Raw genomic sequence first — 266200 nt, forward strand, 5'->3', positions numbered from 1 at the left:
TCAGAATAGACTCTGCATTGCTGGGCAATTCAGCTACTAAACTCCTGTTGCTACGAAAATTGACCATTGTTCCTTGCCATTGCTTTCTGTTTCCTACCTGATTACTAATAATTCTACCCCACAAAAATGCAATTTCTTTTAAGAGTGCTTCAACAAGATTGAGAGCTTCTTGGAAAACTGAGTATAGTAAGCATGCCTTTCAGGCTGTTGCACGATGTTCAGAAATGAACCTGTGGGCTATGCTGAGCTCCCTGGAGGTTGCTGTGGAGAGCTGCCGGGACATGAGGTGCTACCCCAGGAAAATCCCCGGCAGCATCTGCGTAAGGATCTTTCTCCACTCATTGCTCCTAGGAGGCTCCTCCAGCCTGCACTGCACCATCCTGCTGCCTGCCTCCTTGTCTGGCAGAGAGGAGAGCTGGGGTATAAGGTCCCCTGTGCGCACTGCTGGGATCATACTACTCAAGGTTCTTTGTTGGCAGAAGAAGGGCTTGGGATGCCAGACATTAGCGTTCTCAGAATACCTGATCTGCACCACCTACGCAGAACTTCCCACGCACAGTGCTCCACAGTGAAGGACAGCTTCCTTGCCCAGTGGTGGGTCCTGGTTACTCACACCCTCACAAGGTGGTGGCAGCTGAGGAACCACACCAAATCCATTGCAGATAGCAGGGCACAGCTTGGCAACTCCTGGCACTGTTGCCAAAAGAATATTTCTGGTGGTAGATTGCAGACTCCCGTCAGCAAGGCTGTTCCTTCTAGCTCCTCTTTCAAAGTATCAGAAAGATACTAAAGGAAAAACAAGGATACAGAGAAAAGGGCAAGGAATAATAGCAGATCTGAGAGCAAGGCAAAGAGGTGCTTACCAAAACGTCTCTGCCAGAACTGGGCTTTGCAGCATGTGGAAAATGGCTGCCATGGGGACTGCAGAGCATCCTGGGGCTATTTGGAGGGAAACTGCTGGACAAGGCTTTCCCATGGTACAAGAAAGCCCCAGCCCACAGGCCTGGAGTTCCCTTTGCTGTAAAAAGTGGTGTGTGCCTCTACATGGTGTGGAGGGAACTTTCTTTCCACAGAACTGAGCAGCCCTAAAACAGCATGCAGGATGGGAAGAAGTCAGGCCAGCATCACTCTCACTGCAGCACAGTGCTGCCCATAGCTAGGTAAGGCCACACAGACTGGACCCAGAGGCTTCAGAGTGATTTTACCAGTCTTGGGCCATCTGTAGTCCTTACTTCCCAAAGTCCTACCCAGAAGTGTTTTATTAGTCATCTCCCATGGATAAAAAAGATAAAAAAAGTGACAGAAAACCACCATGTGTTTTGTTACATCAGCTTTGTGTAAACTTTTGGCTTTTAAGGCCCCAGTTCTGCTTTCTTCCAGGACTTTAACCAAAGCAGTGGTGCAGGCAGCTTGACAGCCAAGCCTGAGTCCCAGTGCGATGATGCTGAGGACATCACTGCTGTGAGGCACTGGGCAGGTCTGCGGCCTGCCTGCCCTCAGCAGTGCTACTGCGCTGCTCCTGCTCCCTGTATGCACTCCTGACAGAAAGTTTTCGCTTTCTGACAGGATGCCTTGCAGTACCCACAGGTACTTTACAAGTTGGAGTAAATTAGACGCTTTAGGACACGGATTTCAGCTTCTTTGGAGAAGTATAACTCCCAGCACTGGAGCAATCTGTGTGCCTATCGCTATCCTTGAGACACTTTTATTCAGTCAATACCTCTGTCAAGATGTACCTTGCTAAGGGCTCGCTGTAATTGGCAGTTCAGTGCAAAACCTCCACAATTTTTGCTTGAAATTTCTAAATGCGCCTTTCACCCAGTGTCACCCCTCTTTGCCAATCACTGATTATTAGGCACAATAAACTCAAGGGCAGCCGCAGGAAAGGTGAGCCTCACTCGAGCATGCTAATAATTCCAGATGAGTAAGCACTACCTAGAATTTCCTCCCCCTCTTCCCTCCAACAGCATTTCTATGGCCTCCAAAAATACCCCACCATGGACACTCTGTCGCCTCGCACTTCTCTCTCGGTGTTCACCGTTGTTGCTCCACGCCTGGCCGGGCCGTCTCCGCAAAATACAAACAGCGACACAGGCACAACCATGCGGCGCGAAAGAGCACCACGACTGGGAACCGAGGGGAGCTGGAGCCCTGCAGGACGGAGGCGGGAGGAGGGGTTGAGAAGTGGGCCGGACGGCCGCGGCGACGGGGCAGGGCTGCGGCCATCTCAGCCCCGCCCGAGCTGGCCTGGCCCGGCCCAGTGCAGCCCGCGAGCTCGGGAATCTCTGCTTCTGAGGTTCGGGGGAGGGAGGCGGTCAGCACGCGCCGGTACTCTGTTCCCCGTGGGACGGCCCTCTGCCCGGCGTCGGTACGGCAGCGGGTTAGTGAGTGCTGTGGGTTCCCTGTCCGGCCGCCAGGGAGCTCCTTTTCGGAGCTGGAAAGTTTCAGAGGGCGGTGAGCCCGGGATGCGGCGCGGAGTGGCGGAGAGGTGAGTGAGGCGCCGAGCGCCAGTGTTAGGTGACGCCGGCCCTCTGCGAGCGTTTCGGAACTGTCGGGGTTCTGCTTGGGCGGCTCCAACGAGCGCCTTGTCACCACCCCCCCCCCCCCCCCCGAAGTTCGAGCCGCTGAGAAATTAGTTTGCGAACTGAATGCTGATATTTTGGGGGTGGGGGGAATAAATCGGGAGCAGCAGGGGCAGGCGCGGGGAAGAAGTGAATATGCCTTCTTTTCACGTGCTTACATGCAGGAACAAAACCGGCCGGGGCTGCGATTAAGAGGTGCGCTTGTGCTACTCGGAGTTACGGAATGCAAAGATGTCTTGACTTCCAAAGCCATTTACTAAAGGCTTTTGCGAGGCCGTAAGCTGCCAGAACATTCACTTCAAAAACTGAATTATTTTAAAGTTTATTTCAGTTGTCCAAGATATTGTAGCTGATGTTTGTTGTCTGGATACTATTTACATCGAGCATGGCTGTTCTTAAAAGCCTTTTCTTAAATTTAGCACTGCCAGGGAGTGCCAGACAAATTGCACACATTTACTTTTCATCTGTAAAGGCTTTAAAATACACAGAAGTTTGGCTTTGAGTATACATTCTTGTCTTTCCCTTTGCTTTTCTTAAAACTGTCACTTGTGGCTAAAGCATATGCCAATGTGTGGAAGAGAAGGAAGAACAGGAATGTGTGTGGTGGTGGTGAGGGGGGCTTTGGTCCATTTGGCCATGAATTTTCATGGATGGTCGGAAGGTAGAAAAATACGGAATCCAGATGAGTTGCAGTGGATGTCCCAAACTGAACTGCATTTTATGCTTTTGTGAAGGCACATGTAAGAAGCAATTACTTAAGTGTTGTTCTCAGTTGTGTTTTATAAGATTGACTTGGGGCTACCATGAAAATGATTTGGGTCAATGTTTTGAAAGTACAGATTTCTTATTTTTGCTGCTGTAAATTGCACAGTGACTCATGAGATGGTAGAAGCCCTCCACTCCCTGTGGATCTCCTAGCATAATGCCTGCTTAGAACAGAGGTGTGCTGCAAATACTTGCTGAAGGAAGGGCATTGGCGTCTTCATTATCACCAGCTCCCTGCTGCCTCCTGGCACTGGAAGTTACACATTCCCAGAGGAAAATTGCAGGTTGTCCCCAGCAGCCTTACCCAGCCTATTACCTGTGGAGACCCCTGCATCCTCACCTGTGCTGCTGGTGTGGCTGGGGAGGGTGATGGAGATGTACCATGGGGCAGAACAGGGTGTTACGGAGTTCCACACAGCACTGACCTTTCCACGTGGGACTGTACCTACCCCATCAGACTCTGGGAATATCAGCTGTGCTGGTGAGCTCTACTGCAACCTGGAAGGGTGCGTGACCTTATGGGATCTTGGACCTCTACAGGAGACCACAGCAGCAGCTACTGAAACCACAAAACGTAGCAGTGGGCAAGAAGGTTTGCCAGCATGGGCAAATCATGGTGCTCACAGCCACACTGCTCACCCAGCTGCTCCTTCCATCCTCGGAGCAGGCAGGACAAGTGAAACCCCCAGCAGCTGAAGGGAGGCAGCTGAATTGTGCTTCACTTGGCTGTGGTTCTTGGCGTTGCTACTTTGAGTAGTTCAGTGAATGCTGATTTGTCTGTCACATCCACAAGGAGGCACAGTCAGGTTGCCCTTGTTCTGTCGATAGCTTTATATTTCTAGTGGCATCTGGTGGTGCAGCAATAGGGATTCTCCTGTTTCCATTTCTCTGAATGAAATGGACTTCTGGCAGCATTGCAGGGTATTGAGATACTTAACCATAGCAGTGCTGAACGTGCAACATGCACCAATGCATTCTTCAGGTTTTCTCAGTGTTTAAAGGTAAGGTCCATACTTCGCAGCTAGTGACTAGTCCTCTGCATCTGGCTGGCACAGAGACATTTGGAGGACTAGTTTGTAGAGCTGTCAGGAAGCAGTGATGTAGGCATTTTCAATATGGCTGCTGCTATCTTACTGTTATAGTACACAACCAATTGTATAATTTCTGAGTTACTGACTATAAAGGAGGAGACAAATGAAAACAGTGTTTAAAAAGTGGCATGGCTAAATGCTACTGCCAGAAGGGAATAATTTATTTCATTATTAGTTGTATTAACTTTCAAGTGGCTAGTGAGATTCATTCCCAGAGTCCTGGCAAATACTGTTACAGCCTCCACTGCCTGGAGTGGAGGCTGGACGCTGGGCTGTCAGAGGCAGATTACCGTTGTGAAACTAAATTTGCTGTAATAATTTTAAGAGAAGAAGTAATTATGAACAATGAAAGAGACCCAGTGTCTGCTGGTTGAGTGTTTCACCCATGCCTTCTGCCAGGGAAACTGGTGTAGCACCATTGCCTTCAGTAGAGTCATGACAGTTCACTGCTGCTGAGTTGCGACTGATGGAGAGTACTTCACAGAATGAAATGTATTTGCACTGTGATAGAAGAGTATGATATCTCTGCTTGGAAAAGTCTTATAGAAACATGTATTGTTGCACGTGGTGCTGTAACAGCACTGAGTACAATTCTCTCAAGCAGTCTGATGAGTATTGATAGTTAAGCTGTCATTAACAAGTACTTTTCTAATCAAATATAATTGTTTATACTGACAAGCGCTTGCAATTCATACGAACAGTGGCATTTTTTTAAAAGTCAATACAATGAAAGAATGTGGTAGGCTGTGGTAACAATGTGCATATCTTAACTGAATTAGAATTAGAATTAGATTGAACCTTAGCTGAGGTGAAGTTCTGGTGAAGAGCTTTACTGTTCATGCTTCAGAAAAAGGGTCAGCAACTTGAGGGCCCTTTTCAGATCTGGAGAAATGAATGAGGGGGTTGCCGTCTTCAGAGAGGAAAAGACCTACAGCTCCAAGAGATAACTGCGCTTCTTGCATAACCGCTCGCTGTGGGTCTCTCCACCAAAGCATTTTGGACATAGAGACTAGAATGGGCAAATAATAGTAGAAAATCACTCTCACAGAAAATCGTTTTGAAATATCCTGAATGTAGTAATGAAATGAACTCATGTCACCACAGTCAAGCTAATTCTTTTCTGAAGGAGAGAATACGGGAAAAGGGAGGGTGGGAAAAATAGATTGGGTCATCCTTTAAATTTCTCATTCAGCTGGGACTTGCTTTGGTCCTCCCCTCTTCTACAAGGCACTTGAAAATGCCACTCCCGCTTATCAAGTGACCAAAACGGTATGCTGGAATAGCAGCAACTCAAGTGCTTTTGTGATCTTCAGAAACCTGTGTGCTGTCCAGTGAAAGTACAGACACTTCTGTGTTAAGCCTAAGCGTACTGACAATAAGAGCACATACCTCTATTATGCAGAATAATTAAGAGATTCCTTGCAATGTATAGGTCAGAGGTTGAAAATTGCCGGTGTGCTGGTAGAGGCTGAAATCTCAAACTCTTCTCTTGATATCCTTCTTTTGAAAGGATCTTTAACATGTTTGGGAAATGCTCATGGTCATTATGTGAATAGTACGGTATATATATGAGTTCTAGCTCTTATAAATTCCTAACATTAAGCTACGTTGGGGGTATGGGGGGAGCAATAGAAAGTGATCCCCCATGTAGCAGAAATTTTATTTTCTAATTTTTCCTGAATAAAAAAACTTACAAATTTGTTACAGATGGAACCAGTTCTCTTCTTGTCTCCATCCTGGCTTGCTTACTGAATTGAAAAATTGGGTATCCATTCAACCTTACCGCATGCATTTGAGGCATGAGCACTGATTGTCATTGAAGTATGCAGCACTTGTCACATTTTGGTAGAGTACTGAGTGCTTCTGTCACCACCTGATATTTTTACAAAGCTGTGCATATCTCTTCCAATATTTATGCATGGCAGTGCAAAAAAAGAGAGGTAGGAGAATCACTCTGCTGTGAAAATGCAACATATCAAAGTCCGTGGGAAAATGCTGCAATTAATCTGTAAGTTACCGTTTGAATAACATAAGTAAATTGAAAAGGACAATAACTAGTTGTTACAGTATTTAAAAAAGAAAAATGTTAAATGAATGTCTTTTATACATACAGTGGCTCTGTGTCCAGGTGGAGACCGGTAATATGTGGTGTCCTCCAGCGGTCCATCTTGGGGCTGGTGCTCTTCAGCACAGACAGTGGGATCGAGTGCTCTCTCCGCAGGTTTGCTGATGACACCAAGCTGAGCAGTACAGTTGACACAATAGACAGAAGGAATGCCATCCAAAGGAACCTAGACAGGCTTGAAAAGTGGCCACACATGAACCTACTGAGGTTCAACAAGGACAAGTGCAGGGTTTAACACTTGGCTCAGGGCAATCCCAGATACAAGTACAGACTGGGGGAAGAGCTCAATGACAACAGCCCTGCAGAGAAGGACTTGGAGATCCTTGTGGATGAAAATCTGTACATGAGCCAGCAGTGTGTGCTTGCAGCCTGTGCTGTATCCTGGGCTGCATCAGAGGAGGGGTGGCCAGCAGGTTGAGGGAGGTGATTGTCCTCCTCTACTCTGCCCCTGTGAGGCCCCATCTGAAGCACTGCATCCAGGTATGGTACCCTGAGTACAGGAAAGGTGTGGAGCAATTGGAGCAAGTCCAGAGGAGGGCCATGAGGATGATTGAAGGACTGGAGCACTTCTCCTGTGAGGAAAGGTTGAGGGAGTTGGACTTGTTTAGCTTGGAGAAGAGAAGGCTTTGGGGAGATCTCCTTGTGGCCTTGCAGTACTTGAAGGGAGCCTATAAGCAGGAGGGGGACCTTCTTTTTACATGATCTAATAGCGATAGAACAAGGGGGAATGGCTTTAAACTAAAAGAGGGGAGATTTAGGTTAGACATTAGGCAGAAAGGGTGATGAAGCACTGGCACAGACTGCCCAGAAAAGCTGTGGATGTGCCATCCCTGAATGTGTTAAAGGCCAGGTGTGATGGGGCCCTGATGGGGTCTGGTGGGTAGCAGTCCTGCCCAAGGCCAGAGGGTTGGAATCAGATGATCTTTAAAGGTCCATTCCAACTAAAACCATTCTCTGATTCTGTTCTATGGATAGGCATATGTTGCATATGCAGCATAGAAGAAAAGTGATATTTAGAAAGATGTAATTGGCTATGTTTATTTAAAGAATGATAGTAGTAGAAGGTCAAGTAACTTGAATTTGAAGTAGGATTAGCTTTATGATGAACGGTTTTCAGAGCATCTCCTTAATTGCAAGGAGCATAGTTTTGTGTTGTTAACTGTGGGAAGCTATTTTAGGCATTGGCAATGTGCACAATGGTGTCAAAGTCTGATGCTTTTTTAGGTTCTTTGCTACCTTAGATCTCAGTGGGAAACTGAAAAGCAGTAATTTTGCCTTGCTACTGCTCAGGCAGTGAAGATGGGGTGGTGTTTTGGTAGTGCCACATACACTTTGATCTTTTTGAGATTGAGTGCACCAGTTACTGTGCACATGGGGCTGCTGGGAGCTTTTGCTAATCCTTCTTGCTACTCCTACATTATCTTTTTTTGGCATGGAACTTCAGCAGGAGAAAACACTTACAAACAGTTCTCCACATTGGTATCATATTTCCATAGCAGAGCTGCACCCAAGCAAGACCTACGGCTACCCGATCACCACCTTGATAAATGTGCGACAGTGCTAGACCTCAGAACTCCATCCTAGCGAACATCCCTCTTGGATCCAGGGCCTATGCTACAGCTTGAGCAATCACAGAGGCTATGTGGGTGATACGTGAGGACAGTGAGACTTATGTTGCATTTGTTCTTATTTTCAGAACCTGATTTCTAACCTGCTTTCCCAAATTAACATGAGAGACTCGCTGGATTTGGGGATATCCACTGCCTGCCCAGAGGAGCACTTGGAGGAATGTGGCTTGATCTCCCTCTTGTGGAAAATTATTGGAACTACATTCTCGTGTCATTAAAGAAGAAACATCCACTAACAGCTAATAAACTATGTCAGCAGTTACTGTGATGCCTTCTGCTGTTGTTGGTACTCAAGGAAATGAGGAAGTGGACTCTCTGATCGCACTGCATTACAATTACACAGGAAAGCTTATTCTGAGGGAAAAGGCAACTGATAACATAGACCTTTCCACTATCACATTTCTGTTCCTATGTAGTTTCATAGTCCTGGAAAATCTGATGGTGTTGATTGCCATTTGGAAAAACAATAAATTTCACAACCGCATGTACTTTTTCATTGGCAATCTAGCTCTCTGTGATCTTTTAGCTGGGATTGTTTACAAAGTAAACATTCTTATGTCTGGGAAGAAAACTCTGAGCTTGTCCTCCACAATCTGGTTTATTAGGGAAGGCAGTATGTTTGTTGCATTAGGAGCCTCCACCTTCAGCTTATTAGCTATAGCTATTGAGCGACACTTGACAATGATTAAGATGAGGCCTTATGATGCAAATAAAAAATACAGAGTGTTCCTTCTCATTGGAACCTGCTGGCTTATTTCAGTTTCCTTGGGTGCCTTGCCCATCCTTGGCTGGAACTGTATAAACAACTTGCCAGATTGTTCAACAATTTTGCCTCTTTACTCCAAGAAGTATGTTGTATTCTGCATTAGTATCTTCATAGCCATTCTGGTAGCCATTGTTATCCTTTATGCACGCATTTACATCCTGGTAAAGTCCAGCAGCCGTAATGTCACTAACCACAACAACTCAGAGCGGTCCATGGCACTCCTTAGGACTGTTGTGATCGTTGTTAGTGTCTTCATTGCCTGCTGGTCACCGTTGTTCATTCTGTTCCTTATTGATGTGGCCTGCAGAGTCAGGGAGTGCTCTGTCCTATTCAAAGCCAACTGGTTTATAGCTCTGGCTGTCATAAATTCTGCAATGAATCCTATCATCTATACTTTGGCGAGTAAGGAAATGCGTCGAGCTTTCTTTCGCCTTGTTTGTGGCTGCCTGGTGAGATCCAGGGCAGCCAGATCTTTGCCTATTCAGCCCACACCAGATCATAGCCGAAGTAAATCCAGCAGCAGCAACACTCAGAAGCCAAAGGATGATTTCCCACAGATGAGCATTCCCTCATGTGTCATTGAGAAACACGAACCTTCATTTCACAATGGAAACTTCTGTAAGTAAAGTATTCCTCAAGACAAGGACCTTTCTGTGGCTTAGAATTAAACTACAAGTGTAGTTTAAGTATTTGTGCACTTAAATTGTAGTGGGAAACACTAAACCCTTATTTAAGGACTTCTTTATCAACAATCATTTGCTTTGCATGTCTTTCAGTAAGGCATCTGATTCAGAAAAACTTTTCATGCTACTCAACAGCCAGTGCAGAGTTTATGCGCATCTATTGACATTGTGACCATGATGACATTGCATGGTGAAGCTGTGTTTGACACCACCTGATCCTGCAGGACATCAGTAAAACCTGCTACATTCATTAAATGTTCACTAAATAAGTAAAACTTCAGCATTCACTAAATGGTGCTGATAATAAAAAAAATGAGTCTGATTTTTGCTGACTCAGAGAAAATCTTATTACATATATTGGGGATTATAGTTCTGTATATGTATCTCACTGTTATGTTAATGGCCTTACTTGTATGTGGTATAAATAGCTGTATATTTGTACAATTCCTTATTAAAAAGTCATTGTCTGGTTAGAGTTTATTGTATTTTAAACATTATACTGTAGTATAGAGTACAAGGTGACTAATTATAGTAATAGATGTCTTTCGAAGGGGATTTTTAAAAAACATGAAGTAGTAGCTTTAAACTGACAAACTTTAATACCGTATCAATGCAGTATTTTTGTTTCCACTGTTACTGAAACTTTTCATGTTTAGTGAAAGACAACATGACAGTTGTCACTGTGGCATTTCACAATTTATTTTAACCACAGAGTAGTAAATAACTATTGTGAGAGGTTACATATGTTCGCTATTTAAAGTAGTTAAAATGTGACCCAGCTATGCATATATCAAGGGCATGTACTACTTCAATGCATATACTTTTACTTACTATTTTTAGTGTATTTAGAAATGTATGTAAAGCCTACATAAACCTGTGTACCTTGTGAATGCACTACCTAAGCTGAGTTTCTTCAGTTCTGAAGCAGAGATGTATCATTTCAGAGAGCTGTGAACCACAACCTGGTTCTTGTGGAGTTCCTTGTTCTCCGTCTGGGCACTACCGCAGTGTGGGATTATGTAATAAATTCTTCTTGGGAAGAGGCCCCACCAGTAGGATGAGATCCCATTTTCTGGCAGTGGGACGTTGTGCTTCCATTGTCTCTAAACACTTTTGTAGATACAGGAGGGAAGATACAGTATAACAGAATCATGCTGAACAGCATCTTTCCATCTATACCAGACCCTACCTTGGATCTGGAATGAAAGCCCATTCAGTTTGGAAGACCTTCCAACTTTTCAGGAGCCCCAGAATCATCCTTTTGAGGGGCTGTTCCAGAGAAACCTCTGTGAAAACAGCTTTATAGTTTATCACCAGCCTCAGTATAGGATGCTGTTTGGCATCATTGGGTACCTAAGACCTAGAGTAGACAGGACTTCATAAGCATCTGGGTTTATATCCCCATGGAAGTGGCCTGTGGTACTTCCATCAGTCGTACTTTACAGCTAGAGGCTTTGGTGTAGGCTTTCCCTTGAGTGAAAGGGAAAGGGGACTCTGATTACTTCTCAGTGAAAACATCTAACTTTTCTTGGGCTCTTTTGAAGATTCTTGTTTAATGTCTCAAACCACACTTCACCTTAAGCATAATCAGAAGAGGTTGAGGCTTTTTTAATTAATAACTTGTAGGAGCTCATTCTTAGCTTGTGTCTGATCTTAATCATTAACAACAGCATTAAGACTCTTTCCAAGCATGTATGGTGTGTAAGTGATGTAATGTCTGTAGCAAAAGCCTTTAAAATGTAGAGGTTTGCACTGTGATTATCTTTACAAGTTAGCAGTGTACTTATTGTAAATGTTTTCTTGCTGTTAATGAAGAACAACAAAGACTGCATTTGAATGAAGTAACTGAAAGAGAATAGTAAGTATGAATAACTTCTACCAAAAATGTTGTAACGCAGGGCATGTAGAGAGGAAGAACCAGCTAAACAAAGCTTAGAATGAACGGGAGCATGAACTGCAGGTATGGGCTAGGTCAGTAACTGTAGGTTTTTTAGAAATAAAACTGACAACACTGTATTGTTGTGGCTCACGTTTTTAGATGTTACAGTGCTATTTTGTATATTTTCAGTCTTGAAGATCTGCCTTGAAGTCTGTTTGGAAACTGCTTGCTAAAATGTTGGTATGCTTCTAAGTGCTAGCTTATGAAGTGGTGGCATGTGGCAGCACTTCTTGCTATTTGTAGAGGAGAAAGGCTGTAAAGACAGGACAGCTGATGAAGAAAACACTGTGGCTGATCTACACCAACCCTCTCATTGTGTTATGATGTTATGTGATATTCCATATTTAGGTGAAAAGTAAAAATTGTAGTAGCCAAAATCTAGGAACGTGCCTGTGAATATAAGTTGTGACATCTGGATGATAGCCTCAGCTGTTGTTAGTTGATGCATGGTACAAGCAATACAAGTAACTGCTGGAAGGCATGTGATTATGTGTCAATTAAAAAAAAAAAAAAGCTTTCACTCCACTTTCTCTCTTATTTTGGAGGTTTGTTTTTTTTTTTTTCCATAACTTTTGGTTTTTTTGAGGGCAGGAAGGTGGAAAGTGGGGAATATTTCATTGCCCAAGCATACTTGAAGCTGGTTCCTAATACTCATGCTTTCTCACAGAACACTGATAATATAATTTACAAAATACTGACCAAAAAAAAAAGAAAAAAGTTTTTTCCCTAGAAAACATTTAAATTCTGGATGTCGTGCCTGAAAGCACTATCTGTGAGAGCAGGGTCCTGCCCAAGGCTGCTGCTCTGCCAGCCCTGGAGCCAGCGGCAAGCTCTGCCTCTGTTCTGTGAGAAGGGCTCCTCTCTGAGCTCATCCACTTTGAGGGCCCACTGCACTGGCTGCAACATCTATAGAAAAGGCACATTATGTGCTAAGCCACTGTAAATAAGGTGTAGCATTGCCTGAAGCATTTTTTTTTTTCCAATAGCTTTAGTAAGGAAATGGAAAAAACACCTGGGCATAGAATGCCAGGTACCAGAGAGCTGAGATCCTGAGTGCATCCAATCCACCCCTGCTGTGCTGAGCTTTGCTAGCACCAACCCAGTTAGTGCCATTTAACCTAACATTTCCAGTACACTCTGCCGCACAGATCAGCCCTTGACTATGCTGGAAGCCCCACACTGGTCCTGGGGACAGTCTCCTCTCATGACAAAAACTCACTAGGGGCAAGAAGAGCAGCAGTGATCAGGGGTTTCTGCTTGGCCATCACTTTGCCATGAGGCTTACTTCAGCCTTAAGCAGGCTGCAGGCACCATGAGGAAGTGTGTGAGCACTTCAGGGCTGCAGTTCTGACCAAGAACAATGTAACTTCCCAGGGCATTCCTGGGTTAAACTTTTCTCCCATTGGTTTTGAGGGATGGGTCTTCCCAAGGAACTATTCTGGTGGTGCAGAAGGGGATCTGGGGAGTGTCAGCCCAGCTAAGTGTCCTTCAAATGGGAAGGCTTTTTTCTCTCCACAGCGCACTAAACAGCTGCTCTTGCATGGACTCTGTCCTTGCAGTCACTCTCCATGCAGAAACTATGGAACTGGTTACTCTCACCTATTTAGCATGCCAAGCAGGACAACTACCTTTTCAGGTGAGCACATCATCTGCCCCAAAGAGAATGGGCCTGTACTTGCATCAAGAAAATGTTATTTGGCAAAATAGAAAAGTGGAAATCAAAGTCATCTCTGTCAAAGTGAATGGAACTGCTCTAGTGTAAAGTCAGAGTAACTAAGACCAATGCCCTTACACATTACCTTGTCCTCTGAAACTTTTGGTCTCTGTTTCTACTGTGTAGTTCATTATCTTAATAATATTCAATATCCAATCCTTTCAGTTAAGTGTGGTGGATACATAGATAGATAGGTTGATTGATTGATTGATTGACTGATTGATGGTCTGTTAGGGAACCTGGTCATAGGAGCAGAAACTCAAGTCTAGTTTACATGCATTCAGATTTGATAGCAGTGCTCACTATTTTATTACTTTGGTTAATCACATACAAACTGAATAATCAGAAAACAGCTGCATGACACATACTCCATATTCTATTGCTCAAGGACTTCCTCAGAGACAAAATTTGCCTCCATAACTAGAATATCACAATCAGAAGACAGGCAAAAACTTGAGATTCACTGAAGTTTTTGGGAATATAAATGATCACAGTTTTTCCACATACATTATTTTTCCTGCAATTCTCAATTAAAAGTGTTTCTAAAAGTAATAAATATTAATAAGTATAAAATGTAAAGTCAGATTCCCTTTTACAGCAAAATAGACACTTTTTCTTCTGTTGTTGTCCACAAAATATGAATTAAAACATTTACCTCAAAAGAAGCAACCCGTCTTCAAGATTTAACTCTGCTTGACTTTACTTAGAAGCAATTATCACATCAATCCAGCCACAACAGACAAGATATTTATCTCCTGCCAATTATAATCTTAACATTCTTCACTTAATGAAAAAAATTCACTGTTTTAGAATGAGTATTTGGGTGTTTTTAGTAGTTTTTGTCTCAATGAAGACAAAAGAGGACAAGCTGTCATTTATTCTTTGTTATTTGACCTTCATGATAACTACTACTGGAACTGTTAGCTTGCATCTTAATCTCAGAATTTGAGGCTACTTTTGTTATCTGAGTCATCCTTCCACTCTCCCACAAAATGGATTAGTGGAATGAATCACCTAGTTTCGGCTTCTTTTTTTCTTTTGTTTTCCACAGCTTGTTCTGTTGTCGAACAAGGTTTAAACACCCTTCTGTTAGCTTTTCCACTATACAGTACTTTGGCTAGAAACCTGCAGCTCTGAAATCTTATCCCCCTTATTGAGATTTTAAAAAAAGTTTTTAAAAAGTGTTGCTCACTCTCAGTGGAAGCCATACATGATGCTCATGTTGGAGAATGCAGAGGAACAGATCAGGACTTACAAACATAAATATCTCAAAAAAGATGATCCTATAGGCATTGTACAAGTGTTTTGCAAGTCCCCTCGCTGTGGTTCTGCTTTAACCCTATCAGCCAATTAGCATATTTATAATCTGGTGACAGCCCTTTAGTCTCATTAGTGGTCTACATGCCTATTGGCTCATGTTTCCAAGTCTCATACTTCTAACCCCTGGGATTTTCCCTTCCAAGGCAGCTTTTCACCTTTTTGCTTTCCCCAAGCCTCTGGTTAACTGCAGGCAAATCATTATGTCCGTGTTATCCTCTACACAGCCTTGTGCACATTCCAGCTGCATCCAGTATGGGTGTGAGCAAAGTTCACGGACATTGAGCACGTGTGAGCAGAATAAAGAATTGAGCAGTAATTAGCTCCATATCATGACGGCTTTGAGCCAGCATGGGGAGTGGAGAGGTGCAAACAAAGTTTTGCACAAAGAAGACAGTGCAAACCAACATGGTTTTTACAGTAACTGAGGTAACTCTGTATTTGGATTTCACATATGCATATTGTGAGAATGTCTGGAAGATCAAAAGGAAACTGTAGCTATTACTTCAGCTTTTTTTTTTTTTAAGGAAAATATAGTTTACATTAAAAATTCTTTGTTTCACCACTCACTTCATATAGACATGGGATGCTAAGAACAAAGGTTTGAAAGCTGATTTGTAACCTGTTGTCAGAACATGCACAGATTGCAAGTTTGTGTTCTAGAGATGTAAATGCCCTGGAGGCTGCAAAACTCTGTTTGCTTTGAAGTGGAGCATTTATTATTTATAAATATCTAAATATACATACATTCTATTATGAATACTGTAGCTGGCATTTGATGTGATATCAATTTTATGAATTCTCCTCCTCTTACTGTGTATCCTCATGCCCAGAGACCACGATAATAAGAAATGTGAGCATTTTATAATGGGAAGGAGAAGAATTTTACAAGGATATTAGAAATTTAGTGTTGCCAGGTAACAGCAGGCAGTTAGTAAGCGTTCTTTATGTGACAACGCACATTTTGTACTCAAATCCTAGTCTGAGACCTATCTCCTTTGTTCTGTTCTTTTTGTTGAACAAGTACAGCAGAGACATTTCTGATAGAACACTGTAGGATTTGCAGTGGAGGAAGCTACTATACTTTCTCCTCTTCTACCCTTTCCCCATGTGCAAAGTCCTTGGCATGGAAGCAGTAGACCATGGAGATTGCCTTTCCTCCTCCACAGAGGCACAGCCAACCTGAACATCCTTTTCTTTTGTTGGGGAAGGGAGTGGAGGAGTCCTCAAACTGTGCAAATGCTCATTCAAATCAGAAGGTAATTCAGTTTTCAGCTCATGTTTTCTACCTTTGGGGTTTTGTTGCTTGTAAAGCATCTGAAGTAACTGAAAATTTGGGAACAAGATTATACCTCCACTGTCCAATCTAGCACTCCCAGCTTCAATGAAAAATGTCACTATTGGAATAATTAATATGGATCTTTAAAAAAATCAATCAGAAGCATTTGTTTCACTTGTTTAAAGGAATCTAATGTATTTTCATTGCTTGTAGTTCAGAGTGTAGCAATACAACTGGAATCAAAGCCGGAAATCAAATTTTCTGATTCAGTTTCACTTCTAACTTCTCAACTATTCCCTGGGAAAGTATAAAAGGATACCACAATATTATCTAATCTCAGTGATTTCTATTGAGTCCAGTAAATTTGTTCATTCCTTAAATCCCAGCTCTTGGACTCACGGTATTGAATGATCACCATGTTTTTAAATAAGTAAGTGTGTAGCCACTGGGACTACACAGAAGAGAAGAAAATAAAAAGGAGAGAGGACTCAAAACCAAAGGCAAACAGTAGAAAGCTCAAATTGTAATGTTGTCGGCAGTACAGTTTTCAGTTAATTGTACAGCATTCAAATCAGTCTCATAACTTCATGTCTCTTCAATTGCCTACAGTGGTGTCTCCTCACAGAAATGAGCCCTGATTCTATCAGGCTCAGTTCTCTCTTGCTGAGCTCGCTATAATGCACCTCCTCAACCCTAATGGCAGCAGTTTAGAATCTTGTATCCAAATGGCTATGCAATTTTTATAGGATTGTCATGCGGAAGAAAGATCTATGAGAGTAACAATGACAAAAAAAACAGTGGTAGTGCAAAAGGAACTTTGATTTGCCCCTATACTTTTCCTTCTTGGCTAGCTTCAAGATCATTTGGTTCCCAGTGACTTAGAAGGGGCTCTGGACCTTGCCATCTAACCAGACAGAGTCTCCCAGGACACTGTCACAGCAGGGTATTGTTGCAGCCCAAAACAACTAGAACTAAACTGTGCCCAACCAAGCTACATGTAACTCTTGTAACATCAGTGAACAGGCTTGGCAAATTGGATGAGTTGACAGAACAGCTTAAAATAGCCACATTTTCCTGGAAGCAGTTTGTGACATATAGTTTGGGGAACTGAATATTTCTGTCAAGATTTTTCATTTTGTGTCTCCTTGACACCTGCTTTAATTTCGAAAACATGCAGCTATTTGGCTTCTAAGTTATTAAAGCTATCGTTGTGATAGCAGTAAAAAGATTAGCTGCTTATTTCAGTCTGTATTTAGTGCCTTCAGTCATACACCCTTGTCTTGTCACATTTTTCCAGGCATACACTGACAAGATACTTAGGAATCTAAAACAGAGATAGGCAGCAGGTGGGATTTTTGAAGGCATCTGAAGAAGTTAGGCACCTGACACTTTCTGAAGTGATATACAATTATGCCTGAAATACAGAAGAGGCACTCTCTTACAGCTAGTGATATCACACTAAAAACTTTCCAGGACATGGCTGTAGGAAGGTGGGAGCCCAGAATGACAAGTGTTCTATATGATGATAAAGATGTCATTTGAGATGCTTCAAATGGAAATATAGTAAGAATGGATGCTCGTCAATAAAATAAGTCTGATGGATTCTGCTTCAGGATCTCTTCACTTTCCGTTGCAAATTCCAACCTAGTAAAAGGACAACCTGGATTTTAAGAATTCCACTTGTCCCAGTGCCATGCTAATCTGTGCCATGTTCATTTGAAAGGCAGCATTTAATTTCTTTCCTTTGCTCTCAGGTTGTACCCAGACCTAGAAACATCACCTAATAACTATGTGCAGTCAAAATGAATCGGGAACATTTGGTTCACTAAATGTCTTAGTTTGGTTTCAGAATATCTTGTTTACAGAATCAAATGTACTTTTATGGCATAGGTCACATGATCAGCCTTAGAGACCTTACCAATTTTTGTTCTTGAGAACAACCAAAAAAACTTCCCAAAGTTGCAACTTCAAGATATTTCAAAGCAAAAGGTGCAAGAAAATTATCTGAGGTTGTGGTAAGTTTTTTGTGTTTAGGTCTTTTTTTCTGTAATATTTGTGTATATATATATATACACATACATACACACACAAATATATATATTATATATATGTATATATATAGTGATGCTATCTGAATTCATTCTAAGTGAGTTCTTCTATCAGTTTGGTCTTAATCTAACAAATTCTTAAACTTCAAAAATTCTTAAAAGCAAATGTCTCTTCTATATTTGGCAACTTCCGGGCAGACAGGTGCATAACCTGAACTTATCCTGCTGAGTTTTGGCCATTACAAATCAAGTCTAATGATTTGATTTGAGATACTGGTGCTAGATGACCTTGGAATGCTGAAGGCTAAATCGTGGCTCTGGCTAAAACTTTCCCATAACAGGAACTGTGTCTACTGAATGTGGCTCAATGATTTTACATTCTACAGGTTCTAGGAAGATAAATTCATATAGTCCTTGCACTTGAACAGTACAAACCTTCAATAAAAAATTTCCCAGTACCAAAAGTCAAGCATGTATTTGCCAGAAATGCATCTTTATTTAAATTGATATTTAGAGAAAAGCTGATATTTGCAGTATCTATCACTTGCTGAAGGCCAAAGTCAAGTTATACTTTGGAAGAGGCACCTAATAACTTGCTAAATGCAAATTACATCATTTGCAAAACTGATCATTGAGTGTTAATAGTTTTCAGTTTTTATAAGAAGAAAATGTCTTTGACTAACCACTCATGTTTTGCATTAAATCTACTAAACACAAGGTATTGGAACTTGTCTGGTCAGTATATAACATCTCCACTGGAAACTGATAGATAAGGACTCCTAGCTCTTCACTGTAATCAGAGAACTATCAATAAATAATCTTACCGCTCAAATTAATAAATTCAAGTTGCAGAATAGTGTTATAATTAAAAACCCAAATGCATACATCTTGTACACAGAAAGATCACACCAAATCATTGTTAAAGCTAGATACAAATGCTTTTAGTCATATCATACAAGAATTCAGATTTGACATCAGAAAGATAAAATGCTTTTGATATCAATAACACTGAATAACACTTTAAAAATCCTTTTATGTAAAAATTCTGAGTTGCAATACAAGTTGCTGAATTCAATCTCCTGTCAACGGTTTACGGGCGTTAGGCCCGATTCCGTGACAAAGGGGACGGGGGACCCAAGGGCCCACGTCCCGGGAAAAGGGGAAAGGGGAAAAGGGTAGGGAGATGGCCCTGAGAGCAAAGAACAGCGGCAACAATCTGAGGAGAAACAAACTAATTTACTAAATAAAATATCGGAATGCAAAACAACACACTATAATACAATATAATTACAATTTAAGCTGATAAATTCAATACAGAGAGAGAGAATGTCCCAAAATCAAGGTAGGCCTTACTCTACTACCGACGATAAGGCGGCTGGAGAGCGAGGTGCTGCCAAGACGAGAGACGGCGGAAAAAGGGACGAGGTCTCGTGATCTGCAAGTTTTTATACTGCGAGCTTCTATCTTTTCCCTCCGGCTGGAAAATGGTAACAAAGGAGCAAAGTGCCGTGGGGACTGTAGTAGTCCTTCTCTTCTGAGAACTAGGTATGTCCACTACATGATGTTATGATGTGGAATACCAATAACCGAAAATCACAAAACCATGACATCTCCTTACATAGTATTTAAGCAAAGTGATCCAACTGTTATCCCCATAGTTGTGCTTCTTAGATAAAATCATAAATAAGATGCTCAATTTTTTTCCCCTCAAGAAATTGAGACTGATGTATTCTATTTTTATCTGAAGAATCACAATTGGCTTTTTTCTTCAGTTAAAAACACATGGCACAGAAGATTAGTTCTATACCAGACTGACTTGAAAAATATAAATATATACTGTATTTATGTATGTGTATATGTACACTTAATATTCACAATAGAGAATCAGACTAATTTTTATCAAAGTTACTTTAAGAAATTCTTTTGTTGTGACTTCATGCCCACATAAAGCATTGAGAATTTTCAAGTGTACCACGTGAAAGAGGATTTCTTAAACCTAAAGAAAATATACTGGTGAAATACAGGGGCATATGCATTTTTTTTTAAACATACATGTTTTCATATCTGCAATTTCTACCAGTTATATTTTGCAAGTTACAAAAACTGAAAGAATTATCTAGAGTCAGTGTTTCCTCTCAGCAGGCTGCTGCAAGCAGAGTTCACTCCCAGAAGAAAGTATTGGCAAATTATTCTCAAGGTGATGGTTGATAAGATGACTTATGCTGTCAAAGACACGATCTTTTGTACGAACCTTCAAAAAAAGGATGCAAGAAGACAGATTAAGCAGGAAAATACTTCTTCCCTTAACTTTGCACCAAATTCCCTAAGAATAAAATGGAACAATTGGTCATGTCTTAGAGACTGATTCCTCTTACACCAAAACAGTAGAAATTAGTCTCTGTTTTGTCTATGGCTCTTTTAGTCTCTCCAAATTGATACTTGGCTAGCTACCTATGGGCCAGTATACTATTATTACACTTAATGAATAAGTCTGCTTGAGAAGTTTACATGCCACACCTTGCTTTGCTGTAAGATGGACTTTTAGCTCAAGTTTTCTTCTTCATATGGGAACTCCTGAGTCACAGCCTGAAAAACTGATTGAGCACCTGGAGGAAAGACCCAGTCAGCCCTGGGGGCACAGGTGAAGGCAATTCACCTGTGTGACTGGAAGGCCTCTTAGGCCTCATTTAAGGGCTGACTGCCACTGAGGAAGCATCTTTTTCTAGAGATCCCTCCTTGATGGAAGCTTTTCCCTGTGAACCCAGAATCTTCTTGTATGGGTGAGCAATCTACTTCCCTTCCCTTGTAGCACCACGCTATCATGCCTCTTTTGTAAAGCATTTTCCATCATGTTGGTCCTTCTGATTGCTACATTCTTCAAGAAATTAAGGGCTCCTTTTAAGTATTTCCACCTTTTTATTAGAAAAGGATCTCCTTCTGGGGACACCAGAACCTCTGTTGCTCTTCAGTATCTCTGCCTTTTCCTCAACAGAGACCCTCTTGAGGTACAAAAAACATCACTGGCTTCTACTGGAAAATTCTCTTTCCCTGAAGGTGACCGGCCACCACGTCTATTTGATTTGGGCTTGGCCCATCCTGCATGCATAGTATCTGCTTGGGACTTTGAAACTGAAACATTTTAAGACAGGGAATGTCATTTTCTCTTGCCCACTTACTAGCATTTGTACCAGTATCCTGCTGAGTGAATTACTACATCTGTGATAAGAGAAAATTAATGTTGCAAGGTAAACCAGACAAAAGCTAGGACAGAACAAAACCTAATATTTAAATTTGTAACCTCATCTTCTCAAAACACTTTTTCCTTTTTATATTTAAAACTAATTAAGGCATACAGTTCCACAGGCAGAGTAAAGCTAAAATAGTGCACTGTATTGGCATGGCTCTACAGTGTCTCAAGAAGAAATGTACGGATGCTGCTTTAAAATTAAGCATATAATCTATTTTCCTTGAACTTTTCGTAGAAATAGGTAACAACTTTTGTTAAAACTTTCCAGAAACAGTCTGTACTTTAGTGGGCACTTCACTTGTGATATTTCAGTTTTCATGATTAAGTTCTGGCAGAATTATTAGAACTTGGGATACAGTGCAACAGCAAAAGAAAACAACAAACAACTTGGACAGGAAATGATGCCTCTTCCACTCAGCCTGCACATTAGCTGCTTCACTGAAGAAAACCAGAGGGCTCTCATGATTTTTCACACTTCTTCAAAAATCACCTCCTGTAATTATTCAAAGCTATATTTTGAAAATTAAAGTATCTTTATAACATCAGGACCTTTCATTATCTATATTCAAACCAAGACACTTTCAGTCCTTTCAACTCAAGTTAGAGCTTTCTAACCATCAGCATCATCCTCACTAAGGTTTAAGCTCTCATCCTAAACCAAGTAGAAAGCTTGAAGTCCTTGCCTTTATCATGCCTTATCTGAACAGGTGGTTTTGTTGTGACCTGGATCAGAGCAGAAGCATCAGGACAGTTAACTCTGCTCTCACAACAGAGCTTGAGGAGTTGTAACATGCTGCTGGATAATCTGTGTGTGAAGTGGCTGTCAGGCACTCTTTGTATGAACTAGTTTTTACAGCTAATCGCTCCGAGGCCATGTGGAGAAGCACATACCACCAGCACACTGCTGAGGCCTGCCACACACAGGCATTTTATGGATGACTGATCTCTGACAAATCACAAATAAGGCTGCTCAGGAACCGTGTCAGGACCCCACAATTCAAACAGACAGCTCAACTAACCTAAATATAGCTATGGAAAGGCTATCGTTATTGAGTGGTGCCTCTTGAGTCAGCCAAAGCTGCTGCAAAGCAGCAGAAATACCTGGGGAGCCCTGCCAAGGAGGTGTGCAGAAACCATCCCCAGCCTTGGTACTCCCTGCCAGCCGGAGGAGTAGCAGATACACATCTACCATCTGGCTTCCAAACCTCCTGGCTGGACATCCCTGCACCTGCCACAGCACATAGTAACGTATTCCTTGCAGAAAGTAGCCTGTAGCATTTATTTTTAAGAGGGAATTAGGGGGTCCTACTGTAGGAGTCAGAAAGCACTAAGCAACAATTTGAAGGAGGCTACGCGGCCTGGCCAGGAGTTGGCACATAAAATTGTTAAAAACATTCTTTGACTGCCCTCGTGTGGCAAAGGTAAGTAAGTAGGCCAGAGAGTGCTATGGTTATTCTGGTGTTTACAAGACTGGCACTATTCTGCTGGTCTTCCTTCTGCAGGTTTCTCAGTTGGAATAGATGCCAACAGGCCATCTCCTGTCCAGGAGTTTATCATTTACTTTGTGGCTTTTAATGCTGTTCTATATAGGGAAGAAGAGTTGCCAGCTACCAAGATTAAAGTACAACAGTGCTCCCTGAAGCCTGCCTCAGCAGAAGTGCAACAGGACAGCTACAGAAACAAGAAGTTCTTGGCACTCACTGTGCTGCTGCTGGGAGGCTTCATCAGCTGAAGGAGTCTCTGTGCAGCAAAGCAATGGTGTAGTTTTTAGATCGTCTCCTGGCTTTCAGGGCTGCATAAATTCATGGCTTTGGGGACCTGGTCTTGGTCCTCAAAAGTGCTGGCACAAAGGCTGGTTGAACTTGCACAGCAACCAGCAGCTTCTCAGCTAAAAGATTAAATAAAGACTTAACTACACTTTTGAGTAAGACAATACTGCAGTGGCCAAAGCTGGGGAACCACATCCCCAGACTTCCTGCCATTTGCCTAAATCAAGCAGGATGTCTTCAGCTATCCCTACAACGTGTAGAATTCATGCAGTACATCTTCTGCTAGGCATTAGGAGAGAAATGGATGTGACTAGCACCTAACATGAGGCTGTCATTACAATCAGTTGTGAATAAGCTTAAACATTCAGAGAAAATACAGAGTCAGAAACCTCCTGTATTACTGAGTCACACTTACAGTTCCTTCTGGATCCACCAAAAGAAGGTGTTTGGCTTGCCCGTTTTGCATGCCTGTCAACACATAAGAACCTGGATTTGTGGTACTCTTTCTCACAAGGAAGTCTCCACACTTCTTTAACAGCTGTTCAGCTTCTTTCCTGCTCATCTCTCCTTGATACCATGGCTCTATACTCAGCTCTTCTGTTCTAGTCCAGTCAGCAGCTCTAGATAAAAGAGGACTAGTACCTTCAATAGAAGTCAATCTACTCAACACAGGCTCAGATGTTTGGTACTCGAAGGCATCTTCAAAGGGTCCTGGTTGTGGAAATAAAACAAGTGCAAGATTCAGAGGTAAATCATATTGCAAAACAGTGACATTCCAGTCATTTAAAACTGTACTAATTTTGTGTCATAGAAGCTTCTCTTTGTCTTTAGAAAAAAAAAGGAGAGAGATGTGCTGCTAGGCCTACTGATTTATGTCATATATTAAGACCAAAAATAGTGAGAAAAATCAAAGTCAACCTTGGCAGGAGCTTTTGAAAGATACCGATTTTATTTCAGTAATGGCCATTGTATTTATATACCCTGGTACAGAACAAAGATCTCCTTTTGCCTTACCAGTTACATCATTCAGTTTCATTTCAAATAAATTGCATAAATAGATTGCATAATACTGGTACCCAAAGTCATTATAATCATATCTGTTCTATTGTCAAGCAGCATATTCACTTAACAGTTATTCATTACTGAGTCTCCAGCCCATAGTTATCTCTAGAAAGAATCAGTCACCCTGATTACTCAGCCTCAGCTTAGACAGAGGACTTTGTGACATGAAGGCAGACTAACACCTGTAGTGTGATTTACCACAATCAGCCTTTGAGAAACAATATTTTAAATTTCAGCTGAATCTTTTATTTGGTATTATTATCCCAAGAGTGGAATGAAAAGATGTGTCATTAAATATCCCAGCAGTCTTACAGAAATAGTAAATAGGTCAGTGTGTGCTTCATTATAGGCTATACTAACCTTACAGAAGCTATTTGCACTTTCAGATTTTCATCTGGCCAAATAGAGCATATTAAAAAGGTATATTTTTTTGTGCCCACTAGACTTACTAAAGGATATCTGCAGAGCAGTACTGGGAAGCATCTCAGCAGCTCTAAATAGACTGCTCTAACTCCAGGGACACATAGCCATTCTTGTATGGGACCACTAAGAAGTTATTTTAGGTCAGATAAAAAGGACATATACTGAGCTGTCACAATTTGGCTAATTCTTAAATCTAACTTGTGTACGTCTGCACTACATTACAGACTGCACAAAGCCCATGTTTAACTTGACAAACTACCAACTTCGTTCTAGTTGACATATTTTCAGGTACCACTTTTCCATTATGTTCCAATGGTCAATAAAGTATAATGCAGACTGGAACATAAGAAATCAGTTTTTGTTTTTAGGAAAAGGATACGTGTAGTATAGTGGTAAGCATGTCCATATTTTAAGGGCATAGCTGTTAGAAATCAGTGTTAACACGCGTCATTTCAGACAGCAGACTTTTCTCATTTCATTCATATGCTCTCTAACTTTCTCCCCTCTCCCTTTCTTTCAGTCTTAAATCAGTGGAAATGTGCCAGAAAGACAGTTTTAAGTAGACTGAGATAAAAGAAATGGAGACAAGTTGTTGTATACATAATCTGTAGGCACCACTTTGTCTCACTGCCTTTTAATTATATGAACTAAACTGAATAAATCAGATGTCACCAACTGAATGGAAGTAGGAGGAGTAGAACAACAAGAAAAGTCTTCTATGCATCAAACAACTTTCCCCATACTTGTTTTTTTTAAAGTACCTGCTCATGACTATAAACATTGTATATGGTAGGACCAGCAGCAAAGTAATGCTGATGCTTAAACCTCTATTTTAAGATTGTAGATAAGATACTGACTTTGGGAAAGCTGACTCCAAAGTTGAAAGAGACAGCTAGGTAGGACTGCAGCCCTACACAGAGGAAAAGATAACATACTCTCGTAATTTCCATCTCAGTTTCCATGCTGCATAGTGTTTGCTGTATGCATTGACTTTTTAGTAACACATACTTCGGGTAGGCAAGAAGGTAGTTGTCCAGCCATTCACTCACTTTCCTGCATGACAAGGTCCATGATTAATTTTCCTTCTGACACAGATAGCCATGACGCTATTGACAACAAAAGTTTCAGCTCAGATTAACACAGATCTAGTACAAACTAGCTTTGGCCAACTGCATTTTAAACCATGGCAGATATGAAACCACTGTGATTTCTAAAATTCACCTTAACTTTACTGGAACACTAAAATTTGATCTGGACAATTCTATAATTATTTGTATGCAAAATTAATGCATAAACATATTGATTCTTTTGTTAGAAAGGGAATGAAAAGGAAGGAACCTCACTCATGTCAAACAGATCCTTTCCTGGGCTGCTCTCTTTGGTATTATCTGTGCTTCCACTGATGTTACTTTCAGCATCTGCCTGAAGTGCCAATAGTGTTTCCATGCTTATACGCTGTGTGTTCACATATGTTGGCATCTCTGCTGTTGCAGTTGCTTGTGATTTCCCTTCTGGTATACTATAAATATCCAGGGATCCTAGAAAATTCAAGAGATTTTTTTTCCTTCTTCCTTTTTGTATTTTACAGAACAGTGTTGTTAGAATGACCAGATGATAATATCACAACCCATCACCACAGGTTTAAAATTCCCTGGAATGGGAGCTGGAAATATAGTAACTGATGAACCTTGTGGGAAAAAATGCTGATGAATGGAATCGGAACTGTGTTTCAGTGAATTTTATTTTTAATTATTCAGGAGGAAAGGGGATTTTTTGTAAATAAAGACTGTGAGTTTCAAAACTAATATTCACCTGGGGACTTACAAGGAAAGGAAATAAAAAAAAATCCCCAAACTGCTGCACATTAACACCAGGTAACGATTCCAGCATTTGAAAATAAAGAGTCTCCAGAAACACCTCAAAGCTGTCACTTAAGGGTCAATGGGATAAAACTTTATACAGACATTTTGATGTGATTTCCTTATAATTCAGAGGTATAACAGGCAACAGCAAAATGAAAGTTATACAGTACTTGTTACTTTTAGAGCACAGATGATGTGCAAACACATGCATTATTCCATATTTTAAAATAGCTTCTAACTTTAGGCTATATTCCATATTCTCATGGATCAGATTTTCTGAAAAGACCAAAAGGCCTGTCTTTAAATACTACAGACTTTAAGACATGACAAGCTAGATAGCTGAAAGTCTGGAGCAAATCCACATATGAGCTGTTCTGCAAAAACGTACATTTTTATAAAACTGTACCTCAAATAATTTACCTGGGGTATTTAATCATATGCTGTACACTGATATCAACAATAAATTCTTATCAAAAGGAATCAATGGAGTGCATTTCATTGTCTTAAGGCTTCAAGGCATCAGACTGCCACATACTTTGCACGCCCAGGATGTCTTGCAGTATTACAGATAAAACTAGCAACTCTCACCTTGCTTAACAGTCTCATGATGCCAGTCTTCATTGAATTTGTCTCCTAAGTGATGATTCTGGTAATAGAATTGCTCTCTTCCCACTCCTACTGGGAACTAGAATGGACACATGTACACAGAAAATTTCAGTTATCTTTAAAACACTCTGATATATAATGAGTGTCTTGGACAATTTCCTTGGCTGTATTCTGTGTACTCCCACTCTTTATTTCCAATTTATTATTGTGTCAAAATATATATCTCAGAAATGTGCATAGGAGTAAGATATTACTGGTGACCTTCATGAAAACTTCACTCTTTTCTGCTTTTATTAATTCCAAATGATGCTTCACAGCATTTGTCTCCACAGGCAGCCCTGACATCCTATGGGAAAAGAAACCACATGTGGGTTCAGAGGATACACTGAGCACCCTCCAAAGCTGAAAGACTCACATTGTTACTGGAGGACTTACTCAGGTATTGATAGGATAAGGTTTTCTGAAGACAGGGCCCTTAGAGATTTCAGCAGAGTTGGGCTGGATCTAGAACACTTACATGGCTATTCCAGGTACTGCAGGTACTGCAGTCAAACCTGCAACTGCAATGCTGGCAGGAATATCTGAGCTGGCTTCATTTCAATGTGAGATGAAAGATCTACCTAGAACTTGGCTGAATACTAATTGCTGCTGAGTTATTAACATAATGAACTGTTAACAATGACTGTGCTAGACTGTTAAAAAGGCTTTTTACCATTATTTTTCCAGTCAGTGTGCACTCATTTCATACTCTGAGACAGACATGATATTTACAAATGTAGTAATCCTCAATGGGTTTATCTTCCTTGAACCTATGTAATTTTTTTAACACCATGAAGAATTCACCTCCCTTTGCTCTCAAAATACCTAATCTGTTGTCTCCTAGATCTTCAGTGATCATTCAAAATTAAACTAGCCACACATTTATGTTCCTGATGTATCCACCTTAAACAACTTTTTTTTTTTAGATCCATCTGTGGGAAGGCAGAGATGCAATTGCACTGACCAGAGTTGTGTCTGCAGCAGTGGGAATCCTGGATTTGAGTCTGGCATCAATGAAGCCACCAGTAGGGGACATTTTATTTGGGATATTATTATAATAGGGATGTTCTGCTGCCTCACTCTCTTCCTCCATCCATGGCTCACCAAAACTCTGCATCCTGTAAGAAAACGAGTGCTTCATTTTATCCTTCATTCACAAAGCACTTACAAATACTTGCAGCATGTTAAAACTGCTTGTCAGAGAATCACTTCTGCATCTTATTTGGAAAATTCAGATACCATTATAAGTCAGGAAGGAATGATGGATTGTGCAGCAGACCCACTCTTTAGACAAACTTGCTCAAATTTTTCTAAAACTCCCTTTGCAATGGGTGAAATTCTTTAGTCTGAGTAAAGTTTTTACTTACTTTCAACAATCAATAAAAACTGCATTAGCAAACTATTTAATTTAATCTCACAGTATCCTTTTTTGTATTATTACTTCATTGATTGACTAAACTCTAATTCATTGTCTTTACTTATACCTACTCTAGCACCAGTAAATCTTAAGTTATTCCAGTAAGTCTGGAATAACTTCATGAAATCAAGAGATTGGATCTGTGTTTTCAGTCAGCATTTAACATTCATTTATATCACTAGTCATATTGGAAGCCCAGCAACTCTAGTTCACTTCATCTAAATTGACAGAGTGACTATGACAGTAACAACAATGAGGAAATGCCAGAAATTACACCCATTCTTAGCTGTCCAGCTCTGCATATAAACTACAATAGAAAACACGTGATCATTTTAATAATTCCACTATGGAATCCAGATTTAGCCCATTCTTTTAAACTGGCATTGTTCCTTTCATATTCATTAGGCAAGCCCTGATTTACCAAGTTAGCAGAAATCTCTTTCTGAAGCATTTAAATCCTGTTCCTCTTCGGCAGTTTTGTCCACAGCACATTTTAATGAATAAATACAAAGTTAAGTAGATTCTTTAGCAGTCTTCTGTAATCACACTTACCTATCATGGAAAGTAGGTATCCTAGAGGGGCATCGCAAGTATTGCTTAAATCGAAGCTCAAATGCTTGCCCTATGGTGTTGATGACATCCTGGGCAAGGCCATCACAGCATTCCAATATATGACAAGCTACATGAAAAAGATTAACACATGGAAATTGTTACTTGTGTTAGAGTGCATACAGTGCAGCAGGGATTCACTGATATGTGACAAAGCACCTACATATCAGGCATAGTCACCCTATTCATGATTCATATTTCATGATACCCTAAAGCAGGCACAGTGAATTTCAAACAATGGAGTACTGAAAGGTTAAATAAAATTTCTATGGCTTATATCTGTAATAGGTGAGAGTACAAATCAGTTCCACAGTGTTAACAGGTCCATGAAGACAGGAAACCTCATAAAAACTCACCTGTGATTGCCTGAATATAACAGGATGAAAGAAAATTCTGAGATTTAAGTTGAGCTTAAAGACATTAGTAAATAGGAAGAACAACACCAGCTATAAAATACTTAACCACTCCATACTTTATTTTCATTAATGTTATCCCCACTTTAATTTTATCCCAGACTCCCATGACTACAGCGTTGGAATGGAAGGATAAAAGCTTTTTAGGAAAGACAGGCAGGGGAGATGAGGTCAGGGTGTCACTCTCTATGTCAATGACAAGGTAGAGCACTTAGAGTTCTGCCCAGGGATGAATGGGGAGCTGATTGAGAGTTCATGGGTAAGGATTAAAGGCAAGAAAGGGTTGCTGACATTATACTGGGGGCCTTCTACAGGCCACCTGGCCAGGAGAAGCAAGCAGATGAAGCCCTTCTACAGCCAGACAGGGGAAGTTATGTGAATGAGAGACTTCATCTTCATGGGGGACTTCAACAACTTTGATATCTTTTGGAGGGACAACACAGCAGGGCATAAGCAATCCAGGAGGTTTCCTAGAGCATGTTGATGACAATTTCCTTCTCCAGTGATAAAGGAACCAACAAGGAGATATTGACAAGAGTGAGGGCCAGCGTAGCATAAGGAGAAGCCTGTGGGAATTTGAAGCTCAAAGGCAGCCTTGGCTGCAGTGATCATGAAATTCAAGACTTTAACATCCTTAGAACAGTAAGGAGAGCACACAGCAAGCTCAATACCCTGGACTTCAGCTGGGCAGACTTTGGGCTTTTCAAGGATCTGCTCGGTAAAGTACTCTGGTGTAAAGCCCTGGAGGGAAGAGGGGACCAAGAAAACTGGCTAATATTCAGTTATCATCTCCTCTCAATCCAAGAGCTGCGCATCCCAGCAAAGGAGTAGTCAGGCAAAAATGCCAGGAGGCCTGAATGAATGAACAAGGAGCTCCTAGCCAAACTCAAACACAAAAAGAGAGCTGACAGAGGGTAGAAGCAAGGACAAGTAACATGGGAGGAAGACAGAGACATTGTCCAAGCAGCCAGAAATTAAGCTAGGAAAGCTAAAGCCCAGAAAGAATTGAATCTGCACAGGGATATCAAGGGCAATAAGAAGAGATCACAAGGCTACTTTAATAACATCTAATAATTTTTCCTCAATTGCAGCAACTGGGAGGAGTATCCAATGACTTCAGGGAAGCAAATGTCACTCCTATCTTAAAGAAGGATGAGAAGCATGACCCAGAGAACTAAAGGCCAGTCAGCCACACCTTGGTCTCTAGGAAGGTGATGGATCCAGTTAATTGTGGAAACCATTTCCAAAGAATTCAAGGAGAAAATTAGCAGTAGTTGCATAGATGCACCAAGAGGACATCATGTCTGGCCAAACTGCTAAGCTTCTAGTATGAAATTACAAGTTTGCTTGACGAGGGGTATATATTGTCCTTCTGGACTTCAGAGATGCTTTTGGCATTGTCCCATATGGTTTCTCTTCATCGAGAAGCTGAGGAAGCGTGGGCTGGATGAGGAGACAACTAAGTGAATCAAAAGCTGGCTGAACAGCTGAACCCAGATGGTAGTCGTCAGAGATGCAAAGTCTAGTTGGAGCACCTCAGGAGTCAATACTGGATCCAGTCCCGTTTAATACTTCCTTAATGATCTGGACAGTGGAGTAGAGTGCACCCTCAGTATGAACTCAAGGATGACACAAAACTGGTGACTGAATAACTGACTCACCAGAGGAGACATGCAGACATCCAGAGGGACCTTGATAGGCTGAAAAGGTGGTCTGACAAAAGTCCCATAAAATTCAACAAATAGAAGTGCAGAGTCCTGCACATGGGGAGGAACAGCCCCATGCACCAGTACATGCTGGACACCACCCATCTGGAAAGCAGCCCAGCAGAATCGAAGCTGGGGGTTCTGGTGGGCAGCAAATTGAACACAAGTCAGCAGCATGCCTTTGCTACTAAGAAGGTTAATGGTATTCTTGGCTGCATTAGGCAAGCCACTGTCAGCAGATTAAGAAAGCTGATCCTTCCCCTCTACTCAGCACTGGTGATGCCATACCTGGAGTGCTGTGTCTTGTTCCGGGGCCTCCAGTACAAGAGAGACCTGGACATACTGGAAAGAGACGAACAGAAAACAATCAAGACAAAGGAGCATCTGTCCTGTGAGAGGCTGAAAGTGTCGGGACTGTTTAGCCTGGGGAAGAGGAGTCTCGATGGACCTCATTAAAATATATAAATTCCTGAAGGGAAAGTGCAAAGAGGACAGAGCCAGGCTCCATTCAGTGGTGCCCAGTGCCAGGATGAGAGGCAATGGGCACAAACAAATATAGGAGGTTTCCTCTGGACACCAGGAAGCACGTCTGTGCTGTGCAGGTGATGGAGCACTGACACAGGCTGCCCAGAGAGGTTGTCAAGTCTACCCCCTGGAGATCTTCAAAAGCCACCTGAAGGGGTCCTGGGCACCCTATTTTGGGTGTCTCTTCTGGAGCAGGGGACGGGCCATATGGACCCAGATGCCCCTGCCAGACTCAGCCATTCTTTGATTATTACCTCAAGTTTGCAAGTTTTTCCTCTTTGAGTTCCTGAAACTTTTATAGGCTAAGAGAAGAGCAGTAACTATGATCCTGGGCCCTGATACTATCCAAGTAATACAAAGGAATGGTACATTTTCTAATTTATCTCTATGGAGAGAGACACTTCCAGCAAACTGCAGGGTCACTGGGGAGCACAGAACCAGGAGCCTTGTTAATTCCCTACATGAAACCTCTCTGAGATCCCTGTTACATAGGTAGTAAGGAGGGAGGGCACAGAATTGCAGAACCACAGAATCATAGGGGTTGGAAGGGACCTCTAGATATCACCAAGTCCAGCCCTCTGCTAAAGTAGATTCCTCAGAACAGATTACACAGGAAAGCATCCAGGTGGGTTTTCAATATCTCCCTGACCTCTCTGAGCAGACTGTTTCACTGCTCCATCACCCTTAAAGAAGTTTTTCCTCATGTTTATATGGAGCTTCCTGTGTTCCAGTTTGTGCCCATTGACCCTTGTTTTGTCCCTGGGCATTGCTGAAGATAGCCTGACCCCATCCGTTTGACTCTCACCCTTCAGATATTTATAAGTATTGATAAGATCTCTTTTCAGTCTTCTCCAGACTGAACAAGTCTCTCAGCCTTTCCTCATAAGGGAGATGCTTCAGGTTACTCATCATCTTTGTGGCCTTTCGTTGGACTCTCTCCAGAAGTTGTCTTTCTTGAACTGAGGAGCCCATAACTGGATACAGTACTTCAGATGTGGCCTCAACTCCCTCGACCTACTGACCATGCTCTTTTTGATGCACGCTGGGATACCACTGGCTTTCTTGTCCACAAGGGCACATTGCTGGCACATGGTCAAACTATTAGTTAGCAACCCAACCTTTGTTCCTATAGGAGATAAAGAAACATTTATCAGCTGATTAAGCAACGAAGTCAGTCCCAGCCTCAGAGAAGAGGGTGTCTCAGAGGTATCACCTTATGTGACAACATAAATGAGTGAACTCAAAAGATTTCACTTAATAGAGTAGGAATGTAGAAGACTGGGAAGAGCTGGGAGCAAAAGATCTGAACAAGCAACATCTGTTTGACATTATGAAAATCCCAGGCAAATTCATCTTCCATACTCACTGCTGGACAAGAACATGGTCTACTGGCTACAGCCTGGATAGGATTTGAGACTCTGGCTCCTTTCCAAGCACTCCACAGTACCATGGGACATCCCACCCTGACTACCTTAATAAACTGAAAATAAATTCTTTACTTGAAAAAGTGCATTTTAGTGTATGCCTAGTGCCCAGCTCAGTGTAATCAAGAGCTTTGGATGTCAGTGTCCTACAAATGCACATTGATCATGACATCTTTGCAACATAAGTTTAGTTAAAGCAATATAGGGAGGTTCAGAAAGCCTAGCAATGTCTTCCCAGTGGTGGTCTGTTTGACAAACTTCATAAAAGACCAGATTAAAGAGTAAATAAACCTGCACTCATGCAGTTAATTGCTAGAGCTGTTGCAACAGATTCTAGCTCATCATGAGATAGGATCGGTAGAACTGCTGCCCTGCTAAACAGATCCAGAGATGTTGTCTTCTCACCTTACAGCATTTGCTCTCTCTACTAGCAGACTAAAGTAATATCTAATTCAGGGAAAATGGCCCTGTCTTCATGTTGAAAGTGGATTTGTCAGCCAAAACCAGGAGCCTCCATGTAGTCAAAGACAGAGTTTGACAAAGCTAGCAGCAGGATATTTGCTGTTTACACTCTCTGCAACAGTGTTAGTGGTGGCGAACAATCAGCCCCAGATAAACGGCAGACATAACTCTTTGAAAGTGGACCCAGAGTAGTTAGGTCAAAGAAAGCTATAATTTTTGCACTCTATAACTAGAGAGAGCATTTAAAGAGGCTGCATTGCTCACTGCTAAACCTGTCCGAAACTGAAATAAATTATGAGTCATTAAGTAGTTTCAGTGGGTGACACAATGAGTAACCTGTTTCCTTGGATACATGAATGGACTTTCAGCAGGTAGGAGATGTGCATCATGTAAAAGAATGAGATGGTTTTGCTCACAGAGATGATTCCTTGTGTACGTTACAACAGAAGACAAACAAACTTCAGCTAGCCAGATGCAGAATATAAAGCATGAAGAGAGCTTTTCCAGCCTTGGGAAGAAATGAGTTTAATGCATGTACAAGTGTGGCATAGCGCTAGCCCTAGTGTCAATAAGAGCAGCAGTAACGATTTTGAGAGATACAGAAGTAAATTCAAACTCTGTTCTGAAGACATTTGCAGACAACACAAAGGCTGTCCAGTGACAGTGAGAGACAGCAACCTGGATTCCTTGCTAAATTAGACCTTTAAAAAATGCATTTCAATACTAAGCACATGCAAAATCACTGATCTACAAGCTTCTAATGTATATACACTATTGGGGAAACCTCCTATGGAAAGCTGTAACTCAAAAGAATTAAAGATCACAGCATGAAAGAATTTCACCTGAGATAACAGTGCTACATGGCAGCAAAAAGGGCTAATTTAAAAGGGCTCTATTACAGATTGTTGAGATTAATACTAAACTACTCCAAACAATAGCAGATATCATCTGCATTTTTAAAACAAAGCAGAAAAGGAGGAACAAATGATTTGAAGCATGGAGGACATGAACTGTGACTAGAGACCTACAGAATCCATTCTGACACGTTTTTCCTAAAAACTGAGAAGTGACTTGATATAAATGCACCACAAGGAAACAATATCAGGTACTTTGATTATTCCTCAATCTAGAATAGACTATCATAACACAACTGTGGCAGGAAGCTAAGGCTAAATGCATTCAAGTTAGATATAAGATCCATAGTCCATGAAACAGTTTTTATATAAAATTCTTTCACAGAGGAAAACAGAATGTAGGGCTTCTCCAGTCCTTACAGTGCACATATCTGTCTGCAGCATGGGTAATTACCAGGTAATCCATTACACTGCCTCTGAGATCCCTTCGATGAAGTTCAGCAGAACAGTACTGCTAAAGGTGAGAGGGTGGAGTGCTGCCCTGCAACATATAGCCTGCAGTCTGATGCCCGAGCCTTGAAAGTGGGAGGTACATCAGATTAAAACAGAATAGGCATGATGAGAAACTGTCTCCCTACCTTCCACTCCTCAAAGTCTTCTAGGTTCTTCACTAATATTTAGCATATTTATGTTTTTAGCAGATGTAGTGTTTATAAGTTAATACTGTCAAGTCTGAATGTTTCTGCACAAGGACACAACAAATTGCTGAGTTAACTAAGATAACTAAAAGTCACAAAACACAGAAGATATCAAATTTGTTGTGCTGATGGTAGCAGCTCTGGATTTCCAGGGTAGGAATAAAAGTATCTAAATTCTGTAGAAATCCTGTTGAAAATGTTTTAGACGTGTTTTGGAGCTAGTCTTTTTTCTCTATGAATCTATGATAATAAATAGATTCTCAGGTACATTATACAATATTCCGCCTCTAGCATTAAGACCTAATGATGCTGTAGTAATTGGAAAGATCAACACGATGGAAAAGGCATTACAAAAGATGTGGAAGGACCAGCACAATAGAAAGGTGCTACAAAGAAAGGGAAGTAGATTGCTCACCCATATGAGAAGATTCTGAGTTCTCAGGGAAAAGCTCCCCCAAGGAGGAATCTCTAGAAAGAAATCCTTCCTCAGTGGCAGTGAGCCCTTAAATGAGGCCTAAGAAGGGTGGAGCCAGGCTTCTGGTCACACAGGTGAATTACCTTCACCTGTGCTTCCAGGGCTGATTGGGTCTTTCCTCCAGGTGCTCGATCAGTGGTTCAGGCCGTGACTCAACAGTTCCCATACGTGATGCCTTCTGCATTACAAGCAGGAATGTTTTATATATCTATTATTACACACTGTAATTCACACATTTTATAATGTGCTAATATTTTTGAGACTGCACTGGATATCAGTCTTTGAACACAATCAGCAACAGGTTCCCTATTTCTGACTTTTCACTGACAAAGAAATAGAACCAGGAATCTGCATTAATAAAACTTCACAGAAAAAGAATATTTACAGCCTCCAGCAAGCTGGTTCAAAAGCTCACTACTTGGTAAAAATACCTGATTCTATCACTAAGAATTTGGCATGTGCTGAGCTCTAACAGATTCAGCCTCTTAATCACAAGAGTTAATCAGAGGACTGCTTATTTCTTGCATCTTGATTGAGGTTAGGTATTAATTAGCTGTTCACTAGAAGCTCATGCAGCCAGGCTTTTGATTTAAAAGATGAAGAGAATCCAAGTGAATTTTGGAGATGAACTACAGAAAAGGCCTGTTCCAGGTTTCAGAACCAGCTTGCATATGGCTGTTCCTTATTGCTACACAGTTGTTCCATTACTCTGTCCAAGGCAACGTTTTATTGGGCTACGTTTATTTTTCTCTGGGAATAAAAAAAAGACTGAATTACACCATAAATTGTCCATGTTTCTCAAAGGAAAATAAATGCTAAACAGACATTTCTAACTTACCTCTCCGATTAACAGGATCCTTAGCTACGTATGCAACATAGTCAGTTGTATCCTGAAAAAAAGTTATCTATGTTGAATGCAAAAAAAAATTTGCACAGATTAAATCAAATTATTGCAGTCCAGAGTGTACATATTCCTGCGAGTATGGGCTCAATATGACATGTTTTGCTCTAGAGTTACACACTACTTAAAATGAATAAAACCATTTAGGGGTTTTGGTATGATGATCTATTCCAGCATAACTTAAAAATCTCTTCCAAGGCCCTTGAAAATCAATTTAAAAATCTAGGAGAATGTTGATAAGGCTTAATTTAGAAGGGAGTAGAAATTTCAAGTCCTCATCTTTCAAGTATCCAGAGAGTTTGTTTCAGAATACAAATAAGCAACAGAAAGCAGGACTGATGGCCCTGCTCCTCAGAAATATTAAGCAGCGTAGTTCATTCTTGGGTAACAAATGGGTGCATTTACATTACTGACTACAATTACACATAGCATAGAGGTGATCAACCACTGTTAGGCTGTCACAAGCAATCTCCCAGAACACTTCCTTCTGCCCATGGACAGTTCCCATCTGTCCCCATTCCCACACACCAGGTGGAATTTCTGACAAAAGGGGATTCATGTCCTCTTTGGGATATTTCTTCTGCTCTCCTGTCACCTTCACACATTGTATATCTCCATGCAGTTGAAGCAGAAAGGTCAGTACCCTCAGGAAATGTGAGGTCTGCTGGCACATCTGGAAAATGCCAGGTATCCTTGATGCAATCAGGAAGCTTTGGTTAAATCCAGCATATCCTAACGTGCCTGGCTAGTGATGTACATCTAAAGCTAATTGAGATAAATATAGGATATATACTGATTCAATACTATTGACTATTATACCAAGATCTAATGTTGTAACAAAAATCAATGTACAATTAAATGATAGATTTCTTTAACTTAGCTCTCTCTGGAACAAGCACATACTCACCCCTACCAAAACAAATCACTGCTACATGCATATACAGTTTCCTTCCTAAGGAGATGATAAGGGAAATGATGAAGTACATTCATGGTTTTGATGACAGATGGATAGCCATTATCACTTAATGCACTACTGAAGAACACTCAGGCATGGTGGTAATGAGGTTGGTCTGGCACACAGTGACATAGTGTTTGGGCAATGACTTAAGTGGAAGTAATGATGCATATCAGCCAGTAAGGGGGAAAGTAGCTACATCCATAATAGCAAATAAAATAGGGCCAAAGCAAAGGTCTGAGAGTTGTCCCACAGTTGCTCATATCTGCCTGCACTGGTTTCCCATGCAAAGCCCTGAATCTGTTCAAAGGGATAGCACTTGCTGGGCATCGATCCCAGGAGACAACTGGGAGGGAAGAGAGCAGATGAGCAGATGCAAATTGCATTGTGCTGTTTGGTTTTGGGGTCTTAAAGCATACTGCAAGTCATTTTGTTTACTAGTATAGACATAGCTAATAAATATATTTATGCCTGAGTAAATCTTAGATTTATCTCATAGCATTTCTGAGTGTGGGTATGAGAGACTGGAACCACCCACTCTTTATTTCTTCTAAAGCCTCTTCAGGCGCAAGATATGATGAACCATTAAGGACAAAAGGTGAGCACATTTAAAAGTGAATAAATTATTCAACTCTCATCAAAAGGGTATGCTTTCAGAGGCATCAGCTGGGCAGAAACTGATAAACTGCTGTCCTCAGCACCGCTGAGAGACTTGGCTCTGAAATCTCAACAGGCATCTCTAAAACCATATGGCTTGTCTAGCAGTCTGGAAGCAGCCATCTGAAAAGCCTATGGATGAAAAATATTTGGTGTATTATAAGGAGGAACTAAAGATCACTAAACCAGATGCAGAACAAACACAGTTTTGGAAGTAAACTAAAAATGATTCTGAAATGGTTTGTTAAAGCATTTGGTGGAAAGATTTTAATCTCTCATACATTAATTAGGCCAGGAAAGGTCTGACTCATTGCAAAGAGGAATACTGCAAATATGCATATGGTACTCAAACTGTTCTCCAAGACTGTGGAACACTTTTCCGGTGGATATATTTTCAGTGATGAAGGTAATTAACATTTAGAGAGTGGGAGGAAAGTTGCAAAGCTAATAGGTAGGAAAAATGTGTGGCAGAAAACCTGAGCTGAAAAATGGATGGGTTGAGGAGTTCTGAATAAACCAAACTTCAAAATTCAGTATAAGGGAAGTATTCCCTGAAGTAGTTTAGGCACAGATCTTGGCTTCTCATGTTTTGTGCAGTATGGCCTTTCTCCCTACACTTGAAATCTTACAGAATGAGATGAGCTTGTGAACTGGGACTCGACTGTGCTTAGGGGATAAAGTCTGGTGACAGCAATCTTCAACCAAGTGGACATAATTAAGGGCTGATTAAAGTTTTGTCTGAATAACTCACAGATGTGTTAATAAAGCAGTACCTTAAATCACATCCCTAGCATTTGCCTTCTCTCCTGTGCTCTTGGGACAAAGGAACCACCTGCTTTACGAACAAGCTTTTGATTTAAAGTTGTGCCATATTCTAGCCCACTGAGATGAGCCTGCACAGCGTTATTAGATATTCACACCTACCCTCTCCACGCCCAGAATGAATCACCATGCAGTGGATGTGCCGGGAAAGTAATGTTACAATGTCACTGTCTCTTGCAGGCTTCCTTACGCCATACCATTCAATTTCTCTGGTAGCTCACCTAGTCAGTAGCATGATTTTCTCTCTACAACATTTGGAAGAGCTTGTTTACTCCATATTCAGTCTCTACTGCTGCTCCTCTCCTCTTCTCTGGTAAATTACTCTATCAGTGGGCATTGTGCAACTTAGCATTTGGGATGGCAGATGGGGAGCAAAGAATCTTTTTAAGGAGGCAGGGTACTGTGCTAATCACTCCTCTGCCCACTTCAGCAATTGTTCATTTACAGCATCCATTGCAATCTGTTGTATTTGAAAGCTGCTGTTGATCCATTTTTTGTTCCCCTAATTATTATGACATGGTGTCCTTTTCCCTTCTGGAACTTAAATGAGTTCAGCAGAGCTATTCAAAGATAAAGTTTGCCCTTATGTTTACCAAGGATAGTGAAATGAACAGAGGAAATGCCACCAGTCTTCAACTTAACAGAGTTTAACTGAGAGAAATAACTTACAAAGCAGGCTATAAGTCACCTTATCTGTTCTCTATGACAGATAAATTGTTTATGATAATATGAGAGAGGAAAAGGCAGATTCATACAATTAGTCTAGGCTTAAAAGATCTCAGATCCCTAAGGTTATGAAGAAAGCACTGTACCTGTTTCACAATTCTTTCACTTCTTTGTAGATGAGAAATACTTTTAGAGCACATTTAATGTGCCTTCAGATGGGGCACTCATAAAAACAGGATAAAGCACAACTGGAGTTTGCCTTTCAATCTAAATGAATCAAATGTGTAGGTGTATCTGAAAGCTTTGCAAAATTACAAAGAGCGAGCTAGCCTTTCCTGAAAGCCAGTCTTCAAACTGCATGTGTGTAATGAGTATACCTGAAGGCAGTACTTAACACATTCTTTTCATAGTATTCTTCAAGAGAAGAAGAAAAAAAGCCTATACATATACCTGCAACATAACTGTATATTACTGCAAAGAAGACAAAATAAAAAACATTCAGGATGAAAATTCACACAGTACCCATATGACTATCCTGCATTACTCTGAAAAATGGAGCTCCACTTACCAGTTTTTATATGAATGCTTGCAGTCCTTTGATACTTTTTGTTTCAGTCATTCAAAGAGCAGAATTTATGACTGCTTGACAGTAGTTTCCCTCAAAAAGAGTTTGATGGCAACAATCAAGAAGAATTTATGAAACAAGAAGCAGGAGCTATTGTGGTTGTATTTTTCTTTCAGAAAGCTATACAATAAATTTTGTCACACAGTTCTCAAAGCAGTGCCTATGTGGGAGAAAGCTTTAAATAAATGCTTACCGGATCACCTCCAGATGCAAAGGAGATAGATTGCATATGGTGATTTGCTATGATCTGTATCAAAAGATCGAAAGAATTAAGTGCAACTCAGTAGGATTTTTTTACACAGTTTACCCCTTTTGGGGGGTGAAAATCCAAAACCGAGATCAAAATAAACTGTTAAATCTACAAGGAGTGCATGTGTAACACGAGAATGTAAACAAACTCAAGGATGAATGCGTTAATTCTGGTGTTCTTTGGAACCTAGCAGGACACAGCAGAATTGTTAAATATACCTAGAACTCCAGTAAATCATATAGATTTCTCATATAGAGTCCACACAAGAATTTTTAATCTACTAAAGTTCACTTTCTTCATCACAGTTAGTGAATAATGCAGCAAAGGGTCCTATTCATCAAAATACTTTCCACTCTGGTGAAATTGATGACATCATGCCAACCTGCACACCAGTTCAAGTTCCTGGCATTCCTTTCAATATCTCCATGCTGTTTTATGTTGCAAGCATAAACATTTGCAATATGCAAACAGGATTTTCAATCTAGCTGCAATCTAGCATTATAGTCAAAATTTCAGGCATTCCTCAGGGCTTTGAAATGACTAAATTCAATTTGCTTATGTACAATTTGAACTAATAAGATATTTCTCTCTGAAGAGCTGAATCGTAGTGAACCTCTAATACAAGGATAACAGCTCTGCTGCATTGCTGTCCTGAGATTTAACTTATGAAATCTTTTAATAATGAAATCATGTAAGAACCAAGAAAGAAAAGGTCATTTGAGAGAAAATTTCTCTTGATCATTTTATTCATAGAATCCATCCCAAAGTATTCATCTGCTTTAGGATAGGCCTCTTACTCAGTGCCTCAGACATTTGGATCCCTCGCTTGGAATCATAAACTTAAGAAAACTGATTTCTTTTGGTGGGAAAAAAAGAAAGACTCAATAAAAAATATTCTGTGATGTCTTTCCTCATCCTGAATTTTAACGATCTGATCTAGCAACCATCCTTCCTTAAAAAGAAAACTTCACCAAGTCAGATAGAATTAGTACAGAGAACTTGAAGTGCTTATTTCATAGAAAGAGCATTTCCTTTTTAATACTCCTCCTTTTCCATAGCAGCCTCAGAATATGTCCTTAATTTTTAGGCTTTCAGTGCAGAACCACCACTCTGTACTCAGCAGTGAGGATTTCCATATCTTTTTTCCATAAAAAGGAAGTGAACTTAACAATGAAAATGAACTATTGGATATTTTCTGCACTTTTAGTATTGTGAAAACAACCAGTTCTACATCATAAAAAGAAAAATTTGGATTGCTTCAAAAGTATTTTTTCAAATTTTACGGAAAAGTAGAAGTGTTTGAAACTGCTAGTCCTAGTCAGACTTCTTTTTTTTTTCAAATTCCACAGCTAAACATTTTAGTTTATTTTGAGGCAGGGAAAAAAATAACAAAATATTGGAAGAAGTATCAAATTGTTGATGTCTTGCCCTAATTTAAATGAAGCAATTTACTCACGCTGGCACATAGTTTGGAAAGACATCAGCCTACCCAAATCTGCACTTTAAACAAACAAAATGAAACAAAAGAAAACAAAAAGGTTCCATATGCCTCTGCTGAGCATAATCACAGCATTCTTATGCAGGGACGTAAGCCACTGCTTGCCTGCCACCCAAGGGCCTGCCACATCCTTTGTTCTTTCATTTCAGGTCCTCTGGGAAAAAGATGTCCACAGCCATATTCCTGGGTGAGACCTCCAAGGGCAGAGCTGCTGTGCCATGCTTATTTTCAAACCAAATGGTTGGCACAAACGAGACAACAGTCAAATGGGATCTCTGAGAAACCAGATGTTTCCCACGCTGGGAGCATCAAGAACAAGAATGATGTGGGAGAAACATTAACAATTTTGTCATCTCCTTTTTTTTTTGTTTTTCACTTCACCGGTTACCACTTCATCACTCACAGAGAGAAATCAAAGCATTTGGGGGAGAATCCTTTTCAGGGATAAAACACTTAACTGCATTTCTACTCTGATGTCAGCTGAAAACAAAGCCACTTTCAGGGACTGGCACTTTTTAAATAGAGGTATTAAACATCAAGTTCCTGTGCTTCCGACTGTGGGCAACTGTTCTCATGAAAAACATTGCTTTTTCTATTGCATAATAATTCTCCAAAATACTGCAAGCAGCCATAACACTGCTCTCACAGTCTCAGTGCTTGCTGTAGAAGATTACAATGCTTTCTAAATGGAGGACAAGAATGAAGACAAATCACTGAAAACATAATAATAATCAGCAAGCTTTATAACACACAATGTGTGTATTCCTTTTTCTTTTATAATCCTGAGGCTCTTGAGGACAGCAAAAACATTTTTTTTTTCCTCTGGCTGTATCTGGGCAGAAAGTTGTGTGCCTTAATACAGCATGTGGCTCCCAGCAAATAGCATAGCAGTGACTATGCAAGCCTGTCTGCTTTCTCCTTATATATACCCTGAGCAAGGATTTTTCTCATCTCATACATCATTCACAGTCCACTGCAGTGATTCCCCAGTGTCTGTAGGGTACCTTCAGCACAGAGAAGAAGAAGAAACGGGCTACCTGAAAAAGGCTGCCTTGTCTTTTGAAAAGACTGGCATTTCACTGCACTGCAAAATCCCTGCAGCTATATTTTTAACAGCACTTCAGGAACAGATTCCCTTTAAGGCCCTAAATGGGAAGAATGGAAACAAAATTGGGGTTGCATATTCCATCCTTTAGTCACCTACTCCAGATGCATCCCTCTGAACACTTTGAATGCTTGTATTTAGGCCTAACAAGAACTCCTACAGCCAGCAAATGCCATTTCATATTACAGATCCCTTAAGAGCAAAACTTGAAGCATGGTAAGGAGAAAATCAAAGCTGTGTTGAATGCTCCATTAAAATATGACTCCTATTATGATTTATATTCTATTTTCATTCATTTTATTAACAGTGTTGAGGAAAAACACCTTGAGCCAGTATTTTGGTAGACTACAAATAACTGCACACTAGGCTGTTTGCCAAAAGTCTCACAAATTAATATGGTACTTACACACACCTGTTTCGTATCAGGAGTCATAAGGTTTAAGCTTGTGGTAGAAATATTCAGCATTGCGCTCATTCCTGCAAACTGAAGATTGCTCTTTCCTAAGATGCTGGACAGAATTTTGCTTGGTGGCTGTGGGGGGAAAAAGCACATTTTTGTTCTGTTTACTTGGGTGACCTTGCTTGTACATAGGGTTAGCCCAAACAATAAAGGTTTCTAAAAAGTTTTTTAACCTTTGAAAGACCACTTCATTGGAACAGCTGTTTTCCTCTGGATATAGTATCTCATTTATACTATTACTACTAATAATGATAACAAGTTAGGTAGGTATACATTGACACCTGATTAAAGTGGTTAAAGAGGTTACTTCAGAGCAGTTGCACAGTTCACACACTTCCCACTCCAGCTCATACAACTGCCTTGTTCAGGTAAACACAGCCTGAAAAGCAGGCTGCCCAGAAACAGCAGACCAAGCCATGCACTCACTGTAGATGTACAGCTGCACATGCATATTGGTAATCAGGTTATGAAAGCAGAGCTGTGACTGAAGGCAGTGTTCCTCTGCCACTGTATTTCTGATAAAGTGCCTGCAAGTTTTGTAAGCTTTGTCTCTACCAGACTGGCCAATTTTGAGCTCCTCCTTAAAGCTTAAATTCATTGTTAACTTTTTCCTTTATGTTTGATTGATTAAAAACACGCTGACTACATATTACTTGCATGCAACATTTGTGCTTCACTGGTTTTAATTCATCATGTTACAGAGCTAGTGTTTTCACTAGAAGCTCTTGTAAACAAGCTTTTTAAACTATTCTTATTTCTCCTCTTTTTTAAACCCTTGCAAGCTAATGCCTGAGGATCCCTACTTAACCGTGCCACTGATCTCAAGAAGCCTCCGTAACCAAGTCAGTAACCAGTAGTGGCAAAACCATAAAAGTTACACCCTGACAACAGATAACTTGCCTGTAACATTTTGCTGATGTTCTGTTGCTGTGCAAAATTTTTTCTCAACCAGTATATTTATTTTAAGAACAGTACTTATTTTCCACAACCAATATGCGGCACTACTTCTAAACACAGTAATACCGCAAGGTGTCTCATTAGGCATCTGAGACTCTTATATTTTGCATGATAGAGCATTTTCAAAAAAGGCATTTTCCTCTTGCCTTCAGGTTTAAAAACAAAGGCCAGAGAACCTAAAAATGCCAGTGAGATAAATTTACTGGAGAAGAAAATCACAACTTCAATTTTGAGACAATTTCCAATTATGCTATTGCAGATATTGTTCCACTGCCTTATTTTGGGAATATTCCCCATTGCAGAAGCAGCATTTCAGTCTCCCGGTTCAGTGGGGACTCTGCAGAGATGGCTGGGCAGTGGCGAGCAGGCACACCTCACCTTCACCTGCCTGTTCTTCTGCATCCAGAAACACATACAAGTGCTACCATTAATTTCATTCTGCACTCTCTCCCTGAGGCTTAGCATTAAATCCCAACTTCGCTTATGGGTGTGTGGAAGGGCACACAGTGGTGCAGGGGCCAAGACGAGGCTTCCTCCATTTATTGTTCGCAGATCCTAATTCCTATTACACAAATAAGAATAAAAGTATGTGTCATGGTTTTATGATTTTCGGTTATTGGTATTCCACATCATAACATCATGTAGTGGGCATACCTAGTTCTCAGAAGAGAAGGACTACTACAGTCCCCACGGCACTTTGCTCCTTTGTTACCATTTTCCAGCCGGAGGGAAAAGATAAAAGCTCGCAGTATAAAAACTTGCAGATCACGAGACCTCGTCCCTTTTTCCGCCGTCTCTCGTCTTGGCAGCACCTCGCTCTCCAGCCGTCTTATCGTCGGTAGTAGAGTAAGGCCTACCTTGATTTTGGGACATTCTCTCTCTCTGTGTTGGATTTATCAGCTTAAATTGTAATTATATTGTATTATAGTGTGTTGTTTTGCATTCCGATATTTTATTTAGTAAATTAGTTTGTTTCTCCTCAGATTGTTGCCGCTGTTCTTTGCTCTCAGGGCCATCTCCCTACCCTTTTCCCCTTTCCCCTTTTCCCGGGACGTGGGCCCTTGGGTCCCCCGTCCCCTTTGTCACGGAATCGGGCCTAACGCCCGTAAACCGTTGACAGTATGGTAACCAGTGCTGCTCAGATCTGTCTTCAGGGCTGACCACTGAAAATCTGGCCACAGTTGTTTAAGGGAAGAGTATGTGAAACAGGAAATTGCTGGGCACATTCTTTCAATTTCCAGAAACCAGCAATTTCCAATCTCTTTAAATGTCACCAGTAGAGCTATACTCCATAAACAGATCTAGTCATTTTCAAAATAATGTATAATTTTGGACTCCTCAGTAGTTTCCAGTATGGACTGTTGCAATTTATTCATGTATTGAATGAAAAGGCATCCCATTTTGTTTGGTTTTAGCCTTTCACCTGCAAATCTACAAAAGAAAACACACACAAAAATAGAGTTTCTACAGTAGGAACAAGCTGCAGTCTGTTTCTGAGATGTACTTCAAGATTCCTGTAAAAGAATATACTGACAAAAAGAGTGAGAGGCAGCATACAGTGGGTGAAAACAGTAAATACTTTAAATAGTTAATGATCTGCAACTTTCCAAGCCTCTTTAAGCCTCCTGGCTGCTGTGCCTGGTCTCCTCAGTGCTGAACTAAGAAAATACAGTCAACTTCAGAACAAGAAGAGAAAAATACCTTTCGTTTCTTGAAGGCTCCTTTGGCACCAAGCACAGCTTCGCAAACACGACTGATTGCTTCCCTGAAGAAAAAGGAAAAAAGTTTATGGCAAATGAGCATGTAAGTTTCTTCACTGTGCTTCTGAAATGCACTGGAAAAGATAGTATTTCTGCTCACATGTGAGGATAGTTAGTGGGTCAGTGAGCTCTCCTCACCAAAAACAGAACCACTATTCAGATTTTAGACAACTTCAGTGTAAAGCAGAAGGCAGCAAACAGCCAACATTAATGCAAGGAAGAATACTTCGAGAACTGCAAAGGATAAAAGTGTTTTCTCACACTATTAAAAAGACCTTTTGTCACTTTAAATTAGAATATTTATTTTAATACTTTCTTCCATTTCTCATTCCTGTACCTTATTAAGCCATGAGGAATCAGATCACAATACATGCATTTAATTAACATTGCTTTACACCTTTATTTTAAAACTTTCCTATAAAGTAAGGTTTAGTAACAATCATTTATCTCACTTTTCCAGATGCAGCAGAACCACCTTTCTGGCTTTAGATAACATCAGAAACCTGCAATATTCTTGGTAATCTGCATGGTGTATAAAGTATGTTTTGACACAACATTTTAATTGATAACATGTTCAATATGAGCCAAACAATTTATTTGCGACCCTATTTTTGCTACTGTAATCAAAATCTGTGCCCTGAATGTTTTTCCTCAGTTTTCTAATATTGCTTCATTCTTCCCACAATATTCAGGTTGAGTGAAAGAAAATCAAGTTGAAAATGAATTTGAATAAGAAGAGTAACCATATACTAGATTTTTTTTTCAAATTGTACAGCAACAACAAATATTTTAGATACTCCCAGTATTTAACAACTGATTATATAAGTGGTTAGTCATCTGGTTGGTGTTTAAAATGTGCTACTGTGCATATCCAGACATTCCTGTGACAATTATTGACAGTGCTAACTGTACTATTAATAGACCTGTCCCACTGACACCGCAATATAGAATTACTGCGTGGAGTCCAGTAAAATTGACTGCAAACCTTGTTTATTTAAATGTAAATTGGGAAAAACAGCTCATTATTTTTAGACCTGAAATCATGCAAATAGTGTGTATTTTATGCAAAAAAAAGTACAGAATGGAAAACAATGAACTGTGAGATAAAGATACTCAAAGCATAGAAATACAATCTTGATAAGACTACATATTATTTTAATTTTGTGCCATGTGCATGATGTTATTTCAACAACACATTAAGTGAATGCATAGGATCAACAGGTGAGTCTGGAGAGAAACATCATATATGCTTCAGCATTCCATATGTAATACCTCAGCAAATGTCACAGATTTATCCAGATGTACTCAGTAATTACTATATAGTTGTGCCTGGGCTGGTTTTACTTAGGGCAGGCCCAAAGTTCAAGTCATCTGAAAGAAATGAACATTTTTTTGCAAGGAGTAACAGGCCGTGCAATAGGTTTAAAATCCTGTCATTCTGAAGAGCAACATTTATAGCAACGGACAATCAAAAAGCTTTCAGGTCCTTTCTTCTGGTCTGAAGAAGAATTTGTTTCAAAACTTTTCTTTTTCTTGTTTTTTTTTTTCCTCCCAGCTACATCTGCTCATCTAATAAAATTGTCTCTTGCTATAAACTCTGCCTTGTATATGTCCTCATACCATCACAGCTACAACAGCACTCTAGTACAGTGCTCATTCCCACATTCAACACAGCGATTCTTTGAATCCAAACAAGACTTTCAGTTAAAGTAGCTACTAACTTTTCTTACATAAAAGGAAAAAAAGTTTGTTTAAATGAGCGGGTCTCATATATCTTAGAAATAGAACACAGCAAGCATCACAAATGCTTATTTCCATGAGACACTCAGACATAGGTTACTTCTGAAAATGTAATCAGGAAAAATAAATTTTCTTCTTCTCCATTGGAAAAGATTTTCTTAGTATAATGCAAAACCAGCAGGCATTATTTCATACAGAGGCCTTTATCTTGTTCGTGAACTCAGCATTGTGGTTTTCCATCTCCTTCTTGCACTGAACTGAACCCTCTGAAGGCAATGTGGTGGGAAGCCCAAGACCCACACCTCATCCTTCCCCCACTGCAAATTGCTGTCACAGATGCACCGCCAGAATTTCATCCTCTTTGTCCTCATCCCATGAGGTCTGTTGTCAACAGTGGCACAATGGACACATTAAGATTCCCCCATGGATTTTTGCTATTACAGAAAGGCTTTGCCTTTCTGTAATAAAAAAAAGGCTTCTATTTGTGGATAAATATGTCCATAATTTCCTTTCTCTTCCTATTGCCTCCCCCATCTTCTATCTCTTGCAGCAATGTGGAGTGAGCAGGAAGAAAACGGAATTTTCTGGTCATTTTCTGGCCTGACCAAAACTGTTTACAAGTATGTTGTTTTTCTGGTGCAGGGTTGGGGTTTGTAATATTTCTGGTACTGCCTTCTGTGCCTGGCATCTCCAAATTACCAGGCATAAAGCACATTAACTCAATAGACTGATCTGACTCAAGGACCTTTTTGATCAAAACCATAGCTTGAGTGTGCAACAGAAAATGAACGAGCTCAAGAGGGGCTGGGAACAGCAAGGCAGTCTTGGTTTCTGTGGACCAGCTGGGAGAGCACAAAACAGCTGAAAAGCCACGGTACCCATCCTCCTACACAATAACAAAGCACTACATATTTTCCTGTAACAGTCCTTCCTTTCAATAGAATACCTCAATTTTACTGAACTCGATGTTCCCAAATGTGTGAATGCTGGAAGTGGAAGGAAGACCTGGGAAAGGTGACAGCTCATTGAGATGCATGTCAGGTAAGCAGGTTGTTTGAACTGAAATTTGGCAATTTGTTTAAAGTCCACTTTTTTAAAACACTGTGAATACTCAATGTACTCAAGCAGTTGTAGCGTTTGTTAATTCTTTTGGCGAAAATGCTGGGAACTTCAGAAAAGATATTATTAAAGAAATTGCCTAGGCGAGATCAGTGCAGACTGGCAGCAATCCTTTATGTACCTATAACAAAATGTTCAGTACTTTTCTGCCTGAGTGTTGAAGAGTCTTAAAGAAGGAGTGATGAAAATCAAGAAGAAAAAGGGCAGATGAGTATCTGCCACCACATAGATATGCACTTTTTTTCTTGGGGGAAGGTTCCTGGATCTCTGTTCGGAATATTCTAAATCATCTTCTAGGGACTTTACGCAGATAGTCATCTAAAGACATCTTAAGGGCCTTCTTTTAGCTTACATTGCCAGGCAGTACAGGAGAGATACTGTTTCTCTTTTAAGCTTATCAGATTTGCTTATCAGATAAGTACCCGAGCCACAAACCATATCCAGAAATAGAAACAGCTGCTAGGTTGAGAGTGCAATTATCTGACTTGTGCATGCAAATGCTTGCCTATGGAATGAGAAAGCAGAAGTTCTGGATGTATTTTCAAGGCTGAAGAGTTGCATGGACTTTGCAAAAGTTGGATATGACTTGACTTCCTTTCTGGTAGGAGTTACTTGACATAAGCAGACATTACACCTTTCTACATGCCATTTTGATCGCTGGGCAGAGACTAATACCAGTGTTAAATTATCCTGATATCTTGTAAAACTAGCTACTGTGCTGTCTGCATGAGGAACCACATGCTAAGTTCCAAAGCTGTCCAAGAGTATTTCCCGTTCTGCAGATGGTCACACTGTGGAGTCATTCTCTTTGTACAAAACTTACTGTGTATTTTGAACATAGTTTCAGCACGCAAATATATCCTGTGAAAAATTACCAGTTTGCATTTTCCCAGCCTGACCTATTCTACTTGGAAACGACTTGACATCTCTCTGAGAAAAAAAAAAAAAAAAAAAAAAAAAAAAAAAAACATTTTACATTGCTATTTTGTTTCATTAAAAAGGCTAATGCCTTGATATTTTTCATTGTTTTAGAAACATTTTTCCCCAACAGTCATACAAAGTAGCCCACTCAGGAAGCTCAAATCTATTCCTCCATTAAACATCACCATATGAAAATATCCTTCTTTCCCGTGATTTAAATGTTTTTTTTTGTTGTTGTTTGTTTGTTTGTTTTGCTGAGATGCTGGCTTGCATTGTTGCTGTTTATAATTAATATAATTTGAGTAAAAAAAAAAAACAACACACAACAGAATTCTGGAAATCGTATTTCAGGGAAATGACAGCACATAAAAATGCGCAGATTTTTTCAGCATATTTGGAAGAAGAATAGCCACTTCAAGTATTAAGACTAGTTTGACTGGTTTTTAGTCTGAAATATTTTGTATGACTAGACTAATAAACTACCAATATTCTCTCATTAATATCATCTAGAATTTTTTAATTCCCAGCTTTATCTTTGCCACTTCCAAATGCTAGGGCTCCACAAGTTTAAAATTAGACATCAAAAGATGGACTTTTTAATGCAAGCATGACACATCTTGGAGAACTGTACATAAGGTTCCCAGTTACGTGTCATGGTTTTATGATTTTCGGTTATTGGTATTCCACATCATAACATCATGTAGTGAATGTACCTGGTTCTCAGAAGAGAAGGACTACTACAGTCCCCACGGCACTTTGCTCCTCTGTTACCATTTTCCAGCCGGAGGGAAAAGATAAAAGCTCGCAGTATAAAAACTTGCAGATCACGAGACCTCGTCCCTTTTTCCGCCGTCTCTCGTCTTGGCAGCACCTCGCTGTTTGTTCGCAAAACAGGCAAAATGAGTGAGTGCTGCCTGAAGTAGCATAGGGGATGTGTGCAGACTCTGAAGACTAGACCAAGACATGACCGTTTACAGAACTTTAAATGCCAATAGAAAAATTGATAGGTGATGTAAGGCTGAAAATGCAGTTAATTATAACAGAGTGGAGAATACAGAACACAGAGCAGGGCTCAGGCACAGGGTGAATACCACAGCCTGTAGCATGGGGGGCACCCAGAGGGGATCCACAGGACACAGCTGCTGCTCTGATGTGTCACTGGTCATTGGTGGCACAAAGGCAGAAAGGGCTGGTGGAGTGAAATGAGGCTGGCCAGCAAGCTGCTGTAAGCTGGTAGAGCAAGCAGCAAGCAATTTGCCCTTCTCTTCCCCTCAATATGTTTCTTGAAATTGAGTCTTTTTACCTGTCGAAAATCCATGAGCAGAAAATGAAAGGAAGCTGGCCAAATTAATTTTTGTAACATTTGATAAAATTCATATGATAGTAAGGCTGACTTTGGCAGCCATTAGAGTATAGAATGCCATTAGGTACACACATGCAACCTGTACAGTGGTAATTCAGGCATGGCAACATGGCTGTTATTTTAGTTCACCTACATCTTCACTGAGAGACTAACATCAATTTGCTAACAGAGCTTTTTTATGTTTTTAATGTCAAAAAAAACCAACATGTTATCCATCCATTTGCTTTATGACAGCATACGTAATCTAAATTCAAGGAATATTTGAGGCAATTTTAATGTAATCACAGAATCATAGAATTGCTCAGGTTGGAAAAGACCTTAAGGATCATCAAGTCCAACCACAACCTAACCATACTACCCTAACTCTAACAACCCACCACTAAATCATATCCCTGAGCACCACATCCAAACGTTTTTTAAACATTCAGAGATGGTGACTTAACCACCTCCCTGGGGAGCCTATTCCAGTGCTTAACAACCCTTTCCATAAAGAAGTTTTTCCTGATATCCAACCTAAATCTCCCCTGGTGCAACTTGAGACCATTTCCCCTTGTCTTGTCACCACTGAGAAGAGACCAACCACACTCTTACTGCAATCACCTTTCAGGTATTTGAGGAGAGCAATAAGGTCTCCCCCCAGCCTCCTTTTCCCCAGACTAAACAGCCCCAGTTCCTTCAGTTGCTCCTCATAGGGCATATTCTCCAAGCCCTTCACAAGCCTTGTTGCTCTTCTTTGGACCTGCTCCAGCACCTCAATGTCCTTTCTGTTTTGAGATGCCCAAAACTGAACACAGTACTCGAGGTGGGGCCTCACCAGTGCTGAGTTCAGGGGGACGATTACTTCCCTAGTCCTGGTCACAACACCATTCCTGAAACAAGCCAGGATGCCATCATCCTTCTTGGCCACCTGGGCACACTGCTGGCTCATATTCAGCCAACAGTCCATCAGTACACCAAGGTCCCTTTCTGTCAGGCAGCCTTCCAGCCACTTCTCCCCAAGCCTGTAGGGTTGCCTGGGGTAGTTCTGACCAAAATGCAGGACCAACACTTGGTCCTATTGAAAGTCATACTGCTTACCTTGGCCCATCAATCCAGTCTATCCAGGTCCCTTTGTAGTGCCTTTCTACCCTCCAGCAGATCAGCACTCCCTCCCAACTTGGTGTCATCTGCAAGCTTACTGAGGGTGCACTCAATCCCCTCATCAAGATCATTGATAAACATATCGAATAGGAGCAGCCCCAGTACCAAGCCCTGGGGGACACCACTCGTGACTGGCTACCAACTGGATTTCACTCCACTGACCACAAATCTTTGGGACCAGCCATCCAGCTAGTGATTTTCAGTGATTTTTCCAATCTTTACCTTCTTCTATCATGTGCATGTTTCAGAAACTTGCTCTGTTCCATTCCTCACTACCAGAGATATTCATTTGCTTTTGATGATATCTTCTAAGACAGTAGCTCTGAACAATGCCCTGATTTTTAGAAATGCACAGTGAAACTGCTTATCTACATACCTTATCTCTTCAGCCTGCATGCACACACAGTAAGCTTAGCACTTAGAAAACTGGGGCAATCATAGTCCTTTTTAACTAATAGTTATGCCAAATGATGTTACCAACAGGTGACACTAAGGAGGCTGCTGGGAATATAGTCATATATAAGCAATTGAGCATTGTTAGGTCTCTGATAATCTTGGTCCAAAATCTGGGGTACCTTTCAAAGAGGAAAGCTCTCAAAATAGTTTACAGCTTTGGGAACATAAAGTAGAGGTATACAAAACCTTGATCCTGAACGCATACCTAAAAAAACCTTTTCTTTTGCACAACCCCCCATCTAAGAGCAAGATCAAAAAAGACAAAAAAAAAAAAAGAAGAAGAAGAAGAAAGAGAGAAAAATGCACTTAGAGGCTTAAACTGTTAGATAGCTCCAATCCTTTGACTTCTTTTGTGATCTTCAGGCCTTCTTCCATTCAGCCTGGTCTTTGGCTGTTTATTCTGGTAGTTGTCAGGGAGATGGACAGGATCTGAACCAGGATCACAATAAGCTCAAGACTGGGTCCAGCCTCAGGTCATTTATTATAGCATTCTCTCAAAAAGCAGCCTGTAGCAGACGTTTCAAAGGAAGGCATAATAAACGTTACAAAAACAAAATGAAAAAACTTAGTCTAAAGAATATTTTCCTTTACTCCTAATTATCTTAACATCTAAAACAGGACTTACGAAAGAAAAAAAGGAGTCTTGGAAGTTATCTATTAGAATATAAACATTCTAACGTGTTTTCATGCAATCATGCAAACTTATAAGATTTACGACATTTTACAAATATACAAGTTGAATTTGCCAAAAAGGCCTACCTGATGTTGATGAACTGTCTGATATGACAAGACATGTCACATAAAAGGCATATGTTTCTTTGTGAAATCAGACCACTTGGTGCTAATAACAGAATTTGAGAGTATGTTAAGACCACTCTGCCTCAGTCCTGCTGCTTCTGCAGAACTGCATAGGCTTACCAGCTTCCTAAAAATGCAGGGTTCAGCTATAACTGTAACTGCTTCCTCGAACGTTTAGCTTCAGATTCTCCAGCCTCTTAATCCTCTGAGAGGCTCTTTTCTTTCTCATGAAGGCAAGTGGAGTGGGAGAGCTCAATTAATTACTCTTGCTCAAGCTTTGCATTGCCATGTATTAGTCAAATGAATCCAAATACAAGTTAACATAGAATCATAGAATAATAGAATCATAGAATGGCCTGGGTTGAAAAGGACCTCAAGGACCATTGAGTCTCAACCCCCATGCTAAGTGCAGGGTCGCCAACTACTAGATCAGGCTGCCCAGAGCTACGTCCAGTCTGGCCTTGAATGCCTTCAGGGATGGGGCATCCACAACCTCCCTGGGCAACCTGTTCCAGTGCGTCACCACCCTCGGACTGAAAAACTTCCTTCTAACATCTAACCTAAATCTCCCCTGTCTCAGGTTAAAACCATTCCCCCTTGTCCTATCGCTATCTACCCTCACAAACAATCGATCCTCCTCCTGTCTATACTCACCCTTCAAGTACCGGAAGGCCACAATGAGGTCTCCCCGGAGCCTTCTCTTCTCCAAACTGAACAAGCCCAGTTCCCTCAACCTTTCTTCATAGGAGAGGTGCTCCAGCCCTCTGATCATCTTGGTGGCCCTCCTCTGAACTCTTTCCAAGAGCTCCACGTCCTTCTTGCGCTGGGAGCCCCAGGCCTGGACACAGTACTCCAGATGGGGCCTCACAAGAGCGAAGTAGAGGGGGACCACTACCTCCCTCTCCCTGCTGACCACTCCTCTTTTAATGCAGCCCAGAACACAGCTGGCCCTGCGGGCCACCAGCGCACATTGCTGGCTCTTATCCAGCTTCTCGTCCACCAGGACCCCCAAGTCCCTCTCTGCAGGGCTGCTCTTGAGGAGTTCTTCACCCATGTTGTATAAATACCTGGGATTGCCCTGGCCCAAGTGCAGCACCTTGCATTTGGCCTTGTTGAACCTCATTAGGTTCACATGGGCCCACTTGTCCAGCCTGTCCAGGTCCCTCTGGATGGCTTCCCTTCCCTCCAATGTATCGACTGCACTGCTCAGCTTGGTGTCATTTGTCATTGGTGAACATTTTCCCCACAAATAACATATCAAGATGAAAGGCCTCAATATTAGGCATACAGAACCCTTTTTATTCTAGCCTGCTTCTGCGCTACTGACAGCTAAACAAGCAAATAGAAATTATTCCCTGACAGCATCAGCCACTTCAGCGACTACTGCCCCACTTAATGGTCTGTTGTCTGAATTGTAAGTGTGCCTCCACCCACCTCCAGGAGTCCTGCTTCCTGGTAAAGCAACAGTGGCCAGCAACCTCCCTTCCCAGGGCTTTGGCCCCAAGGTAGGTTTGCCCACGGAAAGTGGACCAGTACTGTTCCCAGCCCTGCCCTGGGGGAGAAACGTGCCCGGGCTGCTGTGCTCTGTTTCCCTGTACACCTGTCCCTCACTACTGCCCCACACCCCAAGCCCACACAGCAGAAAGCAGGGGCAGACGTCATGCACCTTCCACACCAGAGGGCTTGATATAGAGAAAGCTGAGCACAAAACTCCCTGCAGATGATACATGGTACCTATCCATCCTCTGAAAACACAGTGGAAGCATCTTCCTTTCCAGGATCTTCTGTCATTTTTCATTGATGCTTGTTGATAGCGAATTTCTGCAAAGAACAAAAAAATGTTTAAAGGAAACACATTATGAATCAAATTTTATTCACATGGTTTAGCATTGAACTTGAAACCAATTCAGAAATACGGATTTGCATTTTCTGCCCTTCAAGAGATTGGGGTATTGTCATTAGCAAGTTTGATTTTCACTCTTAATGAAGATGGGTTCAGGCCCCAGATTTGTAGGGGAATCTCTTTCAAATTATTCAGCACAGCATAGCTGAGGAGAGGATAAGGGTTTGGATTTGGGTTCAATGCTGTTATTAAGTATTTCACTCTGACGATCTACTTGTTATTAACATGGCATGCAATATGTTTAGTACACAATATGTTTTACTCTGCAAGGGGAGGCATGATTTTCCAAAGCTGCATGCAGTAAACTGATTGCATGTGATCAGATACCAGCAAACATGCAGCCTTGTAGCCCAGATTCTGCTGTACAACAAACAGGGCACGCAACATTATTTTAATTCAATCCAGTGCATATCTACACTCATGCATATAATAAGCAGCGAAGACTCATTACACTATAACAGATTTAAGAATAAGCATACAGATATTAGAGGAGCTGCAAACTCCTTACCTGATCTTTGTTTTATAAAAAGCCTGAGGGCACAAACAGCCTGGCCACAAAATCTCAAAGGCACAGAGAACCTTTCTCTGTTGATGATGATAGGTGTCAAATGAACTCAGTACCTCCTGACACCTGCACTTAGCTGAGCATTCTTGCCTGTAAGACCTCTTTTTCCTCCTCTATGTTGAAAATTAAATGCTTCTGTTCCTCTTGCTGCTTAAGATAATGATCTTGACCTTACAAGCATTACAAGAATTGTCACCTGATTATTAATGATGCACCATGCAGATTCAGATGGCTTTTATTTTTCATTACATTAAACTGTTGACCCGTGGCTTGCATTTCCATTTATTTGCTCAAAAGTACACAACATTATATTCATTACAGAAAAGAATAAATGCAGTACAACTTGTTAGTACATTACTCAAGCTTTCCCATAATTAAAGAATCTCAAAACTTCAAACGTGTAATGATAAAGGAAAAATTCTCTTATAAATCATACAAAGCTGTTGATTTTTCACAAGATTCAAAATTAGGATAAAAATACCTTTTGTCAGGCACCACCAAGGTTGTTAAAGATCTGATGGAGAGTATGACAAGTGAAAGTGTTTGTTCACAGCTTTCACACAAAGATAAATGTATAGCTACAAGTTTAACATTTTGATTTACAAATAAAATGTGAAAATGTGAAAAAAAAACAAGACATAAGTGAGATACAATGGCATTAGGTGGCATGGATTGGTAATAACTGTAATTCACCCCATGACTGTGACAGGAAAGGAAAGAGCCCTGACCAGATTGTTGATACCTTGGATTCAATCCTGTTCCTGGTGTTGAAATCACAGTTTTTCATTTGTCAAAATAGTCCATGCATGCATATTGACATGTATTCTCTCCTAATGCATTAACTATAAAGGATGGAATTTTCAAAGCCATAAATATATCTGGCCAACCTTTTCTCATTTCCTTCCTATGTAATATGGGTGCCTAATAAACAAGTTAAGTGGAAATGGTAGCCAGATTTTTAAGTAATTGCTAATCATCCATCAATGATGCAAGTGCCATGTAACAAGCACTAATTCCCTTCATCACAGAGTTATCTTGGAGTGAGAGTAATGGTTCCCCAAAATAATGCCCAGTGTTTGCAGAAGGGCCAGAGACTACACAACTCAACCACACCATGACTGAGCCAGTTTTTTTTTTTTTTCTATGAATTGGTTTTGCTCATCTTTCCTTGAGGATTTGTTCCTGCTCTGAGCCAGAAGAAAGATAACTTGATGTACAAAATATGATATACAAAATAACCAAGAGACAGGAAAAAAAAAGAAAGGCAAACAAAGAATTCTTAAAGATTGATGTCCTGTGCTGGAGCTCTGCAATATGGAGGAAGAGCAAGGACAAGAAAGCAAGCAGGTGTGGGTAGATGCTTCACCTGAGAGTGAATGTGTTTTATGTGTCAAGCACAATGCATACTAGTTAGAAAAAGGTATATCCAGGCTTCCACACAGACCTTTATCTTTAGAAAAGATAACTTGGGTTATCTTTTCTAAATGACTTTTATGCTACTTGGCAAATACTGCATGATACCAGAAATTATATTAGCCCAACATGGATCAGTTTTGTCTATGATTGGTTTTGCAAGTCTAGGAAAAAAACAGTATTACATTGAACAGTAGTGATACAAGCTTATATCTACAAAATAGGTTTGAATTATGAAGTAATGGGTCAGAAAAGGATCAGAGCTGCCGGGAAGTCTCTTTCTCCAGATACTGAAAAAAAGCGCAGAAAATTTCACATCACCCCTCACACAGAGGGCCTTGTAGTGCAGCCTCAGGGAGCTGAGGACACACGGAGCTAAGCCCCAGCAATGCCCTGCCACGAACAGCCAGGTCATAAGTGCAGCCCTTGGCTGGCAGCAGGCCACAGGGAAGGGCCTACTGCTTTGATGAGAGCCAAGGGAATCATGTGGAGCAGTTAGTGGAGACACAGGTAAACTGTGAAACAATTATCATTCTTGAAGTATATAGATGTAGCTTTCAGGTACTTCCATTTTATTTGTAATTAAACGGTTGAACAGAGCTACAGGTGTCTCTTTGAGAGGGAACTGGTGCTTGTAATATCAAAACATCAGCCATATTAATTCAAAACATACCTTAAAGCCTATGTTATGCTTCTTAGTGCTTATGAGCAAGCTAGCTGGCAAACGTGAGTTTTAATAATTCATTAATAACAATTAGTATTAACTAATTAAAAAATTGGCTTGTACATGAAATGCTACATGATGAATCCTGATTAGACTGCTTCCTGCAGGTACTTAACACATGGCAAGAGGATTTCTGGAGTCAGAGGAATTAATGAAATGCTAATTAAGGTGCTAGATTCTGATTCCAATTTCAACTAAAGATTCCAACTTTAAAATAAGTTTTAGTTAGGAATAGTGAGATCAGAATGATGAATTTGAATGTTCTCATTATTTTATGAATCAGAAAATAGCAAACAATAAGCAAACCATGAAAACAGAACTTCCTGCCTGAAAAAAATATCCTCTAAATGTGGCCAAGGGAAGATTAGCCAAGAACTCGTCCAGCATGTAGTCAAATATGCTATAATATAACAGAAAAAAAATGTGATTCAAAGTCTGTTTCACAAAGAAAGCCAGAAAGTATTTTTGTATTGAAAGAGTTGTAAGACAACAATACTTTGTGCAAATGACAATGCTTTAGATCAACAGTACAATTAAGTTTATGCGTAAGTGTGTGCTTAAGTATCAGAAGCAGAGTTGTGCCTATAAGCAAAGTAATAAGAAAATTGGAATGCCGCTTCATTGGAGGCATAAAATGTAAAGAGACTGCAGGAAAAAAAAAAAAAAAAGCTGAACTGCATTCATGATCAGTTATGTAATATAGAAAAAAAACTATCACAATAAGTCATCTAGCTTCCAAGTGATCATCACTGATGTACCATCTGCACTGGAGCTGTAATTCTGCCTGGACATGCAATCATTTCAGAAGTTCACTGTTGCAAATAACACAGAAATGTACACTATGAGTTTAAAACAACACAGTAAGAAAATTCTCAGATGCCACCATTGTCTAGATTGTCTGAAATCCAGTGTTCTACCATTAATCTCTCCTTGTGCTCCTCATGAAATCAGCACCTTGACAAGCAAATGACAAACATTTGTAGGGACACAAAGGGTCCTATTCAAAGTTGACATATGCAATTGTATCTCAAAGTCAGTGCATACAGACCATAAGAATGGCATCCAAGCCTAAAGTAAGTCATTTTACTAATTTAATAACAGAAATACTTAGCTATAGTATGTCTATAGTATGATCATGTTTTGTGACAGACTATCAGCAGCTGTGACTGTGGCCATTTGAAATGTGGTCTCCAGTTGCTAGAAGATGGCAACACCACAGTTCTCTGCATCAGTAAGCTCAGCTTTTCAAGAGAAAATGTCTTCAAAACACTATTTGCTACCATTCTCAAAATATATCTTAAAAATAAAATGATTCATGGTTACCTCTTAAGACACTATACTACCTTTAGAATAATACAGGGATAAGTTTAAAAGAAGAATTGTAATGAAAGTCTAATATAAGCTTGTTGCTTGTTACATGTTGTCTAGAAAAGAACATGTCCTTTCGTTTCTTTTTGATATCACTGTGGTGATGTATTTTCATTTATCCTCCTTGTACAGCTGGTTTGTAATCTGACATCTTTTCATGAAAAAAATACTATTAAAACCTAAAAACATGATATTTCAAATCAGCTCCCAAGACTAATTTTGACAAATGCCTTGTAGATTTGTATACAGATCATAGACAAACACAGTTCTCATTTTCTCTAGCTGAAATGTCAGGAAAGTGCTAGCTAGCTAAAGTGCCTTTTTGGGCAGCATCATTTAAAAAACAGACTAAAATTTTCTAAAGCAGTCCCTGGCACATTAAAAAAAAATAAAATAAAATTTTAAAAAAGAAGAAGAAAAAGAAAGGGAATACATCCCCCAGACTCCACTGAAGCTATATTAATATTAGGTGTGACGTTTGCTTCTGTGAAGGCAAAATAAAAAGCAGACTTAAGGTATCCAGAAAATATTTACTATAAGTCTTATCTTGCTATTTTCATATCCCTTCCTCTTTGTGGACACAATTCACACTTTATTTTAAAAATATACTTGTATAAAGTCTTACCTTGTAATCTGTATTCTAGTATTGAAGTCAAGAGATCTCATTGAATGTAAGACTTCTATACACCCCAAGTACTGTAAGGAAAAAGAAACAGTTGAAAAACATATAATTATTCTTGAGTTCTAAGAGAAAATGCTCACTGAAAGGCATTGCACAATTTGTATTTTTACATTTCATGAATCCTATGTGTCAAGTAGGTTTTCATGATTACTTTCTTGAATAACACAGAATTGCTCCATAAACACTTTATTTCACTTAAGTCTCAAGTTTGAATCAACATCTCTCTATATTTAATCTAATGCCTGTAATATATCTTGTTCATAATGTGCTGATTTTTAGTTTTTCATTTTCCATATTTTATCTTACATGCAAAGCTATTCAAATTTAAAATAATATTAATGAAAAAAGGAAGTGCATAAAAACAAAATCAACTACCTTTAGTTAGTGGGGAAAAAAAGGAAAAATTTTGTGGCAGGGAAGCTGAAAACAGCATCAGCAATCCAAAGATTCCTTACTGATCACCTCAGGGACAGGTGGGACTTAGTATTTTCATTAGTATTTTCATTAATGACAACTGTATAAAGATACAGGAAAATCTAAAAAAAAATTCACTAATAACAAATGCTGGGAGATGGCTTCAACAGAATTATTCTAGAGAGGAGGGACATGAAGGCTGGCTAATATTTAGGAAAAGACCAGACTTTTTGGCTCACAGTTCTGCCTTGCATCTCTTTGAAAAACAGGGAGTACAGTTGGAAAATAGGTTCAAATGTAACAGTAACAATCATAGGAGTGAGAAAATCTCAGGTGAATTCTGAACTAGCTTCCAAAAGCAGGCATAATTTGCACATGATAAAGCCTACGGCTAAAGCTGCAGCTCTCATCAGGTATTTGTAGAATGGCTTTGTACAAACCAGATTATGACAGGCATATCCAATGGCAGCATCACTGCACATATGGTAAACACTCAGCCATTCACCTGGCTTTTGAAAGTTAGGGGAACATGGGATGAGTGTTTCGATAATTAACTTGATAATGCCATTCTAGCATAATACCAATCTGCAGCGTAATCAAATCTATTTAGACACAAAACTAGTGCAAAAACCAAGTGAGGCCAGCATTTTGTGTCTGCTTTTCATTCTACTGAAAAAATGATTTTTTTATTATCATGATCTTCAACAGTGCTTTTTCTACAGAAACGTATATGCTACAAAGTGTTTACAAGCTGAGGGAATTGTTTGTTTTCGAATATCCATTATTATTTATCAAATGTTATAAAGTTGTTACAACACTGAATAAAACAAACTAGAATATCATGCACCTCATATTAATTAAATTGCTCAAATGATTATTGCTCCAAATGATTATAATTGCCTGCAGTTTCTGAGAAGGCTTATTTCAGGATTTTTTTTTATTTTTTTTTTTTTTAAGAATTCTTCTGCGATTTTATCTTAGGTTTTCAAGGATTTGTAAAATCCTAATGGAAAATATCTTCTTGATAGAGATCCTGGCACACAGAGCTTTCAAACTAAGGATCATGCTCTCAGGCTTGTTAGATTATTACCGATCCTGAAACAGTGAAAGATAAGGTAACCTCCTGTATCTTGTTGCAAGTAGCTTCTTTTTTAAAGTACATTTCTCCATGAGCACTTAAAGCATCCAGAAAAAATGTTGTAATGTTCTGATGGAGAAGTTAAGCTATTAATTCTATTTTTAAGTATCTTAGAGGGTGATTAGGTTTTCTTGGAGATGAAGTTCATTCAACATCAATTGAGATAATCAGCTGAACTCGGTTAAGTTTTGCCAATGTACGGCAGTGAAAGATGCTTTCCTATACTCTTTCAATCATTTTGGTTTAGTTCTATGGTGCTTTTAAAGATAAATTTTCCAAAATATTTATTTCATACAGCATATTTTTGTAATTAAATATATTGTAAATTGGTAAAACTATTCAAAGGCATTCCAGTGACTGTTCCTTTCTGAAATACTTGGTTTTCATTATTTTTTTCAACACATCCATTTAGGCCTCTCAATATCAAAAGACTGTTGGATTGTACTTGATTCTTCATTTGTCTATATTTGCCACAAGTTTTTTAAAGCTCAGTAATTGCACAATTTTGAGGACTAAGTCTAAGACTTTAGAAGTAAACTCTGAAAGGTAGTTTCACAAGTACATGCAGGCGTGCAAATAAATACACAAACATATATTCACACATGTAGTGAAATAAACACACAAGTAATTAGACAAATATCCATAAACATACTTAGAAGGCGTGCAGTTAGACTCCTTTGAGTTATACTACCTGATCTGCATAAACAAAAGTAGAGACAAAACCAGACTGAAGGAAAGTCAGATGGAAAAATTATCTTGTACTTGCTTTATGTATAGCGTGGAGATAGCTGAACACAGCATAGTAAGGCTTGCAATTTTCCTAACTGATCAAGGCAAAGATGGCAATTGATTTTCTTGGATAAAAGATGTTAATACTTAATCACCATGGCATGTTTTCAAGTAACGAAATTACTATAAAAACTGACATTCAAAAGGCCCAAAGGCCAACTACAGGGACATATAACTCACCTACTCCTATGCTTCAATTATTCCCAAAGACCAACACTGTTTTCTAAAAATATCAATTTGAAGAACATCCTGACAAGGATCCACAGAAAGGAGACATACAACCAAGATAGCGAGTAAATAAATTATTCCTTTATTTCAGCAAGTATATATCTTTATTAAAAAGAAATGCTATCTTTTGCTTTAGGCATTCCATGAAACATTTAAAATATTGTTATAAAACAGTCTACTTCTAAAAAAGCTCCTCTTCACCCAACACTTAATGCACATTCTAACCAACTGGCTACTGTGCATCATGATACCATCCCACTAGCATCCTCCCTCTCGTGCTAAATAAACAAAAACACCAAATGCAGCTCACCTTGAAGTAGGAAAATTTGGGAGTGCCAAGCTCTCTCAGATAATGTTCTGTCTTCTGACTAGTTTCTCATATTTGAATGAGAATATTCCAGCTTGTATACCTTCACTGAATGTTACTGCACCCTAAAGTGACAACTTTCAGGTTAATGAATGCCCTCCTATTCAGAGGTTTTAGAATCATAAGGAGCACTTTGCATTTTAACCAATGCCTTGCAGGACACTGATGTAAATCTGAAAGCATAGTGTCACATGCTCCTGGATTCATGTCTTCTACTGCATGAGGTTCAAAAATCTCTGTAATAAGTTGGACAGTTCATCACCCTCAGGCTCAGACTATGCATTTACTTGTGAAGTATGCAAAAGAGAACTTTTTTTTTTTACTTGCCACATCTGTTCCTCGTGTGTATTTAGAGTAATATCCTGACATTCTCATGATTCTTTTCATTTTTTTTTCTTACTTTATTCTTGTTAGGCGAAGTGCTAACAACAAAAAAAATAATAATAAATTACCAGTTAATAGTTGACTATTGATAATTAAGCCCAGCTGATGACTCCCTATTTCAAAAGAAGAACATTTCTGTCAAATTCAGACTATTGTGATTCTTTGCAGCATGTATTTATTTCTGCATCAAAACAAACGATCACCATAATTTCAGATGTTGTCATTAACAGCCTAATGGGCTTGGTAAAAGGACACTACGAGATCCAAAATGTTCTGTGGGATTTACAAATTACTTGTAAGCTTGCCTTCTTTCCTAAGCCCCATCAAAACTTTAGTCTAGATGCACACTAACAAGCAGAGTATAATACAAAAATAGTGACAGACCAGCACTTGATTTCAAGGTTATAAACTTGTCCACACATAACTGAGAACTCAGTCTTATATCTGTACTGTAAATACTCATAGTGATGCAAGAAAAGAAGAAAACCAAACAAAAACAAAAGCAATCCAAGTCCCAGATAGTGTTCAGAGTTAAGCACTATTATCTTTCAAAGCAATTTTTGTCAAATTAACAAGGAAGAATCAACTTGAATCCTTGTGACATCACTTTATACCATTTCCCCAGTTGAACTGAATTTATAATGCCCACTTACTAAACCACTGAAAAGGAAAAGAAAAAAAGGAATTGCAATCAAAAGGTGTTTCCATTAATAAAAAATACTAAGTAAAAGAAGAAATACTGAAACATGCAAAAATATTTCATAATCTTTTAAAATTTTGTTTTAACTTAACATTTATTGCCTTGAATACCTTACTGATTCGAGTAAGATAGGCACCTCAAATTGATGCATGAAAAGAGAGGATAGTTTATCAAAATATACATTTGTTCCTCCACTTCATAAGGATGTTGTACTTTAGTTGTATGTATACCAACAAACTACATAGTACCTTGTAGGAATAAATCTAGTAATTCTGTGAAGACAGTGGAATCTTAGAAACACTGTAACATCATTAAAACAGTGAAATACTACGAAAAGAGAAGTGAGAAAAAATACAGTTTTCTGAAATATGTAAGGACGTCTGACAATACATAAGATCCTTGCTAAAATCCATAAAATAACCCCCTTATTCGCTGTTGCCTATCTTCTGAATACTACATTTTATTCATCCACAAACAGGCAGCAGAAGTCATTGTCTGAGGTCCTCTGTCTGAAGAAATATGAGAGTAAAGCAGTCCTTGCAATTTTTTTTTAAGGCAAAATGGATAGAGTTCTACCTAGAATTTGAAATACATAGTTACCTGTTCTGTTACCTGTAACGAAAAGGCACATGGCAGGAGAACATATCCTACCACATCTGCAGGAGAAAAATTAATTGCTCAACATTTCTGGAGACAAATCTCTAACCCTTATTCAGGCTGACTAAATAAGGACGAGAAAAAGAATTCACATCAATAGTTTTGTACCCTTTGAACGTGACGTACTGTTCACACCCCCATGTCAGGCCAGAGAACTGGAAATGTGTGGGAGGCACGGAGGATCTGGAGGCACAGCTCTATGTCCAGATTGCTATATGAATCTTCTTTTGAAAGAGTGGTTCTTTCCTGATCAGAACAAATAGCCAATGCAAAGAAAACTGGATTTTCTGAGGTGGGTTTTTTTTTTTACCTATAATGCTTATGAACCTCAAACTACCTTTACCTGCTTGGAAAGCAAAATGAAAAGAAAGAAGAGTGTGCTAAGCAACAGTGAGGATGAACTGCTTGTTATTCTCAAGCCCAGCAAAGTTCTCCAGGATCTTCCCTTAAGCATAGTTATCTTTAACTACAATTATTTGCCAATATACTTAGTTTTTAGCCACAGCTAAGGTATTTGCAGTCCTTACGTATATTTGGATAAAATATTTTTTCTAACATAATAATATATGACGCGCTTATATTGCAGCTTAAAAAGCATAAATCCTCTTCCCATTTAACTGAAAGAGCCATTTAAACCAGGTAAATGGCTTCTTTAGTTAGGTTAACTGTGGAGGTAGCCCTTATTTTGAATTCACATTCAACAAAAGGATCACTTTAGAAGGAGGGTTGCTGTGAAGATATATCTACATAGACTGGCTGAAGCTGTGCTGTACTTGTTCCAGCACTACTGCAGACAAGGGTTAGGATATGAGCTGATATCACAACCAGTTACGAGTACTGAACACCGTGGGAAGCTCCTAAGGCTAAATATATGCTTGAAAACTTTTAAATATAGTGTTACTGCATTCATATTGAAAGAGTATATATAGAGGGACTTCATCCCTTTATGGTCCCACATGATGCTAAGAGCTTGGCAGCTGGTCTGGAGCCTTGGTCCCTGCAGGATCTGGACCCTGAGGTCAGCTATTGCACTGGAGCATCAGGCCTACTCTGATACCAAACCAGAAGAAAACACAGCACAATAGGGAAGTTTTCCTCTGCATCAGGAAAAAGCTAGCATTTTCTGAAGATCTGCACTCTCAATATGCAATAAGCATTTTATTTTTTTTTAAAACTTTAGTGTCTGCCAAGACAGCATTTGCCAAACCTCAGGCAAACCTCCTTTTTGTAAGTGAAGAGTAGGTGTGTGCTGTCCTGCCACTGCCGAGCCCCAGCTCCCGCAACATGGATGTCTGCAGAAACCCCTTTTCTGCAGGTGTTGCTGATAAAGCAAGGTGCCTGCTGGGAAAAGGAACTGCTTTTGGCAAACATGAGACACCATCCTCTGAACAGAGAGCAGAGTACTGAGAAGAAGGGCTCAGCATGCACACAGCCATTCAGAGGTATGTAAGCGTATCTAGATATTTTAAGCAGAAGGGTGGAATAGAAGATTAGCTCTGTGATATTTCTAATATAGGGTGAGTTACAATATTAGAAAATGCCACGGGCAGAAGGTAGACTGGATATTCAGAGAAAAAATAAATTTGTGTGATCAGCAGTCACAGAGCCTTCAAGTCAGCTGGTAGAGATTTTCAATTTCTCTGCAAGTTTGGGATGTAAATATTTGCCTATAAATGCTCTACTTCGCTATCTATTAACACAATATCAAAATCTTACCTAGCACTAGTGTAGTACTGTACATGCATGTCATAAGGTAACATAAAATTGTCTTATAGTCAGTTCTTCTCATCAATCTTTTGTGTAAGAAGATACACTCATAGCTACACAAAGAAACGTGCATGTTTCAGAGATTTCTAATCAAATAGGCATTTTCTATACTCCCAAAATAATCCTCTCCTGCAGTGATCTCCAAAACTTAATGACTGCACTGAGCCTTAGGATGACCACAGAGACGTACTGAGGCACGTGTGGAGCTAGTGAGGGCTGAAGTCCCTTGTCCATGTGATTCTGTAAAGCCCTCCCACCGCCTTCTTTCCTTTTCTTCCCTTCCCCTAGGGCAAGGTTCATTTTCAGGGCTGCCTCTGAGGGTACCTGGTGCCTGTCCTCCACCAGCATGTGTTGAGGGAAGTGATCTGCATCACTGCCCTGTGCTTCCTAAGTATCTGCATAATGGTGTGCCTGCTTCCTGGGGTGCTCAGCAGTGTCGTAGGAACGAAACACTGGCAGCGTCATTCTGAATGAGGGAAAGGCCCTAAATGACTTTGTCAGAATCTAACACTAAAAATGTGTCATAAACATATGCTGCCATGAAAAACAGAGAAACGTTCTTCTAATTATCATAGTTGTAAAACACTAAGAGACCACAGGGAAATAACACTTTCTCTATATATCTGTGCCTTGATATATTTTTCTTCACTGCACCAAACAATAACAGTGTTTGTTTGGCATCCAGAGTACAAAACAATAAAAAGAAAGGTCACCTTTAAAATTTTCATTGCATGACTGTAAATCACTGTATATTTGCTAAACACCTAGCTTTAATCATGTAAATCCTTCTACAGAGAGTTTCTTGAAGATTTTCATAAAGGCTTTCAGTCAAGTAAGGGGAGACCAACTTCCAGCAGGATTCTGTGATCAAGAATAGAACAATATGCTTCACATTGACTAATCAATACAGAAAGACTGTGAAGCTACATCTAAATAAATTCTTAAGTCTCATCCACTGCTAGTAGAAATCTAAACAAAAGAAGGTAAGTGTTTTTTTTTCTGTTTTTCATGTTTTTGCTTAAATGTTATATAAAGAATCGATCCACCTTAATATATAAAAAAAATCCTTTTGATTTATATGAGTGTATATATATACACACACAGATCTTGAAGTCTTATATATTGACTAAGTATGCAGAAATATGCAGAACCATTGTTCTTAAGAATATTTATCAAGAATCATTAAGAGGAAAAAAACACGCTATTTTTTTTCTCCTTTCCGAAAAACAGTTTATAGATAAATGTCACCATTTTAATGTTTTGTGGGCAGCTGCATACATCTACTAATATTTGGCATATGAGCTATATATATATCTACTAATAAACGGACTTGCAAGTTTATGTGTAAGAAGATACCAGGATATGCCAACACTGAAAAAGATGGAAATTTGTTATCCTTTCTCCCCTAGAGACCAAAAAATCTGTAAAGTCCCTCTTTATTAGCTGGAGATTCACATAAACAGAGAGGCCTTGAAGAAAATATGAACACTTCTTTAATGTCTCCAATTCTTTTTGAGAGTGAGTCACAGAGAGAGAGCGCCATTTTGCAAAGAAATGGTACTTCTGTGCCACTGTTATCAGGGCAGAAGTTCAGAAGGTAGAACAGTACTAAGCAATAGATTCCACATCTGTTAACACAACTCTCAATGCATGACTAAGATTTTATGTGATTAAAAATTATCACTTGCTGGGGGAAGGGGATATCTGAAGTTAAGTTGTGTGCAACAATGTACAATATTTTCTCCATGCTTACAAGTATTGTTTTCATCTGTTGCTAAAATATATTTTCTCTTGATTTGAGGAACATAAGCTTTTTCTACTAATTCTTTTCCTACTATTCTTGTATCAGAGTTGTAGATATGAGTAGACCTAGAAATTGTCACACAACAGGACATCTTACCAATAATTAAAAAAAAAAAAAAGGCTATCTCCTAAATCTCTGTACAAAAAAGAGAATCCATTCCAATTTTGATACATCTACAATTATCATAAGATATTAACAGTTGTTTTACATTTGACCCCTGTGAAAACATTCTGCCAGCCTCTCACAGTCAAATCACAGGATAATGATTCACAACTCCATTAAAAAAAGGCTAAGGATTCAGCTAGGGAAATGAGAATATATTTTATCTTATCTTGAAAAACAATTTCTTAAGTCAATCCTAAAGTCTGATTTCTTGCTAGCAAAGAGAAGGATACCACTGGGAAGCAAATTTTCCATCTGTCAGTTTTCTAATCTCCAGCTCAAACAGCACTGAAAACAACACATCTTCAAAAAAAAAAAAAAAGACCTTTTTCTTATTTCTTACTTGTAGGATATGAAGGAAGATTGACAACATCTAGCTCAAAAATACTCATACAATGCAGAAGCCAAATGGAACGGGCTTTCACAAGATGCCTCATTAAAAAATATCAGTAGTTTTACATGCACAACATTTCATTTGTTCATATTTTGCAAACATACATTTTTGCTTGCAAAAACTTGGAAATGCTAGAATCAGAAATGCACACATGAGGCACTTACCATTTTATACGCAAGCATGTTTTGCATAATATTATTTTTTTTATTTGTTACAAGTTTTAGTGAAAAAAGAAGCTACATGTACAAAAAGTGTAATTCTATACTTTTCAAACATAATTTTCAAGGTATATAATGCAGGATGAATGCAGCTACTGCTGTGTGATACTAGCCAAAGCAAACACTTGCAATATGCACAACAGTATCACAAGTGAAATGCTTCATTTTCTCAGGTATGTACTGGAAACAAGTGAACACTTTCAAGGCAGTTTACTTGCTACCTTGAATATCCGCTAAGACATCTTTCCTTTTAAATCTCCATGCAGATTACCTCTAGCAGCTTATGTTCTGCATCAGATTTCCCCTAATGCAAACGTGCAAAAGTTCTGCAGCCAAAACATTACGCTTCAAAACCAGAAAATCATAAGTTCAAAATCACAAATATGGAGACTGTAGATATATCCATTTTTTGAAGAACTTACATCACCTTAGACATTAAGTAGAACTGCCAGAAGATAGAAGATCTAACAGGTACATTTCCACTAAGCTGGGCATAAACCTGAGGTAAGTTTCTGAAAAACTGCTGAAATACTGCTGTGCTTTCAAAATTGGAAATTTGAAGGTGTGATTCCAGAAGTATATTGACAATGTTAAAACCCAAAATTCAAAATAGAGAGAGGGAGAGTCCTTTCTCATATAAATGCTACAGTTTTTCATCACAGGAGTCTAGAAATTAATATGTGTTTCTGCTGAATCTTTGTCAATCTTCAGCCTTCTTGCATTTAGGTTTTAATTTCTTGTGTTTGGAGTAAGAGTGCCCAAAGTACAGCCCAGCATGCAGAACAGAAAAGGGAAGGTTAGAGGCATCATGGGCTGGATTTAAAGCATGATAAATTTCCACACGCAGTAGGGAGGCCTCAAGGACTCCTAGAAGGCCAGAAGGCATGATGACTCCTGGCAGAGCAGAGCAGGGGCTGGAGATCACCAGCCTTGCAGATTCCATCCCTACAGTGTTCACTTCAACTTCCTACAATGATTAAAGCCAGTCTGGAGCACAAGAACAGGTGGTGTGCTAATGGATATAACATTTCTTGATGGGTGATGTGGCTGGAGGACAAAGGAGTGCCCTGTAGCCAAGATACATGCCTCACTACTAACAGAAAAGAAAGGCGTGGTTTTTCCCTGACAATTCTGGTTCATTCATGTGTTTTCTTCATATTTATAGAGGAATATATTTACACTGGGCACACAGTACTAAACTAAAGGGTCTTTGTTCAGTGCTATTATCACAATTAGCCTGAAACAGAGAATCCAGATCTGAAGCATGTAAACTCATTACAAATAGGATTCTTCGGGTCTGTTTTCCTTGTTACTAGAATCATGTGCATAAAATCCTACTGACTAGGTTTTTACTCAGGCCATGTCAAAATATCAGTGATAAACTACTAACACTACTGCAACTTGACTGATAGAAGCAGAATGCAAAATAAAAAAAAGAAACAAAACAAAAAAAACTGCATTAATTTTTCTGTAAGAAAGGATGATAAATCTAGCATCAATCAGAAAGGAAACTAAAAATTCTTGCTGTAATGTTAATGTTCTTAAAAATGAATAAAAAGGTAAAATGAAAATTGTAAATTTGGTAGTAAATTTGACTTTATGTCTATTTAAAGGAGTAAGAGGAAACAATAAATCCTCTTCTGTTTTTTTCTTATGGTACACATAGTATCTTTCAAACAGGTGAACAAAGACTACCACCATAAAGCCATGAAGTATTTATATTTTACTCCTGCTTTAGGCCAGCAGCAAATCCAATTCTTATTGAAAAAGATGGGAAGAAAGGCCATGTATGTCACAGTTTCCACCACGTTAGCTCCATGTAAGGCTGTGCTTCACAGACTGGGTTAACCACTAAAGAACAAAGCGATGTTGTAAACTCTGTACCTACTTGCAGAGGACTGCTGAAATCATATCAGCCCTGCACACATGCTGAAGGGAATATGACAGTGAAGTACAAAAAAATGCAGTAAATTCATATCACTCAGTAATTCTGCTCATCCTTAAGCACATATTAAACTTTCAGCATATAGGAGTAACTATTTCAATGAGAATATTCCTTTAAGAAGTGACATGCTGGAACACATGCAGAACTGAAGCCTTCATTTCATGATGTATTTGAACAGCTTCACCAAAATGTCTGTTTTCTTCATTAGATGTAAATCACTGTTAACCCCTCCCAAGACATGAAAGTATTAAAATACTATAGAAATAATAATGTTAAAGAATAATACCTAGGCATTACACTCTACTACATTATTATCTTAATAATCTAATTTTCTTTTCACTGAAATACTATTTGCAAGGCTTGTGGTGCTTCTTTAAGATGAAGTCCTTTTCCCTTCTTCTCTGTTAGATATTACCTTCGTAACTCCTTTTTTTAACGTGAGATTTAGCCAAGTCTTTTCTATGCCACTATCTTGTTTTTAAGGTTCTTTCAGAGATACTGAATACATAATTTTGACATTATGTTTCAGTGTTTTCGCTTTATTTAGTTTTGAACTCCTGAAAGATAGAATTTTAAACTCATCAGCACAGTATTACTGCAAAGCCTAAATGTGAGTTATCTAAAGGGAGATGTATACTTGGCTCAACTAAAACCCAGAACACCTATGCCATTACCCAGTTAAAATCATCAGTAGATATTTATCATTGGAAAGAAACATATTTCCTTGAAACATTCAACTGTTCTTACATTTCAGAAGTTTACACTTTTTATTATATGTATTTGACTCTTTGACAACATGAACATTTAAAATCACTCTCTGTCAGTCTCACTATGGAAAAACAATAAGTTTTTCAAAGACTTCCATAATTACAAACTATTTTCTTTTTTCCATTAATCAATAATTTCTTAAACTGTTGAATGGTACTCTTAAGTAAAGTATCAGTACCTCACCACATTATGTCCCTGGTTTTGGCTAAGGCCGAAGTCTGATTTACACAAATGATTTCTTTTTTTTCTGTGAAGAATTTTTCCAATTAAAATAATGTATAAAAATTCAATACAAAATCCACAGGGAAAAATAAAAAAAATAGAGAAAGTAGCCAGTAGCTCAATGGCAGAAAATAATTCTATTGCAGCAGATCATGGAAATCAGAACATTGTTCCTGTTTACCATAACCTTACACTCCTTTTTAAGAATTACCATTAGACTGCCCATTTACAAAATGGCTAAGCAAAAAAATGAATGATCACAACCAGAAAATGGTTAGCAACTATTAAGTTGCTGACCACTGTAGGCTTGGAAAACAGAAACTTACGAAAAGAGTGTCATAAAAGTGTTACATTTGTCATACACTGCATATAGATGCTTACCTCTCTTACTTCAAGAGATTCCAATATGACTTCCAGCTTCCCAGCACTGATCATTTACCCTGTCCCATAGATAATTTTCAATGAAAATGTAATCCAATGCACATTTGCACAAAAAAAAAAAAAAAAAAAAAAAAAAAAAAAAAGATAAAAGCTTTGCTGGTTAACAACAAATCTAATTTTTGTCTCACTTAACTAATGGCATATGGAATGTTCTGCAAAGGATATGGTACTAACTAACATGGTATGAGTCCCCCAGATAGTCAATATAGCCATGGAAGCCATCCAAGGAATGCTTCCCTTCAGTGTACATTATCTATGTATTGATTTGATGGTCTGAATGCATAAAAGCTTGGGAACTAACAGTGTTTAATGATGCAGGAACTGCACTTCTATTCTTATCTATATGAATGCTGCATTTGCTGAGGAAAACTCTGAGATACTTAATGAACAGACAAATTATGGCTTAATGAGAATGAGTTTATTTTCATTTCTTCATTAACCATTGATATTATGGCAGAGAGCACAAAATTAAAAATATCTCCCTGTTTTAATAGAAACAATATTTCATTAAAAAAAGTAGATTCTGTAAATTCTAATGACAGGAAAAAATACCAGTAGTGTAAGTTGTATAAAGTGCTAACAATTTATTTTGAAATTCTAATATTCATAATATGTAGAAATACACTTTCATATATTTGAAATCAGCTGCATGAATTAAAGTTCTTGTTCTAGTACCAGTATTAGATATAGGTTGCTGGTTAACTTTAAATGAAAGTTCACTCATATATAATTTTAATTTTCTTTTCTACTCAAAGCATACATAAATTCAACATAGAAAATGAGTAATGTGTTTGATTTCAGGTAAAACAAACAGCAGCAGAGAATTCTCATGATGACTGTCTGCCTACTTACAATGTCCAAAGCAAAGTAAATAAAAAAGCTGAGTTTCCTGAGCTAACTGGAGAGCGTTAAACAATCTTCTGCCAATTAGAGTATTTCTTGTGCAGAACGGTCTTCACACAGTTACATCTCGCATTAGTGAGACATTTTTATCAAGATGCTTTCAAACAGTAAGAGAGCAGCAATTTATATCCTGAAGGATAGCAATGACTCTCTTTTCCTTTTGTAGCCCCAGTAAATGTCAGAATAGTCAGAAAGTGCTATTTCAGATGACCAGTGCTCTGAATTGGCCAACTTATTTCATCTACCATCGCTTGCAAAACTTACCACCTGCAGAAAGGCACGAAAGCTGCTTCCCAGTGTCCCAAGAGTTAAATATGCACTCTGCTTTTGATAATGAGACTTGAGAAACATTAAGAGTTAAGTAACAAGGCTGTAACTCGGTTTTAAAGCAACCTGATACAAAGTCACGTTTTGTATCACAAACACAACTTCTGCACCCAAAATAAGGGGAGATTTAAAACAGGTCTGTAATCTTATTAACAGTCTGCCACATAACAGTTTAACACTTAAGATACAAAAGCCTCTCAGCAAAAAAGGGTGAGCGAAGAATTGTAGACAATAATGTTATTTTTACACTCAGTGCGCACTGTGCTGGAAGGCATAACCAGTATCTTACCTGACTGCAAAAAAACACTGCAGATACATACCCTTTTCTCAAAGGCTCTAATTTAACAGGTCATTTCAAGATACTTTCAAAGCATACCAAAATATTACCCTGGAAACTTGTGATTTGCTGCTCCTGACATGCAGAATCAGTGAACTGAAAAGTTCAATAACATTTAAAGTGGCTGAGTTCTCATTATGTAAAACAAGCATTTTCCTGCTCTACCCACAACAGTATTTCTACTTGTGGAACATGATACGAATTATGCTCTGTGCCTTATACCTCCACTTTAAAAGCACACATGCCTTTAAAGGTATTATCAAACTGACATATTATACAAGATAGACAGTTCTTCATACATCAGGGTGTCTTTCTTTCCTACTAGAGATTGCACCATACATGTCGGAAGCCTATGCATCCAAGATATATACAGTATGCTAGATAACACTGAAAACCTAAATTAGGAAGATAGGTGGGAACAACAAACACAATAGTAAGAAAAATAGCTTTTCACTTAAAAGCAATATTTTTACCCAGCTGCAGAATGTTATCTGACAAGAAGTGTATTTGCAGGTTTGCTCTGATATAAGTAATTAACACTGCTTTCCAACACTGCCTTTCTGCATTTACATGCCATGCATTATGCACAAAAAAGGAGCATACAAATAGAGATCCTTTCAGCCTGTCTAGCCTGCCATCAAAACCAGCAGAGAATTTTTCATTGATAAAAAAAGAGAATGGAAGAAATCAGACCAACCTTCGCAGTGTACGTCACACCAGGTCCCAGGATCTTCTCACTCAAGTGCAGCCATCCTCGAGAGGGTTTATCAACAAAGCTGCTCCTTTGATTGCAGTCTTCATCTCCCAGGTGCATTTCCTCTGACTGTGTTTTTTTCCCCATACTCATCTTGCTCACATCCTGCTGCGAACACGAAGTGGCAGAGACAAGGTTACATGCGTTGTCAGAAGCTTGTGCTGCTGAGCTAGAAGCACTCGAGCTTCCCTGTAACTTGGAGACTGCAGGCTCCTTTACCGGAGAGGACAGGTTTTTGATACCCAAAAGGCTGCCTGTGTTAGAGAATTTCAAGTGGGACACTTTATGGATGAGGGTACATAGGATGGTGGGTCCATCTTCTTGGTCCTTGTGGAGAACCTGTGGAGTGACCAGGTGTGAAGGTGCTGCTGAAGCCGTAGCAACTGCTGAGACCTTGCTGTTCACGGACAAATTGTGAAAAAGATCATCAATTGATGTCACTGAATCATTCCTGAAGCGGTTATACTTGGTACGTTGAAGCATGCCCTTCTATCTAATTTCCTGCATATGTTCTGGCAAAACTGATGCTAATGCAGGACGTACTTGTGCTAACATAGCAGGCGATTCATGGCAACACAGACAGATAACAAGATTTTGGGGTAAAAAAGCAAAGAATGTGAGGAAGAACAACAAAAAAAGTATTTTTAAGATTTTTTTTGTGGTTCCACTTTAAGGTTAGGTGAAGTAACAGTTTTCTATGACAGAGATCCCAGTCCTGCTTAGAGCTGCAAACTCGCTCACAGCAAAAGCATGACTCACACAAATGAGAAGGACCCTTTCCAACAAAAGGCTCAGTGAGCACTGCAAATCACTTCCTGTAGCAAAAAAAAAAAAAAAAAAAAAAATCCACCCACTTACAGCACACCAGCACCAATCAATTCTCAAGTTTCCTTATCCTATCTTCTCAGATATTTCCTTCTAACATTTAATTCCTCCCCCAATCATCCCTTTTCATACCAAAGGCAATTACCTTTAAAAAGGAATTAACAGCCTTTATAAAACACCACACTTTATTCTTCTCTTTAAATGTTCCTTCACCTCAAATATTTGTGACTCTATAAAGAAGACACAATTGGATAGCAAATACCTGGATAATGTATACACATATATATTCTCCTCTTCCCCCTCCAGCAAAACACAGATATCTTGAAGGTTTTCAGAATACCTTTAAGCATTTAAAAAACAGATGATAGAAATAAATTTAAAAATTTCCTTCACAAAAGTAGCCTAGCAGATTTTACAAGCTTTTGTGTCAGTGCTGTTTCTCACAGTAATTGTTATATACAATTTTTTTTTTTTTTTTTTTTTTTACAGAGAAAGCAATCTCTATCCCCTGCTACCCCACAGCAACCTTATGTTTTAATGCAGGATTATATAGTGTACCTATGTGTGAAGTGAGTATTTTTCTGATGTCCGACAACAAGCATAAGAGATGCTTTTTCTTTCACCACTGATATTCACTCCAAAGAAAAATGTGAAATAGATCTTCCATTCCCTAGATTATTTGCTGTAATTCTGAAAAACTGAGAAGTGTTAGGGGAATAGTCCATGTATCATCTTGCTGACATCCTGCAGTGAAGAATAAAAGAATACACCAGTTCTTATTAAGCATAAATATCAGCCACAAGCATTTGATCTGGGGAGGAGAAAAACACAAAGAAAACAGATACTTCATTTCTCTCTTTTTTTCTTTTTAAATGCAAAGTGTATACGGCATTGTGAAATACAATGCCCATCACAAGCCACATGGCTCTTTCCTATAAATTGATCTTTTTTGCAAAATATCTTTCAGACATAGGACAATACAGTACATAGCATTCCTTCTTTAAACAGTTGAATAACTACAGAAAATTTTAAAGGAAAAATCAGGGTTTTTTTTCCCTCTCCCTTAACTAAAGGCTGCAGTATTTGAATACACCAAAACAGTGTAAATACAGGTACTTAATTGGTATATTTATGCAATTAAATTAAATCAGCACCTCTTATCCCCACAGTGATGAATAATGGTAGTGTCAGTGTTTCTAGTGATCAGTGGAATAGCTTCTCACCATCAGACTGCTAACCTGCTACAGCATCCACACAGCATTCATTCCTCTCTTCATCCTCCTAGCATAGCAACAGCAAATATGCATACCATGACCTATTTTTATTTGTCTCTACTGCCCAGAAAACCCTATCACTCCCAAATGGATCTCTTCATTAGAAGTGGCTAGTGAAACTGCAAAATGTGAATGAGATGCAGAGTGTGTGCATGGAAGAGCTGGCTATCATCCTCACATTTCTGTGAATGAAGCAAGGCCTTGCAGCCACTACCAGGCAATCCCTTGGGTGCTCACCAGCCCAGCCAATACCAGCCAGCTTTGATGACTCATTCAGCAAAGGCTTGCTAAATAGTGGAAGATCCCATTCCAAGCACAGGTGGCATCTTTTCCACAGCAGCATGAGAAAATAAAGCTTGTGCCAGAGTGGGTGATAGCACATTATAAAGCCCCTGTAGGGGAAAGGGTGTTGCAGGAGAAATGCCAGGGGTGTCTGGGTTATGGTGGCAGGGGAGTGAAAATAGGGAGCCAGGGCTGGGTTCTTTCCCAAGCTGTTGGTTCGGCTGATTCATTTGCATCCCGAGTGGGAACATGAATGTGCACATTTTGTTTGATGTTTAACTGCTTTGCCTGAGTGCCAGCAGATTCACAGATTTTACAGGTCTTCATTCATAAGTCTCTAAAGAAAAAAAGAACCTGCATGAAAAGAAAAAATAAAATAATAGCAGATATTTACTTGCACTATTAGCACAGTACATATTTAAAAATGTTATGATCATCAGGCCAGTGAGAGAAGCAGAGAATGCAAATCTGACATTGTCACAGAAATGCTATCTAGATCTCTGAGGGACTCTGAGCTCTCCTGGAAATATGACATTTAATGCTGTCATGGAACAGAGGAGTAGTAGACACTGACTCCCCAAGGGCTTGAAATCTGGTCTGATGGGAACTGGTTTCCTTTGAAAATCTGTCCCAAAACTAGAAGTAATGAACATCTGATAATTTAGTCTACAGTAGTTCTTGGGACTGTAGAATGTAGAAAATTTTGCCCTGCAGGCAGCATGCCCAAATCTTACTCCAGAAAATAATAAAATTAGGAGAACTGGTAGTGCCCTTAAAATGCAATTAAAATTAGAATTTAGTCACTTCTTCTGTATTGTCTGAACATTAGAAGGTGTCCTCTCACTACATGCCTGTAGTTTGCACACATACAATACCACATTAGCCTGCAATCACTGAGCTCATTATCATCATTATCAATGCACTTTTGACAGTAAGACATTCAATGCACTATTTCCTTCTAATCTATCTGCAGCCATGCTAGGTCAGCTAGTAGAGTGAATCCAAGTTAAAAAAAATGAGCCTTTTTGTTGTTCTTTTTGCAGGAATGTTCTTTTTGTCTGGAATGTGAACCAGACACCGGCACAGTGAGTAATAAATGGCCATGGAACAATGAGTCCATTGCTGACTCAGTAGTAAAATGGCAGGTGGAAGTTTAGTGTTGTTAAATGCAAAATAATACATAGCTCTAGCAGTATACACATAACGAGGGGGTGTATCCCCCTCTGACAAAGTACAGCATTTCTTAGGGACTACCGTTAATTTTGGCATCTCTGATTACTCCTTCTCGCTTTGAACTTATCTCCATTGGTTTTTCACATAAATGCAGACACTGTTTCACGTGTTCCTCCTTTTTCCCTTTCAGGTGGCTCTTAAGTGCTATTTTCCTTTTGTATCTTAATGACCTCTACAGCCTGTATTTCAGAAGAAGCAAAGTTTTATTACCCACAAAGGTAATAAAGGGGAGGGGGAAAAAAGATAATGGGGTTAAGATCAGAGAAAGGAAAAGGAGAAATTCCTTTTTTTTTTTTCCATCTTTGAGATGAGGTTTAAAGGGATTACACTGCTCCAAAATGCAAAGGCAGGAGGCACTGCTGATGCAGAAGATGTTGTGATTGTCACAAAGGGAAGCGTAGGCAGAACCAGAATGTTCCACCACGTTTTGGTAGAAGCTATCCTGAATGCAAAACACGTGACTTCCAGTAAGTGATCCACATTTAAAGAAATGTTAATCATTTCAGAATCAGCAAAAAAACCCTAGTACCACATTGTGGTAAATATGTACTGTAAGCAGCCATGTTGGGCGATGTTAAAATTGTGCAGAAAGGACATTTGCATTTCTGCCCAGTGGTGGAAAAAATGCTTTTGGACTAAATTTTTAAAATGATGAGCATGAGAAAGCCAGTGATTCTGAAGGAAATGTAATCCAAACTAATTTAGGGTTAGCTGTTACAAGAAACACTGAAAATGTCAAACAACTTTGAATACTGATGTTGCCATGAGTTTTGATTGCAACACACACAAAGTAGACATGAGGGCTATTTGCAGCTGACCTTCCTCTCTACAAAAAATCCTAAATAATCAACAGTATTATGTTGCAGCATTAAATCATCAGCATATAGGATGATATTTTTCTCCTTTTAATCTGGTAGGCACAAGGGTTAATGCTCTGTTTTTGGAAATCATCTTGCAGACTATTTAATATCACAAGTGATTGATTGCTCGCATTAAAACACAGCATTTCAACAGAAGAGTGGTTTCTAATGTTCTGCGAGAATACTTATTCTGTTGATTTCTTAACTGAGAGGGGAAAATACTAGCTTTTCTCCTATGAACCAGATATTTTCCATAAACCTCTAACCGTGTGTATTCATCAGCTTTATATACAGGAGACAAGCTCAGATGACATGGTTACAGACAAGCAAATAACATTACAAACAAGCTACAGAGCGTTATGATCTAAACTTCTTAAGAAGGTATGTAACTATTACAGGTGAAGAAATGATTCTACTTAATTTTGTTGTATCTATTCTGTTTGTACATACTTAATATATCACCATCTGTCTACCTCCCTGTCTCCAGCATACCTGCACACAGAGGTCAGTTACAAGCTCCTGTGATTTTAAGGGACACTTTCACTGAGCTGACAGGAATATCCAAAGGAAACAAAATTTCCAACAATGTCATTTAAAAGAGCCATGACTACTTCAAAACAGTCCTCAGGAGAAAAAGCATAATAAGCGCTCTGATCACTTTGTGTTTTTCACTTATTATCTGTTTGAGGCAGACCCCAGCTTCTGTGAGACTGTGCAAAAGAAAACAAAACAAAAACAACAAACTGAACAATCAAAAACAAAGCGCAAGGTCTGTTGCGAAGTCTGCAGTTCTGCTGTAGCAAAAAAATAGAAAAAAAAAAAAAAAAAAAAAGTGGTAACAACAAAAAAAACCCTCCAACCACTATTTTAAAAAATTCTAGTTGATTTATTTTAACAAAAACCTGCTGCAGACTGCCTTCATCTCCTTTTCTTTCTATCCTCTCATGCAATCAGTTTTGCTGTTTCTGTGGCAACCTTATTGCTAAGGGTTCAGTGTGTGAGTAAATTGGAACATTATCTGCGGTTGTGCAAGTTATTTCTCTGGAAAACCACATTGTTGGAAATATAACTGTTTATGACCAGTGATTACCATTCACTAAAGTTCAGCTTCTGCCTTAATTTGAAGTAGTCCAATGTAAATTAAGGTTCAAAGTATGCCTACAAATTTCTGTGCAAATGTGGAGGTTTTAAGCTAGAAGCCGATCCTAAACAGGATGGTTTCCTGTTACTTAAAAATACTGGAATATTTTTGCATTGAGATACTTTCATCCTGTGAAATATGACATGGAATAGTTGGCAGAGAATGAAACTTATGACTCCTCGTGCTCCATCAGTGTATTTCCTGTGGGCCTACTGCTAAAAGCCAGCACACAGTAGAAGTTCAGAGTGAAGATGGATCGTAGACAATACCAAACCTGAATGTGGCTTTAAGGTTTTGTGAGGCAGGGAAGTCCATCATAGTCTGAAAATCAGAACTAGATCAACCTTGTAACACCGAACCTGCTCTTAAGAACAACTCAAATTTTTATAGTAAACTCTTATCTATGCTATCACCTGAGATGAGACTGGAAAGCAGCTACAGCAGTAGGGCTGTACCTTCTAAGCACAACCTCAAGTGCAGCTGAATCTGTGTGGGCTGTGGGCAATGAGGGCTGTCCTCTCTGCCTCCCCATCTCACTTGTACTGAGGGACATTTCCACCCTCTCAACAACCTCTATAGTTCCTGCATTGCTTCCAGTACTGGTTTAAAAAATACCACTATTTTTACTTCCAGCTCAGCTAGCTTCCATTACTTTTTTGTTATTCATTTTTTTCTTTTTTTTTTTCCTTTTCTTTCTCTCTTGCTATACTTGAGCTGCTTCACAGGAAATTTGTAGGGAACGTCATGTGTTTTACATGAAGTAACATACTCTAACCTGAACAGCCTCCCTCACCTAACCAAGCTAAAGGCACAAGATGCTTGGCAGAATCACTTCAGACCAATGTTTCTGCAGAGTAACTGCAGTGACACTGCTCCTGTAGGCACAGACTGAGGGGCCAGGAGCTACTGCCAGGTGCCACTCTTCAGCTGAAATGCCATGCCAGACATGGAGCCTGTTTCCCAGAAAAAGACCCCTCAGCCATGTTTTCCTCCACCTCCAAGAACTACTGCATGGCTAACAAACTGTGCAAGATGGCACGAGATCCATAACCTTCTCTCTAATGCTGTGATGCTCTAGTACTGATGGAAATGACAGTTCTCTGTGGCATATACACATTATCATCCAAGTGCCTCTCCCTGCTGTTACAGGTGCCGCATGAATGAAAGCTGAGAATAAGGACTGTCTTATGAATGGGGATATGAAAGCTGTCATTCAACTAAATGAAACCTGGAAGTTAGAAAGCAAGATGGCATTTATAACACTCTGAAATTTGCAGGTGCTAATGATGCCATCCATTTATGAAAAAGAGACAAATCAGAAATTTAGATAAACGTTCATCTGTCTGAGGCAGGATTTTTATTTTAAACAATTAGGAAGATTCATAGGAGAAAGTAAACAGCAACATCCTTTACAAACAAATGATGCAAGAACTCTTACTGGTGAAGAATTTTATGAGCATGGCATGTAGGCCCCTATTCATCATTGGCAAAAATGCATAGCTAATAGTGGTGATTGCTGAAAAACATTGTTTTGTAACTGATAATTTGTTCTATCAAATAGCGCTATTGCGCTCTTTGAATCTGTTGTAATTTCCATGGAAATAGGAGGAATTGCATTCAGAGTGACCTACTTAGAACTTTTCACACATACAACATATACAACAACCACACAGCACTAGCATAATTTACATAAAGATACTGGCCCCAAAACTTTCTCTGTATAGGCAGGTCCTCATATTTGTCTGAAATTGTTGTTCTGTGCATCAACACTATGAAAAGCACACTGCTCCTTCTTGTAGTCTTTGTATGAGTGGTAACTGCCTTGTCTTTGTCTGCAACAGTCCATTAAAAATGATGAACTTTCTTGTAGCTGTGTGTTCCCCTCCTCTTACTAAAAAGATACAATCAAAATGATAAGGACAAAAAAACAAGGGATAGTGTAAGTGGGCACCTTTGCCTTGTACTGTACATCTGACCACAACCATAGAGGTTTGCATAGACATTTGGTGGCAGTTGCTTTGCCGCGTTGGCATAAAATGTGCACTGTGGCACCTGTCTGAAGGATAACACAGAAAAATACAGTTATTTTTTCCAGGCAGACAAGTTCTAGACGTTGATTCATGAAATGAAAAATTGAACTGAGGGCAAAGCAAATGTAGGAATAAGTAGTCATGGATAATGAAGAGAAGAAATGTAGAAATTGCACAGGCCAGGACAAATGCCTGATTGTCTATTTTCACCCTGAAATAAAATCCACCAGCTTGTGCCATTGAACTGTACAGATTTTCTTGGCAAACAAGACATTACACACCGTGCTGTATTTTTAGTGAAGATATCATTGATCACTGCTTTTACTGAAAGAATTCTAACAGTTCTGCAGCAGACAATAACCAGCAGTGGAGGGTTACTGGCAACAGCACTCATCCCAGAAAACTGAGAATGTGGGGTACTTCTGCATTTGTACAAAGTGCCGGTATGAGTCACCGTACCTGCTCACAATAATGCTGCTTGCTATCTGGCCTGAAGTGATGGTTAAGTTCTTTCTGGATACTGTAATGTAGAAGACAAAGCCATAGAAACATGTATATGTGCACACACATGCGTGTGTGGACACATGTACCTATGCCTTAAAGATGTATTTTCTCAGCTAGGTTGTTCACCTTGCATACATTTGAGATGATTCATATGACAATGTGAATGAGAAATAGGGTGGCCAACTTGCAAAAGGTCTGAAGATGAAGCAGGAGCGAGTGGTAGAATTTAAATAGCTGAGAAGTGTTTAAAGGGTAATTTAAGGGGACTGAAGTTTATAAAGTCCACTGCTAGTGACATGAGGAAAGACGGGAAGTAGTGCTGCAGAGAATGGGAAGAATGAGCAACTCAAACTTAAATCTCATGCTTTGTAGCAGACCAGAATGGAGGAAAGCATCCTTCACTCTTTACAGGACTACAGATTAAAAATGTCGTGAGTGGAGATGAAAACCTGTGCAGTGCTCTGCTATCTTCCACAGCATTTTATACATTCCTTTGCAGCAGCAGAAGTATACAGTGACTCTCTATCTAAGTTTTCTAAGTGAAAAGCTGTTTTGTATGCTCTAACAGTACAAGCCTCTGAGAACAATTAAGGACATGAGAAAGGATGGGCGCTACTGGTATTCTGAGGGTCAGCAGCTCTACAAGGGACCTTGGCTACATGAATAATAGAATCACAAAATCTCAGAACAGTTTCAGTTGTAAGGGACCTTAAAGACCTTCTAGTTCCAAGCCCTCTGCTGTGGGCTGGCGCCAAGATGAACAAATGGAGAAGTGCCACTGGCAGATACACAGACTGCAGCTCCCACTTCCAGAAGGGAGAAAGAGAAAAGGGACACTGAAGCTACCATGTGGTCTGAGGAGGCTTGTTAGAGCAATAAACATAGCAGAAGGAAAAATTCTATTAAGTAGCACTGAAAACAATCAGACTTCTTGCCTCCTGGCAGCAGTACGGCTGTTGTCTCTGAGTAGTTAAACCCACTGCAGCAGCAGCACTTCCGAGAGACTAACTGAACACTACTATCATAGTCAACATATAGGCATTGCATAAATATTGTCTGATGTTATTATTAATTTAACTGTGACAGAAAACAGTAAAGATGAAATTACTCCATATCACCGAAGTAACCTGCTAGGCCTCTTCTCCAGCAGCTGTTACTGGTCTCCATGAATGGTTGTTAGCCTTAAACCATTATTTTATTTTAATATGACTAGGAGTACTTCATCTCTCTAGCAACACCAAAGAAATGCCATAGCTGCGCTTTGTGCTACCAATGCTGCTCATCTAACCAAGTGCAAGAAATTGCACCAATAATGACACATTTTTTACATAACATTGTGTAATACCAAAAGCCTGCTTTTGCACAGCACCTGATCAACACATGCCTGACCAGCATATCTAAACTGGCAGAAATCTGTTGTTTAGATGTAAGCATTCGAATTGCCATGTGGCTAAAAAATCTTTAAGTACAAGTGAAATAAAAACTGGCATCAGTTAATAAATATCAGACAAAATAAGTCAACTGCACAAAATTACGTATTAGAATAAACAGGCACATCTGCTTCCTGTGACTCAAATATCACTGCTCAGACCATCACAATGACAGTCAAATGAAAGAAAAGGAAGATGTTAGAAGGTTTTAGTACAGTGATACGTACGTAGATGTTAAAATTCATGGCTTGGCACCCTTTTTTACCTTGCCAGTAACATTTTAATTTTGTTTTAACGTTTTTGGGCAAAACAAAAGTTTTTAAAAGAAGTAAAAGAAGATTCTACTAGAAAAAGATCTTCATATAAGCAAAAAAGCATCTATACTACACTCTTGTATCACTTTCGCAGGCACAAGACGCTTTCAAGATGTACATGCATAGAATCATTCTCCACGATAAACATGAAACACCCGCCCTCTGCTGTCCAAGGTGCAAAAGAAGCAGAAAGGAGCTTTTCCTTCCCACAGTGCGCCCTCTTTCTTAAGCGTTAGAACCCAAGGTCAGATAAATCAGCAGCCTGAAATCACATCTAAAAGAGGAAATGAGGAGAATGAAAATTTTACGTCTAAGACCCGGACAGCTCATGTTATAGCAGAAAGAATTGAGTGTGGTCCATCTGGAAGTAATCTAGTTTAAGACGGCAGCAATGCCCTGCCTTTCACATCTGTTCAGCAGCATGCTGCAGTGACCACCGCACATTATCTCTGCAATAAACATATGAAGTAGAATCAATTTCTGCTCAGATTTTCGTGCTTTTGAAAGAAGGCAGTCAGTCTAAAAAATACCACTAGTAGATAAAGTGGTCCTCAGCCTTGAGGGGTTCCTCTGCAGCAGAAATAATCATACAATCATTCAAGAAAAAGGAGGAATGTTTAGTGCCAGGAGAGGTGAATCACAATAAAAAAGGATGAGGTATGAGCAGTGTAGAGAGAACCATATGATTCACCTTTATGTCATTTTTAATGATGTCTCCCAAATTATCTTGTACCTATAAATCAGCAGAAAGACTGAAAGAAAAGGATGACTGAAAAAGAGGTATGCTCCTCATAACATAGATAGTAAATGTCAAAAATACAGAGGAAAAAGAGCTAACTTTCTATTCCCAACAACTATTTTCCCATTTATAATCAAGTAATTTTTACTTCAAGATAAAAATTGAAACTTCTCAGTACAGCAGATGTCCAGAATCTTATGAATAAATAAACTGTACAGTGAACCAGCAGAATATTCATTTGGCAGCATCAGAGATCTTGCTGAACTTTAATAATATGAATATACTCTTTAAGAATAGTTAAGTGTCTTTTGAGAAAGCTATTTATTTTCTAAATGATCATTTGTTTGTTTTCAAAAAAACTGCGGCCAAAGTAAATTAAAATTAGTTGCTAGGAAACCAGCACAAAAAAGTCCCTTACTTAAGAACGGTCAAATCAAATTAATATCCAGTATTCCTTAGCTTGCTTTGCAGTCCCTGGTTATTTTTGTAGCAATTCAGTAACTCTTTAAGTCTATCTGTGTATTGTTGTTCAATCAACATGTAATGCAACAAATCACTGCCAGTTTTAGCCAAGTATTACAAAGAGAACATTTCAAAGATGTCAATTAACAATACATTCATGGAGTAGGCAGGCAGGGAAAAAGGTGACATTCTGCCCACTCCTACAGAGAAAAACACACAGTGGTATGCAACCATCCTTTTTGGAATCTAAGTAATAAGTAAATTTGATGATATAAAATCTAAATAAATAATCAAACAATAAATTTAGATTATATATAGGTAATTAAAATTAAGTCTAGCTAGGAGACAGTCTTTTTGACAAGCTACACAAGGGAGTATGTGTATGCCTCTACTCACAGAAACAGTTTTAACTGAGTGTATTAAGCGACCAGCAAAGGCAGTTACAGGGTCATCATAAAAACAGATACTCATCCAAAGATTCTGAATATTTTTCCAAGAGCCATTCTTCCATAATACCCTCTTTCTTTTGCAGTTCATTTTTTTGATAAACATGCTTTGCATGTTGTTATGGGAAATTTGTCAGTACTGTGAAGACTCACAGACTGTGCCCAAAAACATCAGCAATATAAACATGGTAAACTAGAGTTGTTTTGCTGTCATTGTGTTGGAGTGAAAAGACCATGTATTATGCCACAGAGCTATGTTTACACTTAGGAGCAAAAAAAAAAAGATTTTATAATGTGAGTTTGGAGCTTCAGATCATATTCTTTTTTTTTCTGAAATCCTGAAATTGTTCAGATGCCCCTAAGCTACCTTACAAAATAAAGCAACCTACTTTTAACCCTTCTTGTAAATGTTTATGAGAATCACTTGACAGTACGTCAACTTACTATTGTACTTCTGCACACATGTTTTCATTATGGTTATTTCAGCTAATACTCGTCATACTAACACTCAAAAATTTAAAATCTGTGTTTGCCAAATTCCACATACTCAAGTAATTATAACTGGTTCAGTTCATCCATCTAAGCTCTATTCCATTGTGATTATGATCACTATCACTAATTAGAATACAAAACTCAGGATTCCTCAGTGTTTTGGCAAAATTCCAACCACTAATTCAGCTGTCCACATCCCCATTTCAATAGCACTAATTATGACACCATATAATTAGGAGTTTACCAATAGGCTTGAATATTTACAGTCAATAATTCCTAGAACAAAGGCAAAAAGGAGTTGCTTAATACCTACTCCAATCTTTCACATAAAACATCTTTGCTGAATTAGTTCTTTACTGTTACTGGGCCACTGTGTATTTCCAAGGAAAACAGCTATTTTTTATTAAGAATTCAGAGAAGCTGTCACAACTCTGGGTAAGCTGCTACCATAATCAACAATTCAATTGTTTACTGCTTGCAAGCAGAAGCAAAAAAACATATCAAACTATACTTAGGAGTCTGTTCTTAAGGAGCTAAATAAGGTCTGTATCAAGTTTAGATTTTCTGGGTAACTCTTAAGGCTAAGCCATCCCATTAGTAGCTGTCAGTGCTGGGCACACTCCTACATAATGCAAACTAACACATACATAGATTTGCCTCTATCTGCAGTGGCTCATGCAGTCCAGTCAGATAATACAGTAACATTATTCAACAGAGCAGGGGGCATAATCTAGAGGAATAAACACAAAAGCATTTCTTTGTGTGTTCTTTATTATAGACACCAGGACTGACAATATTCATTATTACAGCTTTTGATATGCAACTGTGGAAACTCTCTTTAAAGGGAAAATGAAAAAAATTCTGAATCTGTGCAGGGTATTACTGCCAGGGAGAGTGGAGGGTAGGGGACAAAACAGTGAGCTGCAGAGATGTATCCTAACCTTGGCGTTACCAGCATCAATTTCTAACATGTTGCAGTGTAACAAGTATTTTTAGTAAAACAAATGTTCGGATGAATAATAATGTTACTGTTGCTTTGATGATCTTCTTGCACTGAGGTCAAGTAAACAAACAAATGTATACATATATATAAATACATACACAAACATACACACACATACTGTTTCTTCCTTGATCTATGTGTAACCAATATACAGAATGAGTTTATTTTTAAGGCTCCTTTTCTATATATATGCTATATAGTTACAGACTTATTTCTGTTATTTGTACAGTTGTGTATAATTTGGACACATTTTATAAAGACCAAGTAACCAACAGACACCTTTAATTCTATAATTCAATTAGTCTGTCACCAATGGGAAATAATGTATGATGGGCAACCATACACATACTTTTTCTCCAAAGTAAAGTTTCTTTCCCTATTTCTTGACAACTATCTCCTGAAAATGCATTTTCATTGCAGAATGAACCTCTCAGTATTAAGAGCATATAAAACTCCAGTCTTCAATGACTATTGACTAAAATTAGCAAGTAGATCAGATCACTTTTAATTTCACCAAAGACTGTTAGATTTTAAAATATGTAGTATTTAGTCATTTCATTTTTCCCTCTTAATTTGAAGTAATTTTCCTTCAAAACAGATTGGATTCCATGAGAAATTTGAGAGTACTTGATATGGAAGATGGTTTTGGTGTTTGCAGGGTTAATCTGCTGGGTCATGACTACTTGTAACTGTCAAATTCTCTCCAAGCAAAAATAATTAAAGCTTTAAGAAGCATAAGCACACAGAAAGTGGTGGAGATTGGATGTCTGTAGGTGTTGAGGGCATTCCTTTTAATCCAGTCACTGAGTAAAAAACACATTATTCATGCAATCTTGTTCATTCACTGCTATGTGATCTGTACCACAATAGAAGACTGCAGCATCCAGTGCTGAACTGAACAGATTAGAGGCAGGGAGGAGAGAGCTCTAACACACAGGAACAAAATGCCAGGCTGTAAGTGACTACACAGACTTCAGTTAATGCTATAATTAGATGAGTTACAGCTCTTGTGGCTAACGTTGAAAAGATACAAAAATATTGTTTCTCATAGATTTTTTTTTTCTTTGGAGCAATAAAATCAGCAAATATTACACTTAAAATAAAATGGCTCTTTTGCTTTCTCTTCAGCTTAGATAACTCAAGCAAGTCGTTAAAATAAAAATCAAATTGAAAGCATTCATTGATTAGCAAAATAAAACAAACACAATGCAATGCAACATTTGAGGGAGAGAATTTATGATAAAAAATACTTCAATAAAGTGAATACTTTAAGGTGTAAAATCCACAGGAAAACAATCTTAGCAGTGAAAAATAAAGAACACCCATTAAAAAAAAAAAACAAGCACCAAAAAAAAACCCTGTTGTGTGTTCCTGAAGGTTTTTTAAAGCACAAGAACAATTTCCTGCTCTGAAATAGATTTCTTCGCTTCACCTTCCTATTCCTGTTCCATGTTTACTTGCTGTGAATTCTCTCTTCGGCTTGATCTATCACATGCCTGCTAACTACTCCTTTAAAGAAGTTGTTTTCTTGTTTGAATATTTGTGTAGTACATATAAAAGTTGAAACCCAACTAATACTTCAGTGGAAAAATCAACAAATAAACATTGAAAAGTTATGTATCTATAATCCTTAATTGAAGTCCATGGTGATTGGAAAGCAAGGACCCTGCTAAAAGTGTTCCTGTCATCTCCCACTACTACCTACTCAGTCTGGTAATTTTAAATACCAGCTCAGTTGCATCACTTTTAGCAGAATATGTTACAGCTTCTTATCTTATACCCAAGCATCGACAAAACCAATTAAGATTTTAACTCTCATCATGAAACACATCCTACAGAAAGGCATGAAAGATGAAGAAATTGATGTTGGCATATTTGGAGGTGCTGAAATGTAATCAGAATTAAACTAATATTATTTTGACATGAAAGACATGAAAACACTGTCCAGCACATATTTAAAGCATACAGGAATGTGGGAAAGTAATTAGCTTCTAATCACAAACCAAAAATGAAACAGAAATTTAAAAACTACAAACCTTGTTATTTAAGAATCCTTCCTAAGAAGGGTAATGAAATGGTTAATCCATAGAGAAAATGCATGGAGATAAGTAATAGAATGAAGGTTGTAACCTACACATTAAGAGTGGGAAAACAAAAAAATCCCAGACAGACAGTAAAGGAAAAAAATAGAGAGAGGGAGATAAGAAGAAAAAAACAAGCAAACAACAACAAAAACAAACACAGACCATAAATATCTCTGAGGAATAATTTAGCAAGAGACCCAGCAAAAATTGGGAAATATACTAATGATTGTAATTGGACGATTTTAATTTAGAAACAACTGGTAAACTTAAAATACCAAAGTCCTCAAAGAAAAGTAGCTTCATGTCTTGAATGGAGCAACTATGTTTCTCAGCACAAACCTGAAAATATTATCAGAGGCTCACTGCAAAAAAAAATACTTAGTATATTACTAGTTAATACTTGTTGCTTACAAGCGAATTGTTCCCTGCTTGCAATTTGCAGCGAAGCATTAAACAGTTCATTGGAGAAATTAATAAAACACAACAAAATAAACATTTTTCTATTACACTCGGAGAATGTGGAAAAGCTATCATAGGCTGGAATGGTCCTTTCAAAAGCACTGCTTTGATACAGATACAGGATTAGGAACCAGCATAAAAGTCTGGATAACAGGTTACTCTTCTTACACCTGCATTAAAGTTAAGGATTGTGCTGCCTAGAATGAGAAACAGTGAACTGAGAATGGTGAGGTTGTCCTTTATGCTTTTCATTGATCAACCTCTTCACTGAATCCCTACTAGAAAAATACATTACTATAATAGCATGAGATATAATTAATTAAAAAAAAAAAACATAAAATTGTCTTGCATCCCAAATATGTATTAATAATGGTTATCAATGTTCTAAAACATGTGCCTTACATTTTGAGGGAAATTAATCAACATAGTGATAAATTATATTATATAATTAAACATTGTTAATGTTGAAATCTAAAATTATCCAAATCCCAAGTAAACTCAAGTTTGAGTGATGTTAACAACCGTGGGATGTTACTCAAGAGAAAACAGTAAACTTAAATCTTGATAAAGATTATAATATTAACCTCCTTGTACTGTTTCAGAATTGTAAGATGATTAACTAGAATGGAAAAGTAACACAAGACTAATTCTCCATTTATCATGGCCAGGATCTAAACTGCTAGACAAACTTGTTATAGGTTCAAGGTTTAGTCCAAAGAAAGTTACACACTAAAAAAAAGAGCAATGCTGACACTACTGGAAAATAAGACTTCGATTATTTTATCAAAAAGAGGAGAATCTCCCAATATTAGTGGTATAGATGAATAAAAGATTATTAAGATTTTCAATTTAAAAAATTGTTAATAACAAGTAGCTTTTATAATTCATTATTGCCATTTGTGGTATTGGTGGAAAATTAATTCCTAGATAGTGGTTGACCAACACAAATGAGGCTTTTCAGAGATACAGATAAAAGTGATGAATGATACCTATAAATGTTTGCTTTTCAAATATGTTAATGAGAACTTAGTGCGTCTAAAATAGCCACAGAAAGCCAACACAAGTATGATTATTTTATCTCAGCAGAAATGCAACATGATTGTAACAGCACAACTGTTTGTATCCTACCTATATACACCACATGTTTCTGACATTAACATCCAGATTGGAAGTAGGAGTTTCCAGGCACAGTGCTAATTTTGTAATTGAGTGGCATGTCCCCTAAGTCCATTTTCAATACACCTAATTTCAGTCATTTATTGGAGGGTCTTAAGTTAGTCATCGTAAATGCCCTAAACAGACTACTGAAAGAAATAGTCACCTGTACAAGGATTAATCAGAGTTTAATTCAGTTGAATTACATTTATTGAATGTCCCACTTAGTAATTCAGACTGAAACTATCTGAATTAACAGTTCAAATGTTTGAACAGCATTTGGAAAAAAGAAATTCTATCTAATCATTAAATGAGTTGTGTACCTCTCTCCCCTACTTCAATCTTCTCATAAGCTGTTTTTGTGACAAGCAACTCAGCCTTTTAATCATCATTACCTCTGTATTTAGTATCTTCAAAAAGAGATCATTCTTCCTTTCACAACTTGTTTCATTAGGTTGTAAATGAGAAGACATTTATTATCGAGGAGACTAGCACAACAGCCTTTTTAGATTAAGGTGGATGAGTAGCTTGTGCACGTAACTGCTTGGCATACTTGAAAAACATCAAAAATTCCCAAACATTGTGGCTGGTGTTCAAGGATCTTCTCTTCCCAGAACCCAAACATCTTCTCTTTCAAACATGCTATTTTGTAAGATGAAGCCTGGGAAAGTAACATCACATTTGTCAGTTTTATTCAAAAAAGCATAGGGAAAGGCTTGAAAAAATAACAACTCCAGCAAATAACTTGTTGACAGTTACGGTTAAATAACTTTCCCAAGATACATGATGATATGGTACAAAGGGAAAATGAGGGCATTATTGGATTTTCCATTTCAACCATCTACAAACTGACAATATGAACACTGGAAGCTATCTACTAAGTATATATAACATAACAATACATATTCTAAGCCAAATATATTTTGCTAAATAAAGACAAAAATATGGAGTGCAACTGGAAAATAGAAGCAAGCAAATAGGAAAAAAACAACCATAGCTGAATTTTAAACATCTTCAGATGCAATTATCTTCTGATCGCTAAGTTAATAAATACTTAATAAAAAACATTCTGGAAAAAAACCTTATCTCCTGGGGCAAGAAAGCATATCCACAACAGCTTGAAGTCTACATTACATCATAGCTGCTTGAAACACCTACCTATAGATCTTTCCTCATTATCAGTTCCTACATTTTAGGAACATCATACATAAGAAATATCAAGACTTTATTTTATATATTAAAGAACCTGTCATATACACTAGAGAGTAGTTTTTATTTGAAAACAAACAAACAAACATACTACTTTATTATTCTCCTTAAGAATCTGAGAGGCAATTTTGCAATAAATCTTATAGGAGACTTCTACCTATGCAAGGTCCCACTACATTTATTGGGATTTACTGCTGATAGATACAGGTAACACATTATAAACATTTCAGAAAAGGTACCATATTTCCCTATTCCCATTGTGAGAAGGTTTGGAGATGAAGAAATACACAAATGAATAAATTAATGAATAAAATGCATTTCATTCAAATATAAAATGGAACAGTATTTCAGTTGTGCCATTAAATATTTTGCTATTCAGCATTCATTAGGATATAACTTTATGGAATGTCTAAGAGAAAGATCAGAAGCAAATACACGTTTCTCTCACAATACTTTTGAAGAGCCAGTTAAGACCAGCAAAGCCCATTAATTAGCAACAATGTACAAACAGTGCAAGATTACAGGAGTCTTTCTCATTTCCATTTGAAGGTTTGTTTTAAACTCAGCACATTAGAATCTCTGCATTCTTATCTTTTTTGCTCCCTTGAATAAAGCTCATTTTTGTTCCCTTTTACCTCCTTTTAGCAGCTACAGTTCTCCCCTGTCTCTCCCCAGGAGCAGCAGAGCAGCTGTTTGCTATACAACCTCATCTCCTTTTGCCCTTCTGGACTTGAATCACTGATGTTCACTAAAACATTATGAAGGGCCTCATCTTAGAAACAAAACTGGAACCCTCCTACTGCTACCTTCCTTCTAAGTACCATCATCTTCACTATTCATATTTCAGTGACATGTGTCATGGAACATAGTGTCCGTTGCAAAAGACACCACAGGAAAACAAACCAACCAAGCAAACAAACAAAAAAAGAAGTAGAAACTGCAGTCCAAGAAAATCCGATATAGAAGGCGGCTTCAGACAGGACCAGGCTGTCCTGGAAGATACCTGTGGAGAATGGAAATAAATGTGTAAGTACATATTTTGGCCTGTGGATTGAAAAATGAACATATTTTTATTCACTCTTACTAATTTTACACACTCACTTAGTACACCACTGATTGAAATTCTTGGAGAACTAGAAGAATGAGGGCAATTTATGCAAGTAACCCACATCTATTCTGCCTCAAATCAGCACTAGATTTCAGCACCAGAGAACACATGCTAATATGTTATGCATTCAGCAAAATCGTCAGTTAAAACTTCATACAGAGTGTAAGAGGAAGGAGAAGGTGACCATAGGACATATGGGAAGAGAATATTGTTTTTTCCTGGACGCAATTGGAGGCAGAGAACTGAGTTCAAGGAATCTATTCTGTTCCTGTCAATTACTTTCATTGGGAAAAACATTAGGTAGTTCTTTTCCAAAAAACAGGTCTTTAGCATGCAGCTGCAGGTATTTGCACGGAACCACTTCTGGTGGAGTGGCTAAAAAAGAAAACTGGCTCCTTTTCCCTCGTAACTAATGTTGCAAAAACAGGCATCCTCTGTAATGCTCTATTACATAAGTGCAGACTGATACGCTACCATTCAATGGCAAGGCATCATCAGTCACAGCTATAGGTCTCAATCACAGTGCCATAAATGACATCGGACCATCTCAACAAACTGTTATCATGCTTACTAGATGCTAGCAACATCATTTAATTTAGTTTTGCCACACAGTGAAAAATATTGCAATTTTGTAGGAGTTACTGTCAAACACACAACTCTATATTATATAACTATATTCAGCTGTTTTAAGTAATTGTATATGCATGTAATTTTGAAAGGTATCACCCTGAATACTGAAACTCACTGTTCATTCACAGAAGAGATACGAAGTTAAGTACGTTGCTCCAAAAATAATATCTCCTATTTATTTTCATGGAAACTTTAACAGATACAATGAATACAATAACACTACATGATAGAGCAAATTCTCAGCTACAAAATACTATTTCTCAGCACCATTAGCTATGTATTTACACCACCAATGAAGAAGAGCCTGCATGCTGCGCTCCTAAAAATCTGCAATCAGCAGAGATAACCCACTGTTTCACAGCTGCTGTGATGGCATCACTGCTAGAAGAAGGTTGCCCACACAGTCTGTCATCAGGCTGAACAGATGGAAGTCAGAAGGCACCAAATTCAGACAATACAGCGTGTGTGATAGGACAGTCCAGCCAAGACTGGCCATGTGCTCCACAATTTTCAAACTGTTACGGGGCCTGCCATTATCATGCTTGCAAAAGAAATGTTGTCTTCCCTGTACTTTCACTGGTGAGGCCCCACCTCAAGTACTGTGTTCAGTTTTGGGCATCTCAACACAGAAAGGACTGCTGGAGCATGTCCAATGAAGGGCTAAAAGGCTTGTGAAGGGCTTGGAGAATATGCCCTATGAGGAGCAACTGAAGGAACTTGGGCTGTTTAGTTTGGGGAAGAGGAGGCAAAGGGAAGACCTTACTGCTCTCTTCAAATACCTGAAAGGTGATTGCAGTGAGAGCAGGGTTGGTGTCTTCTCACTGGTGACAGGTGACAGGACAAGGGGAAATGGCCTCAAGTTGCCCCAGGGGAAGTTTAGGTTGGATATCAGGAAAAACTTCTTTACAGAAAGGGTTGTTAAGCACTGGAACAGGCTCCCCAGGGAGGTGGTTGAGTCACCATCTCTGAATGTGTAATGTGTTTAAAAAATGTTTGGATGTGGTGTTCAGGGACATGATTTAGCAGTGGGTTGTTAGAGCTAGGGTAGTATGGTTAGGTTGTGGTTGGATTTGATGGTCTTTAAGGTCTTTTCCAAACTGAGCAATTCTGTGATTCTTCTCTGGCCTGCTTCTGGAAGTTTGAGCTTTCAGCTTAGCCAGTATCGCGATGTTGCTGACAGAGTTGATGGTTTGTCTGGGTTACAGGAAATCCACATCTCCTATCCCAAAACATAGTGCATGTCACTTTATCCGCTGAGGGCTGTGTCTTGAACTTTTGGGAAATGGGGAATTCACATCTCACCACTCCATAAACTGCTGTTTTGACTCTGGCTTGTAGTGGTGATAACACATTGGTAACGATGCAATCCAGGAAACTGTCACCTTCAGCCTCACATTGGTTCAATAGGTCCTAACAAGCTTGCATATAGTGTTCTTTCTGTTTCTGTGTAAGTGTTCGTAGGACCCACCTGGCACAAACTTTGTGATATTCCAGTGTTGCCACCATTGACATGGATATTCAGCTCCATACACAGTTCCAGTTCCCTGGCTGCAATTGGACGAGCTGACAGAGACACTCATCACTTTGTAGCATGACAGCTGCACATGGCCACCTGGAAAGTGGCTTGTCTTTCACATCACTGTTCCCACTGCTGAAATACCCACCACCTCACTGCGCTCACATCCACTGACTGGACTCCATAAATGTTCAGCAAGTGCTGATGAACATCAATGGGTGCAAGTTTTTCTGCATGGAGGATTTCAATGATACACCCTTGCTTCATAAACATTTCCATGTCAGATGCCATTTTGTCAGACTGCCCCTCTGCTGCCATCTGCCATACAGCAATAAAATCTAATGGAATACCAGAGGGAAGGCTCAGCCTCAACGGCCATATCACCAACATCCGCCTCTGGCATCGTGTGACAACAAAATAAAACAGGGGGCATTACTTTTGGAGCAGTCCTCATAATAGCCAATGTGATAGCACCTTCATGTCTACTAAGACAAATCACCATGAAAAGTAAAATTAAGAAAAGTGAGTGTTGAAATCTGAGCTATTCATGTACTTAGATTTGTAGTGTTGCAAATATGTGGCTCCTTGGTTTACAGATTCTTCCCCCATGTCCTTGTTTTGGTCACTGTAAACTGAGGCAAAATACAGGACAAAAACAATTCAATCCTCTTACTACCTAATATCTGTCCTTCTTTGAAGTGCCAGTATTGAGTAAATTCAGCACTCTGAAAATGGACTGTACAGCCCATGTTGTGATTTGCGTACTGTCATCTAAAATAAATTCATCTTCAACAACAGTTGCAGGAAAGCACATCCTTACCCTGTGAAAAGCTGAAAGCATTCCACAGTGATAAAGCATTATGTCTTCAACAAGTATTACGTAGTTACAAAAGCTCAATCACAAGACCAAATATATTAAAACAGCAATGTATTTAAACATGTTTAAAGCCTTACTACCTAGCTCATCTCCTGGAAATAAAATGAAACCTACATTTGGTAAGGCATTCTGAAACAGGGTAAAGTCGTATATTTTGGCATTCCTGAGGAAAACGTACTTTGGAAATTATGGAAATTTTTCGTAAATTATGGATTTACCATATCCTTTTCAATATCTTTACTGATGACCTGGATGAGTGCATTGAGAGCACCCTCAGTAAGTTTGCAGACGACACCAACCTGGCAGGAAGCATCCATCTGCCTGGGGGTGGGAAGGCCCTACAGAGAGATCTGGACAGGCTGGATCTCTGGGCTGAAGCCAATGGGATGAGGTTCAATAAGACCAAGTGCCGGGTCCTGCACTTCAGCCACAACAACCCCAGGCAACGCTACAGGCTTAGGGCAGAGCGGCTGGAAGACTGTGTAGAGGAAACGGACCTGGGGGTATTGGTCGACGCTCGGCTGAGCATGAGCCAGCAGTGTGCCCAGGTGGCCAAGAGGGCCAATGGCATCCTGGCTTGTATCAGAAATAGTGTTGCTAGTAGGAGTAGGGAGGTAATTGTCCCTCTGTACTCAGCACTGGTGAGGCCACACCTCGGGTACTTGTATCCAGTTTTGGGCCCCTCACTGCAAGAAAGACATTGAGGGCCTGGAGCATGTTCAGAAGAGAGCGACAAAGCTGGTGAGGGGTCTGGAGCACAGGCCTTATGAGGAGCGGCTGAGGGAGCTGGGATTGTTCAGTCTAGAGAAGAGGAGGCTCAGGGGAGACCTTATCGCTCTCTATAACTACTTGAAGGGAGGTTGTAGTGAGCTGGGGGTCGGCCTCTTCTCTCTTGTAACTAGTGACAGGACGAGGGGGAATGGCCTCAAGTTGCACCAGGGGAGATTTAGGCTGGACATTAGGAAATTCTACTTTTCTGAAAGAGTGGTCAGGCGCTGGAATGGGCTGCCCAGGGAGGTGGTTGAGTCACCGCCCCTGGAGGTGTTCAAGAAACATTTAGATAGTGTTGAGAGACATGGTTTAGTGGGGTTATTGGTGGTAGGTGGATGGTTGGACTGGATGATCTTGTAGGTCTTTTTCAACCTAGCTAATCCTATGATTCTATGATTTAGCAAAGCATCTCTATCAGTCTTCAGTGAACTGGTGAGGAGCCTTACTACCACTTAATATCTTTCAGGAAGGTTGTTTCCCTGTCAGTCCCCATCCCCATCTCCAGAAATAAGCAGATAATAGTGACAAACCAACCCAGTGAAAATCTTAAACCACCATGTCCCCAGTTGCTCCATCCAACTTCATCGCTCTTTTCTAATTAGGTAACTAATTAATAGGTAACTAATAAATGAGGTAACTCTTGAGAAGGTAAAATATTAAACCTCCCAAATTTTTTCCACTCCTTCAGATATTATGGCTTAAATAAGGGGATATTGCTTTGAATTAAGTAAAGGCTGTCATTAATTGTTACTAATTATTACAGTAATTGACTTTGGCTATATACAGATCAGATAAATGAGAGCACGTTTAACTAACAGACGATACATTACAGGACTGCTTGCTTTAATTTATCATCAGTCATGCAGAACATTTTTGTAAAAAAGTTTATTTTAGCATTATTCCATTCCAAAATTCTTCACTCAAACCTTTTTCTTCCTTCCAGGCTCCATATGCTGATTAGAAAAATGTAGCAAAGTACCATGGCAACACTTGCAATGCTATCAGACATACTGAATAAAGTTTTCAGACTGCTTAGGCCTAACAAAGATACAAAGAAAAAAAAAATCACAACAATGTCAGACAAACACTCCAAAGATATTATTTTTTGTGATTTCATAGATTTTTATTATATTTTATATTAAAATGTTTATAATAGACTACAAAAACAGTCTTTCTCTAATAAAGGCAATGTAGTATTTTGTAGATTCAATACATTTCACAGTTTGAAATAAATTTCAAGCGCTCTCAAAGAATGACTTGGCCATTTGGTTGTCTAAATTTCACTGCTCAGCATCCAGCTACTGGTGTGAATGATCAGTGTCACTAAGAGACAAGTGACACTCCCAAGGACAAACTTGGAGGCACAAAGGGTTAATCTCCCTAGACTTCCTCTCCAGTCAGATAATGAAAAAGATTCTTATAGGAAAATTCAGTGAACAAAACAATTTTCCCTTTATAAAGGTGTATCTTTGTCACAAAAGAGACCTACGTGACCAGCTGTACTATGATTGCCCTTGTGCCCTCAAAAATCAAACCAGTTGTGATCTTCATTGAGAGCTCCTTTAAAATTAAACCAGTCCTGAACTTCATCGAGGGCTCCCTTGTAGCAGCACAGGTTAGGAGTAACTAATATGAAGAAGGAAACAGCATGATCAAACCACAGCTTCCACCTCTTATACAGACTTCTACCTCATAAGAAAAAACACTGGTCTACATTATCTACACTGTGCTCATTTATTTCTCCCATCTGGGGCCTACTGAGGATGGGCCCCTTACCAAGCCCATCCAGGTCCCTCTGGAAAATATCCCTTCCTTCTGTTGTATAAACTGCACCACTCAGCTTAGTGTCATCAGCAAACTTGCTGAGGTTGCACTTGATCCCACTGTCCAGGTCATTGAAAAAGATGTAAAAAGTCCCAAGACATACCCCTTGGGGACACTGCTTGTCATGGGCTTCCACCTGGACGACAATCCTCTGTCTGTGGCCTTCCAGTCAATTTGTATTCACTGAATAGTTCACTTCGCAAATCCATCTCTCTCCAACCTAGGGATAAGGATGTCAAGTGGAACCATGTCAAAGGCCTTGCAGATGTCCAGGTAAAGAACATAAGCTGTTCTCCCTTTGTCCACTGATGCTGTTGCTCTGTCATACAAACCCACCAGATTTGTAAGATTGGTGATCAGCTGATCCTGCTGTAAATTACAACATTTTAGGCTTAGAGAACATTGATCATGTCCAAATGCAAAACACTACAAAGTTTTTCTTGTTTTCTTTAGAGTTTACAATTCTATCAGTTGAGTTTAATTTAAAATATAATGCTATGTCTCTCAAACCCACTATTAGAATTTGCCTTGCTTTTAACCTTTTCCACTGTTATTTCAGCAGCCCTAATACTTTCAGATTTCATGCCCACCTTGCAATGAAGACTGGTTACCATAGGAGGAATAGCAAAATGCAAGAACAGTACAAGAATAAGCTGACAGAACCTTGAAGCCTGATGTCTTCTGGAATGACTCATACATCCATTTTTCAATAGTGGAATAAGATGTAAACAACATCTGACAACTATTACAAAACAGAATATTCACATGCATTGTACTGTTCACCTAACATTCTAGTTGAAAATCTATTAAAATGATGAAAGACTTTTCACTTATTTCAGTGGAATCTCAATTAAGTCCATAAGGATGGTTATCTCTAAAAAGTGGGAAGGGAAAATTCCAGTTTCAGCACATCTGCAAGCTGGCAAAATGAGACCTGACTCAGAATCCATGACAACCCTGCTGATGTGCTGCTATAAATAAGACAAAAACATGAAGTTTTAATATTGACACTGGAACCAGTTAATCTGTTTCTATTCTATGACTCCAATGAGCTTTTGTGTTGGTTTTTTTTGTTTGTTTGTTTTTTTTGTTGTTTTTTTTTGTAATTTAAAGTAAGTCTTTATGCATATGTGTGCTACAGCCAAGATTTCAGTTAAGGATATTCTTAGTATAGTGGAAGGAAGGCACGTTTTCTTTAAGTTCTTTTAACTGGAATAGTTTAAGGCAAGGTCTGTGAAGACAGGCACTCTCCTTCCTTAGATAAGAAGGTACAGCTGGAAAAAAAATAGATTAAGTTTCAAACTAAGCATGTTGCCAATACACATCTATTTCAGAAATGAAGTCATCTAGATAAGTAATTTTTTTAGTCATACTCATAGTATGTCTCTACAAACAGCAAGAGTGCAGCAGAAGTGAGTCTGGTTAATGTTTTCAGTCTGAAAGGTAGGAAAGAAGAACACCAGCAAAATTTATTTCAAGTCAGAATCTTCTGTACATCTATGTTATAGCTATTATTTTTTGTATAGATGGTATGCATGGTAAAGAGTAATGAGAGAATTTAACTCGTGGATATTTTCCTTTAGATGAATGTCTAAAAAGCTTCTTCTTATGAGGATATGGGCGAAACACTAAGAAACTAAAAATGTGTACCTAATTATGAACAAAAGAGTTATACCTGTCAAAGCAAATTCAAAGTTCGGTGCATCTTCTTCGGCAAATGATTGTCCTAGTACCTAAAATAAAGAAGGAAGGAAGTGACCAGGAACATTGAAAGCTGACAGATTTGTAGATAAAAACATGGATGGAAAAGATAGAAACGGAGGATTCAAAGTCATGGAAAGGAAATCTAATTATTCAGCGTAAGGAAACTGTTTTGAAATAGACAAAGCCAAAAGTTACCATGGGAAAACAATAAATTGGATGAGTTTCCATAAAATAATGCAAAAAAGTCTTACTGAAATCCTGGAATAACATCTATTCACAGGAGCAGAAAGGATTATATAACCCTATTTATTACTAGTGAAACCACTCTAGGAACAGTGTATTTTGTTCTGAATGTGCTTGCCCTACAGAAGAATGGTAAATACTCTTGTGAACTCAAGCAAGATGGCAATACTGAACATAATGAGTTTAGCTGCATTATTTTAGGGATATGGTGATAACCTTAATATACAAGTAAGACTATATAAAAAAGAAAAGGTAACGGAAAAATTCAGACTGATTCATATTAGGAAAACAAAACATAAGATTAGAATCCATAAATACAGCTAAATGTTCCTAAAGATTTTGAAAGCTAAGTTCTGTTTAACTCCAGTGAAAACTGAGTGCAAAATTCCAAGAGAAACTGACACCAGTTAAACTTGTTCCCTACTCTACAAAGCAGTCCAGGCATGACACAGCCTTAGGCCTGACTCATCACTAAGGTTTTAGTGCTACATTCATTAAAGAGAGAGGGGAAGGTCTGTCAGATATGTGAGTTGCTCCTCAAAACAGGGAAACGCTGCTGCCTGACAGTATGACTTTTTAGATTTTTATGGTAAAGGAGTGGGAAATCTAATCCTTTTATGTGCATTCTATGACATTTAGATCCTCCTGCCTTCCTAACCTTTGTAAATGTTCCTCCACCTAGACACAGGTATTAATCACAAGAGTGTTACTCTTTAAGATGAAAATACATGACCTCTCTGCAAAAATCTGATATTATGAAGTCTTCTTCAAATGTTTAATGCACAATTAATATCATCTTAGCCAATAACTACAACTGCTGGCTTTCAAAGAACACTTAGCACAAAATCAGTGAAACCTGCAGTTGCTATTGTAAAACCTATATTGTTAGAATAAGCATAAGAAAAACTATTTGTATATATAGTTCACTCATATTCCATTCAATATCAATAGAATTCAGTCATCAGCTACTATTCTAATTAAACCCTATTATAGCAACATATTAAAAGGTTTTAACAATACTTGCAAACCTCACACATTTTCAACTTAGATACATTTGCTTCCTCTCATTCGTATGTACAAAAATTACACGTAATTACATTGCCAGGCATGCACGGTCCAGATGGTTCATGCAATGTGTTGAAGATAACTTTCTGATGCAGGTGGTGGAGGAGCTGATGAGGGGGTGGCGTGTTACTCAACCCTGCTCTTACTAATAAGGATGGGCTTGTTAGGGAAGTGAAGGCTGGGGGCAGCCTGGGATGTAGCAGTCATGAGATGGTGGAATTCAAGATCCTGAATGGAAGAAGCAAACCAAAAAGTGGGATTGCTACCCTGGACTTCAGGAGCGCCAACTTTGATCTCTTCTGGGACCTATTTGGAGCTGTCCTGTGTGCTGGGTGTTAGAAGGTAGAGGTTTAACAAAGTAAGTCCTTGCACCTAGGGAGGAATAACCGCATGTACCAGTACAGGTTGGGGGATGACCTGCTGGAGAGGAACTCTGCAGAGAGAAATCTGGGTGTGCTGGTGGACAACATGTTGGGCATGAGCCAGCAGTATGTCCTGGTGTCCAAGAAGGCCAATGGCATCCTGGGGTGCATTAAAAAGAGTGTGGCCAGCAGGTGTGGCCTCTACTCTGCCCCAGTGAGGCCTCATCTGGAATACTGTGTCCAGTTCTGGGCTCCCCAGTACAAAAAAGACAGAGATCTCCTGGAAAGAGTCCAGCAGAAGGCCACGAAGATGATAAAGGGCCTGGAGCACCAATCTTATGAGGAAAGGCTGAGTGACCTGGGTCTGTTCAGCCTTCAGAAAAGAAGACTGAGAGAGGATCTGATCAATGTATAAAAATATCAGAGGTGCGGGAGGCAAAGGGACAAGGCCAGACTCTTTTCAGTGGTGAGCGGTGATAGGACTACGGGAAATGGCCACAAACTAAAGCATAGGAAGGCCCGCACAAATGCATGTAAGAACAACTTCTTTGGCAGGGGGTTGGACTAGATGATCTCTAGAGGTCCCTTCCAGCCCCTACAATTTTGTGATTAGTTTTAAACATTTGAGGAATATTTACCTAAGCGGAGGAAAAAAAGTCTATGTATTGGCCTCAAATTCAAAATCCTAGTCCATAACCTTCTTGTATATAAGTCCAGGAAACTACAGACATCTGGAACAATGAATAAATCATTCACAGGCTCCTCCAGTATAAAAACAAGGATGAGGCACATTTAATACAAATAAAATATGGTGCCTGTGCTCACAAAGGAACTTGCTCAGTCATGGAACTCCTTGCTACAAGATACAATGGACAGAGGAAATTTACATAGGCTTGAACATGACTGAAAAGTTGACAAAACAGAAATCCATTTGGGGCTGTCACATGCAAACAAATCCCAGATCAGTAATCCCTAAAATCTAAGAGTAATCTGGGAACGTATGGTCATGTACTTCTCTAACTCTTACACTCTTCCCTAGACATCCATTACAGAAAGCTGAAGAGACGTGTTTGGCTAAAATGACTTTTTCTCAGATTTAGCACTGACATTTTTAAATTTAAACAAAGCCATTACTCTAACCATTTAAGCACTGTCCCAAAAATACGCAGTAACTGAAAAAAAAAATCGGAGAGATCCCACTGCAATTTTTTTTTCCACAGGTCTACTTTGAGATACTGTCATGTTGCACAGCCTACAGAAAAAAAATCTAAGCAGGACTGTGCCTCATCTGACAGCATATTCTGGTACTTGATCTCCAGTCATTATATGGTACCATTCTGAATTTGCTGTATGAACATTGGTTGCTATGGAAACAATCATCTCCTAAATTCAGCATTACAGATTTTGGCTAGTATGGGAATACTTGAATGTGGCTCCTCTTCAGATCAGAGCTGTCCTATAATAAACTTCTGGTCACTCTTTACAGGAAAATTCATAGGAAGAAAGTTTAAGAGAATTAAATCTCCCATGAAATGACATAGACCTACACTAGTCCCAAAGGACGTGAATGGACCTCAGGACCTCAGACATTCTGTATCTCTTATTCCCATCCTGCAGGTTGAGCTCCTTTGTGGAAGTAATTCATTCTAGGATGTCTGCAAAAGACAGTTCTTGAATCAGTGCAGGTAATGGAAGGAGTATCCAGAATTTGCTCTGTTTCTAAATTCAGTTTAACCTTCCTCTGATGGCAATGCATTGTAATTCATCTAGGTTATTTCCAACACTTACACTAGCTTATTTAAAGATAGCTAAACCACCAAAATACTGCATCATTCTCTAGTCTCTCCAAGAAATAGTTCACAATATCATGTGAAATGAAGAACAAAAGATAAATAATCAATTTTCTTCAATTAACTGAGGAGAGGTTAATTAGCATACAAATAACTCAGTGCTTCTGAAAAAAATAGTTCAAACTGAGTTTGGCAATAAATACAAATTTAAGTATCTAAAACCAAACTAACTCTGAAAATCAAGTTTGCAAAGCCAAATATTGTTAATTTTAGACATGCAAACAGTCTGATTTAGGTCTATAGAGCCAGTGTTTTGAGGATTTATAGGGCTGTGAAATACTACACAGATACCACGTGAAGCTACATGTACATCACAGTCAATGAAGAACAGAACTAAGGGAGACTGAGTTGTACAGATCCATGATTTGTGAATGGCATGTGCACCAAAGGCTGGAGGATATTTACTACAGAGGCATGCATATGCTTTTTCTTCCCAGGCAGATTCTTCAATGTTGAGTTTACTATAATGCCATCCTCATCAGACTATTTCTGCTCTGTTACCATGAAATCTGCAATAATTCAGTTATGAACATTTCTATTAAGTTTAGCTGAAATTAACCAATAGGTTCAATCAAGAATCAAATTCAATAGAAATCGTAACAGCTTGATCTTTGCTTTCAAATTGAACAGATTAAAAGTATAAACACACTGTTAAGAGTTCAATAATATATATTATGAATGTGATATACATGTGTTATTCACAAATTATTATCTGCACATATGAGTAGGATTCATGAAGAAGGGACAAAAGATTCCCTGACTGTGATCTTGTTCTATTTAGGAGAACACATTCAAGACATTAGTGTCTTGGAAGAACATGTTTAAAAACAGAAAAGTATATTCAATTTTTCAAATGTTCCATAGAACTGAACAGAAAATGCCGCAGAAAATTATAATGAGCAATTGCTCTGAAGACCACAGATGGGAAGCTTTACAACTTCCCCTTCTGCTAAAAGTTACAGAATTTTTTTTTTATCCACAGTAACTTAGTTCCTGAATTCTGTACATGCAATAGTAAGGTGAACACGGGCCATTCATTATGACAGCTCACATTTCCCATAGCCCATGCAATAAACTTACTATATTTTTATGAAGTATTTTTACAGATGATATCCCTAATGTTAAGTTTTTCATTTTAGGAAAATGTTAACGGTGGAACTGAGCAAGTTAATGGTACTGTTGCAGTATTTATCGTTCACCAATCTATCCAGCCTAGCAGAGGAAAAGAAATGACGAAAGAAGGAGCTGAAATGGCATTCTAGCACTAGCTTAGATTGCAACAAAAAGTATGTTCATTTTGTTATCTCTGCTGGTTGATTAACAAATACAGTTCTTCAGTCCTGAGGAACAGGTGTTTTGAAAATAATGAGGGATCTAAAGCAAAATTGAATGCCTACCTAAGAATTCTTTTAATCCTCTTTAAAATTACTGTTTGGTATAATTGTGTTTGAAATTAAAGAAAAAGTTGCTTTAAAGAAACTCCAGGCTTTTACTTCTGAGTATACTCAAAGGAGGCTTATATGTAGGCTGCCATAAAGGTCAATTTTCTCTCCTACACAATATGCATGAGAAAAGCTGAAAGGTTACACATAAGGTACATAGAAAAAACATCTTCAATGCAGCAGAATCCCTTTGTTGAAGTGTTTTCCCATTTCCATCATTAAATAATGCCATTCCTAATAAAGTATTCTGTGTACACCTGCCTTAAGTGTTAAAAAATAATCATTGTGCTGTCTGGAAACTAGGCCAAAAAAACATATGTTTTGTTCAATTTAGCCAAAACTTTAGGAATCTTACAAGTGATTTGTACTTACATGATTACATTGGAATTGATATCTCTGTTGAGTATCTTTGCTAATAAATGAATTTGAACAATTAACAGCACCAGTATAAATGTACTTGTTTCATTTTGCCTGTAAATGATCTGTGTAAATGTGCTCTAAGAGGAAAATATTACCGTGAGATTAAAATAAACACGAGCATGTACCATCCAAATCCTTGCTTAGGGTAATGATACCTGTTAGATAAGCAAACTCCTTTTAATGTTTATTGAGATTGCTTTAAACTTTAGCACTTAAGGCTTCAGACTGCTTCCACTTTGAGTGCTCTGCTGCTGAAAACAGCAATCCCTGTTCAAGCCACTGTCTCAGTTTGACAGCCTCACATAGCTTCACATTTTTTTAGCTATTAAAACAGTTTCAAACAGAAGCATTGCATGACCAGAGACAAAACATGCATTTCTGATAGCACTGTGAAAGCAGAAAATTAATCTAGGTTTCTTTTGAGAAACAGCAAAAGAAACGCTACCTTTTGGACAGCATAAAGCCCATCTAATCTCCAAGGTCAACTGTACCCAGGAAATAACACTGGTTTGGGAAAACACAGCATTCAGTGTTTACATACTAAAAAATAACTCATATCTTACCACCTCTCAGTTTCTGGGAACTTGCTGTTAGTTATTTTACTACAAAAATATTTACTGTGCTGGTTTTCTTTGTAAGAAAGCTTGTAAATTGGTACTTGAATGCACCTGCACCTCATGTTTGTTACTGCACTCTGGACCTGAGCTGTGAGCACTGTCCTCAGGCTGAAACAGAAGCAGCAAAGTGAAGGAAAAAAGGGTGCCACAGGAGTTCCCTGTGCCTGCAACTGAAACTCCCTGGAAATCCATCATTTTCCTGTGCAAGTAACATACAGTACCATATACAGGAACAATGGCCTGGTAAGGCCAGGGAGCAGAGGCATTTCACAGCCAAAAACCAAGTACTGTCCCCTAGGGGTCTGTACTGGGACCAGTTCTCTTTAACATCTTTTATAAGTTACATAGATGATGGGATTGAGTGCAGCTGTGAAGTGCAGTGTGCTTTTGCAGCCCTGAAGGCCAGCTGCATCCTGGGCTGTATCAAAAGAAGGCTGGCCAGTAAGGTGAGGGAGGTGATTCTCCGTCTCTGCTCTGCCCTTGTGAGGCCCATTCTGGAATATTATGTCCAGATCTGGGGCACCCAGTACAAGAAAGATGAGGAGCTGCTGAAGCAGGTCCAGAGAAGGCTATGAAGTTGATCAGAGGGTTGGAGCACTTTTCCTGTGAAGACAAGCTGAAGGAACTGGGCTTGTTTGGCCTGGAGAAGAGAAGGCTCCAGGGAGACCTCATTACAGCCTTCCAGTATTTAATGGGAGATTACAAAGAGAAGGGAGATCAACTTTTTGCACGTGTTTATAGTCAAAGGACAACGGGAAATGGTTTTAAGCTAAAAGAGGGAAGATTTAGATTAGATGTCAGGGGGGCATTTTTCACAAGAGAGAGTGATGAGGTACTTGCACAGGCTGCCCAGAGAAGCTGTGGATGCCCCAAGACCAAGCTGGATGGGGCTCTTGGCAGCCTGATCTGGAGCATGATCTAGTGGATGGTAAGCCTGCCTGCGGCAGCAGCTTAAATCTAGGTGGTCTTTGAGATCCCTTCCAAACCAACCCATTCTTTGATTCTGTGATACGCTACACAGCACCTGCCGGTATAGACCCTGTATTATAAATTTAACTTAAATATGGAGGCGGTGGGAAGAGTCCCCCCGCTGCCTGTCATAAGAGGGCTGACCCCACCGGCTCGGAAGCTGCCGGGCTAGCAGTCCACGAGACTGGCATGGGACCGGCAACCAACGACCACCTCTGGCCTCACCACCCTATCCCACCAGCTCCAGAACCTACTAGAACCGGCCAATCACCATGCCGATCAATCACTGCGCTGCGCCTGTTCACTTGGCGACCCGATCCCGCCTTTCCCCTCTCCCAGCTGTCCGCACTTGACTCTGCACCTTCCAAGGATTGGTGGGTCGGCGAGAGGGTGGGACAGACAGAGTCTCCGCGGGACGTCATTGGCTGTGCCAGCAGGCCAATAGGAAACAGAGTCGATAGATTCAAACGGAGCGCGCTCGACCTTGGCAGTTAGTCATCGAGAGTGGATCGTGTTGTGCCTAGGGTCTTGCCGCTTCTCGCCATGGCTCACAAGGACATCTACTACTCCGATAAGTACTTTGACGAGCAATACGAGTACCGGTATGAGACAACTGCGGAGCTTGGGCTGAGGGAAGCGGGAGGGAGTCATGCTGGCTGCTCCAAGGCTGTCGCCCGGCGCTCGAGTTATCTTCAAGGATAAAGCTCTGCCCGTGGCCTCCGTGGAGGTAGATCGGCTGAAGGCTGGGCGGTAGCGCCTTGCCCTCTCACCCTGGGTTTCCTTGTGGCCCAGCCGGGGAGCGCTGCTCTTGACCGGTCTCTTTCCCAGACCGGACTTGGGCAGCGCACAGCGCGCGTTCTGAGCCGCGCAGTCGGGGAAGGCTCTCGCTGCTGTCTGCCAGCTCAGCGTCCTTAGTGGCGACATTTCTCAAGTCCGTGTCTAAGTATAGTGCTGATAAATGCACTCTGTAAAGTCCTTAAGACAGTGTTCTACCTGCTGATTTTCAAAGGTCTGCAATAGCACTAGTCGGTTCTGCAGTCAATTTAACAGTACTGGTTATGGTTTTCTGGAAACCGCTACTGCAAACAGGTGTTTTTGCTTCATGGAGCCCAAGTACCTATTAGCAGCTGACTCTTAATAGTTACTTGGCCACAGAAACAAGACAGAACACTTTGCTTTTATGATAAAGGAACTTGTGAATGTGGAAAGAGGGTCTTAGGTTTCTTATCTCAGGCTCTTAAGTAGTGCTAGTGTTTTGTCCTTAAAATCTAGCGCTGTAATCTCTGTAGAAAATATCATATTTGCTATAAAATACAAACAGGAGTGACTTTCTCAACCTTTTAGAAAAGTGTGGGGTCACTATTTTTTTAAAATTGCTTATATGATGAACAATTGCTAGTAATATGTCCTTAAGTACAAGTAGCATGATTAGAGCATGCAGAGGAGTTAATATCTTCTAGGATGTTGGCTGATTCTCAATATGCAGCTGCACTGAAGATCTACATTTAAAATTGAATTTTTGGAATTGATGCTCCGTAATCAATGATATCCCTAAGCACCTTAGGATTTTCTCTAGAGAATTCATAAATGGACTCGCATAATGTCTTTTAGTAGAGACCTGTGCAAGGTATCTAGGGATCAGCATATGTAATGTGTTAATTACTAATCTACAGGCATGTGATGCTACCAAGAGAACTCTTAAAACGAATGCCAAAAACTCATCTTCTGTCTGAAGAGGAATGGAGAAGCCTTGGTGTTCAGCAAAGTCTCGGATGGGTTCATTATATGATCCATGAGCCCGGTAAGTACAGATGAATAGGACTGATGAAGAAAGGAGTCTAAAATATGTTTTAAAAAAAAATCTAAAATACCACTTGAGCCTGGTACTCAACTAAGTATGAATAGTTGCTACTGCTGTTGAATTTGCTTCTGAATGTTTTGATTGTTTTAGATTTTTTTTTGTCAGCTCCTTTCTATTTCAGTTGGGTAGCAACATAAGCAACACAGGAGGCTTTTTGTGTAAATTTCACCTCTGGATCTTGAAACTGATCACGGAAAATACTAGTTTTGTTCTAGGTATATGTATTCTCAGTATACTGACACATCACAGAGTTGTTTAGTAGTTTAGAAGGGACCCTTAAAGAGCATCTAGTTCAAACTTGTTTGTACCTCTGCCTCTGCAATAGGTTTTTTTTTTGTGAGCTCCTGTATGATGTTAGAATATCAGTGACTGAGGAAAACTTTATATAGCACCATATTTCTATGTCATGTACCTGGCAAACCTACTTAGTACAAAAACCCAGCAGATGCTCCTGTAGACCATGTCTGCATTAATGTTTTGAAAAATCTATGATACAAGGTCTAGTAGCTGTCTACTAAATGCAGCCTGTCAATCAACAGATGACAAAGACTTTTAACCTCTCCAGTAACCACGTACTAGGAGAGTCATACCTGGTACTTGTTAATCAGGCTTTTCAATGTGACAGACGAATCGAAGCCAGCCCCATGAAATTCCAAGTTTCCAGTAAAACAGGCAAAGAAACAAGTCTAACCTTCTCAGGCTTCCCTTACCTGGATCCCCTTGTTACTTTTGAATGGGATTTTTTGGAGGGTTTGCAGTTAAGTCAGATCAATACTAATAGAAGCTAGCTACATTAACTGAAGTGGCTCTTGTTGATTTTTTTTGACAGTATATACCTAAAAAGGACAGCATCAGCAGTTTCTTATACTGTTACACTCCTATACTCAGTAAATAAGCTCTTCAAATAATCTAATGCAGAGAGATAGTGCTAATTCCATATTTGCAGTAGTTCCTCTACAAGTCTATGACACTGTCAAGCTTTGGTATATATTTTTAAAGCACATTTGCAACCTCTAGGGTTACTGTAGAATTGGTCTGTAAATACTACACTTGAGAACACCCGTGGACTTGATTTATCTGTTTCTTATTTAATAGCATGCTTTAGATATTGTCCAGTCCTTATTAAATTGATGAAATGCCTCATCAAGGCTTAGAGGACAGACTGACACTTTGTTCAATTTTATTCCCACAGAGCCACACATTCTTCTCTTTAGAAGACCTCTTCCAAAAGATGATCAGCAATGAACCAGTCTAGAAATATTCTCCTAAATCTTCTGGAACTTTATGTATATGCATGTATATATGTTGGTAGTATTCAGTGAATACTTTATGTACCAAACATACAACTGTACCTGTGCATGAGCTGTATTATTCACAGCAACAAAGCTCAGTCAAATGCAATTCCTAATAGGCTGTTATTCTTTCAAAGAGAAGTAGAAGTTTACTTCAATGTCTCTTAGTCTGAAATGAATTCTCTTTAATAAAGTTTACTACTGTATGCTTTGAGTCATTTTTTTTATCCTGCATGTAGTAACTTTTGCACTCAGCTTTTCTGCTGAAGTATTGCATGCTCAAAAGCAGTGCCTTACCTGTTCATCATTAGGCATAAAGAAATAAATTCTACTTCTAGTGTTCTATGAAATCTAAATCTCTATAGAGTGCTAATTCACCAGACAAAGCAAATCATCTAGTTGCAACCCCTGCTAAGGCATGTTCCCTACAGCACATTACACGTTAAAGAGTCTAGACATTGAATATTTCCACAGAAAGAGACTCCACAACCTCTCTGAGGAGCTTGTTCCCGTTCTCACTCACCCACAGGGTAATATTTTCTCATGTTCAGGTGGAACCGCTTCCGCCCGTTCGACCACGTCCACCCCGCTGCAATACCGCCCCGCCGCGCGGCATTGGTCATACGTCATCACGGCGCGCCGTTCGGCCAGCGGCGGAGAGGCGGGCGGAGCGGTGGGAGGGAGCGTCCTCGCCATGTTCGCGGAGAGGCGCTCGGGCCGAGGCAGTGAGGTAAGGGCGGCGCCAGCCCCGCGTGTCCCCAGCCTGTTGTGTAATGCGGTAGAGTGGTCGCGCCGGTCCCTGGCCCCGCGTCCACCCGCTTGCGGGGCTCGCACGAGGGCCCAGAGGTTGGAGGGAGCTGAGGCGCGGCCGGCAGGTCGCCCGCCGCTCTGTGCTTGGCGCTGCGTGGGGGCAGTCCCCGGAGGGACCGGGCCGGACGCTCAGGCGGTGCGTCTCGGGGACCTGGCGAGGCACTGCTGCTCTGGGGCTGTATCCCCTCCGGGAGATACTCGGGGGGGACGGGGCGAACCCCCGCCTGCAGCCGTGCTTAGTGCCCGCGGTGCGCTGCCGTCTGGCAACCAACCCCGTTCCCAAATAACCGATCCCAGTTTCCTTCCATGCTCACGTTCTGTATAGTTACATTCCTATGCGTTACACGCTTAAACGTGTAGAATTCACACTTCGTTTCCCGCTGTTGAAGTGGCCGCTCAGCGTGTAGTTGGCGCTGCCGGTAGGTTCAGCAGAGGAGGAGTTCACAGATCCTTCTGTTCTCCTTTATTCTGTCAGAGTTCCTTGCATGTTTGTGATGAAGTCAGTGCAGGCCACCAGAGGGAGCAGAGAGCCCATTTTATATGCCTAAATACTGAATCTGCCGTTCAAGTATTTTCAAAATTCCCGTGTTATTTAGTTACTGAAATTGGCTTTGGCAAGTAAAAAGGACCTCGGTTTTCATACAGTGTGCTGTTTGACCCAGAAATACAAAAGTGGCTGGAACAATGACCTGTTGCATTTACTGCAGCCAGTAAAAGCAGTGTGACTCTGTAATAGCAATGAGTACATTGACCTTTATCTTAGCGCTGCTACAAATATATATATCCAGTTTAAATTAATGGTACTTCAGAACAAATAGAAAATCTATCTTAGTGGATTTGCATTGTATAAAAAATGAGAACACTTTCTAATTGTGCATTATTTCCACGCAGACTAGTTTAAAATACACGTGTACACAAAGCCATTATTATTAATATGTACTTCTAGAGTCAGATGTTACGGCAGTGTTAGTCACACATTGTGAGTTTTAGATCACATTTGAATCTAAACTAAGAGTTTGTGTACTAGTGCTTACTGCATCTTCTGTTAAGTAGTCCTTTGTGCTCTCTGTAAGCGACCTTTATAAGTATTACGTATTAGATGTTGATATTAAAGGAAATGGTTTTCCAGAGAAGCCACGTTTTACTTAGGGCTTCTTGGTTTTACTTCTTTCTTCTTGGTGAGCTTTGTTTTTCATGTTCGGCTGGAAGAGAGCAAACTTTTCTATGAAATTTGTGCTCACAGGGGTGAGTATATTTTTCACTTAGAATATTAATCTCAAAATGCATGTAGCCAAAAAAAACGTTTTGTTTCTCAGGGCATCGAATTGTCAGCAGAGGTCAAACCATTTGTTCCAAAATATGCAGCGGTAACTGTGGCCTGGTCAGAACCCTCAGCAGCATGTGTCTTTCCTAGGTACTTAACTACAGGCTACACATTTGTTCAGGAACCATCTTTGGATAAGTATGTATATTTTCTGAATATTTTCTTGGGGGATCTTAACCTTCCAGTTTTGGATATTGACTATTCTCAGAAAGTCAAAGCTCTGATATGTTAATATTCTGACTAAATACATTCTTGTCCCTTGTCCTCAAGAATTAGATTTGTGCATTTCTGTTCTTTGGGCATATATCTGATACCTCACCTCTTGTTTCCAAAGCCTTGTATTGCAGTGGGCTATTAAAGACAGCTTGTTGGTCTGTAATGATTGCTCTGGCTGTTTTGTGCTTTGGAAAGAGCTGAATCTTGTTCTTGTGTGAAAGTGTTATGACAAAGCTGAGACAGACAGAATCAAGTAAAAAGAAGAAGGCAATCCTCCAAGAGTGTTTTTCCTACTGTAAATAATGTATGAGGTTACTCCGCAATCTCCTCTTCACAACCTCCGCATCCCAGGAAAGTAAGTCTTAGTAAGAATGTTAGAGGCTTCTAAAAGTATTTTTCTAACAAGGCCTGAAAAACAGGCATTCATAGTTGATTTATAATTGTATTGTTAATCCCAGAGCAGCCTAGAAGAAAGCCCACATACTGGGATAGGAAATAATTGAGTACTGTAATAATTTTGTGATGTTATTTAGCTCTCCGGTTGCTTCTCACGTTCATGCAACTCTGAACATTGAATCAACTTTGGAATTACTGCAAAGTTACTGTTATGACCTTACAAAGTTCAGGTAGAGCCTTAGAGAACAAAATCATTCTAGGATTTCTTAGTGTGTCAGCCATTTTATTTACAGGGATTCTGAGTATTTTCAACCCATTTTTATGTGTAACATGTAACAATGTAGCAATGAGATGAGGATTGTCTCATTTATGGTATTTTTTAGCATTAAGAAGATCAAGGACAGAGGGAGTATTCTCATGAACGTTTTGCCTTGTTGGGACTGTTCTCATTGTGACTCAGATTACTCTATTTTTGTAAACCGATTGTAAGAGCTGTTTTGACTACAATCTATCAGAATTGCAAAAGCATCTTATTCTGGGGGGAGTGTTTTTCACTTTTTCATTACATACCTGAGATTCACTTTTTCATTACATACCTGAGATTCACTTTTTCATTACATACCTGATGTTGGCCACTTTGTGCTGAATAACTTTAGATGCATCTTTCTTTTTCCCTCAGTTTTCTTTCCTATTAATGTATCTTTATGTCAACCCACAAGTTTTACTTTTTCTTCCTACAGTTCTTTCCCCCATCCCATTGTGAGGAAGTGAATGAATGGTTGTGTGGTGCTGAGCTGTCTGCTAGGTCTCCCTCAAATCTGGATCTCAGTGTACAGTTTCTGTAGAAAGTATAGAATGAAATTGGAAGGGAACTTTGAAGTACACAATTGAAGGAAAAAGGCATGCCACGGACACGTGCCACAGGAAACATGTTGTGCTTTCATCAGCTGTTACAGTAAACTGCAGTCCATTTACTGGCTGTCTAACAGTTTTATGTTGTATTTCACACATGTCTTATAACCCCATAAGATGCTATACTCCTACTTTGTTGTTGTGTCTTAAGATGGGTTTCGCTGTTTGTGTTTTTTTCAGTCAAGTGCATAATGCATGTCACGTAGTTATACCGTGCTTTTGGTTTGTTTCACAAGAAAAAGCCAACCAAAAGTAAGTGCAAAGAAAGCTAGTAACCTTAGACAGAAGTGAGGGCTATACAGACTAGGTTTGCATCTTGAAGCATGTAACATCTGTATTTTTAAGTATTTGCTACAAACTGCATGTTTTATCCAAAACAAAATACATTATTTTTTTAAAGAACATATGACAGTGAGTAAATAGGTGGTGGAAATAACATGAAATACTTTTCTTTTGAAATATAGCTTTCTTGTTAAACAAATTCTTCAGCCAAGGAATGGTATATTTATCTAGGCAATGAGTATATGCTGCAGATTTGCCTGGGGATGACCTCTCATCTCTTTCTTAATATCCATCACATAGCATTGTGGGAGATCCTGCATTACACGAATACTCCAGCAGCTCTTGCTCACCTGATGTTGTTTCAAATACAAATCGAGTAGCTGGCTCACAGTATCGTTCTAATGGGTCAACATACTGTAATGATTCTGGAATAGTCAGTGAATCTGCTGAACAAAAGTGTCCAATCAGACAAGAAAGTAAGAATCTTTCAAAGGTGAGCGAACACACTTTTTAAAAAAATTCAGTTCTTAATTTAAAATTGTCTAAATGTTTTGTTCATTTTTTAAGTGACTAATCACTCTGTGTAGTAATAATGAGTGGTGCTTAAAGAGGATGATAGTATTAATGAGCCCAATTTCAGATTTCAAAAAAGTTTATCGCATTCTACAATCAGTACAGTTTTCCAAGCAGCATTTTTGGAACATGAGAGGAATGTATTGTTCTTCCTCATAAAGTAGCACCTGGGGAAAAAAAAAACACATTACATTTGTGAACTGTGCTTTCCTTCATCCACTGTTGGAGTTTGGTGCTTTATTTGAGCACACTAGCAGCCTCCACAAGCATAAATTGTGGAGAATTGATGTCTGTAATCAGTGACATGGCCAGTAAGTGATCAGACCACATTTATTGTTCAAGCATTTCTAATACCTGCTGTGGAAAACAATCCTAATTAGAGCAGGAACATACTGGAGTGGAGAGGGAATAAAGGCTCACTGTAGAAGTACTCTGAGTTAAAAGTGAAACTGATGGTCAGCAAAAAATCTTCAGTGATTTTTGTGCGGGGAGGCAGTTTTCTGGTCTAAGTAAACCAGGGCTGAGCTGGGTACCGTTTGACCGTCTTTTTGGCACTTGTAATTTACCTTTTGTGATCTTTAAGAGAGAAACAGAACTTAGTGGCTTTGCAATAGTTTGGTCAGATATCCTGGGGTGTTAACAATACAGCTTTCAAGACCAGGCAGTATCCTCCCACTCCAGAAGATAGTATTGGTGCTGGATGTACTTCGAATTTAATTCCAAGTCCTCTGAATGGAGTTAAGCCATGCATCTAGTTTGATGCAGCATAATTTGCTTAGGTGCCTGTTCCTTGCCTGCCCCCCTGATTCCTGAGCCCAAGTCTGCCAAAGAATGTTCCTTGCAAGAATCACAAGGCTTCAGGACTTTTGTATAATGTAGATGAATGTTTGCTTTACTGGGAACATGTAGATACAAGTTTTCTAATTACATTTTATTTGCTGCAAATGTTTGGGCTGTTATTACAACAGTCTTGTCTTGTTTGGGCCGTAACATGTGGTTTAGTCAAAAACTTGAAATGCTTTTAGGATTTTAGCCCTTTTCTAGAAGAAACTCAGTTGTAGAAAATAAGAGCTGGACAATTTAAGACCAACTGATTATAAGCTACTGATAATGCTGAGATTAATTTTAATGAGATCTTAAAAGTATAGTTGCATGGAAATGTGGAATAATCCCTCTTGAGTGTATATAATATTTGGCACAGGTAGCACAGTTAACAAGGCAGGTAAAACACAGTAACAAACCTCTAACTGACTATTCTTTTTTGTTGGTTATTTGTGGTTGTGGTATAGTATTTATGATGTGTCTTCAAACTCCACATATGTAGTTAGTTAACTGGAGTGCATGGAATGCTTGAAGATTTTAAGAAATTAAAGTAAAATGAACTAAATATGCGACAAATACTTGCAGCAGAGGAAGGCAAAAGAGGATGAGAAAAAAGCAGACAAGAAAAAGAAAGATGGAGAGGACTCTTCCGGCAGAATTGTGAAAAGGACTGCATGCCAGACTTCTGCAGGCAGCAGAGATTCCGTGAAGCCAGGTACAAACGGGTTGTTGGGTTTGAAATACCTAGAGTAGCCATAAAACAGTTGTCTGTGCTATAACCTCCAGTTTGTGATTGCGTTTCTACATCTAGAATAGTTAAGAAACAGGATATTTTTTACTGTGTGACTTTTTTACAATGGATGGTAGCAGTAAGTCATTTGGTGGTTGCATGAGCTCATGTAAATTGAAAGAAAAATATCCTAAGGAAGTATCTGAATTTACTGTTAGTTGTCAATTTGGTGTTGTCTATACACATTGGTTATAATCACTAGATGTTTTGTGGGTTTTTTTGTTTTGTTTTCTTCTTTCATGTGAGGTATTTATAGCAATAATTCTTGTGACTGTTGCTGTGGCTGTGTCACTGGTGTGCTATAAGACATACACAGAAATGATCGCAAGCAAGTTTTATTTTTTAGACTTTACTTGCTTTATTCAGACAGGTTCAATAAAACTGCAAGCAAGAAGTCAACTCAAACTCCAAAAATAGAGTCTTTTCCTGTGCCTGCATTTGAAACTGATATTTTGGATTTCCACAAGTTACAGAGGTTGGGAAGCAGTGAGATATTGAATATGCATCATAAAAATGGACCAGCATGTTCAGTGGAAAGTAACATTATGTGCCTTAGTCAACCACAGATGTCTCCTTTGTTGAACACAGAGGTTAGCTATGTTTTCATGTTGCAGAACTCATAAAAAATACTATTTTTTCTTTCCAAAGCTCAAGAAACTATTTTTGCATTCAATGTGTTAATACCTGATTAAGTAGCTTGCAAGCAGGAAGTTTTGTAGCTACAGGTTTTATGCTTCTTCTTGTAGATGGAGGCATCAGTGCTTGCTGTCCCTTCTTTTTCTCACTATTTCTTCCTTTTCTGTACGACTAGCAGATATGGGAAAGCTGAGCCCTGTTACAGTTTAGTTTGGTACTGCTACAATCTAAACTTCTGGCTTGTTTATACAGAGCGCATATGTTCCCTGAGGTTTCTTAACAGCTTGTTTTCTCCCTTACCTTTAGATAACAAGCATGCAGCCATTTAGAAAAAAGTTTTAAATAAGTTAAAACATGTATATATATAGTTGTTACTTCATGGTAAAAGAGGAAAAATTAGAAACTGAATTCTAGGAGGAGGAAAAATATTGTTAACATATAAGCATTGCTTAACTTTATTATTCTTGCACATGTTCCTATTCCTACTTTTGCAGTTGTTAGTAAATGCAGTACCAAACTGCAGGTACCGACAGGTCTTTGTCACATATGCTGAATCAAAGTTTTCAACAGTGGTTAAAGGTAAATCATTTCAAAGGATACAAATAGCATAAGACTCCTGGTACTTTTAAGTGAATAACTGCTTGAGGTGGCAGAAATGCATTTTGCTGTTACTTTTTTTCATTGCTAGCTTGAATTTGTTGAATGGACATGGTTTCTAACGTTTTAACGTTAGAACGTTAGAACGTTCTTGGAACGTTAAAACTTTTTCTTGTTCATTCTTAGAGTCATTGTTTGGATGCTTTTGTAAAATGTAAGTACGCATCTTGCTCGGACAACAGCAGAGAGGCATCTTCTTATCCTTCAAAATACAATAGGGTCTAAATGATGTTTCCACTAAGAATAGTAACAACAAAAAAAGGTGGGCTACAAAATTCACTATACCTTTGTCCACGTGGATTGAGGATTTTGTTAATTTTTTTTTTAATGTTTATTTAGGCAAGTGCTTTTATTCATACTCTTATGATACCTGACCCTCTCTATTTTACAGGAAGATGTTTCTGCAGAAAGCAAAGCTTCATCAAAAACTTCAAAAGAAACAGTAGCAAGCTCAATTCCCTCTTCATTTGATGGTAGAGGTAAGTACTGCCAAGATAAATTGTTTCCTCATATTTGAACTGCTTGCATCTCATGAATTCAGAAAAATAAAATATTGCCAGGAGCTGTTGTACTCAGAAGTATACTTGAAATTAAGCAGCAAACTCATTACAAAGTAAGAGAAGTAAGGTTGTATCAGTTTCTTCCAAATTATATGACCACTTACAGCTTATTCTTGCATATAGGTTTTGTTAGTAGATCAAAACTGTGATTGTCCTCTTTCTCTTTTGTCTCATTGACGCTGAAGGACTAATGTTTCTGTGGATGCCTCCTGTGCTGTTTATTAGGAGAGGAAATAATACATATTGATTATTGGAAATCTGTTGAGGTGTTTTTAAAATTTTTCAACAATAAATCTGAGCAAGTATTTGATCAGTCTTGATGAGCAATTTTTTTTAAAAAATAGCTGTCAGTCTAGAGTCTAGTATGTACTTCTTTATTCTTTCAAAGTTGTTTAAGAATTTTGCGAAGATAGTTATTCAGTAACTGTTATCTGATAATGTTTTCCCCTGAGATGGTGTCTTCAGTTTGTATCCCCATGAATAAAATAGCTGCTTTTGATGGGTTAACCTTGGTTGTCCACCAAGCAGCCCTTACCTTCCTTAAGAGGACAGAGGGAAAAAATAAGATGAAAATACTTGTGAATCAAGATAAAGACAGGGAGATTACTTACTGCTTACCATCATTAAATAGCTGTCAGTATAGAGTCCAGTATATACATTTCTAGTCTGTGGCATATGTTATTTCTTTACCATCATGGGCAAAACAGACTCACTTCAGAGAAGATTTATTTACTGCTAATTAAAAATAAAGTAGTATGGTGAGAAACAGAGACAAAACTAAAAGCACCTTCCTCAACCTCAACTTCACAGGCTCAACCTCTCTCCCGTGTCTTCTACCTTCTCCCCACTCTGAGCAGCCCAGCAGGATGGGGAATGGGAGCTGTGGTCTATCCATATCAATTTCGCTCTGCCACATCTTCCTTGTTCCTCACACTTTTTACTGGTCCAGCATGGAGTCCCAAGGAATATGGTCCTTCAAGAATTGCACCAGTGTGAGTCCTTGCCACAGGCTGCAGTTCTTCAGTAACTGCTCAAGCATGGATCCTCTCCATAGTGTAGATTCCTTCATGGACAGACTGATATGGTTTGTCCCACGTGAGCTGCAGCTCCTGCCAGTAGTATGCTGCAGCGTGGGCTCCCCACAGACTGCAGCTTCCTTCAGGGCATTGCCATCCCCTGTATTGTGGGGTCCTCCATAGGCATCAGAGGAATTTCACCACAGGCTGCAGGGGAATCTTTACTCCAGCACCTGGAGCACCTCCACCTCTCCTTTTTCACTGACCTTGGTGTCTGTGGGTCTGTTTCTCTCACATTTTTCTCACCCAGTCTCTCACAGCTGCTGCACAGTGTTTTTGTTTACCCTTTCTTAAATATATTACCATAACTGGAGCTAGCTGTGGGGCAGTCCCTGATTTATTCTCACAGAGACTATCTGTACAGCCCCCCTACTACCAAAACCTTGCCACATAAACCCAATAAACTATTTCCTTTGATCTCTCATTGGAAGTTTTTCTTTTTTTTTTTGATTTTTTTTAAACTGTGTATTTGCTGTGTGTTAGGTGTGTTAGGAATATTTACGGAATTGAATGAGTAATTCTTCCAGAACCACCAAGTGATACCACCAAGTGGTGGTGGATGAAACTGCTGTACATTGAGGCATATAAGGAAATTTTTTAGCTTGTGTTTATGTATCTACAAGCTGGAAAGTTTTTAGAAAGTAGAAGATATTGATAAGACCTTGTATGTAAAAGCTATGTAAGTTACAGTGGGATAAATAGTAAAGGAATTTAATATATAAATGCAGTAGGAGTTCATAATTTCAAAGAAAAATAGGTTAGAAAATGAGCATAGAGTTATGTAGGTTGTGTGACAGTATAATTTCAAATTATAATGTACGTATTAAATGTGTGCATATAGCACTGGACAGTATGTGGAGTAGAATAAAATGTGTAACCAAGCAACTTAATTCAGCTTTTCTTCAGAAGAAAAAATCTCTCTACTCTGTATTTGTTCGTCCTTGATAAATTCTCTGTTGATCCTATGTATTCTGAATACCTGAGGAATATTTTTTGACATCTTTGGATATCACTTGTTTTTCCACAACAGTATTTCCTGAAACATCTACAGATGGCTCTTCTCAGCCACATGTTTCTTGGGCCATGGTACTTTCACAGCCCCCAAAGAAAAGTGTATCATCAGCAGCATGTGAGAAGCAGGATAGTCAAGCAAAGGTACTTGAGAACTGTGCACTTGAAACTAATTTCTGTTACTGTTCAGTGCTGTTTCTTCATGTGAGACATTGCTACTTTTTCTTAGACTCTGTACTACTTCTAATGTAACTTTGAATAAGTAATATAAAGTTACTTTGTCATTATTATAATATTTCTTCTGTTGTGGTAAAAAAAAAAGAATAGCAAGGTATCAAAAAGTCAATGCAACTCCAGCAACACAAACTTCCAATATAGCTGATTTGAATACACTTCATTTAGGCTGGACTTTGTTGAAATTTTCAACTTCTAAATGAGGCAGAAAGCATGGAAATCTTGTCCTTCCTGGGTGGATATTGCCTAGTGAAATCTCATATTATGTTCTGACAATTGTGCAGTATGGTTCACATGAAGAGTTCTTGCAGTACCTCTGAATTTCTAAGAGATCTTGAATTTTGCTTGTATCTTAATGTCCTAGCCTAGACTGATGCCTGCTGGATGCATGTGTAAGTGTTGTCACTTGCATTTTTATTGGTAGGTGATAATAAAATCAATTTCTAATGGTCATGCCTCATGATTTTTGTCAACAGGAAGAAATAAAATATGATGGCAGTGAAACTGAGCCTGAAGAAGGGTCAGAAAAGAAGAAGAAAAAAAAGAAAAAGAAAAATAAGACTCCTACTAAAGTAGAGAAACCTCAGAATGAATCTGCTACAGTACAGGAACCACCAAGGATTCAGGTAAAGTGGTGAGGTTTTTGTTGTGGTGGTTTTGTTGTTTCTAGAGTTATGAGTATGCATTGAAAGACCAGAAGTTAATCAGCTTTCTGCGAATTTAATATCAGATGTCATTAGTAGAGGAAATTGGGTCAGGCCCATTTGATATTCATGTTTGAAGTTAGAGGTAGGGGAACAGTTGTGCCTTTTAATTTATCAAGGGTTGAATGAGTATGAATTTGTGCAGGAGAGACTGTTGAGTCTGGGTATTAACAGGTACCAAAAAAAGGCAGATTTCCCAACTGAAAAATACTCTGCAGTAACTGCTGTGTAAAGCAAAGTGCAAAAAGAATGGGGAGTATACTGGATATCATAGCATGCCAAAGTTTTAAAGAACGTAGTACTGGTAATATGCCTCTACCTGTCTCAAATCTGGAAACAATTCTTATGAAACGTAGATGTCACAGTTTATATTCCTGATTATTAATTCATCTTTTTTTTCATTTCACGTAATTGTAATATACATGTTAGTGTTTTGCTGCTTTTGTTAATCAGTTTCACAAAAGCTTTACGCTCTCCCACCTTAAAGAATGGTTGTATTACCTGTGATTTATCAATGCTTCACTGTAATGCCAATATTGTACAACAGTATGAACATGTGTTGATTTATATGTTTGATTTAGTGTACATAATGTTCAGTCTGTGAAACGACAGCATCAAGAAGCCATTCCTGGATGGCTTCTGTTGTGTACATTTTAACTTGGACTGTGGTTACCTGTTCTTTTCATTGTGTAATTCATTGTCCTGAAAGGGCAAGAGATATGGCTTTATTAACAGACCTCTTCACTATTGAACTGTGGGTAGAATCAAGATTTACAGGTTCTGTCCTGCAAGATATCAGGTCTGTGAGTGACTTACTATCTAAAGAGAAAGAACAGCAAGAATCATAGAAACTGGTAGAAAAGTCATGTCTTATTGAAGACATAAATGGAAAAAAATAACATAGAATCACAGAACAGCATTACACTGAAATCCATTATTTGGATGCAGCATCTTGGAGGGGCAGCTGGGAACAGCTTTCAGAGCCTCCTGGTTTGCTGGAAATGCTCATCAGTGTGAAAAATGTGCGAGATACTTATGACGCTCTTGAAACAGAAGAGCATGAAAGGTCAAAGATAGAACATCTATGGACTCTGAGAATTTAAGAATTAGGGCTCTGTACTTGCAGCTGCTCACTGGAACAGTGTATGGGATTGCTTACTAGATTTATAGAAGTCATTAATTTAAAGAAGCTGCTAATGAGTGAAAAGTAATGCATTTGGAGAAAAGAAATCCTGTACACAAAGATTGGCTCTGAACTAGGTATTTTTGCTGAGGGAAGAAATGGGAAGCTCTTACTGACAAGCGGGCCTGCACTGTATCACTGGTCCAACATGCAAACAGCGTTAGGAATCATTAGAAAAATAGGACATATAATTGAAAACATTATGACAGTACACAAATCCAGAGCAGATCTGCTCTAAATATAGTGTGGATTCTATTTTACTGTGTGCCACCTCTCCTTAAAAAAATACACATATTTTAGCTAAAAAAGATAGAGGAAGGCTCTAAAAATGATCAAAGGTATGAAACAGTTCCCATGAGAGGCAAAACTGAATAAAGTAGGACTTCTCTGTTAAATAGATGCCTTAGAGGGAATTGGAAAAGACAAGAGGATAAAAGGGAAATTTTGTGCTTGTTCTCATTATTTCATTTCATGTCCTCTGGTTCCTGGAGGTGCCGAGTTAAGAATAAATAAAAGGAGGTATTAAGGGACACTGAGTGCTAGAATTTAACTATTCCCTTTACTACAGGATTTTGCAAATGCCAGAAGTTTATGTGAGTTCAAGAAGTGATTTGGACAAACTGAAATGATTATCTGTTCTACTGAGGGCTATTTAAATTCAAAGGTACTACCTATGATTGAAGAGACACGTTAGGTGGAAGAATGCATTTGTGAAACTTTCTTCCTCTCCTACAGTTTTCTTTTGACCTGCTTACAAGCTTCTTTCAAAAATAGTTTGTTTAATTAGAAGTGGCTGCTCAGACTGAGCATGCCTGTTTTTAGGCATGCTAGTTTGGGCTGTTTAAATGAAGTCTTCCAGGCTTCAGAAGAACTGGTGGTATGCTCAGTAGTATTGTAACTACTGGACACCTAAAAAGGCCTCTCAGAAAGTGGGAGGAGAATCAACTGAATGAAAACCAGGTTGGTGGATCAGAGTCATTCTGATTGAATTAGTGAGCTCTCCTGGACTTAAGGTGGTCAGCACAAAGAGAGCTCCAGCCTGTCAGTGTCTTAGTTAATCCAGAATCTGGATAATGTATTCTCGACTAATAAAACATACTTTTATCTAAAGCTATTCAACCCCTTGACTGATATATCTGTTTATTTCAATACTAGTAGTTAAGAGTTATTACCCTTTTGCCTGTCCTTTTGTGCTTCACCACTAACGTATTTAAGGCAGAATGGCACAGCTGGAGACTGTACTGGAAGAAGAGGAGAGTTGTTTGCAAGGCTGTGAAATGATCTGAGAAACACTCCTTTAGGAGCCATTTACCTCTAATTATTTGTATCAGCTGATACCAGTAACAAGCTGTTGTTGGAAACCTTTCTTTCCAGGTTCTTTCTTTCAGCCTTGAATTAGCTACTCCTGTATAGATGACTTAACTACTATAGTGTTGATTATAGCTGGCGGTCCTGCACTCAGCTTCTGAATTTTGTACAAGAGCAGACTGTGATGAGTGATAACCAGGAAGAAAATCATTTGAATGTTGGAAAACTCAGTAATGTGAACATAGTAGTTCTTACAGATGCAACATCCTGTGTCTTATTTATTTAGGATGCTGAAGAGTTTCCTGATCTGGCAGCTGCTTCTGGTAGGAGAAACAGATTAGGATCTCCGAAAACATCATGTACTCTTGCTGTAAGAAAGCAGGCTGAAGTAAGTGATCTTATGCATGTAACCTGAATGTTAAGAAAATAAGCAAGAAAAGACTACTTGTAGTCTTGTAGTCTGAACCAGTGTTCAGACTCTTTGGTCTGTGAGCTGCTGTCATAGAATCATGTAATGGCTTGGGTTTTAAGGGATCTTTAAGACCATCTAGTTCCAAGGCCTCTGTCAGGGGCAGAGTTGCCACCCACTAGATCAGGCTGCCCAGGATGCCACCAACCTGGCCTGGAACACCTCCAGGTATCCATAGCTTCTCTGGGCAGCCTGCTCCAGCATTTCATCACCCTCAGAGTAAAGTATTTACTCCTAACACCTAATCTAAATCTCCTCTCTTTCAGTTTAATACTGTTCCCCATGTTTTATCACTATACACCCTTGTAAAAAGTTGGGTCTCTCTCCCGATTGCAAGTTTCCTTTAAGTACTGGAAGGCCACAGTGAGGTCTTTCCAGAGCCTTCTCCAGTCTGAACATACCTAGCTCCCTCAGCCTGTCTTCACAGTAGAGATGCTCCAGCTCCCTGGTCAACTCTGTAGCCTCCTCTGGGCCCACTCCAAGAGCTCCACATCTTTCTTATGCTGGGATCCCAGATCTGGATGCAGTACTTTGGGTGGGACCTCAGGAGAGCAGAGCAGAGGGAGACAATCACCTCCCTCTCCCTGCTGGCCATCCCTCTTTTGGTGCAGCCCAGGATACAGTTGGCCTTCCTGGGTGAAACTGCACACTGCTGGCTTGCGTCAAACTCTTCCTCCACCAAGAACCCTAGGTCCTTCTCCACGGAGCTTCTCTCAAGGAGTTCTCCCAACCTGTACTGATATCTGGGATTGATCTCGTTAGGTTCACGAGGGCCCACTTCTCAAGCTTGTGCAGGTCCCTCTGGATGCCATCTATTATATCAACTGTACGACTCAGCTTGGTGTTGTCAGCAAACTTGCTGAGGGTGCACTCAATCCCACTTTCTATGTCACTGATAAAGATGTTGAATAGCACAGGTCCCAAGACAGGCCCCTGGGGGACACCACTCATGACTGGCCTCTGCCTGTACATATAGCTGTTGATCACAACCCTCTGGCTGGAGACCATCCAACCAATTCCTTACTCACTGAATAGTCTGTTCTTCAAATCCAACTATCTCCAGTTTAAAGATAAGAATGTTGTGTGGGACCATATCAAAGGCCATGCAGTTGCCCAAGTAGATGATGTCACTTGCTTTTCCTTTGTCCACTGATGCCGTCACTCAATCATAGAAGGCCACCAGATTGGTCAGTAATGATCTTTCTGAGTAATCACCTTGTTAGGGAGTTAGCTCAAGATCTGTCTGTGTCTATGACAAGGGGACAGCAGGCCCACAGGCCCACTGGCCTGAAAAGGGGAGTTGGGGGGAAGAGAACAAAGAGGGAAAGATGAAAAAAAAAACAACAAATAGTGGCAGTGATCTGAGGAGGAAAGTTAATTTACTAATTATAATAGCAGAAATACAAGTTAATTGTGATTGAAGCTAATAAACCAAATAAATGAGTGAGATAGTATAGCAAACTGAAGGCCTTACTCTAATGCTGAAGGCAGGACAGCTGGGGAGCACGCACTGCAGAGATGAGTAGTAAAAAGAAAAAGGGACAGTCTCGTGGCTTGTGAGCAGTTTTACCTTTGCCTCTAAGCAGAAAACAGAAGCAGAATAGTGAAAGTCTTCTGGAGATGTAGTTGTTCTTCTCTTCTGAGAACCAGGTACCCAGCAATATAGACAGTCCACAGAACTAGAGCATTAACTCTAACTCCCAGTACACTACATGATGTTATGATGTGGAATAACTGATAACAAAAATCATAAAACCATGACGTACCTCCTTATCTTACATGTGCCTTAACATAATTTCCAGGAGCTACCTGAATTCTTGACTGTTAATTGGGATATAGATGTTCATGCTGTAGTGTACACAAGTTGAAGTTAGGTGAGGTAAATTCTGTTAATACAGTTTATTGTCCTACAGGTAATGTTATGGTTTATTTCTGCATTTATAAAAGAACAGCGAGATTACAGTAAGGCTCTCGTTCTCTAGCTTTTCTGTTTGGGCATACAATTAAATTTCAAGGGTATCTTTGTTGTCAAACTGTCTAAAGGTTAAGTACCCGAGTCTGGCTTTGATTTAAAGTCCAGACCAAATTTTTTTAATGAATGAAATGAATTAAGGATTCATTTTGAAATTCATTCAACCTGAGAATGAATCTGAAACATAAGTTACAGGGATGCTCTTATAATAAATAGTGAAGGTGAGATTTCAGGTTTCTGTTTCTTTAAAACTAGTTTTGCTGCTAGAAGTTTTTGTCCTTGGTTTTGTTTCACTGTGTCAACGGTTTACTGGCCCAGTTCCGTGACGAAGGGGACGGGGGATTCACGGGTCCACGCCCTGGGAAAAGGGAAAAGGGGAAAAGGGTAAGGAGATGGCCCTGAGAGCAAAGAACAGCGGCAACAATCTGAGGAGAAACAAACTAATTTACTAAATAAAATATCGGAATGTAAAACAACACACTATAATACAATATAATTACAATTTAAGCTGATAAATCCAATACAGAGAGAGAGAATGTCCCAAGATCAAGGTAGGCCTTACTCTACTACTGACGATAAGACGGCTGGAGAGCGAGGTGCTGCCAAGACGAGTGATGGCGGAAAAAGGGATGAGGTCTCGTGATCTGCAAGCTTTTATACTGCGAGCTTTTATCTTTTCCCTCCGGCTGGAAAATGGTAACAGAGGAGAAAAGTACCGTGGGGACTGTAGTAGTCCTTCTCTTCTGAGAGCTAGGTACATCCACTACATGATGTTATGATGTGGAATACCAATAACCGAAAATCACAAAACACACTGTGCATACTAATAGTATTAAAAAAAGAAAACACACTTGTTTAGTTTGTTTGAGGCAGTAGACTTCACTGAGGAACAGGGGTAAACAGCAGAGGACAAGATGATTGCTCAAACCACATTTGCTGTGAAGGAAACGCTTCTCAGACCTGCAGCTTAAATGAAAGAAGCCTTTGAGCTTTTGTAAGCTTCAGTGGGATATTGCCTCTCAAAACATACACAGATTGTAAAGATATTATCATAAAGTCACTTATATTCCTCCATAACAAGTTTTTGAAAAGAGAAATGCCTTGCTTTTTATAATTCCAAATCTGAAAATAAGGAAATAACAAGTCTATTGAAGTAGTACAATAGTATGAAGTATGATACTAGGATGAAGTAGTATGAAGTAGCAGATAAATGATTGCACTTTTAGAAGAATTTCACTGCCTGCTACTTAAGGTGTAGGTCATAGCTTTAAACCTCACTTATAGGATGACTAGCATATATTATTTAAATTTTGTATCATTTTTACTTTACTCCTTTTTGAATGCCTTTTTATTTTCTCTTCCTTCATTATCACTTCTTGTCTATAAATTTCAAAGATCCATCTCCCCAAAGAGTCTTGCAACAGTTGTTCTTCCGCAATTGATAGAGCTCTCAAGGTGGATGTGTTATCAGGGAAGCAAGCTTCATCTTTTATGTTAGAAAAGAAGAAAAGGCAGGTAAATTAATAATACTTGAAAATAAACTGAAAATTCAAAACAATAAAAGAAACTTGGTTATTTAAATATAAGACTAATTCCAGGCTTATCTGTAATTGTATTTATACTTTGTCCTTCATACTTTGAGGTAAATGACAAGATCCTCTTGGTTCAAAACATTCAGTAGTAATTATTGCTAACTCACTATTCGTGTTGCAGTTTTTGGGGAGAAAAGCTAGCTTTTCACTAGTGCATGTAAGTTTTGCTGTCAGGTATTTTTCTTTCCCGTTTTACTTGGTCATGACATAAATCTGACTCTCACTGATTGTCTTAAGAAGTTGAGAACCTCTAGCAGAAGTGGTTCAGTCAGATTAAGACATGGAGATCTGCTTAGCTTGGGGCAAGGAGAAAAACACAACAGTGAGGTCAGTGAGTAGGTTCTGGTGTAGCTCTGATGCAGGTAAAGTTGTGGTCTCAGAAAGAAGAGATTGTAGTCTTCAGCTGTATTACAAGAGATATAATTAATCTTCCAGAATATGTATAGTATCAGTGAGTTATTTCCTTAACATGTTCTGGAGTTAGTTTATTCTTTCGTAGTCTTTACTGAACTACTCATTTGTAATCTTCTTATATTTTGAGTCATTACATGCAGTGTCAAATATGGGACACCACTTTCAACTTCTCTTCAAAGCAGACAGATGGACTACTGCTTTTGAGGAAATGTTGCTTAAAGGAAAAGTTGGTGACCTCTTTTTAAAAAGGCATTGAAGATAATGATATATGTATATTGCAATCACATGCCCTTTAAGATTCATGGAGTACACAGCACTTTTATCAAAACTTTAAATTTTGGTAAGCCTTTTTTCTTTTTCAAAGATAGGTGGCAGTTTGAACAAAGTAGGATACTGACATGAGGCACCTGCTTTAATAAAGACTCAATTTTATATGCTTTATTCTAGTAGCTATTAAAAGGTAAAAATACATTATTTGAAATGTTTTTGATTCACATTAAAGGTAATGTGTGTCTAAAAGTCAAAATAATTTGATAAAATCAAGGTAAAAATGAGAACTATTCTGAATGAAGGTGGTAAGAATATGTTATTAAGCAGTTTCTGCATTCTGAAATGAAAAGCATTCCTAATCTGTATTGTATTTGTTCAGGAAACACCCAAGAGCAGTGGTAAGAAGAGTCAAATTCCTGTGCAGTTGGATTTGGGTGGCATGTTGGCAGTCTTGGAGCAGAAACAGCAAACAGAGAAGTCAAAACAAACTTCTAAACCTGTGGTGTTTTCAGGTATTGGTTATGATTAAATTTACTTCCTTTGTCTTTTATCTTGAGTTGCACCTAAGTATTCAAACTTCTAAATGCCACCTGATTCTGATATGCAATTATCTGTGAAGCAGGAGCACAGTTCACAACATGCCAGAGAAAGTCACATTGTGCTTTCTGTGAGTCTTTGTTTGTTTTAAAAATACAAGAAAATCTGAATTGTTTGGATGAAGACTTGGAGAAAGAAAAATCTTTTGGACAATGAGTTGTGAAAGAATACCTTGTATAATTATTAACGTTATTAAAATTGATCTTTGAGGAAAATACTGATGTTTGTGAAGGTTTTTGCATTGTCTTAGGTAAGTGTGTTGCTGTTGTGATTTTAACTCACAAGAAAGTGCTACGTGATAACAAATGCTATCTTAAATTCCAGTGATGCTAAAAGGTCTAGAGCTGTAACTTAAGCAAAAAAATACTCCTTTGCAAACACAGAGGTTGTATGGGAATCAGCCATCCCAAGCCAAGAGATGAGTTCTCTTGTTCCTGATAATTGTGAACTAATTGCTATTAAAAAAATGCTACCTTTTCACATTTTGGTGATAGAATCCATCAAATTTCATTGGTACACATACAGGAAACAAATAGCTCTGTGTATTTTCCATTGAAGGTATACGTTTGGTCTTGACTGTGTTAGTGCCTTATATTTTTCAAAAAGAAATATAATGTTTGCTAGATGTTAATGATGATAAAATTTCTCACCTTATTTTGGTACTGTGGAAAAAGAGCTAATCAAAAGAGCATTTTAATATGATTTCTGTATGAGCTTTTAAAAATAACGAAAAGTACCAAGCCTCTCTGAGACTTTGTTGAGAGATTTATAAGACTTTTTTTATTCTGCTGTTGATTTTTTTCCCACCATCTGAGCCAGTCACCTGCAGAGGTGCTAGCAACCAGTTTTGATTGTATATAATTATACAATGCAGGGACTGCAAAGTAGGTACTAAGGTACAAATTTATGGATGACGAGACTTGCTTTCTAATGTTGTTGCATATGTCTGAATCTGCTGCACAAGATAAAGTAATGTGTCATGTTGATATCCTGGAAGTATAAGGCAGATGTTACCTCACCTTTGTATTTTGTTTTATTATTACTCATTGCTGTTAATTCAGTGTACACCAAAATGCAACTTTACTTTGTATCATGGCGTTGTGCTGAGCTCTGTAGCCAGAGAAGAAGCACAGAGACCAAGAAAGGCAGGGAATGCAACTGTGGAGGAAATTTAGTATTTCATTCCGCTTGCTACTTCACTTAGAGAGTAATATATAGATGGAAGAGCATAGTAAAGTAGTAAATATCTGAACTTAAGTTCAGTTTTGGAAATGCACCTGTCATTCAAAATGACAAATTGTTGAAGCCATCACGTTCAGTAACATAAATGAAGAGGAGAAATACATAGTGAATGAAGTATTTAGTGTTTGCAGGATTTATACTTACATATTGCTGCAAATCCAGCTTTAATTCTTGTCTCTGCCGATGCTAGCAAACAGCGCTGCATTCATTCTTGGCAGTGTTCTCAATTTGCATTTGTTACACAGACCCAAAAAGAAAAATTGCAATGTACATTTCTGTGAATTAAGTTGCTTATGCTAGTTATAGTATATGTGACATTGGAGGTTCAGCATGGAAGTACTTTGGAGACAGTAAATGAGGATGACTTAAGACAAATTGCCAGAAACTGTGTAGTTTTTAGTGGAAAGAGGTTTCCTCAGGTGCAGAGGTCAAACACATTCCACTGTTACTTGTGTCAGCCTATTCGTTTACTAGGTAATGTAACATGGTTTATATTACAGATCCTGGAAGTTTGACAGAGTGCTGTCACCATTATACAGTAATTTTTAGTGATCTAAGTTGTAAGTGGAGACTTGTTGTCAGGTTGTGTTTTGACAGGTCCAGGTTTAGTCACTTGGTCAGTCATTTAAAGCTCCTGTGCCCTCAGTCTTCAGAAAAATGCAGGTATGTTAGGCATCCAAGAGCAGTGCTTGCTGAGCAAAAGAGACTTAGCAGTACTTTTAATTTGCTTATTACTTACCTGCAAATTAACTTCAACCAACATTATTTAGGCATGGTTGAATGGTTGGAGTGAGTGCTCCAGATGACTTACAGCAATTAAATCTAAAAACTTTAATCCTAGAACTCAGTATTCATATTAACACAGTACAGACTATGAGCATGGAGGAAGAAATGCCACTACAGTGAGACCTGGAGATTCCTGAATGTTTACTAAGTTGGAATGGTTTAGTATTGAAGGTAGCATGGAATGCAGTGATTTGCCAAATTCTGCTTTTGAGATACCGTTTGTGATTCCAGTAGCATGATGATGGTAGGGGAAACATCATTAACTTGTTGGGTATCAAAGAGTATCTTTATTAAAGAGCACTGTTTAATGACACAGGGTTGCCTATTAGCATTTTTAATAGCAACACAACACAAATATAATATGTTTAATGACTGCAGCAGGACTAGTATACTCTTGCAGTAGATTCTTGTTTAACTATTTTGTTACAGGTGTCTGATGCAGACTTCTTTTTTTATCTCAGTTGGTGGTGCCGTACCATTGCTTTCTAAGGAATCTGCTACAGCCACAAAAAATCACCGGTTAAACCAAGGAAAGGTGCCTCATAACCCTTTGGATTCCAGTGCTCCTTTGGTGAAGAAAGGGAAGCAGAGAGAAGTCCCTAGAGCAAAGAGACCAACACCTCTTAAAAAGGTGCTGATATTTTTACCTTAAATAGTAGGCTAATGTGAATTTAGTATTACTTGGAGTCAGTTAAATCTTGTTCTACAGAGATCTGCATCTCAGTTTCCACTTGCCTAAATTCAGTTCTGGCTTTCTTTGGTTTAAGAAGAAAAGGGGAGGGAGAAGTCTTGCCAAATAATGTATACGAATTCACCCTAAAATGCATTTCCTCACTTAAATAACTTAATAGCTGAAGAACTGCCAGTACAAAAGTGTGTGCAAATGATTGTTGCAGGAGGACATCCAAATAAATTTTGATTGGTATGGACAGGATATGCTTATTTGCAGGACTGAGGAGAATGGAACAAGCAGTTATTAATGTATCTGTGTTCTTCCAAGCTGGAACTTCTGCTGACTCTCTAAAAGCTAGTGTTAGATCAGCCAGGGGGTTCCTCTTTTCTTCCCTCTTTGCCCGCTCATATTGTTCATTGTCATGCCTTCTATACTGAATATTTTGAAATACCACAGATTTAATATCTAGCATTTTCCTTTCCTCAGGTAGCACTCCATCACTACTTTATGCTTTAATCAGTAGTTATTCTGTGCTGCTTAGCTGAGTTTGAGAACTGTACAGTATAAAACGATAACAAACTCTTGGGGGATGACAGTAATTACTTTGTGTCTTTGGCTGTTCTGTCTTCAGGTCCTTTGTTTTCCAAAGTAGGTTTGAGAAGAAAGATCTACTCTGTCTCTGTAATGTTTGTGTTCTAAGTATAGTAGGAAGCTTATTTTTATTCTTCATTCTTCCTTTCAAACACAGATGGATAAACTTACTTTGGCAATTAGCCTCCATGGTGTAATTCATTACAAACTTCGAGCATATGAGCTGAGCTAGTAGTCACGTGCACGTTAAACGCTACTTAGCCATCTACAAAGGTAGAAAATGTTTTTTTAAAAAACAGTTAGCTCTTTCACCTACTGCAGCATGTTTGAATCAAGCAGGTCTTGCCTTCTTTCTTCTGTGTACCATGCAGATGGTTATCTCTAGTAATTTTTTCTCTTTTCCTTCAACCTGCCAGTTCAGAAACAGCAGTGCAATACAGACTGACTTAGGCTTTTTAACAGGGGAGCAAGTTGTTGAGGGTAAATTCTTAGTTAAGTGAACTTACAGTGCATGTGATATAATGTGGGCAGGGCAAAAGAGGCAGAGAGAGTTTGATGCTGAGCTGTATTGCTACAAATTGACAGTCTACAGAAGAACGGTAAAGAGGAAGACATTTCCACTTGCTTAGCTTTCTCTTTGCCAACTAGACAGATCAGATCACTAGAAATGCTTTTCTCCACCTAGACACTGGTAGTCAAGGAAAAAGGATCCTTTGGATGTAGATTTAATATTTTTCCTTCTCTATAATGATGCTTTGAGGAACTACAGCATTTTTACATAAATTAAAAAAATACATGCTGTAAACTTTGAATGATAGTACCAAATTTATTTTTGAGTGGTCTGTACATAAGTACTTCATAAGATAAACTGCTTTTTGATACTGATTTTTAATTTATTTTTATTTTTTAGATCATTTTGAAAGAAAGAGAACTGCGAAAACAGCAACACCTGTTAGAACAGACAGCAGTACCAACAGATGGAGGTAATTCTTGTGTGTCTGCAGAAAATACTACTGAAGATGAAATGCTTCCACAGGATAGTCAAGCAGGTATTTTTCAAGAGAATGCTGTAATATAGTACATAGATAGAGATCTGTGAGTGAGCACACTTGGTACTTTAAAAATAGTACCAAATACTGCCAAAGAAAAACTAACTTTGGAATTTTCAGTGGTTCAGCATGGGCTTATCTAAAGTTTAAAGTATGCCCAAGTTGCTACTCTGTAGCTAAGTAAGTGGTATTCTGATTATTGCTTCACACTTTTATGCCTGATGGATTTATATGGCATAATGAGACTCTCTGTATCTTTCTGGCCATCTGTTTTAAAAAGAGGTACAAGAGAGAGAAAAAGAAATAAAATGACTTGTTTTCCTATTACCACAGATTGCTGTGATATTGAAATAACTTCAGGAGATAGATAATTTACAAGTTAATCTCTTCACAGCAGCTTTGTGGTCTGTCTTCTTATTGAAACATCTTTATTTGCATGATAGTTGTTCCTGTAATGCAAGTTGCTGAAGGGTTGCTGGAGAGCACAGGCATCAAGGAGTCTACAGAAAGCTCTATGACCTCAAAGCAGTCAACCTCTAATCTTCCAAAAATCCATAGTAGAAGATTTAGAGAGTAAGTATTGATTGTACTGATGCCTGTTTTTCCACAGTACCACAAATTTTTTTAACAACGTCTCTTAATTGCATTCTGTGCAACGCTATTTGGAGTTTAGATTAATGATTCTACATTTCTTTTCAGTTTTTCTGTAAGGTGGCACTCAAATGAAGAAATGATATCCAGAGAAATAATTGTTGTAATTTTTACTTCAGAATACATGATCCTTGCAGGAAAAAAAAAGATGAGAAATTAATGAGAGGCTAAGGAACGAAAAAGAGCTGCTGTTTAGTATAAGTATGTTGCATTAATAGAGTACCAGTTTAATACACAACAGTAAGAGTAGGACACCTTACTTATTTTTAGTGTGTAGTTTGGTTTTCTGCTACCAGGCCAAATGGCAAACATGTAAAGAATGTGACCAGCGAGATGACATTTTCATGCTGTGGCAAGGCAGAAAAATAAAACGGAGACTTGCTATTTATTTTGTGCAGACGCTTCAATTTTGTTTAAATAGATACCTCTGCATGCTGCCTGATAAAAGAAGAAACAGTCACTACTATGTGTGAATAGGCCAGAGATCCAGTGTAATAATTATGATAGGTTTTAAGAACTGTTACTGACAAGCAGGTTTAACTTCTGATTTTCCTCCCTTAGAGGTACCATTGGCCTTCTTTATAGTTGCTGTTATAGTAACTATTAATCTTGATACCACTGTTATTTTTTCTCCTGATGCTTTGTATTAATTTAACTTACTTGCTTTAAAAATTACTTAATTGATGTTTATGCAACAGTGTTTTACTGAATGCCCTGTTAGGGTTGAATATGTACATGGAGGCTGGTCTGTCCATTATGAAGTGTAGAACATTCAGCTAAAAATACTCTGTATCTTTAGATTAGATTTTCCAAGTTTTTCAGTATTTTAGTTGACTTTGAGACTTAGTGGAAAAACTGGGACCAGTAAATAAAAAACTCTTAGAAGTTAAATAAAAGTTTGTGTGTCTTCAGGCGACAGGATAGATCTTGATTTCTCATAATGGTATATAAATTTACTTAGAGTCTTGCTGTTAGGTGTGTAGTTGAGATATCTCTAGTTTCTTTCCTTGATGCCCTTCCTTACTGAATGATTGTTTAAAAGATGGAGAAAAATTAATTTGAAACCCTCATCTTTCCCGGGGAATACCAGAAGGATGGAGTACATCTGTTACCATGTTTTCCTTACGAAAACCACAAGGTTGTGGTTTGATAGCTATGATAAGTGAAACAGAATGAAAGACAAAAAACACAAATCTGGGAAGGAGAAGTTTGTTTCAGATTTCCACCTTTATTATAAGTAGAGATATAGTAAGGAAAAATTGTTCTACTGTTTGTTGTACTTTGATTTAGATGTCAGAATAAAGGTTCTCAGAGAAATGCTCACTTAAGCATTTTTAATGCAGTAACCATATTCATACAAACATATGTATGTGTTTAGTGTGTTTATTTATATATACTGCATGTATGTTTTTGTGTGGTTTGTTACTTGTGGTATCTAACGCTTTTATAAAACTTTTCTCTAAGTTCTTAGTCACTGAAAAAAATCCAAAGTAATTTTTTTTTCTTTCTCTTCTATGTCACAAGTGTGTCCAGACTGGGAGTAGAAAAAAGACAAAGACGTCTTCGTAATTTCAGAGTTGCTAATGTTTAATTTGTTCTTTCTTCCAGTTATTGCAGCCAAGTTCTTAGTAAAGAAGTTGACGGTTGTGTGACAGATCTCTTAAAAGAACTGGTTCGGTTCCAAGATCGTTTGTATCAGAAAGACCCAGTAAAGGCGAAGATAAAACGCAGGCTTGTTATGGGGCTTAGAGAAGTTATGAAACATCTGAGGCTGAAAAAACTGAAGTGTGTCATCATCTCTCCTAACTGTGAAAAGATTCAGTCAAAGGGTAAATAAGATTGCAAAAAAAAAAAAGGTTTTTTTTTAATAAAGGAAATGTAAAAAGAAGACTTATTATACCCGTTATTATTGGGGGGACTTACTTGAGTAGCCTTTGAAATCCAGTCATATAAAGATTCCTTCCTTCTTCACATTGTTTACTGTTGTGTTTATAGCTGATGCAAGAATAAATATCAAGAATATAAGAGGTGGGGGGAAGTTACTGAAACTGATACCACTGTACTTACTGATTGCCAGTTGCACAAAAGATTGCACTGGCACAGCTGAAAAGAAGTTGCTGGTGCCAGTTTTGTCACCACAAGAAACCCTCCGGTTATCAGTACCTTTTAGGCTACAATTTGGCAATAGGTTTTCAGTGATACTTTGTTTAAAATTTGTTTTACTAACTATTTTTATGTTTTCTAATAACTTTAAAATAGTTTCTTAACATTCGGATTTTTTTATAGTTGACTTGTTTCTGTAGCAAATGCTATTCCTCACATACAACAAACTATGGAACAGTAGCAAACGAAGGATACTGCTAATTGAGAAAAAAGCATCAAATTCTCCTAGCAGTATTATTAAGATCCATATATTCCTTCTTACAAATTCTTGTCATTTCCAGATGTTCCCATAATCCTGAGCTTCTGTCATCTTTTAACAGTACTGTCTTCTGGCTTGAATAGTGTCATTCATTGTTAACTGTATTGTCTGCTCCAGGTGGATTGGATGAGACTCTGCATAACATTATTGACTGTGCCTGTGAGCAGAATATACCATTTGTTTTCGCCCTTAATCGCAAGGCCTTAGGCCGCTGTGTGAACAAAGCAGTGCCTGTGAGTGTAGTGGGAATTTTTAGCTATGATGGAGCTCAGGTGAGTTAAAAGATAAACTTCAGGCTGTTGTTTAGCTTTACTTTTTGCCTTTAGGGGAAAAAAATAATTTGAATTTTGATGTTCTGTTTTGCTTTTGCATACCTACGCTCTATCCCAAGTCAGTGATTTCTATGTAAAGTTAATTGTGATGTACAGCCACTCAGCACTTTTTTTAAAAAAAAAAAAAAGTGATTTTGCCATCTCTTCCTAATGTCATCTCCGCTTAGATCTCTTTTCAAAATGGTTGTTTCAAAAGAGTTGATGTTTCTATTAATGCTTGTTTTATTTTTCATACTTTTATAACAAGTTAGCTGGTGCAAAGCTGCAGCATTTAGGCAACCAGTGGATGCTTTTAAACAATCTTCTTGTAGATGGGGGAAAAGCTAAGGTCAATGGTGAAGTCAAGAGCACGGGCCCAGGCTCTTTTTAGTGGTGCCCAGTGACAGAACAAGGGGCAGTGGGCACAAACTGGGACACAGGAAGTTCCATATGAACATGAGGAAGAACTTCTCTACTGAGTGGGTGACAGAGCGCTGGAACAGCCTGACCAGAGAGGTTATGCAGTCTCCTCTGGATATATTCAAAACTCATATAGAAGCTTTCCTGTGCAGCCTACTATAGGGAACCTGCTTTAGCAGTGGGTTGAACTAAATGATCTTAAGAGGTCCTTTCCAGCCCCTACAGTTCTGTGATTCTGTGAATATGGAAGGTAATTTTAAACATCACCTTGTTCTGGTTAGCTGAATACATGTTTGAATGAATCATCAAGATAAGCTTGCCATGAAAACGGATGTAATATGTAGAGCAGTTTTTTAAACTTTGTAGTGGTTACTTGTGTGGACAAAGCTTCATTCACTGGTTTTGAAAAAAAATTCATGATATTGCAGTGAAATATCCATACACACATTTAACTTCTAGTTCTTACTGAAAACACAGTTTATGTTTCAACTTTCTATATAAATATCTATATGTTTCGAATAAGGGATGTCCATTACAGATTTTCGTATAGATTTTAAAACTTTGTCTGATACAAGTTATACTAATATCTTATATTTCCATAGGACCATTTTCATAGAATGGTACAACTGACAACAGAGGCCAGGAAGGCCTACAAAGATATGGTAGCAGCTTTAGAGGAAGAAGCTGAAGGAAGACAAACTGGAACTGAACTCAGCATCGTAACCACTGAATTTGAAAAAAGTTGCTTATCAGAAACTGGTAAAACTTCTTCCAAGGACTCTGATGAGGATGTACCAAATTACAGTGAGTATTTACTAACTTATTTTTTATTCAAGTTTTCAATTTGGTTTACCATTTTCACTGAAACTAATGACACCTGGCATGTTAACGGTTAGTAATAAGAAACTGTGCTTTTCTGTGGTGGTGTTCTTTTTTTCCCAGTTCTGTGAACCTGAGGTCAACCCTGTCTGGGAAAGACAAAATCCCTCTGTGAAATCCTCTGATGTTAGGTGAAATGCGCTTCTTTGTCTAAGGAGGCTTTTACAGAATTCTAATTATGTACATTTTTTAGAAACTCCTGTGTTTCTTTCCTAAACTGTATGCTTTGTAGTTACGGTGGACTCAAATTTTGTGAAGGTCTTCCATCTCTGCTAATGCATTCAGCTGACAGTAGTTATCACAAAATACTAGGCAACCCTAAAATTTGATAGCTTTAGCCCTCTTTGGAGTTAAGTGCTGCCCGAGCAGATGGACCATGGACCTCAGTGCATACCTTCATGCCTGCAGTCTTCTTTCATGAATCTTCTGGTGTTGAGTGGTGTACGTGCCCACGTGCCAAATTATCTCAGCTTTGAGGAGGAGGAAGCTGAGAGTCAGTGGCTTTTCATTTTAAGTTTTTCCTCCAGTGTTATGCAGTAACTGAGGGGATTTCTTTTTTTTCTTTCTTTTTGTTTTATTCTAATGTTCTCTAGTTAAAATCTGGAAGAAAAAGCTTGAAGAAGAATATAACCCCTATGTGCTGGAACTGGAAAAGAGTGCAACTGCTGACATGGTGGTTCTGAATTCAGAAGAGCATCGCTAAATGCAGATCCTACTCTGCTGGGCTTTCAAGGTTTATTTTGTAATAGATTTACAAATATTTTATCTAAAATTAAATATCCAGGTAAGAGAATGGCATAGCAAGATAAAATAATCTAAGAAATGTTTATTTTAAGTAAGTCAGATAAGTAAGTTGTTCTGAATCCCCTTACTGAAAATGCACACTGGAGTATATTGAGGCACTGGCTAATTCTTCTGAGTTCTGTGTACTTGGTTGATTACTATAGCAGGTGATAACAGCAAACAAATTGTTTTAACCCAGAACAACCTGAACAAGCTTGGCATATCAGTAATGGTTTAATGGGCTTTTAATTTGTTAACAGTGCAGTATACCAAAAGAATTTGTTAGCAAGATGGTCTGGGGAGAGATTCCACATGCTGGATGTTTGGAGCTTTGGGGATTTGTTTTCTATTTTTAATTCTTGTTTAAAGAATCAAGTTTTTTTTGTTTTTGTTTTGTTTTCCATAATCCTGCTCAGGTGGGCAGGTTGGTGAGTCAATTTATACCCCTCAGCAGGAGGTGAATTCTAGGCAGGCAGCTAGTTGGAAACTAATTAAGGAAGGCCATGATGTTCAAGATTCCCAGTTAGTTCTTCCTCTGTGATGATTTGTTGTTCTGGGAAGTGAAAAGACCCTGTTTGGCAAGTTGATAATCTGAACAATTATGATGTTTTTGCTCTCTGATGCTTCTGCTGTCAGTTCACTACAGATCCTGCTTTCAAGCTGGTGGACATAAGATGGACAAGCCTGCTTTCCTATCTGTACCTTTCCATGCTGACAGATTCCTCATTCCTTCACTTCAGGGTTATGTCAATGTATATATGCAAGAGTTTTTAAGTCAATTTCAGTTTGTATCTAAGGTAGGGAAAATTTTATCATATACATTAAATGCATTTTGAAAACTAAATGTGCTCATAATGGTATGGTTGAGCATTGTAGTGGGAATGTAGCTATAAACACCTGTTTACAGCTCACAGATAGAAGAGGAAAAGCCTAAGAAAGTCATTGGAGGAGGCGCGTGTAACTGATCAGCTGTTCTGAAAAAAAAGATACAGATGCCATGTGCTGCAGCCAACATCTCTGAAATGCGTTTATAAATGTTGGAACACATTTAACAGCTGTATTGCAATACCTTGGAAAGCAGCTGCCTCATGAAGTCATACCTGATATAGAAATCTTTAAATTATTCTTACGTGACACTGTACCTGCTTGAAAACCTTTAAGATAAAAGAGAAAAATTATTTCAGACTTCTGTTTATTGGATGCAGAAGGCCAAATCTCTGAACAGCACTATAATAAAACTGTGAAATAAGTAGGTCCACACATTTTCAAGCTGCAGTTGTCCATAAGTGAACTCAACATAAATGTGGTCTTAAAATTCACTCCCTGTGTAAGTGTTTAAAGCTACTGTAGTTAACTCAGTATAGAAGAATTTACAGTAACTGAGAATTTTAACTTAAGTGTTTTGTAAGCAATCTGTATCTTAAGCATTAGTCAAAAATTTTTTATTTGGTAATAAAGCTTCTGCAACAAAGGGCATGTGTTTGAATAAATGAACTTGCTTATACCAGAACGGACTGTTCTTCAGAATACTAGAAACAGAGTCCAAGGGTAAATGCTTGAAAGGAATGGAAGAGTGGAAGTGCCTTTTAAATAAAGTTATTCAAATCTTATTTATCAGTCTCTAATTCACATGCCAAAAGCCTCAAGAACAAAACAACTAGTTTGCTTAATGAACTCAAAACAGAAGCCATAGATAATATTATATTGTTTGACCTGCACAAGTCATATTAGGACCACTTTCATTCTTTGTTAAGGTACAATAACGAGCATGAGAAAAATAGAGGTGGTTCCAGCATGGGATAGATGGCCTCTCTTGTAGCACTGCCACGTACTGTGCTCATTCTTTGATGAACAAGGACATCATGTTCCACTTCAAAATTCATATGATTTCCCCTGAACACTAGTTGTAATGCCAGCACTAACATTTGCAAATACCTCTTTGAAAGCTATGACATTAGAAGTACTGGGCACTGGTAAGTTGCATAGATTCCTTCTTCCAGTTTGTTCATTCTTTTGTACATGAGAGGCTGCTTTTCTTGTTGCAATTCTCCTGAAGGATAAGAAGAACAAGTTGTCAATGTATCTTTAAAATAAAGTGGGGTTAAAAGATTACTTATACTGACTGTTACGCATGCAACAAGTACATGCTGCATCCACAAGTTATCAATTAATGTTTTCTGTAACGGTTGGAGAAAAACATTGAAAGCTAAGTGGGTGCTTGGGGTTCTGTTTTGTTTTTAAATAAGAGTGGCTTTGATTAAACAATATCATTTACAAACTCCAGTAATGTATTGCAGACCAAAGACAACAGGTGAATGTGATAACATCTGCTGTATTTGGTAAGCAGACTTACTCTTTGGGGCAGGATGAGGACTACTTGTTGATTTAGAACTTATCTAGTGCACTGTAGGAGCAAGCTGACATAGCTGTCTGTGATGGATTAAGCAGATCATACTGTTTACATGGTCAAGAATGACAGTGTGTATAGGAGCTCTGATAACTTTGTTATATAAACCCATTCAGTTGCCAGTGTGTCACTGGCTATTTATAACTGTGAGACCAGTCTGTCCTGTGGAAAGGCCCATAGGGGATAACAGTTCCAAAAATTCTTACCCATGTCTTCTTCCAGTTTTGCATCATCTTGTCATGTTCACTGATGGCAGTTCTCCAGGTATCAAATTCTTTGGTCCATCCATCCTTACCAACACTATCTGAAAATCGTAAAGGGGATGATTATTTAACGGAGTAGTGATCAAATAAGCTGACATCAACTCAGCCTCAGTGCCTTTCATAGAGGACTGAGCTCGAAGGAAGGCAAGGCACCATTTTATCTTTTGTTTGGCTCTGCCTTCTCTTAGGTTACGTGGAAATAAGTTCTGTTCAAATGGTATTTTCTCTTCTGCATCAAACTTTACAGCCTCTGGTGTCAACAGACTTGGTGCTTTTATCTGTCAGTCCAAGTCTAGAAAAAAATGACTTACAGGCTTAAGCCATTTAGAAGCACAGGAATGTTGTAGTGACATAATACCAAGGATGAGGAGAATATGGTACAGCTGACTGTCCAATTTGTGATTTCCCTATTTTACAGTAATGCTATGTGGTGAGTTGCTCTTTATTCCATGTGTCAGAACAAAAGATGGACTATTTTACCACATCTTGATGTTTTTTTAGTTCTAATCTTGCCTACAAGCCATTTTTCCTTGTAGTCCCTACTACTGTGGTGATGGCAGCATACACAGATGTAATATTTAATCTGTCAGGATAGTCATGGTATAAAGCTTTTGAAGCCTCCCTGTTTTACACTGACAGCAGTTTCACTGAGATGCTCTTCATTCTGCTTTCCTGAAAAGGGCTGCAGTGAGTTGTTCTTGACAAATTCACATTTGGCAATGACCAGCTAAATAATTTTTTTTTCTATTCCATATTAAAATAAAAATACATCCTACGTCTCCTTCATTGCTCCTGCTGGTTTATAAGTATAAATATAAATAGTTGCCTCTGACCAGTTTTTGGATAGCGTAAGAAAGGTATTAGTGACAATCCAGTAACAAGGAAGGAATAGCTTACCCCATTCTGAAGATAAGGGCTCACTGGCAAACTCCCAGAGAAGGCAGTCTTCAAGTAGAGATGCTTCTACCTTGGCTGCCAGCCCTTAAATAATGTTAGGGAGGAGAGTGGACCCAGGATCCACCCATTCCAGTTGCACAGCTGAATTGCTTGCACCTGTGCTTCCAGGGCTTGCCATGCCTCTTCACCAGGTGCTCTATGACTGGTTTAGGCCATGACCTAATGATTCCCATACACTGGGCATTTCTTTTTATCACTTCCTTAGTAGTAAGGTTTTTTCTTTTTCACCATGCATAGTTCTTCCAGAGTGTTATTTTATTTTTTCAGTACTCACATCCAATTGGTGTCCATTAGTTTAACAGCTTTTGTATCATTTCTAGGGCATATCTGCTGATGTGCAGGTTAGTTCTATAGGAGGGTGAGGAAGAAGCCATCTTCTATGTCTACAAAACCTTTTCATACATGGGTTTTAGTAGAGCAAAGGAGAGTTACCAGCTACATATATGCATGTTTTATGGATGATTCAAATTAATTTTGTTGGCATAGCCAACAGGGCATACAGTCAGAACCAGCCTACCTTTATCTTCCACTTTAATGAGCACTTCTGATGTTGTATTCCCAATCTTTGAGATGAATGAACATTTATATTTTGTATTTCCTGATACTGAATCTTTCACCCAACTTAGGACATGCACTCTGCCATCAGACAGCCTGTGAGCCTGCTCAGTGATGCATGTCTTCATTTCCTGTCCATTCTTCTTCCAGACAAAATGGGAATCATCTGGACCTGTAGAAATGTCAGCCAGCGTATTTGGGAAAAAACACAGAGTCTTTGAAAAGAAAGCAAAAATTTAGGACCTCAAGATTAGGCTCAAAGGCATAAAGAGTTTGATTTCAATGTTTCATGGGTTTCTTCAACTGAAATTCTGGGTACCAAAAATCTGGGATAAAAAAGAATTAGCTCTGCTAATTTAGGTTCAAGCTGAAGTTGTAATTAAGTGCATATGCAAAAAGAAGTTTTCTGTGCCTGTATTCTCACAGAGTGGAACTGACCCACAACTATGAGAGACCAGATTGTGGAAATCAGTCTGTGTTACTTGAAAAAGCAGGCCATGCTAACTAGTGCTGATGGAGCTCATGTCTGGTGAAAGCCTGAAGCCTTCTGAGACACCTTCCAACATTTGAAATAGAGGCTAGTAGGGGAAAAAGTTCAAGAACTCAGTGTGTCAAAGATGCTGGAACTAATGAGAGAGGCAAAACGGGAAAAAGTGTAGGCCCATTTGTCACAGCAGGCAATTAGACAAGACAGAACTTGGAAGCAGTTTGGACTGAGAACAAAGAGCAATCTAATCTTTTACGCTTGTTGCTATTACTCATCTTAACCTGTGAGGACAGAATTTGAATAAATCAGAGAATTACTGATAGTAGCGCAGAGAACAGAACAGCTGTTAGTGGAAAGTTAGCAAGGTTGTGAAGTGTACTTGACAACATCTGAGCTCTTTCACTTAAAAGAAAGGCATCTGGGCCAAGCTAAGAACTTTGCAGCAATTCTTAGTTGTTGAAACATGTCTGTTTCTCCCTTAGGGCTTGGGAAACAGAACAGCTTTAGTAAGAGAAGGTGTAAAAAGCTGGATAAAAAGAAAACAAAGGATTCTTGCAAGTATGTCTTGAGGGAACAGAACCCGCTACAGCAGTCTGATTTTACTTTTATTACTCCAAATTGATGTGGAATTTTCTCCAGAAAAATATGTGATTCTGGGCCTGCGAACTGGTTAGATTTCAGATTACCTGTATTTATTGATTTATTGTCTGCCTGCATGGCAGCCTTTACATCTGTCTGTGCGCTTTCTCAGCATCCATTAGATTTAAATCATTTGGAAACAATCCTACAATCCTGCAAATATGGAGAAATACATTTGTATTAAGCAGAAGGATGACTAGTAGAAGAATGTGATCTAATTGCAGTGTGGTGGATTTCATCTTGGAAGGAAGGAGGAGTGGAGGGAGAGGCAGCACAGTTTCAGAAGGGGTGATGACAGCTCTGTTAGAGTTGGGGGCAGGAAACGACGAGTGTAGATTCTTTTAACAAAGTAAATCGTGTTTTATAGATGACTGCACTAGCTTTGTGATTAACTGAAGGTAGGATACATGTAACTAAAAACATGGGAGACCGGAAGCATTGACAGATTATTTCAGTATATTAATGAAGTTGGTGTTTGGACAAATAGGAAGAGTAGCACCAGGGTAAAACAGTGAAATAATAAAAAGCCTGGCTTTGCATTTACTCCTTGAAGAGTTGAGAGAACACCTTGCACGGGAACTGTGGACAGTTGCCATGCTTAAGTCTGTCCCTGTGTGAGGGCTAGAGAAGAAACCCACAGAAGTGCCAGAGGTCAGGCTGACTGGGAGGCACTAGGACCAACTGAACCACAGTATGGATCAGGAGAAGCTCATTGAAGCATGTCACTTACTGCTCTGCCATTGTAAAGGACAAGCTAGGTGCATGAGTACAGCTATGAGCTCATCTGTTTATTAGCAGTAATTCAAACCCCTGTGACAGGTAACAAACTGCTTACTGTCATAAGAACATGAGTTTGAAAAACACTGTTTTAGGTCCAGGCAAGGAAGCAGTGCATTCAGTGCAGGGCATTCTCTAAATGCACTTCAAGTTACTAAATGTCACTGTTGACACTGAAGAACCTACTCTGTCTTCAGATGCTAAAGATAACGTGTTCTGAATGCCCACTCCAGACATACATTTCTCAAAAAAATCCAACAATTTCCCAATACAAGGAGGGTTGCAGGCTGTGTTGGTTTAGGTTCCTCCAATGGGCTGTGGCAGGACAGTTGCACCCTAACTTTGTGCAGGCAGAGGCTTTGCCTTTGCTGCATTCAGCCCTGGCTCCTGGGAGCCATGCAGTATTTTCCTCACTTTGATTTCCTTTTCGGAACTGAACAATAGAAAACACACTGAAAGAATGACATCTGCAAAAACATGAAGTCACATTTCTCAAATTCAGATTTGCTACAACTCTGGAGTGAGATAAATTCAGGCTCAATGATGAAGCAGTTACAGGTTGATCTTTTGAAGATAAATGAATATGAGCATACATTTGCTATGGTTGCTGTAACACCAGTGATATACAGACTTTAAAACAGGAGTAGCTAAAAAAATTAGATCTACTTACATTGCCATCTGCCTTAAGAACGCTTGAAAGATTTAAGAAAATATTCATATTAAAACATAACATTCAAGCAGAGAATTAAAGAGCAAAACAGTCTGGATATGTAGACAGGTACATTTAGGCAACAATGAATGATACTTCACACAGTTAATTTTTAAAACATTGCTTCATCTCAGTAAATGCATTCATTACTCATAACCTAATCCACAGTCTTAACTGTTTTAGAAAGAAGATGAGTAACACTGTACAGCAAAACAAACATGCCCTTTCTCTGCCCAAGCCCTCCATAATGCCCAGTGATGGTGGGATTGTTTGCTCATTTCCCAGGTGGCTGTCATCCTCTGTTCGTGCAGTGGCTCTGCCCCTTGACTGCTGGAGGTTTGCTGGAACATCCCAACAGTGAGTTAAAAACTTAAACTGCTTCAGCAGCCTGCAGCATTTAAAGTGTGTTCCAACCCTCCTACTTTATTCACTGAAGTGTGTGTTTATGTTCCATTTTAGCTTATAATCAAGCAGTAAATCGGGATGTGAGGAATGGAGTCATACAGCTGTAGATGCAGAGCAGCATGCCAGGGACCTCACTGCATTGTCCCCAGCATCACATCTGCTATATATGCATCAAATCCTAACAGGCATACAGCTTGCCTTTTAGCCTGAAGATACCAATGTAAGAGCGGGCGATTACGGATTACGTGGAGCTGATCGCATAAATTGGGGAGTGGGAGGGAGCTGGGGCCAAGCTGGCAGTGCTGAGCCCTGCAGAGCTGCAGGGCTCAGGGACATGGTAGGGCTGCTCAGAGTGGGTCGCCCAACAGCAGCTGCTGGCAAGGGGTAACAGTAGAACCATACCTCCCTGACAGACAGAGAAATATTTCCAGCTGGGGAGAGCTGAGCCAATTACGGCAGAGCAAGTGCTGTCAGCATGGCCGGGGCTCCAGCAGCCAGCAGCAGCGCAGTGCAGGTGGCTGGCAGGTGCCTGCAGGCACTGCCTGGTGGGGCAGCAGGAGCTTGTCATGCACAGCTGTGATACAGGCATAGCATCACTACAGTGGCCATCTACAGACGTGGGATGTCTTTTCTCCAACTGCTAGCTTCTTGGTTCCCCAAAACTTTTCCAAACATTGCCAGATTTAAAAAAAAAAAAAAAAAAAAGTGGAATCTGGATTTAGCACTCAGTATCCAGCCTGCAGCTCGGGTTTGTGCTGAATGCTATGAACCAATCACCCAGATTTTCAGCATACGACAGTCATACAGGAAGCTCATATTCAGAGCAGGGATTAAGTTTCAAAAGATGCTGTAATATGGGCACAGAAAGATTATTTTCAGTCTGAGATCAAAGTCAGCACAGGAAAGGTAACCCTGTCCTGAAGCACCAAACAGCCGCAGCCCCATGAGGCATGAACAGGGCCAGGTGGCATTGTCTGTTGGTGCTGAGAGCAGGTTAGTGGTGGAGCTGCAGAGGGGGGAAGGTCACTGAACTGTGATGGGGATCTCTGCAGCACTCCAAAAACAGTGTGTCTGCTGGGCCTTCTGTGTTTGTACTTCAGGTAGCTGGGTTAGAAATTATGGTGAATCCATGACCATTTTAGAAAATAGTATGACACCAATTGCCAACTAAGAATGTAACCTCAAACAACCAACAGTTTGTTCTGAAACAAAGCTCATGTGCTTTGCTAAATCACATTGGTGCAACAGTGCTGCTGGCTGACACAGCCCTATCTGAGGCCTCACCAGTGTGTGCACAGCATGGGCACATCTGCACTACTCAGATGGAACATGGCCACAATACAGCTGTCCCTGCTCCCCAGCACTCTGTCAGCTGTGCTCTGACTGGGGCCAGAGCACGGCTGTGTGGTTGGAACCCAGGTCTGTTGAGCTCCTGTCAAAAGTAATTAAGTGAAATACAAACAAACTGGGACTGGGGTCTGCCAACAAAGAACTGTTGCACCTTCAGCCTGAATGTGCCTGTTTTCCCTGCCATGCACACTCTGTCTCCCCAACTTAAAGCTATGAGATTATCTTGTAAAATAAAGTGAAAAAATTAAAGAACATAAATACCTCTGAGAGTAGAATGCCTTCTCAATCTCCTCTCCAGAACATACAAACTACAGCCTCTGCTCAGGTGTCAGTGGACAGACTCAGTAGTGACAGAGATAAGGGGTGAGATGGATGCCCACTGCTGCCCAGGGTTAAAACAAAGCAACTGCTGCAAATAAGCTCCCAGCTCGTCAGCCATCACACTTCCTGTTACACACAGCAATAAACATACAACAGAAGCTGTCACAGATTCTGCAGTACATCTTTTATCTGTGCTGCTGAAGCCTCCGAGCAGTAACACACATGCAGAAGGGAGCTGCACACAAAGGCCTGCGAGCAGTGCCATCTCCCGCAAGTTCTCATGTGCCGGGCTCTCACCAGCACCAGCAGGGACAGCTGCCATCCTTGGGCCCAGGAGACCTTCTGACAGAGAACAGTTCGTTCAGTCAGAGCAGATGTTAACTGGAAGCTTCCGATAGTGCAGTTTGAGGAGTATCAACCTGCTGAATTTTCTCAGTGCTTTGCTGACATACAGTGCAGATGATACAACCTGGCAATGAATTCACCAGAGCACTAACAGAGCTGTTTCAGTAGGGCACACACAGGTGTTTCACAGTATGTGACAGGCTACAACATGAATGTGATTTGAGGTGTTTTAATCTTAAAGCACATCACAACAGCAAGAGTTACTGGCAGGCCACAATTATCCATCCTAACCTGAATGACTTCCTCATGGGAAAAATTTCTATTTCCCTTACATTCTAAGCATTGATAAAATTGCCAAAAGTCAAATAAGAAGAGGTTCTCCAGCTGTACCTTGTTGCTTACTGTGTTTCTTAGCTTGGCCACAGATTTCACATATAAAAGGAAAGAGAGAAAATAAACTTCTATGCAATGTAAAATCTGCTGTTGATGCCAGAATTTAAAAAATGCTGCATCCACGGTCATGGAACCTACAGACACTAATTTCAGTTGGTTTGCAGATGTCACTGAGGAGGAGCCACTGGAAGGCTGAAACGCTTCATGTCTGGAACCAGAACTGCCAACAGCCAGCAAGGGGAGCATGGCCTTACAGAGCCTGCAGGAAGGGTGAGAGGGACTGCCATGGAGTGCAGTGACAGGGCAAGGGGAACAGCTGCAGCTGAAAGACGAGAGAGAGATTAGATGTTAGGGGGAAATTTCTCAGAGGGCAGTGAGGCTCTGGCACAAGCTGCCCAGAGAAGCTGTGTGTGCCCCATCCCTGCAGGTGCTCAAGGCCAGGCTGGACAGGGCCCTGGGCAGCCTATGGCAGGGGGCTGGAACTGGGCAGGCTCTGGGTCCCTTTCAACCCCAACATTGCAGGTATTCATGATTTTAAGGCACTGCAATCCACCGTATCAAGGATACATACTTTCAGGGTCTTTGACTTTTAGGCAGTATTTAATTGATTATTTAACCTTAAGTTATTATAAAAGTTATAAAACCTTTTAAGGCATTAACAGAAGAGCACTTAGAAGAGTAATCTTAACTTTGTAAAGTTATCTCCTAGATACAGTTTAAATAACAAAGAATGCTGCAGATCTGTCTGAAGGAAAGGTTTTATTCTACTAAGATGGCTTCAGGTAAAGACTATTCAGTCAGTGCAGGAACCACTGAAATAAATGGTACCATTCCACACCTGGCACTTAACTCCATCAGACTCTAGCAGCCACAGATGCTGTCATTACCCTGCAGTCAGAGAGCCAGCAGCAGCCCAGAGAAGCTGGCCAGTAAGGTGAGATGCAGAGCCCTCAGCAAGGTGCTGGCATAACAAACTGCATGAGGGTAAACACAAACCCAGCATGGGTCAACAAGAACCATATGGATCAAAGTCAGGGGCACTGTTCCAGTGAAGCCACACCACTAAATGTCAAAGTCCATTAGAGTGGAGCAGGGCAGGAGAGCTCGCTCGCTTTAGGGGGCTGGCCTGCAGCCAGTGCCAGGCAGTTGGGCCCAGCTTGGGTCCAGCACATGGCCATGCATGGGTCCATCCTGCATTTGCACTGCAGGAGCACTCCCCTGAGGTTGAGCTTGGTCTGCAGCAGTCCTTCCACTGCCGCCCTCCAGCCCTCTCGCACATCTTCCTGTGCAAGTTCAAGCTTTGCTGAAGTGAAAAAACTTTTACTGAAGCTCTTGTGACACTGACTTGTGAGGGATGCACCTTTCCCCCTCTGAGGGAAACTCTCCTGCACTGCCTGCACACAGCATCACTACAGGGCACAGCCACAGCCTGTGAGTGTACATCAGGCACCCACCTCAGTGCCACTGCAAAACTATTACTTCTTTAAAGAAAGTCGCTGATTTTGCAGAACTGTTACCTTAACATACCAGGGTTATTTTAATGAGACCAAAAAGCTACAGAACAAGTAAGGAAAGCTTCTAATGCCTAAGGGAAGGACTCAGGCCTCTGGACAGCATGGAGCAGACAGGATCTATCTGCAAGGCAGAAACACAACAGTAACACAAAGTTGCACACTCTGGTCATCTGCAAATGCACTCACACTGTTGCTCAACACACTCAGGACTTTCTGGGATATCGCTCGCCTATGAAAAGCCCAAGGATATACTGCACTGGGCAGTGGTGGTGCCTGTGTTAACAAAGCTTGAAACAGAACCAGACTACCAAACTACCCAGGCTCCACCATACCTGAATTCAGTGCAGGTGTGCACATCATCAGCTCACTGCTCCTCCCCTGCCCCAGACACTGCAGTGTTTGCTCAGTTACCGAACTGCTTAAATCCTTTGCAGTGTTTACACCATTATTCTGTTTTTTGTTTTTTTTTTTTTCCATGGTGGATAGTAAAAGATGTCAGTATCACCAGCAGCAGTGAAAAAGTTACTGCTACCCACCCCGACCCTACTGCTATTGTTTCTAGCCATGAAAATACAAATCAAGTCCTTGGTAAAACCGGCTTTAATGAAAATGGCTGCATTTTGATCTGATTCCGTGTAACATTTAACAATCACAGGCACACCAGTAAAAACAATCCTACTTTAAAATTAACCTCTATTTTTTAAAGGACATTAGTTACATTTCAAGACCTGTCTAGATTCATTCAGTTAACCAGGCAACTGCTGTCCAAACAAAAGCTGAAAGACAAATGCTTAATCTCTACAGAAAAAAATAGCTTTGACTTTCTCCCATAGATCACAGACAACATATTCCTCATAAAATAGAAGTTATGATTGCTGTACATACTTTACAATGTGAAATAAGTAATAAGGAATAACTGACCAGGTCCAAAATAAGTTACCTGACTTAGCATACTTACCTAGGCTGTTAAATGAGAAAATTTTGCAGGTCACTGTTTGCAGTGCCCAATTCCCAGCAAAAGCATGTTCACAATAGATCCTCAAATAGTCTTTTTCTTTCTTTTTTAAGCATCAAAAAAGAAGAACATACACCTTTCATGGCCACATATCCAAACCTTTAAAGCAGAAACTGCTAGTTCACGCAGGGCTCCTCCAACTTACCTGTGGCTTGGCAGAAGAGGTGGAAGGGTCCCCGAGCACTAACATGCTGTGCCTGGTCATTTAGGAAAGGTTGCAACAACATGACCTTTAGAGGGTCTGTGCTAGACCAAACATCAGGCTGGGTACTGGTGGGTGAAGGAGGTGGACCACATCCCACACAAGACAAAAAGGAAGTACCAGTAGGAGGGAAAGGTATAGAGGATGAGGCTGTGTGACAGAAGAGGACAGAAGAGAAAAAAAAAAAAAAGGCTACTAAGGAAAAAAGTTGCAAGAAATACATCACACATTGAAGCAATAATGCAAAAAGCCAAATGAATTTTCGAAGGGTCATAAAAGGAAGTATCCCCAGAAGCCTAGGAAAAAATGCTTTCCTCCTTCACTCACATCTTTCTTCTTCCGTCCTACCCCCAGAGGGTTACAATCCGATTAAATAAAGCTGAGAAGAGAACCTACTCCAAACTGGTGAGTTTCCTTTTTATCCCCCCTTAAAGGAAGCCACAATGAACATCAGTGCTCACAGTATGGAACAGATTGTCATTATGTCAACTTTCATAAAAGTCAGAGTGTAATACAATTTATTTTAATATTTATTCTGTTATATATACATAATTAAAAATAGAAAAATAAAACCAAACTAAATCTTATAAAATATAAACTGCTCATACTAAGATGGTCTAAATTAAAGTTTGCATGAAAGTTCAACATAGAAAAGCAGCCTAGGCACACCGCTATTTACTGTTAAAAATGCACTCCTAGCAATATTTACAGAAAGATGCAGTGAGAGGAACAACTCTCTGTGGGACTGTACTACACAAAACGCTTTGAGGGACAAACAGTACAGCTGTGAACCAAGCTTAGAACAAATGCACATTTTCACTTTTGCAGACATGATTCACATGAACAGTTCAAATGACTGACTGAGCAGCTCCAGTTTCAGTCTCCAGTTGCATAGGAGATCAGAAGATGTCATCCAGAAAGGGTGACGCTGCAAATATTTGTCACAAAAAAAGTTATTTCTGAATCTGAAAAAGGAAAAAAAAACATCCCCAATGTTTTCTTATCAGGCTGTATCCTAACAGTCCATTCCAGTGAGTTGCAAGTTGAGTTACTGCAGGGAATTCTTCTCAATTTCTTTTTTGCTTTCACAGTGCAAATAATCTCTCAGTGTCACGGCGATGTGACAGCTGCTTGCCTGTACTGTTTTATTGAAAAAAATAATCAAAAGAAAGTGGAAAAAACCTATTGTGTACAGAAAAAAAAAAAACAAACATGTGACTATGTCCAGATTGCTGGTTAAAGAAAATAAAATGTTTCTAAATCTATCATTTATTCTTTCCCCTTCTTACTCCAGTCCACGTTTTATACTGATACTGTTACCTAAATTTCTAGAAAGCAGCGACAAAAAAAGCCTTAAAACAAGATTATCCCTGAGAGTCTTACACAAATCAAGCCAACTATATATCCCCATTTTCTTTAAAATCTAAGATACTTAAAATGTAGTTAAAGAAATTAACCAAATAAAGAGATCTAGCATGCCAAAACACAAAGTGTCAAACTAAAAATAATCTCTAGAAGCAAAGAAAAAAATGTCCTAGTTCGGACAATAGTCTACAATTTACCAATCTGATAAACTAAACTTAATTTCCAATTTGGAATTCAAATTAAACTAGAACTTTTTTTAATGGCAGCTAGAAGATTTGCAGACTGAAGTACTTTTTAAAGCCAACTGAATTAGTTACTTTTATTCTAAGGAAGAATAGGGCCAAAAAGGAGTGGGCAACTGTTCACCAGAGTGAAGTGCTCCACATGTGGGTAAGAACCGGGAATAAACAAATGGGGATCTGAAACTGGCCATTTAAAAAAACCTGACAGAACAAACAAGATGCTATGGTCTGCAGATGAGAACACTGCTTCTGTATCTGGTGATTGGCTTGCTGTATAGCTGAAGCACGTAAAGCTCGCCTATGGCTCAGTGGTCACAACCATGTTCTTGGTGCTCAAAAATAGCCGTAGTACCACAGTTAATTTCCAACACAAAAACCAACTGTTGCGTCCTTCAGTCTCCCTCCACATCTGAGTCAGCATACTTGAGCTCACACTTTACATCAAAAGGTTTGTCCTTGGCCTCCCTGGGCATCTGCGCATCCCTGGCCTGAAGTTGCCCATTCCCACAATCCGGCTCCGTCTCATAGCCAGTGTCGTGTGCTGGCTTTGGCTGCTCCCCACTCTGGTGGCTGATGCTGCCTTGCTCCACCAGGGTTTCTTTCACACTCTGTTCACAATCAGAAAAATCTGACTTTGCTTTTTTCTTGCCAAGCAACATGATTGAGCGTAATTTCAAGCACTGCCCTGGCAAATACCCTTTGTAACAATTGTAGGAAAGCAGGCACAAGAAGAGAATGAAAAAGAAGAGGAAAAGGAACATCAACAGGAAGTTATCATTTGACTTCAGAAACATTGTCTTTTCCGGGACCGTGTCAGGAAGTGAATTGAAAAGCTCTATGTTGGAGGTTGCGCTTGTTAGGACAGGGCCAATGGGTTTTGTTATTATCCTCGCTGTTGTTACTGGTACAGTCTGAGTGGTTGAGATTTGAGCAGTAGAGCCCTCAGTTGATACAGCTGCTTTTGGTACATCACTATTACCTTCTATTGGTGCAGCTGCCACTGTTGGGCTTGCTGTAGTATGCTGAACTTTCTTCAGTTCCAAAACATGCTTAGCCAACACCCGGGAGAATTTCTTATTCTTCACTTTTTCTTCTGAGAGACACTGATAAACACCACTGTCTCCCTCTGATAAATTGAAGATAAGCAGTGCCTTTTCCAGTAGACGGTATTTGGGACTCTCCACTCTCAGTACGTCATCTCTGAACTTCCAAACTACCTGTGCCAGATTGGACTTTTGAGAACACTTGAGCTCTGCTGTGCTCCCATGCTTGAATGTATGCTGTAGGGAATTCTCTCTTACTTTATCTGGAACACCAAAATAAACGTGCAAAGTATCAGCAGTGATTCCTGTTTGATCTAATCTGTACAGTTTCATGAGACTATGCTAGTCTTAATGGAAATGCAAAGACTACGGTGTTAAGGTTATCTCAAGACCAAGATAACATCATGCAAGAGTCTCCGTGAAATAATAAACTACAGGTGTGTACAGGACATCATAAAAGACTACAAGACCAGATACCTCAAACTCCAAGACAGCCTCCACTTCCAGAGAAGTATGGGGAGACTTGGTTGATCCAAATTGAGCGTGCCTCTTATATAAGTCATCATTTGAAACAAGATGCTCAACTTGGTATAACTTTCAAAGCAATTAGTGTATTTTAAGTAACCACAAAATATTCAAGAAGAAATTTAATTTTAAGAAATTTAAGTACCAGTACTTAATTAAATTAAACTCTCTTCTGAAAACATCAGTACGCACACCCACAATACAATATGATAAATTAGCGATATAACTAACAAGTCTCATGGTGGCCCTTGCTGTGCTTGGATAAGAAATGAAAACAGAATAAAGCAGTGTACTGTTTACTGCAGTACAAATCTTCTCTAATACTAGTCTTCTTTAAGATCTCCATAACCTGATGGCAGCAACACACACTAGAAAGAAAGGACCTGCAGTTACTTGTCTTAAAATACACTGGAGGGTACTTCAGCTGCTCTCTATGATGCATTGAGCCCTCCTCTCATAATAAAAGCAGCTTTTTTCAGGATCATTTCATCTGATCCTGTAATAACAAAAATGCATTTATCAAAGGTCACAGTAGAATGTCAAATGTTGTTTTATCAGAGACAGAGACCTCTGTACTAGAGGTACTTATGGTAAACAGTACTTCCATTCACAAGGTGCTGTTGAGGTGCCCCCTTTCATTTCAGAAGTTTGTGCACTGCACAGTGAAATGTACACAAATACAGACATTTTAAAACAAGAGGAAGGCAGATGCTGAGATATGAAAAAACAACAGAACTTCATACATATTAAAATACAAATGAAAATCTAGATAAACACAAGCACAACTCTTTCCTATTCCACCTAGATATGTTAAATAGGTCTTCAAAGAATGTAACTCACCAGAACAAGAAGATGCATCTCCACCTATGTTCTGAATCCAATTCCTGTAGAAGACAGTGCAAGTATGACAGCTTCAAGTGTTATTCCCACATCCACTCGCTAATGTAAAATAAAATTTATCTTATCTAAATAGCACGAGCTGACATTTTTTATGTAGGCAATTAATGGATAGGAAGAAGTACGTGTTTGAAAACATTAATTTAAAAAGATATCTTGGTAAGGTAAGACTGATATCAAACCAACTGCAACTGTAGTCAAAGGCTGCCATTTTACCTTTCAGTTTCACTTTCTTGAAATATATCAACGCAGGAACCTTCAAGAGGTTTCCAAGCACAGTAAGGATCCCTTGCTAAAACACAGTCGAAACAAGTGGTGTACTTATCACAGAATGCCACAGGAGATTGAACCACACCAGAATTTGAACCAGCATAGAGGTATCTTCTGCTCTGAAAGCCAAAACAAGGAACAAGAAAAAAAAAAACATAAACAAGCCTACACAGTCAATCACATTCATGAAGCAACTGAAAAATTATTAAAAGTAAAGAGGTGTGTATGTTTGTAAAAAACATTTTTAAAATATTTAGCGGCACTTGAAGTAAGTCAAAAGAATGGAAAACTATAATCAATACACTTTATAAGAGAGGAAAGTAACTGCCTAACTGTGGCTCTAATATATCATTTTTTTCCATAAATATGAATTTACTGATAGACTTCATGCAAGGAAAGACAAGCATGTGCTTACGACAAAACTGCAGTGGATACATAAGAGCCTGAAAAGGGAAGGTTTTCTATATTGCTCCTGCATCCGTTAATCCAAAGCAACCCTCTGCCTACTAGTCAGGTCTCTGCAGCCCCAGTGTCAGCCTTGCATTTGAATCTTGTAGTTGCTTACTTGCAGTTAACTTCCTTGAATGCTATGCAAGAAAGAATTGTGAACAGTGTTCAAAGGAATGAATGTTGGCATAATACTTAGCAAAAGGGGATAAAAAGGGAACAACTGCTTCACCTACTGTTGCTGGGGATCCATAACAACTCTCACGCTACGTACAACAGGAAAACCATCACACCCATTCTGATTATCCTTGTCATGAAAGATTGAAACAGATGAGCAAAATAGGCAAGTATCCAAGTTCAGGGAAACTGATGACTAACGGTACACTGTGAATTTACTCACTGCTATACAAAGCCTCAGAAAATAGGCCTGCACCTGCAAAGCAAAGCCATAAGCAATCTACCATCTAATATTTCTCAGAGGCTGTGCATACAAAGCCAAATAGCACACAAATATCGACTGCACCACTCAGCTTGGTGTCATCTGCAAACTTGCTGAGGGCACACTCAATTCCATCATCTATGTCACTGATAAAGGTGTTGAAGAGCACCGTCAGACTGACCCTTGGGAGACACCACTTGTGACCAGCCTCCACCCTGACACAGAACCGTTTATCACAACCCTTCGGCTGCAACCAGCCAACCAGTTCTTAATCCACCGAACAGTCCATCTATCAAATCCATACCTCTCCAATTTGGAGAGAAGGATCTGGTGAGGGACCATGTCAAAGGCTTTGCAGAAGTCCAGGTAGATGACATCTGTCGCCCTCCCCATGTCCACCAATGTCGTCACTCCATCATAGAAGGCCACCAGATTGGTCAGGCAAGATCAGCCCTTGGTGAAGCCATGCTGGCTGTCTCTTTGTCACTTTATGTGCCTTGACATGTCTTCTAGGAAGATCTGCTCCATGATCTTCCCAGGCACAGAGGTGAGGCTCACCGGCCTGTAGTCCCCTGGGTCTTCCTTCCCTCCTTTCTTAAAAATGGGAGTAATGTTTCTCTTTTTCCAGTCAATGGGGAGACTCTTGTACTGAGCAAATTTATCTGCACTCTTTAGCACTTGTCAAGGCAAAGAAGTCAGATCCAAGCACCAAGTGTCTTTTCCTGTATTGAAGCTGCACAGATTTCAGTATGTAGAAATACAGCTCTTGGGGGATGCCTTCTTGACTCTGGCAGGATGAACACTGTCACAGAGCAATGGACAAGTATCCAGAAAACTTTCCTAGTAGAGCAAGATTCTTCCTAAACCTCATTCATGGTGAAGACTTGTTCTTGATGTCAAGAACAACTTCAAGATAAACAAACAAACAAACAAAAAAAACCACTTAGGGTTGAATTTCAATTTGGAGGTTCAGTGTCATGTTTTTATTCAACTATGTGAAGAAGTATTACCATGAGAACCCAGAACAGGGTAGTCTCTTTCTTTAATGCAATGAACACAAGAACGTATGTTTTTGAATAAACTAATGAATGATTAATTGTGGCTAACAGAAGTCTCTAGAGGAACATCAAGCACAAAGTACTTTAGATCGCTCATATGTATGAATTTCAAGGAAAAATCTGACACTATAAGAGGAAAGACAAAACTGGATCAAAAAAGAAATGTACTGACAATACTAGAAGATGGGACTTTCAAAGAGAGCTAAACTTCAGAGACATATATTCAAAGGCAGTCTTTCATCCTAAAATTTAACTTAGATTAGCATTAGTATATGCTGGAGTGTTCACAGAAATAAATTTGCACCATTAAAACATGAGGGGCTCTCTAGGAAAAGCTTCCTCTCATACAATGCAGTCTGTCTTCCTAGTGTTCTGTTGGCTAACATCCAAGCCAACACTGCACAAGGGCTTCAGTGCCTTGACGTGGTTCCCAGCTGGTACATCCAGGGAGTTCAGAAAACAAGTGGAGAACTGAGCAGACCATTGCAAAAATCCAGACACATCTTTCAGCAAAACAGGAGTTAGAGGATCAACTGTAGGCTCACATGACTGACTACAACCCTCTGAGCAGTGTGATGAATCACATACAGAAAAACAACAGAGATTTTACTGAAATCTATGAAAAGGGAAGCTTTTAATCACACTGACTTTGACTTGTCTGTCAAAAGTATACTCTATTTTCACAATACTTCTTTCTGTTACAAGGACTACTATGCATGCAAGATGAGCTGAAAAGAATTTTGGCATAAAGCTCTCTTCCACGGAATTGATCGTGTTGGAACATCTGCTCTTAAGATATCTTGGCAGTATTCTTAAATCCCTAACATCAGAGTATTTACTGATCACTGGGTACTTACTGAATGTCAGTAAGATTACCATACTTTTAAACAGCATCATTCTTTCCTTAAGAAACTCAGAAATTTCACCAGTTGAAGGGTTTGATACTACGAGCTACCACTTACAGTAACCATTTTGCAGATCCATGAATGGATCTGCATGTCCGAGCAAACAGCGCCAGGAGACTAGTGTACAAAATACACAAAATGATTATCCTCCCACTGCTGAAAAATCACTCCACAATTAAACCCAGTGATTGTTTAATAATGCAAAACATCACTGTGTTTGGAGCCTGTAGCAAAGCTTGCATCTTCCAGCTGTGGCTGAAGTCCTAACTGACTGGCAGGACCTCACCAGTAATCCTTTTTGGAACATTACACCAGCAGCAGCACCAACATGCTTAGTCTCCTAATACATCTACCAGACAAAACTGTCCTGAGAAGTCTGGGAAAACAAAAATCAATTAGGTATTCCGTCTGTTAGACAAGTCTGCTCTCCTCTAATGTCTGTTTCCTTAGAAAAATATTATCACTCCTATATTAATTTCCTGAGGATTTTTCCTGGCCGCAAGGGGTCAGGATTTTTACACCAGTACCTCTGAACACATTACAGCTTTTATATTCTGTACAACCACAGTGAGACTGCACACCTGTGTGCCCCTCCCACCACCACACACACTTTCCCCAGATCCAGAAAGCCTCAAAAGCTTGACACCTAACAAAAGCAACAGAAATTATCTGGCAAAATACTGATACTGTTGCAGAAACTACAGCTGCAGACTTCCATGGTCTGCATTGTTTCATTATGACTATTTTACAAGATAGTAGTAGAGTTTTATAGAACAGAAAAAAATATATATTAATGCTGTGATGCTTGTAGCACCTACTTTTCTGGATGAGAGTAAGAGTGTTTGGACTGGCTCGAAGTTTGGGAAAAGCTGTGTTTCTTCAATAATATGCATTCCATTTTCATAGCTGATAGCTTTGTGCAGGGCCCCTTGATCTGCAGTAACACAGCAATGTATTTAAGTGAGATTCTTAAAACAAAAAGGCAGGGAAAAAAGGCACACTTGCTACAATTTGCATCATTTATTCAGCTGAAGACTTCACACCATCCTGTACCAATGGCAAACATTACACTTGCTGCTGCAAGGAGTTATGGAAAAGGCCTTCTGAAATAACAAGTGCCTTTCAGGGATTATCTCATGTATGTTTAGGCAAAACACTAAAGTTTTGCAGTTCATAGAATGGCTTAGGTTGGAAGGGATCTTAAAGATCATCCAGTTTCAACCCTCTGCCATGGACAGGCCTGCCACCCACTAGATGAGGCTGCCCAGAGCACCATCCCACCTGGCCTTGAATGCTGCCAGAGATGGGGCATCAACAACTCCTCTGGGCAGCCTGTATCAGTGCCTCACTGCACTCTGAGTAAAAAAATTCTGCCTAACATCTAACCTAAATCTCCCTTCTTTTAGTTCAAAGCCTCTCCCCCTCATTCTATCACTTTTACACCGTGCAAAAAGTTGGTCCCTCTCTCGCTTGTAAGCTCCCTTTTAGTACTAGAAGGCCACAATGAGCTCTTTCTGGAGCCCTCTCTTCTTCAAGCTAAACAAGCCCAACTTCCTCAACTTTTCTTCAGAGATGAGGTCCTCCAGCCCTTTAAACGTCTACATGGCCCCTGTTGATGCAGCTTGGCATTCTCCCTGTACTGGGGCCCCCAGACTTGGACACAGTACTCTAGATGGGACCTCAGAAGGGCACAGTAGAGGGCGACAATCACCTCCCTTGCCCTGCTGCCCACCCCTCTTTTGATGCAGCCCAGGATACTGTTGGCCTTCCAGGCTGCAAGAACACACTGCAGGCTCATGTCCCGCTTTATGTCCATCAGACCCCCAAGTACTTCTCTGCAGGGATGCTTTCAATGAGTTCTTCTCCCAGACTGTACACACATCTGGGACTGCCTCAACCCAAGTGCAACATCCTGCATTTGGCTCTGTTAAACCTCATTAGATTCTCATCTGCCCACTTTTCATGCCCATTCAGGTCCCTGTGGATGGCATCCCTCCACTTCTCTTGTGTCAACTGCATCACTCAGCTTGGTGACATCAGCAAACTTGCTAAGGGTAGACACAATCCCACTGTCAATGTCATTGATAAAGATGTTTTTTTCAGTTCTCTTCCTGCAACAGCTCCTCAAAGCAAGCAAGCTTCTCCACGTACTTGTTGTGGCTCCCCATTTTTCTATGAAAATACCACATACTGTAAAAATACTGTAAATACATAAATCTTTTGAGTTTCTGTTAGAGTACACTTCTGCCTGAGGAATAAGTTTATTACTAAAAAGAATATTTTGCAGAACTCACCTGTACTGATGAACATAACATCATATATTGTACCATTGAGTGCTCTGACTCTGTCTACAACGATCTGGGTATACTTCACATCTCGCTTTACAAGGCGGGGTCTGTCTCCCACTGGAGTCACCGAATCATCCATTAGTGGATGGTCTTTAACAAACTGCAACGTTTTGTCTGGTAAATTCAGAGAAGTCATGAAGTTCAAGGCTCTGGCCTCATTGTTTATACACTGTTATTTAAAAATAGAAGAAAGAAATAATAGAGAGAAAAGCAAATTATATCCTAACAGCAGGTACACGCATTTTCTTCTGTACATAAGGACATAACTGTACATTATACTCATTCTAGCCTGGAAGATACTCGAGTTCGGCAGCACCTTGGCTTCTGAAATATACTGATCTCTATGCAAATGCTCCATGTTACATTTTTATTTGGACCCAAAATATATTTCAGGAAAATACTCCTTCTGGACTCCTATGCCTCTTAACTACCTTTAACTGTAATCCTACTCATCAGTGTAGATGAGTGACAACTGCAAGAAACACAAGTGTGAAAGAGATCCAGTACTATGAGCATTTTAGTTTGCAGAGCAATACAGTGCATTGGATAAGCCTACTGGACGTAGTAAGACAATGCAACAATTTTTACACTTTTGTTCACTTGAATTAAAAAAAAATCTGATGCTCCCTAAGGTATACTATTATCTATTTCACCACTAGAAGTTTAGTGATGAAATAATGAAAATATAAAAATTGCAATTAACTGACTGGTTAAGTTAAAAAAAACACTGATTCCCAGATACAAACTTTGGAATAAATCACTTGAAATGTCTTTCTACAAAATCTTTACAATAGCAAGTAACCAGATCAGGGCATTTTAATATTATGCATTAGTAGGGTTTGTTTGTTTGATTGTTTTCCTGTTTGTTTACTTTCTTTTCTAGTTTATTTACTCTTGTGCAATATATCCAAAATTACAGAAACTTACTGCACCAGGTCGTGGGTTAGGAATCTCCCCATTGTACCGTACCCATTTGGTATGGGACTGTTCTACTGTAGCACTCTGCATGTACTTTCCTTTTGAGAAAACTTCTTCTACAGTAGACAAATTGTAGGCACAAACAGCTGACAGTCCCACATTATTCCTAAAAATACAGGAATTAAAACAAATCACAGGAGTCATTACTTGCTTTAGCAACCAGCTGAGATCAAAGGTACTCATCCAGGGAAATAGCACACTTACAGCTGTGGGGTAAAGACTCCATATATCACTGGTTCCTTCAAGGTTGGAGACTTCAGAATAAAAACATCATTGATAATATTGAAAATTAAATTCTTATCAGGGATGGTGCAAATCAGTCTTGCCTTGAGAAAAGAAGTCCATTTTTTCTGCAAAGTCCTTAATCCTCCTTGGTCCCTCTTTTGGCATTGGGAAAAAAGAAGTGTTTATTAAGATAATTAGGTAGCAGTTTTGCACTGAAGAATCACAGCTACAAAGCTACCAAAATATTTTTTTTTCTATTTTCTGTTTTCAAACTTTTCTAACTACTATATTTCTCTAACATTTCATCTACAGCAACATCCAAAATTGTTAATATGCTCATACACAGAAAAGTAAGGAAGCCACAGAATTTATTTATTTACTTATTGGAGTCAAAAGAAATAATGCAGAACGTTTCTGTCAACATCTGGAAATAAGATGAGACTTGGGACTTCTAAAAGAACTGTGCTTCAGCATTTGAAAAACAGAGATAAGCAATGTACTTTTATAAAACACAAATACTTATTAGAAAAATTAAAATAAACATGGTGGTATTATACACATCTTTTAACATAAATCAATAACATTGCATTTGTTCTCTGACATCCAAACAGAAATGATTTATACTGTAATACCACAATATGCACTTAACTTTCCTTACATTAACAATTCCATTAGAAAAAAAGAAATGCACCAATGGTGTAATCCTGTGAGCAGTTACCACCTTCATTAAGGATCTGTAGTATCAAAACTCAAAGAAGTTATATTTGACTAGACTAGAAATGTTTCAAAATACTTAGTTCGTGAGTTGCAGATCTGTTATTTCTTTACAAAAACAGTCATATTTGCACACTATTAATAGTTTTTGTTCATTATCCAGTGCTTTTATGCAAAGAATTAAGAAAAATGCAAGTTTAAATGTATTTAATATCCCTATAGAACTGCAATCTGCCTTTGATTCCTGTTACTAACACACAGCAGCAATATATCTCTCATGTCCTGTGATACTACTTTCTGAAGAGTGCACAAGCTGTCAGTCGGCAGAGGGCCATAATATTAAGTTCCATGTAAATCTGCCTCCAGCTGCTTGTTCAATGGAAATTTCAAGGGCACTAACTTGTCACTGATATTTTGACTTCCATATTTAAATATAAAAGAGTAAGGTCAAAATAAAACATTTCAACTTCATCAAAATGAAATGGCTAGATAAATTTCCTGTTGTAAAAAAGAACAGAGGAAATTGTAACATTCCAGTGAAAAGGGTATTTTGTTAAATCAGTATTTTCTACTGGAAAAATATCTTCTTCCATTAGCAAGATTTTTAACCAACACTACTTGACAGAGCCTAAAATATGAAGGTTTAATCACACAAAGCATGGCAGAACCAGACTGCGGGCGACTGTTTTGTTCGAGGCTCTGGCAGCTCCACAGAAGTCCTATCTGCCACAACTATCTGTGAGTACAGGAGAAAATGATTTTGTTTGCGAACTGCTGTCTGAGAATAACTTGAATCTTTGACAAACTTCCTATCCACTCAACAGCAATCTATGCCCTCCCCTCTCCCCCTCCCACCTCAGGGATTGTAATTAAACTTTCAGTTTAAAAAATAAATAAAACAGAAACAAGAGTAGACACCTTTTCTGTCCTTTTTTTGTCATTGTTGTTCTCTCACACACCCTGGGGGAGGGCAGAACCCTCATATGTACTGAAATTTCACCACTAATTAAACTAAATCAAGTATTAGTTTCCAAAGCAACAATGAGACTTTGCCAGTTCTGAGCAACTGATTAGAACTGCTGATTCAATGAGATGAAGTTAAACCATTTCCATTTGACTTACAATAAATGTGGGTTTTTTGCACTAACAAACAAAATCTACTGTAATTTGTAAAAGGCAGTTGAACCATGTCCCACCTTGCACACTCTAGCTATTCTTGGAATCATAAGTTTTCCAACGAACTCATACTCCACAGACACCTCGGTGAAAAAGAAGTATATCTTGTCATCTTCTCCATCTGTGCTGTTTTGATCTGCTCTTACCACATCAGCAAAAACAAAATTTGGCTCTACAAATATGAAGAGAAGAATTTTACATTATATGCAACTCTTTTAACTTCATTCTCTTGAAGACTCTCTAGGAATTTTGCTCTCCCAAACCTCACACTGCATTTAACTGTTCTCCAGTTACTGATCTGCCTACACTGTTTGTTGTTGAGCCCATGATTAGCACTTCTAAAAAAGTACAATAGGGGAGGAAAAAAAAGCAGCTATTTAACATACAACAGACTAAGAAGTATTAGAGATCTTTAAGGTATGGTATCTCATTACTCCTCATTTTTCACCTACGTTCAAGCATGGTTTTCTGATAGGTTGGGATACCTATCCCCTGTTGCCCACCTCTCTTTCCAGATACGAACTTAAGACAAGGATGTGGTATATTTCAGTTCATTCATATTTAAGGATAGAATTAGCTAAAACTTGCAAGCAGTAACTTGCCAGGGTTGGTCAGCCATCAGCACCTGCAAATCTGGCAGCTGGCTGGACACATACGAAGACCACACAGCCCCACAAAAAAATTGCAACAAATCCAAAAACACTAACCACGCTTCCAAGCCCTACTGGTTTTCAAACATGCTTAATCTCATTGTTGTCATCCAGCTCTCATGCATGAAATCAGATTTAAGATTTAGGACAACTCTGTCTTGTAAAAACAACTTTCTTTCAACTACATGTGTACAATACCAGCCACTCAGTATTTGTGCTGCTAGCTGAAATACCAAATATGAAAACAATAACCAGATGTACTACAAACTCAGCATCCTCTCATTTTTGGACACTGTATTTTTATTTTTTGGGAATATGCTGACTTCATGATTTTAGTCTTTTAGGGCCAAGAGCCACAAAGTTCTGAGAGTTCACAAAACTCAGTCAATTCTGAAGTCAAGAACTGAGATAATCAGGAACCAAGACAAGATTGGTTTTAAAATATATATGTTGAGGCAAGGAATATTCTTCTTACTGCATTACAAGTATCTTGTATCATTGCAAGGATGAACAAATGGATATAAAATAAAACATAGCACTTAACAGAGTCAAAGTCTCTGTGTCTCTAAGCTATTTTCATTGTTAGTGCTGATAAAAGTTCTGAAATTTTAAAGAGAAAAAAAATCTGCTAAGGGCGCACACAAGTGTATGCCAGTATAACAAAAGTCACCCTCTTTGAGACAGTGAACAACCACTCCCTACTTCAAAAAGGAAGCTCCAACTCTTTGTCTGAATTTGTGACTTTGAAGAAGGAAAAAAATAATTTGATTCGGCATGTTCTCACGCCCACTTACCATTAAGCCAAGGTATTGCATATTCTGTTCTCAGAGGACTCTGGTGAGAGTTCCGTGAAATAATAGGTTCACTTCCCAAGAAATTGTAAGAAGTCCCAGAATAAAGTTCCTCATCTTTAAAACAAAAACAAATATTTTAAACTTTCTTATGCACTGGATACCAAAAAAGGTACATAAATATTTCAAGAGACTATGTTAGCTTAAACTTCTCACAGGAAAAGATAAATAAGGATTTCCTCTCAGTTGCCCCAGACATGTCTTCTATGTTTATATTTCTGCTGACCATTCTCAAAGCTAACACTTTTACACTTGGTTTATTATTGCTCTAACACAAGCACCTGGCAAAAGTCAGCACTGTTATCATGGTACTTTAACACTTCCTATATAAACCTATAGCTTATGTATCAAAATGTACCTAAGAAATGCCACAGAAGTTTTGGAACTAATTGTTTTTCTCTCTTTATGAGCCACCATGATTGAAACTAAACTTAAGAATTTAAAGAACAACAGAGTGAGTGAGCTCTTTTCTTTTTCATTTCCTGTTTCGCGTTACTTCAAGACTTTTATGATCCAGTGACACTATGATACAGCTATGAACTCTGGTTTTATCAATGAAGATTTAGTTGTGTCTAACCATGTGGTAATATAGTTGCAATACATATCTCACTTTCCTGTTCCATTTCACGGATGTGTCTACAGGAAAGCTAAAGATTCTACTTGTTAAAGTTATTTAAATGACTGTAATTGGTACTACAGATGCATTCAAAGTACGTTTAGACTACCTCAACTAAAGCACTTGAAAATTATTACCTTGAAAGCTGTTGTTTTAAAAGTTACTTCCAGAACAACCTGAAGTTTTCCTATGTTCCACTTTTAAGAAACACATTAAGGTTGATTACATGAGTATTTTTATGTCTATTTACATGCACAGTAAAGATTTAGAAACCATCTTAGCGCAAGACCAGAGAACAATAGTGGAGAAGACTGAATATTTATACATCATAATGAGGTATGCAAAGACTGAACTTACCAACCATAACAGATGTGTAACTTTGAGCAGGATCAAATGGGCATCTGCCTTTACCATCTTCATTCTTACCTCCAAGCTCAAACAAAATTAAATTCTGCAAAAAATTAAGTTGAAAACCACAAGGCAACCATTTGTACTCTTTCTTTCAACCAACTGAATCATGCAAAGGTAATGAAAAAACAACCAGTAATGGACAAAGAACTTTCAACCTGAAATGCCTGTTTTCCCAAGATTATTAAATGCACATGAGTTTTCCAAAAATATGATCAAGTATAACAAAGAGGAAGAGAAAACTCAGGGAAGCAGCAGTATAGAATAGACAAAAAGTTAAATGCAGGCACAGAAGGAGAAAGTTAGGAAATATTTTTCTCAGGAAGGAGAGATGCACCAAAAACCTACACAATATGAAAGGCAAGAACTTGCAATTATTAAATTAGCTTGCACAAAAATTGTCAGTTTTACAAACTAAGAAGGCTTTCTGAAGTGGACTTAGCAATTTTTGAGCTGTTAAATTTGTTATTTGGGGTATAATCTAGCTTTTTTTTTTTTTTTCAAAAACAACAGAGTGACTGCTACTTTATAAATCCCTTGAAAATCAAAGAAATATGTATCAGCAAGATGATCGAGAGCTGAAGCAACAACACTGGGAAAATAATCACTTATACTGTGTAATGAAGACACTGGAGGCTAAGGACAGTGACTTCTGGCAATGTTCCAGAGCTAACAGCAGACAAACTTACAGGCAGGGGAGACAAAAAAAAGAACAAAGCTGAATATAATTACAACAGCTCTGAATTTCAGAATCGTTAAGAGACACAGTGAGGAGAAGGAGAGAAGAGTAAGTAATGAGAAAAGGGAGTTTTGATTTTAAGCCAAGACATCATTCTGAAGCACTCAGCACAATGAAGCTATGGCATTGCCAGGAGCAGACGCAAGTCAAGCAGAGACAGGAATATTAGAAATTTCAGGGAGATTCAGTAATGGATGGAAGTCACAAAGAATGTCATTTCAGGTTCAGGGAGTACTTTTACGCTAATGTAAAATACCCAGAGAACAATAAAAGCTACAAAAGAGTAAACTTGCTGTTAACCAAGCTGAATCAATAATTGAGTGTTTTGAAAAATAGTTTATTTCTGTATAGTTTAAAGTAAAAGTATAGTTTATTTCTGTATTCTAATCATCACTGTAAGAGAATATCATGAATACTTCAAAAGCTATGACAAGCACAGAAACTGCAACACTATTTGGGAAAAAAGATCAACTCACTGTTTAGATGAGCTGCTTTTTTGTTGAAGTTTTTACTGGGTCACAAAATCTACATATTCTTACCAGGTAATCACAAGTTGGCTGAAATGCATTAGTTCCACACACGTAGAGAAAAGTGTTGTTTAGCTGTTGGAGGACACGCACATAGTTACGGCACTCTGTCTGTAAGAAGGGACGAGAAAAGGACAGGTCTGATAAACTACAGCTCCACATTTCAACATAAATAATCAAACTTGTGCTATCAGTTCTTCAATTGCTGCTATTCATGCCACATCATGACAGTAAGGAGTTTGAACAAAGCTTTGAAGAAAAGATGCCGTTAAGCAAGCACATCCAACCTGTGGGCTGCATGCGGCCCAGCACAGCTTGCTCTGCGGCCTGCACCCTGCTGCTGCGTCTCCATGGCGTCAGCTCTGCCCCACCGACCAGCCCAGCCCTGGTACACAGGCAGGGCACAGTGCAGTGCTGACAAACAATATGGCACTATTGCCTAATTTGCAAGGAAATTGTGTCAGTTTTTGAAGATTACAGTTTGAAAAGACATTATATGCAGGAACAGTGCCAAATTCGATGCATATCAAAGAAGGCACCATAAAGACAAAATAGTGGAACTGAAAAAAGTCTGTCACCTCAACCAAATATTTTTTAAAAAGCTAAAATTCAGACAGACTCTGTTATAAAAGCTAGTTAGGTGGTAGCAGATCTGATTGCAAAAAAAAAATCAAAACCATTTCCTGACGGTGACTTTGTTAAACAATGCATGGAAATTATGGCAGATACAATGTGTCCTCATAAAAAAATGGATTTTAGAAAAATCAGTTTGTCTCACCAGACTGTAGCCAGGTGAAGAAACAGGAAAGTATACTGGAAGAAACTTAGAGTAAAGCTGCTAATTTCAAATGTTATGCTTTGGTGACAGATGAAAGTACTAATGCTACAGATATGGCTCACCTTGCCATGGTCATTAGAAGCACTGGTAACAAATATTAATGTCACTGGAAAAAATTCCTTCTTTGTTGGCATTAAAAGACGCAACTAAATTTCTTGTTTGAAGCAGTAAAAAAACACATTAAAGCTATTTTATTTAATGAACATTATCTGGAGTAGCTATTGATGGTGCCCCAACAATAGTTGGTAAAAAAAAAAAAAAGAGGAAGTTATAAAATTAATGGAAGATGATAAAACTGCCACTGACAACTCACGTTTGATGAAACATCACTGCACTGCACATCAAAAAATTTATGTGCGGAAGCTTTAAAAATCAATAATATCTTGCAAATCATCATCAAAGCTGTGAATTTCTTGAGGTCCAAGAGACAGAATCATCACCAATTCCAGGAGTTCCGTAAAAGTATGGATGCTGACTACAGGGACATTATTTACTTTTCTGAAGGAAGGTGGCTATGTCGGCGTAAGATGCTAAAAAGACTTTATAATTTGTGAAGAAAAATCAAGTCCCTTATGGAATCAAAAGTAAATTTGTGCCATAACGTGAAGATGAAAAATGGCTCACAGATTTAGCATTTTCAGTCAATTTGTTCGCTCATTTAACTGAGTTAAACATGTGTCTTCAAGGTGAAAAAATCTACTTATCTGTACTATGTTTCAGACAATAATAGCGTCTGAAATGAAACTTAAATTATGGCAAGATGAGGTTATGGTAAATAATTTCATGCATTTTGATACATTGGCAAAACACAGTCCTGTGAACAGTGGAAAATATGCAGCCATGCTTTTTTTTTTTTTTTTTAATCTATATCATATACTTTATATACGGCCCATGACAATTCCTGTTCGCTCACTGAGGCCCAGACAAGCCAAAAGGTTGGACATCCATGCCATAAGGATTCAGAACAACGTAGATAAACACTGTAAACATGCACTCAGAGTAGAAAAAATCACATATCATCAACATCCCTTAATCCTCTCTAGTACACAGCCAGGTACCAACACTGTACTACAGTTCCATAAACTATTCAAGCAAGTATAAGCATTGTCCTTACTCCTCATTCTTATGAGACAAACCAGATACTTCTCTGACTGCGTGGTGGGTCAGGTATGGAAGAAAACTGGAGTCAAAAAGAACAAAACCAGTCTTCTGCCAGATTAGTTCCTTGAACAAATGCGTAAGTAGGGTTTTTTTGCTCGCACTACACAGTGTCGTGATGACAGGTGGGGGAGAGGACTGCCCATTTTAGTATAAGAAATAGCAGTGATTGCTTAATACTTCTAAAACTTTTGAAACAACTGCACTTTGCAAAGTATTATGGCTATAGCAAAATCACAGCTAGTAATAAACCTTGAGTATAATAGAGAAAAAGCATTGCTAGGAATAAGTGTAATACAGTAAAACTTGCTAATCTAGCGGCAGAAAAAAATAGGAAGAACAGTCTGGAGTTCTGGGAGAGTTAAGGCAAAGTACCGACTTACAGATTCTAACATCCTTTCTAATCACCATCAATAATCTCTGAAAAGGACTAGTGGATACCTAGACATGTCTGCTGAAGCATATGCAGGTGCATGAGACAGGAGATCCACATCACATACACCCATCATGACTATATATAATTATTACTAACAACCTCAGTCAAACCTGGAGAATGAAGTAATCAGAATGCATCAGGAAGAGACAAAGAGGTACAGTAAAAACGGTCCTCAACAACCCACCACACCTTGTGTTAGGCAGGTAAATTGCCTTGATGGCTCTCAGTTCAAGCAAATGCACAGAGCTGGATAAAGGGAGGGTAAACCACTCCACTTCAAATGAGTCCCTGGATGCACCTGGGGTTTTGAAATCAGTGTGCAACAAAGAAATTGGAGATGTGAGGTACTCATGTCAAAACCCTCTAATTGGATAGTAGTACTACTTTCTGCACCTGCAGCCTTCTGAACACCTATGCTTTCAAAGCTATGGTGAAAGTCTGACCATCAGTCTGGTCAAGTAAACCCTCAGTCTGACGTATTATTAAACCACATGGCACAACACAAGGGGAAAGGCATGCCCACCCATGGCCAATCACCATAAATAAACTACCTCTACAGAAAGGCAGTATGAGTAAGCCAGCCTGTGCCAGCAGTCCTGGAGGGGTCTGTGGCTGCCAGAAATGTTGAGGGAGCCCAGGACTGAGCTGCCTGCACTGCCAAGTGCAGAAGACACTGGGCTGCTCAGGCACTTGGGAGCTGTCTGAGCAGTCAGACCAGCAAGGAGCACACCTGCTCAGCATAACAAGGATATATGTAGTTAGTGAAAGATTTACTGATGGAAAAGTGCTGGCCTAGAAAATAAACCCTGCATCCTAAAGCACAGCAGATAAAATTATCAGTCATTCTGGAAAACAAAATGCTGGTGAAGAATTACTGTATTAATAAAACATAACACCTGCTATCAATTAGCTCAGTGAAAGTAACCGTTTATTAATTTAATGGAAAAAATTATAATACTAAGCACATGAGAACGTGCTCAGATTCAAACAAGATTCAACAGCAAGAAATAACGAACTAAGAATTACAAAAAGACTAGCTGCAGTTTCCAAAGCTCAAGTTTATTAAATAATTTAGGTGAAGATTTAATTTTAATTGGAACCTTTCCTCTTTAGTATCACTCCTCTTTAAAGGAAATGTCTATCTTTCTCCAGGTTCAATAGAAAAACATACCTGTTCTGATTTGCCCTTGACTGCACATTTAGTCTTTTTATCTTCGGTGACCTTCCAGTGTAACTAAGCAAAAAAACATGCAACAAGAAGTTATGTTCAGAATGCTTTTAGGCAAATGCAGTATTTTCAGACCCTACATAATGCACAAAACAAGCAATTTTAATGTTAGTGGCTGCAGTACTTATAAATCATTTTGTAAGTAGCTTTTAAAGGTTCGGAGCCGTTCTTTTCAGGAGAAGTGACACTTGCAATTGAATACGTCATCAGACAGAGCAGAACCAATGCTAACATCTTTTGGTTTCATTATGATCCTTCTCCTCAAATTATTAATGAAATTCACCATTAACATATTCATTAGGGAAATGCAGGCGTAATTGTTTTAATTATTTCTCAATTTAATTTTCACTAGAAAAAAACACATAAGGAAAACTTCATGGACCAAGTTAGACTTTATGTTGAAGAATAACTTTGACAGCTACATCCACTCAAAGCAGTAACTGAAAACCACTTTTTATATGCATGTGAAATTTCCTATCACCATCCCTAAACATTTCATTCAGATTAAAAATCAAAGATTATCTTTAAAAACATCCTGGTTGGGATTCCATGTCATGTCTCCAAGCACCAGTCTGTGTTGCAGATGAAGTGAGAGTAAGGAGCCTCAGAAGAACTTGGGGTAACACAATCATGTTAGCAGATTTCTGCATGGGTTAACCTCTCAGAGAAGAGTCAGCACATGCAAAGTACTTCTATAGGTAAGCTAGTTCCAAGTGAGCTGGATCGTACCTCCTTGCACCACCACGGAAGTGTGCAGACAAACTGAAATATCAAACAGAAGCTTAAACTTAAGGGACAATACCCTCATCTCAAGCACAGCACTATTGGTAACAGAAAATGAAGTTAAACTTGGAAGTATGATTTTTATATGGAGGACAATGTATTCAAATGCATACTCACCACATGCTGTTTTTCAGCAATATTCATTGCATTTAATGCAAAGATCACTTCTCTGGCTCCTACGTATAGAACATCTCTGTTCTCACTTAACAACAAGGTTGAATAGTTTGACACTTCAGGTTCATGAAAATGTATTAGTTGGACCTCTGTTGAAATGAAAGGAAAATAGCACAACATGGAGAAACATGTTCACTCAGGGTAAAGTTTATGGGTCATTATTCTAAACTGTCTAACAGCCTTTGAGTATCTTTGAAAGCAACAAAGCTTACTTTGGACAATGCACATAACAGTTGATATATATCCCCTTGGAAGCTTGATTCAGCAGAAACAGCAGCTCCCATCATCGACATTAAAATCAACGGTCCCTACTTTCTAGCTCAATTTCAAATGCCGACAAATTTCCTCCTGCAATGACCCCCTATAACTCATGTCCTGCTTCATTTTTTCCAGTCATTTTTTTTTTCCTAACCTCCGACTTCACACATCTACTGTCGGTTCTTTCTTCACCTTCTCCCTTCCACATACCCACCTACTGTGGAAAATTAAATAATTTACCACGTGAATTCACTCTCCTCAAACAAATCTCACCAACAATCCTGCACCAAAAAAGAAGACATTTCAAGATATTACCACAGCAGAAAGACAATACAATCCAAAAAGGAACCACATACACAGTGAAAACAAGCTGATTTTCAATTGGAGGCTGGAAACAATTGCACACAACAGAAAGAAATGAGGGAGGATCAAAACAGAAAGGAAGACGACAAAGAAAGAGGGAGACATGGCAGAAAGAGGCAGTGGAATGAGGAAGCATGCGAACTGGAAAAGAATGGCTTGGAGAAAGATGACAAAATTATTAATAAACAGGAATATTTATTCTGCATGTACAACTGTTATGGAAAAATTACTGAAATCCTGGGATGACAGATTTTGTAAAAGTTTGTTAATTTAGTTTCAGTTTTAAGAGACAGGCAGAAAACATACTACTACGCCCAGTTCTAACACCAAAAATTGCACCTTTTCATCTGCAGAACTCAGGAAATATCAAATTAGATTCAGAAGCACGCATTTTTAAATATTTCATTTGGCAGGAAAATCTTCTCCAAATGGATGAACTGGTTCAGACAATTCTACCTGTTCACTCATCCAATGAACTAAATTTCCCTTCAATCCAAAGCTTCTCATACTTAAATGCAATAACATCAATAAACAGGAAAATCAGGAAAAGTATATCCGACAGCCATCTTATAAATAAACTCATTGTACCTACGCTCTTAACCTCCATTTATCTTTTCCTATAGTGTGACTTCTCAGCATTTAACATCTTTACTTAAGGCTGCTTCTTCATGATACCCATATATTTATTTTGTTACAGCACTCCAGGGTTGCTAACCTTAACCAAAAGTAAAAGCACAAGTAAAAAATTCTTTTAAAAGCTAAAATATTCATGATACATGAAAGTGCAGAAAAAAAAAAGATAAGTTCAACAGCAGCAAGTAACTACTTCACAGCCTGCGCTCTGGAGTTCTCCTCAGATCCAGGCTGAACAATTAAACAAAAAGCCTACAGGAATATCTGATCCTTGTTAGTTCTATTTGTGCTTCATCTGCCACCTACTGCTAACTGTATTGGGAGGTTATAACTACTTGCTGCAACCTCCAAATACAGCAAAAGAAGGGTTCTGCGAAAAAGGCTACAAGGGTTCAACTCCAAGCATCACAGAACATTGCCAGAAGAGGGCCAAATGTTTCTTCCCTTCACCAGGTGGGTGATTTATCTAGTGCTCAAGACAATTCAGCATCAACATTCACCTCACCCTGAAAAAGCATTTTAAAAAAAATGGTATCAGCTCGAGAGGTACATTTTGTTAAATACGTTCAGACCTGAAGTCAAAAAACCTTATTAAAACAAAGCATAGCTGTTGAGTTTTTCTCTTGGAGCAAGATTCAGCTGCAAGAGCCTTCAGCTGAGAAATCTCAATCTGAAAATCCTCCTTTAAAAAGCGACATTTTCATAACTGCCTGAAGGATATACAATCAGTCAACTCAGTGCCCAAGTTGCTTCTGAATATTCTGGTCTTAAGCACTATAGATAGGCTGAGTAAAACCAGAAACGACCAAACTTCCTGCAAACGGGCTGGAAGAACATACACACAAAATCCTGTTGTTGTTGCAATGCCCCACATTACACTAATGAAGTTTCTCTTCTTACCTCTGTGCTCCCAAGTGATTCTTGGTACAGGACCAAATGCCCCTGCTAATTCCAGCAAAATAGCCCAAACTGAATAAAAAGCAAACTGAGCCATCTTCAGTTCCCTTGCTGCTTGAGAATCCCTGGATAACCGCAGCAGGTAGCGTTTCTTTAGCAATAGAAATCCAAATTCCAGGGAGTATTAGAGACCAGGCATTTCAGAGCTTGAGAGCAGTGCAAAAATATTGTTCCAGCCTGCCTTGTAAGTATGTGCTTTCAGCAGATCACTTCTTCAAGGGGACACGCAGTTTCCAGGATGCTGAAAGCAGACTACCCACACTCTCCACAGGCTGCAGAGCTGCTGAGAAGTGCTACTGTACGCATCCTTCAGTTTCGCTGAAGAAGTAAATGATGCTGCGGAGAGAGGAGGGGAGCAAGAAGTAGATCAGAAAGCAAACTGAATAGTGCCAAAAATAGCATATTGCATGCACTGATCTTGCAATACGTCTACAGCTGCCTACATTGCTTAATTTGGATTAAGAGTGCATTAACTGGTGAAAATAAAATCCTTCAAAACACCCCACACATTACATGGCAAACAGGCAATTAACGTAGGCAGTTGCTTCAATCTTGAATCTGTAGTATAAAGATTTTCAGCTGTCACTTATGCTTGATGTTCAAAATTTGACGCCAGTGTACATATTTCCTTAAAGAGTGAGTCAAAGAAAAATCATCCTCTATGATAAATACACAAATAAAGATAAAAGAAATAGCTAAGACTAATTTCAGAGAGCAAACAACATAAGAAGAGCAGCTTAATGCTAAATGCTATTTATATAAACTTGCCCCACCTCCCATTCTTGGGATCTTACGAGCAGAAGCACCGTTTTCAGCAGTGTCTTTTTATGCATTCGGTGCATGGGGATAAAAAGAAATATAGCTAACAAAAAGCTAACGTATCGCATACAGAAATAAAGGGAGAAAATGCTTAAATATTTGAAGTGTTCAATAGCCACAAGGAAGTCAGTCTGCCTCCAAGCTGTTATTCTCAGGCCCAAAAGAGCTCTGTCCTCAGGGATCACCGAAATCATTCCGTTTTCAGCGCCATCTTTCCATGAGCTTCATTGCTCCACTTTTCTGTGATCACTCCTAGGTCAAGAGCCTTGCAAGTATTTACTTTCAGTAAAGACTGATGAGAGGAGGTGAATGCATTCATCACTCACTAAATTACTGTGTTTAGGTAACTGTTTGGGGTTCTCCAGGGGGCTGTACACTTTGGGGGTGGGAGTGTGCAAAATACAAGCTGCCCTTTGCAGCAGGGCACAGAACATTTCAAAACCCTAAGTGCCGTTTAACAGGGCAGCACCCGAAGATGCCAGACACAAAAGCTAAGAAAAGCTGCAGTGAGAACATCTCTAGGGAGAGAGAGGTCTCTGGTGCCAAAGTCCTTCTGCAAGGGAAATGTCCCAGGTTTAAACAAGCGAAGGTTAAGAACCTGTGGAAACTGCAGAGAGCAATTCAGAATGAACTTAGAAATAATGTGACTGAGCAGAAGACAAATACATGAGAAGCTTTTACATCTGTTTTACTAAATGATAATAGATCAGGTTAAAAAAAAATCTTTGTTCTTCCTACAAATCGTTTGCCTACTAAGAAAAAAGACAAAAATACAACTTGCTCAAGCAAAGCATTTTATTATTATCATAACTTAGTTCTCAGTTTGGGTCAGATCTAACCACTGTAATGGAAAATATAAATAAATTAGTTTTTCAAGTCACTGAAATTTTAGTTAATTTTACTAGGCTTGTTTGTTTTGTACCTTTCCTGTTTATTGCCACAGCCAAGCAACTTTGTGTTTCGCTATCCAACATGGTAAGAGCGCCCCTGCATCGGAGTTACAGAAGTGTCACGCACATTGCGATGCAGATGGCTCTACAGTATTTAGAGAAGGAACAGCAGTTAAACAACTACCTTCAAGGCAGCTTAGTAATCTTATTTTAATGGAATTGTGAGGGGAAAAACAGGATTTAGAAGAAAGAATTCCTTTCTATACTATCCATTCTTTTCAAGCCATCTTCTGTTACTGAAAAGTCTCAAAGTAATAATCATTTCCCTTAAACTTTTTTTTTCCCCCCAAACAGCCGGAACAAAATTGTTCAGCACCAATCCCAACAATAAGCCATCGTGTAATGTTTCCAGAGAAGCCTTCTGAATTCCTGTAAGTTTTCGGGGCTTTTCTGGTTTAGCAAGTCTTTATTATGAACAATCTTGAGTCTCCTCAAAGCCATGGTTATACTCCTAGCACAGCTCACCTATCTCTGGAAAAGCAAAATTACAACAAAATCTGAAACACTGGTATTACCTTCTGAAGAAGACAAAATACCTAGTTGAGTTAGTGCTTACTTTGCTGTGGGCCATGGAATTCCTCAAAGCAGAAATCTGTCCTTTCATGTATAAGTTTGCAAGACAGAGCCTTTTCACATTATTAAGTTTGACTGAGAGGAAATTACTTGTTGATCTAAGGTAAAGTTTTGCATATTAAAAAAGGGGTGGGATAGACCACAGTGAATGCTGAGTGCCAAATTGTGCAAGATGTTCTTACTCCTGTTAGTTTAAATAGAGATTACAGTGTGCTCAGGACCCTGTCCTTTAATTTAGCTTCCAATTTAATTACTCCTTTTCTCCTCCTCCTTCCTTGTGCTGAAAATTATGTGGAATAAATCCTTACTTCACATCCACTAGGAAGTCACCCATGATCTACTATAAACCTGTTTTTATGTAACACAAGGGGCAGAAGGAGCAAAAGAAGCCCATACAATGGCCTCATTTCCAAATTAGCTCAGCTTCATCAGTGTTCGCTGTCTTTCATTAGAGTTGAGTGCTTTGTATTTTTGGAAAGTTGTGCCTCAAAATGCTTTCGGTTTTATAACAAAATATGAGCTGCAATTGCTTGAAAACAAGAACATTTATAAAGCAATGCAGAAATAAACTTGAAATGCCTAGTTAAATAATTAAACTCTAATCAAAGTGACTACAAGTCTACTTTTCAGCTTTCTGTAAAATTGCTGAAAATATTCTGAGATAAATTTAAATGACTGATTTTCATTTAAGCATTCTGCTATGTTTCTAAAATCAACATATGATTAACTGGGACAAAATAATCTGTACACCACTTGCATGAGTTTTCCACGTTTGTATTCATGGCGACTGAAAACAGGGCAACTAGAGGAAAAGAAAGAATTAACAGAGCTCCTGTCAGTTTGGCAGAGCGCAGCTGGAAACAGGAGCTGCGAACATTCCTGTTGACACACACAACTTTAGTGCAAAGGCAGAGAAAAGGGAAGAGATAAGCTCCTGCTCTCTCAAAGGACAGAAAACTAAAACTGTTAGAAAAAATTTCAGGATAAGGACCTGCTAACAGGGAACAAACCATGTGAAATACTAATATAAATTAGGAAAGCTGAGAGCTGCTATTTTGACAGAAAAATATCTGTCTCTCATATGACCCCCACATAAATGGGCATCAAATGAATACTTGACAGATTTGTTGGAAATAAAGTGCTCTGGTCCACCTTCTGGAAAAAAAAAAAAAAAAACCACATCACAAAACAGCCTCTGCAGTGGGAGAAGTTGAGAAACCAGAAAAAAGGAAGAAGACTGCTAGCTTTTCCATCCACCACAGAGGCAAAGTAAACCACAGAGGTGTATGTGGAAAATACTGTCACCTTTTACAGATGTTTATTTAATAATCAGTAACTCTTACCACTATTGCATTAACAAAGAAATAAAATGCAACACCAAACAACAAGAAGTCAGTGTGTTCTCCCCAGCCAACACTGTAAAACTGCACTCAAGTGTACAACCAGTACATGGGGATGCTTGCACAATCCATCTGAATTTTGGAATTTCCAAGTTAAGAAATGCCCAATTTCGTAACCCTCATTTTGAATTTTTTTTCCTTTTTTTCTTTTAGTAAGTACTTAGTTACATTGTGCAACACCTAAATTCTGCTCAGTATTACTCAAAGTTTTATATGGATCTTTTATTTTCTTGACAAAGCCACTATATGGCAATGGGCAGAGGCACTTAAAACACCAGCAAGACAGCTGGTACCTCGTGATTGTTAGCAACACAGCACCTACTCCGCCTTCCGAAGCAAGAGGAGCACAGGCCCTTCTGGTCTCATCCTGGCAGTCTTCTCACAAGTGCCCCCCCGACACCAAGTGCCCACAGTACTCTACCCTAACTTTGTACAGCCCTGCACTCTCACTCGGGCCACCTTTTCTTGCCATGCCCTATTCTGTGCTCATGCTCCCACCACTGCCTCCCCAGCAGGGTTCTATGACCCTATTAAGAATGAAAACAGGAATGCCGTAAGCTGCATCCAGTTGTATTAGCACAGGTGATACAAGCCTTGGTGAGACTGCAAGACAAATCACCACCTTCCTCTAGGCAAGGAGGAAGACCTTCTCACATTTACAGTTCTCTACCTCTCATCAAATTACTTCAACATTTCCTGCTGCCCAGGCAAGGCAAAGGAGGAGTGGGCTTCCCATTAAGCAACAGCTGGCTACCAGGCATCCCCCACCCCACCAGAGCAAAACACACACAGCTGTCCTGGACAACTTACCCCCCTATTTTTAAGATACATAAATACAGAAATTTAATTATGCATTAGCAAAAGTTGTATGTTACTATGAAAAGGGATATATGAAACTCAATATGGGGAGACAAGCAAATTTACAAGTAATCTGCTTCTTCTGGCAAAAAGAGTAGGTTAAACAACTCATCTGTCAGAAGGCATAAATTCTAAGTTCTCCCAAAATAATCTTCTTCAAAGGCTTTAGAAAGCTTTAACAGAATTCAGACCTTCTTCGATGTTTACTGATGCCCATTTGATAACAAAGTTTTTCAGGCTACATACAAGAAAAAACAAACCACAGAACTATCACTGTTGGAATTTGCTTAAACCTGTTTTTTTTTCAATTTGCTTATTTATTCCAAAAATAGAATGAAAGTTAGCACTCTTGTATAATAAGCAATCAAAAATGCAGAGACAGAAATATACAATCTACCTCTGACAACTGAGTTTTATTTACATAGTTCATTTATTTTAGACTGGTAAGGACAGGCTAGAAATATCCCTTGATTTAGTTCTCATCCTTTCACAACCACAAGCACAGTGCCATTTTTAGACTGCATGACAGAAAAAATCATTTCTACACTCTTTATTACTCAATACATATAAACTCACTTTTTGCTGAGGTGAGTTAAAATCTCAAACTAACAATCCAGAGTCCCTTTAAGAGTAATATAAATGAAGAGAAACTGAATTATTTACTTTTCAAACTCTTAAAAATACCTTACAGATACTAGGTTCTCACATATCAGACAAAAGTTTGTAATATATTTCAATGCAGTGTTTACCTGCACCACAAAGCTTGTTGGAATACACATGCTAGTGCTAAAAGAGAACAAAAAATTCCAGGGAAACTGAAATTCCCAGTTTTATGTCCTGACTAAAATTTTTAGTCTTTCTGAGAGGGTCAGCCTGAGAGCAGGTGCAGGGCTACAGTCCTCCTGGGATCACTGATTTGTGGTGGGATAACTCCCATGATTAAAGTGATGCCATGAAGGGATAGAGGCTCTCTAGGGAGGACAGGTTGGGAAGGGAAGGTGCTGTTTATGTGACTGAGCAGCTGGAGAGCATGAAGCTCCGCCTGGGGATGAATGAGGAGCTGACTGCAGGCTTACTGGTGAGGATTAAAGAAAGGACAGGTAAAGGTGACAGCGTCTGACCAGAAAGAACAAGCAGATGAGGCCCTCTACAGACAGATGGGAGCAGTCTCACTACTGGAGATGCTGATCCTCATGGATCCTTCAGCCGCCCCAGTATCTACTGAAGGGACAACACAGCAAGTAATTCAAGAAGTTCACCACCAATAAGAGGCTTGTTGGGAATGTCAGGATCAAGGGCAGCCTTGGCTGCAATGACCATGAGATAGTGGAGTTCAGGATCTTGAGAGCAGGGAGGAGACAAGCTGCTGATGTATAGGCTGGATGGGCAGACTGTAAGGTTGATCGAAAACTGTCTAAATGGCTGGGCAGAGAGAGTGGTGATCACGGTGCGCTCCAGGGATCGGTACCAGATCCAGTCCTGTTTAACATCCTCATTCATGATCTACGTGGTGGAACAGAGTGCACCATCAGCAAGCCTCCACGTAACATAATGAGTTGTGGCTGACTGTCACGGTATTGTCTAAGGGTCTGCGTCCGTGACAAGGGGGACAGGCCCGAAAGAAAAAAACGAGAGAAGAGGAAGGAAAGGAAAAAAAAATTGCCGGCGATAAGAGCCAGCCCCCGGGCGGTCCGGCGGCTACAGCGGCAGAGAAGCCGCGGAGCCGCAACCTGGGAAGAGGGGGACCCGTAGGCGGATTTAACACAAAAACAGCGGCACCGATCTGAGGAGGAACAACTAATTTTACTAAATATATCAAAATGAGGCTAGTAGAATTATGATAGAGGGTTTACAGGCTGAAAATCTTACACAGTAAACTGCAGGAGGACCACGTGCTTTCTCCGCCGGGCTGGGAAGAACAGACCCCGCGTCTCCCACGTGGCTTCACCCCCCCCTCTCCCGCAAAGACCCCTGGGGAGTGCACCTCCTCCCCTCCCCCTCAGAGGGCCACACCAAAAAAGGTAGTTTGCAGTAACCGGGGAATTAACTCTTTAACTGCCCGTACCTTACATCATGATGTAATGATGTGGAATACCGACAACAAAAAATCACAAAACCATAACACTGACGTGCCAGTGGGGTAAACACGGGCTGAAAGGAAGTTCAGGTAGTTCAACAAGGAGAAATGCACAGTTATGCACGTGGAGAGAAATAGCCTTGGGCACCAGGATATGCTGGGGGCCAGTCAGCTGTAAAGCAGCTCTACAGAAGTGAGAATCTGGGGTGTCTTGGTGGGCACCAAACTGAACATGAGTCAGCAATGAGCCTTTGCTGCTAAGCAGGCCAATGGTATCCTGGACTGCAGTAGGCAAAGTATGGCCAACAAGTCATAGATTCATGGAATCCTTAGAGTTGGAAGGGACTCCTGAAGGCCATCTAGTCCAACTCCCCTGCAATGAACAGGGACATCCACAGCCAGATCAGGTTGCCCAGGTCTTATCCAGCCTCCCCCTGAAAGTCTCCAAGGACAGGGCATCAACCACACCACTGGGTTTGTTCCATGTTTCAGGTTTGTTCCTGTGCCTCACCACCCTCACTGTAAAAGATTTTTTCCTTATATCTAACCTTAATCTATCCTCTTTGAGCTCAAAACACTTTCCCCTTGTTCTGCCACCACAAACCCTGCTAAAGAGTCTGTTCCCTTCTTTCCCGTAGCTCCCCGTTAGATACTGACAGGCTGCTTATCAGGTCATCTCAGAACCTTCTCCAGGCTGAAGAGCCCCAGCTTTTTCAGCCTATCCTCATAGGTGTTCCATTCTGTGAATCATTTTTGTGGCCCTTCTCTGGACACGCTCCAATAGGTCTATGTCTCTCCTGTACTGAGGACTCCACATCTGGATGCAGTACTCCATGTGAGGCCTCACCAGTGCAGAGCAGAGGGGCAGGATCACCTTCCTCAACCTGCTGGCCACGTTTCTTTCAATGCAGCCAGGATACAGTTGGCTTTCTGGGCTGTGAGGGCACATTGCTGGCTCGTGTCCAGCTTTGAATCCATCAGTACTCCTGCTGATTTTTCAGCAGGGCTGTGCTCAATCCTTTCATCCCCCAGCTTGTATTGGTAATGGGAGCTGCTTCGACCCAGATGCAAGATCTTGCATTGATCTGTTGAACCTCATGAGGTTCACCTGGGTGAGACTGACAGGTCGGCAGTTCCCAGGGTCCTCCTTTTTACCCTTCTTAAAAATGGGTATGATATTACCTTTTTTCCAGTCACCAGGGACTTCACCTGATTGCCACAACTTGTCAAATATTATAGAGAGTGGCTTGGCAACTATGTCAGCCAATTCCCTTAGGACTGAGGGATGCATCACATCAGGACCCATAGACTTGTGGATGCTCAGGTTCCTCAGGTGGACATGAACCTGATCTTCGCTTACAGCAAGACAGACATTTCTTCCCTGATCCCCTCCTACCAAACCCAATGTTTTAGGGCTGGGGGACAAGCAGTTATGATGGCAGACTGAGGCAAAAAAGCTGTTACAGACCTCAGCCTTCTCCTTATCTGTCATTACCAGTTTGCCCGTATCACTCACTAGGGGGTGTATGCCCTCCTGGACATTCCTTTTCTGACTGAGGTACCTGTAGGAGCCTTTCTTGTTCTTTTTGGCACCCCTAGCCAAGTTCAGTTCAGGCTGGGCCTTGGCTTTCCTGACCCCATCACTACACAGCTTAGCAGCTTCCTTATACTCTTCCCACGGTACCTTCCCCCGTTTCACTGCCTATGCATTTTCTTCTTGCTCTTGTTTTTCACCAACAGATCCCAGTACAGCCATGCCAGCCTCTTGCCTTCCTTTTCTGACTTGCTACACCTGGGGATGGAGAGCTCTTGTGCCCTGAAGAAAGCCTCTTTAAACATCTGCCAGCTCTGCTCCACACCCTTGCCCATGGGGATAGTTTCCCAGGGTGTTTTGTTGACTAACTCCCTGAAGAGCTGGAAGTTAGCTTTCCTAAAGTTCAGCTTCCTGATTTTACTCTTCACCTGTCCCATATCCCTCTGGAGCGTGAACTCCACCATAGCATGGTCAAGAGAAGAGATCCTTCCCGTCTCCTCAGTGGTGCACTATGCCAGGACAAGAAGCAATGGGCACAAACTGAAACACAAGATGTTCCCTCTGAACATCAGAAAACATGTTTTTACTGTGCACTGGTACAGACTGCCCAGAGGCTGTTAAATCTCCTCCTTGGAGATCTTCAAAAGCTACCTGGACATGGTCCTGGGCAAGCTGCTCTTGGCGGTCCTGCTTGAGCAGGGACATTGGACCCAGAGGTCTATTCCAATTCAACCATTCCACAAAGTCAAGAAGAATATTTTCCTGATTCTGCATGATAAATACACAATTAAGATGTATTCAGGAAACTAATTATTGAGTTTAAAACAGGGAATATTTACAATCTTGAGTGGAATACCTGAGTCTTTTTTTTAAACCCATATTCCTGTTATTTTCTTAAACACTAGGCCAAGCAAAACAAAACAGGGAAAAACAAAAACCCAGAAAGATACAAGACAAACCACCATGCTGAGAAAAGGTAAAGATTACTAGAAGATGAACTACAATGTCGGGGGAAAAAAAAAGAAACCCAAGACTACAAAAGACAAATAAGAGATAAAAAAAATCTTATTTTCCCGGTAACTATAATGTCATTAGACCCCAACTCCAAAGAAAACAGGAAACAGTAAATGGGTTTGCTTCTGCTTACTTTATCTTCTTTTAAGAAAAACAAAACTAACTCTGGCCTTTGACAAGTCAAACTCTGAGACAGCAGAGGCTGAGGGCATTGCTAGAGGTCCTCAGCCTGGCTGTGTAAAAGAAAACTAAACAGAAATTATTAATGTAAAACAGCATGGATGATCAACGAGCCCCATCTACAGCTGCAGTACCAGCACCTTTTGCCAGCCTGGCTGGTGAGCTATCCCAAATCCAGAATTCAAGTGCTGCCCAAGGAAAATACGTGTTTAAAACACTTTTCTGCTTCAGAAGATTCTCCTACACATTGAACCTACGTTATGTCAGTGTCAGTGTTACAGTAGGAACTGTTCAACTGACTAAGAAATATGGTTGGTGAAACTTCAAGTTTATCTTTCCCTACCATTTAAACACATTCTCACACTATAAAATATTGACTGGCTTTTTCGTAATTTGTTCACAGACTTATGGGACTGAGTCAATCAATCAAAATTATCTACAGATGTTTACTGGCAACCACCAATGGTACTCTCAAAGGCACCTGGGTTTCTAAATCTTGTCATTAAACAAGCTATTCTTGTTTTAAAAAAAAACAAACAACTATACAGGATGTCCAGCAATGATTTCAAAGATACAGCTGTATCTGAAAGCAAGGCCACTATCCCTCCAACACATAATCTGCAATCCTGAACAGGACCTTTCAGTAGTAACTAACACACAGGTATTCCTAAGGGAAAAAAGTCCCTTTTCTGATAAATTTCTTGAGGAATATTTCAATCTTAAACTGAAACAGAATAATAAATCAACCTTATTATAAAACAATTCATGTTTGCTACACAGAACAAGACACTAGTCTTCCTGCTTATGAGTACCTTATGAGCATAAGATACATATCAGCCACTAAGAATCTTACTGCAAGGCAAGGAGGGGATAACCCACATTTTACTATACCTGGCACTTCTTGGAAACTCCTGCTCAGCCCTGGAACTGCGGAGTCATCAGAAATCCTTCTCTTCTGCAAGAAATAATATACAGAATTTGACATTATTACCACATAAACCCAAAGTGCAATTTTTTGCTATGGGAATTACAATAAATTCTTCCCCAGAGTTTTGCTTTCATTTCCCAGATTCTCTGTTTCCGATAGAGACCAGAACTGATATATATGTATCCAATGAGCCAAGATCCAGATACTGCACTTAATACAAGAAAACTAACCAGTCTTGATAAAAAGCACAGCCCTTTTCAAACTCAGTTTGTTCCCTCCCTCTCAAGTCCACCTGTACAAAATTATTCAGCATTTATTTATGGTAGCAATTATTGATCCTGGTAAGCACCCAGGACCTCTCTTACACTGTGACTGAACATACAAATAATGTTCTAAAAATACAGACTCCAGCAGTTACAAAAACAAAACAAAAACTAGCTTTATCAAATCCACACACTGCAATTTCAGCACTTTCCTGCATTACCAAATTGCTGTTTACACAAACTTAGAGCAAGAATATCTGGATACTTTTGATAAAACCTAGTGTGTTCATTCTTGTAGGGTTATTGTCCTTAAATACTATTCACCACGGTTCTGACTTGGATTTTACTGAACTGAACACTAGAAGTGCTCTCTTCCCACTTGGATGGGCAAGAACCCATCTGAAACAACTGCTGCTGTACATCTGAAGGCTCAATTCTGGATCCAGAGGATTATATTTCAAGGCAGATAATACAGAAGGCTCAAAAAGAAATAGACCAGACACAAAATTACAAGAAACTGAGATAAATTCTACATTCCTCTAAGAGGAATGGTGGAGCCTATACAATGTATTCTCAAAAGCACACTGTCTGTCTTGTCCTTCAACACCGCACATTTTGTGACGGCCAGTATGCTTGGAGATATCAAACAGCTACATCAAACTTACATTTGCTGGAGAAAAATTTCTTCTTTCAGCAATTCAAAATCTTTTTGGTTACAGAAAGGGAAATCTCTGACTCTTTCACTATGATATTTTTGGACAAGATGTTCCATGGAAATCTGTTCCCTACCTATGCTATTTCCCAGTAGATATTTTTCACATGCACTAGAAGCAAATAAGCAACTTATTTTGTTGCTGTAAATGCAATCACTTATCTTTCATTCTGCTTGAAAAAAAAGAACAGCAACAATAGGCAAAGAGTGAATCATTCTGGAAATTATGAACCTCTTCATAAGTTAGCTTACATCTGATCATCACTCTGGCTGTACAGAAGCCATAGTGATTATTGTCAACTTTGATTTTCAGATCCCAGAGTACTTCCTCATATCTTATTGCTTATAGTGCAAACAAACATACCCATTTTAGCTGAAAGTACATTAAAGGGGGAAGAAAATTATCTTTTGCTCTCCTTAGAGATGATGTCTAATATCCCGTGGCTTTTACAAACACTTTGATTATAATGAAGCACTCACATCTAAGTAAATAGTTATAGGTACTTGTCGAATTGCTCCAACAAACCTTTGCAGCAAATCAGCTGATCGGCAGACTTCAGCAGCTCTTAAAATGGCTCATCGAGAAGCAAGGAGCTCTAGGTTTCTGAGCTGAGATCAGGCACCACGGAGGAACTGAAAGCCATGCAAGGGATGGGCTTGCGGACAGAGCCCAGGCCAGCAAGCCCCTCCATCTCCATGGAGGTGGAAGAGATGGCAAGAAGCTGCAAAGACGTGAAGGCTGCCGTGCCTCAGCTCCAGAACTTAGTCCCCCATGAACACTTCATTCCTCCTCAGGGCTTCCTCTCTTGAGAAGGGACATGGAAGGGAATACCCGCAACTAGTTACGTGGTGGAGGTCTGAGGTGTTTTTTTGTTGTTGTTTTTTAAACACAGAAGCACACAGATTCAGGATCTGGCCTCAGGGCAGCTAAAGCAGATGAAGGTTAGTATGCAGTACAGGTAGATTTGATCCTTTGATCAGGTCTCTGCTGGCTGCCTGTCTGGACACTTGTTGTCACACTACACAAATAAGTAACTAGTCACCGACTGCCAAAAGCTATGACATAATTACACATTTTAATTCAACCAGTACTTGAATATAAAATTAACATTCATGTAAATAATGCAAGTTTTCAGGCACTCTGCAGGTTGTCTTATTTGGCCCAGATCTCTCATATGATCCTTTAGAACTGGTACTGAAAAAGCTCCCTAGCAACCTTAAACGTTGTCAGGTTTTAAGAGTGAAAATCATATTTCAGTGTAAATTTGAGGCAGAAAACCTGATTCTTTTAGTAACGATTACTTAAGCTTGGGGGAAAAGTACATGGACAACAAAAAAAATTACACCATGAAAAGCTCATTATTTTGACAACTGTGACTAAGTCCTCCAAGATTAAAGGAAACACCTACTGGAATATAAGTGAAAGACAGCCTGGAATATATTAAGTAGAATAACATGACAGTCACCTTAAGCAAAATTCACATAAAAGAACTTCCATCTTCCATATATATTTGCATGTAATACATATATATATACATGCATACATATTTATTTGAGGATTTTCTTCTAATCTGTCAAACTCCAAAACACATTAACCTATTGCAACATGCTTCTGTCACAGACAACTTGCACACAAAAAAATAACTTGTACTATTTCCTTCTGTTTACCAGCTACCATCCAAATCAAAAGCATTTATTTAAACCTTTATTTGGGCTTATATTTTAATGCTGCATCTAAGTACAAGATAAGCTAACTGAGAAAACAAAGAAAGGAAACAGAAGAAAACTAGCTTATAAGCGAATTCTAAGCACTCAGAAAACTCTCTGGGCAACCATGGAGGCAAATGTTAACTTTGGGAATGTTTGTGTTATTACAGCATCTTGATGATTGCAAGTTAGCATTTGCTTCTCATATCTCAAGTCAGCCACAACCTATTTGTACACTATGAGTCTTAGAAAACTATTTTTAATGTTTGTACGGAAGTCACAGGTCAAGCAGACAAGTAGCTATAAATAATTGCAGCCACGTACACTGCTCACACACAGTATGCTAAAAACGTTCTTGTGGCTACTTTGCATGATTTTTGAGCTTTAAAATAAAATAGTTACATGAAAGGATAAGTTAGATAACAAAATTGAAAAATCATACCTATTACCAGCACTTTATTTCTGTAATTGGTTATTTGTCATATCAGAACTCCTCTTATGTCTCAGTCATTTTAATTTAGCCCAAGCTAGACTGGGACCATCAGCTTTCAGTTCTCCCCACCACCCTAACTTTTCTTGAATCTCACAAGCACCATCAACTTTCCCAAAGTTATAATCTTATTAAAACATTAACTCAAGACTATTTTAATAAAATTTTAGTCAAGAGCATACTGGTGGTTCTGAATCAGATTCCAGGGCATGAGAACCACAACTCTGAAAGACCAAGAGCCACAGAGCACTAGAGAAAGGAAAGGAGGAAGCACAACTGCATGTAGATAATAGCAGATATGAGCATTTAGACTGATCTTTAAGCCATCACTTTATGGTGATGTAAAATTTATGTGTACTCACAACAAGCTACATTTGCTTAGCAAAGCAGCATTAGAATATTTTAAATGGTAAATAAACAATGTACTCTTTGCAGAGGAAAGATCACTGGAAGTGTATCAATCACACTTGCAAAAAGATCAGAGTTTAAAAAATAAAATGAAAAACAAAATACAAAAAGAAGCTTGTACTACAACCTCTGCTTCATGGATGCCTTACCCTAATGGACTATCAGCTGCCAATTATGTGGAAGTGCTTCCCAGTATTAAACAGAAAAGTGAATGCCATTAGATTCCATACCCACTATAACAATATAGAGACCCAAAAAAGCTAAAATCAACATGCTTTAATTTAACATGTAATTTTAGTAGCTTAGATCGTATATTTTGTCTCCTTTCAAACATTTATTACTTGAACACTCCATCTGATTTCCCCTTATTTTTTATAGAAGATGCTCTAACCACTGGTTATAAGCTATAGTGTAAATATATTCAAGAGCGTTATTCAAATATTGAGAGCACAAAACACAGAAGTGTGACTTTCATAGTGTTTTACATTGAGCAGTTTTCAACGCTTCACATTTTTTCTCTCCCTTCTCTTGAGAAACGTGTGGATTCTTCCAAAAAAATGAAGGCAATGAGAAGATGAGAGTCTTCAAGGCATAAAGAACAGAAGCTTTTAAAATAGTTCAACAAGTTTTGTGAGTTACTGAGATAGGTGACAGGCCTTGAAGTCTTCTGGTTTTCAGAGGCAAACACAAAAGCCATCTTGTCAGCAGAGTGCAAGTTTTCAGTACCACAGCATCCAAGCATCACCCGCCCACCTGCCCATTCACAACACCCAGCTGATAATGAACCAAAGGAACCCAACGTGCACTGCCAAATGTGTACTGCTCACGGAAAGCTGCACCGACAAGGCAAAATGCAAAACACAACTCTTAAACCACAACAGATCTTCCAAATTACTGTATTTTGTTTTTTGGTTTTGTTGTTGTTGCTCTCTCTAAACTGGCAGCAGGTGGAGAAGGAGGAGAAGAAATAAAAAGTTTCAACTCAGCGCACAAGATAAACACAGCTCTTTAACCTGCACAGCAAAAACATTGTTCAGCTTCCTCAAGAGAAGCCTTGGTAAAAGTTACCTGTAGGTCCCGAGTAAAGGCGTCAATGCTTAAAAAACAGCAACATTCACTTCAGGGAGCCAGGAGCCACTTTCTACATTGTGCAAGCTACAGCGTGGTTTCCCCAGGGGTGCTATGTGAGACTGCTGAAGCAGAAAATTTGACCCAAGTTACTCTCAAAATAAAAGCGGAATAACAAAAACAAAGCTTAATTTTGTTTGGCTGTATGAAATTCAGAAGTTGAACCTTGCAGTAGGGTTCAGCTATTAAAAAAACAATTAAAATTCACAGGTGGAATTTATCCACTTTTTGTAAAAACAAACTAAAACCATACATGTCCAAACAAAACCCTAAGAGCTATCAAAAAAGGATTTCCTCAAGCTTTACAAGTTATGTAAGGACATCTCCAACTTAGGAAAAATAGGTGAAATCTGTTGTGCTTCTGAACATCCTTATCTTACAGATCATGCACTACTACTGCCTTATCTATCACACATGCCTTTAGGAGTATCTTCTCACATGTCCAGCTGCACAGTTATTTACATAACGAGAATGTCATTAGACTGGTTAGAGTGATATCTGTGTGAAAAGCATGCTCGCATAACGGCAAAACAACCGTAACAGACTGCAGGAGATTCGGACATTCACAAATCCTCTCGAATTGCACTCCCAGTTTCATTTGGGACAAAGAACTGCAACACCCAGCTGGCAAACAGACCTGCAGTAACAACCCAAGCGCTCAGTTGCAAATGCAGAAGGAAGGCAGCATCCCTCCTATGCCTCACCTGCCATTCCACTCAGCTGCCCTGCTACCCACTACACACACTAGCTTTACATTTGACATGAATCGTGCTGGCTGAACTGGAAAACCTGTGCCATTTTTCCTCCATCAGCAAAGCCCTCTTTTGAAGTGCTAGATGTTTTCTTGACTGAAAGTAATAGGCATTTTATTTGCACAGAGCTGCTTGAAACGTCACCAAGTACTGTCATAGTCCTGCCCAGGCACCCAGATGAAGCCAGTGTCCCCAGTGCAGATGCCACTACTCCTGTAGCTGTTTTGTCTTCTGTGGTTTTTTTTATTGCCATTCAGTAATGGCAGTAAAAAACACTTCTGTTTCTATACAAGAGAAAGAAGCAGATAGGTTTTGAGAGCTACACATAACATCAATTCCTTCTTCCCCATGAACCAGTCATGTGATTCAAGCTGCAAAGCAAACTGTCCCAAACTAAAATCAGCTGAGTTTCCAAATTTATTTGCACAAGACTGCTCACATCTATATTAACTGAAGGAATGTAGGAACACCTTATTCTTACACTCCATTCAATTCTCTAAAACACAATTAAAGCTTTATTTTCAGATACAGGATCAATGGCCTCGAGCAGCAGTGCAATTTTCCCTGCAGATACCGCCACAATTTGACATGCTTGGTTCTCACAGCCAGCCTGTCACAATCCATTGCTATTTAGTCCTCTTCCCTACAGTAACCCACCCGCAGTATAGGTACCCTTATCTTCAAATCAGAACATCTTTGTTTAAGACTCCCATTACAAAAGTAGGAACATGCCAAGTTGAGTGGCTTAAAATAATCACCATCCTGTTCCCCAGAACATGACTGGAGAAAATGTTATGAGACAACTGTGGCACTCCCTACAGATAAAAGGGGTCTAGCCTGCTCACTGAAAGAAGTAACCCCCCTACCTGCTGCCTCCAGTGATTTCTGAGTCCCTCAGACTCTAAATACAGCCCAAACTTGGACACTTCTGCAACCTGTTAGGGAAACTGACTGGTGAACTTCCACAGGGTTCAGCCAGCTTTTGAGAGGGAAAGAGCTGGGTTAGTTTAAATCCATCCACAATGCTTCTTCCCTCTTTCAGTAGCCCTGCTCCTGTGTCGAGCTGAATGCAAGCACAACAGCAGCATTTGGACACACCGGATACAAGTCTGAATCTTCCCAGAGAAGTGCAGTAGAAAGCTCAGTAAGTGCTTCATAGAATCATAGAATGGCCTGGGTTGAAAAGGACCTCAAACACCATCTAGTTTCAACACCCCTCCTGTTGGCAGGGTTGCCAACCACTAGATCAGGCTGCCCAGAACCACATCCAGCCTTGCCTTGAATGCCTCCAGGGACAGGGCATCCACAACCTCTTTGGGCAACCTGTTCCAGTGTGTCACCACCCTCTGAGTGAAAGACTTCCTCCTAATATCTAACCTAAATCTCCCCTGTCTTAGTTTAAAACCATTCCCCCTTGTCCTGTTGCTATCAACCCATGTGAACTGACGTTCCCCCTCCTGTTTATAGGCTCCCTTCAAGTACTGGAAGGCCACAGTGAGGTCTCCACAGAGCCTTCTCTCTCTTCTCCAAGCTAACATTACCTTTCTAGAGGGGCCTTCCCTCAAACTTCCAGGAGAAATCTGAAGTTTTCCCCCACTGCTTCCTAGAGGGACACGAGAAGATTTCAGATGGGGGGTTGGCAACATTACCTCCTCTGAGGAGTTCCCAGCAGATCCTACAGGACGGGTCAGAGGTTTTTCTCCGCAATCTCCTACAACGACAACATCCCCAAGCCCTTCTCTGTCCCACTGACCACCACCCTCTTCCCCCATCAAATCTAGTTGAAATTTCCGTATTACTCACTCCACCCTAGCGACCATCATTTTATCTCCATCCCCCTTCGTACCTAGTTTAAAGCTCTATCAACAAGCACTGCCAGCTCCTGGGCTAGGATCCGCTTTCCCCTTGGAGACAGGCGAGGCCCATCCGCAGCCATCAAGCCGGGCGCCGAGTAAACCACCCCATGATCAAAGAACCCAAAGTTCCTGTGGTGGCAACAGCCTTTCAGCCACTTATACAAAGCTTGCGTTTTCCTAGTTTGCTCTGTATCCCTCACTGCCCCAGAAGGTAGAGAGGAAAATATATGCCCTAAACCTCTGAAATCTCTTTTGACAGCACGCAGGCTTCCCCGAGCGATTGTATCACTGCCTGCCTGGACTATCAATAACTGGTAGTGATCAGAGGAGTGAACCAGTCCTGGGAGTTTTTTGGTGATGCCCCTGACGTGGGCCCCAGGGAGGCAGCACACCTCCCTACAGGTCGGGTCAGGTCTGCATATGGGGCCCTCCGTTCCCCTGAGAAGGAAATCGCCCACCGCAACAATACTTCTGTCTTTCTTGGCAGACGTAGTCTCAAGGGGTAGAGATGTCCACCTCACCCTAGGCTCCTTCCTAGGCAGGTCCTCCCCCACCTCCCCACTCACCTTCCCTTCAATTTCCAGCACCCTAAACCTATTGCTTAGGGAGACCTGAGGGAGCAGGGGAGGCAGGCAGGGAGTGCGCCCGTGACACCGAGCCAGGACTTTCTTCCAACCCTCCTCACCTGTCAGGTCTGTCCGACTGTGACAGGACAGGGGGTCCACCACTGTTCTGGGGGTATCTCCCTGGCACACTTCCCTGCAGCATGGCAGCAAGTCAGTCCACCTGTCAATCTCCCATTCACACTCCCTGATGGTCCTTAGTCTCTCCACTTCCTCCTTGAGCTCCACCACCAGGCTGAGCAGATCATTCACCTGCTCGCACCTCACACAGGTGGAACTCCTGCCACCCTCCCCTGGCAGCAGCAGACTCAGACACTCCCCACAGCCAGACACCTGAACAGCAACATTTCTGGGCAGGCCCTCCATCTGGGTCACCACAGTCTTCCTGGGGGAAGCCCACTGTCTGGTGGAGACCATATTTGAATCTGAGGTCTCAGAGACTGTCGATAAGAGAGCTGGTCTCCTGAGTGAAGAGACCCATGTCTCACACCCACAGCTGCAGTACCCTATGGGCAGTGTGGGCTGTGCTCACACACTGATTACCCCTCCCTGTTCTCAGTGGGCAGCAAAGCTCTTTGCTAACTGTGTGCTCTGTGGGTAGGCCCCTCTGAGGCTGTTAGTAGCCTAACAGCCAAAGGTCAAGGTCAAACGTGCCAGCTCCACCCCTGCTTGCTCAGCAGCCCACCCACAAGCTGCTAGCCCCCCAGCACAAGCACAGCACTAATGCAGGCTTCAAAAAAAGCCCTAAAAAGAGCTTTTTTGTTGGACTTTTTCACTCCAGATCCCTTGCCCCATGCAGTCTTACCTGCCCTGAAGCTGGTCTCCGCAGCAATTCACTTACTCTGAGCCCACCCAGCTCACCTCAAAACTAAAATAAGAAAAAGCAAGAAGGAGATCGGAGTTCCTGGCCCAATGAAGAAAACTGTGAAGGGCTCAGAGCTGTCTGGGATTTGGCCTCTGAAGGGGACAGTGCCCACTGGAAATGAGCATTCTGCAGGGCTGCTTGCTGCAGGGGGCCTCAGAAGCAGAAAAAGTCAGGGTTGTGTTCCCAGTTGTAAATGCTGCTCTTTTCCTGTTGTGGCATCATAACGAAAACAATTTACTCCATCAACGATGAATAAAAAAATTCTCATTGACTAAACTCTGTCCACAAGGGAGTTCCTCTTACGTTTACTTGTTTATTCAAGATGTTAAACTACTGAAGCACTGGCAAAAGCACATACTGTGGAACAACTGCACATCCCAGCCAACCCCACACACACCGGGATCTAATAGGCTTAGGGGTGAAATGCAGAATTCACACAGATCTGCTAAAATTATTTTAAGCACCTGAGACCTTCATAGGACATTAGTCTCCAATAGCAGACTGCAACCCATGTTTTCTTGGCAAGCACCATGGAAATACAGTAAGACAGCTTCAGAATTTAAGAAATCAACAATTTGTCATATCACGAACAACTAAAGCAAACAGCATCAGTGGTAAGCAGCAATCCTTATATCTTTGATGATTAAAAGTAAAACAACCACACTTCTGAAATAAATAGACAGGAAAAAAACTGATAGTGCTTTTCACAGATAGCTCAAGCACAGATTTTACTAACAATTATTAATTACACTATCACTCACTGAACTTTGCTACTTTTTAAACTGCATATGTAGGGAGTATGCGCACTTCTGTAAGATACGCAAAAAATGGTACAGAACAGCAACTACAAAAATGGTTTATGCAGAGCAGAACTTGTTAAACATAAGCATTGTGTTGAAGAATGTGTTGAGCAGCAAATCAGCTAGCAACGGCTAGTGAGCAGCTCTGGAGTGTGAAAGAGCAGCTCTGACTTTGTGAGAGCTGGCATAGATGAAGCGACTTCTCTTACTGCACCTACTCCATGAGGTTATAGAGCATCAGTCACACCTGCACCTATATTGGTATAATCCTTGTGTTGTGTGTTAGCACTAAAAATGCCAAGGTCATTCTGAGCATTATATATGAAGCGGGTATCACTCTGTACCACTACTACATCTTTCTGCACATTCAAAAACATGAGTGCAGGTCTTTTAGTATAAACGCTTCAGATCTCACATCAAATTATGCGTGAGTATGTCAGCAGCAGGATTAATAGAGGCTTTGCTTGCAGAACATTCTCATGAGCATTACTGGGATTTTAACTCCTGCCAAGCCTAAAATTAAGCTTTTTCTTATGCTAAATGAAATGTAGCAGAGAGAGTCATTATTATACTTGACAAATAACATGTAAGAATTGGTTTCACCATAATTAAGGACATTATGAAAAGGCAGATGTGACAGTCACACACTACACAGGTTCTGCCTCAAAGTTTGTTGATGCAACAGACAATTGCTGCAAATTTCCAACCCTCGAATGCTAAGAAAGACGACAAAGCTTGAGGTTTTAAATATTACAGAAGAGCAGAACTGTAAAATTATATGAAAGCACTAGTCAGAAAAAAGACAAAATTTATGTGCTTCCTTAGAGGGTTAGGCTCAACAGTAAAACATAAAGCAGAAGCTCAGCAAAGCTGACCTCAAAATGCAACCGCTGCTATCCACAGACCAGCACTCCAAACCTCTCACAGCTCTCACATTTCAAATGTTGCAGTGAAACATTAGGTTACATTCAGCCATATGCAAAAATGAATCACAGTTCAGAGAGATTTTCTGGAGAACTTGATAGCAACTAACATTTTTAATTGTGAGATGGATTCTGCAGAGGTGGTCAAGCTGTGAACTGTTTCTCTTTATCCCTTGATAACATCAAGTTCTGTATCTGTAGTGGTTCTGCTTCCTTTCAGCAGCTTTGGGTCGTGCTTCCTTTCAGCAGTCTTGAGTTCAACGGGGCTTGCCACCAGTCAGCTTGATAGCCAATTCTTTCACACAGTTCCCTCACGCAAAGGTCCCTGTTTGGGTGCCACTTGTGGCCATTGAGGCACAGACTCTGTTGCTAGTGCAGGAGGAAGACCTTTACTGTGCGTTCTTACAACCTTTTATACCCGCTCAGCAACCCCTTGGTCGCATGTACAAGTGTCAGCGGTTTACAAGGTGTTCGGCCCGGTTCCGTGACAAAGGGGACGGGGGATCCACGGGTCCACGCCCCGGGAAAAGGGAAAAGGGGAAAAGGGGAAGGAGATGGCCCTGAGAGCAAAGAACAGCGGCAACAATCTGAGGAGAAACAAACTAATTTACTAAATAAAATATCGGAATGCAAAACAACACACTATAATACAATATAATTACAATTTAAGCTGATAAATCCAATACAGAGAGAGAGAATGTCCCAAAATCAAGGTAGGCCTTACTCTACTACCGACGATAAGACGGCTGGAGAGCGAGGTGCTGCCAAGACGAGAGACGGCGGAAAAAGGAACGAGGTCTCGTGATCTGCAAGTTTTTATACTGTGAGCTTTTATCTTTTTCCTCCGGCTGGAAAATGGTAACAGAAGAGCAAAGTGCCATGGGGAATGTAGTAGTCCTTCTCTTCTGAGAACTAGGTACATCCACTACATGATGTTATGATGTGGAATACCAATAACCGAAAATCATAAAACCATGACAACAAGCCAGGCCCCTTGTGCTCATTTACGTCTGGCGCAAGTAGCTGCTGAGCTTGTTTACTCATCCCAAGGTCTTTTGTTCATCAAAGTAAGAATGTCTTTTGTTTTCCCACAGATAAGCTAAAAGGTTTTTTTGTATTAGTGCTGTAACATACCTGAGATGCTTCATCTGCTGACGTACACCTATATTCACCATGCTACTTCTGATACTCAGGGAACCGCTATCTCCTGTCTCCCCCCCTTTCTCAAGATATGGAAACAGATTGCTTTACTCTCCCTTTGACTGCGTATTTTGCCAGATTTCTTATGGGAGACCTTCTTGTCTGACACCAGTGAGGTGTCACAGAATACTTCCATGAGAAAGTCGGAGCTTTCCTGAGAAAATCTTGTCCTACACACTGTCGGGTCAGACCCTGGTGATGATGAGCTGACTGGAACTGCTGACTAACAATTTCTCAAACCACTCTGTGGGTGACGGGTCTTTCTATTCCAGGCCGAGGACTTCTCAGCAGCATTTATTTCCTGCCTAAATCCTTAGGTGCATTTCCAGCTTTCACAGGCGCACACTGTTAGGATTAACCTTCCCTGACGTGTCAGTGCAGTCATCTGCTCCCTGCCCAAGAAAGACTGCAAATGCACAGGTTCAAAGGCTTCACCCCCGAAGGACACAGTAACTACAAAAGCAAGAGAAAGTGAGATCATGCCATGCTGCTCAGCAGAGAGCTCTACCAGTTTTGTGGTACACTTGGCTTCTAGTGAGAGCTAAGCTCAGGAAGCCAAGAGAAGTTTCATGGCGGGCTCCAACCAATGTGAAGCAAGGGCCAGCAGCCCCACCAGCTGCTCACTCTTATGCCACCAAAAGTAGTTCCCATGGCCAGATGAGCAGCAACCCAATGCACAGCAGGGCCTCAATCCACCACCTGCAGGGCTTGGCAGGGAACATTTTATTTCTGGGCAACAATGAGAAGGATCCTCTGCTTCACAGTTAGTGAGCTACAGGGTCTGCTCTGCGACAGCCCCTGCCACTGACAGGCAAAGATGCAGAGTTTTAAAAAAAATAAACACTGTCACCATCTGCTCTTCTGAGGCCCTGTGTGGAGTACTGCGTCCTGGCCTAGTACCCCCAGCACAAGAAAGACATTCCAAGCTGTCGGAATGCATCCAGAGAAGGGCCACAAGGATGACCAGGGGGCTGGGGCCTGGAAGGTCTCTCGGAGACCTCACCGTTGTCTTCCAGTACTTACAAACAGGAAGGTGACCAACTTTTTACATGGTCTGATAATGACAAGAGAAGGGGGAACGGTTCAAAAATAAAAGAGGGGAGAGTAAGGTTAGATGTTAGGAAGACATTTTTTACTCAGAGGGTGATGAGGCCCTGGTACAGGCTGCCTGGAGAAGCTGTGGATGCCTCATCCCCGGAGGCATTCAAGGCCAGCATGGATGGCACTCTGGGCAGCTTGATCCAGTGGGTGGCAGCCCTGCCCACTGCAGGGGGTTGGAACTAGGTGATCTTTAAGGCCCCTTACAAATCAAGCCATTCCATGATTCTAGGATCATTTGGACCATCCTCCCTGCCTAGGCCCAAGGAACTATGAAAGCTACAGCTGGCCCATGTTCTCTGTATAAAAGCTTCATAAAATAATAATAAAAAAAACTGGTGTCCCCTAGCCTTTGCCCCCAGTAGCTTTGAAATTTAGACAAACAAGTTTATGAGATCTTAAAGGATCCATTAAAGTAGATGAAGCAAACACTTCAAAGCATAACTGCAGCAACCTGAAAGAGATGGCCACAGCACAAACCCATTTCTGAAACAGAAAGGCCTTCAGAGCCACAGAGGATCATGGGGCTGTTTCTGCTGTCACTGCCAAATTTAAAAGGAAAACAATAAATCAAAATGATTATAGAGCACCGATTTCTTTAAAGCCCATTTCAATAATGTAAATTGTTTGTAGTCCAAAAGATTAAATTGTTACATTAATACGAATGATATGTCACTTACAGAAAAGCCACTCTGTGAATATTATATCCACAACACTGCCAAAGTCTACCTGAGGACAAGGCAAACTAGCAGGCCTGGAACTCAGGGGGATCAGCCAAGCCTTGAGGATAAGACCACAGTCAAGCTTGCATTTAGGCAGTGGGAACAGCAGCACAGGCCCAGACACTCAGCCCATGCAATGGGTGTTGCTTCTCAACCAGGACTTAAAGACAGTGTAAAACTACTCAGATTTTCTGCCTGGGTAGTAAACAGGTCTTTGCTGATGAGCAGGATTTGTGCTCAAAACCAGGTCTAGAATCCAGCATCAGAGCCAGGCAATGCGTTACTCACATCAGGCAACACAACACTTTGCACCATGACAGTAGTGTGCAGCAGGCAGGCATCCTGTGGCTACCAAGAAATCCCATCTCATTTAGTGGAGAGCCACTTCAGGGAACAAATTTTCAGTCCAGGCACCCTGTAGTCACATCATAAAGATCTCATTTGAGGGAAGATTCAGCAGCACAGGAGGAAGGGAAAGGGAGGAACAGGACAAAGAACATTCAGTTGTAGTCACTGACTTCATTACAATCCAAAGGCACAATTCAAGTCCGCATCCCCAGAGAGTTAGCTTTCCATGTCACTTTTTGCAGCAGCTCAGAGCAGTGCAAAGCTACTCCTGTTTATGAGATGTAGTGCTGTTAGCAGGCTCTGAGCTGCAGGAATGAACACAAGAATGCTGGTCTAGTTTTCTTTGCTGCAGGTTAGGAAAGCTCTGGAAGCAAGGCAGGCAGTAACTCCATCTGAGGATTACTTATACTCAAGTCTCAGCAGGCATTTTATCTTTTTCATGCAAAGGCCAGGCACTAATACAAATCAGGGTTCAAGGAAGCTGATAATTTACTCAACCAGTACTGAAAAACATAATCACCAACAGCAAAAGATGTTTTCACATGCTGACTATTATTTGGTCCAAACAGATGCTGAGTGGAAACAAAGTGCCCTGTCTGTGGTTCTTCTGCATGCAGTTTTTCCTTTTCTTCTATTTATAATGGCTCCATTGCTAGAAAAAAGGCAAACACAAGTGTGAAAGTAAAGTTTTCCTATGGGCCTAAACATGCCAAAATCATAGACTGCAAAGTTGTGATCATTTCTGCACTCATGGGAAAAATCCAGAGTCAGAATAAACTGAGTGAATTTATTTAATCATAACCACATTAAGCTGTTCATCTCTGTGGCAGAATGTCCCAGACATCATAGCAAACATCTCACTATGTGAATGGATAAAAATATTTGCTCACATAAGCTGGTTAAATGTGATTCAGCCCAGATGTCCAGATGGCTTAGCAGTCTTTGTTGTGAGATGTTTGCAAAACATCAAAAAATAACAGACACAAATACATGACATAGTGCCTATCCAGCACATGTACAACAATTGGAATTCAACAAGACTATTTTTGGTAACAGATACTGATAAAATTCATTTGTGTACCACAACTGTCATTATACGGCATTCAGTTCTTGTTGAAAGAAACAGTAAAAACATAGTACAATTTGTTCTGTAATGGGAGTTGCTCATTAAGGTCCCCTCTCTTCCCCACGCAATGCTGTAGCACCCATCAGCAACAAGGGAAGGCAGCATAGAAATGAGCTCTATTAAATACTGCCTGTCCTAGGTGTGCTAGAAAATACCTGAAACAGAATGCAGAGGGGGGAAGTATTGCTCTTAAAGCCTGGACATGGACCCTCAGGTTTGACAGAGGTGTACCAGGATAACTCTCTCAAGTTTATCTTATGTAAAGTGGCAGGTGTTAGTTAACTAGGGTCAGAATTCTACTTATAGTTAGCCCACTTAACCTAGTTCTATGAAAACTGGTACTCCTAATTCCATGTTCTGGAGAACACATGTACGGGATAACATTTTACATGTATTATAGGTGTATAAAACTCATTACAAATTGCAGAGAATAAAGCAAGGAAAAAACTTAGAGCAAGGACAATAACATGCCAGTAACTCAAATACAAGGTCATTTTCTTCTCTCACTAAGAAATATATTGATTCTATTTAAGCACAAATTTTCCTGCAGCAGTAATTGTTTATATATCTGGTTCAGACAGTTTCTATAACACAACTTTACCCATAAAAAGCAGCTTAGGAAAAAAAACAGATTTCTTTTATACAAATATATTTTTCTGTAAGTACGCATGTACAAATTCCTACACAACCCTTACAGAGAAGTATTTCCTTTAAGCGATGAAACAAACTGGTCCAAAACCACTGCCACAAATAAAGGCTTTCCCTACACATGGTGATCTCACAGCAGCTGTGTCTCAGTGTCACTTGCCCAGATTACCTTCTGGAGGCCTCTTGCCAGGCTATCTTGCCAAAACCAGCCTGGGAGCTTGGTTAGTACTCAAATCCTCCCCATGACACAGCATTTACCATTACACAAGCCTCAACAGAGTTCAGGCTTCCCATCAGCAGACCCCACCAATTTCCTTCTGAGATTAGCTGGTACCTTAATTTGTAATCTTGAGGCATTTCACAGGTGAAGGAATGAACATGCAGTCATCAATACCAATAAACTCCAGCACAACAATATAGCACTTTCTCCCTACTACCAGGTTTACTGCCTCCAAATGTAATGAAAACAACAAACCAACTAAATGAAACACACAACCCTATAAAACTTTCTTACATCTTTAACTTTCCATCCACAAGAACAAACTCCAGCTTCAAATTTTTATCATTATATTCCATCCCTACCTCTGAAGTCCTACACACCTTCTCCTGATTTCAGCAGGCTATTCAGCCTCAAAAATAACTTATATCTCATGAGTACTTACCTTAACCCAAAACTTGGAGGTTTGTTTTTTCATTCTTGCGGTAGAAGGTAATCAAGCATATTAACACCCAGTTACAGCTTAGATCCAGGCGTAGCAAAAATTTCCTCATAATCTTCATTTTGAACTATGACCTCACATAATGCAACTTTAATCCACAAAACATTGAACCTCTGAGTAACCAGAGCACTTAAAATGTTTCTACTAGACATCTTTGTATTTATAAGGGAGGAAAGGTACATTTTAAACACCTCTCTCCTTCACAAGTTATTTATAAATAGAACTAGTTATAGATGCATTTTTCATTAGTATTCCCCAGAAAAGAAGGTAAAACACAAAAGAAACTACAAGATTTTATTGCAAACAGAACAATGTGATGATTTTTAGGATTGAGAAGCAAAAAAAAAAAAAAAAAACCACTAGCAGAGCTTCCCCCACCCAAGATTTAAAATACAAGCAGAAAACATAATGCTTAAGTATTCAATTTTTTGTCCTAACTTTTGCCTATCAGCTTATGGAACAGAAACACCACTTTTTACCTTGTATTTTGAAGGCACTTGGACCAACTACTTTACATAGAACAGTTATACAAATAGTATTACTACCTGCCACATACTTGGAATAGCAATGTAAAAATAGTTGCTTTGGCCAATTTTCTTCCAAAAGGAAGCAACCGTTCTCCTTGCTCCTAAAGAGAATTTAATGAAGCCATCTGCTCGTGGCTGAGAGTATTCTAAAAACATCCTGCATTTTTTATGCTCCCTTTCACAGTTCAAAGCCTGGCTAGCATCCCAAGGCAACCTTTGCAAATAGCAAAGCAAAAGCAGAAAGAAACGCTACTAAACAAGTTTTGCTCATACATACACTAAAGTACTTCAATATCCGCACATATATTGTGTATCACTGACAACAATTCTAGCAATATTTAAGTTTTTAAGAAAGGAGAAAAAATAATAAATCACAACATGCATATAAAATTGAATCTTGCAATGCTTGTTTTTGTTGTGATCCAGTATGTTCCTAGGTAATTAAACATGTCAAATCAAGTAAGCCATTTAAACTGGTCAACAGTTTTAAAATAAGCTTAACAAAGAAATGAAAATCATCTGTTCATTTTTCCCCAAAACCTCTTTCCAGTCCAACTGTAAAACACTCAAAGCCCACTGATACAGATGTAAAACAACTGCTGTATGAGACCCCAGGAAAGGGCTCTTGCATGACTGGGATGTCTCTTATCTTTCACAGAGGCCAGGAGTGCTGAAGAGGTGCATGCAGACAACCTGAGCACATGTTCATCTTGTACATTAAGTTACTGTTCTTACAAAGAAATAAGATACATAACACTCATCAGCACTTCCATACTTATAGGTATATTTTTCCAATTTCATGTCTGTGAGTAGCCATTTGGCAGCAGATTTAAAGGATGACTTTTCAAGGTGATATACCATTGCAAATGATTAAATTCTACTGCAGCCAGCAGTATAAACAAACATAAGCCTGCTTTTCCAACTCGCAAATATCCCCATTACATACAATCCAAGCTTAAAAAGGAAAAAAAACTGTTGCACCGTATTTCCAAGAAGAGTCTGAAATTAACAGTGCTGCAGGTCATTTGGGGACAGAAAGTACATTCATCATAATGCCAAACACAATGGAGCCTTCAATTTTGCCTGGTTCTTCTAGATGATTTTTCTATACTACTAGTCATTGTGTACAGTTAGAAATGAAACGTCACAAACAGAAAATCAAGAAAATGTTACATCACAAAATGGGGTGAATAAATAGAATTGTATTTATAAGGGTCTAAAGACACCAACCAGTAAGAGACTGAACATACATCATGCAGTGTTTTACGTTTCATACTTTCTATCGTAAGATTTGTAAGAGGCAGAGGACAATAAAGAGAGAATTATCCCCACTATGAATGGTTTTTATATCAGAACATTTCCAAAGGCCTAATTTCTCAGTTGGAATTTTATCTAACATGTTAGACTGCCTATTCAAAATTTCAGTAATAACATGGAGGTTGGGATAGTCACAGTAGTAGCAGACGACAGGGAAAATGAAAGTAAAACTGTTATACAAATACAGCATAATTCCACACTGAAAGGTGAGCGTGAACATCTACTCTTACAGCACTAAATGATAAAAACCCAGTTCTGGGATCACACTTCAGAACATTTGTGTCAAATAGCTGTTCACAAAGCCAAGCCTCCTTCAGCATTAGAAAAGCCCACAAAAGTGAAACATGATCACAATTTACATTTTTTTCTCCCGGATTTCTCTATAGTAAAAACCAGTCCTTGTCTTGCACTCATTTTAAAAAAAAAGTGAATTCCAAATTTAGCCTTTTCACATTCACAGAGGAATGAATGAATGAGGCTGTCATTTTTGCATTTTATAGTAGTGAGAAGTAGAAGTAGAGATGGTACTGCAGACACTAAGACATCATTTTTTATCCAGTACCTGCATTGTCCAAAAGCTGGCATAGCTAACTTGCCTGAAATAATATCTGACTGTCAGAGACATCTCAAAAATTAGGCCAAGGTTACCAGAGGGACTCTGTCAACCCAAACTTCAACTTCCACGTGAAGCCAGTTCTCCAGCTGCAAATGGTATAGCTTTCTCATTCTGCACATGCTAAATCATTAAAACAAGAGATTAATGAGAACCAAAGCAGAAAGCACAAGCCATGGTGCCACAGGCATTAAAGACACACAGCACATTCTATTTGGAGAAGCAAAACTACTCTGTAATTCAGAGGAAAATGATGCAAGCAGGATGTTTATGACATCTGAGGATTTAAAACAGACGAACACACCTTTCATCCTCTGTTCTGGCACACTGAACTGTGTCCCGACTGCAATAACCAGCATGCTGCTGCCTGGCCGACTCTGGCAGGCCAACACAGCACTGACTCTGCTGCTAATCTTCTGGACCAGAGCTGCCCAGGCATTTGTCATGTGCTCCATGTTTCCATGAAGCAGTCTGTTATTCTTCCTGGCTTCAGGCCTGAAAACTGAAGCCAAAATCACATCCTATCATTGCATGACAGAGAAGCAAAAGATGTTCCCACCAAAGGTGGCAGGGCAGGCTGTGCGAAGGCCAGTGGCCCTCTGGTGAACTGAAGGTTCAGAGGCACCTTCACCCAAACCCTTCCCCTCACAGCACCCCCTTCACTGCAGTACCATACAAACCCTGGCCAGAGAAAGCTTTTCTCCACTAATGTAGCGACAAGAAACAGAGCCGCCTCGCCACCCTTCCCCTTGCTAACTAAGGGTCTCAGCTGAAAGCAGAATAGCAGGAACCTGTTCTGCTGCTTGTTCTAGCACCTCTTGGACCTGAGGAGATTGGCAGGCAATCTTTCTGGGATACATACGAGCAAGTAGACCAAAAACACATATAATTTCCAGGCTACTGATAGAATCACATCTCTGCAGGCAAATTTCTCCCCTTGTTGGATGCTGTTTGATGAGTCTTATCAGGAATTAATATCATGAACTAACAAGCAACTGCTTGAACCTCACTCAGAAGGGAAAGCCCCAAATCTTGCTTGCTTCAGTGTGGCAGGCAGGAAAGGGAAGAGAATTTGAACAAGTATTAGTAGAACATTAATGAAGATGCAGAGACTTGCCAACAGCAGGCATGATCTCCTCCTCACTACCACAGCGCAGGGCAGAACATGGTTGCCCACGGGACCACAGGCAACACCAGTCAGACTAGCAGAGAAACTCTTGGAAGACTCTGAACAACCACTGAGCTTATAGCACCTAAAAGGACACTCCCACAGCAGAAAACACTCCATCATACACCAGTGGAAGAGATGCAAAAAGCTGCGAGTTTATAGCTGTCTTACCCTCTTCTCAGAGACAAACGAAAATACTAAATTTAAGAGTTTATGTTTGTTCAAAAATCTATCCAGCTGAAACTGAGCCATTTGGTTTTCTGGACAGAAATGGAGGTTGAGTGATGTTCTTCTCTGCCAGATCAATATCTGCATGTAGCTCATTGTATAGCGCAACAAGTTTTAATATTAACAAGGAAACAAGTAAGAACTCATTTAACCTGCAGATTTTCAAGAAGTATACTCTCACTCTCTTTAACTGTGCAGAACTGCAGTTTTGGTGAGTGCTGAGGTTTTGACTGAAATTCTGCCAATCAGAGAGACTCGGAGACAAGCTACCAGATCAGATGTTGCCACAGAACAAAGTATCCTAATATACTGAACCTGTTCCTCACAAGTTTGGTTCCTACTGGCCCACCTGTCCTGCTCCCTGCATGAGGCCATCTCTGCGGCCCACTGCTCTGACACCTCTGAGGCACAGAGGTTTGATGAAAAGCCAACACATGCCACTGTGGGTTAGTCTTCCCCTCACTGACCAGCGAGTATGGTTCAAGTACAGCCTGCGCCTTCCACCCACCCATGCTGAAGGGGCCCAGCAGTCTCCAGTGCTGCACTAAGGAGGGCAGCGGGGCTCATGGAGGGCTGCAAAGAGGGAGAGAGAGGAACAACTGCCAAAGACAGAAGCCTTCTTGATGATTTATGTTCATCTTCTGACTTCACAGCACTATAAACCATTTGAATGCTGGAAGACAGAGCAGATAAATCCCTGTACCATAAGTTCAGCAACTACAACTTCTGCCACAATTGGTTTCACTACCTGGAAATCTCAAAAAAAGCACTGTTTGCATATTTTAGCTTCCCTGCCCCATGTGGGAGTCTGAGAATGTATCATAAAGGATCACTTACGAACCCCAAACACTTGTTGTGGCTAAAACACATTGCGCATGTTGCACAAAGTACACAGCTCCTAGCTCCATGCAGCTTCAGGCAGCAGAAACACCAGCCTGCAACCCCAACACCAGCTCTGGTCTCTGAAGAAACACACTGAAACAAACCAATGTTTAACCAAACACTGCCACCTGACTCTTTCCAAGTTAAACTGATATCCTCATCAGAAGATACAAAATTGCTGCAGAAAAAGATAGTGAAACCAGAAATTAATGACCACCTTCTTCAATCAGCTGACCCACCACAACATGTGTTGTATTAGGCAAAAAACAGAGCATTCGGGATGTAACGCGGAAGGCCCTTCCCCATGGCATTTTCTTATTGGTTGACCTACTTAGTTGAACCTGTGATGTAGGATTAAGAGGCTGTACCTTTTGCCTTGATAACAAACTGCATGACCACTCATATGGGTTTTCGGAAGCGAGTGGACAGAGCACGATATTCAATATGATTGGCCAGTAGCCCGCGAGAGCTTCTGGTACAGTCTAGTAAAAGATAAGAAATACTATATAGTTCTGTAATTTTTACCAATAAACGCCATTTTGCTGCTCATCATATTGATGCCTATGTGCAGTGACTGGTTGGGACCGGGTTTTGGTTCTCAGTGTGCAAGAGTAATACAAGCAGGGTTGCCGGAGTTCGGTAACAAACACGTGGCACAGATGGCAAGTGCACACAGCAGGCAGAAACTGCTGCTTTCTATCAAAGCTATGGCCAGAAAATTTTAGAGATGCTAGAAGGAAGTTAACATACAACTACAAACTTCACACATGGGCATCTCATTATTGTTAACCCTCACTTTTTCATGCTTTGCACTCCTTAGCAGTGCAGATGTGGTATTTTATTTTAGAAGTCTAGCTCACTATAAATATGCACTATCAGAGATTCCCAAAGATAAAGCTTCACAGTTGCTAAATGAGCTTAGATGTGAGTAGTATCTGAAGAAGAAGAAATGGTAACTCTGTGATTAAAACCCAGTCTACATGGATGATGCCCATGCACTCCCCCATCAGAAGATTTGGATGCTAAGCCTGTTACTCCAAAAAGGGGATTCAGAGTGGCTAAATCAAAACGCGCAGTCACTGGCTTCAGCCTAAACTGTCTATCAGCAGATTCCTGAGGCTGTGGCCTCAGTAAAAAAGACATATAACAACAACATGCTGCAAAGCATTTAACAGAACCAGATGCCTTGCATAAAGAAGCATAAAGGGGATTCTGAACTTGTGGAATTGGCCATGAATTTGTACAACATATTTAAAAACAAAAATTCATTCATGCTCATGTTGTTTCTAAATAAGATGTTTCATTAACCACACTAACTACAAATAGCAATTACAGTTAGCATAACATGAAGTCTAACTCAAAAGAACAAAATAAATATTTTCATCATAGAATGGCTTAGGTTGTTGGGAACATTAAGGGTCATCTAGTTCCAACTCCTTGCCATGGACAGCATTGCCAAACACCAGACAAGGCTGCCCAGGATCCCATCCCACCTTGCCTTGAACCCCTCCAGAGATGGGGCCACCCCTCTTTTGATGCAGCCCAGGCTACTGCTGACCTTCCAGGCTGCAAGCACACACTGCTGACTCATGTCCAGCTTTTTGTTCATCAGACCCCCTAGTTCTTCTCTGCACGGTTCCTCTCAATAAGTTCTCCCAGTCTGCACGCACATCTGGGATTGCCTTGACCAAGTGCAACACCTTGCACTTGGCCTTGTTAAACTTCAGTAGATTCTCACATGCCTTCTTTTCTAGTGTGTCCAGGTCTCCCTGGTTGGCGTCCCTACCTTCAGTTCTGTCAGCTGCATCACTGAGCTTGATGTTATCAGCAAACTTGCTAAGGGTACACTTGATCACACTATGTTGCTGATAAAGATGTTGAAGAGCACTAGTCTCAAGACAGACCCCTAGGGGACACCACTAGTGACTGGCCTCCACCTGGATGTAGGAGTCACTGACAACAACCCTTTGGCTACAACCATCCAACCAATTCTTTATCCACCAAGTAGTCCAGCCTTGAAATCCATATCTCACCCCTGATTTCCTGAAAAGAGCAAAAGAGATGAAAAACATTGTCCAAAGGTACAGAGACAAGGACAGAAAGGAACTCCTGAACAAAAAGTAATAACAGGGTAAGGCAGGTAACGGTCTCTAATGGTAGTGATTTATTTTATCACAGCCTGTTAGTATCAGGTTATGTAATCAGCCCACATGATTTAGGAACTCACATAGGGATAAAATGTTTTTCAGTTAGCAATATGAATATGGGTTGGCTCATGTCAAGCGCCTGTAAGTGTTAATCTCAAGAAAATTACATACAGTGACTTTAAACAATAAGTGAAAGTTTACTACTTTTTGCAGCCTTATGTTTAAGAAAGAATGTCTTAGTGCTATCTTCAAAATAAACAAAAAACAAAAGCATAGATTTAAGCTGTAATTCTCCCAAGTACCAACAATTCCCTTATATAAATACTTTCAGAAGTCTCTGCCTTCAAATTGGGATACAGACAAAATGATGTATGAAGCTCAAACACTGAGGTAGGTAACACAACAACTATGAACAAGAAAGGAGTAAACCCTTGTAAGCAATGAAAGGAAACCACAATTTATAAGCACTTGCATGAGGGAAAATATGAAATAAACATGCAGCTACAAAGCCAAAAGTTGTCAGTGAAACTTGGTTTGCCTTCCACAAATCAAAGATGCACACCATCAATTTGCCAGGGCTCAAACAATACAAAAACAGTAACTATAAAAAACAGTAACAACAACAAATTTTCTTACGGGTTCTATGCAGTGGCTTTTAAATCTCTTTAATAAGGCATTAAGAAAATGGCTGTCCATGACCTCATCTTCTTGATGGAATCAAGTTCAGATCCAAAAGTTCTGACTCCAGAGTCCTCAAGACAAATTACTCGTTTTACAACACCAGGAGCACAGCTGAGGAACTGTCTTCTTTTCCTTACCTTTTTTTTTTTTTAAAAAAGAACAAGCAACAAACTTCAGCTGTTATCTCAGTGTACCAAAATCTTTCATTAAGGGATGCAAGTTCAGCCATATGAGCTCAGAGAGAATACTGCTAGGATGGGGAAGCAAAAATTATGTTTTAGAACACTTTAGCAACCTTTTTTTGACCGAAGACACACCACTTTATGAGGGTAAAGAAGCTGAGAGTAAATAAACAGTTCTTTTGCCAATGTACATGCATAGGATAAGCTACTGAGAGTAGCAAGAGATTTCTGCAGTGACACAACCTTGATCTTTCCATGAACAGTTACCTCTCTTGTACCTGAATCCCATTTTCATTTTCTTAAGAAAGTTTAGCAACAATAAGATGGAAAAAAGAAGTAACATTTAACAGAAGACTATATTTAAGTGAGCCAGGTAGATCAATGAAATATAATGGATGAGTCACTGTTTGGAAGAAATGGGTAGCAGTTTGGATGTTCTCAGATCACACTGAAGAAAATCTTACTGGCATCCTTAAAAGGGCACATATTTCACAGAAGCTGTTGAGAGAAAGAAGTTCCACCTCTCCAAGGCTGTAGGGAATCAGTTCATCACAGGAGGTTTGGTTTTTCCTCTCTCTTCAGCACCAGCCTGAACATTAACCTGGACAAACACCACACCTGGCAAACCACCTATTTCTCCATTTTGCCCAAACCACACAACATGCATCACTTGAAAAAATAAAAATAAAAAAAATCAGAATAAAGATCAAGGTCACAGGTGGCAGAGCTGTCTGTGCTGCTGCTGAGAAGAAGCTACCAGTGGATAAAGGAGCCAGAGGCAAGCATGTGTGGGTGCAGAAAACTCAGCAAAGCAGCACGTGTGACAGAAAATACTGCAACATTAAAAAAACAACACAAAAAAAAAAGAAGCAAAATCCATAAATCACTACAGAAGCCATTACTGCACTGGTGCAGAAAAGAGCTCAGGCAGTATGACACCATTCCCAATCATTAACCAAGGCAGGGGGGAAAAAATCCACATGCTTCCTGGTAGTAGGTCAGGGCAGGTTTGTAACTGCATCGTTCAACTTCAGCAGTCTTCAACAAAAGAAAGCATTTCAGAGAGCAGGTACACCTGGCAGAGCCTCTTCCCAAGACCAAATGCCAGGCACAGTGCTGCACCAGCAGGGAAAACACTGCTGGATGGCTGTCCACCCATGACCACAAGCACCTGTTTGCAAGGACACGAGGGCCAGAAAGGCTCATACTCTGCCTCTTGCTCTGGGCTACCCCAATGTGATGGCCAGAATCCCTGCTAAGCAGGCAGGACAAACCCGTCAGGAGAAGCGCAGAATACAGGAGTTTCAGGTGGAAGCAAGTCCAACTTGAAGACAGCTTCAGGGCTGGCCTGCAGTTAAAGCACATAATTGTGAAAGAGCATTATCCAAATGCCCTCTTTCAGACTTCGCTGAAGAAGTGAAGGTGATGCATGAGCCTAATGGCTATCATCTACCATTAAGAATTCAAGGCACAGTACCAGACAGTTTTATTATTTCATAAAGTGCTTTGTTCAATGTTAAACCATGCAACCAATTTATTGGAACCTTAAGAGGTACCTTATCCATGCTGAGCACATTAGCTGATTAATTAGTTCAACATAAAGGTCAGCTCTCTATTCCTGAGACTGTTCACATTCACATATCCCAATTTCTGCCACCTAAAATCTGATCAGCAAACACTTTTACTTTAAACTAGAATCCAAAAACAAAACAAACAAACAAACAACAGGAAAATTTACCTATTCTAAGTTCTAGTGTACATCAGCTGATCTGCACTCCTCTTTACCCAAAGCAACACTGCATCCTTTGAAAAAAGAGATGGTCCACTGACCAAACAAAGGGAAACACATCAAGGTCTGAGACGTTCATTTTCATGAGCTCCTTTGTGACAGTGTCCCAATTCCTGCAGTGACTGGAAAGGAAGCTCTCTATACTCTTTTCTGGCAGGAAGGAGCCATAGCTCATTCTTGTATTTTTGAATTTTGAAGAACAAAGTTCAAACTCTGAAGGAAAGAAATGCTTTCATTTTTCATTGTTAAAAAAAAAAACCACACAAAAAAACCAAACACACCACTTTTGCAGAGAAATTCATGTCAGGTAAGTCCTCACAAGTTTCAGCATCTTCCCCCATTACCAAAACTAATTCCAACTGATTAACATGTTATTTGAAATAAAACCAGACAGCAGAATACAAACCTGGTAAATAACAAGTTTTAAGTGCTAGGCAAATACACACTAGTTGATATGAAACTGAAATACAGTTGCTTCTCCAGGCACTAAGCAGACTCATCATCCCTGCAGCTTCCTTTCCTTCAGGAAAATGATTAAAGAAGCTGCACACTGTTGTGTCCCTGTGATACAAATTTTGACACAGAAAGGTTTTCATACACCTAAAAATAAAACCTCAAAGAGGAAATTAAGACCACATCATTAAACTGCTATGGTTTCCAAAACATTTTTCTTAGATTTTCTTCCACCAATTCAAAGTAAGTGGTGTTAGATAAGATACATTTGTGTAGTATATTGTTCTGACAAATGCCTATCAATCCACAGTAGTTACCATTTTCAAATTCAAACACTAATTTTTGCTTTTAGCTTTCCTACCTAATCAGTATTGCAGTACAGAATCAACTGGAACAACAAACATCATGACAACTGTCACATAAGGGTTACCGGAAGCCAGATAGTTCTGTAACAAAACACCGCCTACCTTCTGCAGTCTTTACTGAATGACTATTCCCCACTAAAATCAGCAACTTGTGAAACTTATTTAAAACATACGTTGGAAGTAGCATATTAATCTTGGGAAAACTACTTAAGCAGCAGAATGTGAGTTTTGAAAAAGCACCATCCACCAACAATAACACAAAGAAAATACTCCCCAATTCATTCGCAGCAAAGCAATTAATCGAAGTGAGCTAGTCAACACTGGAAAACATACTCAAAAACACGCTGCCTCTAAAGCATATTACCCCAATTTTGCTCACCTTACAGACAGCTCTCCTTTTATGAGGAAGGTCCGCTTTTAAAACAAGACAGCCTGAAGAGCAAAATGACACCTACTGAGAGTAGATGAAACAGAGGAAAACACTGAGCTGAGAAGTAAAGATGGCAGCATCGAAAGGAGTATGTCATGCAAGAAGTCCTCCGCAATTCCATTCTAAAACTTGCGGGGAGAGAAGAGATAACCTGACAGCCTGCCATCACAGAGATTATAATCTCTCACTTCAGGGAGAAGCATGGATTTAAAATAACCTTCTTTGGTTGCTGCCAAGGAACATGACCTGCAGTCAGGCAGTCTCACAACAGGTAATAGCTTAAAGAAAGCCTTTAGCTATGAAATATTTTTATTGCCTGAAAGAAACTGTCACTTCAGTCAAGCCAGATTAAATCCTAATTTGCTGATGTCCAATTTCATCCAAGGCTCGTGGCAGCACCAATTCCACTGCAGTTTCACAGGCCCTCCGCTCCCCAGCAAAACCTGCAAAGCAACTCTGCCCCCACAGACATGCTGTGAGTCACTCATGGGGACACACAGCCAGTGAGCAGTGCTAAGGTGACTCAGCACCTGGCCTCCACATGGCTGATCCACCCCTTGGGAGGTTGCATGGGGCAGGGAGAGGGGTGAGGAAGGGCAGAAGAAGCTCAGGCTGACTCTTCAGACATGGGAAGCATGTGGCATACTGATGGTGGGGAGCAGCAGCCTCTTCAGACATTATAAATGTCACTTCAACCACATTAAACCAACACTGCCACTGCAGGCTTGGCTGGAAGAGTACCGGCAACTCAAAAATTGCATATTTGCACATGTATTCACAATAAAACATAGTTCACTGCAGCTTTCATGCTACACTGAAACAATACATACAATCACAGTGGAGAAAAAAGCAACTATTTCTGCTGAGAGCAGTCAAGATGAAGACACAGGCTAGCACTCTTTGGGAACAACCACACTGTCCTGCCAACGGGGCTCAAGCTCATGCTTTACTTGCCTCAAGCTACACCTAGTTGTGGTTTAGGAGGAAGGAGAGCACAGATACTGGTATGAGCCCAACAACACGAACAGGCCACACGCCCAAGCCACCACACCACTTTTTATCGCACTACCCTGGCAGCACCATTGTGCCCAGCCAATGCTAACCACATATATTCCTCACAAGGTCCTTCCCAGGAAGGCCCATCACCTTTGTGCCCCAAGAGCCACTAAACACAAAGGCAGATCAGTGCTGAGCTTCCCTGTAACATGACAGTCACTTAGTTCCACCCTGAGAGATTTCTGTCTGTCCCAACAGAGGCAGAGGCTACAGCCCAGCCTCAGCTCAGCCTTTCTGCCTTCAGCACAGTGCTGATACCCATCATCAATATCTCAGTATCAATGTAAAAACCAGCAGTGCCTCTTCTTCTGGGTTTTCATGGATGTGTAACTAGCATGCACGAACAATTATCCCACAGCAAAGGGCACACCCTTTGCTGTAGCTGAAGTGAAATACGTGAATATTGTTGGTAGCCTCAAAACCATCACCGTCCTTATGTAATCTCTGTAAAGAAAATGAGCCTCTTCTATGCAGGCTGACTAGGCTCACACTGCTAATAAAGGACAAAGCTAAGAGAACATTAAATACATGCTTTGGGAACATGCCTCAGCACAACATATGGGTTGCAGAGAAGGAACATGAAAAGTTTTTTCAAAAATGTACTGAGATCCTATAAGAAGCTGTACCTCTAACCGATTTATTTAATTAGGTCTCTCTCACTAACATGTGCACAGGATTATAGATTTTTTTTTCCTAAAATCAAGTTTCAAGTTTGTGGAACAGATCCAAAGAGCTGGTTTTCTATGCATTCCTGAGGGAGAAAGGGCTAGAGAAAAGCCTTTTATTTCTGTATGTATTTCCCAGGAGGCCTAACAAATGCAAAAAGGAACGTATCATGCTTCTACAGTGGGGGAAGGGCAGGAGGGGATTAACATGTTTTATTTGCAGAGTGTGTGCAAGTGGGAGGAATGAGTGCTTCAATATTAGCAATTAAACACATTTCTGCTGTAAACCTTATGGTAAGACAGTTAAAAAATCCTTTTCAATATAAAATCCTACTTGAGTAAATGTCAAGGTGAATTGTGATGAACTTGGTCAAAAAAGCTGCTGTGACCCTGAGGGACACTTTAGACAGTATACATACATCTCCTGAGAGTCACCAATATCAGCACATCAGCATCCTGAAGTTAGGAGTATAAACACAGGAGTGCATGCTCCCATTACAAGTCAGCATCACCTACACAGTTTCACACACAAGTACTAGCAGCGTTTTCCTCCTCCTAAATTGATTTTATACATGCTTTTCTGTTAGGCTCTTTAAGAACTTGCCAAGGTCGATCCTCAGTTCAGAAACACTTCAAATTGAAATCAACTCAAAATAAAAAAAAAAAATCAACCAAAACAAAACAAACAACGCAGGAACAGAGCAACAGACGTTATTCCAGTTTGCCCCTTCAAAGAGTGTGAATCACAAAATACTCCAGACTACTGCACGCTGATTTTCAAAGTAACATACTCCCTTCAAACTTTTCCAGTTTATTAGCTTTTCAGTCTTTATTATTTTAATATTAATTCAGCAATGTACTTTTTCTACCCTGAATTTCTCTACACTGAAATAAAAGTGCTTCCACTAGGAACTCCTTTTCACATATCAGTTCTTATTTTAGTATAAGCCTAATGGAAAAAATGAATAAAAGGCTGTTGCTCCAAAATTAAGACTGGTGCTACTGGGTACTTCACCGCTCATATGCATTGCACCGAGTTTTTGCCCCATCTGATCTCTCTGGAGACCTAATCCTGTCTCCAGCCATCACATCCCATGTCTCCAGCTCCAGCTGCTCATCATAGCATTACAGCTGCTCAGGGAGTGGGTCCCACCTCCACAACGCCTGGAGCTTTGCTCCTGGGGTTTTGCTGTTGTTGTTTCTAGTTTTTTAAGCTTTCCTCTTCCCCTTAATCTATCAAAGCAATAGCAATAACAGGATGAGTGTGCTGAAGGTACGAGCTGCCTTTGTTTCTACCAGGAGGAAAGGCAGCAGACCATGTAGCTGCAGCCCATAGGTTAGTACGCATTTAATAACACACAATTAATTGAACAAGTTTTCAAGTTTTGCTGCACTTGCAGGTACAGAAACTTCTACTCCACTTTTTATTTAAACACTGCTTTCAGTTTTAGTATAGTATGCAACTAACATATGGCTGTGTTCATACAAAGTAAAAATAAGTTCATTCACAGAGTTGTTCGGCATTAATATTAGTTATAGTGTAAAGAATCTAGGTTATTTAACAAGTCCACTCAACATGATCATCCATCCTTCCACCCCTACCCACTTGCAGAAAGGCAAAAGAAGCCAAATTACTTATTAACTTAAAGCCAAATAATACGGTTGATTGTTCTGGGACTATGCTTTTAGGTAATGTGCTACTAAGCATTGTATTTAAGACATTTAATAACAGGAAAAAAAGCAACCAAGATTTATTGTTGATTTTCCTCAGCCATTTATTCTTTTCTATAATCTCATTTTACAATATTTTAAGACTTCCAGCTTCGCAACATTATGTTCTGGAATAATAACTTTACAAACGATAGAGATTTGTACACCTTTCTGAACTCAGAAATCAACATTTTCAACAGTAAACTATCCGCTAAGGAACTAAAAAAAACACTAGAGTCTAAGGAACAAACTACTACAGTGTACCAGGTAGCAGGTGCTGAATAGCACAATCTTTCATTTAATAAAATGGCCAGAAAGTGAAGATTAACAATAAAATGCTGGAAATACTTGTACAGACTCTTAAGGTGCAGAGTAATTAATCCCAGGAACTATGATGACACAGGAGATTTGACATCTTTAGAAAAAGAAGATGGAAGAGAGATCTCTTTTCTGGATAAGGAAAACAAGACTATCATGTGAACTCCTGGGCTTGGCGTCAGAATTTCACCCAGTAGTTTCAGATATCCATATTACTTAAGGGCTAAAGTAACAACTTTAATTTGCTTTTTTTCCCACGGAATCATATAAGAGTTCAGGTTGGCAGTGAGCCTTGGGTCCATATGGCCCAACCTTGCTCCAGCAGAGACAGCCAGAGGCAGGGTGCTCAGGACCATGTCCAGGCAGCTTCTGGAGATCTCCAAGGAGGAGATCTCACAGCCTCTCTGAGCAACCTGTGCCAGGGCTTTATCACCTGCATGGTTAAAAAAGTGATTGCTGATACTCAGTTGTACCTCTGAGGCAATACTGGGTTATATTTTTATCAGGTTACCTTTTTGACTCATACAAGCTCAAACACACTATGCAACTTGTCTTGGGGAGAGAGAAGAACTGAAGATTAGGCAGGATACCAGTTGATGTGGTTCTCGGGCAATAAAAGCCAATCGTTTTACAAGATGTTTGTCTGGCTTTAATCAAGCTACTAACTAACTTTAATGCTTGTGCTGACAACATCTACAACTGTAAGCTTTAGATACAAGATCCAGAAGCAATGAAAACTGCAGCACAGCTGCAGCAGTAGCATGCAAGTCACTCCAGTGTAACACCACAAGAGGGCAGTGACTCACTCAACTGCCCGCTTCTCTAAGTGCAACTATCTTTCAATAGAGAAACCTCAAGATCCTGTGCAGTCCCAGAAAGACTTCATGCATACAATTCTGTGAGAGACAGCAAAGATCACGTCTTTTGGCTATTTTGAATGTATTTCTCTATTTCTCCACAAAAGTTGAATAATTGCAGCAGCTATTCTTCTCATTATTGCTCTATCGAGTGCATCTCCAAGATGGAAGGTACATCCTGTATCAGTACATCTATGTGTGCTCTCAAAACCTAATGTCTACTCAGAAGAGAGAAAGGCTCCACTCAGCCATCTATTTGAAAACCATTTCGAAAAAACTTCTTGATTGCTGTTTAGTTACATACACAGCTCGAAAAAATTCCATCTAAATATCAAAAAAGCCTCATTCAAAAAGCCACATTCCTTTACGCCTGCTCTTACTTGCCATGAATCATTTCAATAAAAGTTTTCCACATTAAGTCCTCCAAGCTCACATAGCATAACTAAAAATGTTCTCTTTGCATATTTTTGCATATTTAACTGAGAGACATTTTAAGCTAATGCAAAGGAAATGTCTTAGTACACATTTATTTCATACATTATGCTTACATTGCATTACACCATTTACTTCTCAACTTCCAGATAACCTCTAGCATACTGCAGGTGTAATTTATAAACAGCAATTATAACACGATATGAATTACAACATAAGTACACTGAAAGAACATGAGCAGAAGGTAACGCAGAGGGAACTCCCCAAAGTGCACGCTAATTAAAAGCCTGCATGAGAAATCTCACATGAACTAAGCCTCAAGATACTGTGTGTTCTGCGTGCAGACCAGACCTCATAAATCTTTCTCTTGAGACACAAAACAAAATCTGAAGCTGTCTGGAATAGTGTGGAGCAAGAAGACAGCGGCAGTGGGTGGTGCTGCGTCTACAGATGCAACATAATTTGAGGAACTCATCATAACTGGTACAACGCATCACTGTCCAAATCATCATTCAGTACAATATTTGCACTGTTACTGCAGACTGAGGAGTTACTGAATTGCACATTAAAAGAACACAGTGGTGAAAGTCTGACAAACAGAACCCACCTCTATGGAAATGGCTCACCAACCTGGAAGCCAGCAGCATGTGCTGGCACAGTATAAGGATCTCGTCTTTCATCTGCAGGCTTCCCCTTGACAGTGTTTCCCCCTTCAAGATGGAAAGCTTGCAACCCAGTGGCTGGTATAGAGGCACTACTGATGTGTACTTGAAGGTACCGCCCAGCAGCATTGCAAAACTCAAGCCTCTGACGTAGACACAATCCCTGCAGGAAATAATGCATCCATGCCACATCAGTCAGACAACTGGATTGGTCTGTATCCAGATCAACTAGCCACCCTTATCCCTTCTTTCCTACCTCCTAGAATATTTCATCTGCTTCTGTCACGCACAAATCTAATGCAGGAACAGAAGAACCTATAGTAAGAGCTATTTAATCCTGAGCTTATAACTAGTAGCTTCCCAAATCAAAGAAACAGGTATAACTTTAAGAACTTCAAGAAGAAATAGTACACGTCCTCAGTATAACATCTGAACTTCAAGAAACGGCCCTTTGGGATCCTGTCCTCCACTACATTTCCAGACAAGAAAATTTGTGTTTATCTGATAAATGTAATTACTATAATTACTTATAATAACATATATGTTATGTACAATAATATTAATAAAGTAAAATAATTACTTAAAGAATATTTTTAGAAAAGTACAGACTTTTTTAATTGACTGGTGCCTTTAAATTTTAAAGCAATATTTAGCACAAAAGGAGAGCACTTAAAAGGCATGAAAGTCAGGTTACGCACTTGTTTTATGTTGGTCTTTCAGGCAAATCTAACCAATGACTTGAGAATTCTGAAAATTTTCCTCCTAGCTGAAGAGTCAAAATGAAGGCTTAGGTTGCCAACACAGATTACTTCCATGATCAAAACACTTAATCACCTCAAGCCCCAGGATCTTTAGAAGCAGACCTCATTTTGCATCCAGTCACACTGCAGCCTTCCCAGAGCCATGAATCCTCCCTAGCCTGCTGCCATAGGCACCTCTGGAGGGTAACACAGCAGGCCAACACCATCAGCATGTGTTGGCTGGGAAGACTGGGATGCAAAGCTCACACCCCATCTGATCCTTCATCATGCTGCCCCAGCAATGCCAGACTAATCCCAAACGTGTGGTGCTTTTAAAAATGATGGTTGGTTTCACAGCAGCTCTTCTGGATCTTATTTCACACTGAGGCAATGGCCAGAAGAACAATAGCTGCTTTGTTTGTGCAGTAAAACAATGTGACACTGCACAGATCGCTCCAAATCACCAAAATTGCAAAGTTCTACTGCACTATGTGAAATAGCAGGTCTACCAAGCCAAGCCATAAAGTATCTGATCTTAGAGGTTTCCCTCTTCTATTTACTGATTTCCCTCTTCCATTCACTCTCTCAAAATAGATCTCAGCTTCTTCATTAGCTATGTTTCATTAACAAGAAAAGCATGCAGCCAGCTGATACAAACAGCAGCAGTACACTGCTGTGGCTTTAGGCAGTGACACTGCAGCCATGCTACAGGCACCCCACTGCCTCTCACCACTCCTCTCTCTGCAGCCTGCTCCCCAATTCCCAGATGGCCCCTGCAGCCACCAGTATGGGGATGTAAGACCTTGGTGGGCACAGGCTGAGCGGGCTGGGCATAGATGCCAGACAGCCCAGGGCTTGCAGCAGAGGCTCCCATCAGCCTCCAGTACAAAGCTGAAGGGGAAGCTAATTCCTAAGGTGAGGAAGACATACGGAGCAAGGGGAAAATGCTTTGTAATCAGTGCATTAATGAACCCTATAAAGGGTACACTGCTCATGGAGCATGGCCTCCACACCCAAATAGAGTACAAGGAGGCAGCAGAAAGTCACCAAAGCCAGCCTAAACAGGACTGTTCCTCCAGCTGCTGCAGCCCCACAGGTGGCCCCACATCACAGCCACCCCTTCTGACCCATCTACAGCCTCCAGCCAGGCCACAGCCCTGCACCTAGAGAACTCACCTCTCCACGTGGCCTCATCTGCTGCCCATTCACTCAACCCCTGCAGAAACCTTCTCCAGGTCCTTGATTTTATTCTCTTGACTGATTTCAACAAACAAATGAGCTAATCAAGCACTTAGATCCTGACCACAATAATGAGATAGTCCAACAAATATATGTATATGTCAAATATATATATTATTATATTATATATTATATACATTATAATATTGCAAGGCAATTTTCTTGAAATGCCTAAAAATTCGCCACCCCTTTTGTTTTCTGTTTCCTATTAGAAAAAGAATCAATAACAGCAACCTCTCACTATTTAATACATTTGTGTTACCATGCAAAAGAGAACTTTCAAAGCCATAGATTATTCTGATGTCTTCTAAAAAGCCGATTTATTCCTTGTTTACTAATGCTGCAAAGCAAAATGCAAACTACAGCCTACTGATTGTGGATCTGGAGGGAGTGTTGTTTGTTTAATCAAGTGAGCTTTGGTGATGCTGATAAGCAAGGTACACTTAAAAATAAGCACAAATCGAAAAGCATTTATTAGTTATGCAATAGATATGCCAAGTCTCAGCAAAAACTAAAAGCATCCGCATGATTTACCAGCAATAATGAGAAAAACTAGTAGTACATTTTAGAGAACAACCACAACTGAGGACTTTTCTCCCTTCATTTTCTCTTGTAATATCAGCATGACTATTCTTTGAAAAACATACTGATACTCAGCTGTTAGTTATTATATAAAACACAGACTGTTCTGCATATGCCAATATCAATCACTTCGAAGTTTGATGTCTTTGAAACACATCTCAAGATTTCAAACTAAAATGTTGCTCACCAGCAGCGTACACAAAGTGGCATCCTGTGCAGCCACAATTCACACAATATAGGTATCCAAGAGTTGTGCGTTTTTCTTTTTTTAAAATTTTTCTTATCTAAACTGTATGGCAATAGAAACCATATAGTGTCTATACACAATACACCAACAAAAGCAAAGGTTCCCCAGAGGTCTCATCATAGCAGCACTGAGGTCCCTCCTTAGGCGTTTCTGTTTGCAGGGACTATGCCTAAATGTGCTTGAGCATTCTGAAGCCACAGACAGGTGCTGAATTCAGACTCTGACAGAAATTAAGATGACTAGTTAGAGAAAAGAGCTCTCTCCACAAAGCACATATAAACATAAGACCATTTACAATTAATCTCCATACAGGGAATGTGATTCACAGTCAGATTAATAAACTCAATCTGTTGAGTAATTCAAACAGCTTTATTGTCAGCTGTGATGGAATGAAATCAATCAACGGTGACAATACTATATAAACCTCTCACATTTGGAGCTTATACCACTACACTTTACAAAACAGAAGCAATTATTTTCTGCTGCTGTTAAATTATTCCCTGTTGTAACAATTAAGTTAGTTGATAAAGAAACCTTTAAATGAGCTTTCAACTTCCGCTGAATAACCAAAAATTAATTTCTTACCTTCAACCCAAGCTGCATGGCTGTTCTCACAGCTCTGTCACAAAGATCGTAGCAAAAGGTTGCTTTGAGCTGTAGGCAATGAATTTTGTCATCAAGTAATGAGTCTGTCACAAAAATAATGACCATACAGCAGCAGCCTGGTGGATATCAATCCCTTCACTGCTTGAAACTAGATTTTGGATCAACAGTAAAACAAACAAACCAAACAAACTAAAAACTCCACAATACTACCCAAAGAAGAGCAGCAAGAATTAAAAGCATCTGTGCTGGTCTCACTAACCATACAGCAGGATGCATATTAGCAATAAACAATCTTTTTTTAAGAGTACGTTAAAATACAGGCTATGAAACAGAACGTTTCTTTGTGTCAGCCACCAGCCCTTAAATGCCTCACCATGCCAATGGTGAAAGCTTTCTAACAAGAGAGCCCAAGATATAGAAAAATCAAAATAAATCCTCCGTGTTCAGTGAGCTCCCCCTCTCTCTCTGGCCCTGCTCATCCCTTCCTCCCCTAGGCCCTTGGTTCTTAGTTAACATCTCTCTGGCTGGAAATAATTGCCTCCCTCCAAAAGGCATCTGGGACAGTGTCACCCCTTTATCAGCAGCAGGACTGCTAAGTGACACGAGGCACTGCCACCTCCTCCCCAGAGTAATCGCACTGTCTCCACAAGGCATTACTGTGCCATCCAGAATTAAAGTGACTTCAGAAGTGTTGCTCTGCCCTAATGAACCATATCCCTGCACAGCCCCCCTCCAAAGGCCCGCTTGACACCACTACACGAGCTGCCTATTACGATGTTTCTTATCAATACAGCTACTGCCAGGGGCCGGTCAATCAGCCCAGCTGGCATGCAGATCTTATGGAAAATCCATCTGTAGAGATGAACTAGGCTTCTGGTATACTTCAGTACATACATGCCAGCATTAATCAACTGTGTTATCTCTGAATTTTTTTTTATCACAGTGTAAGCATGGTAACACACCATAATACATTTACAAGTCCTTGTGCCCTGGCAGAGGCAAGATTCCAATAAAATTACCCTAGATTTACAAATCATGGATGAATTTACAACAAAGGACATTTAAGCAGCTCTCTGCAGAAATAACAGAAAATAAAACTAGGTATCTACTTCTCAGTGAACTGGAGAGAGAAAGAAAAAAACAATGCTTGTGAGCTTCACCAATATACTTGCTGCAGGTATGCCAAGAAATAGACTGTGTGAATCCATGTAACACCACTCAGCTTCCAGCAGCTGCTGTAGCTCCACTCTAGGATTTAACATCAGCATCTAAAAACTGCACGGACACCTTCCTTCAAAATGGTCACTTCTTCTTCCTGGATGACATATGGAAGATAAAATCTGAACATGATCCTCAACATCCTCACTCTAAAAGAGGCACCAAAATCATCTTTTCTGGAAAGACATGACACGCTTAAATCCAATAATTGTTCCCTTTTATCCAAGACTAATAACTTCTCATCACTTGGTTTGTGAGACTGAGAGGAGGCTTCATGGCAGTCTACAGCTCCTCAAAGGGTAGAGGAGGGGCAGCGCTGAATTCTGCTCTCTGGTGACAGTCATGGGACCCGAGGGAACGGCATGGAGCTGTGTCAAAGGAGGGTCAGGTTGGGGGTTAGGGAAAAGGATCTTCACCAGACGGCAGTGGGCATGGAACAGGCTCTCCAGGGCACTGGGCACAGCCCCAAGCTGCTAGATCTCAAGGAGCGTCTTGAGAGCACTCTCTGACATAGGGTTTGAATTTTGGGTGGTCCTGCGTGGAGCTGAAAGTTGGACTCAATGATCCTTCTGGGTCCCTTCCAACTTAGGATATGCTATGACAGCCAGTTTTCAGTCCTTCATGTCAGTAGCCTTCTCAACTTAAGAAACTAACAGCCAGTGCCCCTTATCTACCCTATGCCTTTAAGATCCATGTTTGCACCACGATTCAGAGGAAAGCACTCCCACACATAACAGCTGACCAACATAATGCAGCCAGACCAGACAACTCACCTTAAACCTGCTACAGCTCCACTGCTCCTCCTCCTGTGGGGCTCATTTGCTATTTGGTTCAAACCTTGCTGCAAACTTCCCCCAGAAGGGACTGTCTTTCCCACATATGTTCATCTATAAACGCTGAATGGCCCTTAAATGCTACCAGACCACAACAGCCGTGCTGCTGCGGCAAAACAATCAATCATGCCTGAATCTAATGGCTTCAGATACTTGCAGGAAATGGAAATCGTTAATTAAAAAAAATGACAAACCATACATTCCTAGCCCTCAGATCCCTCCTCTGCACAGAAATATGTAACTTGGTCGTATTACAGTTAGACTGATGGGATGGAAATCTCAAGTATTGTAGAACTTCATCCATGGCCTCTCAGACATTCCCGCAAACCTCAGCTTATTGTTATATTAACATTTTTAACAGCTGACATTTCTGTCAAATGGAGATGACTGAACTACTGTTAGTCCAACCCATGTCAAAGACATACAGAAACTTTTAAGACTCTTCAGAAAAATATCTGAAAAACAAGTGAGAGTGCACGTGGGTATTGAAAGTAATGAGTTTTGAAAAGGGAAGAAGACATCCTTGCTCTGAGAGATCAGAAATAAAAAGTTTATACTCTTTAAGTGATGACAGAAAACAGAGGAAAGCCCCACAGAAGGCTGTCACTGCCAAGGCGCTGCTGCTGTGAGGGACATGGCATGGGCACACTGTGCCTCTCACCCTCTGGCACACAAACTGGTGCTGCATCAGTGCGACAAGCCCGGACAGTGCATGACAACATGGGTGGCTATCTGCTGCACAGTTTGCAAACAGAGCAGATGGATATGTATATGTTTGTTGGACAGTAGAGTTCAAGGCAAAGGCAATGACTAATCACACATCTTCTTTGTTCTAGGCATTAGAAATACTACATACACAACCCAATTTACACGTCCTAGTCACTAAAAGTGAACTGAAGTACCTACTTTGTTCTACACATGTAAATTTCCAAACAGTATGCTACCAAATTTGGATTAAAACAATTTCAAAGCAGTCTAATATTAAAGTTTAGATCTAAGGTGGTTTTAATTCTAACGATGCCTGAATTCTAAGTGTTGTGGGATATAATTATCTTTATAAGCAAAGTACCAGGTCCGCTTTTTATCAACTGCTTTGAAAAAGAGGAAGTGAAACATAAAGAATTAAAAATAAATTGAATCTTAGCTACCACTCTTTTCTTTGAATGAGCAGAAGTAATCATCTGGCTTTATTACAACTTTGGCCTTCACATGCTTATAATTTAGATTATCCAGGAAACAATAAAGCATTTTGTTCCAACATTGGCAGTACTCACCTGACCCGTTCTGGTTCACAACAGTACAAATAGTTCCACTGATGCATTTTCAAAAATTGACTGGTAGAAACAAATGCAGCAGCTCAAAACTCTCTATTTTTCCTTTCTGAATGCTGATTGTAATTATGGTATGGATTTGAAGGATGGACTGTTCGGTGGGTTAAGAACTGGTTGGCTGGTCGCAGCCAAAGGGTTGTGATCAATGGTTCTATGTCAGGGTGGAGGCCGGTCACGAGTGGTGTCCCCCAAGGCTCAGTCCTGGGACCGGTGCTCTTCAGTGTCTTTATCAATGACATAGACAATGGAATCGAGTGTACCCTCAGCAAGTTTGCAGATGACACCAAGCTGAGCGGTGCAGTCGATACATTGGAAGGAAGGGAAGCCATCCAGAGGGACCTGGACAGGCTGGACAAGTGGGCCCATGAGAACCTAATGAGGTTTAACAAGGCCAAGTGCAGGGTGCTGCACTTGGGTCGGGGCAATCCCAGGTATTTATACAACCTGGGGGAAGAGGTACTTGAAAGCAGCCCTGCGGAAAGGGACTTGGGGGTCCTGGTGGACGAGAGGCTGGACATGAGCCAGCAGTGTGCGCTGGCAGCCTGGAGGGCCAACTATGTTCTGGGCTGCATTAAAAGAGGAGTGGTCAGCAGGGAGAGGGAGGTGGTGGTCCCCCTCTACTCGGCTCTCGTGAGGCCTCATCTGGAGTACTGTGTCCAGGCCTGGGGCCCCCAGCACAAGAAGGACGTGGAGCTGTTGGAACGAGTGCAGAGGAGGGCGACCAAGATGATCAGAGGGCTGGAGCACCTCTCCTATGAGGAAAGGTTGAGGGAACTGGGCTTGTTCAGTTTGGAGAAGAGAAGGCTCCGGGGAGACCTCATTGTGGTCTTCCAGTACTTGAAGGGAGCATATAAACAGGAGGGGGATCGATTGTTTGTGAGGGTGGATAGTGATAGGACAAGGGGGAATGGTTTTAAGCTGAGACAGGGGAGATTGAGGTTAGATATTAGGAGGAAGTTTTTCACACAGAGGGTGGTGACGCACTGGAACAGGTTGCCCAGGGAGGTTGTGGATGCCCCGTCCCTGGAGGCATTCAAGGCCAGACTGGACGTGGCTCTGGGCAGCCTGGTCTAGTGGTTGGCGACCCTGCACTTGGCAGGGGGGTTGAGACTCGATGATCTTTGAGGTCCTTTTCAACCCAAGCCATTCTATGATTCTATGATTCTATGCCTATTGATATCTATCTCATAGCAATAAAACATTATCGTTTCTCACTTCCAAAGAGAATTCTAATGTACACCAGCGTTAAAGAGACTCCTATGATGCTTATGGGTTTACTGTCAATATTTGATCAATTTTAAATCCACCTAAAGGTACTCCTGTAAGGGGAGGGAACTTCACAGGTGTTAACGTTTAAACAATTAACATAATTATACTGCCTGGATAACTAAATACAATATCTGAGTATCAATACCACATTAGCAATTCTGAGCAACACTGCCTCAGGTGTACATATTTGTTCCTGTTGCGCTCCATCCAGACAGACACTGGAGGATCTGCATGCTTCTATCACCAAGATTTCCCAAACGTCACAGTTCACACAAGTTCAGAGATGCAGCAGCACCTTTCTAATTGGATGTGCGCTTTCAGATCATGGAAACTTTACGGGGATGAAGTTGTGCACATGTAACATGGAACAAACCTCAACACATGCTTTCAATATGCATAACTGTTGGACAACTCAGGTCCCCATCTCTGTAAGTTTCAGTCTAGTTTTGAGAAAATGTCGAATAAACAATATTATTAGAAGCTTTCTTGTCATTGTCCTCCTTGTGATGAAATGGTCTGTTTACACACCCAAACATTTTCAAAGCTCCTACACGCTCAAGATGGAGCTTTTAAATCTTATGAAATTGAATTTCAAGAGCCTAAAATACCAACTAAAATCTTAGCTGTGAATGTTACAGAAGCAAACTAGCAAACCAGTTTATTAAACATAGCTGAACACAGGAAAAAGCACCAGAGTACGCATATTTGCTTGACTGCTACTGTCAGAAGTACAGTCAGGCACAAAAATATGTTTAGGAATTAGGATTTCTGTCCTCAAGCACTGACCCCATTGATTTTCTACACAGAAGTGTTCTCCCTTTCAAACACAGGAGCTGATGAAAACCGTGTGGCTTTTGTTTTTTGGTGATTAAACACTACAACAAAACTACCTCAGAAAGCAAGTCTGCGATTCCAGTTTTCACTGAAAGCATTCTTTAATCACAACACAAATGACTGCCCTCTTCAGAGGTGTAACTGGATACAGTCATGGAGACTTTTATTCAGGTGGAAAGGTAACTGGATCTAATGCTTGCTTGAGCCTTAAATGCAATTGTTTAACTGTAGTTAAAGAGTTGTCACAACAGTACCTCATGCCTCAGCAACTGAGAAGCAGCTCAGGAAAAGAAATCCAGCTATTTCACATTCAGATGGGTCTTTATTTTGTCAGTAATCAAATTCTGCAACGCATTTTCCAGTTAACTTACGCAACTTCTAGAGCCTTCCTCCTCGTAGAGCAGAGGTTCTTCTTGGCTGGTCCTGCGGAGCCTGTCCCAGAGCACTTCCCTGGAGTACTGATCATGTGAAGCTCCCAACTGGTTTTCCCTGCCCTGCCAACACAGCAGCCAAGTCTCTGGCAGGGGACAAAGCCCTGTGATTCCCAAGGAAGGCACTGGACATGAACCTCAGGGAACAGCAGCTTTGCTCTGCCGAGTCTCGCCTTTCCTGCCATACAGGAACTCATGTGGTACATAGCTGGAACACCAAACCTGCAGCTATGTCACTGCTGAACAAGCTGTCACCTCATCACATCTCACTGCTACAAATCTTACACATTACCAGCACTTTAAGGCTTGTCCACCCAGTAAATTTTAAGCCAAACATCTTTAGAGACCCTGAACCAGCAACATTTATATGCGAGGGAGGAAGTCCTTAATGCCATTCTGGATGGGGCTTTGGGCATCTTGATCGGGAGATGCCCCTGCCTATGGCAGGAAGTTGGACTAGGTGATCTGTACAGTCCCTTCGAACCCAAGCCACTCTGTGGGTCCTGTCATTCTACGATTTAGCTCTGTCCGGCCTGCAGCCAGGGCACTTAACCCATCAATAAAACAAGACACTCAGAAAATCTGCAAGTCCTCAGGCACTGTAAACTTGGCACCCTACAGCAGAGCCCTTCCTCATACTCTGGGGGATACCCTCACATGAGCCAGCAGCGTCACTCAGCACAGGTCTTCAACCCCTCCTCCTCCACACATCAGCCATAGCCATGCTCCTCACCTTACCACCTACAAATCTCTTAAGGGGAAACGCATAAAGATTAAGCAGGATCTTTTACAAGAAGCCATGTGAGCTGCAGAGTAGTTGACAATGTATAAAATCACGAATGCATAGGTAGGAAGGGAAAAACAGAACAAGAAAGGAAGACAAGGCTGCCCAGGGAGGTGGTTGAGTCACCATTGCTGGAAGTGTTGAACAAACATTTAGATGTACTGAGGGGACATAATTTAGTGGGGACATATTGATGGTAGGTGGACACTTCAACTAGATGACTTGGAGGTCTTTTCCAACCTTGGCAATTCTATTATTCTAAGGCAAAAAAAAAACCAACAAAAAACCCTTTGTGAAGTACAGCATCATCATCTAATTCTGTACAACATAAAACAGAGCTGAGTCCTCTTAGCACTAGTAATATACATACACTCACAGTCCTAGTAAATTAGCAGCTCCATCATAAAATATGCACTAGCTCACACACATTTTTGTATACTGTAAAAGGAAGGATAAGACATGCAACATAAGAACATATGGTACCAAACTGTCCATACTAGTACATATACTTTTCAACACATGGGAGCCCTAGGGCTGTTTCCTGAGACAGAGCTGCACAGGTTTCGTCCTCCGACTACTCAGAAAGACAACTGACTAACCCCAAATCCATCCCCTGATTCACTAGAGTGGTGGAAACCATCACTATCAATAATCTGTCTGATGTATGGTGTTGACATCAGCGTGCACTCAGTACACTGCTGCCTTTCAAAAGCCAACTTAGATCCCAAAATGTATGCCCAAGGCAACGCATTACCAAAAAACGTCTTTCTCTGATTACACAGCATAGCCAGATGTAGTTCCTCATATCACAACTCTTATGTAGTCTCTATCAACTTTCCACAGTAACCAACCAGGTTTTTCAATAATAAAAGCCTTCTTGAGGAATTTTAGGAGCTGGTACAAGGGGCAAAGAACAGTGCTAATGCTCCTCCATGGTCCCAAGAAAAGCAGCACAGCCTTAGAAATCTGGAAAAAGCAGTTATCTGCAGCTGTTAAATTATCTGTTTTGGCACCCCTATGCATCCCCGTCCATTTAATCTAACCATCAGCAACTACCAGGCTTAGCAGTGTCCATAAACCTCTGCCCACTATAAGAAAAGAGGTGGTGTGATATGGGAGAGAAATTCAGCACACAGTCCTAGCAGAACAGCCCCCTAGGTCCGTGATGTTCAGTCACTGCGCCAATCACACCACCTTTATCTTCCAATATCATCACTATGGACTAGTTTGAAGCAAAACCAAATGTCAGTGGCCCAAAGCAAAGGCACAGAAGAAAGAGAGCTTTACTTCATCCCTCTTCAGAGCTCCCATTTGGCTAGTCCTGAAATCAAGGCACAATTTTCAATAGCACAACCATGGAGTCTGCTAACATATTCAGTATTTCCTCCATCTTCCCAGGAACACATGAAAAACAGCGGCAGGTAACGGATGGGGAAGATTAAAAAGAAAACAGAAAAATATAACAGACATTATTCCAGCAGTCAGAAGCCTCCAGAGAGCATAACGTGCTGAATGCAAGCACTGTACATGAGAACACCTGACCCGGATGGAGAGTGTTGCTGCCCCAGCACTGCTGCAGAGCACAAAGTAAGTATCTGAAGAACATGTAAGTGGGGCAAGGAAGGAGGTGCACCAGGCATACAAATGCTCTTCTGCACAACGTGCATGCTGTCAGCCAGCCTCCCTTCCTGCTGTCACAGCTAGCTCTCCCCTCTAGCACAAGGCTTTTGTGCATCACTGCAATCACTGCACAACTTTAGAGACTGTGATTTATGGTCTATCTCATGTTCTGTTCCTTCCCTTTAGAACTCAGTTTTATTCAACACAGGAATAGGCTATTTTCCTCAAACCTTTACCAGAGACACAAATCTCCTTGCATAACAGATTTAAAGTACAATTTTGATGCAAAATACAGTAACATAAATAAATAGTAACTAAATTAGTGGAGTGATGTCAGCGCAGCTATGATCAAAGTCAGACTGCTATCTCCAGAACATAGTGCTTGCCCCAAAATGATAGCTCGAGGGCCACCAAATGGGGAAGGGGCAGCTGCACTCCATATAAAACCTCCACACACCAAGAAATGTAAATAAAGGATATTGTTAAAACAAAAGTTTCAACAATAGTTAGTTAAAGCTTTCCATTTGTAATGTTTAAAAGGTTTTCCCCTCCTTTCTGTATCTTTAATCAAAGGTTATAAATGTTTAAATGATGGCTGTCACCATGGAAACGCGCAGAACAGGCTTTCTCTGCGGGAATCTCAAAGCCTCATCACCACTGAGAGCTACATGATGGTGGGGTCACGTTAACACCTCTGGCTCCCAGAGCCATTTGTTGCACGGAAATTAGTGCAGCTGACTAGCTTCACCTCCTGCAGGCAAACAGTAACTGCTCCTACAGATCCAGCTTCCTGCTGCTTTCACCCCTTCCCAAAGGCGCCCTGACCCACCCCAGCACCACTGCTTCTGAGCAGCACATGGATCTCCAGCATGCACAGTACTCCCTGCAAACCCCATCCTATCAGACACCTCACGTGGTCAAATGCATTCTTCCATGATGTACTCAGAAATTGTTTCCAAAGCTCCTGAAACATAACACATTTGTGTCCTATTCTAGATGAAGGCATAGCTATGAAGAAAAACAGAAGCAGACATGCAGTGACAGGAACTGAACTCTTATAAAAGCCAACAATTAAATTAAAGAGCAGAAGACAGGCTCTAAATAATGATTTACTTTTTTTTTCCCCCAGCTACTGTCGGTACTAAAGCAGGAAAGAAAAGTTCTTAAACACCTCTGTGGGATTCCTGATTATCAGCATGTATCATTAGATGCACAATCAATTTACACACATGGGAGGCCCATCTCAGGGCAGACACAAGTAGAAACAAAAAAAAAAAAAAAAAGGAGAAAATCAACTATTTGAGAATATTTACACACCAGTATCTTTATACTGCAAGGAAACACTAATTCAGGCTTTAAATATAGATACTTAATTCACATACTGTAAATTATGAGAGTCAGAGATTTATTTCATACAGCCTCTGCCAACAAAACGGTTAATTCCTCAGATACATGAAATATGTGAGAATCAAAATACACTGTTACTTCTTTTAAGTGTTTGAAAAAAAAGAGTACTTCAGAAGCATCCACCCCTGGTTGAAAACATCTAGCCAAATACCTTAAACAGCTAATATGCTGTAAACGTATTCATATGGATAGGGTTTTCTTCATTACTATTTAATTATTTTGGGAGATAGAATTGCACAGAGGAGAGTTCTTAAGCCTACAAAATGTCCTGTCTTACATATTTATCACAGAATCCCTCAAAATGAATTCCTGTGCAAAGGAAGTGAAATGAAAAGGCCATTATGTGTCTTACTTACCTAGCAGATAATCAGGAAGACCTTTCAAAGCATTTTATCAATTCCAGTGACACCTAAAGTAAAACTGCAGTCAGATTAAACTGAAGAGTGAATTTATTTCAATAGGAGTAAACACCTGGACTTGCAGTAGCAGATTTTTAACAACCCTTATAATTTCAAAAAGAGAAAGGCACTCTCTATCACCAAAATAAGACTAGATTTTAACAGGAAAAATGAAATAATTCTCACTCCTGATCAAAGGACAGATAGACAGGGCAGATCTGAAGGACAAATATGGAAGGTGATCTGCGTGTGCATACATCCACATCTTGAACAAACATTTCATAATCAGACAACTGCTGTCTGGAAACCAGAATGCATAATATTTTGCGTCAGTCATTTTATGCCTTTTTTTGATTAAAAAACAAAAAACAAAAAAACACAGAAGTGTGTGAGAGAAGGGATCTTCACCAGCACAGCATTACTCCAGCAACTTCCACATCCACAATAGCACACCAGATCATCTCCAGGCCGCCATCCCAGGGTTGTTACTGCTGTGATTCAGGGAAGCCAGGATGGCTACAGCTGCACAGACCCCACGCAGGGTGGGGGCCACTCACAGCTAACTCCTGCCTGCAGCAGGCCCCTCCATGTTCAGATGGTCTGCAGACAGTCCTTGCTGCACCCAAATTAAATAGAGACTTATAGTCAGAAATGTCTCACCACCCACACCACGATGCCTGTCATGAATTACAGAGGCTACTAAAGAAATCCAGGCTGGGGCTTACAGAGAAGCATGGTAAATACATTATCAGATCAAGCTGGAAAAAGGCTCAATGTCCAAAGGCATGCCTACACTCCCATCCCTCTCCCAGCCACATCACCTTCACCTGGAAGGGAACTTCCCTTGCCACAATCCATATCTACCTGGCATCCAGGTAAGCACGCCCCGTGGGAGTCCAGAAACCTCATCTGGCCTCATCACATGCTCTGCTCCTCTAAACGACTGGAGCCTTGTTTCTCATATGTGATCCAATTCGTAGCTTATGAATTGCATACAGGTACCTACAGATGAGGTAAGGATATGGAAGTATATCTTAAAAATACAGTACTGATACGCGTTCTTGCCATTCCAGATTAAGTAACCAGAGCTCCCAAGAACTGAGCAGTGCTGTCCTCATGTACTCCTGGCACAGAAGGTTTGATCTACCCACTACTATGGTTTACAACAACATGCTAGACGGAAATAAGCCCCCAAACCCCCATGCCCTCACACAGATCTCCAACAGGATAAAACAGTTCTAAGCTCTGCAAGAAACAGCCAGCTCTTCCTGATGCTCTTCCAACTTGGGAGCTTTACTACTACAAACCTAAGCAAAGCCAAGCATAGCCTGAGGACCTGGTTCAAGGCAAAGTCATAGGATGCTTCTTTATAAAAAGAAGTGTGTATAGTTCCATTCTCCCGCAAATCCATTAAATCTGAAAGGAAAGAACTCAAACATGAATCCAAGACCTTTCATGTCTCTAGGTCTACTGCCTACACCCCATGTTGCTCTTCCAGTAAGAGCCAACTATAATACATTATCTCTTCCAGTGCAAATGAGAACAAAGGCATTCTTTAAAAAAAAAAAAATTAGCCTCCACTTTTCAGCGCATTCCTTTGTGTAGACAAAAACAAATGATGCTCTATGAAATTTGTCAATGAAAAAATAAATAAATCAAGCACAACTAAGCATATAAATATAAAAAAACAATAATTTGGGGCAAGAATAATGCCTGCTTTATATCAAGGGAAGGAGGAAGGACTCAAAAGAAGTGCAGCTAAAGCCTGCCCCTGAAAACTACACCCAAACAAAGCAGGTACTCTGATCACATTTCATGCTCTCTCATCCCACCCTGCCAACCATGTGGTGGGCAGTGGCACAGGGACATGCAGGCCTCATCCCACCCCATGGCTTCACCATAGCTCCAGCACAGAATGTGGGGCTTGCCAAGGCTCTGCTCTCCTGCCCATAGTTTGCCAACCCCACATATTTCCCAGTCGCCTCCATGAATGTGCTCTACCAATAAGGCATCTAGGCAAGCACAGCAGTGTGTAGAGGCACACAGATGGTGAGCCATCGCCTTGCTCCCTGCCAACCCACACCACATTACAGGGCTGAGAGCAGATGACAGCCCACCCATCCTCACTGAGAGGCCACACTGGTTCTGCAACACAATGTACAATCCTCTTTGGCCTCCCTCATATACAGGCTAATACTAATTTTTAAGAAGATCAATGCAGAAAATGCCTACTGGATAATGAGTTCAGTGCTGTACATGAACAGAGGGAAAAGGAAATGTGGAAGAAGAGGGTGGCAGCAAGATGCAATTATTTCTGTATCGTTAACAAACTTGAGCCAAACTCAAGACTTGAGCCACAATTATCTTCATTTACTGTCCTCAGAAAAGTTCCTTACATCCTCACAGCTACAGTTCAAGTTTCTGTTAATTTGCCACCTGTTTTGTTTCCCCTTAAGTACTGTAAGAACACGTTCCTGCAGTAAAGCCTGCTGTTTTGTGCTTTAACACACTTACTGTCAGTAACCTCAGAACCGCAGAGCTGCCAACAGCAGGCATGCCCCTCACAGGAACAAACAAAAACAAACAAAGAAAAACAACCCCAAACCAACACATTTTACTTCTCTCACCATCCCCCTCATTAAAAAAAAATGCTAACAGGATCGAAAACAACTTTCTGTTTATGTATTCACGCCACTTCCGTAAGTCTGCTCCTGCTCCCAGCTCTGCCCGCTGCACTTTGCAGGGCAGGACAGCCCAGATTGCCTCAGTAACAGGACAGCCCAGTCTATGCATGGAAGCAGCAGCAGCATGCCTGGGCAGGACAGCCCAGATTGCCTCACCAACAGGACAGCCTGCTCTCTGCATGGAAGCTGCAGCAGCATCCCTGGGCCTCACAAGGCTCCATGTATGCTGACGCTAACATCTACCGCATGCCTGAGCACCAGACCTGGTGAGACCAGCAGGACTTTCCCATGCTTCTTGGTGAACATTCACCAGTCTGCCTAGACACACTTGATCAGCATCAGAGAAACAGACAGGGAGACAGCAGAGAGGCAGAGCTCCAGAGAGAGAATAAGCAGGCACAGCAGCCAGAAGTGTCATCAGCTCCACACATACCTCCAGACACCCAAATGGACAGGCATGTTCCCTTTCAGTTGACTGAGGGCAACACATAGCATCAGGTACAATGAATAGCAGCCTCAAAGCATGCAACAACACCACATTAGGGAGGATCTCAACTCTAACTCCTAGCAAAGGAATTTACATGTACATGCTAAAATAAGAGCCTTTAAAGGATACATCAGGGAGGTTTCTGATCTGCTCTAGTTCTTGTTGTCATCTTTTAGCCTCCATCGTCACATGCTACCCAACTTACACTCCCATGTTTCATGCATTTTTCCAAAAGTAAGCCATCGTGAAAAACTCCCTCACAGTTGTGCCTTTAATTAAACTTTAGAGAGGCATAGTAGATTAGCATCCACACATAAATAATACTTACCCTGGTCACACACCTTCAGAAATGACTTTTCAACTCATTTAAATCAAAGAATAATTTGAATTTTTACAAGATCCAACATTTGGAAGCATCAAAGGCTTACAAGAGGTGTTACTAAACCATGGCAATTACATCTTTCCTTACCAATACTCGTATCAAGCTATCTTTGTACAGCAAAACCTGGGAAAATGCCTCTCATCCCTGAATGCTGATGCAAAATGTTTAATTTTCTTAAAAACTACAAAATCCTTCTTCCAGCATCAGTGGCATGAGATCCCATTTTTCCTGGAGACATAAAAAACTCAAAGAAAACATTTGAGGAGTTCAGAAATAGTACAAAACTTCAGAGCTCTCCTAATCACAGTTACTGCCTGTGAAGAGCCCAGCCCTGGAAGACCCCCTCAGAAGCAGAGCAAAGCACCATCTTTGCAAAATAGATGGCAGAGGGAAGGACTGAATCCAAGGATAACAGTCCATGTCAGGAATTAACTTTGGCACATCTGAGATAGACCTGCTCCAACTGCAGCTCCAAAAGCACCTATAGTCACATGCTCCAAATGGGACAACCAAGTGATCTGGCTGCACTACAGCCATGGGGCTGCAGAGTTCCCCACTGTTCCCTTTATACACACAGAGAGCCATGTGGAGCTGCCATGCGGAGCCACCACCACGCATGTCAGCTGTGCATGAGGCAGCCATGAGAAAGCAGAGGGCACCAGATTCCCCCCTCATCGTCATGGGACCCATATGTGATATAAAGCCACGATGTTTTGGTGTCACACAGTTGCAGCCATGCAGTCCTATTGAGAGACGGTTTAAGGCAGTAACTGTTTACACTGGGGGGAGAAGAGGGCACTGAATCATAACACCAGCAAAAAGAGCAGCACAGTACATGAAAGGCTGTCTCCAAGCACACCTGTACCTACACTGTCCAGAACAGCTATGAGTCAGTTTTCCAGCCTTGAAACAAACCCATTCTCAACAAACAATGTAAAGAATGTTTCATTCACCGTGGAAGGAGCAGTCACACTCCCCACCAGCTACAATGCCTTCTGTTTCTTTATCAAGCACAACAAAAAGAGAAAAACACAGCAGCAGTCTGATTTCAATGGGGCTGAGGGCACAGTGCATTCACCAGCCTCTCCAAAGCTCCCTGAGCACTGCAATGTGTGCTCAGTGATGACTTTCTGGGAGCAATCCTATTAGGGATAGACCTTATCCACACCTGCAGAGCTGGCTGCATCCTCAAGGCCAGCACGCATGCAGGAACCTACTTCCTTGCTGCTCACCCACTGTTAGCAGAGCAGAGCCACCTGCACCACACCTGTGCCTCCCAAAAAATGCCCCTGAATATGATGGACCTGACTGCTACACTGATACCCAGAGCCCACCAGAAATGCTCGGGTGCAAGAGGTCAGAGGCAACGGTTTAGCTAAAGCATCTGGCAGTAACAAAAACAGGACCTAATGGGAAGGCAGGAACACCTTTCTGCCTCAGCCCAGAAGCACACACAGAAAAATCTTCCAAGCCACAGAACAGTCATCAAGCTCCTTCTCTCCTGGCAGCAGCCACATGGCAGAAACAAGGGCATCACAGTTCCTGCTCCATCCCTGGCCCTTACAACCCTGCCTGCGTGTCTTCATACACTCACAAACGTGTCCTGCCCAAAAGACCTACAGCTGCACTTAAACTAGCACTGGACAAGCAGTGATAGGCAGAAAGCCCTGATTTCACTTTACCCATCTCCTGCACACTCAGCACCTCAGTTCCAACCTGATTTAAACCCTCCTGACAGCTGAGAAGTAGAGCAACATGTAAGTGACATTCACACATATGTGGCCGGTTCCGCGGCCAGCACCGCGCGTAATAAGTACCGAGCTGCGGACCCATAGGCCCTGCCGCCGTGCCGGCACGCGTGACGGACGTGTGGGGGGCAGCCTCGCAGAACGGCCGCGCCTCGATCCCCGGCTCCCCAGCCCCGCTGCAGCAGCAGGTGCAGCGCCTGCACACAGGCCCACAAGCAGAGCAGACGCCTACGGCCCGTGACCGCCCCAACCTTCCAGCTCCACGACCCTGCCGGCCGCGCCTGCCTGCACGCGTCCCGTCGTGGTCCGGGCACGCTCCGCAGGTGCCGTAGCGCCGCCATCCTGCCCGCCCGCCAGGCCGAGATACCCACCTTGGCGGCGCAGGGCCGCGGGGAAAAGGGAAGCGAAGCACGGCACGGCACGGCTCGGCGCGGCCCAGCGCTGGCGCGGCCGCTCTGCTCCGGCCCCTGCTTGCGACGCTGCCTCCGCCTCCCCGCGCCGGTCCCGCAGCCCGGCCGCGCTCCTACCTGCAGCGGAGGGGTGCCTCACCCGGCCCCCGGCCCCCGCCCGCTCGCCTCGGCCCCTCCCCCCAGGGACCCTCCTCCCGCGCCGGGTGGGGACGGGGCGGGACAGGATGGAGGAGGAGGGCCCTGCGCCCCGTGAAATAAGGTTGGGGTCGCTCCTTGCTATGGCGATTGGAGCTGCAGCCTGTCTTGCAGTGTGTGCTTGAGAAATATAATCAGAACGGTGTTACCCAGGAAATGGAGACTCTTAAAAGCACAGAGTTGTGATGGTAACCTCACAGACAGTAAGTTTGCATACACAGCAAGACCTGGCCGCTGAGATATTTTGGGGCTGTTAACAGAGCCACGATCACTGCTTGCAGCTCACAGGGAAACCCACTTCCTCTCACTGTCTCACTGCCTTCCCCAGGTAGTGGTTTTACTTGGGCCCTGGGCTGTCATCACACCAACACCCAGCACAGCCACACTGAATGGTGGCCTGGCAACAAGAGTGAGTGTCCTTGGGTCAGGGGCCACCATGATCTCCTCAGGCCCAGGCATCAGGAGGTGAGGGACTGCAGGGAGCCTTGGGGCAGCCTGGCAGGGGGAGGCTAAGAATGGGTGTCCTTGGAGCAGGGGGACCACAGGCCATGTACCTGTGTCTGCTGGAACTTGGAAACGGATCACAGAGCTGGTCTGGAAAACCCCTGTGTAAGTACCATAGCAAGGTAAAAAAAAATCTTTGTCATATATTATATTTTACTTGGGGGATATGCTGTGATTTATACCAGCACAAGAGTAAGCTGCATCTCCTCTGGGACTCACTGCAGGTGTTAATACATCAGTGAAACCCTCCTGAAGTAGGTATGGCTAAGCAACTCCTGAGCAATATAGATATAACATGATATTCCAAGGGGAGAAAGGATGTTTCTTAAATTCTTTTGCATTGTACAAATTCCAGGCAGTTCTTAGAATAGATGAGGAAAATCGGAGGAGTTTGCCAGGCATTTCCAGGGAACCTATGGTCTGTATGAGCTTCCCAAGGCCCAGAGCAGCACCAAGGAGCCAGAGTGAAGGCCAGCATCCAGGCAGAAAGCCCATTGCTTCAGCTGCGCATACCTAGGCTAGATCCCACCACCTTTACAAATCATACTGTTCGTTGTATAGCATAGTTTTCAGTCTCTAGTCTCAGTAAAACTTATGGAGTGTTTTGGTATGTCTTGCAGATCTAAGAGTCGGAGGGAAAACAGGGATTGGTGTCTGTGCAAATACCAATATCTCAGTAGGGTTCAGGGTTTCCTTTCAAGTCAATTGCCTTACCCGCAGCATTAAGACATAGAAAATGCTGCAACAGTAGCAGTTAGGAACACAAAGCAAGTAACAGAAACGGCACCACGGAAAATTCCCATCAGTTCCTATTACAAGTAGTATCTTTCACAGTTTTTAAAAACAAATGGCCCCCAGAGGTGCTGCACTCAGTCTGGGAGGTTTTCCAGAGGTCTGTAACATCAGTCTGGATTGCATGTGAAATGGTGGAGTAGGGCTAAAGTCATTGATCCTCACAGTTATAACTAGGTTTGTTTTGCTAAAAATGATCGTCATTGGTCAAATAATACATGCTGCTGCAATGTGATCATGTAATGAGTAACTACTAAGGAATGTCCACAGCAACTTTATAATATGCATGAAACATACTACTTAAAAGTTCCGTTATAAGCATAATAATCTTCAAAAGAACATACAATGTATGCAATGAAATAATAATATGTAATGAGTGCCTCAGTCACAGTATACCTAATTCTGAAATCACGTTCAGGAGTATATGCACAGGGGCATTCAAAACCTAAGTAAACTGTATCAAACCTGTGCTGGGGAAAAAAAAAAAAAAAAAACAAGTAAGGAAAAGTTCAAGAAAGCTTTAGCAACAGACTGCTCTTCGAGTCCTTAATTAACCTCAGGAAGAAACAAGGTGCAGAGCAGAAGAGCAAGGTATGAAGGCAGACTGGAGCTGGCTGGGAAGCTGGGTCTGAAGCTGGGACAGAGAAGTTCAAGAGTGAGTGAATGTGTGAACAGGTGGTAGGTATTTAGTCAGTCAGGGCAGTGACAGAGAGGTTTGCTGACCAATATATAATGCAGTGAATAGGTCTGCAGCAGAGTAGGTGAGGGAATTAATGGATGAGAGAATAAAGGAATAAATAGTTGGGTTGAATGCAATGTGAATATGTGAACAATTCTAAACAAAGTTCAGTTGTACTGCTTTATGGCTAGATAGCTATGATGTGGCTTTTCAGATGATTTGTCATGGATATCAATCACTGCTAGGAGAAAATAACATGCATTCATAAAAAGAAAAACATACAAAAAAAGTTTTCAACTAACAATCTTGGGAAAATAGATTGATGAAGGTATTGATTTTAAATGTGTTTTATAGTAATGACAATAAAAGCAACTTTGGAAACCTTATACAGAAAAATAAGCATACAAAAGGCACACAAACATGGTCCAGTACATTCATGCTGCTTAACACTAACATTATTAAACTAATGACAATACAGGCCTAAAATTATTTGCAGAATAGGAAAACGTCATTACCTCTTTGTCTGAGCTAGAAGAATGATACACAAGAACTTGAAGTGATTTATGCAAGATTATAGAGTAAGTCAGTGAAGAACGATAGACAGATAAAACCTTGATCCTTTACTTCTGTGTCTTCCCCATCAGGTAGAGAAAATGCACTGCCATTCACTTTTGCAATTACAGAGGCAATGGAACTAAGTTATAATAGTCAAGGGGCATTATCTTCTGACACTGGGGTTATTTATTTATTTATTTTTGGTCTAAACACTTCCTATGTCATTATGGATAAACAAAGCAATTATGTAGAGGATGCACTCCAAGGTTCCAAAACTGTCTCTGTATTTACCATATGTCTTCTTGTATGTCTAAGACAGAAGGAGAGGGGGAAAAGTAGGTGCTGCACAGGCATCTGCATTTAGATTGTGTGCTGCAGAGGAAGTGTGTGATTGGACTGCATGGGTGAGGACGGTGTCTTTGTCCTCTTTTCATGAGTATGGTGGCCATGAATATACTGACCACAGAGAATAATTTCTTTTTCTAATCTCTTTACTTCGTAATCTGCACTAACAGATTTGGTGGAGGTATACTGTCAGTGTCCAGTCAAAGGGCAGTCTCCATGAAGTCTCCCTGCAAAGCCTGCAAATAAGTTTGCTAAAGAGATGGGGGACAGACTGATTTTAGCAAAGGACTACAAAGATTATAGGAATTCCCCTCATTCTGATTCTGTGTGAAAGTCCGTAATTTACAATGAGCACTCACTAGCAAAATGTATTACTGACATGCTTTGCTCACAAAACAGCAATAGCTAAAACAAATATTTCAAGTGATAATAGTTTTCATGTATCAGTATTCAAACTTTGAATCTTTAATTCTTGCTCAAGCAGCTAGTTCAGCCAAGTTACAAGTATAAAAGGAAGAATCTCATCCCTGAAGCTATCTTCTTGTACCAAGCTGGCATGGAAAGAAGTAGGATCAACATGAGTGATCAATGTGGGTGATAAATGAGCGATAAAAGGCACTTTATCCTCTCTACATAGTGGGAAAAGTGCATGGGCTAGCAGGGAAGGTATGATGTGTTTATTAATGAAAAAAACAATATGGAAGGTGTTAGCAGTGCCTATGTCAAGTGACAAGGCCAATGAGATAACATTAATAATGTTGTACAGGAAAAATAATGAAGAAACTAACCTCAATGTATTGTTTGTCTTCTCTTTTGAAAATGTGATTACCTTCCAAAATAACAATAGTTAATTAAAATTTTTAAGTGGGGTAATGACCAATCACAGGAATTATGTTCCATTACATGTTTTTCACACAAGTCAAAATGAAACTATGGATGTGGGTTAATTGTGCTAGTTATGAAGAAGTATGATGCTGGAGAGATAACAAAGGTACTTTATTGTTGATACACAAAGAGCAAATAAAAGGTATGACAGTAGTGGATCAAAACACTTAAGTTTTCAGTACTCCTGCACAAAACCCACATTTTTATTGCCTGCATTATTAGTAATACTTATGATTTGTTTATATCTTCCACAATCATTTTTATAAACTAATCACTACATATCACTGTTCACAAAAAGAAATTAATAAATAGAATTATCAGGGATTTGTCTGATGGCTAACTAGAGTGTGAAAGTTACTACCACAGGCCTGTTATCTCTGTTATGTGGTGAGCAAAGAGTTTGCCAACACCTGCAAAATGAAAGTCAGCAATGGAAATATACTGTGAATGAAATGTGAAAACAAACTCCTGTTCTCTCTTTCCATGCCCTCTTCGTTTCCTCAGTGCTGGCATCCCCTGCCCTTCTCACTCCAAAAGAATGCAAGAACCTGATGTGATTTGCTGCCTAATCTAAGATGTTCTAATAACCATCCCTTTGCTATGCTAAGCCTTCCCAGCATGATGTTACAGGGACGTTTATCTCCCACCTTACAGTAAGGTTTTGCTTTCCACCAGTTGCTCCTATTAGATTTCTGTTAATTCATATGGAGAACGATGGCAAAGGATCCTGTTGCCTCACTATTATAAATTAAATGAAAGGACACAGAGTTCAGGAATGGATGGGACTTTCTAAGATGATATGTGTAATTTGAAACTAACAGAAAACTCTTGGGAGCACAGCTCTGTTCCAGAAAATGAAATAAAGGCAAATAAAGGATAGAGTAGAAGGGATCAAGGATAGTCTTTGACAAGAGACTTATAAAGCCATAGAAGAATCACTTTAGGATGCAGAAGATAAGAACATTTTTTAGCTTTTCTATGCCTTGCATAACAGTCTAAGTGAGTAAAATTGCAGAATGTCCAGATTTGTACCTGTAACTCTCTGTCCAGTCCCTGCAAAAGGAACAAGTGCAAAGGCTTTCAGTTTCTGCATTTCACGTGTACTTAGCAATCTGGCCAGGGCAAAAAAAAGTCTATCTTAGGTGTCTAAAACATCTTTCCTTAGAAGAGGAAGAAGAGGAGCCAGATGTTTTATTGTAGAGCAAGTTGGAAATTTTTTTATGTGATAGTGGAAATTTGCCATTGGTCAACATCAAAACTATTTGCAAGGAAACGGTTTCAGTTATCGTAATTAATTATTTATTTTGTTCTTAGGCTTATCAAGAGATCTTTAGCCAAAAGTTTTTATCCTGAAGGACTTCTTATTTTGAAACTGTTTTAACTTTTGTTGGTTAACACTAAAAAAAGCAAATAGAAATCCTGAAATGTAAATAAAACAATTTGATAAGCCATTTGTGTAGGCACAACATTTATATCACTTCTTGGCTTTGAGTTTAAAATCCTGGACAATTTTCTAGCATGAGGGGGAGCCTACAATCCTTCGTAGTCTCCAGGTGCCTTAACATGCCACACAGCAAAGGTCTGGTTGTCCCTGATGTTCACATTGCGGGTTCCTTGGTAGTGTGGCATAACTGGGGGCAGATGGCATTAGAGTCTCAGGGTACAGTCACTCAGAAAGCTGCTGTCTGTCAGCTGGACTTGAGAGCTAACAGCCTGTGCTTCAGCTGGCACTGATTTTCACCCCTCACTCCCCATCCCCACAGTGGAACATACAAGCGGATGCCAGCCATGCAGCTGGATCTCTCCTCCTGCTATGCCCAGCTGCACCTAAGCTGCACCTTCGGGGAGGTTTGCCAAAATGGGAGAGCTGCCCCAAGTCCTACTGGGAGTCTGCTTGGGAGTCTGCTCTGATGCTGACATTAGCTGCATCTGGCTCAACGATCACCCAGGAGTGGTAGTGTCATAATATTTACTCTTTTTTAAAATTTGCTTAATGCTTTAAATTTCTAATTATTTTAAGTTAACAGAGATAAAAAAAAGACTGAAAAAAATGTCAACAAAAGAATCATTAAGGGCATTATAAGCTGATACTTGCCTCTGTTTTGGCTTTAGGAAAGTAAGTAGAGGAAAAGAAGTCTAGTAGAAAGAAAACAGATCTACTAAGACAAAGCCAAGAAAAAAAGAGGTAGCCAAAAAAGGTCAGATAAAAATGCTAGAAAAATACAAGGGTTCAGCTAGGCCTGCTATTTAGATGGTTCTCATATATAAAATATGGTTTTGCACTGATACAAGGAGAAAGGTAAAGAATATTCTCTAATTAGGAGCAATTAAAAAATAGCTCTCTGACTTTCTAGGGTTTTGAAGTACTTTTCAAGGTCTGTTGTCTCTGGTTATTATATATCTTCAGTATCAGGACAGGCCTGGATTTTCCACCTACTGCCATTTATTGCATGATATGCCTAGAGGCAGACATTGCAAAGGGGCATTGGGGAGGTATGTTGTTACTGTGTATTCAGCCTTTCTCTACTGTGTACATTTCTTTATTGGAAGAAGGTACATGATCCTACCGCAAAGGATTAGAAAATAGCATTTATTATTGCTCTTCTCACCCACTTTACCTGGGACTTTTCACCTGAACAAAGTCAGGTGAAATCAAAGTCAGTCTGAATGGATTTCAGGGATCACTATCACACCTGTTCCTGGCATCCACTACTGCACTATTCTCAGAGCTGCCTGCTTTATTTTTGGTTTGAAGTCTGGCTGTTTGGATGAAGACAAATGCAGCCCTGGCTCCCCATCTGATGGTACCTTCCATGTGCAGAGTCCAGCCTGGTTTGCTCCTCTGATGACAGACACCCAAGGCTGGTTGCTTGGACATCCTTGTACACCCAGCAGACAGTCATGTCTGACAGTGTGCTGCAACTATGTAGGATGGCACCATTGAAACAGCCAGTAGCATCCAGAGAGCACATCATGATTTTCTCTGAAGCAAAGAGCAAACAAGCCACACGCAGATACATTAAGGTGCCCACTGTCTTTTCAAGAAAAACTTTCACAAATGTCAAGTCGGAAATCTCCAAAAGCCTAAATGCAGATCCTAGGGGCTCGGATTGCCCCTTTCTGTAGTTCCTTACCAATGATAGAATCCAAGGGCACAGCATGAAGCTGCAACAGGGGAGGTTCAGGTTGGGTATCAGGAAAAGATTCTTCACCAGAGCGTGGTTGAACAGACTCCCCACGGCAGTGATCATGTCACTGAGCTTGCTGTTGTTCATGAAGCACCTGGACAATGCTCTCAGTCATGTGATCTGATTTTTTGGTGGTCCTGTGTGAAACCAGGAGTTGCACTTGATGATTCTTATGGTCCCTTCCAACTTGGGATATTCTATGATTTTATGGTTCTAAAGAACCTCAGGAAAAGGATCCTGATGATAACACAGTGATAAGGATGAGAAGCAATATTATCTCCGTCTTGGACTGGTGACAAAATGTTCACTAGTACCATGTTTTTCTTGAAGATTCATGTGATGTGGTTATGGAATAGGTGGGAATAACAGGATAACCAACAGCTGTCCCAGGGGATTTTAACCTTTGTAATACCAGTTGGAGGGCATTATCTTTTCATGCATATTTACTGAGTGTTGGGCAGTTAATTTGTTTTCGGTGAAACAGAGAAGGCAAACAGTAGCAACATTATGCTGGTAATAGTGTTTTCCAGTCTCCTCGGCATGGAAGGACCTTCCTCTCTGTAGTCTTTGCATTGCCAGCTGAGCCAGCAGTTTTGGCAAGATGGTCTCACCTACCTCCAGCTTTTTGAGTGCTGACAATGTCTGCATTCAGCAAGTTGGTGCAGGACCTTGCTGCATCAGCTGGGCAGACCCTGCTCTGGCACCCAGGGATGCATTGCAGGGCTGGCCACATCCTCCCAAGCAAAAGCTATGGATGCAAAGGACAGCCCATCCCTCTGGGGAGACGTCTTCTTCTCATAGAATCATATAATCATAGAATCCTTAGAGTCGGAAGGGACCTCTGAAGGTCATCTAGTCCAACTCCCCTGCAATGAACAGGGACATCCACAGTTAGATCAAGTTGCCCAGGGCTTGATCCAGCCTCGCCTTGAAATTCTCCAGGGACGGGACATCAACCACATCACTGGGCAACCTGTTCCGGTGCCTCACCACCCTCACTGTAAAATATTTTTTCCTTATATCTAACATAAATCTACCTTCTTTGAATTGGAAACCATTTCCCCTTGTTCTATCAACACAGACCCTGCTAAAGAGTCTGTCTCTTTCTTTTCTATAGCTCCCCCTTTATATACTGAAAGGCTGCTATCAGGACACCTCAGAGCCTTCTCTTCTCGAGGCTGCAGACCCCCAGCTTTTTCAGCCTGTCCTTGTAGGAGAAGTGTTCTATTCTGTGGATTATTTCTGTGGCCCTTCTCTGGATGTACTCCAGCAGGTCCATGTCTCTCCTGTACTAAGGAGAGGCCTCCCCAGCACATAGTAGAGGGGCAGGATCACTTCCCTCAACCTACTGGCCATGCTTCTTTTGATGCAGCCCAGGATACAGTTGGCTTTCTGCGCTGTGAGGGCACATTGCTGGCTCAAGTTTAGCTTCCCATCCACTAGTATCCCCAGGTCTTTTTCGGCAGGGCTGCTCTCCATCCTTTCATCCCCCAGCGCATATTGGTAAAAGAGATTGCCTCAACCCAGGTGCAAGATCTTGCATTTGGATTTGTTGAACCTTATGAAGTTCACCTGTGCCCACTGCTTAAGCTTGTCCAGGTTTTTGGAGCACCAGTTAGTGACAAATTTGAACTTGTTTGAGCTAGGGAATACTCACTGACTTAAAAACAGCAATAAAAAATAGAAAATACATCGCTGTCACTCATGTACGGTGTAGTAAGTTGGTAGGAGAGCCAAAACAGGCTGTCCACACCTCCTGCGCTTGACAGCCCTTGCGCAACTTGAAGTCCTCAGAGCCTCTACCTTCCTTCTGTCTTCAGACATTCATTTGACCTTTATGGGGCTGGATTTCTGAAATGAGTGAATGCAGCACAGATAACTGGTCAATAGGCATGATTGTTATGCCTGTTTCATTACCTGAATGGAGGTCAGACATCCTCTCAGGCTCACAGAACACCAAAATGTACCCACAGGCCGGAACTAATTCACAATATGAACTAATCACTGAGAAGTAGAAGTGAGAGTAGGAGAAAAATGACATGATTTTTCACCCTTTATTGTATATCGCTCCTCCCTGCTCTCAGGACAGCTCGAAAGAAGTTGCAGGAACTGTGATTTGCATAGCTTGGTCTTGTTTGTACATGTTGTTAAACCACTCTTCACGCTGGTTCAGTTACACCCAATGCAGACACCTATAATAAATGCAGGATTTTATGAGGCAGTATAGGAAGGGCAGAGCCGTGGGTACTGGGGCTTGTGCCATGGATAACAGAACAGCTCAAATTGCAGTGAGTTGCTCACTCCCCTCCTTCTATGCATAGATTTTGAGGATTAAGGAAGATTGATCATCCAGTCCCACCCTTTGTATCATAGAGGTCAGAGAATTTCAGTCAGGGATTCCTGCAGACGATAAACAGAATGGGTTTTCCTGAAGCACAGTGCAGGTAATCTTATTTGAGGGCAGAATTAAGATGGCAGGATGCAGCTCTATCCTCTGGTTCTGAATTGAAATACCATGTTTTATGGTGTGGGAAGCTTGTCCGGCTGGTATTCAAAGTTCACGTATTGTTTTTCACGCTGCTGCTTTGAAGGAAAGAATGTTAAGTTTTCATGATTATCTGCCCAGCAGAGTTCACAGACATGAAAGTAGCATACAAATGTATGCACATGGATATACATACCCACCATACAAGTCTGATCACTCGCTTTCAAAGTGCCAGAAAGCTCAAGAAATGCTGTCCTGGTATGTATGTAGCCTAATAAACAAAACAGGATTGCACACAGTAAAATAATTGAGCACAAAGCTCAAGGGGATGACAGTTTGGTTGTTGGTTTTCCTTCACCCTGCCACGGAACCAGCTAGTCTGAAAATGAAATACGTGTGGGAGTCAAACGTATTTCCTGCATGCATGGTGATTCTGCAAGAGGTGGTCTGACAACAGTGCTGCCTGAGAGCTGGCTGGCCCACCTGCAGGCTCTCAGCAGCATGGGGGATCTGTTTAATCTGAGGGCACTAGCTAATGACCAACTGGCCACTTTCTCATGGCATGTCAGAAAATTGCAACAGCACTCACTGCTTGACAGAACCTTCCCCCACAGATCTGCCGGACCACAGGCTCTCATGCTCTTATGCAGGAGGTAGCAATAAGCTCAGGCAGCTTATCCCCATCCATGTAATGAAATTACTTCTTACAATTCTGTTCGCTCTGATCAGTGCACTCAGCCTCCATGTGCAGAATAATTTTCCTGAAAGCAACTGCTCTCAGAACTCAACAATACCATCTCTTGCCTCCTTTTGCAGCAGTGAAAGCCGTTATTTCCTTTTGCATTAAATAAGCCAAAATGTCAGTGCCTTAATGATATTAGAAAGAAAGAACAATGTGTTTGGCTCTAATTTTGCTGACAAAAATACCAATCAGGCTTGAGAGAGCAGATAAAAAAGGAAGGGGCACTCTTTAGTCATGAAACTGTAATTAGCACTCAATGACTCGCTGAGCCTGGGCACAAATGCATCTTCACTCATGTAAATGCTATCAGACTCCATGACTGCTTCATCGTCAGCCACGCTGGCTGTCTGCTGGCACACAAACATGGCAAGTTCCTGCCCAGGGAGCTTCAAGGCCCCCAGATGCTCAGGAGGAAGGTCACCGAGCATTTGTTAACAGTCTCTGCACATGGCATCTCTGCTCCTAGCTGTGACCCCTGACTTTGGCTGTTTGTGCCTTGTCCTTCCTGTGCACCATGCTTTCCTAGGCATAGTGTCTGTTTCTTACAGGTTTCATTTACCCCTTCTTTGGGCTGTTCAAAGAAGCAAACCTGGAGTGGTCTCAGCCCTGGGAGCAGGCAGCAGCATGGCCACCAAGCACTCCATGTCATGAAACTGCAGCCTGAGCAATCGTGCTTCTTGTCATCACCTCTTCTCATTTCATTTTATTGCAAGGAAGAGAGGCCACATGAGAAAGATCAAGGGCTGTGATGATTAATCAATTAGGGAAGCTCAAAGCACCAAGCATCTTCCTGGTTCCTGAGCACAGAGCATGGTGTGAGGAGACCAGGAGGTGACACTGAGTGTGACAGCAGTACCCTGCCAGGCTGCAGGGCCTGAACAGCCTCCTGGGAGAGCCAGGCCTGCTCTTGGTGGGACTGTGCTTCTTCAGCAGCCTTCGTACTTCATCAGGCCACAGCCCTCCTCTCCATGCATTTCTGGGAGCTTTATGTTGCTCTGCAAGGCTTAGTGGCTCCTTATCAAGCTGATTTCCTGTCTTTCAGAAGTTGTTCATCAGTAATGCAGAAAAGGGGTGATGCCACGGACTGCTCCCTGCCAGGAAGTCGATGTGTCTGCCCCCTGCCAGGCTACAGAAATATGTCCATTTACCAAATGGGATGCTGCAGCTGGGAGATGCAGAATGAACTCAGAATTCAATGTCTGCTGGTATGTGCATTGCTCCTCTGGTAGCTTGCTGGCATGAACCAGCATGGTGATAAATCAGGGGAAGTGATGCATGATCAGTTTTTTGTGGAACACAGTTATGTTGCAGTACTGCTTCTTACTTATGGAGCATCATTCAGTGGTAAGAATGACTTGTCTGCACACAAAGTATTTTGATATAGTCTAATTGTACTCAGCATGCATATGTGCGCAATTACTGCTTGAATGACATTCAGCATTACAGAAGTCTGTTCATTGCTAACCTGCTATGATGGAGGCTGAAATATTTCTCTCCAGGTTTATGAATATCCTTGATCTTTCTTGATGAAAGAGGGATAAAGTTGTTACTTAAAATAAGCATTCTGCATGGCTTCATCTTTGTTTTCTTTACACAATGTCAAGCTCCCATCCTACATGTATGCTGCACACATCAAGTAGCTCCCAGTCCCTGTCCCTGCTAGGTTAACTGCACAAATTGCTGGTAAGTGGTAAGCAGCCAAAAGCGCTTTAACCCTTCCAGAAAAGGCCTGCATCTGCATTCCTTGTGAATGAGTATTATTATTCCCAAGTAAATAACTGTACTTCTATTTTGTTACATGTTTAATGAGTCTAATGTCAATTTCAGAGGAGGATTTATTTTTTATATGAAGCTTAGGTTGTTAAAAAAAGAGGCACTGATGCAGAAAATGCTGAACTTGGATTTGCCATTTTTTACAAAGGAAGGTTGTGGCAGAAACAATCTTTTCTTACAATTTAAAAGGTATACATTTTGGTTTGGCGAGTTTTCTTTCTGGAAGAACAGACCAATGCAGAAACTTTGAACTTTCGCAGAGATGCTGTGTCAGACTGGTGAAGTGCCTTCTCATTTGTGAAATGTTTCCTTCTTAGATAAAGTAAGAAAACATCTCCAAGACAGATGTACTCTACACCACGCATGGTGCGTCTGACTGCTGTTGAGAGGTGCTTTAAGTCTGTGAAGAATCATAGGAAGATTTCCTTATTTCCTCCAAAAACTTTGTAAAATCAAGCCTCAGTATCAAATGCAACTTGTGACATTTCCTGTCTGTAGAGTGCCCACAAAGACTGCCAAAATAGCTTTTTTTCAGAACACCTTTTGTTAAATTTCACTCTTTCTGAATATTGTTCTGGTGTTGGCTGCTTCTCTGGCAGGCAATGTGGCAGACAGGTGTGCTACCCAGTGGTGGAGGGACAGCCACCCACCTAACTCTGTCAGATCTCCTGGTGGTTGTTGAAGCTATCAGGTAAAACTTAAATCTCATTTTTAATGAAAGTTTTAGGCTAGGCAATGTTATTGTGAAGGGACCAAATGGCCAGGAAGACTCTGTGACTATGGCTTGCACTTGGCATCCAGCAGCAAGGAAGAACTGGAGTGACTTATGGTCACAGTGACATCCTCTTCTCTCTGGTGGCCCTGTGTCCTTGCCTGAGTGATATGGGCTGATGGCCGTGCACCTTCACTGTGGGGCCTGAGGACATGTGGGGACCAGGGGGAGACACAGAGAGAGTCAGCTGGAGTGGAGGCTGCTCCTATGCCTGACCAAGCAGGTTGTGCTGTGCTGCTGCACAGCTGCCCACTGCCTGCCTTGGCTGTGTAGCCAGGCAGGCTGTGCTGGCAGAGCAGTGTGAACTTTGCTCATTCCCTTTTCGGGGGTAATTAACTGAAAAGCCTTCCTTGCTATATAAATGGTTTATTGTTAAGCTGAGGAGGAGGAATGGGGAAGTACTGTATTAGGAATTATAGCAACTTAATGTTAGTTAAATTCTTTGTCTAAAACTAACTGAAATGTAAAATGGGAACTAATGGTAGCAGATGTGAATCCCCAAGTCTAACTGAGGATAGTTACACTTAAAACTGTGTCAGCAGCTTGTGGTGATGTTAATTATGCCTAGCTAACAAGTGTGTTTTTCTCATTGCAGGAGCCACTGTGATAAAAGCAATGCTGTTAACGTGTAGGAAAAATCATATGTAGCTTACATCCTGTGTTCCCTTACAAAAATTTCAGAAATGGATTCTTCACACAGCAAGTCTCTACAGGTCTGAGTGTGTGTTAGCCTTGTGCATGCTGATAGCTTTTTGATCTCAGAGGCTCTGTTTGTTTCCAAGCTGGCCTTTGAATGCTGTGGAGCAGTGCCACAAAAATGTATCAAGGGCAAAGAGGAGTTTGAACTGCTGAGTGCAGCTACAGGCAAAACACAAAGCACACAAAACCCAGAAAAATCCAGGGAGATTTCCTATAATGAATTGCACAAACCAAACACCCTCTGGCAAGAGAAGCATCACTGTGCTGGTGAGTTACAAACCCACAAACATCACGGCAAAGATACTGCACAAACTCCTGCTAATGATTACAAACTGGAGTACAATTCCTGGGAAACACAGCTGCTGTTTGGAAACAAACAGAATATTGGAGTGGAGTACAAAACATCTCCTCGCTTTGGCAGAACCTGCCTGGACAGGATGCCTATCTTGGTGCGGGAAGAGGGGCCTGGCCCCATCCTACCCTGGTCCTCACTTGGTCCCCATCCCTGGGTGCTGCTTATTTCCCCAGTGTCTACTTCCTGGCTGATTTATCACGTCTTCCTTTTTCAGTTCTTCCTGAATGTTGGCCCTACCATCCTCTCAGGGGTATGCTTTACTTCTGCCTCCAAGTCTTTTTTTTTTTTCCATTCTTCTTACTACTGATATTCTCTTTGTTTATTAAAAAAGTCCCACATTCTGAGCACTTTGTGCCACATTCTAAGTGTTTCCTTTCGTGAAGAGCCCCCCTTCTCACTTTACAGTCTGTCCCCCTGTCTCCTTGGTATTTGATCTCTAGGATGATGGCCACAGTCTTGTCCTCAACGTAATCCTGTATGTGCTTGCATAGGCCCTGCAAGAGCACAGAGACCTTCCTCCTTGCCCTCCCCGACTGCGATGTGACCTGAAGTTTAAGGAACAATATTTTTTGTTCATCTCTCATAATGACTCATGCAGTCCCCATGGCTATAGATGTTGCATTTTTCATCCCCAAAATAGGATACGCCAGACATCCCTTTTCCTTCTGACAGCAGATGCCTGTGCTAAGCAGCAATCCACTATCTGCTGCTTTGGGCAGCAGCCCTGAAGAAGTGCTTTGCTGCATACTGGGTGCTCTGCAGCAGGCTTGGGAGTGAATTGCAGCCTGAGGAGAAAAAAGGAAGAGTCTGTAAAGATTTCAAATAGCAGATAAAAATCAGACATGGAAATCTATATGGCAGAAGGAAATTGTTTCTATCCACCCTTCCAACACCATTGCCTCTTGCATAAATGTGGTCCTATACCTGTGAGTGGTATTGCCTTCTAAAAACCCTACCCACTTAAATGATGGGACACCTTCAGACCTGCCTGTCCTCACACACTGCGACGTCTCTGTAAGGCTAAGGCTCTCTCTCTCTTCCTCTCTCAAATTATACAAATTCAGTAGATTGAACAATATATGTTCACAGATATCTAACTACAGAAGGAAAGCATTTGAATGCTAGGTATGAGTCAAGTGACCACAAATAATTTGATCTATTACTAGAGCTAAAACACCCGGTTTTCATTTTTTTTCTGTTTTATTTTTTTCTATACTAGGTAATAAATTTAACTGAGAATAAAATGTACCTCAGACTGCCTTCCCTCATTAAATGTCAGTACATTTTTCACCCACTCTTCTCCCCTAGCTTATCTGTAGAGCAGATGCAGACCTCTTTGCTTAAATCAAGGCTCGTGATTCACTGGCACATAAAAAGAGCAGCCCTGATCATGCCACTTTTGTTATTGCATCTTGTCTCTGTGATCTCTACTGCATCCATGCTGCAAAAGGATGTCCCTTTATTACTTCTCTTCCTTTCCTTCTGCTCTTTGTGGAATCTGAGCTAGTAATCAGAATAATAAAAATTTCCCTCCAAGGGAATGTGAATGCAAGCCAAGTACCTCCAGGAGGCAGAGAAATCAGTTTGGTATTGTTTACTCGTCCCCTGTGGATTCACCAGATGGCATCAAACAGCACTATTTGGAGTCCCTGCTTAAGACTTAAGCAGCAGAACTGATGGTGAGAACTTAACAGGAACAGTTCTGATTTTTTTGTTGTTGTTCTGTTTGAGGATGTGGCCTGTCTTTTATCTTGACTGTAAAACAGGCAAGGAAACAAAATATACTTTTGCACACCTGGACTCCTAATGTGTTGAGCAAACCATTATGAATGCTGCCATTTGTGAACAATTTTACCTGCTCTCCTAATAGCTGCTCCCCTGGTGAGGATGCTTTCCTTGGACTGGGGTGAAGGTCCTGAGCAGGTCAGCAGAGGGGAGGTGATGGAAAATGAAGCATTGCAGCTGTTCCCTTCAAAGCCAGCTCTGCATGAACTCAGTAAATAGAGGATTTAGGTTTCTGTTCTTTAAATATCCCAGGCATAAATTATTCACTCAAAATACATTTGTCAAAGAACAGAAGCACTAGGAAAATAGAAATTGAAAGCCTTCGCGGAGGCTGAACAAGCCACAAGTTTACTGACCACAGCACAAAGCACTCAGTATGGCCTGGCTGCCCTGCCCAAGGGACAGAGGAGATGATCTAATAGTTCCTTTCCAACTCATTTCTGCAATTCTATGACTTGGATTGTTTTCGGTCCAGATCCTTAACCGACGTAAGTTTGCACTGCTTTCCTGCTGTGAATACTGCTGCATTGTTTTAAAGCTGTTCAGCATCTGGACTTTGACAACCATTTTAACCTCCAGAATACTGGTCTCTCGTTTTCATTTTCCTCGATGCTGGAAAAAAGCCCTTAAGTCAGATCTCCAGTTGGGCAATATGCATAAACATGGTGATAGCCTGGTTCATATGAGTGGCCAAAGGGATGAGAGGTTTGGCACCCTCACTGCAGTGCTGCACCACCACACCAAGTGGAGATCTCGGTAGTGCAGACCTGGTGCAGATCTGCCTTTCTGGAAGATGCTAATTATAGTAACAAGAGTGCCCATTGCCATAATGCCCCCCACTCTGCCACCAAGGGCCGGCTCCAAGGAAGCACACGTCTGTGTCCAGAATGGCCCAGAGGGGACCAACTGCCTGGGGACAGCGGCCCTGTTCTGTACTATCATCCTACGGCTGACAGCAGCAATGGGCAACATGCTATGTCAGCAAACTGTGGGATCCAGAGCTGAGAATGTCTGTGGGATGTGCCTGATCAGTGCCCTCACTCGCAGTGGAAGAAGGAGAAAACAAGCTTTTGCTGAATTACTTATCTCAGAAGGCCCATAGGACCACAGCTCCTGGCAGCAGGTTTGGAGTGCTGTGAAGTCCCATTCACCTCCTTGAGCGCTTCTCAGTGCAGTGGGTCCTCATGTACCAGGCTGAGCTGTAGCCTGGGGGTACTATGAAATGCCACACTCAGATGCTTCCTTCCCCTGCTTCCACATATCCACTTCTCACAGGAACAGCTGGGAATCTTGAAATACCTTCTCACACCTCTTCCCCTATGCTAGTGTGCCTCCCAGCACAGGAAAGTCCAGAAGGGCAGGTAGCACAGGGACATCCTGCTCCTCAGAAATTCCCTGCTGCTTCTTTTTCAGCAGCCTTCCAAGCTTTTTTAGTACCATGTGTGCAATGCAAAGTGATCATCTTTCCTGTTTTTTTCTGTTTCTTTTGTTGTTGTGGAGGTGGGTTTTTTGTTGTTGTTTTTTTTTTTATGATGATCTTGCGGCTGACCTCATTTTAATTTATCCAGATCCCTGGCTGAGATTCCATTTTTTCACCCCGTCTTTTACTCTTGTTACCTATAATGATGCCCCACTGGCATATTAGACAAATAGAGAGAAAATGATTGGCCAGCTAATTTGTTCAATTACGTTCTGAAAACTGAACAATTGCATGAAAATTAAGAAAGGTACATTGTAAATACATTTATTGCTGTCCATTAAATCATCTTTCCACCAAAGCTAGATGGTTAGCAGTATATCTGCTTGTTTCCTGGTTTGGTGTGAGGATAGGTATTAGATCTGCCGTCAGGAAGACTTACCCACAGGGTTCAAAATGCACTTAATATGCTGTACTGGTTTTCATTACATGTACGCTATGATACTGCCACTTCCATGTCATCTGCAGAAATTAAGTCAGCAAATATTCTGGGAAAGACATCTTGATATGATCACTGTCTTGTGGGAACATTTGATTCTGTACGCTTCTCAAAGATTTCATACCCATGGATGGAAGCACTGCCAGGCATCAATGATGGCCTGTATCTCATTATTGCAGGAAACCTATGGCCTTTCCCATAAGAAGACATGTTATTATACACTTATTTATATCTAAAATTCAGAGACTTTTTGTATTATATCAACTGTGACAATTTTTAATTATGTCTCCTAAAAGTATAACTAATGTGCTTGTCTATCCAGGATTGTGGAAAGCCTTGCTAACATAGCCAGTAATCTGATCATCAGCAAAAAGCTAATATCCAAGCCTGAATTCAGGAGGAGAACACCTGCAGGTCAGTTCAGGTTGGCAGTTTCAAGATCATCTTAATTATTTCAGGTCTGATCTGAAAAATGTCTGAGGATTTTCATCTTACATTATAATCACTGAAAAGCAAGTGCTCAGGACTGTGCAAGAGTGGGCCTAAGAAAAGAACAATTTCAAGTGCTGGATGCCAAATCCATCACTATAATGGCTCCTCTGGAGCTGAACAATCTTGTGCCATGCACTGGTTTGGCTCCGAGGCAGCAAAGGTAGAAAGCTTGTTGAGGCAAAAGTACACCAACGTGCTATGTGAGAGTGACCAAAGTGCAAGCTAAAACACATCGTTCTGGCTGCCAGGAGCCCTGCATGATTACTTGAGAGTGCTGTTTTGTGGAGTCTCACTAAACAGGTCTCTTTCATTTTACTTATTAAATACAGCAAGTCCCATGAATGATCTGCTCACTGCTGCATAAAATGCAAGGCCTGTTTGAGAAATCTGATTTCTCCTCTTCTCCTTGCCTCCTGATAATGTCCTTTTCATGTTCTGAAGCAATCACATGTAGCTAATCCTGCATTATTAGTAATTAATGAATGCTCACCTCTACTACTGCAGTGCCACTTCCAGATGACACCCCAGTGGCTCACAGCATCTGCAGCATCCCTGCAGTCTGTGCAGCAGGTGCGTGCACCTGAAGGACACAATCCAGCTTCAGATCCATGAGCAGTCTGCTGCTATTCTCCAAGGGCACACAGCTAAGACAGTTCTGTTTTCCTACAGTGTTTTTTCCCCTCTGCCCCAATTTTGGATATTGCAATTAATTTACTTGACTGGGATGAAAAAGCAAGTCTCTGTACCAAAAGTCATTTGGCATTAATATCTAAATATTTGGCATTAATATCCAAGAGGAGAGAATTCAAGGGGGAAAATAGGAAGGGAACTGTATGTCTCTACATCCTGGTTTTGTGCTTCACATCTCATACAAAAGATAGAAACATTCTCTGAAGCAAGATCTAGAACTCAGGTTTTCAGTCCCCCAGATTTTATTCCATGAATTCAGTCTTGCATTGCTCTCTGTCCTGTGAATTATCCCACCATGGTACTAACAGGCATGAAGATGAGACATTTTTCAGAAGTGGATTTTGGGCAATGGCTCCTGGCAGCCCAGGCCCAGAGGAGCCTCAGTGTGGGATGGCATTGTACATATACTTGGTGCTTGCTTTTTGTTGGATAGACATGCAGACATTTTGTTTTGCCAGTCCAAGGTGCCAAGGACTTCCAGCACACTGGATCAGTAGCTATGATACATAACATTCATCGAAGAGTCAAGTGTTTAAAGATCCATCTAGCATGTAACTTTTGTGCATGTCTCAGCTGAATCTAGCCCACAGCCATATCTTTGGGAACTTACAGTTTGCAGAGAATTACTTCATTTACTATGTAAATGATTTTTAAAAATGCGAAGTGATCCCTAGACAAGATCTTGTTTGCCAACAAGAGATGTTTGGCAAACATTTCAAACAAGTTTGAAATGCACTTGAGAAAAGTCTTGCTTTTCTGTAAGTGTCAGTTTTGCAGTCTGCATAGGATCAGGTGCTTGCATAGCACTCAGCAGAACCCAGCTCAGAGGATGTTCCCAGCAGCACAGATCTGCTGGGGTCCAGGGCTCTGCACCATTACCACAGAGCGTAGAATGTGCCCTGTTCAGGCTGTTTCAATCCAAAAGTGTATTTATAAAGTTTGATGTATAAAGTTTCCTCCTAGCTACATGAACTGATATCAAGAACAGAATTTTGAATTTACATCAAAGTATTAAAGGGAAAACTTGCCCTCAAAGTTATCTGCTCCTAGCCTTAAGTATTTGCACTTTCTGTCATTCCTAAATGTCTCAGGCACATGAAGAGAACTTTTTCATCTCGTGTTCTTCAGCAAAGTCTGACCTCAGTGTAATTATTCTCAGCCCATGTTTTAGGAGTGCGGAGGCCCGTTTCTGCCCAGGACACTGACAGCTTCCTGCCTGCAGGGCTGGTTATGATTGCTAGCTCCATCCCAGGGACTGTAGGAATAAGTAGCACTGCAGTGCTCCACTGCTCACCGAGCACGAGGATGGCAGCAGTGCAGACACAGTGCCTCCAGCAGCAATATGGCACCCATCTCTCACAGCACCAGCCTCTGGGCTGTTCTGCCACACGTGGCTTTGGAAATGGGCCTCAGCAGGCCTAAAGTGAGAGTAACTAACAGTAATACTTCCCTGTCTTCAGCATGTAAGCTATATAAAATGATAGGCTGATGCTACTGGAAAACCTGTGGGTATTTGGGGGGTATGTGTGGATGGTTATTTAGAACCTCTCTGATAGATTATCTGAGTGTAAAAGCACAGATCTCACAGACCTGAACACTGAGGGAAAAACAAAAATTAACTAGTGATTTCCTCTGCTGTTCACCCACCCATGTGGTCATGAACTGCTGACTGGAACATGTCAGGCCTGCTCTGCTGGCAGGTGGCCAGGACAGCTGATGACAAGACGCATCACCACCTGTACCCCATGGCCTGGCTGAGTGGGGCCTGCCCTGCATCGAGCAGTGCTGCCACAGCATGGGGCTCACTCTTGGAGGCTGCTGAGATGCAGGGAGGAAGACCACTACCCAAATTTAGAGTTAACTGTTGCTGCTTGAGGGCAGCAGTATTTGTAGCTTAGGCAAATCAGTTTCAACAAGAAAGCTACTTCTTTCCTACAATATTTTTTGACACATACCTACATCCTGATGTCAGAAGGTGGGTGCATTCAAGGACAAGTCTAGTTTCAGTACAGACCTGATCCATGTTCATCATTTTAAAATAACTGATTAGAGGGACCAGCATTTCAGGGGAAGTACGAACTGCAGACATGCCATGAAGGAGGAATACATATCAAATCCTGAGGCTGCTGGTTTCTGGAGCCCAATTCCCTGCACACTGTGTAATGTTGATGTGCTGCTGCCTGTCTTTCTCTCTGAATCATGCTTCCTGTCCATTTTGTCACAGCTGACTGAGGAAGTGGCTCAGCTGCAGCAAGGAGGAACCAGATACACCAAATACTTTGGAGCAGGGACTGCTCAGCCTGGAGAGAGAGGCTCTGGGGATCTCATCAATGTCCATTAATACCTGCATGGAAGGTGCAGAGAGGAAGGAGCAAGCTCTTCCCTATGGTGCCCAGCACCAGAGCAAGAGGCAACAGGCACAAACTGGAACACAGGTGGTTTCCTCTGAACACTGGGAAGCACTTCTCTGCTGTATGGCTGACAGAGCACTGACATATGTTGTTCAGAGAGGCTGTGGGGTTTCCTTTGTGGAGATCTTCAGAAACCACCTGGATGTATTTCTGGGCACACTGCTCTGTGTCCTAAATGGACACAGAGGTCCCTGCCAACCCTCATGCACCCTGTGAGTCTCTGTTTTCGTGACCACACTTCCCTCTGCATGCAGAAGTTGGTGCAATATCACACAACCCTTAGCCAGCTCCCAGAGTGACAGCAAGGTAACCAGGAGAAATCTCAGGCCAGGAGAAGAGTCCATGAGGGTATCTGCTTGCCGTTTTTTGGTAATGGCAGAAACAGAACTCTTCTTATGGTTGCATGCAGAGATTGGCTAGGAGGGCTTGCATCAAGGGAAGGAGGTGCAGGAAACAGTGCAAGAAAAAGTGAAATAAGCCAGTTTGTAGCCACAGGACTTCAGGTGGCAGACTGCGCAGCCTCAGTCCTATTGCTTTCTGCCCAGGATGGCTGGCTGTGATGAGCAGGGACCAGGGATATGAAATTGCTGCTCCCTGCTAAAGAAGCATTAGGATTTGACTGATGTCTAAGAGATACAGTACAGTGATGATTACTCTCTTTTCCATTAGTGAGTGACTAGGGAGGATATTAGGTGGCAGATATTAAACTCAGATAGTTGAAAATCTCAAGGATTGGATACCTTCCAGGAATTGTCCAAGGAGCTCTCTGATCCATTAATGCTGACACAATGGAAAAATATATATTAAAGGTACAGTAAAGAAATTGAAAATGGTTGGAAGAAGGCCAATATTTAAAAAAAACCTAATGGGGTGACTTGGGCACTCAAGTCCTGTGAACTTGACTTCCATCACGAGGAAAGAATGGAGTGGCTGGTGCAGGTTGTAATCAGCAGGGAGCAAAAGGCCTCAGGCTCCATGATGTCGATTAAAAAACAGTGATAACCAGCACTACACAGAATGGCTGTAGCTGAGTGAATAAAGAACTAGGTACCTGGGGACTGCAAAAAGCAGCCGTATGCTGGGAGCTGTTGTCTGTGGGAACTGTTTTACAGAGAGTCTCAAGATCTAGGGGACAGACTAGCAGGGTCTGGAGGAGCCAGGAGCACAGTATTCCCATGCCATGCTCTGCCAGAGCACTGTGCATGCATACCAGATGCAGTACTTGTGTGCACATACTGCCAGCTCTCATACATGAAGCAGAATACTAGCACTGCCTCGCTGCTCTGTACCTAAGGCTGTGTCTCATGCTTTCTTACCCCTATTTCTCTTCTAGTATGTGATGTTACTTGACAGATGGTGTGAACTGGCTAAAACTGTTTTAAACTGGGTTAGGAGAATAAGTTGTTTATTCCTATTATGCTATTCCTGTAGTAGATGCAAGAGCAACAAAAAAATTAAAAATCAAAGCTGAGCAATCCTGTCTGTTATGCCTCAAAGTATGGTTGAGACTGCTAGAGTCTTGCTTTGTATTTGCCTTTTGCTGTGCCATGAAAGGATGAAGACCCACTTCAAGGAGCAGCACTGAGTTTGGGTTCCAGGTGGGTTCATTACATGTGCTTTCCTCTTTCTCTGAAGCTTTCACCCTTTGTCAGACTGGCCAAGCTGCTACAAAATGGCAAAGTCAGGTTCTTGCAAATTATTTTCAGCTTTACTGTATGCCCTTGCGCTGTCTGCAATTCTAGTTTAATGAAATCATTCAAATTCATTACAAGAAGATGAGCTGAAATCTTCCATGATGGCTATTAAATCTGAGAGACAGTGAGCTCTACTCACTGTGAAGTGACACTGGAGACCAGACTCCCAGCCCCAGGTTGCCTAAAATAAACTCAGCATCATCTCGTGCATTCCCCATAATGGCTGGTAGAGCCAGCTCATGTGTGTGCAGGCTTCATCTTCTGTGCTGCAAGCACTGGGTTGTATGAGTGGCTGGGGGACCCATCTATAAGCACAAGACCCTGCTGCACACCCCTAGGGACCTGATGCAGACACAGGGTATAGTGCAGACAGCTCCAGCCCAGTATTCCAGCACCTCCCCAGCACTGCCTGCGATCACAGCAAAGCAGATCCCTCCAGCAACACAGCATGAACAGGGTCTTGACCAGGTCAAATGGACCCTCAAGTGTTCCCCAAACTGTTGTGAGATTCTGTTCCCTTTCCTCTAAAAACACAGGACAAAACCACTAAAGGTTCTGGCATGGCAGCACACCTGAACTAAAGAATTAAGTTGATTTCTCACAACCTTCTGGAGGTTCCTGTATGGAATAATGGCATGAAATTTCCAGCATCATAACAGAATTATTTTGTGGCCATATGTTGTCTACGACAACGTAATAAGGCTTCCCTTCCGTCCGCACCTCCTCATGCGGGGCATACGGGATGCACACACAGTGTGTAACACCGAAATGACAATTTAATGCTGCGCAACAAGGCTATTTATACCCGTACACGCGACCGCCCCGGATACTCGTGACCCTAGACCCCTCCCCAGGTGCACGCAGGCACTGCCCATTTCATCCCACAACTCCCCGCTCTTTAACAGCCCCTTTTATACGTTCCCCTTTTGGTTCCCAGTTTCCCCAACTATTCCTACAAGGCCTAAGTGCGTCTTATATACATATATACTAGGCAGGGGAGGTCCTGTCGTGTCACATCCCGCACGCTCGGTCACCGCCTACTACATTTTTCTCCTCCCATGCCTGGAAAAGCCTTGCCCCGTTACAGCGTGATCGCAAAACCCCCTATAACCCATCTCCCAACTAACTTATCTACTGCTTAAGCTCTAATGTTCACACATTATACAGGTGCGTACTTCATCATTAACTACTTAGGACTTATCACAAGCGTTCACGTAGCCTATGGTATTCCATGTGCCGATCAAAAGCTCGTTCCCTCATTCTCTGTAAGCACTGGTGCACACATCCCATCAAGCACGGTAAGCAAAATGCAATGCAGATAAACACTAGGAGCACTATACCGACTACTTTAAGTATCTGGGTGACCCACGGCCCAAGTCCGCCAAACAGGTTTTTCAGCCAATCACCAAATGGATCATTGTCAACCGTTATCTTCTGCACGGACTTAACCCCTGCTCGCAGGGGCCACACGCTGGCCCAGGTGAAGACTGTGGGAAGTGCAAGTGCAAGGAGTGCATACATCCAAGGACCCTCCCATCGTGTCGGATCTGTGACAAACAATGTCTTTGCTCGGCCCAGAACGTAGTCACGCTGCGTGAAGGGCCTCTTCTATCACTGCTCCAACAGTGATGAGGACAATTGCGTTGATGACCCCTCTTTAGGGGCACGGAGCTGCCCTTTCAGGAGCTGATGTGCGCGCTCCACTATTGCTTGTCCTTGGGAAATATGTGGGATCCCAAACATGTGCCGGATACCCCAAGTGCGGCACCAGGCCTCAAAACAATGGCTCTTGTAGCCTGGTCCATTGTCCATTTTTAACTCTATGGGAACCCCCATTATCGCGACTGCAAGGCGTAACGCCTTGACACAGTCACGCCCTTTTTGTCTTGTGTGGGCAGACGCCCATAGCGTACAGTGACAGCAGATGCCTTCATACGCTGCGACAAAGCCTGCGTTATTTAATTTGTTTTCTTCTTTTGTATGGCTTATGTGGATATCCACCAATTAGTGAGCAAATACTCAGCTATCTCTGAAAGACCAAATCACTTGTGGAGAATACACATTCATTTCAAAAGAATGGAAACACGTACCTGATCCATCATCTGTGGAGAATGCCGTAAAAGGCGATGAGAAATGAGCTTTGATTCTGCAGTTTGTAGGCTGCTCCTGACAGCATCCAGCAGCCATATGCCAGCAGAGTTCCTTAGGACCTGCACACTGCCAGCATGGGTTCCGGCTCATGCTGTATGCTCAGTAAATCATAGAATCATAGAATACTTTTAGTTGGAAGACACATTTAAAGGTTATCTAGTCCAAACCCCTGCAATGAACAGGGACGTCCACTGCTCGGTCAGTTAGCTCAGGGCTCTGTGCAGCCTAGCCTTGAAAGTCTCCAGAGACAGGACATCCACCACATCACCGGGCAACCTGTTCCAGTGCCTCACCACCCTCACTGTAAAAGATTTTGTCCTTATATCCAAACTAATTCTCCTCTCTTTCAGTTTGAAACAATTTCCCTTTGTCCTATCACCACAGACCCTGCTAAAGAGTCTGTTCCCTTCTTTTCTTTAGATACTGAAAGGTGCTCAGATCTTCCCAGAGCCTTCTCTTCTCCAGGCTGAACAGCCTCAGCTCTCTCAGCCTGTCCTTGTAGCAGAGGTGTTCCATACCTTGGATCATTTTTGTGGCCCTACTCTGGATGTGCTCCAACAAGTCCATGTCTCTCCTGTACTGAGGACTCCACATCTGGACACAGTACTCCAGGTGAGGCCTCACCAGTGCAGAGCAGAGGGTAGGATCACCTCTCTTGCCCTGCTGGCCACTCTTGATGTAGCCCAGGATACGGTTGGCTTTCTGGTCTGCAAGGGCACATTGTAGCTTATGTCCTGCTTGTCATCCACCAGTATCCCCAACCCATTGTCGACAGGGCTGTGCTCCATCCTTACCTCCCCCAGCTTGCACTAGTATTGGGATTGCCTCAACACAAGTACAAGATCTTGCACTTGGCTTTGTTGAACCTCATGAGGTTCTCCTGGGCTCACTGCTCAAACCTGTCTAGGTGTCTCTGGATGACATTCTGTCCCTCAAGTGGGTCAACCACACCCCACAGCTTGGTATCTGGACCAAGGCCGCATTCTGTCACATAGATTGGGTTTTGGATAGGAAAGGATGGCATCAAGTCTGCAAAAAGAAAGCCTAAAATACTTTGTTTCTGTTTCACAGCTGTTGAACTCTGAGTGAGAAAGCAGAACACAAATCTTCATGTCAAACTTCTTCTTTCAGTTGTGCCACAGACTTCATTCTTGACTTACTGAGTGGTGATGTAAGGTCTGCATCTTGCACACGCTCTGTTTGTGGTGCATTGCCCAGCTCTGCTGGCAGGAGCACAGGCATACAGGGGGTGCATTTGCAGGGGAAGTTGGGAAGAGATTTGTTCTGGTTCACCATGGAGTAGTCAGGAACATGGTGACCCCTGGAAGAGGCTGCAGCTTCATGTGCAGAGAGAGCTGTAGTCAGAGTGGAGTGGAAGAGCAGAGACCCAGGGGAGCAAGCAGGCTCTGGGGAGTGCCCATAACATAGCATGGAATGGGCCTTCTCTGTCTTCCTCTTCAAGCACTGAAGATGCTGTTCCCTGGGTTTGAGCTCTGGGAAAATGAGCAATGTGTAAAACCTTCAGCAAAAGGTTTCACCTTCAAATTACAAAAATTTATTCTGCTTTTTCTATAGCATAATTGTAGCCAGACTTTGGGTTTGCAAATGAGTGAAAACATAGAATCTGCCAGACATTTTACAAACACAAATGCAATGATAACATCTAATTGTAGGGATTTGAGACTGTCTGACCACAGATGGGATATTATTAATCTCTTTATGTCTGCTACAGATGTGTTAGGAAATTGCCAAGACAGTGCAAAGCATACTCCAAGTCTGTGTGATGGAACAAACATTTAGGTCCTGAATCTGCAGGAATCTAATCTGTGCTGTGGTTGATGCACTGCAAACAGTCCCTTTGCAATGGTACTTTCAAGGATCTTTCATATGTATAACAACTTATAAGCAGAAATTATTGCAGGAGTATCCTGAATAGTAACAACATCATAACATTCCTCATTACAATATGAGCAGTATTTCAGGTACTAAACCTAGGTTATGACAGTAGGATACTTTATAAATAGAGTGACGTTGCTTGATGCCTTATTTACTTCCATAGCAGTAAATTGCTCTTTCTTCCTAAGTCACGCTTCCTGCATACTTTCTCATTTCAGAAGAAATATTTTTTGCAGGTGGCTGAGGAGGTGGTATTGGTCTCCCTGAAGGCCAAGGGTATTATAGGTGAAATGCAGAATTTGCTTCACTGTTTCCTCCCGTTACTCTGAAACACTGTTGCTAGGCTCAGATCCTACCCCTCTGTACACAGCTGTTACATCAGTAAGGATTGGCTCCCATTTAATTTCCTAAAGAGGTGACAAAAGGAGTACTGAAAACTATTTGGGTATGCTTGGTGAAGTGGTGATCAATAGGTATGCGCTCAGTCTCACAGTACCAAGAGACATGATGACCCGTCTCATCGGGGCTGTATTGGAAAACCTGGTGTGCACAGGCAAATTTCCGCAGGTTTTCAAAAACCAGGGAAGAAGATAAGCTTAGGAGCTCTGCAAGTGTGTGATCCACGGCTGACACCTTGTGAGCAGTCTCTGCCTTGGAGATATTGATTCACAGACACAGTAATCCCTGCAGGCTTTTCATTACTGCCCAGATACTACATACCAAAAATCAGAAAGCAGCAAATGTGGTCCTGCTGTGCTGGCCGTGCAGCCCTGCTGTGGGGCTTTTTGGCCCACAGGCCCACTGGACCAAAAAGGAGGAGCAGAAAGGGGAAAGGGAACAAAAAAGGAAAGAAAAAGAAAGAAAAAGAAAGAAAAAGAAAGAAAAAGAAAGAAAGAAAGAAAGAAAGAAAGAAAGAAAGAAAGAAAGAAAGAAAGAAAGAAAGAAAGAAA

General features: G+C 40.5%; 5 protein-coding genes across 13 annotated transcripts; 3 read left to right on the forward strand and 2 right to left on the reverse strand.

Moving 5' to 3' along the window:
- On the forward strand, positions 1278-12094 carry S1PR3 (sphingosine-1-phosphate receptor 3). Its single transcript, XM_021381376.1, has 2 exons — positions 1278-2488; positions 8260-12094. Exon 2 carries the CDS (start codon positions 8441-8443, stop codon positions 9581-9583), a length of 1143 nt encoding a protein of 380 aa, XP_021237051.1. The 5' UTR covers positions 1278-2488; positions 8260-8440; the 3' UTR covers positions 9584-12094.
- SHC3 (SHC adaptor protein 3) lies at positions 19470-75825 on the reverse strand. The gene is made up of 12 exons (XM_021381393.1): positions 75039-75825; positions 60320-60390; positions 46126-46189; positions 43420-43539; positions 40348-40401; positions 36367-36418; positions 28915-29041; positions 27910-28063; positions 26889-26985; positions 25782-25976; positions 23369-23664; positions 19470-20188 (listed from the first exon to the last, which is right to left on the reverse strand). The coding sequence occupies exons 1-12, from the start codon at positions 75576-75578 to the stop codon at positions 20060-20062; spliced, it is 1899 nt and encodes a 632-aa protein (XP_021237068.1). The 5' UTR covers positions 75579-75825; the 3' UTR covers positions 19470-20059.
- CKS2 (CDC28 protein kinase regulatory subunit 2) lies at positions 108890-111794 on the forward strand. The gene is made up of 3 exons (XM_021381390.1): positions 108890-109037; positions 110109-110236; positions 111489-111794. Exons 1-3 carry the CDS (start codon positions 108979-108981, stop codon positions 111539-111541), a joined length of 240 nt encoding a protein of 79 aa, XP_021237065.1. The 5' UTR covers positions 108890-108978; the 3' UTR covers positions 111542-111794.
- Positions 112007-141813, forward strand: SECISBP2 (SECIS binding protein 2). Its single transcript, XM_021381517.1, has 18 exons — positions 112007-112318; positions 113715-113860; positions 115829-116021; positions 117509-117638; positions 118080-118303; positions 119398-119485; positions 121673-121797; positions 122364-122513; positions 125369-125470; positions 128919-129038; positions 130179-130311; positions 132886-133055; positions 134599-134737; positions 135181-135310; positions 136997-137217; positions 137928-138082; positions 139144-139345; positions 140014-141813. The coding sequence occupies exons 1-18, from the start codon at positions 112007-112009 to the stop codon at positions 140121-140123; spliced, it is 2850 nt and encodes a 949-aa protein (XP_021237192.1). The 3' UTR covers positions 140124-141813.
- SEMA4D (semaphorin 4D) lies at positions 141892-238568 on the reverse strand. Of its 9 annotated transcripts, XM_021381389.1 has the most exons (20): positions 233400-238191; positions 232494-232546; positions 186090-186153; positions 175737-176129; positions 173526-173671; positions 172569-172631; positions 168978-169076; positions 167649-167742; positions 166619-166732; positions 165195-165346; positions 163264-163439; positions 163009-163165; positions 162028-162250; positions 160552-160667; positions 156831-157003; positions 156558-156601; positions 152486-152692; positions 144348-144557; positions 142817-142914; positions 141892-142253 (listed from the first exon to the last, which is right to left on the reverse strand). In XM_021381389.1, the coding sequence occupies exons 4-20, from the start codon at positions 175828-175830 to the stop codon at positions 142209-142211; spliced, it is 2211 nt and encodes a 736-aa protein (XP_021237064.1). In that variant the 5' UTR covers positions 175831-176129; positions 186090-186153; positions 232494-232546; positions 233400-238191; the 3' UTR covers positions 141892-142208. The 9 variants fall into 9 exon arrangements, with proteins under 9 accessions (XP_021237064.1, XP_021237058.1, XP_021237059.1 ...); XM_021381383.1 differs by lacking the exons at positions 141892-142253; positions 142817-142914; positions 144348-144557; positions 152486-152692 and adding exons at positions 153038-155455; positions 238208-238568 and having other exon boundaries at positions 233400-233537; XM_021381384.1 differs by lacking the exons at positions 141892-142253; positions 142817-142914; positions 144348-144557; positions 152486-152692 and adding exons at positions 153038-155455; positions 218965-219159 and having other exon boundaries at positions 233400-238184.

This window comes from Numida meleagris, chromosome Z, assembly GCF_002078875.1.
Source record: "Numida meleagris isolate 19003 breed g44 Domestic line chromosome Z, NumMel1.0, whole genome shotgun sequence".
NCBI lineage: Eukaryota > Metazoa > Chordata > Aves > Galliformes > Numididae > Numida > Numida meleagris.

Coding starts and splice junctions, on each gene's coding strand:
- SEMA4D (XM_021381381.1), bottom strand. CDS start 175,830: ATGGCTCAGTTTGCTTTTTATTCAGTTTGGGCTATTTTGCTGGAATTA. Junction 166,733..167,648: donor TTACACATCTGTTATGGTTG/GTAAGTTCAGTC, acceptor TTTGTTTTAAAG/ATGAGGAACTTTATTCTGGG. Junction 155,456..156,557: donor AGATGCATCTTCTTGTTCTG/GTGAGTTACATT, acceptor TTGGTGTTCCAG/ATAAAGTAAGAGAGAATTCC.
- CKS2 (XM_021381390.1), top strand. CDS start 108,979: ATGGCTCACAAGGACATCTACTACTCCGATAAGTACTTTGACGAGCAA. Junction 109,038..110,108: donor GACGAGCAATACGAGTACCG/GTATGAGACAAC, acceptor ACTAATCTACAG/GCATGTGATGCTACCAAGAG. Junction 110,237..111,488: donor TTATATGATCCATGAGCCCG/GTAAGTACAGAT, acceptor TTATTCCCACAG/AGCCACACATTCTTCTCTTT.
- S1PR3 (XM_021381376.1), top strand. CDS start 8,441: ATGTCAGCAGTTACTGTGATGCCTTCTGCTGTTGTTGGTACTCAAGGA.
- SHC3 (XM_021381393.1), bottom strand. CDS start 75,578: ATGCTTCAACGTACCAAGTATAACCGCTTCAGGAATGATTCAGTGACA. Junction 36,419..40,347: donor TTGCATCTGGAGGTGATCCG/GTAAGCATTTAT, acceptor ACTTTTTTTCAG/GATACAACTGACTATGTTGC. Junction 20,189..23,368: donor TGGTGGATCCAGAAGGAACT/GTAAGTGTGACT, acceptor CTTTTTTTGAAG/GTTCGTACAAAAGATCGTGT.
- SECISBP2 (XM_021381517.1), top strand. CDS start 112,007: ATGTTCCCTACAGCACATTACACGTTAAAGAGTCTAGACATTGAATAT. Junction 133,056..134,598: donor GACCAACACCTCTTAAAAAG/GTGCTGATATTT, acceptor TTTATTTTTTAG/ATCATTTTGAAAGAAAGAGA. Junction 135,311..136,996: donor CATAGTAGAAGATTTAGAGA/GTAAGTATTGAT, acceptor TCTTTCTTCCAG/TTATTGCAGCCAAGTTCTTA.